A 288,358-nucleotide genomic window follows, 5' to 3' on the forward strand; every position below is an offset into this window, starting at 1 on the left:
ATAACTCTTATTTGCCTAGAACTCAAATATGTTATTTATTTGAACAGTAATTAACCAAATCCTCCAACTCCTACATTTACTCCTCCATGAGCTGGATGATGTGAGGAGTCACATCCACATTTCTGATGACAGTAGTATGGTTGTGTCTCTCATTGTTATTTGGTTTCTGTCTGAAACACTAGATAAAGTATTTCCACAAGTACCTTGGCCAGGAATCAGGTTTACTCTTCACTTGGAGAGGATGATGAACTGCAAAGCTCAGAGGCATTATCAGAGCCCCTGGAACAGTTTTTAAAAAGTAGGGCCTCCACTTTGACAGGCAGGTTGTCATTAATTTTGTCTACTTGCAGGTACTTGTAGAGAGGGAAAATTACTTTTCCCATCCATTATCACTGAAACATCAATAAATATGAACACTCTTACAAACACAATTTGCACTTAAACATGCTCTCCATGTGTTTAGTGAAGCTTACCCCCACGTAAGTGTATATAAAATTGATTGCAGGCAGCCATTATCAATCCTGAAAGGGTTTAATGACAGTCACAACCTTAGTATTATTCAGTGCTTCAAGTATTATTAAGTATACTTCTGATTGCTAATGATTGAAGGAGCTCATCTTGGGGTCCAATTTTGCTAGATCATACTGGGATGTGTGTGTGTGTGTGTGTGTGTGTGTATGGTCAGCCTCTTGCAAAGTTTTGGGGACCCACTGCCCTCTCATTCTGGGTTCCATGGCCAGCACTTCCAGCAGCCCCCAGAGGCACTTACTTTTTGCTTCTTTTTGCTCTTCATACAAGGTAGAGCAGCCATGGGCATACCAGCTGGTTGTTAGGAATTGTGGGAGTTGTAGTCCAAAATACCTGGAGGGCTGAAGTTTGCCCATGCCTGGGGTAGAGTAATGGTTCTTCACTGGGGTGCTTGAGTAGGGATTAGTGGGACCTACAACCTAAATAAGACAGATTAGACTCTTTGGTTGAGTATTCTACTACCATGATTCAAAAAGGTATCTGTTACTGGAGGAGAAACCTTCTGCATCATAATGATGAAACATTCTGCTAATGGCATACGTATGTGTAAGTCAACTTAACATCTGCATGTCTTTTTTGAATATGTCGGAGTATCCACCATTCTCAATGACAAAAGCCCACTACAATTTACTATAGAGTTACAGTACCATCACCTCCAATAACTATTCCACGCCTGGTATAGTGCAGAGGAGAAAGGTTAGAGAAATGTCTGGTTGTGACCTTTTAGCCAGATGTGAAATTGTTACATCATTTGCTCAGACTTCAGAGGACTCTGGCAGGCCCTTGTGAATGATATTACTATTCTGTGTATAATATGACCAACGTGTATTCTCCTACTTGTATTTAACAAAAGATGTTCTCTCTAGGAATTTTCTAGGTTCTCCAATGGTAGCTTCCAGCAGAAGATGTTCATTTCAGTGTATTTCACTTATGTTTTCCTGTTTCCATGGTGAGTTCAGGAATTTATTTTTTGTGGATCAGCAGTCATATTGTACAGCTATGTACAGCCCCCAGTGGTGCCAAGTGCTGAGCTGCTGAACTTGCTGACCAAAAGATCGCAGGTTCAAATCCAGGGAGCGGTATGAGCTCCTGCTGTTAGGCCCAGCTTCTGCCAACCTAGCAGTTTGAAAACATGCAAACATGAGTAGATCAATTCATACTGCTCTGATGGGAAGGTAACAGCACTCCATAAAGTCATGCTGGCCACATGGCCTTTGGAGGTGTCTATGGACAATGCTGGTTCTTCAGCTTAGAAATGGAGATGAGCACCAACCCCCAGAGTCGGACACAACTGGACTTAATGTCAGGGGAAAACCTTTACCTTTACCAGGACATAGGCAGGTGCTTCTTCAGTCCTCTCCCTGATCTCCACCAGGTTTAGAATAGTCTTGTGGACTGCAATAGTTTTACAGTTAAACTCTTCAAATAGGTGACTTCAAACATTCAGCATTACATCCTTTGTAAGATGCAATTCCATGCTTACAAAGAAAGCAATGATTTTTTCTTTTAAAGGTTTTTAGTTACATCTGTATTATTAGAAGAGATTTATAGAAAATCACTATTACACTATTGGATTTGTGAATATTGCCTCTCTCAAGTATTTATTGGATCATGCACACAGATTAAAAATAGATAAAGCAAGGGAGATGTATTTGTTGTACAGGACTTGCAAAAACTAGAAAACCCAAAGGCTTACAGGTAGTATTTACTTTCAACTCAGCACATGGATAATAGTGGTACATTACATGTGCAAACAAAAACTCCTATGGATATAATGACAAAGAGTTAAACAACAATACTCACCCAACAGCATTGTAAATATATATATGTATGTGCACATACACATATTTAGATATACAATTGTATTTGTTAGAGAAGGAGGCACGAGCTCCTGTTTGCAGAAAGCTGCTTTATTTATTGTACTGGACAATGATGACACCATCATTATATCATTATCATCATTCTGTGATGTTCTGTGTTGACTACTCAGAAACATAAGCATGACTAAATAATGTTTCCTGACCTGACCCCTTAATGGCTAACAGCCATCTCAGGTGAAATAAGCTGGCAATGGGGCACAAGAAGCATGATATTTTTTACTCCCTCCCACCAGTAAATGAGGCTGCAACAAGGAATTGTGATAGAGTCCTGCTTCTGATTGTTATTATGTCACTCACTGGTGAAAGGGAATTGGAAACATCATCCACTTTGCCTGGTATTGCAGCTGATGTGGCTGCTGGCTGTTAAAGAGCAGGAGAGGAGGCACAATATGCATGTCGTCTTACTGAATACAGAACCATTGTACATACATAACTCTGCGTTATAAATCTGTAACTGCAATACTGAATGCCAGCCAGGATTATATCCTGCCTTTGTCCCATTATGAGACCCAAAGTGGCCATCCAGTACTCTTCACACTAATTGCTGCTTGACTGCTGAGCCACAGCTCTTCTCCATTCAGTTTGCAACCTGATGACTAGGAACTGGAGAGATGATATATCTGCATGTACGTGTTCAGTGTACAAAAGTATCCAATGTTCAGTTCGTCATAGCCAACTTGTCCATCAGTTTCAATGGGAATGAATCATGACTAATGTGGGTTGAATGGGGTTTGGTCTCTATAGGGCGCCACTTTTAAAGATTCACCTGACTCAATGTTCCTCCACCCCATCTCTATATTCCTGCACATAGAAAACATGAAGCTGCCCAGCCCAGCCTAGACCTTTTTTCTTGACACACTAATATTCCTTTGGTATATATACCACATAGGTTGTCATCTTTAAAAATCCCAGATGCCTTCCTATAGTCCAAGGAAAAGCACTTTTAAAAACAGAAGCAAACTAGGATTAAACGAACAGTGAGCTTTCCTGTGCCTAAAATTGTCCAGGGGACCTAAAACCTTGCAGAAATACCTTCCCACATCCCTAGAGGGCATTGGGGAACATTTGGGATTATTTGCAGTGGGATATGTGAGTGTCCTAAGATAGTAAAGTGGTCTTCTCTAGCCTTCCACAGTTGCCTACTGGAGTGTAGAAGTTGGAAGTGGTCCGGTCCAGGGGCTGATAAATCAACTCATCTTCTAGTGAACTAACTTGGAATCAAACCACACAATACAGTGGATCAGTAACTGGGCTGACTGTGTTGGAAATAGTAACTTTCCAAGCCTCTGTTTGTAAATGTGTATAATTGTTAACCTATATTGTATGTACATTTTGGTTTGGCAGTTTGACTGTATCTCTTTGGTGTGGGAGGGGCTTCAGACACAAGACTCCGTTTATGTTACACAGTATGCTTTTAGACCTCAATGGGGTGGATACAGTTTGTCTCCTTTCAGACTTCAGTGAGTACAATTATACAGTTGGACTATATCGATATGCTTAAAGATATTGGACTATGGACTAGTATGCTGAATATATACAAGGAGTTTGTTAGTAAACCAGAAATGTTATTTTTATTTAAAAAAAGACTACTTTGTTTTGTGTCCTGAGTGCATGTTTTAAACAAGAGGTTTTTAACGGAGAGTAGATGGGCAATTTCGACTCCAGGGATATCCATGCCAGGCTTATCTTACCTCTCATATACAAGTACCCAGGCCATTCAAGACAATTTTATACCTACCTGCTACTTGTAGATACTAATTCAACTACAACCTACAATGTTGCAAAGTTTTGTGCAGCAGCATATAAAATTCGTCAAAGGATGACTGGTCCCAAAAGTTAACTGTGTATCCAGTAATCATCTTCTTTGGTTCTATAATTTGCTGTCCTGTGTATTGTATGTTTTTACCCTGTTTCCCCTTCTGATCCCTCATCCCCTATGGTGCTTCAGTACTTATGTTTACATTTTAAATGTACTAAATGTACCAAGTTTGTATGAAAATGTGATTTTTATTTCCCGTGCTGGTCTATGACCAAAATAAATTATTTGATTTGAACCCAGAACTTATGCAGAAGTTGATAGAAGTATAAATTGGGAAGTGATTTATTTATTTACTTACTTACTTACGATATTTCTACCCCGCCTTTCTCGAACCCGAAGGTAACTCAAGGTGGCCTGGAATGCGGTCCATAACTTACCTGAGAGTATATTTTACTGATTCATGAACGGTCCAGGATTTCCTATGAGTAAAGGGAAGCACATGCTTGGATTCTTCATCTTTTTGGGCTCCAATCATACTAAACTGAGAATTCGATTCACTGACCCCAGCAAGTTTGTTTTGAGTAAACATGTTTAGGAGAAAATTGTATGTCTTTTCACATGTTTTTTAGAGGCTCCTTCTAGCATGCATGTCAAAAAAGCCATTATGTTCAACGAGAATTGCGTTGTTTTTTAAAAGTACCAATACATGTCACAGATAGCCTTTGGTGTCTGTGCTTGTATATTTGGAAAGACACATCCGTTTTGTGAATGAGTCATAAGTAATGTTTTGATACAGACCTTTTTCAACATAATAGATGTTTGTAAAAAGTATTTTGCTTTCCACTATTTTAATGCTGAGATTTTGCAACAATCCTGGTGTCAAATCCATGTCCAAAATATTGCCAAGCAATATTTCACTGTGAGACTTCCAAGCTCAAATTACACGTTTCTTTAGAAGGGAATGAATAGCTTATAGCAGTGGTTCTCAACCTTCCTAATGCTGTCACCCCTTAATACAGTTCCTCATGTTGTGGTGACCCCCAACCATAACATTATTTTTGTTGCTACTTCATAACTGTAATTTTGCTACTGTTATGAATAGTAATGTAAATATCTGATATGCAGGATGTATTTTCATTCACTGGACCAAATTTGACACAAATACGCAATATGCCCAAATTTGCATACTGATGATGTTGGGCGGGATTGATTTTGTCATTTGAGAGTTACAGTTGCTGGGATTTATAGTTCGTCTAAAATCAAAGAGCATTCTGAACTTCACCAATGATGGAATTGAAGCAAATGGGCACACAGAACTCCCATGACCAAGAGAAAATACTGGAAGGGTTTGGTGGGCACTGACCTTGAGTTTTAGAGTTGTAGTTCACCTATATCCAGAGAGCACTGTGGACTCAAACTATGATGGATCTGGACCAAACTCGGCACAAATACTCAATATGCCCAGATGTGAACACTAGTGGGGTTTGGGGAAAATAGACCTTGACATTTGGGAGTTGTAGTTGCTGGGATTTCTAGTTGACATACAACCAAAGAGCACTCTGAAACAAGCCCACAATGGATCTGCACCACACTATCTACATGGCCAACATTGAATACTGGTGGGGTTGGGGGGTTGTTTTTGAATTCTGCGAGTTGTAGTTCACCAACACCAAAAAGGAAGAGAAGGACAGGCAGAGAGATCTTCAGCCTTCCCTGACAAAAGAATCCCTAAGACCATCAGAAATATGTGTTTTCTGATGGTCTTTGGTGACCGCTCTGAAACCCCCATCGTGACCCCCCCCCCCTTGCAGAATATTGTAGAAATTACAACATTTTTCAGGAAACTGACTTTCTTGGCAGCCTGTATATCGCTTTTTACAGAGCATGCCTCAGAAACGCATACAAACTGATCAAGAAACATTAACATTCTTTTGACTGAAAATAAGTTTCTTCATTGCTTTTATTTATAGCACAATCTTTTGGTGTTTTTTAAAGACACAGTTCTAGAAGTAAAATTGACATGCACTTGCAAGAAAGGAAACATATGGGCATCTCTTCTTTTTATAGTTATCTGATATAGGAAAAATAATTTAACAGAATCAGGAATAGAAGATTCTTGCACGACACTTGTTCATAGCATTTATATATGGTATATAAACATGACGATCAGACACTTAACAGCTACTAGAAATCGTTTAAATAAGCCACACAGTCTTCAACTAGCAGCAGCAGAATCTCACACATTCACAACACTTCTCGCTTCCACACAGGTTTATATACACTGAGTAAGTCATTAAATATTGCACTTATTGGCCCATGATCCCTCAGGTTAGAGGTGTTCAAAAATAGAAAACAAATCTATTTTTATAACATCTTCATGCAACATTTAAGACACTTCAGTTCCACAAACACTATTAAATAGTACACACATTCTGACAGTCCAACTGAATCACAACACAGTAGCTGACGTTACCAACAATATATTGAACAGGAATTACAGCACGGTTTCCATTTAACACTAGTTTGCAAGGTACATGTCAGGATTACCCACTGATGCTGACTGATCATGATGAGTGGTAAGCAAGCCCTAGGGAGGGCTATAAAATTGCTGGGAGGTTGGGGTATGTCTTCTCTCTCCTAAAATGCCAATTGGCTGTGTCCAAATAGCATGCCATCTATTCTGCTTCCTTTGTAAATGCAAATTCTACACTTTGTAAAATTACTGCAGGTATCTGTGAGTGTCAGAGTAAATTCCTGGCAGGTTCCACAATGCAATGGAGTTAGGAATCAGGAGACAAGAGGGGAAACCTGGGAAATGAATTGATTTCATTACAACAAAATCAATACATGAACTGAGCTGGTATGACAAATAGAGTAAAATGTTGGTCAAATGAATATTCCTGTGTGATACAATGAACAAATTGTAACCATCATAATGTAAAAATTCATTGATCTGACTTGTTATGGAAAATGTTGATAAACATTTCCTCTGAGTTGTAGTTTGGATTCAAGTTTTGCACATGGAAAACCTTGGCAAGGTCAAGATTTTCTTGTGGGTTGAAAAAAATAAAGCAAAAAAATGAGACCCCAATATTGACCTGATTGTCTGCTAGAAATAAGCCAACACTGGGCTGCTAAAGTTGCAAAGATTTTAGAAAAGTTACTGTTTTAGACTACAGCTCCTGGAATCCCCTAGCCAACCTGATAATGAGCAGGCTGGTTGAAGGATTTCAGAAGTTGCCACTCGTAAAAAGTAGCATTTCTCAGCTCTGATTATGGAAACTGGGGCCCTTCCATACAGTCCTATATCCCAGAATATCAAGGCAGAAAATCCCACATTATCTGAGTGTGGACTCAAATAACCCAGTTCAAAGCGGACATTGTGGGAGTTGATATTCTGGGATATAGGGCTGTGTGGAAGGGCCCTATGATGACTGAAACCATAACTCTCCCCAGAGGAGTCAAGTCAAAGTGAAGTGATCCACTCTTAACATCATAGAGTTGGAAAAGACCACAAGAGCCACCCAAGTCCAACCTAGTACAGTGTAATGTTATAACTAAGGAATGGGGAACTTTTGGCCCATCAGACATTTTGGACGACAGTTCTCAAATTCCATTACAATGTAGTAAAGCTGGGTGGGCTTGATGGAAATTGTAGACCTTAACAGCTGGAGAACTGTTTCCCCATCACTGTTCAAGACCTTCCACGAGTTTAAAAGCATCAACTAAATAATATGAGCCATGCTTTAATAGCATCTCTAAATTACCTGAGAACCTACAGCTTTTAGGTTTTCTAAAATAAAAAGAAATACAAACAATATGGGAATCTTACCACGTCTAGGAAACCCATTACATACTATGAACATCACTATCTTTTCACTTTATGTCCAGAAACTAAAAATGTAATTCCATGAATGAAAATGCTTCTCTTGGTGGAATTATGGTGAGGAAAATAGCCCTCTTTCATCTCTACAGCTCTCTGTGTACCCCAAACCACATCTGGAGGTCTAGTGAATATTCTGGAACTGGCTTTTGGCAGTGAAAAAGAGGGCAAGGGTGAGGGGGAAGGGAAGAAGTCTGGCTATGTTAGGAGCCGTTTGTTACTATAATGTTTAGTGTAGGTCTATGATTGCATTGGTTTATCTGAGAGAATACAGATGTCACAAGATTTGGCCCATAAAGATAAAATGACACCATCTTTACAGAGTATCTCTATTGAAAATTCAGCATGGAACAATCCAAAATGAAGCACAGATTTGTCATGAGGGCATAGTTTGAATGGGACCTATGCAAAACTTGCCATGCTCAGAGTGTATAACAGTGTTTGAATCATGCAAAATGAATGTGCATACCAGTACCTTGTGGAAAAAAAGAGCCCTAATCAACAAGACACTCATTTACACAGCGCCATCACATAAAACATGCTCATTGAAAACTAGATCTACTAAGTGTCCATGACTGACAAAAATTGTATCAAGAGACAAATTTTTCACCACTGTTAAAGTCTCCTAAACAAAAACACAACCATCCAACAATTCTGCAAGTTAGGATCAAACTCCAGTGAACATAGTGCACCATTAAATAGCGCTTCGTTTCTAAAATAAATAAGGTGCAGGCAGTACAGCTGGATGTAACAGAGCTGAGCCAACTGGGAAGAAAATCTAATCTTTTAGACTCATGCTCTGGAAAGGCCACAGAGATCTAGCTGTTCAGGTAGTTTCTCTATGCAGTAAACGGAGGGCTTATTCCAATTTATCTCAGGCAAAGGTGCAATTACCAGTTCATCTACAATCGAGAAGGTACTTTGACTAGGTTTTACAAAAGTTGAATTCTTCCATCCATGGCAAAGAATATTCAGGTAGTGAGCAGACACAAAGCTTGAGATAGATTTGTCTTAGGTGTCCAGAAAATGTCCAGCAATGAGTCCCAAAGGGGAGGAGTGGACTCCTGTATGGGTAAATGTGAGTATAGTCTTCACACTACACAAACAATCTCCTTCCCTCTAGCAAAAGATTTCAGGGGAGGATTTAGAGTTTAGTGAGACACTGGAACTCCCTGGCAGACATTACTAGATGCCCACTGAAACTACAAATCCTTGTATTCCACTAGATGGAATCATGGTATCAAAGTGCTGTAATTGTCTAGTCTGAAACAGACCTCACTGTTAATAGCCAATATAATACTTCAATTTGCCATGGCCACTTTAATTGAGGAGAAGATTTCATTTTTACCAGGGCTGCCTTTTTTTGAAACCTGGAAAAATATGGTGACCCTCTCCAGAAGGAATTGTATGAATCCTGCCTTAGACATGGATGATAGTACCTCAATTGCATTATACATTGGAAAGGCCCTACGTAAAAGCACAAGGAACAAACAGTTTCAGTAAGAGTTACATCACATTGCAGCTGAGAGAGATAGAGGAAATCCATTTCAACAGAAAGGCCAGGATAGGGATTCCATATTTTAGGACACCAAAAATCAGACGTAAAAAGTAGTCTTTTTTTTTCAAAAATAAAAATGCCATCCTGAATGAATGGCACTCCAAAAAATAGGCACATTTGTCAAAGTTATAGAATGAGCTATTTCATGTAACTTAAAAAATGAATTTAACAATTTCACCAATAGGATGTATTACCATAGTACTAGATAGGCTTCATTAGCGTTGTGTGCTTGTCTATGTTACAGCATTCAAGACATGTATCTTATCCAGTTGCCTATGTGTGAAACTTCATAGGCGTACAGGAAGCAAAGAGAAGCTTGAGACAAAGGAGTTTTGCCCTATGAGAGGAATTTCTTTACCAGTAGCCTGGCTGTAATTGCATCCCCATGTGGTGATAGTTCAGCTGGTACTGATGGATCAGGCTAGCGTCGTGAGTACATTTTCCCATTGGAGCTAAAATGGGAATCCCTTGATTCCTAGAAATTCTGTACTTCCACTCTGGCAGAAGCTCCAGACAGAATGCACCCACAGGCATCAACTTGGACACAGTGGAATTGGACTAGATATATCTTTAGTTTTGCTCCAGGACCATTTTAATTACATTCTTTCTTATATTCTAAGCTGCCAGCTACTATATGTATTTGTTTCATCCTTCACCACCATTTGCCTGATGAACAATATTAGAATGGCATTAAAGATCAACTAGAGGGGAACCACAAACATTTAAAACTTAATAATCCTAGAATGTTTAAGCACTTCATCACTATAACTCAGATGAAGCACTGAGGATTGAATACTACTGGGCGAAGAAATAAAAACTGAAGCACATTTTCAGAGTTGATCTTCTAGGTATAAATATCTTAATCAGAGGGGGTGCATTGAAAATACCCGCATTCTGTCCTGTTATTGTCTGCTTTTCAGTGACTTCATCATCAATTTGTGATTAGTGAGAGAGGTGTTAAAATTACAGTATTTTCAGGGGACACCAATAAACATTGCCAAATTATGATGTTCTCACTAACAGCTGTAAGAAACTAATCAACAACATACTCTGAAGCAAACAGTGTTTCAGATGTAATGGCCAAGATCTGTCCTCATAGGCAATTTTAAAATATTATTTATGAAAGTGCAGGGAAAAATAAAATTGGGAGAAATAAATAAGGAAAAAAGTTATTTGGTTCTAGAATCAGAAATGGAAGGGGATGTGATGTAGAGAATACAATGTTTCTGGGTGGATGGCTGGAAGGCACCCCATTAAAAATGGATTTCTACTAAAATGGTTTGAGATGTGTATAGGCTTGGTGAAATAGACAGAATTCATGGGAAAGGGACTGGGTGGCACCCCATTTTTTTTATTATTACTGTCCATACAGAGAGGAATTGTGCATTAGTTGAATGATTTCACTGAATTGAGTAAAAATTGGTTTTCTAAAGTTTTGCTGTGTAAACTATATAAATGAAATCATTTCAGATTGTTTTTCTGCAAATTAAAAGGAGATGTTTGTGATGGATAGGTTTCATATCCAGTCAATGTGGCATTCCAGAAATTCATGTTGGGGGCCTCAAGAAATGAAATTCATATGGAGCAATACAGTTGGCAGCCAATCAAAGGCAGTTGAGACTGTTGCACAATGGGAGGAAAGTTTGAGCCACTCAATGAATTCTGTACTTGCAGAGCTGATGAAACTGAACTCTTCAATGTCCCCATTATTTTTGTGTTGACAACGTGTTATTAATACATAATGTCTCCTTATTTTTTCATGCAAACTAGTCTCAGATCTTAGTTAAGCAGTGTTGAAACTGCACAAGTGAACTAGCCTTGGGAATCTCATAGGCAAAGCTTTGCAGACATACTATGTATCCAGAGATCCATGCATGAAAGGAATAATTTTTCACTTAGATATAAGGAATGCCTACCATACATACAAAATCTCCTTTGTCCATCATCCTAGGACATAATGAGGAAACTCTGAAAGAGGTACAGTTCCAAAGATGCAGTAAGAAGCACTGGGTCAAAGCAGTAGGGGGCCAGCCTTACTTTTAGGCAGAGTGGTGGAGGGGCTCACGGACCAAATTCTAGTTGCCATAGAATGGCAAAAAGTTCTTAGTTCTCCAATGTGTCACTTATTCTTACTGTCAAGGGAGAGAGCTGGGATTTTCTGCCTCATGGTCCAAGTTGTTAGGGGTTATGTGTCTTGACTTGGGAAAGTGACCATGCTAGTCACTGCTCTGCCTCAGGCACCAAAAGAGCTTGGTTGGATCTGGTACAAGAAATATGCTTAAAATCATCATGCAAGTGACTTTTGGCAAAAAATAACTTTACAAATAAGAACTTCCATTATATTTACTATTGGTAGTTCTCAATGGGGAAAGTATCAGTAATGTTATTTTTAAGATCAGAGCTCTCATGGGTGTAAACAGATATCATGTTTGTATAAATTTCTCCTTTGCATAGTTCTTATTTTTTATGGTATCGTATCAATTTATTCTACAATGTCATTTCACTGAGAACTGGAATACTTATCATGATGAGATGAGGATACTTTCATTCTAGCAAGCTTCTAATGACTACAGTAACAATATTCTGAAACTTACATCTGTGTTCATAAGAAAATAAGCATATGAATGATAGCAATAGTATTCATTTGGTTTTGCTTTTTATGGTGTAAGTAGCTATATTCCATGTGGTACACAATGGTATCCTGGGAAGAAGAAGACTAAATCTGCCATCTGGCTGCTTAAGAATTAAATATTTGGGGATATCAGGACACCGAAAATAGAAGACCTGACATGGTTGTTCTTTGTTTTAGACTGAAATGAGTACATCCTAGACAATGTATGAAAATCCTTCAAAATAAGGAAAATTCTAGTGAAGGTGATCCAAAGTCCTGGGACAAAATGAGTTAAACAGTCAGGCTTTGCAAGAGCACCATGCTTGAAAGCTAGACAACTTTGTTTCTTGCTTCCAAAATAAGACATTCCTCACACTGAAAGTTGTTTGACAGGGAGGTAGCTGTATCTGCAAAATCTAAAATTGCCTCCATGTTGTTGTTGTTTAGAGGGGCAACTAATAGTCCACAGTCACCTTGCAGTATGGACATTCTCCAGGGAAGGGAAATGCTGACAAGTTATCTGGAAGAGACACCTGAACTTGCATTGCTAGCTTACTGCAATATTAGCTCCGATTTGGAGTGTCAGTAATAGAATATTTTTACTTCTAGACCGCTGGATCATCTTAAGAAGATAAAATGGCATTAAGTGAACAAAAATGAAAGAAGAATAAAATTCAGACAAAATTTGGGCCTGAGATTACAGCACCAGCTGAAGTGATAATGGATCTATGTGGACGAGAAAAGGAAATGTTCGGGAAGAGACCAAATAGTCATCTACGTGCAGAGGGCAAATGCTAAGAAAAACTGGAGAGTCCTTTCCTTCTGCCTTAGTGATCCATTCCACAAAATAACTCTATGCACGTACTGTACCAGCAGTGGACGTTAAAGAAGACATATTTCCCCCCAATGAACCAGTAAGACATTATAAATAAAGGCATATAGACCCTATGTAAATACTCTATTGGCAAAAGAACACACCGGAGCTGCCTCTGTTGACAATGATTCTATTAACAGCCACAGTTGGGCTGCTGTGGAGGAGGGGTGTCTTTTAGTCTTGTGTTCTGTTTACCAGCCGCAATGGCAGGATCTGTCTCCAGACTTTCTGACATTTTGTCACAGATGATATCCACCAGTCGCTCGAATGTCTGCTTCACGTTGATGTTGTCCTTGGCACTTGTTTCAAAGAATTCAAAACCTAATGAAACAGACAGGAAAAACAAACAAAAAAGCCCACAGACATAAGTAGCACTGTAGTCATTTTAACATTCTTTCTCTTCTTTAATGACAAATTCCATCCTAAAATAAGGACCAAAAGGTAGAAGAACCAACGCAAGCAAAAATAAAATAAAATAAATCAGTTTGGCACAAAGAATGCATTTAGGACTTAACTAATGGGCAAGCAAATAGGAGAGGAAGTTGGCAGCTATGTCATCACATTCAAGCACATCAGAAGCAATGCATACCAAGAAATAAAGAGCCTACATAAGTCTACATTTGAAGAGTTCACCCTGTGGCCCAGTAACCCAATGCAGAAAGAGAATAATGGGAGGAACAAGAGCAGAATCTCTAGGGGCTACAGTTTGGGGAATCAGCCTTGGTAAATGGATCTTTCAGCCTGGCTCAAAGTCTGTAATGACCTATTAGTCTCTTGACTTGCAAGTGAATTTAAACTATTTTTAGTAATGCAAAAATGTCTTCAAGTTGTTTTTGATAAAATTTTAAATTTAGTTTTATAGTTTATTAAATGATTACTTAAAAGGAAACCATTCACTTAAATGATTTCCTTTTAAGAAGTTTTTTTAGTCACCAGCCTCTCCAGAATGACCAGACTGGCTTTTTTCCTAGACAAAGAGGGCATGGATTGTGTTACCTGAAGGCTGTTTGAATAGGGTTGCACAGAGGCATAGGAAGGAATTAAATTTACAATGGATGAGTGCACCTAGAGCCAGAGTGGTATGCCAGTTTGAGGGTGAGATTAGGTGTCTGGTGATCAGGATTTGAACCCCCACTTCGCCACTGAATTCCTGCTTACTCACCACCTCGTCACACTGGGGCAAATTGCTCCTTTGCAGCACTTTGGGGATGGGGCCTGCAGAGCCCCATCACATGACACTTGGCAGGTCCCACACCATTGATGCTTGAAGTGCAAAGGAAGCCACAACACGAAGGTGTCTTTTGGATAGCTCCAACAGAGCTATCCACATTTTGGGGCCCTTTCTTCCATGTGATGGGGGAAAAGGCAACACAGCAACATGCTTTGCTATCCTTTCCCCCATCTGATGGGAGCACGGCACCAATTCATCTTGTCCTGTTAGCCCCATCTGATGGGGGAAGGGCTGAAGAGGTGCCTTAGTATTGTTGTTGTTAAGTGCCTTTAAGTTGACTTTGACTTATGCTGATTCTATGAATGAGAGACCTCAAAGCCACCTCATAAGCCTATTCCAGTCGTGTTTTATAGTGAATCATCTCTTCTCATAGTATGTCTAAAGTGAGACAACCTTAATTTAGTCATCTTGGCTTCTAGGGAGAGTTCAGGCTTTTCTTAAAAACCCATTTATTTGCCTTTTTAATGGTCCAGCACCACATCTAAAATGAATTGATTTTCTTCCTATCAGCTTTCTTCACTCTCTAGCTTTCAAAATCATTCATAGATATATGAAATGCGATGGCATGGGCCATCTTAAGTTTGGCATTCAGAGTTATGTCTTGACACTTCAGGATCAGGTCTAGTTCCTTTATAGCTGCCCTTCCAAGTCTTAGTCTTCTTCTGATTTCTTGACTGCAGTCTCCACTCTGATTAATGACAGAGCCAAAGTATGGAAAACCTTGTACTATTTCAACATTGTCAACATCTACTTTAAAGTTATGCAAATAATCTGTAGTCTTTATTTTTGTTTTCTTAATATTCATTTTGATTCTGCCTTTGTATTTTTTGCCTTGATTTTCCTTGTTCATCATGAAAGTCTTTTCTATTTCCTGCTAGTGACTTTGAGTAAATTAACACTATCTCAGACTTAGAGGAAGAAAGCTGCAAACCTCATCTGGCTAAATATTGTCAAGAAAACCCTAGAATACAGCATCCATAAGTCAGTCAACTTGGAGGCAGCTAACCAAACAAATAAATATACAACTAAAGAAAATAAACTTTATTTTGGCAAACATTTTAGCACCATTTTGAAGTGAGGAAGAGGAAGCAGGACAGCAAGCAGTAACTGACATATTATTTCTCTTCTTACCAAGTTGCTCTGCTAAATGTTTCCCTCTGTCAGTAGAGATTACCCGTTCTTCTTCCATGTCACATTTGTTGCCAACCAAAATAACCTGGGCATTATCCCAAGAGTATGTTTTTATTTGGGTTGACCTTAAAGGAGAGACAAAGAGAGAGAGAGAAAGAGAGAGAAGGACACATTAACAAGATTGGTCTCATTTCTGCATACAATTAAAGGATAGTGACATTTCTGTAACATTTCTGCATACAATTAAAGCATAGCAAATGATAGATTGTTCAGTCTATGTCTTTCTCCACAATGAATCAAATCTTCATTTTGATTTCCTGTCAGGAAACAAAATATTCTGGGGAAGCCCTCCAAAATTACTTGCCACTGAAATCAGTCTAGGTCAGATGTTGTTGGTTGCCCATTTTCATACCTTTCAACAATATCAAAGTGTAATCAAGATAACAAAAGTAATATAATGAAAAAACCTTTCCCCTCAATATTGCAGCTGTTTTAAATGTCTGTTTGGGTGCAGAACTTGAAAATGCAATACAAATTTAATACCACACACAGTTCTTTTACAAATTCAATATTTTTATCAATTCAGTTTTGATTAAGGCACACTCTAGTGTGTCAGTGTGATTTCTTTTAGTGCTTTTGAATAGATTTTTAATGTTTCATATGAGTGAATTAAAGTATTTTTAAAGTCTTTAAGAATACTTAATCCCTTACTGTTTAGGCTTTTCCCTCCCTATAAATCTTACTAAGTCATATACTACAAAATAAAAACATCAAAGTAAGTTTGGGGGGATATGTACATGATATAGTAAATCCAAGGATATTTTTGCATTTAGAATGCCAAATTCCTATAAATCCAGTTTTAAAAAGGCCGTACAACCCCCAATTTTGCAGGCCTGTGTTGTATATTTTCTTAGAGATGCTGCAACTGTTAGCTTTTGCCAGAACCTACTGGAAAAGGCAATACTCGACCCACTCCTCTCTACCTTTGCCCACTGAGTGCAAATTATTCTTGTACTTTGAAGTCTACTTGTAGCAAATGAATTACGCTGAGCGGAAAGGAAGTGAGATGATAAGAGGACATTTTAAGCAACTAAAAAGTCAGGTATATGTGAATTACTTGGGACCGTCCCTGCTAAATTAGGAGAGTGAGAAGCTCTGCATTTTAAAAACTTCAGTTCAATAATAGTTCAATGCACAGTCCTGAATATATAAACAATGTAATTTATAGTACTGAGGCTGAGGGCATCTGAATACAACCATGTTAATAATTGCCTCCTATTTTACTACTATTTTACTTCCATCTCTTGGTGATGGCATCCACCTGTCGTTTCTTAGATATAGTTTATCAATGAAGCATGGGAACCAAATACATGCAAGCTGCTTCCTCATCACAACAATAAAAACAATTCTGATGTAAATATGAGGAAGTCATATTCAGGATTTCTCTTGGATATGGTCTCCCTTGCTCCCCAAAGAAGATATTGCTCGTGCCTTCTTCGTCTGCCTTTACCTAGAGGATTTCTAAGGACAAGTATTGCATTTAAAGACCTGGTACTCTTGAAAGTATGAAAGATTCACAGAAGCTTAAAGGATCCCAGCTGTGTCATTATATAATTCCTTTTCTGACCGAGGATACAAGCCAACCATCCTAGTCTTCAAGACACCCAATAGAAAATCCTAGGATGGATTATCTGTACTGAATCCAGAACATTTTAACAAACCTGGCCTGGATTAAGGAACAAGTCAGCCATAAATATTACGGTGGGAAACAGAACTCTAGGAGGAAGTGAATTCTATTAGGTCATTTAACCTCACCAGCAGGAATTTGATGGTGATTACAAAGACAAGTGGGAATGAGGATTACAAATCAGCTCCCAGACAACAAGGTAGGTATCTAATAATTGTTTTGAATCAGAGACAAAATGATGACTTTGGAGATCCAAAAGAAACTGGAAGAATTATAATCAATGTGTGGTGTTTATCTTGAATGTAGCAAATACATTTATAAGACATTATTATGATGATGAAATATGAAGAAACCACCCACAGATGATTCCTTCTTAAGACTGCAAAGCTGTTCACAGAAGATGGCTGAGCTTCAGAGAACTCTTTCATTGGACTACAACTCCCAGAATCCCCCAGCCAGTGCCCGGTTGTTGGGTGGCAATAAGAGGGTTTGACTTTGCATGCTAGAAGACCCACTATCTGGAGGTTTTTTTGTTTTGTTTTTTGCTACAGACTATTTCTAGTATAGTCTCCATATTGTATGAATCAGCAGTAACTTTGGGTAGTACACGTCTTGAAGATTGCATTATTTGTTTAGAGAACCCCAATGCCCTCAAACTCCTGCTAAAGTTGCCACACGGCAAAAAGGGTGTGATTTCTCTTTAAAAAGGCTTATATAGTTTAAAAGAAAGCTGATGGAAGGTCTGAGCCATCCCCATAATTGGCAATAATGTCAATGGCTGCAATGTAGGAGGATGGGTGCCCTCCTTGCCATCCTTTCATGGGATTGATTAAGACGCTTGGGTTTTGTAGGCCTTTGAGGGCCAATCACTTAGGGCCCTTCCAGACAGGCCCTATATTCCAGGATCTAATCCCAGGTTTTCTGCTTTAAACTGGATTATATGAGTGCACACTGCCAGATAATCTGGGATAAATAGAAAACAGGGGTTCAGATCCTGGGCTATAGGGCCTGTCTGGAGGTGCCCTTGGGAAGAAACGGCCTTTTAGAGGGTGCTCTACCATTTAGGATGTAGCCATGACTTTAAAGTGGAATACAGCACTATAAGTGATTCAGTTAACAATCCAAAGCCTGTCTAAACAAAGATGTCTTTATCAGCCAGGGGAAGGAAAGCAGAGAGAGTACATAAAGTATATCATTAAGGTATTTTCTATTATTATGTACATTAAACAGGATACCAAATAAAATGAAATAAAATGAAGCAGGCTCATAAATGTGCCACACCAGGTAACCTCAAACAAAGCCATGCAGTAAAGAAGCAAGAGTTCCATTAATATTAGATATTTTATTATAGAAGGTACCATTCCTTTGATGACAGTACCCATCATCATACATTCTCTCTCTCTGGAAGCATGCTGAGCTCTTTCAGAATTTGTGGTTAATCAGAATTCGACAAACGGCTTTTACAAAAGATGTGCTGGTCACCATGGTAACCTTGCAAAGCCCGTAACTCAGATCTCTTACAGTGTGAGCCCATTAATGGGTCTAGAAAATTTCATTTTTGGATCAGTTGTAAGACAGGGACTATTGGCATATTTCACTGTGGAATGGGAGATGTTTCAAACTATAAACCTCAGGAAGATACATTTCCTTTTTAAAAATTCTGCATTCATCCCCATGTCTGTAAGTTTAACATTACCTGGGGTGGGGTGGGGGGGATGACACCCCATTTTCATAGCTACCAATAGGTTTCCATGGCTCACAAAGCATATGTTGCCTATAATGAGATAGGCATTCTGATCTTCCTTATTTTTTCACTCATATTTTGACCATGATTCAATTATTTTGAATTCTAATATAAAATCACAAGTTAAATATAATTTCATTTACTTATTCATTGCAAACTATTTTGCCTGTAAGGAGAACCCTTCTAATTGTGGATTTCTTTTTAGGTTTCCTGCAAAAAAATGGAGATGATGGCTGCCACCAATAGGCAGCAGCCAGCTTGCTTACCAGAGTGGCGTACAGGGAAAATATACCCCTCCCCACTCGTTATGTTAGCTTCACTGGCTGCCAGTCTGCTACCAAGGACAATTCAAAGTGCTGGCTTTAGCCTATAAAGCTTTAAATGTTTCTGGCCCAGCTTCTCTGTCTGAATGTATCTCCCCCTATGAACCATCTCAGAGATTAGGATTGTCCAGGGAGGCTCTGCTCTCAGTCCTGCCTGCTTTGCAGGTGCAACTGGTGGGAACGAGAGACAGGGCCTTCTCAGTGATGGCCCTCCAGCTATGGAACTCCCTCCCCAGTGACATTAGATCATTCCCCTCCCTCCTAGCCTTCAGAAGAAAGGTAAAAACTTGGTTGTGGGATCAGGCCTTCAGAGAGTAGTGCAGTGCAATTAACAGATCTGGAATATATGGAATGACTATGGAACGGCTTGGATTACGAATTATAGATAGTGTGATTTTAATATGGAATGTAATGTTTTTATATATTTTATGTGTTTTTAATTTTAATCTAATTTTATTTAATTCTTTTTGTAATTGTATGTGTATTAGGGCATTGAATAATTCCCTCTATGTAAGCCGCCTTGAGTTCCCTTTGGGGCAGAAAAAGGCAGGGTATAAAAAAGTAAAGAAATACTGAATAGAAGTCACTCTATAACTGTGAGCAGAGCTTGGAAAATTATTTTTGGACTACAATTCCCAAACTTCCCCCCCCCCCCCACACACACCAGTAGGATCAATTGCCTAGACTGTCTGCATCTTCGTCCCCTCCCCCTTATTATCTCCAATTTAAAAGCCTCTGCAGTTTAGTTTTAGAATGCTTCAGAGGCTGCAAAAGCCTGAGATGAGATGTAAGCAGCACAAAGGAAATGCCATTGGCAAAAGTAAGTTTCCAACAACCTTCTTGAAATAGTTTTGAAAGCAAATTCTGTCTTCGGCAAAACGTTTGCTCCAGCAAAGATGGATAAAACCTCATAACCTAGCTTCTAGCCTGTCTTTCTTTTAATCATTTATATGAATGCTACTGATTGCGGTGGTCTGTAGATATGTGCTGCTTTACTGGCTGGCAGCCCATGGTGTGTTACCCTTAAAGTTCAGACTATTGCCTGGGGTAGATTAATTAGTCTTCTGATTTGGGGGCGGGGGTACATCTCCACTATATGATTAATACTGTAATACTTCTTTAACTGCCATGGTTCAATGCTATGGAATCTTTAGCTTTCTCCTCCAAAGAGTGCTGATGACTCACCAAACTACAAATCCCAGTATTCCATAGCACTATGCTATGACAGTTAAAGTGATATTAAACTGCACTGACTCTATAGCAGAGATGCACACATGAAAGCTACCAGTTGCCATCAATCATAGCTGGCAAAGCTGACTTGTGGACAGATCTTTAAAATGTCTGCAGAATATGATGTCCTAAGGTCAAGCAAAGAAATTTAAATAATCTTTTGTTTCAGAGCAACAAAGGATGCAGCCCATGATAGATTGCTAGAATTACTTTTTAAGATGCAAATTCTTTGCCACACTGCAAAATTTGCAGGAGCCAAAATATTTATAAAGTCTCTACTCTGCAGTGTTATAGCAGTCTGTTGCCCCTCTAATTGCCACGGCTTTATCCAATGGAAATAGCTTTATCTCAGGGCATTATGGCAAATTTAAAAAGGGAATGGATAACCAGATGGTCACATAATGAGAAGACAGGAAAGCTTAGAGAAGGCAATGATGCTGGTGAAAATGGAAGGAAAAAGGATGAGGGGCAGACCAAGGGCAAGATGGATGTATAATATCCTTGAACTTGAGGGAGCTGGGGGTGGCGACAGCTGACAGGGAGCTCTGGTGTGGGCTAATCCATGAGGTCATGAAGAGTTGGAAGCGACTGAATGAATAAACAACAAGCCAGACATACTTCTACTAGTCAAGACAGAAGGCAATAGTTTGCTCCATATTTTTAAGCAAGCCAATTTACAGAGCTTTTTAGCTGAATGTGGAGATTGGAAACATAAGACCCCATAGTTATCATAAATATTAGGAAATGGTGTGTAAAGAATGCGTTTATTGAGGGAAACTGGCAAGTAGAATAAATGGACATTTTCATGCAGTTTTTATTATTCATTAAAACAGAGATTAATGGAAAAATTAAGACATAGTGAAGTAAATACTGGCACACACAGGGACCTTATTGATTCCTCCATCTCCACAAAGGATACCAAAGTGCACTTTAGAGGACATTTTTTTGCTGGGCCTCTTCCCACTTGGAGTTGATTCTGCTAGCTTCCTTGCCTGCAGGACTACACCTTTCTTTTCCTTTATTGCAGAGCTTTGGAATTTTTTTGCTTATTGATAGAAATTGGAGAGTATGCAGTAGTATTTGGGCAGGAAAAGTTACACTGGTGACAACAGCTCTCAAAATCCCCTGGCCAAGTATGGCCAGGCAATTTGAAGAACTGTAGTCCAAAACTACAGCATTCCTACAATCTCATGCCACTCAGAATTTCACAGATAAGAAACTAGACATGCATGACCAGGCAATATGAGAGAGTGGTCAAGTTGGGAAAAAATACTATTACAGAAGAACACACAAGCTGGAGAAGCTGCAGAATTTTGCTTTTGACTGAGCCCATTGAAGGATGTGTCTCCACCCCTCTCTCTACTGCCTGCTGCTAAGTTAACTGAGTACAAACAACTTTTCACTTTGAACTCAGGGCTCTTCCACATGGTCATATAATCCAGAATATCAAGGCAAAAAATCCCACAACATCTGCTTTGAACTGGGTTATCCATACTGCCATATATCCTCAGTTTGGGTTGTTGTAGGTTTTTTTGGGCTATATGGCCATGTTCTAGAGGCATTCTCTCCTGATGTTTTGCCTGCATCTATGGCAAGCATCCTCAGAGGTAGTGAGGTGAGACCTCAGTGATTCCGGCCATGAAAGCCTTCGACAATACATTATCCTCAGTTTGTTTGCCTCAGTTTGCTGCAAACAAAGTAAGTCAAAGATGAAGGAGGACAGTGGGAGAAACAGAGCCATTTAAATAGAGCTTAAAATGAAGGTAGACACAAAATTACCGGGGAATGTTCCAGTAAATTAGAACAAGAGGAGGGTAGGTACCTCATGGGTTAATGTGGCAACTGCAACCTTGGCCCCTTCCACACAACTGAATAAAATTTCATATTGCTTTGAACTGGAATATATGGCAGTGTGGACTCAGATAACCCAGTTCAAAGCAGATATTGTGGGATTTTCTGCCTTGATATTCTGCGTCACATGACTGTATGGAAGGGCCCCCTGTTATTTCATTTTCAGCAGCTATAAGAGATTTTATATAGTAAGTGAGAAAGAACACTATGGGTCAGCCCTATTCACAACATAGGACAGAAATCTGCTTACTTTTGCAATTAAAGCCAGAATGGGAAACTGTCAGATGTTAGAAGGCTGCAGTGGGCCTCTTGGGACATCATCACATTCAGTTGCCCAATACGGGTGACAGTGGGGGAATTTGCCAGGTAGCAAGGTGAATCCAGTGGGCAATGGGGAATTGGTCACTCTTCAGCTTGCACTGCCCACAGCTATGCCTTCCCCATCACATGGGGAAAGTGTAGCTGCCTGGCTTCCACCTGCACTTGCCCCATTATTAGCAATGAGAACAAGGGAAACTTCCCGTATTCTCGTTGCTCCCTCCTAGGATGCTTTCACCATAGTTCGGGGCCGGAGCCCTGCTGGATGTAGCTCCACATTGTTTGATGGGATCCGGTGGACTCCGTCCCTGAACAGTGGTGAAAGTGTCGTACAATGGGTAAATTTACCTGTGTGTTGAAGTCCTTTGTGTGTATCCTTTGGCACATAGCAAGCCCACCTCCTCCAAAATGTCCCCTAATATGCCATAGGGGGTTGGGGCAATCTCTCTCAGCATTTTAGCCCCAGGACAGCCCTCCCTTTTTTGCAACAGATAGTGTCCTGGATGCCAGTGCTGTAAAATGGCATAGGATGGACCCAAACTCCTCCAGAATTGCTTCCAAACCTCCTAGTGGGAACTTGGGGGCAAAAGAAAGTCATTGAAAAAAACTTTCAGAAAATTTGGACCCCCTTGGAGTCTTAGGGGCTACTAAGACAGTCCATAGTCTGTCTCTGGCTCATGGACCACATGTTCCCTGTCCTTGAGAGAAAGCATGCTCTTAAAACTGGATTGCCAAAAGTTGCCTGCATTGATACCAGATGACTGAATCATAGATCTACTGTGAATATTTTGGTCTTGCTGTGCACTCAAAAGCCTGTACGCCTATTTAGATAAAGTGCTAAATGTATTTTATTTTGTATATAATAAATTGACTGTAATAGCATACCAGGTCCAAGAGACTTTACTGCCTTTAGCAGAAAAAGCAACTAGTTTCCCCCATCCACCCAAGTAGATGGCACAAAGAAATCCCACAAGTAACTTTTCATGCCTGGCAGCAAAAAAACACAATAACAACAAAGTAAAGAGAACTAGCAAAGGATGAAAAATTGACTACCCTGGTTCCGGAGGTGATAAGATATGAATTCTCTATGAAATTCAAAGCATTCTCAGACCTGCTGATTTAATTAAAATAATTTGCCTTCTGTCTACCAGAGAGAAAGGTGTTACATTCAGTGCTGCAGGCTTTGTCATGGCTTCACAGAAAATGATGCCACAAAGGCATTTAAAATATATATGTGGATCCTTATTTGTTTGACTTTTGGGAAAGTTTTATTTAATTATTCCTTTTATCTATCTTAGGTGACACTGAGTCCTTGCAAGAACACAACGTTGCCATTAATCTTCAGCATAGTTTCTCATTGATTTAGGATAGTGGTCTTAATTTTCATTGGAAAATGAAATGAATGGTTTTGATTTTGGCAGAAATTATGTTTGGGTTCATACACTGTAGGACTTAGTCTTATAACAGCCATATATAATGCAGAAATAAAAATAAATCTCAAATATTTCCTTGTGAAGCACTTCTTAACTTGCCTGTCCCCGTCTCTCTCATCCCTCTAGCACTGTTGATCAATAAAATTTAATAGGCTTTCATCGCTTATGTCTTCTTTGGGAAAGGTGTTTCAGTTGCACAAGAACTACATTCTAATACTATTTTTATATAACACTATGAAGGTCATTTCCACCTACAATTTCTCTTTCCCTCACACACATATCTACGTACCTGAATCTTCTTGTATTTCTTTGGATGGATTCCAATTACTTCACCCCACTAGTAAAAAAGCTTTCACCAACAGATGTATTCCCCTAAATCTGTTCTTGAGGCTCAGGGCACCCTTGAGAACATAACTATGTGTGTGAGAGAGAGGGTCATTGGGGAGTCTATTGGAAAGTGAGGAGAGAAAAGTCCCATTGTTCAAGCAGATTGCATGATGTTAGATTTCATTTCTTGGGTTGAATAAAACCATTCCCTTTTTAGGTTGAATAATACCAACAGACATACACAGCACAGTTTTTTTTTTCACTGACAAGGAGGCTTCATCTTGAGAAGAAGAAAAAAAAACGATATTCTCGGTGAAGGCAGAGGCGATATTCTCAATGAATTGATGAAAGCCCTCTGGCTGACCTGCTTGGTGTCAATAGGAACCTGTACTGTAAATCTTTCAGAAGCTAGATGCACTGAATAATGCAAACCTCCCTGACTTCTCTGCAACAGCTAAAGCAATATTGCTGTTTAAAGCAATATTGCTGTTTAAAAAATATTGCTGTTTAGCAACCAAATCAAGGGATTGGCCAATTTGTATACTTACCACTCAACAATTGATTCAGTGGGTCTACACTGGTTGAGACTCACAATAAAATTTAGATCTTAGATTCATTACTCTTCACTGGTTAGGATTAAAGCTGCCAAAAACATTGTGTGTATCTTTATCAGCATACACAAATCAATAGATCTACAAATACAATCGTTTTTCTCCTCCCCCCTCTCCTCCCCCCCACACACATATACTCCTCCCTTGCCCTCTCATTCCTCTATCTACCCGTTAAAGTACTGATGGAGAAACTGTGTTCTATAGAAACAGAACAATGCTTTTCAGAAAAAAAAATCTGTCTGTCTAAATAGGAAAAAAAGAAAATACAGAATGCAGCCAATCTGGAAACCAAGACTGGAAAGTGTTGCTACTAGTGGTTTACAACAGGCTTTTTCTAAATAACAGGGAGGATCAGAACCTTCTCTGTTTCAGATGCCACAAGTTAATTGGGTGTGTTATCATTTTCAGCATAATCCTTTCGTAGTCAACTATAAACCTGGATGTTCTGGTGCGATTTGACTAAACAGCTCACCAGTAACTTTCTTCTCCCTACTTGAAGTTCCGCACTTTACACCAGCCCGCATTTTACACTGGCATGCGTTCTACCTCAACATGTGTTATGAGAGTATATCTGGCCCAGTTTACTGCATTGTTGCACTTTCCTGCACTCCTGTAAAAATGTATTGCACTCATTGAATCTCAGCTATGTTTCTTTCAGCCATATTGTTTTTATATTGCTTCAATTGTGTTGTTATTTGTTTTATCAGATGTTTTAATTGGTTAAAGTGTTTTACATGTGTGTTTCAATTGTAATTTTGGGTGTGTCCCTTGTAAGCCACCCCGAGTCCCCTAGGGGAGATGGTTGACGGAAATGCTGGACCACTCTAACAACCACCATGTCAGACTACACAGAGAAGCCATTGAAATACATAAGCATGTGGACAATTTCAACAGAAAGAAGGAAACCATGAAAATGAACAAAATCTGGCTACCAGTATTAAAACAAACTCTAAAATTATAACAGCAAAACAACACCCAACACAGAGAAACTCCAGAGAGGAAACAATCAGGGACAGCTAATCACCTCTCAACCAAAGATTCCCCCAAGTACTAACAAGCCACACCAAAAAAACTGCCAGGCCATCAAATGCAATCAAGGTGGACAATTGAAACATTCACACCAAGCTCCAACAGACAAGAGTTCTTCGTCCCACCCTGGACATTCCACAGATCTATAAACCCAATTTTCCTAGTTCCAACAGACCTCACAGCCTCTGAGGATGCCTGCCATAGATGCAGGCGAAACATCAGGAGAGAATGCCTCTAGAACATGGCCATATAGCCCAAAAAAACCTACAACAACCCAATTACTAATACAGCTGTTGGTTTTGGATTATGTAACATTCAATTTCATATTGAGAGGATATTGCCAGAGGAAGCAATTTCTGGCTGCTGGAAACGGCATTCAAGTATCCTTATTCTTGTATGGACTCAGAACTCATTATCATCATGTTTTAAAAGTTTCCTTGGCTCTCGCAAAGTCTAGAATCTTTATTATAATGAAGTCCAAGATCTGTGGATTCTATTAGTTACAAGTATGCTCCAAGATAATAGCAAAAGTAGTCCTGCACATTAATTGCACAAGAATGTCTCTGTAGCCATGCCACTTTTAAAAATGATCTGACCTGTTTAATTTCTTCCTGCCTTCCTCGTGACCCTAAATGACAATGTTCATCACTGGAAGAGAACATTCAAACTAAAAACAAAGCATTAATCATAATCACAGCACTGTCTTTTTTTCTTTCCTATTCCTTCCTTTTCATTTAGGCATTGTTACTTTCGATCTCTGCTGGTTTTTAGAATGATGTTCCAAGAAAATTAAATCAAGACTGCTCCTGTTTTAGATTAGCCATGTTTATAGACTAGCTCACATACAGCACTCTTGCCAGATAGTTATTATGTCCCCATGAACAGATCTGTGAGAGTGAAGAGGACATGTTGTAGAAACCAGATGTAAATCTGTGCATCAAGGCTACACCTGGGGAAAGTTCCTTCTTTGTCCAACAATTCCTAGAATCTCTCCATCATGGAACATGTCCATGCTCTGGTCTAAATCAGGATGAAGGATATGATATCCTCATTTAGCACCTGGGTTTGGTTGTTGCCATGCATTTATACTTTCCCTATAGACTAAGCAGCTGCAGGGATTCATATGTATTCTTTATGCATTTCTGGGAGGAAACACACTGTTCTCATGTGCCAGGTTCAAGCAGAAGGCAATTAAATGGAGCATTGTTTCCTGCTATTGCTACAAAAGCCTAATGATTCATCTTATCCCATCTCTCGAATGCTATTCATTTAATGGCACTTCTGGTTACTGATACCATTTTTTCATTTCCTCCTCAATTTTACTGTACAGCTACATTGCCTTTTTAAAATATTCCTGAATTATTATCCTAGGAATATGAACCTAGTTGTTAACCTCTCATTTCACAGTAATTTTAATTTAGCTACTTAGGAAAACACTAAAATATTGAAGTAAAATCCTCCCCACTGGAAGAGATTTTGTGACATATTACTACTTCTTTTTGTTAACTGCACTTCATTATGGCAATGAAATGTGTGCACAAGTTTGTATCATAAAATAGCTTCAATTAATTGTGGAAGGATGCAGTGAACAAAAACCCATTGGGAAAAAAGGATCTTTTAACAAAATACACTCGGTAGATATAACAATAATACATACATACTCAAGCATGCAGATCTTCCACTTGCATCCTGCAATATGCATTATGTTCAACTGATGCTCACATTTTGTGGGTTGGTTGCACTGGGGGAGACTTTTCATTCAGATAAACAAATTTGTTCTAATAGAATGAATAGGAGCTGGTGATTTTCATGCCACTGTCATGATAAATCGATTCCACATTTTAGGGTGAACATCAAATGAGATATCCAAGGTGCTGAACTCATTTTGGGAATGCAGTTAAGCACACTGAAAGGGTTTTAAAAGTTCAAACCAAAATCCAGAGTGGATTTACTGCTCCTCGAACATGGAATCCACCAATTATTGACTGTTGCACTCTAGTACTGAAACACCTTTTCACCCAGCATCACACCAGACTCCAGTAATACTATCTAGAAATGTTAAAGAAAGCATGTACAAAGGGGAAAAGGACAATTCCAAAGGGGAAAGTAGAACTGAATATACAAAATAGCAGCAATCCAAAAATGGTAAGGTGCATAAAGTCAAGAGAACCCAAATCCAAAGCAGTTATCCAAACATAAATCCATAAACCAAGAAACAGCAGCTTCTTCTAAGGCAAACCATTACATGAACAAAAATATGAACCAGAACAGGAAACCTGAATCATGAACTTGAGAGCAGAAATAGGAAAACCACCCTTAAGCAATGCTTGAAGCCAAACTACTTAATTTAAGCCTGTCCAAGCACCCATGACATCATGCTGAACACACCTGGACTTCAAGGACTCCCCACAGCTTCTGTGAGAATATTTAACTTGTCTGTGTCTTACTCTACACCAGCCATGTCAATGTCTTATGGGGTCCTGGGTTTCATAGTTTGTTGAGACACTACAGTTCTCTGAGAATTCTAAATATACCTTCCTACACAGTCAATTTTGTTCATGCCATATGCCATTTCACCAGATTTATTTATTTATTTGCCATATTTATATCCTGTCCTTTTCACCCTAAAGGGGACTCAGAGGCACAATTTGATGCCATACAATACATATCCAATAAATAAAAACATATACATTAGAACAATGCTAAACCATTTCAGTATTAAAATGATTAAAATCACAGTCCAATATCGTAGTCCAGGCCATTTCAGTTGTCATTGCACTGTTCCATATTTACGTATTGCACAGATAGGCTAACCAAAAGCTTGGTTTCACATCCATGTTTTCAGTTTTTTTTCATGAAAGATGAGGAGGGAGGAAACTTATTTGATGTCACTGGGGAGGGAGTTCCACAACCGAGGGGCCACCATTGAGAAGGCCCTGTCTCTCATTCCTACCAATCGCACCTGTGAGGGAGCTGGGGCCAAGAGCAGGGTGTCCCCAGAGGATCTTAATATCTGAGATGGTTTGTAGAGGGAGATACGATCAGACAAGTAAGCTGGGCCGGAACCATTTAGGGCTTTATAGGCTAAAGCCAACACTTTGAACTGTGCCCAGTGACATAATAGGGGACTTGTATGCTCCCTGTACGATGCTCTGGCTGCTGTCCATTGAACTACTTGAAGCTTCCAATCTTTAAAGACAACCTCTCAGCAACTTGCCATTATTGATGCATTTAAATGCCAGCTTCCACAGCCCCCATCACCTCTCAGAATGCAATTGGTTTTCTTCATATTTATAATTAGAAACAGTAGTGGTCAGGCCTGTAGCGAGGGGGTGGTTTTAGGGGTTCAACCCCCCCCCCCCCGAAATGTTTCAGATTTTTTTAAAAAAACTGGTTTACTCATGAATTTTAACTGGTTAACCAAATCACCATGCTAAGTCTATGAGATGCAAAAAATTAAGAGTCCCCCCAGAACTGTAAGCACTATCTCAAGCAAATATCGACAATTTATTCACACTGTCATTACTTGCAGCAATAGCCAATGTAGTGAAGCAACCAAGTTGGGTGTGTGTGTGTTGAATGCTCTCATTAAGGAGGCCAGACTTGGTGGAGGTGGTTGACAGGGGTGGAACTGCAGGCTATGGAAGGTTGCTCTGCCCCCTGCTGTGCTCTTTGCTTCAGCGTGAGCTAGGAGGCAGGGTTCAATCCCACCCCACCCCCAAAATTTTCAACCCTCCCCGAAATTTTCAACACCCCCCCCCCAAATTTTCAACCCCTCCCCCAATATTGTCAACCCTCCCTGAATTTTTTTTCTGGCTACGGCCCTGGTAGTGGTAACCTACAAAGTCGTCTACAGCTTTAGTTTACAGTATTTGAAGGTTTGTTTCTCCCTTTATGAGCCCAGTAGAACATGAGCCAACAATGTAATGGAGTAGCTTGAAAAGCCAATGGGATTTTGAGCTCTGTCAAAAGAAAGATAATGTCTAAATCAAGGGTCCTCAAACTTTTAAAACAGAAGGTCAGGTCACAGTTCCTCAAACTGTTGGAGGACCGGATTATAATTTGAAAAAAGGATGAATGAATTCCTATGCACACTGCACATATCTTATTTGATGGAGAGGGGGTATAAAATGATGTTTTTATTCTATTATTATTTCAAAACTACATTTCCTATGATTCCATAGCATTGAGCCATGGCAGTTAAAGTGATGTCCAACTGCATTATGACCTTGGGTCTTAAGTGTCTTTAGAACTGCAAGTGGAGAGGCCTACAAATAAAGTTTGTTTCCAAGAATGGAGTGCAATATTTGGCACAATTTGTGGATATACTCTTATCCTCACCAGTTGGGTAATTGTGTTTAATCTCTCTTACTTGCAAAGTCTAATTGTGGCGATAGATAATCAGAAATAAAGTCTAAAACGGTGAACGATTGACCCTCGCACTCGGCCTATGGCCTCCAAGGAGCCTGTAATGAGATTTGCTGAATTCTAATTGCATTAATTGCACTGAGGTAGATTGATATCGCAGGCAGGGACTCCCAAGGGAGTGGGAGGAAAACAATTAAAAATGTTTTTGACAAGCATCTGTTCACTCTCAGCGGTGGACATGTGAACCACGTTGCTCTGCAACTGCTTATAGTGACAGTAACTCAGAAAAACAATGTTTGGTACAACAGCTCCCAGAACCCCACAGACAGTAGGGCTAATAGCCAAGGATTGTAGAACATGTAATTCAACACTCAGGTGGCCCACATTCTCTGAGTACAATCCTTTTATCGTAAACTAGCAGAATAATTGTACCTTTCCATTTTCCAACTTCTCTATTTTCACTCCAGTGACTCACTTTCCCTTGTGTCTAATTTTGGATTGTAAGCCCTTTGAGAAATGGACTCTTCTTTCAAGGTATAGATGGATACATAAGGGCAGCACCAATAATTCTGGTAGAGGTTCACTGAGAGAGACACCCAATGTGAGGAATCTTCAAATAACAAGATAAAGAAACCAGGAGCTCTTTCACACTACACAGTTATACTGCTCTGATCCCACTTTAGCCCACTGCTGAAGCAAGGATCATGCATCAGTCTGTTGGAGCTCCAGTGCATGAAACTGAAGCAAGAACATCTTAGCAAGTCTCAGAAAAAGTAAACATACCCACACCCTTAAAGTGACAGTTTCAAAGGGTGGAATTTAAGTTATCTGAAAAATGCTCATTAATCAAGCAATTTCTAGTGCTTCTGACCTTGGACTTGATATATTGTTATTCTGGTTTGACTTCTAAGGAATTCTGACTTCGGCTTCTTGGACTGTCTGATCACACTTCTGTTTGTTGTTTGTACTTCATGCTTCTGATTTCAGACCTGACTTGCAGATAGTCAAGCTTGACTTACAAGGTCTCCTGAATTTATTTATTTATTTATTTATATTATTTATTTATTTATATTATTTACTGCATTTGTATACTCTCTTTCTCAGTCTTCAGGCGACTCAAGGTGGTTTACAGGCAACAATTCAATGCACACAATATCATAAATACAATTAAAACCATTGATATATAATATAAAACCACAACCAATCGATAAAACAAAAATCATTAGTGTCTCCTTGTTTAAACATTGTCCAGTCCATTCTCTAGTCATTTCATTTTCTATGTCAGTTACTCTGCATTTTAAAACGCTTACTCAAAAAGCCACATCTTGACTTTTTTCCCGAAATGTTAAAAGGGAGGGGGCCGATCTGATATCCCTAGGGAGAGCATTCCCTAGCCGAGGGGCCACCACTGAGAAGGCCCTGTCTCTCGTCCCCGCCAGACGTACTTGTGACAAAGGGGGATTGAGAGCAGAGCCTCCCCAAACAATCTTAAGGTCCTAGATAGTTCATAAGGGGAGATACGTTCAGACAGGTAAGTTGGGCCAGAACTGATTAGGGCTTTATAGGCTAAAGCCAGCACTTTGAATTGTGCCCGGTAGCAGACTGGCAGCCAGTGGAACTGACACAACAGAGGAGTTGTATGTCTCTGAGCGCCGCTCCTGTTAGCAATCTGGCTGCCGACCGTTGGACCATTTGAAGTTTCTGGACAGTCTTCAAAGGCAACCCCACGTACAACACATATTTTGGACTGATGATTATGGCTGAGCTTATTTTTCTCTGTTGCATTTGGACAAAGCTACTGATAAAGCAGGTGTGTTTATAAGAGTGCCATTTGATGACCACCCTTACAGTCCCCCTCCTGTTCTTGTTGCAGAGGTGATCAGTGAGTGTGAAATGGCTCATCACCAGAAGTAATGCTATCCAGGAAACCAGAGCAATACTGGGATGTATGTGGGTGTGTGGATTGAGGAATCAACCTTCCTTTCCTCTTTCCTTTCTCTGATAACTCTTCTGCATGAGTTGACATTATTCTAGGTAATGAGCAATGGCCACTAGCCATTTTGCACCTGCTGGTTGCCACTATGATGAGAAAATGAGGGGGATGATAAGTGCAATCTCATATCCCAGGGCAATTCAAGCCTAGGAACACTGGGTGGCCATGTAAACCATTACAGCCAGAGGACAGAACTAGCCCAACTGTTTACATGGGTCTGAAGTTGCAAATTTCTCCAGATTCTTGGGCAAACTCTAGAGCAACCCACAACTTTTAAAAATGTGGTACAAGGCCACATTAAGTAGCCTATCTTAACTCAAATCAGTTCATATCACTAATGCACTGATTCGCCCCACACCTTAGGGATAAAGTGTGGCTATTTCTTCTGATGTAAACATTTGCTATGTTCTTCTCAAATGTATGAAAAACGTATTTCAAACTTTTCTCTAGAATTTTCATTTTGTGTGTGTGTTTCCAATTTTGGGGAAAAGTTTAATTTGCGCAATACAGTATGACTCCTATATTTGCAGGGCCAATTCCCCCAGTTTCACCTACCTGCATTTGACAAAACATATTCTTTTTAGGAATTTCCTAGGTCTTCTAGGACAGTCTATGGTAAGCTTTGCCAGAAGTTACTACAGAGCCACCATGACAAATTGTTGGAAGAGATACCAGCACAATTCTATGGTAACTTCCAGTGTAAGTTATTCATTGTAATAGGGATCACTATTATTCACCATTTCCTGCTTCCACAATAAGTTTTGAAACATATTTCTGACAGCTACAGAGTTCACACTATAGATACAGATACATGCAAAATACTCTGGAAAAACAATGTTTTGATGCAAATGCGCCCCCTCCCCCCCCCAAAAAAAAACCACCATGAAAATTTATCAGAGATTAACTTTTTTTCAGCAGAATGTCTTGAGGTGTGAAGGATCCCTTCCTTGGAGAAGATAATGTGCCAATATATTTTACATTCATGTTCAAGATTCCCACCAAGAGTCATTCACTAGAGGAATATATATACTATAAAGAAAAAAGATCAGAAAATGCCCGGTGACCAAAAGGAAGGAGGAAGTCCTGATGGCTCTTTGTCATAGAGGATCTAGTGACAGCACCCCCATGTGGCTGGATTTGATCAAAACTTTCCAAGGCTTCAAAAAGCTGGACATCGACACAACATACCTCGTTTTTGTTCTGTCTGCCTCTATATTGTCTATCCTAAATGGCATTGAATGTTTGCCGTGTATGTGTATTGTGATCCGCCCTGAGTCCCCCTTGGGGAGATAGGGCAGAATATGAATAAAGTGTTATTTTAGAGAGATACTGTATGAGTAGCTTAAATTGTAGCTTAAATTGTTATGGTCACAGAAAACTACTACAGAATGACATTATCACATCTGAGTGATGGCAACTACTATGCTTAACACTGTTCCTGCTTATACCAGACATAACAAAACAGCATTTATTTTTAGATGCATGTCCACTTTACAAACCTTTCAACGTAAGGAATTCCGCTTGTGGGGAAATTCTCCATGCAAACTCGAACTTTTCACGTGAAGGAAGGAAAGCTTGAGGAGATTTGAATATTGTTTCAAACTTTATTATTAATATCTGAACAGATTTTCTCTGTTAGGGAACATTAATGAAACTAAAGCGCTACAACTTTCTAAGAGAAGAATTTTGAATATATCTCCAAACTATAGATTTCACGATTTTACCATGGTACCAGGATGGTACCATGGAAGTTAAAGGGGTATCAAACTCTGATAATAATGCCATGTAGACACACCCATTCTTCCTAAGGAAGAGGAAAGAATTGTTCTTTTCAGCTTCAGATTTACACAAATAGCACACCCTGAACAGCTCCTACAGAAGCATTTAATTCTGTTTCCTTAGTTGTTTACATGCAGAACCAGAAACCTAGCCATCATCATTTTGAAAGAGGGGGATGAATGAGTGAAAACCACTCAGAAATAACATACAGTAGTCAGAATGAAGGTGACAGAGAAACTGCCATCGAGAGATTTTCTATTCTCCTGCATATTTATACACAATTATTTATGGCTTATGAATCTACACACTGCATAGAGAAACAGAAAATTATAATGAAAGAATTAATGTCAAATATTGAGCATAGTATAGTTTCCCTACTCCAACAAATTCATAAAACACTCAGTGTTAAGATGGGGAGTGGATTCTCCTGCTGAGCCTCAGAAACACATTGTGAATTCACCTGAGGATTACATATGATGAATATTTAAGCAAAAACCCAAGCAATATTTCCACACAAAGAAAACGAGTTCTTAAAGCAAAAAGACATCATGTTACTGATATTTTAATAAAGAAATAAAATCTCCTACCAAAGCAGAACTCTGCTGATTCACTTCCCTTCATTCATCTGGGGAGAAGGGAATCTTTCCCTTCGCCCACTGCAACAACGGGCATGTTAAATAAAGAGAATCCTCCAGAGAGATGCAGAAAGAATGTGAATATAACTTACCTGCAGGGAGATGTACGCCAAAGGAACAGCTGCTACACTACAAGCCACAAAAGAGTGGGGCCTATAGCACAGATATGGAATATGCAACAAAGCCATCTTTGGCTGTTTTCAGGAAAGGCTGGGTGCTGCATGAAGATGCCAGAGAATCCTTATATGGCAAAAAGGAGACAGCGTGGAGCAGCATGCAAAGCAGGCCGTATTAAGTGTGCAGATTAAAACGGAACAGCTTGCTTTTTGCACATCCGCTAAGTTCAAAGCTTCCCAGCTGACTCTTGTGGACAGACTGGCTACAGAAAATAAATAATGACTTCGACTAGAACAAAGCCTTCGTGTGACAAAAGGAAACGGTGTTTAATACAACATTAATTGATCTATTTGTGTTGTTCTCCTTTGTTATGGCTCAGGGAGGGGGAAAGCAATAGCATACAGTCATCCTTACACATTTGCGGTTTTGACTTTTCTTGCATTTGATTCTTCACAGATTTAATTAAAAATTGTCTCTCTAGAAAACTTCTCGAAGAATCTCTAGATCAGTGGTTTTCAACCTGTGAGTCCCCAGGTGTTTTGGCCTACAACTCCCAGAAATCCCAGCCAGTTTATGGTTTCTGGGAATTGAAGGACAAAACATCTGGGGACCCACAGGTTGGGAACCACTGCTCTAGATCCTCCAGTGTAATTCTAGTTCAACTTCCATTGGAATTCAATCACAGAGTCATCCTGGAATTTTCTAGAGAGGTGTTCTGTCAGGCTAAAAAACCAGCATTTTTATTACTCATGTTTTCTCACTTGCCTGGGGATCCTAAGCTCCTATCCTCAGCAAGGTAAAGGTATTCCCCTGGCATTAAGTCCAGTCGTGTCCAACTCTGGGGGTTGGTGCTCATCTCCATTTCTAAGCCGAAGCCAGTATTGTCCATAGACACCTCCAAGGTCATGTGGCCAGCATGACTGCATAGAGCACTGTTACCTTCCCACCGGAGCGGTACCTATTGATCTACTTACATTTGCATGTTTTTAACTAGTAGGTTGGCAGAAGCTGAGGCTAACAGCCGGTGCTCACGCCACTCCCCAGATTCGAACCTGTGACCTTTTGGTCAGCAAGTTCAGCAGCTCAGCACTTTAACCCACTGTGCCACCAGGGGCTCCTTAACTCCAGAAAATGTGGGGATTGACTCTACTTTGCTGGGCAGATGCATTAGACGTGGAACCTACTTGTAAACTGAGGGCATGGGGTATTCTCGTCACCTTGATGGAAAGCAGTCATTGTTAAGAAGGTATGCAAAAAACAGGAAAATATATCCAGTAGAAAAAACCCTTAAAAGATTATTGGGCTATAACTATAGAGAGTAAAGTTTGAATTCCTGCTCAGTCACAATCTCCATTGAGTGACCTTGGACAAGTCACACTCCCTCAGTCGCAGAGGAACAAATCTTGTCAAGAAATCCCTGATAGATTCTCCTTAAGGTTGCCATAAGTTGGAAACACCCTTTCAGCCTAAGAGAAAAGATACGGCAACCCTCTTCTGAACTATTCTTGCCAGGAAGACCTTGTGTTAGGTTCACCCTCAGGTTGCTATAGGTCAAAAATGACTTTAGGGACAAGAATAGCCACTAATGAGAGTCATAGTTTTAAAAGGTCTTTAGCCTACTCTACCACAGCACTGGTGCCTCGCCAAACTACAGTTCCCATGATCCCATGGCAGTTAAAGTGGTGTCAAGTGGCATTAATTCTCCAGTGTACCCTAGGCCTTCTGTATATTAATCCATCACTTGAACCACTGCACCACATTAATTCTTTTCTCAAGGAAAGAATCAGCGAATGACCTCTTAATGGCCCTTCAAAGAAGCTCTTTCATTTGACCTGTCTGATTCAAAATATGACTAGGAGAATCAGTCTCCCAAAGAATTAACTATACAGATGTCCTTGGTCCAACCAACAAAAGTAAAAGAGAAGCATTAATTTTAGTCTTCAGTGTTCATGCCTGCCTTCTTCTAAAACAACTTACATTATGCTGCATGGTCACATGAAAGAAAACTTTCTTTGTCTATAATAAGAACAGAGATGCTTGCATCCAGATTTCAAATTAAAATCTTTTGAGAAATCGGGAGCGACCTTGAGAGAGAAACAAAACATGTTTCCTATATCCTGTTACTTAAGATTCAGATCAGTATAATGTCATTCTTTGCAAAAATGTTAGAAGCTGCTGATATGAGGCATTTAAAAATGAGCAAAGCAGTGTGGGTCAGAGACTTAGACTTACCAAAGGAAACAATGCCAAGAGTGGTGGAAATATACTCAATATTTACAATCTTTAGGCACTAATACATTAAAGCGATCATTTGGGAACACTGAAAGTTTCCAGGAGTGCAAATCACCATAACAATGAGAGTTGGCTGGCTTTTTATCTAGGGATGTAAATCTTTGGTTTTTCCATCCCCGAGAAAGGAAAATTCCAAGCTTTCTCCCTACTGAGTGATATTATGAGGATATTTGTGCATTGCCAATTATTTTCTTTTAATTTTAAGGCCCTTTTTTGAGCAAGGATTTCATGGAGGTTATTTTGCCCCAAATACAGAGGCAGTATGGTAGAATGATTTTAGTGTTGAACTAAAATCTGGGACACCAGAATTTGCATCCATGCTCAACAATGATCTAAACTCAACTTGTGAACAAGCAACACTCTCTCAGTCCCTGGAAAAAGCAATAGCAAACTCCTTCTGAACAAATACTTTAAATGAAACTCCTAACTTGTTTATGTTTAGGTTGCCAAAAATGACTTGAATGCACATAACAGCAACTAGCAGGGCCAAAATACATTATTCTATGCAACTGGCATCACACCTCCAAAGGTCCGAATTTTTAGATATTTTTTTCCAGGTTTATTATGGGTTAAATTGCATTATTCTGGGGACATCCCACAATAATGCCACCCCTACATTGTATTATAGTAGATGGGGCCCAGGCCTCAACATCAAGCCTTGTGGATTCCAATTGTGGATTCTGTGGTGGCAAAATGAGAGTTGACCTCAGGTAAACAAGTGCTTGACATTGTGCTCATGAACTTTCAGATGGAAAATAATTTATAACCGTTAAAAAATGTTTCGATACATATTGCATGAAATAATTTTGAATAATTTGAAACTAATCAAGCCATGTATTCATTCCATAGTGTAGAATACCCCAAGACCTGCACTCCTAAGTGACAGGGAGAAGGCTGGTTTATAGTTTTCCTGAACTTTAGCTGTGCAGATTCTCCACTGGACACACAACAACTGGTATGGGTGATTTAAGTCAATAAAATGACATGGGGCGGGAAGACGTATGCCACACGTATGTTCTTAATTCTAAAAGGCATATGAAAGTCTGGCCATACACCTATGTCTTGCCAAGATACACTTCAAGTCTTCTTGATGGGTCTTATTCTATAGGAACAACAGGGAATATATATATATATATATATATATATATATATATATATATATATAAAAATACAAAGGGCAGCATAATGAGCATTGATTGATCTAAATGATAAACCAGATACCTCACCGCAGAAGGGGGGATTTTTCTGGCCAGAACGAAAAGGGTCCAAAAATAACACCAATGTGTACTATAATATATGTACAAGAAAGAGCTCTAAAGGGCCTTCAACAATGAAATCTTATATATATATCCCAAAACTAAGCCCACTGAGATCAGTGGGCTCACTTCCTGGTAAACTATTGGATTGTAACTTGCTGGAAACTTGCTTTGAATCTGGATTTAATCCTTTGTTTGGTACATAGTAGTCTGTCTATGTACCAAATAATAGTCTATGTTCCACCCCCAGCATGAGAGGGTCAAGCTACAAAATGAATTGTGCTACTGTCTATAAATTCACTTTCATAATTTCTGTTAGCATATGGGAGCAGCAACTCTCATATGCCTCATTGATACTGAATGTTCCATGTTCATTGAAGGCCACTTTCTTTCTAGATCATTTTATATGTCTCTTTTCATAATTCAGTACAGATTGAGAATCTCTTATTTGAAGTGTTTGGGGGTTTCCCCGGATTTTTAAAATCCTAGATTTGAATATATAATGAGATATCTTGCAGATGGGAATCAGATTTATACTTGAAATTCACTTACGCTTCTTATACACACAGCTTGAGGCAATTTTATATAATTATTATTAATGGGTCTGTGCATGAAACAAAGTTTGTGTGCATTTAATCATCAGAAAGCAAAGGTGTCACTATCTCAGAAATCCATATGGACAATTTTGGATTATGGAGTATTTTAATTTTTTACATTTCAGATAAGGGACACTCAACCCTGTACTTTTCTTTTAACATAGTAATTATAACTTGATTAATAGTATTATGCATCAAAGATGCCAGTAGTTCCCAATGAAACCAGCAATTTATCTTACATAGTACAACATGGTGCTTCCCAAAGACAGAATCTTGTGAAGAAGTTGACTTTAATACTAAACCTATGCAAAATGCATTCAAAATCATTTAGTATCATGAAAACTATAGTTACTGAGCAAAAGGATTACTGAGCAAAGGTGTACGTTTAACAGAATTTCCATTAATGGGTAAGGTGGGATGCAAATCAAGCAAGTAAAAAATGAATGAAAAATAATGTTAAATATGACCAGAGAATTCGAACTCTCTGATGTGTTAGGATTCCAAATACGTGGCAAATCTTTCCCCATCTTAGTTACACCAGTCATTTAAACTACTTATATTTGGCCATGTAAACCCACTTTGTGACCTTTGGTGAGCCACATGGTCTCATCCCTAGAAAGCACTGTGATAGGTTCACTTTAAGGCCACTAGAAATTGGAAATGACTTGAAGGCATATCATTCTTCAGCACTTTATTGGGTAGTTATCCAATCTGAATTGTTAGAAGCTGACTAATAATTTAACAGAAATAAATGTTAGAGAGAGGGAGAGAAACAAACCATTTAAGTTGGGTTAAGTCAATGGTTCTCATCCCGTGAGTCCCCAGATGTTTTGGCCTTCAACTCCCAGAAAACCTAACAGCTGGTAAACTGGCTGGGATTTCTGGGAGTTGTAGGCCAAAACACCTGGGGACCCACAGGTTGAGAACCACTGGGTTAAAAGCAGAGAGAAGGAACTAAATACAATCTGTAACCAGTAGCAGCTGGAGTTTCAGATGTCAGCAGTGTGTTAATCTGCTCTAGGTTCTAGTGTGAACATTTAAAAAAGCTAGTCAAGATGCTGACACATCTCCCCAAGATAGGTTCAGGTTTTTTGGGGTTTTTCTTTTCTACATCAGATTTACCATCTCCATGGACATTAGAGCCACCAGCCACTACTAACTGTAATATGTAGCTCCATGTTCTAGCAAACTTCAGTCCTCCACAATTCCTAATAAGTTCAAGCCCCTTCCCTTTCCACCTCAGGGCTGAAGTTTGTCCATGCCTGTTCTAGCTGCATGGCAACTTCAAATCAGAGGAAAAGGACATGAAAAGATTTTTCTGGAGGGAAAGGCCCAGTGTGTTGGAGCTGGATTGTAGATTTCATGTTGCTTTCATTGAAGTAGATGTTATATGATCATTAACATCTTACTATCCCTGTCATGGCACCTCAGCAGCGCCAACAGCAACAAGAAGATAGCAGCTGGCCTTTAAAATGTACCACTAACCTGTGCAATTGAATACCTCTCATCCTTTATTGATAGAGCCTCATTATTCCTTCCCTACTGCTTTCTCCTCCAGCCACATAAAGACAGAAGAAAGGAAACTATTATGAACTAAAGAGTAGACATCCAGGAATACAGCCAAGATTAATCTACCTTTCCTAGAGGAACAATTTGTTTAAGTGCAAGTCATCATTGCCAACAATGGCATCCAAAAAAACCATCTACTATGTTGGTTGAATTGAACTGTTTAAATATTAACCACCTCATATTTACTTTTGCCTTGGAACAGGATGAGCAAAGTCAGAGTGTGTGCGTAATTGCATATGTGAAATTTAAATGGGCAAAAACAGAGGGTTTCCAAAAGATCAGGAAAAAGAGGCATTGCAGTTTAGTGGAAACAGGTGGGACCAAGGGCTTCTTAAGTACGAGGCTGGTTACCTTGGAAACTTGCTTGGAATCTTTTCATCAAATGATAATATGCAGGAAGTTGGCCTTTTGGTTTTTTTCCACTGCTGGATGAAAAGTGGTGTTTTTGCTTGTGGTAATGGGGTGTTTCTGTGAAAGCTTTCACCTTGGTTTCACCTTCTCAGCTTCCCCTACATGGCATAACCTCATGGCTTTGGAATCTACTGGGATTTAACGATAGGACCACCCTCCACCTCTCCAAGATCAAAACCCTTAGATGTTGAAGTCCAATTATATTCAGTAGTGTAGTAAAATGAGTCCCTTATATAAAATAGGAAACCACTCAAATGACTGTCAGAGAAAGCCTGAGGATCTGTGAAATGTCAGAAGGATACAGCAGGCTATACCTATGCATCAGCAGAGTTCATGGCAGGTTAGAAGCTGTGTCACAGAGGGCTGATTGTTGTTCCCCAGTAAGCAATAACAAGCAATAATATGGAGTATTGATACCTCATCTTTTGATGCTACCTATACATATCACAAATGTGCAAAAGTTAAGCTTCCTCCTTAGCATTTTGCCAAAGAAGGGCATGTCCTTGTTCTTCCTTTTGCTATGGATATAACCAAAAAGTCCCTTTTATTTTTTTTTTCAGTCTCTGTAAGAAGCCTGGGCTTGTTCTGTATTTGGCCCTTTGACTTTCTTCCTGCATATGCTAGCTATTCATCTGAATTCCCCTTTGATGATTTCTCATTTTTTCAATTTCTTGTACATGACCCCACTAAATCTTACTTGAAAGTTCTTAAGATAGCCACACTAGGTACTTCCTATTTTTCCTCCTCATTGGAATTGTTTGAAATTGTGCCTTCAGTATATCACTTTTAAGTTGCTAACACCCTTCTCTTTTGGTATTCCTGATCATGGGATTGAACCCAGTATTTCTCTAAGGTTACTGATATCAACATTCTTAAAAGTCTCTAGAATGTATGTCTGATCACCTTTAGTTTCCCTTTCCTGCTGTATAACAACCTACAGGAGAATATGGTCACTCCCACCTAAGGTACCTGCCACTTCTATCCCATTCACCAGGTTATTACTGCTGGTTAGTATCAAATCTAAAATAATGGACTCCCTTCTTGCCTCTTCCACCTTCTAGTCAATGAAATTATCTGCAAGTAAAGGTTTGTTGGACATTTATATTCTTGGTAGAATTCAACTTCCAATAAATATCAGGGAATTTGTATTATTACTACATCTCTCCTTTTTGAATGTGTGGTCATCTGTTTCAGGGAGGTAGCATTCCAAGTTCTTGGTCTAGCTTGGGGTGGTCCGCAGTAGACCCTCCAAATCACATCCCTGTTATGCCCCTGTCCCCTCAATTTTCCCCAAATGCTTTCAACGGAGTTTCCAGAGTTTAAGTCATGAATCACTTCACAGGGGGAAACACTTGAATTCTATTCTTTACATCACCTATTTTCTCCTCAAATTTGCATCCTATGAATTTGTTAGCTTTAATTATAATTTATTTGTGCATATTCATGCAGAGAGAAAGAAATTGTTTTTTTCCTCAGAAATCAGAAATCTGTGTATGCATGCACACACTATATATAAGACATCCATTGTGAAATCATAACAAATTTAAGCATTGAACTAGGAACTTACTGATTTATAACTCAGCCACTTAGTCATCACATTAGAAGTCTGCACAGAGATTATCTGATTTCTTTTCAGACTAGTCTTGAAAAGTAGGTCAGGTTCATAATGCAATTGCTACAAGATTACCCAGTGAATTTCCTGTCTGGGCAGGGATCAGTATCCATATTTCACCTCTTTAAGTTTAAGTGGCTATGAACTATCTCATACTAGCTGTCCATTTTACATCAAACTGTTATTTTTTGAGGATAACCTCACAACAATCCCATAAGGTCACTATGACCACTAGCCTACAGATGGGAAGGATAAAATTAGTTTCTTCAAGGAATATAAAACATGGCTGCCTCTTGCAATCCATCCATAGGGAGACAAGCCTATGTCTCCCTATGGTGTGCTACCCACTCTAAGGTTTTTGCAGTTTTGGACATAATGCAAAGAGCCCTGACAAGGCATGTTGGATACTTCCACACTCAGGTTGTTTTCTTTATTTTGATACCTTTGCTATGACATAGGTGCAGTGTAAAACAAAATGATGTCAGTTTCTGTATTCATTGTTGGGTGTATGGTAGCCATAGGAAGGGTGCAGAATGCAAGTGCCTCTGGCTGATCTGAAACTCTTATTGATCTGGGATGAATATGCTAGGTTTCCTTTCTACAATATTATTTCCTTATAACAATTAAGCAAAACTACATTTCTAAAATAATTCAATGTCATAAACAATTTCCAGTTTCTTACATTTCAAAAGGACAATATTACAATGTAAATCAACTCCCCCGGAAATAAATAAACACACTCAATTTTTTACATCTTGTATATAATATGCAGTAACCTGAATCACTGTAGATTCAAGATGGTGTATAGCATACCATCTGGTAACACCATGAATATAACATTTTTATTGAACTATCTCCCCAACACATAGGAAGTCCCCATCCTACTACTGCTACTATTTAACCTCCTGCTTTTCTCATTTTGCTACAAAAACCACAATATATCCTTCAAGAAACATGGCATACAAAGATCACAGATCTTGTTTCAAGGCAGAATTGCATTTCCAGCAGCCTACTGGAAGTATAATTATTCTGCAGAACAAGCTGCAAACCAATTTCTCAACCAAAGCAGCAGATACTGTGGTCATGATACTGAGAAGCAAAATTGGGAAACTCAGAAGTGTGCCACTGGTCATATGTTGCTCCACTTTTGCTATAGAGTTATCATTATGAATACTTTTGTCCTATGAGGATAGATCAGACCTGTGCAACCCCTGGCCCTCCAGATGTTTGGAACTCCAATTCCAGGAAGCCCTAGTCAGATTGTCCAATGATCAAGAATTCTGGAAGCTGGAGTTCAAAGCACCTGGAGGACCACTGGTTGTGCAGACCTGGGAAAGAACACTGCTGGAAAAGTGGCTGCTTCTACAGGTGAAACAGGTACAAACTATGGCCAGAGTCTTCTTGGTGGTTGAACAGACTGCGCTCTGGCACCACGAGATGCAGAGCCAACCTTAAGAAATGGGGCTACAAAGTGGAATCCACGACATACAAGTGTGGAGAAGAGCAAACTACAGACCACCTGCTGCAATGCAACCTGAGCCCTGCCACATGCACAATGGAGGACCTTTTTGCAGCAACACCAGAGGCACTCCAAGTGGCCAGCTACTGGTCAAAGGGCATTTAATCTTGCAAACTTTTTGTTTTGTCTGTTTGTTAAAAAATGCAACACAACTGTTTGATCTGCTCCTGACACGATTAAAAAAAAACAGACTTTCAGAACTCAGAGTGGCTCACTTCATCCATCAAACAGTCAGTAAAATGACTCCTTTTAAGAGGACCTCTTCTTTTTGATGTAGGAATAACCCAACAGACCTCACAATATCTGAGAATGCCTGCCACAGGTGCAGGCAAAAAGTCAGAAGAGAATGCTTCTAGAACATGGCTGTACAGCCCGAAAAACCTACAACAACCCAGTGATTCTGGCCATGAAAGCCTTCAACAATACAATAACCCAAAACTTAAAACTAATATCAAAAAATGATGATCCTACTACTCTTTACCACTTTTGGTTATAGCTTAATATTATAATTATTTGAGCTAAATTTTGTTTTGATATTTGATATGACGCAATGCTGGAAAATTACAAGGAGCTATCATTCTGAATTAATGATTTCTAGCAGGTCTGTGAAAGTTGGCCAGTTATGTTTTGTGCTATCTGCAGGCTTTGAATATGGTCCTCTTGAGTGCTTTATAAACACCAGAGCCACATCACTCCAGGGACATTCTGGGAGACATGCGACCTTATAGTATAGAGTGCGACATCCTCTGACAGCTTCCCTTATGGATGAACGTATGGTCTGCAGCCAAGCTGTAACCTTGTTAACCCAAAGGGACTAGAAAAGTGCCTTATTTAATATTTCCTGTCAACCCTTGTTATGAGAATTCAAGTTGATAAGAGAGGGACCATAGTGGGTAAGCACATGCTTTGCATGCAAAAATGGGGTGAAAGGCTTCAATTAGTCTGTCAAATCATCAGAATAGATCAGTTCCTAGGTGATCAGAAAGATCTGCCTTTGGAAAGCAGGGGTGCAAGTAAGATTGAGTGGCTGCAAAAATGATTTCTTCACTTACAAACCAGCCAATATATTTTTGAGGGAGTTATTTTTATTTGCAGGAAGGATTGGGATTGTAACTGCATAAACTGCACAAACAGTGCAGCAAAACGGTAACAGCTGCTGTCTTGTTCCATACATTTAAAAAAAAACATTGTGTCTTTTTGGTCAATCAACAAATCCTTCTGTGCTTGTACTATATCTATGAATCTGGGGCTTCATCAACTAAAGCAGTGGTTCTGAACCTTCCTAATGCCGTGACCCCTTAATACAGTTCCTCATGTTGTGGAGACCCCCCCCCCCCAACAATAACATTATTTTCATTGCTACTTCATAACTGTAATGTTGCTACTGTTATGAATCATAATGTAAATATCTGATATGCAGGATGTGTTTTCATTCACTGGACCAAATTTGGCACAAATACCCTATACACCCAAATTTGAATACTGGTGGGGTTGGGGGGATGAATTTGTCATTTGGGAGTTGTAGTTCCTGGGATTTATAGTTCGCCTATAATCAAAGAGCATTCTGAACTCCACCAAGATGTAATTGAACCAAACTTGGCATACAGAACTCCCATGATCAACCAAAAATACAGGAAGGGTCTGGTGGGAATCGACCTTGAGTTAGGAGTTGTAGTTCATCTAGTTCCAAACAGCACTGTGGACTCAAACAATGATGGATCTGGACCAAACTCGGCACAAATACTCAATATTCCCAAATGTGAGCGCTGGTGGAGTTTGGGGAAAATAGACCTTGACATTTGGGAGTTGTAGTTGCTAGGGTTTATAGTTCTCCTACAATCAAATAGCATTTTGAACACCACCAAGAGAATTGGGCCAAAATTCCCACTCAGAACTCCCATGGCCAATACAAATTCTGTGATGGTCTTTGGCAACCCCTCTGACACCCCCTCGTTACCCCCCCCCCCAGGGTCCCAACCCCCAGGTTGAGAAACTCTAAACTAAAGAGATTACATTTCTACAGAGGGAAACCTCGATTTAAAAAATCCATCTCATTCTTATTCTTAGAAAAAACTGAAATTTTGCAGGAATTAGTGAGTTCTCCACAGGCTGTATTGATGTGTGAAGATACCTTGTTTCAGAGAGAAGAGCAATCTCTTCCTCTCTCTCTTTCAAAATAGCTCTCTTGGGTGTTTTACAAACAAAATTTTTGTGGGATTTTGCACAAGTAGGCATGATTCCTCCCATATGGAAGCAGCAATATTTTTGTACAAAGCCCTACATATTGCATGCAAATAATTCCTTTACATGTGAAGTGTGGAGTTTCATGTAAAACTCCACACTTCACATGTAAAACACATAAATAAAACCAATAAGAACAATGCTGGTGAGGATTGCACAGAAATATTCATTTTCTCCCCAGGTGGGAGAAAAATGGGAATGATTCTTCCTCATTTGAAAGGACAAAATAATCAAATATTAGCATCCCTATTAGAAGTAGACACTCTTCCACCTCTTCATTGCTTTCATTTTCATATAATGCACACAAAGAGCAATGTAAAAAAGGAATGGACCCAGAGGAGCCTATTAGAGTTAGCTTTGTCACGTTTGTAGAAGTTAATCTACACTGTAGAATAATAGCAGTTGGACACCACTTGAACTGCCATTGCTCAATGATATGGAATCCTGGGAGTTGTAGTTTGGTGAAGCATCAGATTTATTTGGCAGAGAAAGTTGTAAAACTACCATTCTGATGATTCCATCACACTGAGCAATGGCAGTTCAAGTGGTGGCAAACTGCATTCAATCTTCAGTGTAGTAGATGCACCCTAGGGATACAATGATGCCAATCCTGCTTTATCTCTGTTTCCTACCCTATCCGTCTTCCCACCTAAATGAACAAAATCCATTTTTAAAACACTCAAAACAAGAATAGCATCATCGATAAGTCAATTAGATTTTGGGGAGAGTGCCAGCTTAAGATACCTATTTTAATATAAGCATCTGATACTTCCATATAAATAATCCATCATGTTTCAAAAATAATTTCCCTTTCTTTTTCAGAACCCAAAGTTTTCTGTGGCCAAGGTCTTCTTGTGGGCATTGCAGCAATTCTTGGCTGAACATGTGACTATAAAACTGCTGCGACCCAAATGTCCTCTGTGTTATTTGGGGGCTGGCGGAGGGGACAATTTTGTCATATTTTTTCCTCCAGTAGCTGTTTTCCAATTTACTTCATGAAGGTCTTTCCTTGGCTTAAAACTGTAGGATGGTGGTCTTGATTAAATTAATACCCTCTCAGTGCTGTTTTAAATGCATGACACAAAGTTACAGAATCCTGGGATTGGTAATATGGTGAGGCATTAGTATTCTTTGAAGATGAATAACAGTAACAGTAATAGTAATAATAATAATAATAATAATAATAATAATAAATATTATTATTATTTTATTTCATGTCCACCTCATAGCAGTTAAGAAACATGTGTTTTTAGAAGGCTAATGACCTTCGCAAACAGTGGTTCTCAGTCTGTGGGTCCCCAGTTGTTTTGGCCTTCAACTCCCAGAAATCCTAACAGCTGGTAAACTGGCTGTGATTTCTGGGAGTTGTAGGCCAAAACACAGGTTGAGAAACACTGTTCTAAAACCATATCTCCCATGGGTCCATAGCATTGAGCCATGGCAGCTCAAGTGGTCTCAAACTGCATTCATTCAGCAGTGTAGAGGTACTCCTAGTTTGTGTGTGCTTCCTTATTCAAAACTTTGACTGTCTTGAAAATATTTGGATGCTGCTTGACTACAGACAGTTTTCATAGAATCGTAGAGTTGGAAGAGACCTCGTGGGCCATCCAACCCCCTGCCAAGAAGCAGGAAATTTGCATTCAAAGCACCCCTGACAGATGGTCATCCAGCCTCTGTTTGGAGCCCCCAGTGGCACAATGGGTTAAACCCATGTGCCGGCAGGACTGAAGACCAACAGGTTGGAGGTTTGAATCCGGGGAGAGCGTGGATGAGCTCCCTCTGTCAGCTCCTGCTCCCCATATGGGGACATGAGAGAAACCTCCCACAAGGATGGTAAAACATCAAAACATCTGGGCGTCTCCTGGGCAATATCCTTGCAGACAGCCTATTCTCTCACACCAGAAGTGATTTGCAGTTTCACAAGTTGCTCCTGACACACACAAAAAAAGCCTCCATTTAAAAGCTGCCAAAGAAGCCTCCACCACACTCCGGGGCAGAGAGTTCCACTGCTGAACAGCTCTCACAGTCAGGAAGTTCTTCCTAATGTTCAGGTGGAATCTCCTTTCCTGTAGTTGAAGCAATTGCTCCACATGCTAGTTTCCAGTGCAGCAGAAAACAGACTTGCTCCCTCCCCCCTATGACGGCCCCTCACATATTTATACATGGCTATCATGTCTGATCCCTCAAATGCTTGAGGAATTAAAATTGCACATATTCTTTAGATGTCACAAGGCCAGGTTCATTTTATTTTTTAAAAAAAATGTTAAAATTAATATGTGTTGTGTTCATAGTCAGCTGTGCAAGTGAGTCCAGAAGCACATGCAGTTGCCCACCACTAATGTATTGCAGTCCATATCATTGCAATCCAAACCTCACAACCTCTGAGGATGCTTGCCACAGATTCAGGTGAAACGTCAGGAGAGAATATTTCTAGAGCATGGTCATACAGCTCAAAAAACCTTCAACAAATCAGTGATTCCGCCCATGAAAGCTTTCGACCATACATTAAATCCATACGATATTATAATTGTATGGGAAGTCTATCAAGCTAAAAAATAAACGAATGCCAGTGTTCTCCTCTAACAACGCCAGTGAACAATGGAAGCTCAGGTCGCTGCTGCCAGCAAACAGGCCTTTTTCCATCTACAACAAGCGAGGCAACTGGCACCCTACCTATCTGACGAGGCTCTGGCAACTGTCATCCATGCCACGGTCACGTCTAGGCTGGACTATTGCAATGCCCTGTATGTGGGCCTTCCGATGTCTACGACCCGAAAGCTTCATATTGTTCAGAATGCGGTAGCCAGGCTACTCACAAGAACGCCCATGAAATGCCATATAACAGCAGTGCTGCAACATTTACATTGGCTTCCAACTGAGTACCGTGGCCTGTATAAGATGCTAGTTCTGACCTTTAAAACTCTTTACGGCCAGGGTCCATCGTACCGTAGGGACCGCCTCTCTTTCTCCCATCATCGGAGGTTGCAACAACCAGTCCAACGTGACTTACTCCATATACCGGGTCCTAGAGAAGTGCACTTGGAAAGGACCAGATGCAGGGCTTTTTCTATTTCTGCCCCTGCCTTGTGGAATTCCTTGCCGCCCTACATGAAAGCCATGCGTGACTTAGGGCCTTTTACTCTCGCACTTAAGACCTAGCTTTTCACTAGAGCATTCGATCTCTGTTAATTTTTAATTTTTGTATGTATGTATTTTATCTTTTATAATTTAGCTGTAAATCGCCTAGAGCATTCTCGGATGGAGGGCGATTAATAAGTTATTAAATGATGATGATGATGAACTCAATCTGTTGGTTCAAACAAAAATAGGCTGATTGAATAAATGAAAACTTAATAATTCTACACTTGATGTAAATCCTATTGATTCACCGAGTCTCCTTATAGTTGGGACTAACAACTGGATAGCGTTTTGCCATTTCCCTTAACCGGATCTTCCCTGCCTCAGGGATTTTGTTATATTTATGTGGGATTTTTTTTTAAAAAAAGAGAGAGTCAAGCAGAGCTATAAAGCAGGAAATGCTCATCAGAGATGTGTCAGAAAATGCTTCTAATTGCAAAAAGCTCAATCAGCTTCCTTCCAAGCATACAGAGATTTTTCAGCTGCTTAATTAGGAGCCATTTGCTGAAATTATCTGTGCTGAATGTCATGTGCTCAACTCATATTTAGCATAAAAGGGAAGCTAAAGCCATCTGAAATGATATTTGAAGAGATGTTTACTCAAGGTACTCAACATGCATTAGTATTTACTGATGCAGGATTTGGACTTCTAGAGGTTAGCATGCACAAAACCAGGATTTATTATGTTGAAGGAAAAGTATGCTCATGAAAAAACATAGACTATTCTGGCCAATACAACGTTTACATTTTGCTATTTTAAAAAAGTTTATGAAAAACATGTGAAACATACTACACAATTATAGCACTATGATTCCGCTTTAACTGCTATGGCATCATTCTACAGAATCCTTGGATTTTCAGTTTAGGAAAGGCGTTTAGAATTCTCAGGTAGAGAGCTCTAGTGTCTCCCCAAACTACAAACCCCAGAATTCCATAGAGTGCAACAAGGGCAATTAAAGTGGAATTGTAGTGCTCGGATTGTGTGGTGTGATCAGCACTTTCCCATACATGAGAGGTAATGCTTTCTCCACCCTCTTTTTAGAGTTCTAACAACTGTGGCTTCATCCTAAGGAATCCTGGGGTTTGCAGTATGGAGACGAACTGATATCCTTCCCAAAACTACAAATCCCAAGATTCCACTGGATGTTGGCATGACGGGTAAAATGAAATCCAAGTGCTATATCTGTGTACAGTTGGTCCTCTACATTTCCTGGTTGAACTTTTATAGATTGCTGATTTACAGATTTGATTAATATGGTCTCTCCAGAAATCGTGAAGTCCTCTAGTGTGACTCTATGGCTAAGTTCTGTCAGACATTGCCTATACAGTTGCACTGAAGAACTTAGAGATTCCTAGAGAAGTCTTCTGTAAAGTAAAAAAAAAAATCACCTTTTAAAAAACTTTTATGGGGATTCTCTGCCCCAAGCCCCAATGAATGTGGACAGCTGACTAGTAGAGTTATGTGCAGAATTCATTTCTCCAATTTCCTTTGTTTCTTTCATTTCTTCAGGAGCACAAAACAGGAAAGCCCCTCCTGCTACAGAAATAAGCTCGACACAAAAGTCAGCAAGAGGGGTCCTGGCTCCTGGCCTGCTTTTTGGCATCACAGAGTAAGAGGTGCTTGGCTGCAGGCCCTGGCAGACGCAGGCGCTCTGGGCCTGCATGCCAGACACATACTCTCTTTCCAAGGAGTAGGCAAGTGTGGTGTGCAGGAGTGCCTGTGCCTGCCAGTGCCTGCAGCCAAGTGCCTCCTCTAGAGTAGAAACAGCAGGTAAGAAGAAGCTTCCTTAAAGTGGGAAGGGGAGCTTGGGTGGGAAGACTCCGTCATAATGGGCCGATAGAAAATGGATCTTTCGGCACTGGTGAGCGAAAACAGATATCTCCTGTCCTGATTTCAGAAGGCTCCCAAAAATGAATTGGGGCTCACACTGAAAGCCAGGACATGAAATGGGTCAAGGTTTACCCTGAATGCACAACTCTACTGACCAATGTAAAGGGATTCTACATCTCTGTAGAAATAGGGATAAAAGCATCCCTGTTGCAAAAGTTGACATGCTTTTTGGAGGAGGTGACCAGGTCTTATATGCACGCAGTGACACATAATCCATATTTCAGTATCTCAAGCATTATATATCCAGGCTGGGGGGAAAATGAAGGCATATGCTGCTTATTACAAATTTGACACTAATCTCCTTTTTAGAAAAGTAGCCGGTGAAATGGCCTTCACACCTCTATTTAATGAGACCTTTGTCTTTAAAGGCACTCAAGCATTCAAGGGCTTTCCTAGCAAACAGGTAATGATTTTTTCTAGGGCTGTCTTGATGCCTCTCAGCAAAGCCCTCTGACTGCAATAGACTAACCTTTAAAAGCCAAGTTGAAATTTCTCTGAATGCTGGTTGCAGGATAACCTTTACTGTCAGAAAAGTCAACCTGAGCAGTCTTTTTATTACTTCTGGTCATAATTCTTGTGTATGACAGCTTTGTGTGGGATAAAAATCTGCACAGAGATTGCTGAAATATTTCAAAACATAGTTCCATTTTAACTAAATTGTGTACAGAGGTCAGCTGTCCATATTAAAGAAGTTGGGAACCAATCTTTTAAAAAATATTTTGCAAGAAAATGTCAGCAATTCTCTGGTTTTAAAATTAATATTATTTGCTTAGCATTATTAGCATTAGGCTGTTCCGTGCAATGGATTAAGTATTCTTGTATTATAGCATTCTGTGATAGAAGGATTTGCACTACTACCTGACCTGGATGGTGGCATACACCAGCTCCTCTCCATTTGTTCCATGGAGCCCACCAGCTCTGATCCCATGATGTAAAGCTTCTTCTGCCAGGCCTCCGTGATGCAAATGGAAAGGAACCAGCGTATGCTGCTGCCACTGCAACACGGGAGGCTTCTGGTGTTACATAGGGATCAATGTGGGGAAGCTAGGCAATGGTGAATCTGGCAGTGTCTGGCTGCGGTGTGGGTAACCCATCACCCCATAACTCCGCATCATCTGACTTATTCTAAACCCCATCCCATGGGGGGGGGGGGGGGAGTGTGGCTGGGCAAAACTGCTTTAAGTGGCCATGTTCTGTGTTGTGGGTAAGAGAGTTGCACTCAGGCAACTCAGCAGGAAGAAAAGGAAAGAGGGGGACTCAATCCTGATCAATGCATACATTTTGTGGTGTTTCTTTTTAAAACAGTTTGGTGTATTCTTCTTCTATTTTAACATTTATCTTTTGAGCATTTTCAGTTGCGTTGATTTTTAATTATTAGCTGTTTGGGATGTCAATTCTGTGAGAAAGGAGGAGGAGGAGGAGGAGGAGGAGGAGGAGGAGGAGGAGGATAGTTCCCTCTTTCTATCTGGCTGCACCCTTTTTACCATACTCTGATGCATCCCAGCTACATAAGTCCCGGCTTTAATCTGTGACATACTGGAGAGCATACAAATAGACAATAATGTAAGAAATTTTCAAACACTGCATAATGAAAATTTCAACATTGCCAACAGGAAAATCAAATTAATGCTTTTGCTTTCCAAGGCAATCTATGGCTATTTTATCTCTCTTTCTAATTTTTGTTGCCGTCCAAACAAAAAGAGCCTTCAAACGAATGATGCCTTTGTACTAGATCTGTTTGCAGAGGCCTTAAATAAAGGTCTCCACTTTCATGCTTGGATCTGATGACTTCTCGCAGCTTAATAACTCAACACAGAGACACATCTTCACCCACTTCTCATTAGTTACTTTTGAAAGACAAAGAGAGAAACGTAAGAACTGACCTCAGCCACCGGATCTGTGGGAATTAGCAATCTCCATTGGGTTCCTGGGCTCAGGATATTTAGCAAAATAAACCATTATCTCTCCTCTCTAGATCTGAGTTTCTTCTCAGCTTTTCTATAAACTGCAAGACACCTGCTCTGAGATCTTAAGTAACCTGACATATTGAAGGCAGATAAACATCACTGTGATATGTTTTTAGATGAAAACACACACCGATTTTATAATTGGTAATGCCACTGTGAAATAATATGTTTAACATGTCCCCTGGAGACTTACCTTAATTTGTAATGAAAATAATGTGTAGTACAGATGGGAGGGGAAGTGCAGACAAATTATCCAAATAATTCTACACAGTCTAAATAATATACTGCAAAACCTCTCCTGTTTATATTTAGACCGACTGCAGTTGCAGCCCTACAGAAAGGGTCTCCATGGTGACTGGAGAGCCATGTTAACTAAAGATATATATATTGAGTGATAGACTTGAGAATGTACACATCAGTGAGGTTTTTTTAAAAACCCTGTAATTGTACGTTGTGTTTATTCTTTTGTTAATATTTATTGCAGTTTGTTAAATTATGCCGACACTTCCACCTAGGAAATGATCCCAGGCTCTTTTTGTACATTTTAGTACAAATACATACAAACCATACTTCACTGCAAAATTGTGAAATATTTAATCTGAGAAGACTTTCCTCATTTCCATTTAAAGGCAAAGGAACATACAAAGTAGTTTTAGAGTTCAGCATTTTAGGATTAAATGCAATTGTTCTGACAGAAGTATTGCTGAGTAACCAAGGCATGACCTTTTGGATTCATCTGGCCAAGGAGTCTGACAGTTACTTTTAAGAAGCAAGAATTAAATGGCATGCTGAAGCTATGTGAGCTATGATACAATGATGTTCTAGGACCCATGGGGAGGGGGGTGAGTGTTGATGGTCTGATAGAAGCCATGGAACTAATTTTCAGGTGTGAGAGGTTTCCACACTGGCAGGAAGGGAGTTACATAGGTTAAAAGGCAAAGGTTTCCCCATGACATTAAGTACAGTCATGTTCAACTCCGGGGGTTGGTGCTGATCTCCATTTCTAAGTCAAAGAGCCGCCATTGTCTGTAGACACCTCCAGGGTCATGTGGCTGCCATGACTACATGGAGCACTATACCTTCCCACTGGAGCGGCACCTATTGATCTACTCACATTTGCATGTTTTTGAACTGCTAGGTTTGCAGAAGCTGGGGCTAACAGCAGTTCACCCCACTCCCCAGATTTGAACTAGCAGTGTTTCGGTCAGTGAGTTCAGCAGCTCAGTGGTCTAACCCACTGTGCCATTGGGGGCTCCTAGGGAGTTATTTACAGGTACTTTTTAAAAACTGACAATAAAAAAACACAGAATTCATTACTTTAAAATAATCACCGCCATCAATTGAAAAAAAAATAACATTGCAAAACTAAGTAAATTTCTCATATCTGTCTTCCACTATCTCGTCTCTTCTCCCTCCTGTTTTTACAGTTACAGTGTGTCTGTGTGTCAGTAAAATGGCAACTCTGCATGATAGCATCATTCTCTCTATGTTTTTTTTATTAAAAAAAAACAAACAACGAAGGAGAACATTTGCTAGTCAGTCATATAACTGAGTAAACCATGCCCTTGTTAAATAAATAAATGGCCCTTTGGAACATAGTGACTGTCCACCCAAGACATGATTACAAACAGACTCTACACCCAATAAAGACTAGAATCAAGGGATGTCATAATGGGCAAAACCCCAAGAGTTGTATTATGAGCAGATGTGTTGCTATGAGGGTCAAGGTGTATGGCAAAATGAGACCATGACTCCCCAAGTAAGCAAACTGTATAACTTCTGCAGAGAAAATTGTCATTCCCACTCCCCAAACCAACACATTGTTTTTCTCCCCCAAAATTGGTTTTTTTTTTCCCTGTGGGGGAAAAAAACTTGCATTTTCGCCAATAAGTGCAAAATGTTCTCTATTTTTTTTAAAACAAAAAAATAGAGAACAGGGTAGTCCATTTGAGAAGGTGATTAGGAAATGTTTGAGAGAGGTGAAGAAAGTGGCTGGAGATCTGTACGAACAAATCATAACAGTAAAAGAAGAAATAATAGCGGAAATTTTCCAAACATGGAGAATAGACATGGAATTTGAGATGGAAGACATCCAAAGGGAAATAAGTAATGTATTAAAGGAAGCAAGAAGGAAAATGTTACAAAAATGGTACCAAACCCCTGCACAATTTTCACATTTTTTACCAGGGATAAAGGATAGGTGTTGGCATGGTTGTGAACAAAGAGGGGTATTTATATGGGAATGTAATCAAGTGCAAGAATACTGGAGAATGATTGAAGGAGAAATCAATAGAATGTTAAATTTACAAATACTAATATTTAATAGAAATGTACTACATGCACGGATAACAGGGGTTAAGAATATACAAAAAGTAAAATTGGCTGGCAAATTAACAGCAAGTGCAAAAATGGTTTTAGTGAGGGGCTGGAAAGATAAAACAAAATGGACACTGACTAATTGGTATAACTATATAATTAATATGTTAAATGTGGAAATAACAAATTGCAAATGTAATTATATAGATAAAATTGAAAAGGTTACAATAACTAAGAGGATGTGGGAACCAGTTAGGAATTATTTAGAGAATGTGCTATGATGTGGAGTAAAGAAATTAAGACTGAAATTGGTATTTTACATGTAACTTCTGTAGTTTGATGTATAAGTTGCATGTACAAGGAGGGGAGGGTGGGAGGGGGAAAAACAAATAAAACAATAATTAAAAGATTTTTTAAAGATAAGTGCAAAATGCAAGAATCTTGTGTCTGGTCTCCTTTGCATTGGCAGGATGTTTTGATTGTCACATAAGAACAGCTTGTGGGGGGGGGGGGGGGGTTGGCTGCCTTGAAGATGGTCCAGAAACTGCAACTGGTGCAAAGATTGGTAACCAGGTTGCAGAATGGAGCTAATTATAGGGAGTGGATGAGGCCCCTAGTAAAAGAGCTCCACTGGATGCTGATAAGTTTCCAGTCCCAACTCAAAGTGCAAGTTATTGCCTATAAAGCTCCAAACGGTTTGGGCCCTGCTTATCTTCATGATTGCATCTATCCCCCCCCCCCCACCCATGTACCTGCGCAAGCATTAATATCTGCTGGGGAGGCCCTCCTTGTGGTCCTGCCACCATCACAAGTGTGGTTGGTGGGGATGAGGGGGAGGGTCTTCTCGGTGGTGGCCCCCGGCTTTGGAAAGACTTCCCCGGGGAGATTAGGCAGACCCCCACACTGTCCTCCTTCCAGAGGGAATTGAAGACTTGGATGTTTGGACATGTTTTTGAGAATGTCTATCCCCAATAATCCACAATGAATGACACAGCACTGCACTTTCGTCCATGCCCTTGTTCATTAGCTACAACTCGCACTATCCCATTCCCTTGTTTAGCCATGTTTTATGATAGTTCTCACCATGAGTTATTGGGTGCTGTTCTGAATTTAAATTATTGTTTTATAGGCTATTGGTTTTATTTTTGTATTGTATTGTGTGTTTATTTTATGAGTTATTTTGGGCACTTTGTGCTATAGATAAACTGCCTCGAGTCCCTTCTGGATGATGGAGGCAGAGTACAAAAATAAAGTTGTTGTTGTTGTTGTTGTTGTTGTTGTTGTTGTCCTTCTTTCCCCCAAATTTTGTGTAATGCTGAAAATTTTTGGTTTTCCAAGTCTTACATTTCCTATATTTATATTCTCTTGGTAAATGTTAGTACCTCTTTGTTTCTAAATGTTCGACTAAAGTTTTAACAATGCTAGGAACTTTGAGGATGGAAGGAAAATATCAGAGATAGAGGAAAATTCTTATGGAGTGGCAATGACCTCACATTGCCCATGTCTACATTCTATAGTACTTCTTCAGACCATCTGGGAAAACCTGTGATTTTTGCACTACTAAAAACCTGTGATTTGTTATCCTGATATCCTGTCCCATTCAGACCTTCACCTTCTACCCGTAGAGGGCAGTTGAACAATAGTATCAACATGTATTTGTGGTATCCCATTTCAGACCAGCTACATAAGCTTAACTGTGCAAATCTATGGTAATAAATAAAATTATGACACCTAATACATTGCTTAGGAGATAGGTATAGTATCAGGTTAGCTTTAAACCACTTGTCATTAGAGCCCCACTTTTACCATGCATACTGGAAATCCTTGTACCATGCATATTCTGGGTGTATTAAATATTCAAAAGTTGAGCTCAACTCTATAGTTGCTGGATTTTTTAACAAGAGAACTCAAGATCAGATGCAGCAGTACCTTAGGAAGCCATGGTGGAAAAGTTCAGCTAACATATAACAGTGGGACAATAGCCTTTTACAGAAAGTTCTCTTTTTAAACCACACAGATATTAAATGAAGACTCTGGTGGTAACACAGGGCTCACAATGTTGGAGTGCCAGAACTCCTTGATTAGCAGAAATGATGATAGCATCACAAGCCACTTCTCCGTCATTGCTGCGTATTCTTTCTGAGCTCAGCCAAATTCACACAATAGTTGAAAGGAAAATCTATTTTCTGAGCAATGATCCATTGTCCTAAGCTCTCCCTGTTGTTACCCATAATATTGTAAGATGGTTTGATCTTGAATGGTTAAATAGGACCCATTAGCTTTACAAAAGAGCTGGGCTAGTGGAGAAGCAATTTGCTCGAATTGCTTTGGTGCTGTGGTTCAACACAGCTGCCTGTATTTTCAGACTCTCCATGACATGGAGTTGTGAGTACCTTACCAAAGTGTGTCTGCATTTCTTATTGTGTTGCTGCTCAGGTGGAAAGAACAAGCCAATTCAAAAACAATTTCCATGGTATTCTTGCAGTATAAAAACTGTAATTGCCATTTACTGTTATGCAAAGGCAAGGGACTGCTTTTTCTCTAGAGCATGGAAGAAAGCATATAGTTGACAGGGACCATCAAAGCTTATTCATGGTCAATTACTTGCAATAGAAGACCTTCCATCCATTTTGACTTTGCCTCCTGTAATATGCCTGGAAGACATCATTAAAAACCTTTGTGTGGGCTGTTTTTAAAAACCTCTTTGGTTACTTGACAAAAGCCAGACTACTTCTGCCTATTTTTCCTATTGTGAGAAAAAACTCTGCTGCCAATTTTATGCATGCTTACTTTGAAATAAAGGTATATCTAAACAACACGGATATATCAGTGTTATACCAGTGATTAAGATACCTAGAAAATAAATTACTTTGTATTGTCGAAGGCTTTTCATACTGGCTACTAGTATTAAAGAAACTCTAAAATCATAACAGTAAATAAAGAAAAACATTAAAAAAAACAGGGGAATTCCAAACAAGAAACAAACAAGGCCATCTAATCACCTCCCAACAAAGGATTCCCCCAGGTAGTAAGTAGCCAGACCTTGAAACTGCTAGGCCATGAAATGCTAATCAAGGTGGTCAACTGAAACATTCACACCAACCTCAGACAGATTTGATACAGGTGAAACCTTAGGAGAGAATGCTTCTGGAACATGGCCATGGAGCTTGGAAAACTCACAACAACTCAATAAATAACTTTTTTTATAACCTGCCTATCTCCCCTAAGGGACTCAGAGAGAAGAAAGACTGATTTAATAATGTTAATTCAACAGTGAAGACAGGGTCTTGGGAAATAATGGGACTCAACTACATTAGGTGGTTTAACCCAGTGTAAATGTGCTCTGGAGTGGCTCCTGACCCGAGGTTATTGTTCACACAGATGGGGAGCACCACCATTCTTCTGGGTTGGTACGCATTTTAGTTTATCTGCACCACTGCTACTCCTAGGTAGTCATGGAATGCCTGCGTGAAGGGAGTGGGGGAAAGCTAATGTGATTCTAGGCTGTGCCCAGGTTATGAGAGGTAATGGCCTCACTCTATTCTGCTTTGGTCAGACCTCAACTTGAATACTGTATCGTGTTCTGAGCACCACAATTCAAAAAATATTGACAATATGTCGATAGAAGGGTGGTGGCACTGGTAACCTGTGTGGATATTGGAATCAAACCCAACCCAGACTTCCTGGAATTCCCACCAAACTCTTGGTATCATTTGACTTTTCCTAAAGTAAAATAAAACAGGTAAAGCTTAAAAACTCTGGGATTCACACAGGAAGTAATTGTGTGTTGTGAAGGCAAGCAACTCATAATGACCCTTGTGTAGACATTAGACAAGTCTATGGAAGCTATAGTTCAAGTGATAGTCGTCAATGCCAATGATAATATCTCAATGATTCCAAGATTCTTTGTTAGAATCTGAATTACTGATGGATGGTCCAAATCGTCAACCAGTAACATTTGGTAATCTGTGATATAAATATAATAGTATGATGATGATGATGATGATATAAACATTAAACCAAAGTGAGTAATCTAAAGAATGTCTAACTTTAGATGTGGCTGACCTACCTCCTGCTTCATATGGCAACTATATGGATTTCATTATTATGTATTCTATGTATAGTATTTATTTTATATACTTTAGTTCTTTGATTCCAAGTCACCATCAATTGTAAATCACACACTAATATCAGTACCACTAACAGAAAAAAAAATCATATATTTATATTATATTATATTATATTATATTAGCACCTGTGATTCTAAGATGCACCCTATTTTTAGAGAGGTTTACATGGGGGGGAACACATTTTAGAATCAAAGAAATATGGCATTTTTTTTGTGTGCCTCATCCTATCTGAATGAAGGTACGATCTAAAATCTGGGGAGGCGGGGGAGTAAATGAGCTGAACTGAGTTGAACTAAGTCAGGCATCTCTTGCCTCTTACCCTGACATTAAAAAAATGTAAAATGACATTTAAGAAAGGAAGGGCAGGATTTCCCACTGCAAGGGATCTTCTTCACAGTCTATAACTGGTGACATTTTGTGGCAATTACACAGAGTTAACCTGGTGATACTCTGAAAGCCTGCAGAATTTTTACAAGACATACCTTGACTATATACTTCTCAGATTGTCTACTGAGAGCTATAGCGTTTTCTTGATTGGCCCTGTGCGCTGAGAGAAAAATGTAATTCACTTCTTTCTAAGGCTGTCACAGATCATGACTCTCTTAAAGAGATATGATGTGAAAGCTATGCTCTTGAGACAATAGATGGGAAGGCAACAATGTTTAGTTTGTTGTGGCCATAGCGCTGTGTACACTTAGAGCTTGGAAAGTTAATTTAAAAGGAATTAGTTGCCATTATTGTGGCCACAGAGTGAAGAGGGGACAGCCAGAAAGAGACAGCTCCACTGTGTCTCATCCACCATCCGTTGGGAGCCCCTCCCCACAACTCCAACATGTATGACTACAGACATCCAAATAAGACTGGATCTACATTGCCATATAATACACCTTGAAATTGCATTATATAGCAGTGTAGAGTCAGTCTATGTCTTATACAACATAAATTGGTCTTTTGAGTTTTTTGGCTGCCACAACATGTATTCAAAAAAGGGCTTTCTAAATTGTTGAATTGTTGGAGATGTAATACTACTAATCCTTCCTTAATAGATATGGCGTGGAGCTGTTCCACATTTTGGGAGGAAGCAATCATATAAGTACACCTGGTTTTGGAAAGTTTCTGATATTCAGGAATATGCATATTGTTTTCAATTATTTACCAACAGAAATTGATTTTTGCAACCTTTTAACTGCTTCATTACAGGATATATATTTTCCTGAAATTTACAAATCCACTTACATTTTTGTAAAAGCTGACCAATTGTCCACTTACATGTGGACAATTGGTCAGCTTTTACGAAAATGTATGACTTAGATGACTACTTTCCTTCTTCTTTGTTTTTATTTTTCTACATTTGTCATAATGGAAGATTATAGTATGTAACTGAGATCCCATTTGAATCAAAATACATTTTAGAATAGTTTAAAAATACAAACATTGATGTATTACACCAGGGGTCCCCAAACTACGGCCCGCAGGCTGTATGCGGCCCGCCGAGGGCATTTCTCCGGCCCGCGCAGCATGGCCTGGCATGGCCACGCCCACCCGGCGCCGCTCCGCCAATCGTGGGAACCCTCTGCTTGCCCTGGCTTCAGGAAGCCAGGCTCGGCCCAGGGAAGGGCCAGGCGGCGCTGCCGCGAAGCTGCGCTGCCTGGCCCTTCCCCCGCCGTGCCCTGGCTTCTGTGTGGGAGGTTTGGTCCAATTCTATCGTTGGTGGGGTTCATAATGCTCTGTGATTGTAGGTAAACTATAAATCCCAGCATGTACAACTCCCAAATGTCAAGATTCTATTTTCCCCAAACTCCACCAGTGTTCACATATTGACATATTGAGTATTCTTAGACTTTGATCGAAATCCATCATTGTTTGATCTTTGGATGTAGGTGAACTATAACGCCAAAACCAAAGGACACTGCTCACCAAACCCTTCTAGTATTTTCTGTTGGTCATGGTAGAACTGTGTGCCAAATTTGGTTCAATTCCATCCTTGGTGGGGTTCAGAATGCTCTTTGATTGTAGGTGAAATATAAATCTCAGCAACTACAACTCCCAAATGACAAAATCATTTTTTGAGTGAAGGACATACATTGGGTTGTTAGGTGTCCAGTGGATTTTGAGTTCTGTTAATCCCACAAACGAACGTTACATTTTTATTTATACAGATTTATTTCCTATATTTATGTTTTTGTGATTAATCACTATGCTTTATGTTCAGATTGTAACAAAAAAAAATACATCATGCATATCAGATATTTACATTACGATTCATAACAGTAGCAAAATAAGACGTGTGCAGTGTGCATAGGAATTTGGTCACTTTAAATATATATATATATAGTCCGGCCCTCCAATGGTCTGAGGGACAGTAATCCGGCCCCCTGTTTAAAAAGTTTGGGGACCCCTGTATTACACCATACACTGCTTTGTCCCATTATACTATTTAGGTATTAGTTATCTAAGAATACTTTGAACTGGTAGTACATTCAATTGAATTCCCTTTTGAGTAGACATATATACAACAGAATGGAAATAAGAAAATTGTAGGCTGATGAAAGAAAGAAAAAATCTAGATGCATTTTGGAAGAAGCTTTTGCATAGTCTCTAGAAAACGCAAAACATGTTTGTTTCCTTATGTAAGGTTTATCTGACCTAGTTATTTCATTTCACATGTACATAGTAGTTTTGGAAAAGCTGTTTGCTGAAACATGTTAAATCTTCTTTTTTGTGGTGCAGCGACTTTTAAAATATTATTTCTGCCTCTGCCACATTTTTAAAAAGTAATGCTCAAAAAATAACTCTTTTGTTATTTGAGATATTTCTATAATATGTCTCTTCCCCGGTAATGTGTGAGAATGGAGTGACATAAAACATGGCTGGCCTTACTACTGTCACACTTCTGTCTTCTGCTCTACCCACCAACAACATATGGCCAATGACAGATTACTGCCAAAGGATATCCAATTTAGAGATTAGACCCCCTGGCCTCAGATCCCCCATGTCTTTCACAAAAGGAATGGTGACTTCTCCTTAGAGACAGCATTATTCAACCTTTCTCATTTTCAAAATGTATCTCCTTGGCTATTAATACAATTCAGTCAATGGCAGAGTCGCCTTCAGTTTCTTGTAGACAGAAATTTCATTTGGGAATGCTGAATGACAATGTGAACTTTGTCAGCACACAAAGGCAGTAGCAGATGAACAGAACATTTCAGCCACAGACTCAACCAATAAAATTGGTCATCTTAGCCACAGGGGATATTACTCTCATGACTACAAAGAGCAAATTTTATGACTGGGTGATAAAACAAACACTTCTGAATCTTCTGGCCATCACTTGGAACCAAGTGAGAAAAATATCAGACAGAGTTAGTATCCATGCTGGAGATATAATTTTGCTTGCCAATTATACTATGTAACAAAATTTGAAGCCCTGGGTGGCACAGTGGGTTAAAGTGCTGACCTGCTGAACTTGCTGACCAAAAGGTCGCAGGTTCGAATCCAGGGAGCGGCATGAACTCTAGCCTCATCTTCTGCCAACCTAGCAGTTCAAAAACATGCAAATGTGAGTAGATCAATAGGTACCGCTCTGGCGGGAAGGTAATGGTGCTCCATGCAGTAATGCCGGCCACATGACTTTGGAGGTGTCTACAGGCAATGCTGGCTCTTCAACTTAGAAATGGAGATGAGCACCACTCCCCACAGTCAGACACGACTGGACTTAATATGAGAAAACTTTTACCTTACCTAACAAAATTTGAATTATCTTCTGCTACTGATTTGTTATTTCCTGTTTAATTGTGCAGTACTTACTTTGAAAGTAGTTGTTACACTCCAGAAACTTTGTTTTTGTGGCTGCCACAAACTATGTTGGACTAGTTGAGACTCTGTGAGATAGTTATTGAAAAGTATAGCAAAATGTGCTGCAAAATGTCCCACAAAAGCCAAGTTTTTGCAGTTCAATAAACTTTTCCCATGTTTTTATGATAGAACCAATTAGGAAATGACATTTATAACTCAGGGACAAAAGTAGTGTTACATAGTATTAATAATAATAATAATAATAATAATAATAACTACAACACTTTATTAGTACCCTGCTACCATCTCCCCAAGGGACTCGGTGCTTACATGAGGCCAAGCCCACAATACATCAATAAACAGAACATCAGTAAAATAAAACATCAATAAACAATCAATGCAATATAAGTCATAATCAAATAAACAAAATAGACAATAAGCAATCAACAGTAACATATAAACATTTAAAACCAAAGGCCGGGCCAAATGTGATAGATTAAAATTAAAAAAAAATAGTGCTGATGTGAACCAGGTAGGATATAATTGGGATAGGATTTTTAGAGAGAATGAGGGAATGCAATCAATCCTAAAGCAGTAGTAAAGTGCATTTTGAGGACATAATGCTGAGAGTTTTCCTTATTCTGGGAAGGCACACTGGAACAACCACGTTTTCAAGCTCCTCCTAAAGACTACCAGAGTTGGGCCATGTCTGATGTCTCTGGGAAGTGAGTTCCAGAGTCCGGGGGGGGGGGGGGCACCACCGAGAAGGCCCTCTCCCTCGTTCCCACCAATCACACCTGTGAAAGAGGCAGGAGCATGAGCAGGGCTTCTCCAGATGATTGAAGAGATCGTGTGGGTTCGTATACAGAAATGCGGTCACGCAGGTAGGCGGGTCCCAAACCGTTCAGGGCTTTGTAGGTAAGCACCTGCACCTTGAATTGGCACCGGAAAATGAACGGCAGCCAGTGGAGCTCCTTAAACAGGAGGGCTGACCGCTCCCTATAAGGAGCACCAGTTAGTAACCAGTTAGTATTAAAAGTTATTACCACATTGACTTTTATACTCTGTCTCTTTCCTGAATACAGTACATTGAGGTTTACCAGAGGGCGAGGCCTGGCTCTACCATAAGAGTGAGGATACTGCCTTAGGTTTGGGTCATCTGCAGGCAGAAGATGAGGGTGCAGGTTCTCCATTTTTGGCAGTCTCAGCTCCAGGCAAGAGGAAAGGGCTGTGTATAAATCTCCAGCTCATCTAGTAGAAGAGCAGCTTGCTACAATTTTAGAGCCTTGATCAATCTGTTACTGAAACTTGTAACGACTCTAGGGAGTGGGTGTCTTATGTATTTACTTAATTCCTTCTTCCCTCCCAGTAGTTCTTCTGGTTAGAAGCAAGTAGACTAGATTAAATGTTCCTCATCTCATATCCCTAATTCCCTAATCCCTTGTTTCATCTTTTTCTGGGATCAACCCCTTTAGCTATGATTTCTGTGTTGATTTCAAAGAAGGTAATCTGATCTCTCCCCCCCTCCCCCTTTTGACTGATAATCTTTGAGCAACAGTGATTTGTACTTATTATACCATGTTTAATGAACATCACCAGGGGTTGTCTCTATATCTCCAATTTTCATCTGAAAATCTGAGGGCTTGAATTGGTAACCCTAGTGAAAGAGGCAGCTCTAGCAGCTACTCTGCTGATTCCATTGACCCTTCTAGCATATGGCATGACCCAGACTCCAATGGTGAAGATGATCCAGCATAGGGCTTGAGCAGGGGAGAGAATACTTGCAAAAAAGCAGAGGAGCACTCTCAGTTATGGTCAGTTGGATGTTACCAATTTAAGAAATGGCTCTGGGCCCTACTACCTGCTTGAAACAATTGTCTGGCTCAGCATTCCTATAATCCTGCTCAGGATTCCTAGGACACTAACCATGGGATTGACTGATCCTGCTTGACACAAGACTTCGGATTGCCTTGACTTCTCTTCTGCACACAGACCCTTACAGGCAAGAATGCTCTCAGAGACTAGTTAATTTACTGCTGTGCTTTAGATGCCATTATCTAGTAGGCAGCAGAGTTATTTGCTCCCTTCATAACAATGGTCTGAGCTAGGACAGCCTAACCCATCAGCTGGAGGATAGAACTGTGTGTGTAACACATCTTATTCTTCAGTTTCTGAAAAGGCCTGCTGCCCATTCTCTTTTATGGTGGAGGGTCCTACCACATCACCAATGTTGAAGTAACATTCAGCCACCAGTCCAGTCAGTTCTGTGCATGAAAGGGAGCAGGGCACCATCTTCTCCTTTGCCTCATGCAGCCAAATGTGTGGAACTATCCCTGAAGAGAGGTACTTCCCCCACATGGGCACATGAGGTATAAACAAAACAAAATATTGTATCCAGAAAAGAAAAAAAAAACAAGGAGTCCCAAGAGAAGCCTAGAGGAAAATACAGATGTAACATGATGAATTTCTGATAGAGTCTCTGAATTATTTATTTTTTGAATTATTATTTTGAATGCTCAAAATAATTCCTGTTACAACTTCAAAGAATGATCGGTTTTTAAGATTTTTTAACAAATTGTTATCATTATTTTTTCTAGAGGTATATTCAGATTTTTATCAGCATGACAGGTAGCGGTACAATTAATTCAGACCATTCTGCCATGCTATTTTTCTGGAATCATCTGCCCTCGGAAATCACCTAACCACTCTGATGCAAAAAGAGCCTCTGCCTCATTATGTCTATTTTATATATGAAGCTCTTACTTTCCAAGAGGTAAGATGTAAACAAAGTGCAGTCTCTCAGATGTTGTTGGTTTGCAACTCCAAACATTCTTCACCATTGGTTATATTAGCTGATGCTGATAGAAGTTGTAGACCACTGATGTCCTTAGGGTCGCACTCTGTGTACCCATGACAAGGCAGACCAATTTATTACACAGAGAGTTGCCATTTGGGAACACTGCAAACCATTGAGAGCGACCCCTTTGGAAGGGTATTTTAAAAAAGAGTGGCATATAGGAGAATCCACAAGTTATCTGTGATTAAACAATGACTGATGAAAACAAGGAAGACATGTCTTTCAGCAGGCAAGTATTGCTGCAAGGACATGCTGGTTCCTCTCCATAGAAGGCAGGATTTCCAAGTAGAGGGACTCAGCCCTTCCAGTCAAGTGGATTACAAGGCTCTGTGATCTTGATTAGGTCCATGGGTTACTATCTTGTACCTAATAACTAAGGCTTTTAAATGTGTTGAAAATTATTCCCATTAAGACAACAAACAAACAGTGATGGGTGTCAATTCTGGTGACAGCAAGATAGTCAGACCACTCCTAGTTTTATGACAAACATTTTAAAAATCAACAAAAGGTGAATTGTCATAAAAGTAGTTCACTGGAAGTAAAACGTTCAACACCAAATCCTTCTATACATTGTAATGAGAAATCAAAAGCATTAAACAGTTGATTATGATTGTCTGAAATAAAAGAATGGGATACCTAATCTAGCAAATGCTTCCCATTTTTAAATTATTTTTGTATTATGCCACATTGTAAAGAACTATCCAAGGTGCTGAATTTTATCCTCCACATAAGTCCAAAACCTTGAGCAGCCTATTTAAAGATCAATGTAAAGCTTGAAGTAGATTCATTATCTTGAGCCACCAGCTTCCAATGCAAACAACCATGTCAGGATTATTTAGCATTTCCCTGTCTCACCAGTTACAAAAATAGACCCTCACCTCATCTTTAATCCACATATGGCCTTCAATATTGGAGTCACCACCCTATACAACTGATCTGTCATGTCTCTTAAAGAGACATTTAAAGATCAATGTAAAGCTTGAAGTAGATTCATTATCTTGAGCCACCAGCTTCCAATGCAAACAACCATGTCAGGATTATTTAGCATTTCCCTGTCTCACCAGTTACAAAAATAGACCCTCACCTCATCTTTAATCCACATATGGCCTTCAATATTGGAGTCACCACCCTATACAACTGATCTGTCATGTCTCTTAAAAAGAAACCATAAATACCAAGATGCAGAATCATGCTGAGCCCTGTACTGAGCATACCAATGAAGTCTAACTGCTGCATGATAACAGCTTAAGAAATAAAATGATCAAACACAACTTACATTCAATTTGTAACAGCAACAGATTTGTCATGGGTCATAGCACACTGCCCTATGAAGTGCTCATTGCCCCTTTGCTATGGCAGTAGTGTAGTTGTACACCAAATTATATTATATTACATTTATTATATTACATTATACAATGCATACAAAGTTTGAAGCATAGCATCTACCTAATGGAAGCAATGAACTGCTCTTTCAAGCCACCTTCCCAGGCTTTCCATAAACTTCAGGATTGGGAACACTAACTAAAAAGTTGAAAATGAATTGTTACTCCAGTATTATTAAAGCAATTTACAGAATTCAAACCTGATACAGCAATTAATAAAACATGCAAACAGTTAAAACATAATTAACATATAAGTAGAATAAACAACAGTTGGAAGATATCTACATTTAAAGCAGAAGATAAAAGTAATACATCACAGCATACTATATTGATTCAACAACACAAGTGTATTGACTTTACTAAGGAAGGTACAGGCTTGAGTTTTCAAGCTGAGGAAGGTATGATCTCTTTGAAGTTTCTCATTCATGGGGGAAGCACTGATGGTTTCTATGTCAGTGGAGTGGTATGTCAACTCTGGGCTTTAGTAAGTTGTTCAAGTTGCTGAAACAAAGTCTTCAAACAGGTAGAACACCTTTTATATTTCCTTTAAAGTTCAGACTGAGTGCCTGCATAGTATAATTGTGTAGTGTTGAAATAGGATTCCCTCTTCTTTATACATTGCTCTAACTGTACTCTAAAAATATTATGAAGGTTGTGATATTCTGGAAGAAAAAAATGTAATGAGCACTATGTTGAATCTGAGAAATTAGAATGTAAATTTAGATAATTTGTATAATTAGAATCTATTGCATATCATGCAAATTGTACATATGCGACAAATGGCAGCCCCATTTGTATAGGTGCCAAACCATTCAGAGATTAAATGTCGCAGCCAACATCACTTCAACAAACATGTTTGGGGAATCTACATTCTATTTTGGGGAATCTACAGTGTAAAATCAGAATCATACACAATTGTGTTTCTTCACAGGTTGGCAAAAGGTTGTTTTTCAAGTATGCCCACCTTTCAGCTATATCCATTTGTGTGTTCAGCCCCATGTTCGGAGTAATTAGTTTGAATGTGCTGAGCTGTCATGATTTTCTGCAGAAGCAACAGTCTCAAGTTTTATTTAAGATGGCAGGCAAATACTCTCAGTATGTAGTCCATATAAAACAAGAGTGAAGAACAGTCACTATAATGTATTCCAGAACTAATCCAATAATGTGCACGACAGCAGCATGAAATGGATCTTGGCATTCATTTATTTCTTGTTTGAATTTAGTGAAGGTAATTAGTTAAAATAAATTAAATCCAGAAGCCCCAATTATATGTTTCTCCTTGGTGCTGTGTAATGGATTCACTGTTATGGAGGGTTTCAGCTTAAAATGTACACTGAAGCACAGTCAGACTGAAGTGATTTTTAAGCCAATAATGCTGCTTCCTTATAATGCCGCATAACTCCAAACAGTTTCAAAAACAGAAAGCAAGGAGATCTCAAAGAAGCTAGTGTAATTTCATTAAGGTGCTACAACACACTCATGGTCAGAATGCAAAGAGAACGGAAAATGAAGTAAGACATATCAATGGTAGCATGAGTGAGGCTCACTGGAGAAAGTCACTAGTGGGGGCCAGGGGGTCCCACATTTTGGAAAATAGTATTTCAACTATTTAGACTATTTACAACTATTCAACTATTTACAAAATAGTATTTTAACCAAAAACACCTTTTGGAGATCATAACTTTTTATGAAAAGCATGAACTTTCAAAGAAGAGCCAAATACCCTTTAGAGTAGAATCTTCTCTTATGGTATACAACCAGATATAATTAGGCAAAGCCATGGTTTCAGTTGTTAGACTGAATAACATGTTATCTCTGAGCTGTTAGGAAAGAGAGATTTGCCAGTGCATAAAAACAGAAGACCTTTAGAAGTGTTGTACAGTGATACACACACTCTCATAAAACAAATTGTTTTATATCATGCACTCAAGAGACAAAAATGAAGGAGATTTTGATAAAAATAACATATGCATTTGGTTTACTCACAACCTTCATGTGTTCAGCATACACAGGTACAAAACTTATTGGTCCAGTTTCAGATATGCTTGAGATAATTTTCTGTGCTATCTGGGAATCTCTGTTTTAACAAAACAGCTATCAACAGGTCACATAGTCAAGAGGAGAAAGAGAGCGCACATGTGGTCTGCAGCCCCTTTTATAACTTCTCAGGAACCATAGAGTAAAGGAAGCTGCATACTAGAACATACATACAGGAAACAGTAAGTAACAGGATTGGAGATAAACGTTACTAGAGAAGACTCTGACATGATAAATAAACCCATTTATTTATCGTGTCAGAAGCTAACCGAGGGTACAGTTGTAATGTATTTAAAAACACAAACAAGTTAAAAACTTGGCATTATGCTAAATGCCCTTTGACCTGTAGCTGGCCACTTGGAGTGCCTCTGGTGTTGCTACAAGAAGGTCTTCCATTGTGCATGTGGCAGGGCTCAGACTGCATTGTAATAGGTGGTCTGTGGTTTGCTCTTCTCCACACTCACATGTCATGGACTCCACTTTGTGGCCCCATTTCCTACTGGAGATTGTACCTCTGCCAATTCAGCTATCAACAGTTTTTAGTAATTATACTCTTTTTAAACAATGGTAAGGAACTGAAAGTCAAATATAATGTTAGGAAAGATACAAAACATAAAGGGGAATTGGGAGTTACATTTTTGAACTTACATTTTGCTACTTGCTGTTTAGTAGGCTGAAAAATGGATTATCTTGACAAATAAGAGATTATTGCATTCGGAAGGGCATTACAAGAAGTTTGTAATGCCCTTCCATTTATGGTGTGATGAAGGAAAATTGAACATTGAATTTAATAACCATCTTCTTGAGATGTGCCTTATTAAGAATATGGAATAGACACAAACCAAGGTTATGCCCTAAAACACTACTATGGGTCTCATCATGAGAAGCATTTTATAGGAATTAAACAACAAAAGAAAAATAGAACATGCCTAAGCTCAATATTGAATTAATTCTAATGAACAATTACTGGCATTTTTAGTAGTATTCTTACAGTCAAATGTGTGGTAGATTAAAAATTGATTTAAAAATGATGTTGAGTTGGGGTGTTGTGTGGTTTTCAGGCTGTATGGCTGTATTCTAGCAGCATTTTCTCCTGATGTTTCACCTGCATCTGTGGTTGGCATCTTCAGATACTGGGAGGCACTTGGGGGCACTTTTTAATTTTTATGTTGGTTACATTTTCAGAGTAAGGAACTGGAAAAACCACCTTAGAGTATTCATTCCATAAGAAGTTTCTATGCAGTTTATGTGCTCACTGTAATTCAACAGTTGATTTGAAGGTACACATGGCCCTCCAAGGTCTCCTGTGGGGCTAATTGTACCTCACCCTCCCACAGTTGCCCACTCTTGAATTAAGAGCTACATAATGGAACACCTAACAAAACCAGTTATTTTGTCTGTTGAAGAAATCCTACTCTAATTTGACCTACAACCCCTAGGAACTCTATTCCATCTCTCAACACAGAAAAAAGACGTAGTATATTAGCTATGTTCTTCTCCTTACAGTGTGCCAATTATTTCATCTGTTGGAGAAACCTTAGAAAATCAAGACTCTTGCTCACTTGAGGACTCTCCATATGAAAAGTGTAAAGGACAGAAGTAGGCATTCTTCTGTTTACTTTTTGAAGAAAGTGAGGAGAATAATTCACAAATGATTTGGTCTTGTCTGCGGTTCAACAAGTCCCATGGTTCAGAAAGAAGGCAAAAATCATGGTAAAATCACAGAATCATAGAGTTGGAAGAGACCACAAAGGCCATCTAGTCCAACCTCCTACCATACAGGAAATGCATAATCAAAGCACCCCCAACAGATGGTCACCCAGCCTCTGTTTAAAAGCCTCCAAAGAAGGAGCTTCCACCACACTCCAAAGTAATGACCAGCTCTTACAGTCAAGAAGTTCTTCCTAATGCTCAAGTGGAATCTCCTTCCATGCAATTTGAACCCACTGCACCAAGTCCTAGTGTTCCATTGGAAGATCAGGGACCTACTATATCTCCATGTCTATGTTGATATCCTGGTTGTATACAGAACTCTTATTACTTCGTAACAGGCAACTCCACATGTGTGTTTATTTGAGAGCTGTCCACTCTCTCAAAGTGAAATAAAGAAGACGGCTGTTGCTCTTCTGTACATCAAACAAACTCAGCTGTTCATCAGAAAAAAAAATGTTTGTAAGGTATGGAATGAATAAAGATCACAAAAATTGTCTTTTTGCTCTTCTTGGTACAAGCTGTTGTGTCTGTATGCCTTCCAAGTCATTTTGCACTTTTGGCAATTCTAACACAAATCTGTCATGGAGTTTTCTGGGGTTAAGAGTGCATGACTTGCCCAAGATCACCCAGTGAGTCTTCATGGCTGAACAAGGGTACTGTTAAACTGGCAAATTATTAATTAATTCTCCCAGAAAGTACAGTGGTGTTAAGAGTTGCAAGAATGATTTTCTGGCTTTGGCACAGCAGACATTTTAGGCATTAATTCCTCAAATCCTGGGTCTGACTGAGGCCTTTGGCATTTAATGTCCACAACATTCACAGATTGAGAACACCTGGCTTAGGGATTTATCGCATGAGGCATAAAAAGATGAACTACATCTGAGTAATAGCAACTTCATTGGCAGCTTACCGCATGGCATGATGTTGTTGATTCATGGGACATAATTTTAAAAGTGTTTCCTTTTTTAAACTGAAAATACCTTAATGAACTCCTTGCTGATGTCACACAATGACTTCCTGTGCAAAGGTCCAATTGTGCTTTTACTCCAATTTTGCATGGTCAGGGGCAGTCTAGCAGGCATGCCATGTGTGGGTGGGAGACATGGTGATACACATGCTGGTGGCAGTTCTTAAAAGGCAGTGCTCAGCTCTGAAAACTAGTTCTTTCCCCCAAGACTTGTGGGAAGCTGTGGCAACTGGCAGAGTGGGAGAGGCAGGTTGAAGCCCCATCTACAGTGACTATTCAATGCAATTTCAAAATACTATTGACAAAAGCAAAGCGGTGCAGATGACTACATAGGAAATCCTGGAAGCAGTGTGAAGCTCAGATGGTAACTGCATAAACCACAGAGCACTCATGCAGATTAAGGGTTTTCTTTCACATGCTTTTGTGAGTGTTTGTTGTCTTGCTGCTGAAGTTTGAAACTACCTTTGAATTGCATTAAATAGTCATTGTAAATGAGGCCTCAGATGGCACTGCAGGCTGTATAGCCTAAGCAACCTTCACTTCTGTGATGGAGGCTCCTTCTTTGGAGGCTTTTAAGCAGAGGCTGGATGGCCATCTATCAGGGATGCTTTGAATGTGATTTTCCTGCTTCTTGGCAGGGGATTGGACTGGATGGCCCACGAGGTCTCTTCCAATTCTATGATTATATGATTCTGTGATTCTTTTTCAGAATTCGATTAAAATTCAAGGGGAAAGTGGCATTGGTTTTGTTAAGCCTCCACTGATGGAGCTACAAGGAAACAGGGTTTTACAAATATTCTTATATTTAATGTTTTAGCAGAGTTTTTTGTATTTCATGATGTTTTCAGTTGTTATTTTGTCTGTTAGTTTAATTAGTTTGCGTTATATTGTCGAATGTATTTATTTTGATATAATTGTCTGTATGGTTTCTTTCCGGCAATTGAATGTTTGTATTACATGTTGGAAACTGCCCTGAGTCCCTTTGAGAAGATAGGGTGGTATACAAATAAAGATTGTATCATGTCAGCTTTTCCGGTTGTTTCTCTTCAATCCTGCTGTTGCCTGGGATTGCAACATCAATGATCCAAACTTTGTTTTTTAACATGATTGTGAGGTCAGGAGTATTGTACTCCAAAAATCTGTCAGTCTGAATTTGGCAGTCCCAGAGTAATTTGGCATGTTCATTTTCTGTAACTTTTTCAGGCTTGTGATCCCACCAGTTCTTTGTCGTAGGCAGATGGTATTTGTGGCACAAATTCCAATGAATCATCTGAGCAACAGTGTTATGCCTCTGCTTGTAGTCTGCCTGAGCGATCTTCTGGCAGCAGCTGAGGATGTGATCTATTGTTTCAGCTGCTTCCTTGCAGAGTCTACATCTGGGATTATTATTATTATTATTATTATTATTATTATTATTACAATACTATAACAGTATTGTACCAATATATGTGGTATAACACCACAAAGTCTTATATTTGTGTTTGTGTGGGTCAAATAATAAATAAAGACAGAGATAAGAAGAAGTAGGGCAAAATCTGTTTGCAATATGGCTTTAGCACAAATGTCTGCTGCAAGCCCACAATGCTTCTGAAGGTGAAATAGAGGAAAAAGCATTCTCACCTGAATAGCATTTTACAGACAACACAGTTGTAGTGGGAAAGAAGACTTGTCTGATAAGGCTTTTAGATTATTTCTAACAGAATTCTCATCATTCTCACCATAGAAGAATTCCCTAGATTTTATGCAAGAAACATGATGGCATGAAACAGGCATTAATTTGTAATGTATATTTGTTGCGTGAGTTCTGAAGCCGGGAGCATTTCAGTACGACTCAGGGACAGATCTGACCATTTTACTCTCTGACCATCAAATTTCTCCTGAGAGCTTGAAGCCCCAAAGTGATTTATGTTCTGGTAAGCTTTACTGTGACTGTTCTCAGATTGGCTTCACTGAACTTCTCAGAGAAAGATTGGTTGGGGGTGGGGGCGGATAAATATTTCATTGCCTATCTTCTTTTTTCTCCGAATGCTGTAAATGTTAGAAGGTTTTGGGCATACACAAGTTCCAATAAACAGTTTTTTAGCACCGGAGGGCATTGCTGTCACATGTTTCTGTAAACAAGATTTCTGAAGTCATATTAGCTGTGAAGAAAAGGCTCTCTGCAAAATAATGCTGTTAGATCTCCTTGGAACTGTGATGTTTAAAAAAAGAGAAGTGTGGAACCGTTATTGCTCTTATGTCAAAGAGACAGTTTGAGACAGATTCTGGGGGAGAGTGGTGGAGGAAATACAACTGATCTGAAATAGTGGAAAAATAACTCTAGATTTGAATCCCTTTCCCACTTGTTTTGGGTTGCATTTATATTCAGTCAACCAATCAACTGCTTGATTTATATCCTGCCTTTTCCCTAAGAATGGTTTGAGGAATAAAAAGAAATCCAGCCAACCACATAGTTTAAAAGCTCTCAAAGGATCAAATTAAAACAATATAAAACTGTCTTTAGAATTAAAACCCTATAGAACCATGATTTAAAAGCAAGGGAAAAATAATATAATATTCAAAGAGAGAACCTGTTTTATAAATCAATAAGTTCTCAAATATCTGCTGAAATAGACAATCCTTACTTAACACTAAAAGGAGATCAAGGAAGGAACAAGTCTAGCTTCCACTGATAGGGAATTCCATGGTCTAGGAGCTGACATTGAACAATAGAAACAAAAAAAACCCCAAATCAAAACGGGTAAACAAACCCATCAATACAAACTTATAGTAACAAACAAAAAGGGAAATAATGAAATAGATATAGTAGATCTATATCAATCACAATTATAGCATAATAAAATCTAATCAACTAAAATGCATTAAAATTGATGAACGATTTACAGCAGCAGAAAAGATACCGTTCTTAAGTCATCTTTGAGATGTATAGGGCCTTATAAGTCATAATTTTCATATTCAAGCCTATGTATTCTTATGTTTAGCTTTTTTAGTGTAGCTCATACCAGAAGTTTCTAGACATCACGAATCTATACCTGTCTGTTCATAAGTAAATCCAATTACATAGCCTCCAAACTAGTAGCTGATGCATATGGGAAGGAAGTGCAAAATGAGTTACCTAATTTCATACTTCCTCCCAAATGTGGCCTTTACACTATTTCTCATATGGTTTCAGTGGGCCCCCAGCTCTGAGGAGGGATTTTTTCACAGATCACAGGAAATTGCAGTGGGCATGTATGATCTGTTTTGCACATGTTGGAACAGTTGTAGAAAGGCATTATTGGAAACAAGATCTCCATCACACTGATGGAACGATACATCTGTCCTATGTGGCTATGTTGAGCGAGCAGCCATTTTCCTGGTAAGTGGAAGGCAAGTTGGATCTCACCATAGTATATGTGCTTTTCTGATAGTGTATGAAATGAAAGATCTGCCAACCTAATTTTATATGGATTACCTTTACCAATGGTTAAAAAAGTTTAACAGTTTGTCCAGCCAAAGCCAAGTATGGCAAGTTCCTCTTATTCTAGCAGGAGAGATTTAAATCAATGCTTAATGTGTCCACTGATTTCAGTGGGATATAAACATAGAATGTTAAGGATAACTGCGTTTTTCATCTTGCATGAGAGAGGCTAGTTTAAAAAACTGCAACCACACTGAGAAATTTCACCCCTGCACATGAGTGAAATTACACCCCTGCGAAATAACACAAAATGTATGCAGAACAAAACATTGTATTTTTGCACACACACACACACCTTTAAAAATGCTTTCTAAAAATTTTCACGACAAAGTCCCCAATCATGGGAAAATGCACAAAAAAATTCCATTACCTTACACACAGGAAGTTAACTTTCAAAAAATGTCCCTATGGGCAAGAAACAAATAAGCAAATCATCTTCCTATATAAAAGTACTTTACTCTGGAGGGATCAAGATCATGTTACAGACAACCTTTTCTATAAAGAAAAAAAGACATGCCTACCTAGATAATACCCCCCCCCCCATCAGTTTTGTCTAAGTGCATTTTAAAGCCCTGAACAAGCATTTTGATGATTTATTTGCATATCCTACATTTGCATGTGGCAGCACTACCATTTACAGGGTTCTTTTCTGATTGTCATAGACTTTGGCAGCAGTTTTATGTTTTCAATTAACGTGGGAGTCTTGGCTCATTGGAAACAATTACTGACTGTGAGATGGAAGCAATAAAGTGCAGCACAGAGGCCGTGTGTGTGGATGCGTGTGTGTAAGTGTATGTAATTACTTCTCTCTGGTATGTGGCACTATGCCAGCTCTACTATCACTCCAAGTATTGATCAGTTTCTAACCACGTTCACCTGCATTTGTCCATTAAACTATCTTCAAGGGACTCGAGATGTCAGACTAATGACCCATTGTGAAGTAACTATCAAGCTTAACAGTGAGAGCCCGGCGAGAGCCATTGTGTATATTGCACAGAATGAGGTGCAGAAATTCTAGACTGTATCATTACTTGAGGTCCTTCCCGAAAGCAGAAGATGCGGCTTTACGAACTCAAAGGACCTTCTTCATAGCTGATTGCAGGCTCTGGAACTTTCTTCTAAGTGAAGTTAGGCTGGCTCCTTTTTTGCAATTTTTCAAACACTACTTTTTAGTCTGAAAGGTTTTTCCAGAAATCAATCCGTTATTGAAGATAGAGTTTCTATAATTGGTTGTTGTTGTGTTGTTGTCTTTTTTGACCTATCATGACTGTAACGCAAACATATCATGGTTTTTTGTGTGTGCAAGAGTTGTTTAGAATGGTTCTGCTTTTGCTTTCTCTGACACTGAAACAGTGTGTGACCTGCCTAAAGTCACCCACTGGGGATTTGATCCATGGTCTCCAAAATCATACCTGAAGCTTAACTACCCCATGCTGGCTCTATTTTTGATGGTATGCCTTAAAGACATAACCAGCTGATGTATTATAAATTGTATTTAATCAGTTATGGGTGTGTTGTCAACATGTTTCTAATTTCAGAATATTTTGACAGCATATTTTAAAACACAATAACATTTTGCTTGTTTTTGCTTATATCTTTTCATCTATATCTGTTTAATTTTGTTCTGATATGCTTTGGGTCCCACTTCTGGAAGAAAGATAGAATATAATCTAAGTAACACCAAAGAAATAACAATGCAAATAAATATAATCAAAATCTAACAATCTTCACATTTTAGGAGCTGCCAGCTGGCTAATGTGCTTATCAAAATTACACAAATGCCCTAAGGATCTCTTCACATTGGCTATTTCTCGGCGGTGGCAAGGGTTTTTTAGCAGTTTTGCCATTGAGCCCACTGGTTCCCATCACACCTCGGAGAAGTACTTCTGGGGTGGCTCCATGACAAAACTGCCACCCCCACCCCCCACCACTGCTGAAAAATAGCTGGCAGCCAAGGACGGGAAGCATTCTGTCTTTTGATAGAAATCTATTGATTGAGCCGACTGCCTGACGCTTTCCTCTGTGTGATGAAGTAGGGAGGAAGCCAAGATGGTGCAGGCCATGGAGCGACATGTCCCCATACCCCCTGGGTGGGTGGAGACACCCCATCCACCTGGAGTCCAGACTAGAGTCCTTAAGCCTAGTAACTAAGCATGCCACCTGAATAATCAGTAACACAACTACTTCAGTTTGTAGGGTAGTCTTGGAGCAAGTTGCACTTATGAAATATGAAATTGTTTGTATGCGTTTACTCATATGTAGAATTATCCCCTAAATGCCTAACAAAACCTGAGAATTAGCCATTCAAAGCAATAAGTGCATATTTTGCCTAAGGTTCTCTCAGCTGTTTTACAGATCAATATTTTCAGCTTAACTCTGCAATGTTCTCGTTCCATCTCCTCCCAGCAGGTAGTCCAGAAATTGTTAAGTTGGGCATGCAAAGCTGACAAATGCTCTAGGTGAAAAGGGTTGGAAAAAGCAATCAAGCAAGAAAGCCCAAACAAGACAACCAAATACTATTATAGTTTGTACCTGACTATTAGAAAAGCCTTTCAAGCATGGAACACAGAGCATTTGGGTCACATGTGGCTCAAATCTCACACCATTCCTAGAAAGAGGCAATTACTATTTCCATTTGAGAGATCAGACAATTGGTTGAACGTGTTTTTCGAGTGCGTGTGTGAAAATCTTGACATTTAGATGCACAGATATGAACCTTGCCTTTTTCAACAAATAAAATATCAGAACACACACTGGACATCATAATTATCACCCTGGGCTACATACCCATGCTAATTTGGCCACCAGAGAAATACAAATAGAAGAAGCTACCGTAAAGTAGTATTATTTGATCCTCTGGCCCAATGTGATCTGTAAGAAAAAGATTCTGGGAGATTTTGGGAAGTATAGTCCAAAAGAGTAACATTTGCCAGCTCTGCTTTGACTTGCAGCAATTCTTTAGGATCTCAAATAGAGGTAGTTCTTTCCAAATATTTATTATCTGATTCTTTAAGGAACACACTACAGATTGTATACCATTTGCATATGAAACATGATGTATCTTTCAGCAAAGGACTCATAGTGCTTTATTGAAGATACTATTAACAGTTTTCTTGTATTGCAGAAGGGATTGAATTAGATGATCTACCAGCAAGCAACTGCCATTTCAGAGGGAATTCACTCTAAATGTTAGATTAAACTCTAAAGGAGCTATCCAATGTACTGAAGACTTTCCTCAGAATGGGCATGGCACTTTTGACTACTTCTTTTAAACAGACCCCAACCGGATTGATACGTTCTCTGACATGGAAACAACTGTTATCAGTGTACACAAAGTTTCTGCAAGATCTGTAATTCAGCACTGTATGTGTCACAATGGAGGTATATGCCCAGAGTGGCCTTGAATGTCTTTGACTGAGCTTCCATACTGCAATATACCTTGGTGCTAGTTCCTCTTGGCATTGCTCTGTAGTAGTGGAGCATTTGATTTAATTCTATAAATAATCGATGGAAAGCAAAAGTGCAAATATTTAAATATTAATGGGACAGAATGCCATGTGAAAGATAGGTAGCGGAACTGAAAAGACTATCTTTTCCCAGCATAGGCACAATGTCTTTTGGGACAGACAGAATTTAATAACATGAGAAGAGAGGCTCCTGTTGAATCAAAAATGCTAGTCATTAAATCTATTCATGTACAGGCTGGAAAGTGATGGGAAAGGGCATTGGCAGCAGAATAGATCATTGTTGAGACTCAGTTGAAAGTAAGTAAGTTCTGGGTTCACATCTTTAAGTAGTAATGGGTAAACGATTATTCCAGAATGTATTTAGAATTTACAAAGGAACATTACATTTAATGTAGTAGCTGGGCCACATGTGCCAAACTCAAGCCCCATGGGCCAAATCCCACCTGTCATGCCATTTTATGTGACCCTCCAAATCCTGAACTACACCTCCTGTGTTCCTCATCATCAGACATAATGACTAGATCTAATGGGAGCTGTGATACAGTAAAATCTGGAACACTCCAGTCTGTTCTGTTTAGACAGGATAGTGCGCTTTGAATTTAGATACAAGGCTTGTGGATATCATGTCTGACTTTAAAATATCTTGTAACCTTTCCCAACTTTGGAATCACAAATGCTGTTGGGATGCAGTTTCCATTATCCATTATTTCCCCAGTCTGTATGATGGGTAAACAAAGGTGATGGTAGTTGTTGTTCAATAACATCCAGGGACCCAAAATGGGCAAAACCTAAAGAGTACCGACCACTATGTATGTGTGTGTGTGTATAGAGAGAGAGAGCTGATTATCTGTATACATAGATTTCCCCATCCATGGATTCAACAGCCCTTTGAAGGCAACCATAAGGTTAATGTGGCCCTTGATGAAAATGATTCTGACATCCTGGTCTAGACAAACCTTTTTTTCCCTATTAAGCAGAAATAAGACCATTCCCTTCATCTACAAGTCTTCCTATGAAAACTCTAACATCACTTAGACTGGAACCACAACTCTGAGTATAATCTTTTACTTTATTCTCAAATACAATTTTAGGTCCCACGTTAGAAACAAAATATCATGTTTTGTGCTTGGCAACTGGAAGCAGTTCCAAAAAGCAGCTTCAGGGAATGGATGCCACCCATCAGCTGAACTTTCCCCATTGCAGTCCCCCTTCCTTCCCCAATGCCAAAGCAACCCAATGCACAGCCTTTGTAGTTGGCACCAATTTCATTTTCCTCCCTCCCTCTTATGTCTGTGGAAGCCTTCACAGTGACTCATTAATTTTCTGTAGCCTGCATTTTTCAGCATAAAACTGTTTTTGGAAAGGCTATGATCTTGTCTCTGTTATTCTCTACAGAACTTCCAGGGCCACCCCATTATGAGTGATAGGGTTCAGCACTGGTCACATTGTGTTCCTTTGTACATGAAAAGTTGGCTGATCTCTACTGACCATTTCTACTGCATAGAAACATGTCTGTTTTTTGGCAAAATAAAGCCAGCTCCCCTAACACATTTGAGCTAAATTACTCCTTCCTCCAGTGACTCATGTTCTGAAAGGGCTAATTTTCTGAACACACAGAGGCAATCTAAATTTTTACAGATGTGCATATCCCAGGCAAGTGCTATATTCTGCAAAAGAATGATAATATTAAGCTGTTACACAATGGGGTTACAATAATTGTGAGCATGTTTCTGAAACATTTTGATCAATCTGTTAAGTGCCAAGCAAATACAATGTTTTGAGCTGGGCAGCATTCATATCTTGACCAAGTTTTGTCCTCTCCCTGAGTACATCTGCTCCCAGCCAATGTGAAAATGAAAGACTTTCAGAACACCTAGGCTTACATTTTCCTTCAAAACAAAGTCAGAAACTTTTCACAGTTAAGTAAAGGCTTTTCTTTTTTGGCAGGCATTTGCGAAGTGATTATATAAAACCTGCCATCTAAACAGTGCACTTGATATTGCTAATTGTTGTGCTGGTATGAATGTGTATGTGTTTGATGATGTACATCGTCAACTGCTTTTAATTTATTAATGGTCCCATTTTCTCTTTTATTTCTCATGAATTTTAATGTGTGTTTTTTTTAAAAATGTGGTAAATTGTTTTAAGTTCAAAACTGAGGAAACTGGAGGAAAAGGAAATTGGCGGAGAAGGAGGAAGAGCAAGGATCCCTCTGTGGCCTGGCCCAAATATCCCGAAATCACCCATTTCTGCCTGATCTTTCAAACCAAGCAAGATAAGCTCTGGGTAGCACGTGGATGGGAGACTGCCAACAAAGAGTCTCCCATCCTTTGGGCTACATTTCAAAGGAAGAAACTGGCAAAACCACCTCTGAGCATTCCTTGCCAAAGAAAATAAAGCACAAATGAATATGTATCTTGTTTACAATGGACAAATAGAATCTTAAGGTTAAATAAACCACATCTTTGCTGCTTTTTATCATTTCTTTGTTGTAGGAAACCCACTGCTTGTGGCTTCCATGGGGCTTTTTTGGTGTGAGGGGATGCAGCTCCTGGATGTTTCTTCCTATATACAATTAGAAACAGCAATGTGGAAGGAATCCTAAAGCACACACAATAGCAATGCTTTAAGCATTACATTAAAAATGATTGGCTGTGATTGTTTTTTTTTTAAACTATAAAGTATTATCTTTTTTAATGAAAGAGACTTCTTAGACTAAAGCTGAATGTGTCTCTTGATAAAGAATGGAAGGCAAACTTGAGAAATGCTAGGCTTTTAAACAACATTTTGCATAATAAATGTGCTCTCAGCCTACTCTTCATTATTAACTGCTGACTCTGCTTTGTGCTGTTTTAAAGAACTATATAATTGAACAGCACTAGTACCCACATTTTCCCTATAACTTTCAGATTTGTTTCAGAAATGTTGGAATCTCTATGTTTTAACCCTAAATTTACTATTCTAATTTAACAACATAAAGGGTTCAGCATCCAATACAGAATGTCCTTTTGATAATCTCTTCTCAAATACAGTAGGGTCTTGCTTATCGAACCTTCACTCATCCAACGTTTTGTATTATCCAGTGCAGTCTGCCTACTGCCCAGATCCACAGCTGTTTCAATACATTGCGATCTTTAGGTGCTAAATTCGTAAATAAGTAATTTGAGGTTTAATAGGCTTTTCCTTAATCCCTCCTTATTATCCAATATTTTCGCTTATCCAATGTTCTGCTGGCCCGTTTATGTTGGATGAGCAAGACTCTACTGTAGATTATAATCTGCATTAGATAGATAACAAAGATGGAGGGGGAAGGTTGAAAGAGGGAGGGATTACAGAAAGGAGCTCCACCAGGTAAGGAGAAGCTAAAGAAATAGCTGCTTGATGCAAGATGGGTCCCTATCATATATAAAGAGGTAGAGTTGTAGACCACATCTAGAAGATCTTAGGGGTAGTATGAATGAAGGAAACTACAATAGCTAAACCTTTAACCCAGGGGCAGAAAACACATTGGCCAGGTGTACACTAACCTCAGACATGATTATATTTTAAATGGCGGCTAGAGCTTTTAGTATGTGTGCATATATGCCTTCAAGTGCCTGTAACCACATGGATTTCACAAGGCTTTCCTGAGCAAGGAATACTCAGGGATTGTTTAACAAATGTTCTAACAATTCCTAACAGCCTCAGGCAACCACTTAAGCTGGGAAAAAGAAGGGACCTGAGGCTGTTGGGAATTGTGGGAGTTGAAGTTCAACACGTCTGGAAGGCCCAAGTTTGCCCATGTCTAGTTTAGCCAGTTTAGCCAGTTCTTTTCTCTGACATATAATTCACAGAACCTGATATTCACTGGCAATTTTTCATCCAAGTACTAATCAGGTCTGACCCTGCTTAGTTTCCAAGAACAGATGGGATATGATGCTTTTAGGGAACAAATCATTATTATTGCTGTTACCAGAATATTCATAATGCAACTTTCATGATAATAGGAATTAGACAACCTTAGCTTCCCAGAGTATTTTAGCTACTTGCCATGAGGTAGCTTCTTGCCCATTTAGTTTCTTCCATATAGCAATTAGGTAGTGCTATTGCTATATTCCTAGACATTCCTATGGTCAGTCGCATTAGTAACATCAACTTATAACTGCTTTAATAAGGTAATTACAGCACTGAGATAATCTGTAAATTATCCAATAGTGAGCTGGATGTAGTGCAAGAATCTGATAAATGACACCAATGGAAAAAAAGGAGATTGAGTGCAAAACATTCTTAAAATCACATTCATGCAGATAAGATAGACTTTTAAAAGCAAAATTAAGTCATGGTCTGTTCTTAGATAGCATGTCCCTCAGATCTTAGAGAATAACAACCAGAATCAGTCTTAGCATTACACAGAAAAAGGCAAAAAGTATGTGGTGTCACAAAAACAATGCAAATTGTTAGTAAGTAAGTTATTGTGGTTATTGTATTTGTACTGCAAGGTAGCCAATACATGCATGTGAGATTTTAATTGATTCACATGCCCAAATAACAAAGCCAGCCTTTGAGATCATGCATTTTAGCTTCAGAATCTGAGTGATGTTACTTGAAATAGGATTCTGGTAGAAAATGTCTGTAATCAGCCAGGACAACAACAACAAAAATGCAGTTGGGCCATCAATTGTCATGCACTCCACTTGTCACTGTCCCCAAATTTACTTACCAATCTTGCACAGCGTTGAAAGATTCTTCATTGGTGATATCATACATTAAAATGAAGCCCATTGCACCCCGATAGTAGGCTGTAGTAATTGTCCTATATCTTTCTTGACCAGCTGTGTCCTAAAACAAAAATATAGAGAAATAACAGCAAAATGATGGTAAATTTTATTTACAGCATTTATTTACAGTATTTATATTCCACCCTTCTCACCCCAAAGGGGACTCAGGGGGGATCACAGAACACATATACGGCAAACATTCAATGCCATTAATACACAAACAAGACAGACAATTGTACATAGAGGTAAATATAGGCTTTTCCCATCTATGGCATCTTGGAGGCCTGTGCTGGGTTCCGGCCACGGGGGAGGAGGGGGAGGTTGCTGTCACTTCCTTTCCCTGCTGAAGAGCTTTGTTCATAAACTTCCTCCTAGTTTGAATTGCCAGCTTTTTTTTTTTTTTGCATTTTCCTTATGAGTGCCTTAAATACCTCCCCGCTTTTAAGTCATATCTATTTATCTACTCATATTTTGCTTTCAAACTGCTAGGTAGGCAGAAGCTGGGCCAGGAACTTACACCCACCCAGGCTTCGAACTGTCAATCTTTCGATTGGCATGATTTACCTACTGTGCTAAAGTCCAGCTAAATACCAGTCTTTAAAACTAAAAGTAACAGGTAAAATGGCCAAGTCTTTTATCTGCATGGAAATTCAAATAAATCTTACAAAACACAGTAACAAGCTTCTCATGTTTCACTACAGTGATAAATAATGCATCATATATTACTTATGAGTAACAAGTCTTGAATATATCATAATCCATTGTTATAAAAACAAAAAATGAAACTGACAAATCAGCAATAGAAACAATATTTGAAAATATTCAAGAAATGCTTGAAAACTTGGTTTCTGAAAATCAAGAAACTAATGGGAAGAATCCTGAACTAATGAAAATATTTTGGGGCACATGTGTTTGGTGCATAAAACAGCATTTTATACTCAGGAAACTCCTTTTCTTCACTGAGAGTGATATTCTTCATAAAAAATATTATTTTCTGTGCAGAAAAAGCCATTACACGAGGAGAAAATGGTGCTTCACATATATAACAAAAATGTGTGGCTTCTGCACTGAATAAATCCTGAATTGTAAATAGGCTATGAAAAAATATGGGTTTTGAAGACTTTCATCCAGTGGGAAGAAAATTGCTAAAAATACTTGTTGGTTCTTTCAAGAAGAAACAAAAATTATATCCCTGCTTAAAAAAACAGTCACTTTTGTAACATTTCTGTAAAAAAATACATTTGATTAATTATGCAACACTTTAAATATTTATAGCATTCTCTTCAAAAAAATTAACTAATAATGATGTTGACAATCCTTAGTCAAAAAAAGATGTGTTATCACTAACTTTTTGCCACTAGTGACTTTCTTTAGTTGCTTCATTTCCCCTCTGGCTGCTGTATCTCCTCCACCCTACCTGTTTTCACTTAGCTGAACTGAAAAGGCCATTAAAGACGTGCCCAATGTGGTATTCCATAACCTTGGCCCTGCTACTGAGAAAGCCATCTCAAATTTTCAAATGTCACAACACAATAAGAAAACATGTGCCACCCAAATATAACTTCATTTCTCCATATGTCAGTAGTAATTACTCCAACCCAAGAGTATAAACATGTGTCCCTTGTTTTCATCTTTGGACAGGATTTTAAACCAAAATGGTAAGACTAATCCTCTGCAAACAACACACATGGACATCCTATAATGCTGATTTCTGTCTTCATTTTTTCATATTTTCTTATATGCTGCTATTATTATTTCTTGATGTGTAATGTATCCTTGCCAAATTACAAATAAAGCTCCCAAAAACTATCAGAAGATAACAGCAATCATTTTAACAGATGGTTTTAAGATTTCATTTACATATACTGCCAATTGCTTTTTGGGCCAACAACTTTTATGAGTGCCTTCTCTTCCCTTACTCCAATGCTGTGTTCTCTCTTAGAAATTGCTACTTCAAAATTAAATGAATATAAGCATAAGAAGAAAATGCTGAGCATAACCATGATTTCAAAGCCTACAACCCTGAAATAAATATGCCAAATTACTTTAATGGGCCTGGAACATGAAACCTCTGGAGGATTGTGCACATATGAACTAATTCCAAGCAAACTAAGTAGGTAAACTTCATTCACTGCACTTGGATTTAAGGACATCTTAATTTTCTTTTGATTCTGCCCCCACCCCCATAATTTATTGGAATAATATAACATTTCAAGTTAATGTTAATACTAAAAATGACTTTGAATAATATCTATTTTCCTGATCTACCTCTCCATACAGTGAAATTTGTGGCCCTTTTGTTGTTTCATTATGCCTGACTTTCATGCAAATGGAAAGCACAGAAGAATTAATTTCCATATTTCATTTCCATTTCTTGCTGTAAATCAATCCTGATTTTCCTCATTAAACCTTGACGTGAACCTCTATGTAGAACTAGCTCTTTTATTGATTTCATCTTGCTTACTCACTGGTACTAATTTACCAGCTGATCAAATTATCTTTAATTCCAAAACATAAATGTCTGCCTTTTTGGTCTCGGATTGACTTCTAAGCAAAAACTTAACAGCATAAGCCTGACGAATATTGATAAAAACTTGACCTATTCTTCCATGATGATGTTACCATGGCAATCCATCTCTCTCTCTCTCTCTCTCTCTCTCTCTCTCTCTCTCTCTTTTTTTTTTTTTTTTTTGGATGAGCAGAGAAAATACTAAAGATTTCTCAACAGAGCCCTTTTTTTGCTCTAGCAAATTATTCAGGTGTGGTAGCCACAGCTATAAATGAAGGCAACAATTTCAAATATGTTATCATTATGGTGGTTACTTCACAGGCATGCAACAGAGAAGTTCCACATGGAACAAAGAACTGGACAGAAATATTGGTCAAACAAATAGGCTTGTGGGTCAATGTAAGTATTGTATACTCTTCTTATAAAAATATGAGCTTTTTATAAGAAGTTGAGAGGTTATTCTGTCCCAAGAGAACCTAAAAGAAAAACTTCACCCTTCTAGCTTTTTGAAATGTTTGGGTGAGAAAGTGGTATTGGCAGTTGTCAAATGTGGCTGGCCCTCTAAGGTGGGGGGCTGCTGCTTTCCTCTCTATGTGGAGTGACCCTCAACTGATTCACAGATCATATCACAATCTGTAATTTTAGCCCACAAACTGCACTTCTTATACATGAGGTCAACTTATACACAAGTATAAACAATGCATATATTTACTCAAAAGTAATCTCACTGTTGAGTGATGCTCACTCCCCTGTTAAGATATCAAGGACTTTGGCCAATCATATAGGTGTTTTACATTGAAGAGAGGTGGGAATCATACACAAGCTTTCAGCTCTTAAATAATAATTTAAGATGTTGTTCCCAACTGGACTATGCTATCTAGGGAAACTAAAAATCAAAGTCCAAGTTGCGGCATTGAATTGTGGCCGGGTGTAAGCCACCCTGTGTCCCCCTTCGGGGGTTGAGAAGGGTGGGTTAGAAATGCTGGAAATAAATAAATAAATAAGCACATCTAGAGGGCCACATGATTCTCATCCATGATTTCAGAAATTTATCCTGAGTTCAATCTAAGTTGGAAATGACTTGAAGGCACAACATGTACTTTCCTAAGAGTTGGTGTGGTATAATGGCTTGAGTGTGGATAAAACAGTGGGCAGCCAGAGTTCAAATCCTCACTTGGACATGGAAAGCCGATGAATGACCTTGGGCAACTCACACTCTCTCCACCTCAAAGGAAGGAAAAAACAACCTCCCTCTGAATAATTTAAGTCAGGAATCGCTTAAAGGCACGTAACAACTCTTTTGAGTTCAAGAGGAATTACACTCATGAAAATGTGTACAGCAGTGCAGTCACATGACTTCACTTGTAAGATGTAGTAATCTGTAGCCCATGGTGGAGACAATATAGCTTGTAGGCCAAATTTTCTCCCAAATAATGTTTGATTTTATTAAAGGCATTTTGCAATGTTTTCTTCTCTGCCAGATCCAGGAGAGGGAAGTTAATCAAGAAGACAGGGGATGTGGATCAATGCAACTCATAAACCCCAGCAAATGCACACCTCTGCTATAGGCTGAGATTTGTTATCTTATCAGGTGAGTTGAATAAAATGTCACGCTGCAGATATTGGGGATATTGGCAATTCCCATCATCCCTCATTATTGGTCAGATTGGAGATGGCTTTTGAAACTTGATATTTGGAAAAACATCAGTTCAGCCTGCAAAAACTGAATAGTCAATCTTTCTCACTCACTCCTGCCTAATCCCCTAAATGCTTGTATGTCAACAAATGTTCAGTTTTAACATTTGCCTTTGGTTGAATTGAAAAGCCTCTGAAAAATAAGTTTAAAGAGTAAAGGGTTGAAAATTTGCTGATGCTGATTTCAGGTATTACAGTTTTCACTGCACCCCACATGGCTGCATATGAAAGATCACCCGTTTTGTGTTAACATACAGTGTTATTTGTTTCAGGTTTATTTCACTAGGGGCATGATGTTGAAGGATTGGATCGGGTCTCCATTTTATTAAGTGGTTGTTTTTTTTACAAAAAATGTGAAAAGGTTCTTGCAAATACAGTCATAGTATAAAAAGCAGATTTGGCACTTCAGTAAGTTCTGCACATAATGTGTGATATCTTGGAAAGACAGCATGCATATAGATTCCTCTTTCCAAATAACTAAACAAATCTTTTGCATATACAGTATATGTATGAGGTTGTTCATGCATCTTATTCAGTGCTAAATTCCTAATTTAAATAACAGATCACCTCTCTGAATCCCACAACTTGTACTGAATGCTAGTTGTCCTGAAGGTTAATTCAGAAAGTTTTATTACTGCCATTTGATGTGCCACAATTGTGGGAGGTGCTGCTTCTCCAAAAAGGTAAGGTTTAAACACAAACATTAGTCCCCATTAAAGAAAACCTATTGAATAAATGAGAATTTGGAAAGTACATAAGTATATGTGGACTCTTTTGGTTGAGAAGGCTAAAGACCTTGTAAAACTACAACTCCATGAATCTATAATATTGAGCCAAAGCAATTACAGTGATGTTAAACTGCATTAATTCTACAGTACATGTACCCTGAGCATCGACTCCCAGTTTGTTTGACACTGAAAGACAGTGACTTACCCAAAGTGTCTAAGTGTCAAACTATACTGTACTATTATCTCAGCCTCCATAACCGATACTTGGAATACCTCACAAAAGGGCATTAAAAATACCACTACTACAAATATAATACATACAATGCATTCTGTGATGATGCTGAGACTAAAGATCTTAAAATTTGGGCTGGCTCATATAGAGAAACACAGATTTCAAAAACCTTGCACTATTGATTGATTGATTGATTGATTGATTCTTTCTGTATAATAGCAATGCATTATCTCTATATGTTTGTCATTCCCATGCCATATAATTGCAATGCTTTTCTTCTTCTCCTCAGTACTCAAGTCTATATGTAAACAGGCCAACCGAGAATAAGACTTCCATACGTTTAGTGAAGTGGATTCTAATCCGCAAAAATCATATGCCGTAATGCATCTGTTAGACTTTAAGTTAGTTAAATTTTAAAATCAATAGCCCTATTTTTTTTTAAAAAAAGAAGCATCAGGACAATAATTTACAACTCTGGTGGTCCTGACAAATTCCAGAAAGATTATGGTGTTAGTCATTATAAAATAAAAAGTATTAACATTAAAAAAAAGAGAGAGAGAGATGTTTACAACATTTTTCCAATTAATGAATTTCTTATGCAAGGCAATATGGTGTTGTAAAGTTGAGATAGAAAAAAATGGATTTCCTGCTTCAAGGAACCTTAAGGTAAAGGTAATGGTTTTCTCCTGACATTAAGTCCAATCGTGTCTGACTCTGGGGATTGGTGCTCATCTCCATTTCTAAGCCAAAAGGCCAGCCTTGTGTGTAGATACCTCCAAGGTCATGGCATGACTGCATGGAGCACCGTTACCTTCCCACAGAAGCAGTACTACTACTCATATTTGCATATTTTGAACTGCTAGGTTGGCAGAAGCTGGGGCTAACAGCAGAAGCTCATGCTGCTCCATGGATTCGAACCTGCGACCTTTCGGCCAACAAGTTCAGCAGCTCAGCTGTTCAACTCACTGCGCCACTGGGGGCTCCTTATTCAGCAATAAGTATGTGAACTGGTAGGGTATTCAAAATGCCTTCCATAGCCTTGGGACTCTATCGCAGGAGGCAGGCGAACTGGCACTGCCATGTACAGCATACAGCCAGGTTGCCTCCTCCCCATGATTCTCCCATTTTTAGCTATTAATGGATAAAATCCATCAATGGCTCCCAATCCAACAATATTTCTCTCACCTACCTTCTGATATCAGGGATTCTCCTTCTCTTCCCCCTTGCTATTAACAAGCTTTCTGTTATCCTTTTATTTTGTATTTATATTTGCTTTTTTGCTTTTTGGAATTTCCTAAATGTACTAAAAATAAAATAATACATTTTTTAAAAACAAGGAGCAATAGTAGTGTAGGTAGGAGGGGTTATGAGGGTGTGCAGAAGTTCAATCGTGGAACCATAGATTTGTGAATTGGTGCAACTGAACTACTGAATAGAACTGTGATATCAAATACACTCAATGCAGTATGTATTTATTATTTATTTATTTGGCATATTTATATCCCACCCTTCTCACCCTGAAGGGGACTCAGAGCGGCGCACATAAAGGCACAATTCGATGCCATACAACACATATCCAGCAAATAAAACGTACACATTAAAACAACTGCTAAAACATTAAAAATTATTAGAATCACATAATCCAGTATCCTAATCCAATGCCATTCCAGTTATCATTTCACCATTGCACATTCACTTATTGCACTGATCAATTATCCAAAAGCTCGGTCCCACATACATGTTTGAAGGTCAGGAGGGAGGGGGCTGATCTGATTTCACTAGGGAGGGAGTTTCACAACTGAGGAGCCACCACTGAGAAGGCCTTGTCTTTCATCCCCACCAACCACACCTGCGAAGGAGGCGGAACCAAGAGAAGGTCTCCTCAGAAGATCTTAATCTTCAAGATGGTTCATAGAGAGAGATACATTTGGATAGGTAAGCTGGGCCAGAACAGTTTCTGGCTTTAAAGGCTAAAGCCAGCAATTTGAATTGTGTTCAGTAGCAGACTGGCAGCCAGTGGAGCTGACGCAACAGGTGGGTTGTATGCTTCCTGTAAACTGTTTCAGTAAAGAGCCTGGCTGCCACCCTTTGGACCACTTGGAGCTTCTAAACAGTCTTTAAAGATGTGTTGCAGTATTCGGGATGTAACAAGAGGATGGACTACTGTCTCCAAGTCTGACTTCCCAAGGTACAGGCGCAACTGGCACACAAGTTTTAATTGTGCAAAAGCTGCCCTGGCCACCACTGAAACCTGGAATTCCAGGCTCAGTGATGAGTCCAGGAGAACTCCCAAACTGTGAACCTGCATCTTCATGGGGAGTGTAACCCCATCCAGCACAGGCTGTAACCCTATATCCTGTTCGCCTTTTCAACTGACCAGGAGTATGTCTGTCTTGTCTGGGTTCAATTTCAATTTGTTCTCCCTCATCCAGATCGTCACAGTATCCACTATTAACTATAATGCGACTATAGTGGAATAATGAATTCATATGATACAGTCCTTGATAAATATATATTTCCTAGCCTTGAGAAGAAAAGGAGGTAGGATCCATGAAATACGAAGCTGGCCATTAGATGCATAATAACCAATTCAGGTTTTAAATGTTGCTTTGCTTCTCTCTTTTTAAAGATTACTACAGCCTCTCAGAAAGTCAACTTCCAAAGAGAACCTTTCTCTTGCCATTAGGACTCAGTGACCTCAAAAGGTTTGTGCAATTCGACAGTTTCTAATATCAGCTCTTCCGCCGGCAGAACGCTTGCTAACCCAAAAATAGACATGTTCCTGCCATGCAGGAGGCCTCGGGTTTTATTTCCCATCACAGATGTGCTGAATGCCTTTGGTTTTCTTGCCTGATCTCTCACCTTCTCCTCAAAGGAATGTGTGCATAGGCTCACCTTCCCTTCTGTGAGGCAATTTTAGCAGCTGCTGCAGATGCTGTGTCTAAAAAAGGTGTGAATGTAGGGATGGGTATAATTTAATGATATAATGTCAAGGAGGAGGTGAAGCAAAATGTTGAGCTAAAGGGGAGAGGAGAGGAGAGTCGGGGATTAACTTTTAGAACCGGTATAAACTCTAATGCTACCATATGGTGATCTCCTGAGAGTGTAGAGCATAGTCTACCAGGCCAAGATGTTCAAACCCATCTTGGGTATGAACCACACCTTTGTCATCATCTCTACTGAATGCCTGAGATAAGTATCTCAACACCCTCACTCTGTTTCCACTCCATCTACAGTGTACAGAAGAAACCAAATCCTTACGTATAAGGATTTGGCTTACCAAATTACTTCAAGGAAATTCCTCTAATGTAACTATATGGTATACTGGGATTGGAAGTGAATAAATTCAGTAGTGTTCAGTTGTATCCACAGTTTCATATAACCACAGTTTACCAGGGAATGTATCTCCCATAGAAACAGGGTTTTTACTGTATTTTACATTATAAATTGTCATTAGTACCTTAGCAAAAATATAGCATATAAATATGGTAAATAAGCACATGTTATCTTATTTACATGCATCTTGGGGGGAAAAGATGTCTAAATATCTCCCACAATTTAAAGCAATGTGAGATGATGATGGAAGAGGAGAACTAGAGGCAGCCAAGTCTGAAGAAAACTTAAATATAGCTTCTGTAATGCTGACAGGGAAATACACAAATGGGTGGGTTTTCATTACATTTGTGTGGGTTCCCCAATCCTACATATCTGTAGAATTAGGGAAACCTGTGGTTGGGCTCCAAATTCGGCAGCCCAAGCATTTTAGAATACATTGTGGAAGTGAAGCCAAATACATTTCTATCTTCTATTTCATTTGCATATTTATGTAGGTCATAGAATTAATTTTTTCTCACTGCAGAATTTGCATGACCTCAGTCCTGATTTTCTGGTGGCGTGTAATATGCACACCTACAGAGAAGTTACCCAGTAACCTTCATTTCTAATTAATCACATTAGGACCCATCTGTTGTGTGCCTTTTGGGCAACAACAGTTCTAGGTCAGGTCTGAAGACACACGATACAACTAACCTTACATTAAATTGATAAGTGCTGGATGGGAGACATTTCATTTTTAGTTTCATGATGGAAGAGAAGTGAGCCACTTGTGTACTAAACAGACCAATTAACAAATGTGACAACAAAAATGAGTTTGCTACTTTAAACATCACCCTCATGTTGGGTTCTTCCTCCTGCATCCATCAGTCTTAAGATGGTTGGTTTGGTCATCCTTCTATTGTTGCAGCTGCTAGGTATGTATACACATACTATGGCGTCTATTAAATTTGTAGAATTTATAATTATATGTTGTATACTGCTCTGGTATTGTAAAACAAAAGCCAAAAAAAATCTTAACAAAGAAAGAAATAACGTGTGTAGTGACATCCCAGATTGTATTCTATGTAAGGACCAAAAAGTACAATACATGTCTGTGCTTCATCCTAAACATGTTCACTCAGGATTACATGTAATGGGCAGAGGAGGCAAGATTCAGGTATGGTTGTCATATTCCAAGAGCAAAGCCTGCTTGGTCATCATGACTAGCTTTCTCTCAACTAATCTGTGAACTAGAAACTTTATCCTACTTCTGGAACCACAAAGTCAGCATCTATAAATAGCTTGCAATGTAACAATAGAATTTCTTCAAGGCATCTAACAATGTTTTTTGAAATTCTTGCATTGCCTTGAAATATTAAGGTCAGTAGAGAAAGACTTCGGTCTCTTATGTGACTGACTTTCTGTTCATGTGGAGTAGTACTATAAATTGACTGGAATTTGGCACAGCAATCCATTTTGTTCTGGAAGAACATCCTGAATTGTCGACAGCAAGTTGTTTAAAGCTTCAAAATACAGCAGAATGCTGAACCTATACACTGTACACACCTCTATCAAAATGCAGATTTCCCTGTCTTTTCTACTTTCTGTTCCAGTTAGGTCTTTTTTAGCTAGTATAATGACATAATCCAGAGAAGTTGCAGAAGAAATTTAGTCATGAAAATGTTATTGGACTGTACTTCCCATTGAAGTTTTGGAAGGTAAAAGTTCCAGTATAGTATCATCTGGAAGGCCACATATTCTCATCCTTTTACTAAGAAATGGATGTACAGATCAAGATGCTTTCCTACTTTATACCAAATGTGCATGCATGTGGTTTTAATTTGCACAAATGTATACAAATGAAGGTCTGCTTTTGGATTTAGTGAGTTTGCTTAAGCTAGTTTAAAAGCAGCGATTTCTCATTTGAGTAGGAACATAGTGCATAAATTTCCTGCATCATACCTCTGGTTAAAAGTCTCCATAGACCTGTACTGATTTAAAAATTCACAAATGTGAGAATGAGAGAGAGAATGAATGAATGAAGTCTCAAAACACACGAAAGAATAAATCGTAACTCATTAATATTACTGGATGCCTTTGAAATCAATGCCAGAGGTTCTACTGACTTCAGAAGAAATACAATTTCATATTGTTTGGACATGGACACTGATTTTACCATTTTATGAATCCAAAAATTACCTAAAGTGATCAGTTTATGAAAGCAATGTGAAATCTATTTTAGTCTGCAAACACTTGAAGAGAAGAGATACAACTATTTAGATGACCAATTAGCAATAAAAATAAAAGTGCATTGTGGTTTATATTTATCAGCTTATTGGTAGTCTACTTTGGAAGACATTTAAGTGAGGGAAATGCTCATATTACCATTGCACACATCCCTATTATCGCTTTTCTTGAAAATCAAGCTTCACTACAGAATTCCTCAAGAATTTCCCATGGCTTTATTGCAAAAAAGGAAGATATTCTCCCTGAAGCAGAGTGACCTCGGTATGTTTTCAACTATAGCTCCCACAATTTCTTGCCAAGTATGACATATACAATCCAGTTCCAAACATCCAAATTACAAATGATTCATAGTTAAGAATGGGGGTGAGGCAACAGAAAGTGAGAGAAATCGATCCCTCAGAAGGGAAATTCACTCTTGAAAGAGTTAACGTGGGGAAAAGGTGTCTCCACTGAAGCTTGATCACCAAACCTTGCATCCACAACAAGACAAGTTGGGAATGGCCTGTATACAGCTAAGCCCCTGCAACCTATTCAGATGTATAGAAAACCAAAGGTGGTACATCATAAACCACTGATTCTCAACTAGGGTGGCTGCTAAGGTTGGTATTCACTGCCACAATTCCTGTCTGAGGAGTTAGCGAGTTGATGTACAACAGGTGGAGTCCCATATACCACAACTCTGCTTGCAAAGCCCTGCCATAAGCTATAAATAATTCATGGTTGCTGTAATCCATCTGCTATCTTGGTTTAATGAACATGTTTTGAGAAACTAGATTGGTTTGTCAGGTACAGCTATAAAGATGGCAGAGATAGCTCTTTCTCCATTAATCTCATTCTTCATTAATGGACTCATGATGTAGACAAGGCCTCTGCTGTGCCAGACTGACAAGGAGACAATCCATTCCTTCAGATTCACCTTACTGAACTGTTCACAAATGATGTATCATCAGCCTATGTGTATGCTTAACCCACATTTTCTTCCATTAATCTTCTGGCTTCAAGCATTTTACCATGTCACTTTCAAGATGAATTATGGTGTGCACAAATTGATGAAAATGCTGAAGTGGTGGCTTGCAATAATAGGTTTAGTTATTTTTCTGGAGAATATGCTACCATGCACCATGTGATATATGGACCATACAGTATGTGCAGTAGAGATGAGTAAGGCTTTATCCATGATCTGCAGGGAAATTTGTTTTATACCTCTTCCTACTCTCCCACAATTGCCACAGTATTCATAGTGGTTGCAGTTGCCACCATCTATACATCTGAAATTGCTATAGCTTATTCACTGTTCTTTCCTTTGAATTGCTTCCGAAAGGAAGGGGGCTTTTGCTGTGTAGGTTTGAAAGACTGTGGTGATGGAGGATGCTCCCTCTTACAACAGATCACGTCTCAATTGCTACCACAATTTACCAGCATGAAATTGAAGAACAGTACATGGGAGTCTAGAAATCCAGTGTGGCCCCCTATTCCAAAGAAACCATCCATCTTGTTGTGCAGCAACAAGTTCATCCTGTTGTATGGCAACAAGATTCTTACAAGGTCATTATAAACATGCACCATAAAAAGTGAAGAGTGCAGCATAAGCAGCTAGTAACTCCATTTATATCTGAGAATGGACATGGAAAAATGTGTGCATGGGATGTTAGATCAAAGGAGTATTCAAAGGTGTTGGTTTCTACTGAAGCATCCTCAGAGGATGCTTGCCATAGATGCAGGCGAAACGTCAGGAGAAATGCCTCTAGAACATGGCCATATAGCCTGAAAAAACCCACAAGAACTTAGTAACTCAGACTAGTGTTGCCATGATACTCAGTCAACTGGATTTCATCTGATTTCATTGCATGTCACCTTATGCCCATTGCAGGCATGTAGCCGGGGGGGGGGGGGGGCTTGAGGGGCTTTTGCGAAAAGGCCTTACTGGTGCATTATTTAAACTGCTATGTTTATTCATATCATGATCTGATCACTATACTCAATATATCCCATATGCATGGGGGTATTGGGGTAACGATACAAAAGGTTTGCTAGGCTAGACCCTCTTTCACTCAGACTCAGCCCCCCCCCCCCCCCCCGAATCGAAATCCTGGCTACGGGCCTGGCCCATTGGGTCTATTATCTGACCCAATTTTTAAGCTTTCATTTAAAAAGCAATTTTCCTCTTTGTTGGAGCTGAGATATGGTGCAAAAGGTGCTATAATTCTTCAACTCGCCTGCTTTATGAGAAATTAGCTACCTCTCCCTGTTTGTGTTTAGTCAATGTCTATGTTTTGCTAATGAGTGAAGTCTCACAGCTATGACGAATATTTGCAATCTGTTGTCTCTCTCACTTCTAGTATCCTGTTGTGGGGGAAAGTCTAACTTTTGGAGATAGGTCTAAGTGCAGAGGTTCTTGCAAAGACAAGAATACAACTATTGGCATGAAGAAGAGGAAATCTCACAAAGCAGGGTAAAAGCTGCATAAGCTACCTCCATTGCTGCCACTTTCTCTCCCCTCAGCATTATTACGATTCCCCATATCTCACTTCATGTCATTCTCCTCTTGTTCTTTTTCTTGCAGTGATGGGGGTGGGGGTCACAAAATGGAAATAATCCCTTTTTCACAATTCCAAAATGGCTGTAGGGTTTGATACATGTAGAAAATGAAGACACTTAAACATTCTTATTATTATGAATGCACTTCATATTCAATGGTCAGCTTTCCCCAGACAGGAAGTCCCTCAATACACACCCTCCCACAGTAATTTGCATTGGCTTCACTATTTAAGTTCTAAATACCTACCAGTCCTGTTTAATCAACTTATTGCTCATAATGTAATAACATTGTCTTAAAAACCCAAATATTCCCTTTTTAAAATCCCTGTAACTGCAAAATAGAAAAGCATTAGGATTTCTCTTGAGATTTTAGGTACAACTATCCTTGAGCTGTAAAGCAACTGGGACTGCCAAATTGGCTTGACAACAGACAGATTTTTTGAAATAATAATAATAAAGTATGTTGATAATATTTCTTCCTAATGACAAACATGCCCCTTTTGACAGCATGTAGGAATATTTCTCAAAACTAGTTTTCTCTTATCAAAGGCTATGCATTTACAGTCCTGATGTTTTTCTTATCAGTGTTAGCCAGCAGGTGCACCAGTGGATTGTGGGATATGAATTGTAAGTTTGCTTTTTTTATATAAAAAAGGGAAATAGCAAAAAGAACCCATTAGAGATTTTTACGGTTCTCTTGCTCTGATAATTGCATTATAACTGAGCCTGTTCCTCCTTTTTTTCCACCCCACAAAAGTGCATCTCTGGATTGCTTCCTTTTTATATCTCATGCATTATGCCACAGCTATAATTAGTGTGTTATGTTTCTTTTTCTTTTTTCAAGGCCATGCAGGTCTGCTAAATAGAAAAGAAACATGCAAAACAGAAAGAGACATGCAAAAGCCGGGGGGGGGGGGGACACAACATAAAAAGAGACCGCCATAAAGTACCATTTTTGGTACTTCTCTGAAATATTTAATAGCCTAAGAGTTTTACTGAAGAGTTGGATTAAGAAATTTGGGGTTTTTTTAGTCATTAATGAAAGCAAATTATTTAATGAGGAAATATAGTGATTCAAAGACTTAAGTGAGAAGCAGGCCCGTAGCCAGGATTTTAATTCGGGGGGGGGGGGGGGGGGCTGAGTTTGATTTGGGGGCGCTGAGTCTGAGTGAAAGAGGGTCTAGCCTAGCAAACCTTTTGTATCATTACCCCAATACCTCCATGCATATGGGATATACTGAGTATGGTGATCAGATCATGATATGAATAAACATAACAGTTTAAATAATGTACCAATAAGGCCTTTTCGCAGACCACCATGAGAATTTCTCACCAGGCTACATGCCTGGTGAGAAGCTAAAAAAGTAATGGGGGAGGGGGGAAAGGATCCTTGACTATTCCTCCACCTGCCACTAGGGTTTTGTGGTCAAGTCTATGGGCCCTTCCAGACAGGGCTAAATTCTGAAAGGAACCAGGATTGAAAAATCTAGTTCCTCTTAGGATTTAGGCCACACAGTGGGCACAAATCTCATTATTTTTGTATGTATGTGTAGTTACATTCCTCTCATGTGAAACCACCAGCCCCCTGCCCACCCTCATCCCCTTTTCTATTTTTAAATGACTTAAAAGCAGAGAGTTACCATTCCTATAGACCTCTAGGAGTGATTTGTTCTAGAATAGACTAAGGGATCCTCACAAGCCCCCATAACTAAAGCAGTAATGGACCTACTGCCACTTCTAGTTTTCATGTGGAAGGCAAGATTTCCACCCCTGGCCTAAATCCAATTTTTAATTCCAACTAGAGCAAACACAGTGAATCAGTTGGCTCTATTGGATTACCTGTTCTATTATTGATTTGGTTGGTCTACTGTACTTGAGACTATTAATTGGAGTGAAGAACATACCTACAACTGTGACTGTTGAGTTAATCATTTGTCTACAGTCAGATTGAGCAAAAAAAATCATACCCTTCTAAACAAATCTTGCCAAGAAAACTTTATGATGGATTCACATTAGGGTTCCCTTAAGTCAAGAAAGACTTGAAGGCACACACAATAACAAGCTGAGCACATGCCTTTATTGCAGAAGGCCTTGGGTTCAATCCAGGACATTTCCATTCCGGGCGGCAAATACTCTTGGGTGAAGCCCTAGAGAAATCTGCAGGCTTATTTCTTGGTGTTTCAGAAACTAGGATAAGAATAGATTCTGATCACAAGAAAAAGACCATACCTAACGAAACAGTTGGAAGACAGTAGAATAGTGAACATTTATTTTTGGAGGTCTTTAAATAGAATTCGGGTGGCTATCTTTCCAGAATGTGTTAGTTCTGTATTACTGCATAGTAGGAGATTGGATTAGATGGCCGTTGCAACCACTTCCAATTCTGTAATTGTAAACCAGGCTGCTTCCACACATGTCTAAAATGCGAGTAAAACTGTATCAATCCCTGTAAAGGCCAGATGTCAGCCAAAAACCCTGCCTTTTTGGCCGGGGGTGGGGGGTGGTGGCCAGATTACCCACCCATACCAATTAGTGATAGCAGAGGTAGGTATGGGGTCCTCCCCCTGCTCCCCTTTAGCCTTTAAAAACAAAACAAAAGCCTCGGTAGGAGTCTTTGGAGTTACTCCAAAGTTCTTTAGTTTCATTTTCAAACCCCAGGAAGGAAAGGCAAGCCTCGTGGTGGCTCCTACCAAGGTTTTTCTTTCGTTTTTAAGGGTTAAACAATGTACGGGGGAGGGGGTCAGGGAAGGGAGACTGGCATTGTCTTCTCTCATTCCAGGCTGCCTGCACCTGGGGGGGGGGGGAGGGATAACTGTGGGGACTGCCTGCTTGCATCCTGAATGAAAATCCCAGGAGACAATCTCCACTGCCTCCATACCTGCAAAAGTTTGGATTTTTCAATAAGAACCTAAGTTGAATTTTATCATGATGTTTTCTTGGCAAGATTTGTATAGAGCGGGGTTTGCCTTTGCCTTCCTCTGATACTAAAAAAGTGTGGTTTGTCCACAGACACTGAGTGGGTTTATAGTGACCAAGTGGGAATGCAAAGCCTGATCTCCAGAGTCATAGTCCAATGCTCAACCCATTACACTATGCTGGATATCTCTGCTAGCTATAAACACTCCCTAAAATTGTTAGCAAGACAACTGGAGAATATTCATTGCTGCCTCCGTCTCTTACCATGCATGTTAATTGGTCATGCCGAACAGCCATCTTCTGTCTAACTTCAAACCTTGCATCCAAATAATTTGTAGCTACATTTTTTTATACTGAATTTACAAACTTGCCGATGTTAAAAGGAATCAATCAATCATAGTCTTAAAAACAGGCAGCATATTGATTACCAGAACACTTTCAGCAGAATCCACAAAATGTAATATGAGTAATTGAATTTGGGACTTTCCTTTGACCTTCTTAAGGCTGAGACTAATGTTATCATCTGCTGCAAGACAGCATCTGACTGTATGATTCAGAGTCTGCCCACATCACAGGTCAGAATACTCTGGATGTTGGTTTAGAGTGTATTTCTACGCTCTCTCTGCTTTCCATGTTATCGTTCATCCTTCTCCAGCATTGTAGCCATCATATATATTGGACTATATAGCATCATCTTTGGATGTTTGAAACCGAACCAGGGGTCCTTAAACGTTTAAAGCAGAGGATCAGTTCACAGTCCCTCTGACTGTTGGGGGTGGAGTGGGGTGGCAGACTATAGCTTGAAAAAACATGCCTTATTTCTGGTGTAATAAGGTGTAAAAAAACATGAAAGCACAATATGATATTGAAAACGAAGAACAATATTAACCAGCACAAGCTTACCAGTATTTCAATGCAAAGTGTAGGCCTACTTTTGGCTGATGAGAGAGTCAAGTTAATTAGGATGGTTGTTGTTGTGTGCCTTCAAAGTCATTTTAGTTCAGGGCGGGGGCTGGGTAAATGACCTTGGAAGGAGGCTGCATCTGGACTGCAGGTCTTAGTTTGGGACCCCTGATCTTACCCATCAATTGTGCAAAAAAAGAGAAGTAATTCTCCAAATTCTGGATAGATTTTCAATTGCTTTCAATTGCTTATTGCCAACAATAATATAATCAACTGGTGGGAACTGCAACTTTTTGTGTGGATTCCAGCCATACAGTTTGCCCTTTTCCAGGATATATGTACCATCTCATTCCCTGTAGTTTTCTGTTTCTTCTTCTAACAGGCTATCAGTATTCTATGGTCACTGTCCATGTGAATCCTCATTTAGTTTTCTTTCCCTCCTGATCATTTCCCCTTATATCCCTCTGCTAATATCCCCCCAAGTTTCTGAATGCAACGATTAACTTATTGTTTTTTAAAGTTTATCTATGCTGTCTGGCATTTTTAACATAATATCTTTCGAGAACCAGAAGTGAATTTCTGGTTCCCTGCTTTTTGGTTTTGTTTTGTTATTTTTTGTTTTTAGTTAGCCGTGTAGTCCCTGGAAAATCTCGGGGCACAAAAATAGCCCTCAAACTTGCCAGAGTTGCCAACCTTGTTATACACAGTTTTTTTTTCTTTTTTCTTTTTTTGTAGGACAGATTGATGCCTGGCCTGAGTTCCAGTGATTATTTGCAGGGCAAACCAGGACAGAGGATTGATTTCATGAATGTGTGTCATAGCTAATTCCATCTTTTCCCTGTGCAGAGGAATATATGTTCCCAACACATGCTACTGAACCTTGACTCATTATTTCCCAGCCAATGCGTTTGCAGTATCTCTTAATTAAGCAAACAAATACACAAAAAAGTGTCATTTGATGAGACAACAAGAGTTCAGTAGAAGTCTCATCTGAAACATCAGATATGATATAGCCTGTTCATCATATACATATATGCTTTGATTACTCACAAACACTTTTAAAATAAAAACTGTAAACACATCCATACAAAACCAGGTACAATTTATTTATTTAGCGCAGTGAATGGGAAATGTTCTGCCCTTCTGATGTTGTTGGACTGGAGTTTCCATCAGTCAAACCCAGCATAGCTAATGATGAGGGATCATGAGAATTCCAGTCCAAAAGCAAATAGTCAGCCCTCCACATTCAGTATGGTTAGTGATGTGAATAAATGTGAATAAAGAAACGGTTGTGTTGTTTTCTTTTTCTTGAGAGACATCTCTCTAGGAATTGCTAGGTCTTCTACTAGAAGCAGACTATGGAATCTCACTGGAAGATGTAGAAGCAGGAAAATCGCATTTAAAGCACCCTTGACAGATGGCCATCCAGCCTCTGCTTAAAAGCCTCCAAAGAAGGAGCCTCCACCACACTCCAGGGTAGAGAGTTCCACTGCTGAACAGCTCTCAAGTTCCTCCTCATGTTCAGGTAAAATCTTCTTTCCTGGAGTTTGACGCCATTGTTCCACATCCTAGTTTCCAGGGCAGCAGAAAACAAGCTTGCTCCCTCCTCCCTATGACTTCCTCTCACATATTTATACATGGCCATCATGTCTCCTTTCAGCCTTCTCTTCTACAGGCTAAACATGCCCAGCTCTTTAACCCACTCCTCAGAGGGCATGTTCTCCAGACCCTTGATCATTTTAGTTGCCCTCCTCTGGCCACATTCCAGCTTAGAGTCAACATTTCCTGGACACAGTATTCCAGGTGTGGTTTGACCAAGGCAGAATAGAAGGGTAGCATGACTTCCTTGAATCTAGACACTATACTCCTATTTATGCAGGCCAAACTCCCATTGGCTGTTTTTGCCACCACATGACATAGTTGGCTCATGTTTAACTTGTTGTTCAAGAGGACTTCAAGATCTTTTTCACACGTACTGTTGTCAAGCCAGGTGTCTCCCATTCTATTTCTTTGCATTTCATTTCTTCTGCCGAAGTGGAGTATCTTGCATTTGTCTCTGTTGAACTTCATTTTGTTAGTTTTGGCCCATCTCTCTAATCTGTTAAGATCGTTTTGAATTCTACTGTCTTCTGGAGTATTGGCTATTCCTCCCAATTTGGTGTCATCTACAAACTTGATGATCATGCCTTCTAAGCCTTCATCTAAGTCATTAATAAAGATGCTGAACAGGACCAGGATGGATCCCTGTGGCACTCTACTTGTCACTTCTTTCCAGGATGAAGATGAAGCATTGGGGAGCACCCTTGCTTCCTCTTTGGCCCATTATAGCTTAAAGACCTCCTCGGGCATAGAAGAGAAGGGGAAGCACATTACCAGTTTTTTGTAGGCAATATAAATCCTTGGTGGGATTTTGCACTTCCTTAATGGAAATATGTTTACCTCTCTGGTGCAAGATTGAGGGGAGGGAATCAAGCAAATAGGAAACATTGCTGCTTAGGCCTTTTCAATAGGCAATATTTTCTTTTCTTCCAAATTAAGTCAGCTGCTAGATAGCTTTGATAGCTGCTTGTATCAGTAATACTCTGTACACCACTAGTTGTTAGCATTAGGAAATCCCTGCTGTCACTAAAGGGTGGATTGTGGAAATCAAAGGGAATTAAAAACAAGTTGAAATTGAACACACTGAAACTGGAGCAAGTCTTCAGGAGAAACTAGTTCATTTTAAACACTGATAAATTATTCAGCTTCTCTGGATTACAGTATTTTCTTCTTCTTTTTTTACACCAGTGGGTACTGCACTGATGGAATATGCCAGCCACTCACAATCTAGCAATTTGAGAACTGTCTTTTTACGAAAGCTAACAAGATAGATATTGTGAATATCCTATATGCTTGCCTTTTATCATTTTGAGATGTGGATGTTTTCCAGTCCAAGCCTATGGAGCCTCTGTTCCACAAATAAAGAAATATGCTGACAGTTTATGCTGCTGTCCTATGCTGAACAACCCCCTGTTGCTAACCTGTGTGCCATGTGAACACAAGAACTACAAAACCAGAAGAATAACATCTTTTTCAAAAGAGAGAAAGAAGGTTCTTGACATAGCAGAAGTTCAGGCAATAAAAACTAGAAAGAGTGTGGTAACAGACTTTTTTTCTATTTGGTAGTTCATCTTTATTTTTAAAACATAAGATGTGATTCTTTGTCTTTGTAATCTCATATTTTATTTATAACTCTACAATAAAATTTGAAATAACTTCCCCATGCTATTTGTTCACAATAGAGGTGGATGTGGGGAAAGGTGGATGTGGGGAATTATAATACAGATACAAAAGAGAATAGAGACACATATGGCTCACAGGTGGCACCGCTCATTGAGCCCTCGTTGACAAGTGATGCTAACATCTATGAAGTGGCATAATGGGAGTGGAGAGAGACTAGCATTGAACTTGGACAAGTTATTGTTTTGGACTATAGCTCCCAAGCTGTTGACTGAGGCATTCAGAGAGCTCAAAACATAAAAACATGGTGCTAGCTCTAGAGGGTAATGGTTATTAGGGCTGTGCACATTTCCATTTTTGAAAACGGGCTCCGGATGGTGAGGAGGATTTGGCTGCTGTATCCATGAAAATGAGCCAAGTGGGGGCAGTTGAAGCCTTAGCCAAAACAGATCACAGCAGCTGGATCTTTATGGCTAATGGGGGTTAATAAGGGCTGAGCGAGCTGCACTGGCTCTACCTGAGGCAGACACAATGGCATGTGGGCAGAGCTGCCTCACTTATCACCTTTACTTTCTACCAAAGCAGCCTCCTCCATCCCTTCCTGAAGGCCCTTCACTCCATGCCCACTTGAGGCAAATGGAAAATCGTTTTCCCTGCAGCACTTTGTGCTATGCAAGAATTGAAGGAGCCTTGTGCTCCCTCCCGAGGCATGATGGAAGTTGAGGTTTTTCTCTCTGTGTGTTTCCCACTTTCTTTTGCAGCCATCAAAGACATGGTTGACTGTATCAATTCTCTTCCCCTCTTGTGGGATGCACTTGGGACTTCAATTCCCAGAACCTCCTTTTCTGTTGTTGTTTTTTAAATGTTATGGTAAACACTTTTTAAAAATTCAAAAAAATAGTAGATTGGTGAAACATTCTCCTCTGAATAATTTTTATTAGAGAACGTTTTTATACAGTATGGTTGGTGAAACATTCTGAAAGTTTGCAGGCTTGCAGAAGTAAATGTGGTCTACAAGTGAGGTGAGTTTCATGCTGATTGACCTAAAATGACAGAGAAATGAGCCTCTAAAGTTTCCGCATTGGTGGCAATGGACCGAATCTTTTCAGCATAAAAACTGAAACCCCTCATGAATTTGGGAAGCTCCCTAAAAATGGAAAAGGGTGCAGCCGAAAATTGGACACGACATGGGTTTTTGCCAAATTGCACATCCCTAATGGTTATCACAGGAAGACCGCTGACTGGAGCTATCCGAATTCTGGATGATGAATTCAGAAACTTACATTTGGGAATGACATAGACTGCTGTGGCTTTGCTGTCTGAAAGTTTCTCATATTTGTAGTCTTAAAAAATAACTTTTCCAGGCTTTGGCTGACTGTGTTTTATCTGGCTATATGAGTAGTGAATCAGAACTGGAGCTTGGACAGTTACTTTTTTAAAAAAAAGATACAATGTGTACCTCTATACATCAATAATGGTTCATTACTTGATAGTGAGTGCATTTACACTGTAGAGTTAATGCAGTTTGGCACCACTTTAACTACGATGGAACAATACTATAGAATCATGGGAGTTGTGGTTTGGAGATGCACCAGTTCTATTTGGCAGAGAAGGCAAAATACCTTGTAAAACTTCAGCTCCCATGAGTCCATAGAATTGAGCCATGGCTGTTAAAATGGTCTCAAGCTGCATTACGTTTACAGTGTAGATGTACGCAGAGAAATGCAAATACTACAAAACTGCTGATCTGTGATACAAAACATACCAAGGTATACATATGATTCAACATGATGAGTGCAATGTGTTTTTTCACCCTCAGGATTCTTCTCCTGCCTTTCTCCAAACTTAAAATCAATGTGTGTTATTCATGTGTGTGAGCATATACTGACCAAACATCCAGAGTTAGCGTCCAGTTTTTCTGCAAACACTCCCTCCCAATTGGAACTGAACCTTATTACTTCTTTTAATTGGAGAGACATTAGTCACTCTAGCAGAATAAATCACTTCTGTGGATTGAGAGTTTGGCAGAAAAGAGCAGCCTCATCCCAATAGGAGTACAAAAGTAATTATTCCGATTGAAGAAGTAGGCAGAGTAAACAGAAAACAACGGATATTGGAAATGTTGTTGACACCTGAGAAGATGGCTTCCAGCTAAAGGCCTGAGTCATATCCTCCTGCTGTTCCATGTATACAAGTAAGAGAAGTGACTAAGCTTATGTTAAAAGGCTTACTGTCTAGTGGACTTTTTCCTTAATTATTTTTGCCACTTAGAAGTAATGACAAAAAAGTGTGGCCCACGGGATGCATGTGGTACCAAAACCCAAAACCTTAAACTTGCAGTCCCTGGAGGTCTCTAAAGACCCTTATATCACCAACATTTTTATTTGTTAAAATAGTAAAAATTGGGTGACTTCTCATCCTCCTCCCCCCAAAATTCAAGAAGGTCCTCTCATGTCTCAAGATTTCAGATCCTGTAGAAAGTCCTAAACCCATGGAAACTTTTTGATCGTAAGCTAACCATTGCAAAGATAAGGTGCATATCACCCAACTGTCCCAGTTTGTGAGGGCAGCCCCAATTAAACCTCTGTTGGTACATTTTCCAGCTGCTTTTAAAATGTCTGATTTTCTTTCTCTATTTTCCTGCTCTCCCACTTTGTCCTTCATTTGCTGCAAAATGAATTCTGTAGGAAATGCAGCCAATGCTTAGTATAAATATGTACATGTCTCAGACTCATCCATGTTGCATAATTATAACAGGTTGACACCACATCAACTGTGATGGCTCAATGCTATGGCACTCTGGGATTTGTAGTTCTGTGAAATATCTACCCTTCTCTGTCAGAGCATGCTGATGATAAAACAAACTACAAATCTATGACAGTTAAAGTGGTGTCAAACTGATATAACTATGCAGCATAGAAGGTATCTCTTAGGGTGCATCTGCACTGTAGAATTAATGCAGTTTGATACCACTTTCATTGCCATGGTTCCATGCTTTGGAAATATGGGAGTTTGTGGAAATGCTCCTTAATCATAGCTTCCACTGCATGCAAACTAGTGTGCATTGGAAAACAAGCTTGCATTCAATTAATTCAGCAGGAAGAAGAGGATAAAATCTTGCCCTTCATAGCAGTCACTGGCAAAAGCCAACTACTACAGCCTCTCTTAGATTATGTGTTCTTCTTCAGTTTGTGCCACACTGTGATATTGCTTGGTCACACACATTCCAGTTTTCATTTGTGAAATGCTGATGGGTATGTAATGACTTATCCTTGGGCCCTTCCAGACAGGTTCCAAAATGCGGGGACTGTCAGGCTTTTACCTGAGGTCTCCAAATGACACTTCAGGTAAAAGCAAATTATTTCAGGACAAACCAGGTAAACCCTGCTTTGTCCCGAATTAATTAGATACCCCATTAGAGTATTGGGCTTGTGGGGACTGACTACTGGGTAGACCTGGGACTACCCGGGGGTCAGTCCCAACAGTCATCTCATTTCTTCAGACTTCCAAAAGCCCAGAGGAGTAAGATGGCACCCTTTCCCCAACCCCCCCCCCCCCCCAAAAAATAAGCAATTGAAAGAAGAAATAACTTGCCTGACCACCATTAAGGTACTGCTGGAGTCCTCCTGGCATGTAGAAATGATGTGCCAGGAGGCAGGGTGGGGGCAAGGGGCAATTTTCCTCCTCACCCCCACCCCCACCTCATGCCACATCATTTCTACTTTCCAGCAGTACCTTAATAGTGGTCAGGTAAGTTATTTCTTCTTTTAAGGGCTTTTCGGGAGGATTTCTGGGTGTCTGGGTGACTTCCCGGGTAGTTACTGGAAGGTCACTAGGATTATATATACTGAAGATCAAAATCAAACAGATTTCATTTCCCTTCTTTGTGTTCAATTCTCATAAAATATCTTTTTGTGGGGTCTGAAAAGCAAATGCATTGCCAATGTATCTCAATTAACTTTCCATACTGCTGACAATGACTTAGTTCAGAGATTTAATCTTCTGACAGAATATTGATGTTTATATAGCAAGCAGCTAATCAGAAAGTTTTAGGCAATGGCTGGGCATTCTTGTCTCGATCTATTAAGTCAAAGTATACACAATGTTTTGGGTCCCTCAGGTAGCCCGATCTGGTTATCCCTTTATGGTGATCCACAATTAAACCACTCAATCTTTAATCACAATAGTTTCCAACCTTGTTAAAACTGGGAAAAAATAGTGACCAGTTTTGGAATAAGTCAGGACTTTGAATCACATTCAACCCATGGTTTAAGATCTTGGCCTATTTCATAGATGACAAGCGTAATTTATTAGCGTGGAACTGTTTCATAAGTTATACAAAATGTTCCTTATGTGAATCCCATTTCCCATAACCCTCTAGCCAACATAGTCACAAGCCATGCTGGTCAGTGGATTCTAGGAGTCATAAGCTTAAAAAAATGAACTTTTCTAAAGTTTGGCTTAATTTCAGAATAAAGTGGTTCTGTGTTTCTTAGCTTAATAAGTTGAGATATGATCATCTAAACTGAGCCATTGTCAGGGCAAGATAAATGTAATTGCTGCTGGAAAGATTTATGACTGCTGGAACACAGCATTGATTCATTGTCACATATACTTGTGTCAGAAGGGAATCTAAAGCGATTGCTTTGAAGTCGATGAATGCTTGTGCCAACAGATGTTGACCTAGCAGAAAATTCCCTCCCAATCACTATTTTTTTAAAGGAAGATATAGCAGACTATTTCCATATTCCTTGCTAGGAAGGATAAACGCTAGAAGTATGCAGTTTAATCAGCTCTACTAGTAATCAATCAACTAAAGTTTTAATACAATGCTACACAATTGATGATGTGGCTAGGGAATGCTATGCTTGGATTTCATTGCATCTTTGATGGCTGTCTAATGCAGCATAATGACAACAGATCCTTCTGGACCCATTTTACATAGCAAAATTATAGTGCTCTGATTCTGCTTTGACTGCCATGGGTCCATCCTATGGGGTCCTGGGATCTGCAGTTTGTGGAGTGGTATTTAGAATCCCCAGCCAATGAGCTTGTGGGCCTCACTACACTACAAACTCCAGAATTCCAAAGAAGGCACCCATTATATACCTATAAACATTCAGCAACTTTTTGCTAAATTTTCTGTGATGAAGGAACATTAACTTTGGGAGGGCCACTTTGTACACTTAGGCCATTTTTGTATACCTTTAGAGTCCCACCCCAGACATTTGTTTTATCCCCTTTCCAAAAGTCGTCCTCTAAAGCAAGGGGTGCCCTTCTCATGTCCTGTTGTTGTTCATTCGTTCAGTCACTTCTGACTCCTCATGACCTCATGGACCATCCCACGCCAGAGCTCCCTGTCGGCCGTCACCTCCTCCAGCTCTCACGTCTTACTTTACTTAAAATGTATTTCAAAACAGAAATAACCCTTTAGCAACTTCTAGATTTATTTTCAGGATCTGTTTCATCTCTCACAGGGGCTAGTATGGCCCATGGAGGACTCTGGTGAAACTGACACCCCTCTCCCCAAACCTGCCTACACTGGCTTTCAATATTCCGTCACTAAGAAACCTTTCCATATCACACAATGATAGCACTCTGTTCCCATTACAACAGCCATGGCTCCATTTCATGGAATCCTAGGATTTGCCATTTAGGAAGCACTATGTCGAATTCCCTGCCAGAAAGCCCGAGTGTCTTACCAAACTACAAATCCTAGGATTCCACAGGACACAGCCAAAGTAGAATCACAGCAATATAAACATGTAGTGTGAAAGGGCCCTAAAGGCAGGGCCCAAAACTAGCACTTTTGAGAAGAGAAGGCAGCCTGATTTGATGGTGGAACAAGTGGATTCTGCTTTGGTGGGAGGGTGGAGGGAGATGATGCAGGGCCACAAAAAAGGGAAGCCAAAGGGTCACTGCCACTGAATATTAGAACCCTCTTTTGCAACTTTTGACGTAACAAGAGTCTACTGTATATGTCTTTTTCAGAAGGCTCCATTTAATGGATCATGGAATTTTAGTGAAGTCAACCAGCCAAACCCTACAAAAGCATAAAGTCTTCTGTGCTCTGTGGTGTGTCCTTTGTTTTTGTGTGCCTTCCAGTAATTTCTGACTTAAGGCAACTTTACCATAGGGTTTTCTTAGCAAGAGAGTTTTTTCCCCAGGGGAAGTCCCCCCCCCCCCCCACTGGCATTCTCCTACCCCTCACCAGCATTCTGCTCTACCATAAATGACCCACCAACCCTGCTGATTTTAATGCTACAGGATGACAGTCTGAATCTGTTCTTGTAAATGCATTTGTGTATAAATGGACTTGACATGATGTCATCTGTTGCCCTCTTCCTGCTCTTGGAAACACTGGGCACTATCTCTGCTGACGTCAGTGGGAGTATTGTCCGTGCCGAGCTGCAGGGACAATTCAGTTCTGAATGTTCTGCCTCACCCTGTACGGTTGGTACTTTCTTCCCCTGGGACACCCCGATTTGGATATTCTAATAAGTCAGGAATGCTCCAGAGAATGGTTGTTTAAAAGGAAACAATTTCTTTGATTCATTTCAGCTTCCTAATCCATGCTGTTGGTCTTAATGAGTCAGATCACACACAAAAATGTCAGGGTAAAGGAGAATCACTGACAGGCAGTGTTACTGATATTAGCCTGCACTCATGATATGTATCACCCATAGAGCAGCAAAACAACCAGTTGTCCATAACAAATCTGCCAGAATCATCCAATTAGTATTCAGTTTCTAAAATGCCCTATGGCTCTAGGGACACAGTACAACACGCATCATAATACACAACGGTCAAAAACAATAATGCTAATCTCAGCATCAGTTGACTGACTCTTCCTAACACACACACTTAAGATTCCTAATTTGAAACCCTTAGCAGATAAATTACATTGACAATCAATTTTAGGATGCTGGTTGGGAGATGGAATACAATACATGGCAGTCCATCAGAGGAAGAGAAAGAAAACCTGTTCATGATGGATAACAATTCAGGTACTTCAGATACAAGTTGATTATCCCTTATCCAGAATTCCACTATCCAAAACTGTCCATATGGGTGGCTAAGACAGTGATAGCTTTGCTTTCTGGTGGTTCAATGTACACACATTTTCATGTACAAAATTATTTCAAATATTGTGTATAAAATTACCTTCAGGGCTCTGTGTGTAAGGTTTATATAAAATATAAATAAATTCGTGTTTAAACTTGGGTCCCATCTCCAAGATATCTCATTATGGATAAGCAAGTATTCCAAAGTCAGGAAAAAATCATAATTATGGAAGACTTTTGGTTCCAAGGATTATGCATAAGGAATAAGCTTCAATTTTTGATTGTCTATGACCTGGTGATACTAAACTGCTTTGAACTGCTACAAATAACACTTTCATGCACTAACCAAAAGAAAAAAACTCCTCCGAGATTTGTGGTTGCCTAAAGACGAACACATTTTGATTGGCATATGCTTTTGTAGATTTCTTTAATCATTTCTGTTAGAGAGATGCAATGGATTAAAAAGGTCTCCTAGGAAATTGCTATGTATTGGTACATTTCTTGCAGAAGATCTACAGATAGGGATAGGAAAAATTCCACTGTAAAACTTAAAATAGCTGCTGCCAGTCAGAGGTGAAAATACTGAGGCAGAACAACCAATGGCCTCACTATAGTCTAGTGGTTTCCATCCCCCTTTTTTTTTTTAACCAGGGACCACTTTGACCAGGGACCATGTTCCAACATTAGTACTAAAAGGGTTAAGAATCAATGTTTAATCAACTTTAGGTTCGGTTTGGTTATTTGGGGTGCTGATTCAGAAAACAGCATTGGATAGACTACATCAGCTCTAGTTTCTGATACAGAATATATGCCATCCAGTAGTCACCATCTGCTCACGTACAGAAAATCATTTTTAATAATCTAGAGCTGATGTGGTCTATCCAAAGCAATTTTCTGAATCAACAACCGCAGAAACAGGCCTAAAAATGAAGACACCAAAAAAATTTTTTTGATTGGGTTGTGTCATTATGCATAGTAGTAACAGTGAGGCTGCAGGCTATATTTTAGTTCTTGGGGACCACTGGTGGTCCAAGGACTACAGGTTGGGAACCACTGCTATAGTCTGAGGCAGCTTCTTATATTCTTAGGAAGTAGAAGTTCCACATGTAGATCCATATCATGGAGAGCTATACATATACAAACACGCATTTTTAAAAACCAGTGCCAAAGAATCCAGGGATGTAAAGATTAGCTCACACACCTTGGTTTTGTTGCAAACATTTTGCACCTGATTCTTCATCATGAGGCAGGTCAAAACCACAGGTAGAAGAAAATGTAACTTCAGCACAGGGAAACTGATGCTTATAGGCTGGAATTGGACAGCCTTCCCTTATCACCTGTTTTAAAATGGCATGAAACAACCTTTCTGCAGTCGGTTTTCTCCCAGGAAAGTAAGCCCAGGAGCGCATCTGAAATCCAGTCTCACAAAACACCTGATTTAATCTGTTTTCATGGTAGAAGTACTGTATATTTTACTATGGATGACTTATTTATTTATTTAAAGGGGATTCAGGGTGGTTCACGGTGTTGGCAACAATTCAATGTCATTGATAAAACCTATATAAGACCAACCCTATGAGGTTGAAAGACCCTTTTTGTCTAGATGCCTCAGGTGTTCTCACCACTCAGAGGGGCTTTTCCTATATTTTAGCCTGGGGCCATAAGAACACAAGCTTACATCTTAAATATATGGAGATGGATAGAATCTCCTTTCAAAGCTTCTTTTAACCAGATTAGTCTCTTTCTACCAAGCAGGCTGAAGTCTAGGCAGGAGAATTGAATTAACTCCAATTTCCTGTTTGATATATTTGTTCAAAAGCCAGGCTGGGAGATGTCCAGAAGAGCCAGTTGCTTTTAAATTAAATGACCCTCAACATTATGTATAGTTGTGTTAGTCTGTTAAGTTTTGAGATTGCCATTTCTGTATTATGTTTTATTTTGGTTTTGGTTTCTGTACTGTGTTTTATCTTTTGTAAGCTGCCCCGAGTTCTGTTTGGGATATAAATAAAGATGATGATGATGATGATGATGATGATGATGATTATTATTATTGTTATTATTATGTAAGCTAAACTTATGAGAACCTTAAGAGACTCCCACCCAAACGGAGGCCGACGTCAAGGCTTCAGGGCGTTTCCAGCTGAAAGACAGGACAGCTCCTTCAGTGACAAAAAAAATATTCTTGAGAACTGGATCCCAGAAGGGGAAATTCAAACTGACCAATCACTCAGTAGCCTCAGAAGATTTGAACCTGCACCTCCCATGCTTTCAGATGTATCTACTGAATGTGCAGTTGCATCATGGGAGAATGTTTCATGATTTTTATGCCTGGGAATCTTCTCTGTTGATAGTGCAGAGCTTCGAAAAGTTATATTTTCTGGATGTCAAAGTCCAGAATGGAGATCAAACCTTTACATTTCAGAGCATGAACAGCAAAAAACACAAATCAGATTAGTTTTCACTGCAGAACATATTCTATATTTGGAGTTTGTGTTTAGCAGTTTTGCCCTTTATGAAGACTTGTAAACATGCCAACTGAATGATGCCTCAGATAATTAGGCGGGGAAAACAACAGCAGGTATTTCAGAGGTTTCTTTGAAAATTAACACAAATTGTGCAGAAAGGAAACTGGAGAAGGGATTTCACCACTGGGAGCAGTTAACCATAATCTCAAAGCTGTGATTATAAAACATCTATTAGCTTCACATTTTCCTTATTAAGTAAGAAAAACCAAAAATACTGTCAGTTCAGAGCTAGCATGGTGTAGTGCTTTAAGAATTGGACCAAGACTCTGGAGACCAAGGTCTGAATTTCTGTTCAGCCACAGAAACCCACTAGGTTACCTTTGGCAAATCACACACTCTTAGCCTCAAAGAGAGGCAATGGCAAACTCTCTTCGAACAAATCTTGCCAAGAAAACCCCATGATAGGCAAAATATTTATTCAAATAACTTTTTTGCCTTAGTTAGAAATAACTTGAAGGCAAAAAAAAAAAAACCCCAAAAAACTGTCAGTTCTTTTCTCATTTCAGTTTCCTCAGTAATTCCACACAGTAATGGATACAAGTTACCTCTAGCAGGTATGTTTTAAGTAGACTTAATGCTTTGGGAATCTTTTAAAAACAAAACAAAAATCAATTCAGCACCTTTTCACATATGCAAGTAATACTATCAGAACCTAGAGAGTTAAAAGGATATGTTGTCCTCCAGCAATAACCCTTTTAAAGCAAAAATGATGAAATATAATTAACTCAGGATTAAACCAAATGTGATTAGGATCTCCAGCAGATTTTGTTTTGTTAATTAGCAAGCTTACTAAGTTGCTTTGAAGACTGGGGAATGGTGTTCTTTCAGAGGGCATTTAACTCTTTCCTCCTGCCCATTCGAAGCTGTTAGTTTTCTAGGGAGGAGAAGCCAAAAACACTGTATCCAACCTTTCCCTTGCTACCAGGATGCCAGTGGCAACTATGAGAAAGAGGGGAAATACATTGGAGAGAGAGTATTGGAGGGGTAAACAGCCCCTGATTTCTCTTTAAAGCCATCCCACATGACTGCCAATTAGCAAAACCATTTACCTACTCGTCTAGGGCAAGGAGCAGTTGCCGGTGGGCGAGGTGTCAAAATAGGTGAATCTGTCACTTTTGCTTAAGTGCGCAAACCACATCAGTTCCTCTAATTGAACCTCCTACATTCTTTAGTTGCTTAATGCATTTATGCATGGTTTTCTGTGAAATTGCACACATTTAAAAAGATGGCTCTGGTTTGGCTTGCAGACTAAGAGGTGAGAAGAAAAAGAAAGGAGGAGGCAAGAGAAAAATAAGCTAATTGACTTTCAAACTAAGTTGGCAGATGAGACAAAACTGGGAGGAGAAAAGCTAAGCTGGCAACTGGTCCTAACTGGGTCAACGTAGGAGCCTTGTGTATCTCATCTCACAGCTCTCTGCCTTAAAGCACTCCCTCTTTCTCTGACTCAAGGTTATCAAGATTTTCCAAGATCTCCATAGTATGTACTGGAATTATGAGGCAAGCTGGTAAAAACTGAAATAATAGGAGAAAGGTCATCATGACATGAGTCTTCTTCTGCCTGGTGCCTACCAGACTGTGCTTTCACTTGCTGGTGGAGCTCTGTGACATTCTTCTGCCCCATCAAAATAACTTGCCTATAGAAGCCAGAAATATATCCAAGTAGATCTTTTGTTTCAAGGTACAACATAAATTGGAGACAAATATTGATGATTCAGAAAATGATTGGTGAGAAGAGAATGCAAGTTACATTTTCTCTTTCAGCATTGGGCCTCTAGCCAGTTGGCTACAGACCAGGTACATCAGTTGAACCAGTGATAATCTGGTGCCTACTGTGCCGAAGAGCAGAGGGGATAAAAATCTCATGGGTTTTCTTTGCCAGTAGATATTGAGAAGGACTTTTGTAGCAACAGAATTTTCTTGACTTCCAGACTTCTGTTGATTAGTATACTTAATTTCTGGTCACATTTAAAATTTTCTCTGTATCATAATGCTGCCTTGTACCCCTGCTGATACTTAAACATCCTTGCTGGATTAAGCAGAAATGCTCATTTACCACAGCTGATTGTCTCCACAGAGAGAAAGAATTTTTAAAAAGATATAGCAGCACTTCCAAAAGAGTACTTTGTACCTTCAGATTAAATACCTCACACATGGGAGCCACGTGTCAAACCAATCCCCAAGTTCAGCCTTCCTAAAATGGCTCGCTGAAGTGATCAAAGACAGTCCACCCCGATGCCTTTGATCATTTCAATAACTCCCTCCAGAGCAGCTGATGAATTTTCAGCTGGTATTAGAAAAGAAATGTAAATCAATGGACGAAAGCGATTGCAACATATTTTGCACTTCATTTGGAAAGTGAATAGGGACTTATGAAAGCATGGAGTACAAAATAACCCTGCTGAGTGCATAGCCAAGTTTTCATGTACATTGGGATTGCTGAACAATGCAGTGAATTATAGCAACAAATGGATGTTGCCATAATATATTCATGTAGGCATTATACCTTTCCAGGGTTCCAACCAACCAGGCAGCCAGTCTTTCCTCTTCCTGAATACTCCGTTTCATGTCCTCTGCTGATGTTATTCAACAGTCACCCTTCAACAGTCAACGTTCTGTGTCTACTGAGCCTGCCGAGACTTCAGTGGACAGTTTTGAGGGTCCTTCCTTATTCTACTCCTCATTTGTTCCTTTAAAGCAGGCGCCTCCAACTAAGGCCCATGGGCCAGATGCAGCCATCCAAGGTCATTTACATTTATCAAAGTCATTTACTCCCACTCTAAACTTTAAACTTAGTATCACCCTAAGTCTGAAATGACTTGAAGGCACACAACAACAATCCTAACTAGCTTGACTCTCACATCAGTCAAAAGCAAGCCCACACTTACCATTGAAATACTGGTAGGTATATGTTGCTTAAAATTGTTCTTAATTTTAAATATTTATTGTTCTTTCATGTTTTTTTCTACTACAAATAAGACATGTGCAGTGTACATAGGAATTCCTTCATGTTTTTTTTTCCAAACTATAGTCCATCCCCGTTCATCCAGCAATCTGAGGGACAGTGAACTGGCATTCTGTTCAAAATGTTTAAGGATCCCTACTTTAAAGTATGGACTAATCTACATATGTGGAATCATCACTGACTTGAAATCCATGAGTCACTGGTGCTTTGAAAATATTTCTCCTTTAATTTAAGATGGCATTGTTGCTGTATGTCAAGTTATTTCTGACTAATGGTGACCCTAAAGTGAACCTATTATGATCTAACAATGATTTTTTTTGCTATGAATTTATGTATGTGTGTATTAACACTCATCCTTCCACATTTGTTAGGGTTAGAAGCCATGGACCACAGTAAAAGTGAAAAAATGAGAATTAAAAAATAGAGATAACACCTCCCCAGGAACCAGTGGATCCTCCAACACAATTCTGTGGTCAACTTCCAATGGAAAATCATGGAAGACCTATAAATGCTCTCTCTAGGAACTGCTAGGTCATCCAGTACAACTCTACAGTAAACACCTGCTAGAAACTGACCATGGAATTGCACTGGAGGACCTAAAGATTACTCGAGAGTATTTATTGATCTAATTCACAAATAATTGCATCTGCAACACTGAAATATACATATGTGGAAGGCCAACTGTATTTATTTTACCATCCCAACTTTCTCCTATCATGGGTTTCAACTCTGCTTCAAATAATTTAAAACAGAAAAATCTATTTAACCATGAAGTATGTGTTGGGCAGCTTCTGCTGAATGCAGGAAATCACACCTCAGGGGGTCTGTAAAGTGTGGCTGTGGGTCAAGCGAATGTAACAAAAGAAGAGGTTTATATCTGAAAGAGCTAGACCAACTTTGGAGCTGAGACAGATGGGGACTGGCTTTAAAAGAGACAGAGTGTGGATATGACAGAGACAGTTCGCAAAGATAGGGTTTGGATTTCAGAGAAGTAAAACAGTTGGTCAGAAAGGAAAGCTTTGAGGAACAGAATATTCAAAAGTTAATGTGTTTTAATATACCCAAATTAGTTTTTATGTGTTTTTAAACTATCTCAATTAAATCTGACAAGGAATGAAGCCATGCCTCCCATAAAGAACCCCCACAACATCATAGCCATAGATCCACAGTGAATGAACATCCTGAGGCCCAGGCACCCAATCCAGAGAGGGATTAAGTCTGGGAACAAGGACAGATTTAGTGGAATGATGTAATAATTTCAAAAGGTTGGAACTGTGGGGCCAGCCTGGGAGAAGGGACTTGTCATGGTAACAAACACAAAGGTCTGGGAAAATTGGAATTAGACCTTTCTCCTTTGAGCCATTCTCATACCCAATCCTCACACTATTTTTTTAACCTAGGAAACACAAAAAATCAATTCTAGTGTTTCGAGGCTCAGTCTGAAATGGAAAAGAAACATCCACAATGCTAAGTCTATTTGAGAACTAAAATCTTGGATATTGTCATTGAAGTTCAATGTAAAGTCTAGAACGCATTAACCACCTCACTGATTTGGAAGACCCAAGCCACCACTATTGATTTTGTTTGTTGCAGTTGAGTGCTTTCAAACCATTTCTGACTTATGGCAACCCTAAGGTGACATTTTCAGATAGTTTTTTGGGGCAGAAACAATATGACTTTCCCCAGATCACCCAGTGGGTTTTCATGGTTAAGTGAGGAATTGAATTCTAGATGCATAGCCCAATGCACAATTCACTACACCATGCTGGCTCTTAGGATTTAGTTGTAACCATACTGTAATTAACGAGAAAACAAGGTACACTGTTGAATAAATCTGCCATGAAGACTGCAAGTACTTTTATTCATTGATATATACTGTTGCAAATTATTACATGGGATTCCTAGGACATGATTTTAAAATTACACACATAGCACAGAGACATTACTGCTGGAGGCAGTTGGATGAAAGGCGTAGGATGGGGTATAGTACAGTCCTACAGTTATAGCTCCTTCACACTTATAATAATATAGCTGTCATTGCAAAATATGATATAAGGGAAACCTATTCCATTTATTTGAAATCTGCACACCGGAACAGCTTTCACAAGATTCATATCATATTTCATTAGTTGCCTCAAGGGTGTAGCTGTCATCGCTTTTTACTCAAGCTGCCTTAAGTGCAATACAGATCACTTAATGCAAAAACACTAAATCTAAATGAATGGACAACAAAATGGAGCAGTCAGTACTGCAATTCACTGTGCAATGACAAGACTTTTCCGAGAGGCCATTTTGAAAATTTTCATGAAGTCTCATCCCAAGAGGCAATACAGTTTAGCACACTAAGAAAAAAATTGGGAACTGACTGACCCAAACCACTCAGCTCAAAGTGTCACAAAAATATTATTGCAGATTTGATAAATTTGAATTTAATATGATGTGTGGGAGTGAATGGAAGAATGAAAGATGAATATATGGATGGAGCTAATAATTTTGGAAACACCAGTAAAAGACCCAGACCTGCAATGACTAACTACCTGCTTGCTGGACTGTGATTAAAACCTGCTAATAAGAGCTGAAAAGTAAACTGTGATAAGAACTGTGACAATGATTACTTCAAGTTAAGGAAATGTTTGCAACATTCCTTATGTTAAGAAGGAAATCACCATAAGATCAACACTAATATAGAAGAGTCAACATCTGGCCAGGAAACAGATGCAGCCAGGATGGAAGATGTCTATCATTAATTTACAACTTTGGGGCAACTTCAGTAGAATATTCCTATAAAAGACTCAGTCTAATAATGCTCAAATTGCAGCTGACCTGAGGAGTCTGTTCCACCAGCTATACCATGCTCCATGTGAAGGAGAGAGGTAGAGTACCATGGAGTGGTAGATTTGCGAGGGAGCAGTCTGGTCACTTTGGGGCTTCTTTCTCAAAGGAAGAGGAAGAAGTGCTTCTGGAGTCTTAGATTTTGTGTAGGGAGTCAGGTTCCGCTGTATGGAAAACAGAGGTCTTGTCCTTGGCATTGTTCTCAGGGAAAGAAGTTTTGGCATTTAAGAAAATCCAACAAATGCTATGCTCAGCAAAGCACAAGAGGGATCCTCTCACCTCTGCAGGAGTCTACCATATACCAGTAGCTTTGGACAAGTCTACATAGGGACCACCAAATGCAGTGCCCAAACACAAATCAAGGAACATGAAAGGCACTGCAGACTACTTCAACCAGAGAAGTCAGCCATAGCAGATCACCTGATGAACCAACCTGGACACAGCATATTATTTGAGAACACAGAAATGCTGAACCAGTCTAACAACCACCATGTCGGGCTACACAGAGAAGCCATTGAAATCCACAAGCATGTGGACAATTTCAACAGAAAAGAAGAAACCATGAAAGTGAACAAAATCTGGCTACCAGTATTAAAAAACTCTAAAATTATAACAGTAAATAAAGAACAAGACTCAATCACAGAGCAACTCCAGAGAAGAAACAATCAAGAACACCTAATCACCTTTCAACAAAGGATTTTCCCAGGTAGTAACAAGCCACACCTGCCAGGCCATCAAATGCTAATCAAGGTGGCCAACTGAAACATTCACGGCTAGCTCCAGCAGACAAAGAGTTCTTTCTCCCACCCCGGGCCTTCCACAGATATATAAACCCAATTTTCCTAGTTTCCAACAGACCTCACAACCTCTGAGGATGCCTGCCGCAGATGCACGTGAAACGTCAGGAGAGAATGCTACTAGAACATGGCCATACAGCCCAAAAAACCTACAACAACCCAACTCCAAAAATGTTGTTTGGGAGCTGGAGAAACTATGATAGGAATGATAGTGCAGGACTGGAGTAGGGGATTTGCACATCTACTTCATGAATTGGCTTCATACACTTTGCTGTAGAACATACTTGCAGTCAATAAGGAAAATAATTAGAAAAAGGACTCTAGAATATTACTTTAAATCTAGTAGAATAAAATGCAATGCCTTGCATCTATTTTTGTTGCTTTTGCAAGAACTGTCTTGATCAATTGATATTTTCCCAAGTCTATTCACAATAAAAAGGTGTATATTATCTATGAAAGAAAGGCTATTCACCACTGTTATTGGAAAGTGGTAATGAAGAGTCATCAACAAGCACTAGCATGTTTTGTCTTGGTGTAACACAGCATGCAGCATATTATCATGTGCCATTCCAATCTTGTCTGTTGAAATTATGTCTAATATCTTTTCCAGAGGAAGGAAATTAAAAAGGAATGAGTGGTATTGATATTTTAACATTATCAAAGAACACTATGCATATCAATTCAGATGTAGAGATTATCTATGGCTTATTATTGTGGGAACAAATTACACTAACAGTTCAAGTTGTATACTTCCTCTCCTCTATCCTCTCTCCGCTAAATAACAGTTGCAAGAAGGAAATTCAGAAGCATTTGCTTCTGCTTTGATTACCCACAGTGAAAAAACCAGCTTTAAATCATGGTTTGTGATTTTCTGCATAAGGCAAACTAAGATTATCTGCAATTAGGGATCCAGATGTAATGATGCAAAAATGATTTTTTTTAAAAAAAAACTGCCACTCTTCTAGTCACACTGGAAAACTTTAGTTTATCATTGCAGAAATTAGCTGGCATGATCTTGCAGGCTTCCTTTTGCCTGTTTCCCATCCAATGTATATGGCCAGGAGATCATGTTAATCTCCTTAGTATATAATACAATGTTAATATATTACTATAGCTCAGCTATCAACTATCACTATAGTTAACATGTATAGGTTAACTCTAAACTAATGTTCATCGTTGTATCCAAATGTAGGTAATGAGAGAGACTGCCAGAACCAAAGATGTGGACCTGCTTTTATGGGAGAAGATCTGTGAGGAAATAGAGGATGGTGAAAGGCCATTCAGGGACAAATCAGAAGCTGGTCTATGTAGGATCAAGGCTGACAGCAAATCTAGAAAATGGGATCAACAATTATATTTTCCTGTTTTTTGTTGGCTATGGTAACCAGACTACCTGTATTTTTGTGGTCCCCTATCAGTAACACAACCCCATATCCAAGTCCATTAACTGCACAATGGACCAAAAGTATATATTTCACCAAACACTTCCACTTCAGAAATATTAGGGGCAAAACCATATCTAAAAGTAGAAAACATAATTGAAAATGGACTTAATTCAGTTGCATGTACAAATATCAATTTACTTTCAATACAAAATTCTATTGTGCTGTGGGGAAAGGGCTACATAACACTGCACAGTGGTGCACTTTATATTCTACTTTCTCCATTCTACTTTTCCACTGTTGCTTTGGGTAATGTATTGTTTCTTTAAAAGCACTGTATGTATTCATTAGCTACTTCAATATTGTAATGGACTTGGGGGCAGGGACTGACTGACAAATGGTGCTTTAGTACTGTGTATTTGAATTCTGGTGTGTTGCTGGGAAACTGAACCTAATGAGATGATGACATACATCATGGGACTACCTTTGTGCACCTTCCCAGCAGAACTAGGAAGCCAGCTTTCCCAGAACTCTGGGGAGACGTTTATCTTGCACTGGGAGTTGGGGGAGCCTGCAATGGAAAGTGGGATGTTTTCCCTTTTACTGGAATCCAGTGTTAAATAAATAAATGCCCCCGGATGGATGTACCTGTATGTATGTATGCAATGAACACATACTCACATGCATACATTCATATAATTTTGTGCATTCAACTTAGTGTTCTGTTATAACAGCTGGATACTTTAAATGCTCCCCCCCTTTAAAATGGTGGCCATCATTTTGTATTTATTGTGAAATTTGACAGCTCCTGGTTGAGAGGAGGAGTGGTAACTGTGTGGGGGCTGGGGATATTTTTCTCCATAATCCCTGTAGGTTGTATGTACAGCCTCCACAAAAACAAACCCCCAATCTCCTTTGTAGTCCCTCACAAAATGGCATCAAGCAGTGACTTCAGTTCCTCTCAAAATGGTGATGGGAAATAACATCACATCACATTATTTTGCAATTTTGTAAGGGACTGAAATAGAGAATGGAAGTATTTGTGGTATTTTGGAAAATGCAGGGCTCTTTAGTGGTTGAATACAGTATTTGTGAGGATGTAAGGGTTATTGCATGTGTGCACTCATGTTTGCTGAATTTTTGTCAGGCAAAAATTACCCCAAAATTGTCCCATTAAAAAACCAGAGTTCTGGATCTTTGGGGGACTGGCAGAATACTTCAGGACCACAGATGTTGGGTCTAGAAGCCATATTAAGCTCACTTCTGATCAAGACCCAGGTAGGATTTCTGCATTTTCAAGATGCTATGGATCTGCAACTCTCTCATTCCCTTCCATTGGGCTGCATTGGCTAGAGCTGCGGGCAGTAGTATTCAAACAACAACTGGAGAGTCATAATTTATTTATTTATTGTATTCATATCCTGCCTCTCTCCCAAATAGGACTCAAAGCACCTTACACAATGAGTTAAAAGAAAATTGCTAAAACAATGCATAATCCAAAATTGTAAAAAAAAAAAAAAAAAGCTTTAAAGAACCAATCCCATTTAAAATAAACCCTTTTAATATATCAATTAAAAATGAAAACATGGAACACTTATAACCCAATAAAAGCAGTTTACCTGTTGCATGTTACTCTTCACTTATCAATTACAACTAAAAGCATGCTTATATAGGAGGTCCTAGCCAGTGAAGAGAATGAGCAAATCCTATCTCTCTTGGGAAGCAGGTCCACACACTTGGAACAGCCACCAATAAGGTGTTCTTCCTTGTTCATAAACAGACAGACCTGGGAGGGCAGTGGGGTGGAGGGAATGCCACTCAAAATTGTAAAATATGGGAAGGCATATATCAGGAGATATGGGTTTTTTGATAATCTGAACCTAAGGCGTATAGAGCTTTACGGGTTATAACAATTCCCACTTCTGATCTAGACAAACCCATTGCCACAAAGCAAAATCATCACTCCATTAGAAGACAACTTATCAAAGCAATATTTCCAGAAGATGACTGAAGTGAGGGAGGGAAGCCACATATATGCAAGAATGAATGAATGAATGAATGAATGAATGAATGAATGAATGAAAGAAGAATCAATCTGGGTCATGAGTCCCTCTAACCTGATGAAAAAACCAATGATTACTAGAAATTTTAATGGGTGAAGAGGAATAATGCTACTTACCCAGATCTGTAGCTTAATTCTTTTCTCATTTTTGAAAACAGTTTTTACTTTGAAATCGATTCCAACAGTGCTTACGAAAGCTGATGTAAATGAATCGTCAGCATAACGGAACAAAAATGATGTTTTCCCAACACTACTGTTACCAATGATGAGCAGTTTGAACATGTAGTCAAAGTTCTGGTCTGATGACTCCTTCTGGCCATATCTTGTGTCTTGGGCAGATGCCATCTGGAAGAGCCAGAAGGAGGAAGAGGTTAGAAATAAGTATTTGTCAGATATTTATCTCCCACTAGCGGTCCCCTGCCACGCATTACTGTGGCCCAGTCTGGTGATATGGAAAATAAAGTTATTAGAAAGTGCTGATTTCTAATATATGTCTTTATGCTTGTGGGTAAACAGTATTTCTTGCTGTTTCTTTGTCAGTGTTGATGAGGGGATTGTCTGGTTTTCCTACTCTGGAACCTGCAACATATAATTGTCCTTTTTAGGGGTCCCTTTCAAATCTATAATACTTTATCTCTCTGTGTGTGAATCATATATATCTATCTATATCTATGGCTGGATGGCTCTCTGTCAGGAGGGCTTTGATTATGTTTTCTTGTCCTGGTGAAGGGAACTGGACTGGGTGGCCTTAAGTATTTTCTGTTGGTCATGGGGGTTCTGTGTGGGAAGTTTGCCCCAGTTCTGTCATTTGTGGGGTTCAGAATGCTCTTTGATTGTAGGTGAACTATAAATCCCAGTAACTACAACTCCCAAATGCCAAGGTCTATTTTCCCCAAACTCCATCTGGGTTCATATTTGGGCATATGGAATATTCATGCCAAGTTTGGTCCAGATCCATCATTGCTTGAGTCGACAGTGCTCTCTGGGTGTAGGTGAACTACAACTCCCAAACTCAATATCAATGCCCACCAAACACTGCTAGTGTTTTCTGTTGGTCATGGGAGGCCTGTGTGCCAAGTTTAGTTCAATTCCATTGTTGGTGGAGTTCAGAATGCTCTTTGATTATAGGTGAACATTAAATCCCAGCAACTACAACTCCCAAAAGAGAAAATCATAATTTTTTGAGTGATGGTCACTCCTTGTGTAGTGTGACATTTTGTTGCCAAATTTGGTGTGATTTCGTTCATTGGTTCTTTTGTTTTTAAGGTACTCATTATGCACAGAGCATTTTATATATATATATAGATGCTGGCACTGGATAAGTCCAAAGTGTTTATATTTAATTAATCGTATCAGCAATAAATGCCAGAGAACGAGGACAAATGTGATAAATAAGCTATTTATCCCATCTCCCAAAATCTAGATATCCACAATTAAATACGTCTGATATTTAATTCTGTTTTAATATTGGTATATTTGTAGATTTTGAATTCTATTGAAATGCTTTTATCATAAGCTGCTTTGAGTCTCTTTGTAGAGTAAAAAGAAGGGTATAAATCAACATTATTATTATTATTACTAGCCATCCCCTGCCACGCGTTGCTGTGGCCCAGTCTGTGCATATGTGTTTTGTGTGTGTATGAGTGTGCATATATGTGTATATGTGTGATTGTGTATATATGTATATGTGTGTGTGTGTGTGGTTTTACGCCTGCTACACATTGCTGTGGCCCAGTCTGTGTATGTGTTTTGTGTGTGTATATGTGTGTGTATATATTTGTGTATATGTGTGTTTGCGTATATATATATATATATATATATATATATGTATGTATGTGTGTGTGGTTTTGCGCCTGCCACACATTGATGTGGCCCAGTCTGTATATATGTGTTTTGTGTGTATATATATGTATATGTGTGTGAGAGAGAGTGTATATATTTGTGTTTATGTGTATATATGTGGTTTTGCACATGTATTATAATGTGTGGCCCAGTCTGTGTATATGTGTTTTGTGTGTGTATACGTGTATGTATATATTTGTGTATATGTGTGTTTGCATATCTATATGTGGTTTTGCGCATACGTTGTAATGTAGTTTTTGTTTTGTTTTGGGTTGTTTTTGACTTTTTAAGTCCCTTTTGCTGTGTTTTCCAGTGTTTTAATGAGTGATGGTCACTTGTCGGCCTGATAGGTGTATTGTGTCCAAATTTGGTATCAGTTTGCTCAGTGGTTTTTGAGTTATGTTAATCCCACAAACGAACATTACATTTTTATTTATATAGATTATTATTATTATTATTATTATTATTATTATTATTATGTGACTATGGGCACCCTGGTGGTGCAGTGGGTTAAACTTCTGAACTGCTGAACTTGCTGACTGAAAGGTTGATGGCTCAAATCTGGGGAGTGGGGCCGCTCCCGCTATTAGGCCCAACCTAGTAGTTTGAAAACATACAAATGTGAGTAGATCAATAGATACCACTTCTGCAGGAAGGTGTTTTTTTGTTTGTTTGTTTGTTTTTTGCGGGAAGGTAACGAAACTCCATGCAATCATGCCAGCCACATGACTTTGGAGGAGTCTATGGACAACACCAGCTCTTTTGCTTAGAAATGGAGATGAGCACCACCCGCCAGAGTCACACAGTAATCTCCATCAAAAAAGTGTTTTTTATCCTGATTTAATTGCACTTTAGCCACCCCGTGTATTAAAATGCTTGGTGCAGCTAGGCTAAATATACTGAAATATTTGTGCACATGAACATTTGTTAAACGTATCCACATGAAGTAAAGAAAAATGCTAAATGCAAATGTTGAGTCAGGACAGAAAAAATGTGGGTTTTTTTTTAAATAATGTGAGCACATAAAATAACATTAAAAGTTTCATCCTCCTTAGTCCTACCACAGTATTTATCTCCTTGGTTTCTAATGCCTGCTCAGCATTATGTTGATTTGTGCTTTGACGTTGCTCCAACAGAGTGTTAACTGAGCATTTCCTCAGTAAGTAGAGCAGTTCTGTTTGTGGTAGCCAGAATATTCAGCACTTCTCCTCTGATAGTATGCTTAAGTGTTCAAGCAAGACCAAATCCAATATGTTCTGTTAATTACAATAATTTCGTGTTCTTTTTCCAAGGAGCTTTGGGTGGCAAACAAGAGCCTTTCCCCATCATCATTTGAAATGACTCGATGAGGTGGGTTATGATCTTCTAAGGAGGGTGGGTTTGGCTACAGTGATCCATAATTACCTCTCAATTAGACTACTGTAATTTGCTCTCGCTAGTACTGCCCTTGTAAAGCGTTGAGAAGCCACAGCTAGTGCAAAATGCAGATCCCACACTGTCGCTTAGTATAGATGTCATATAGCACCAGATTTGAACCAAATTTGTTGGATTCCAGTTTGTTTCTATGATCCGTTCAGGGTGCTGAGCTTGTTCTAGAAGCCTACATGCCTTGGTGCCATAGGATGAAAGACCGCCTCTTTCTGAATGGGACTAGCCTAAGGAAAATCAGGAAATGTTATGGCAAGTAGAGGTTTTTGTATAGGTCTCTTAGGGAGATCCTGACAGGCCTTTATCCCAGGAGAATCCACATTTTAAAAACACAGATTTTTCTGGGGGCCTGATGCGCCAGGAGAGTGGGGGGTGGTGGAGTCATTTTCCTCCCTTCTCCCCTCCCCCTGCTCTCTTGGCCCATCATTTCTATGCCCCTGGATAGCTGGCCGAAGCTTGTAATGGAGGCCAGGTAAGTTTTTATTACTTTTCTAAGGGGTCTGGGGGCTTTGGGGGTGGGTATTCCCACAGTCCAGAACAGAAAATAGTGGGTTTATCTTGCACCTCCCAAGAAGGCGTGGAATAACCTCACAATCTAATTAGTTTGCTACAAACCAGGGGTTTCCTGGTATTCTAAGGAATTAATTTGGGACTGTTCAGAACATTGTATGGACAGCCCCTTTATTGCGGTATTGTCTGGACGGGCCATTAGATCCCAACTTGGCAGAATGTCTAAGAAATAGATATATATATGTTGACTCATAAAGATATTACCACAGTACACATAGTAATTTCTTTTCTTCTCTTATTACAACTGCCTTAGAAGCATGCAGTGAAGGAGCTCATGGACAAAGATCATGTAAACCAGCCATCACATCAGGCTTCTAACCTGAAGATGTCCCTTTTTAAAATACAATATAACTCTGATACTTACAGGACCAGTATTTGTGGTTTCACCTATCTGAATCAAATAAAATCTGTCACCTCTAGGTATTTAGGTCCTCCAGCATGACCCTTTGTCAATGCCCAGTGGAAGCATACCATATCATTTCAATATTATTTGATATTAGCTAGAGTTTCCTTTTTCCATAGTAAAATTGGGAACATGTCCCAACACAAATACAAAGATGGTAGTATATATATGGCATATGCCAGGACCCGGTATTTTCCCCCTTGAGGGTGATCGGAAAATGATCCCTTTCCCCCTAAAAGCCCTAGTATAAAGTACCCAGTACCAACTGTGTTATTTTGCTCTCTCAAACAGAAAATCCGACAGGCACCATGAAAATCCCACAAGCACCAATAATCATAAATAATTTCCTAGCAATTTTCCATCCTTTCATGATACCCAAACTCTGCTGCCGGAAATAATTTCCTCATTCTGCCTAATGATAGGACTGGCTTTTGCAAACACCTGCTCCTTGTTCTTGCTAGGGTAAAATAAAAAAAAAAATACAGACTAATCTGGAACACATATTATAGGGTACAGAAGATCTTGTTTCTAGGTGGTGAGTTGGGATTGATGTTTTTCCAAGTGTTTTCTGTCCTTGCAATTCTTTCTGAAAAATAATGCTACATGTCGGGTAACATCTGCTGTCAATGATGGGAAGTTTGGATCATTGACTGGCATTTCCAGGCAGATAAATTGCAGAGCACTTCAAAGCACAGGATCTCAATTCATTGTGTGTATGTCATCATGATTCACAACATCCTCTGATTCATGAATTTCTAGTACTATTGCTATACAGAAACAAACTCCCACTCATCCCTTTGATATAACATAACCACTCCTGTCTGAAGCCTTGATGCTTCCTTTTACTTTTTTCCCATTTATTAACAGCTGGGTGTGTTCAAAGAGATCACAATGGCCTCTAGGTCCCAACAACTAGAAATAACAGTCAGTTATATTTCCTATTACTTAAAATTCCTTGCGTGTTTGGGTGTGAATAAATTGTAACCATGGAGGAAATGCACAAATCTCTGTGTGTTACCCCCACTTTGCAATCCCTAACCCTTCACACATTAACTAGGATTGTATCTGCACTAGACAGTTATAGCTTCTTGATATCACTTTGGTTCTCATCAAACGGGGGAACAAGATTTTGGAAATAATGAATATGGACAAACCGACCTACTGGCTATCTACAAGCCAAGGGACTCCAAAGAAACATACAAATTTGGACTCAGTAAAAGACTATTTCAAACAACAGAAAATGTAAATTATCATTTTAAAAAAGTAAATCACAAACAAGGAAGAAAAAGAGGGAAGCAGATAAACTCTGGAAAGCAGACAACTCTGAAAAAAACAAAAAGGACTTTAAAGACCACCAAAGACTAGATGGAAGTCAATAATACTATTTTTTATTTATTATTTATTATTATTGTTATTGTTATTGTTATTATTATTATTATTGCAATCTCAAGTTGAGCATGCTACTATGGTGCCAACATGGGAGGCTTCCCACGTTGCCTTGGATCAATGAGGGAAAGCCAGATGGTCAGTGTTTCCTCCTGTGGAATCACCCTGCCAGTAAGCTGGGTGATGTGGGGCGTGCGACGACGGGTTCCCCAGAGCCTCCAATGGTGGTTACCAGATTCGCCACAATGTGTGGCAATTCCAGGTGCCAGTGTGAAGAGGTCCTTTGACTTATGTATCTCCATGTATAGTATCCTGGAATATGTAGTTTGATGAGATACTTAGAGCCCATCTACACTGCCATACAATGCAGTTTAACTGCACTGAACTGCATTATATGGCAGTGTAGATGGGGCCTTAGAATTCTCAGTTAAAACATCTGGTGTTGTATTTCAAGGGAGAAAATTCTAAATAACAACAACAATAACAACTTTATTTGTAACTTTCCCTATCTCCTCAGGGTGGTTTCCAGACCAAAAAATGGCAAACATTCCATAATACCAAATGATCCAAATACATAATCAAACAATACATAAAACAGACATCAATGTGAACTTATAATAACTATCCAAACTAATAAATACTTAAAAACCAATAAGTCTCATCACCTGCAGTTACATCATGATAAAATCTCAATAAATTAAAGGATCTTAACAGTGTAAAATGATGATGAAGATGTTATGTTAAAAATGAAATACCACAGTCAACAGCGCCAAAGTGGATTTCCAGTATCCAACAGGTTTATATATTGCGATGTTCTACTCTCCCCCTCCTCTCCATATGCTAAAGTGCAAAGATGGGGTTTTAAGACTTTTTTAAAGGAGAGAAGAGAGGGGGCCATTTTTACTTCTTTAGGGAGGGAGTTCCAGAGGCGGGGAGTGATCATGGAGAAGGCCCCGTCTCTCGGCCTCACCAACAATGCTTGAGACAAAGGTGGGACCGAGAGCAGGGCCTCCTACGCCGACCATAGTGCCTGTGTTGGTTTGTATGCAGAGATTAGGTTAGTTAAGCAGCCTGGTTGTGGTTAGTTTAATAAATACCTCATTTCACCAAACTACAAATCCTATGATTTCATAGGATGGAGTGGAGCCCATAACAGCTAGAATGTTATCAAACTGTTATATATGTGTAATCAATTTCTTTGGGGAGGATCTGAAGGAAGATTGTAACCATGTTTGATTAGATGTGGTTGCAGTTTGCCCAGAGAACCCTTTTGCAAGAAAATTGGAGGGGAGACCTGGGTGTGTGCTCCCCTTCATGGATACAAATTATGAGTATCTAAATAGGGCTGCCCAAATGAAAGCTGGCATGGTACAGTGGTTTGAGTGTTGGACTGCAACAGGATTCGATTCCACGCTCAGCCATGGAAACACACTGGATTCTCAGAGAGTCACACCCTCAGCCCCTGTAAACCTTGTGATAGGTTTGCCTATCAGAAACAACTTGCACACAACAGTAAAAACAATAACAGCAACAAAAATAGAGCTGTGATGACTTTGCCAATACCTCCCCACAGGGCAAACAATTATATCCGTGAAACAACACAAAGTCACTCCTGGAACCACCTGACACACAAAGCAAATAATGTGCAATTTTACAGAGCCATCTCACAAAGCAGATTAATAAGCCTTTCACTGCAATTTCATCCCATTTACAGAGACAGCATCCTATTGTTTTCACGTACATTTGTGGGTGAACTGAGGACTCTATTCTATATTAATGACAGTTTGCATAAGGATTTGGTAACTACTCTGGACTGGACACATTCATGCAGAAAGGAAATACATGATTCTGCACATTGGCATAAGAGTGTGTCCTCCATGTTCCTGTGATAGATCCATCTACTTCTTCTATAGCAGATTTCAGCTTAATCATTTGCAGCAAAATAAAGCAAATGAAAATGGATTTATCTGGAACATACTCAGGAGTCTATTTAGCAGCTGCAACTCTGCAGCAAAATGCTATGTTTTAAAAAATGTTCTGAGGCTCTTTTAATTTAGAGCTTGGTATTCATATGATGATTTACTTGTTTTCAAAGCTATAAATATATAGCTTTGAAAACAAGTAAATCATCATATGGTGGGATTTTATTTTATTTGGGTTGTAAGGTGCCTTGGATCCTGCACTGCAACAAAGGCAGGATATCAAATGCATACATACGTATAGGGATTCTGAGTAATGTACAAAGCATAATTCTATTCCATTTTAATCAAACTGAACAACCCTGTTAGGTAGACTAAAATAAGAAATTGTGACTGGTCCACAATTACTAGTGTGCCTCTTGGTTGATAAGGGATCAACCATGAAAGTCTGTCATCCTGGTGAATTAAGCATTACACCATACTATATATTGCTGAATACCAAAGTCATGTTTATCCATGCCATCATATTTCTAATTTGTATGTATGACTGTTTAAAAAACTGATAGGAAGAAGAAAAAACTCATTTGAAATGTGTTGGAGGGAAGTTCTACTGATACTGTGAACTGCTAAAAACATTAATATATGCATACAAAGAATCATAGAATCATAGAGTTGGAAGAGACCACAAGGACAATCTCATCAAACAACTGCTAAATAGGAATACAATCAAAGCACTCCTGATAGATTACTTTTCAGCCTATGTTTAAAACCTCCAGAGAAAGAGACTCCACCAAGTCTCTTTTTAGAAGCCAAGATGACTAAATTTCATGTAGTATTTTGTACATGATATAAGGAGATATGACTCATTAGAAAAGGTAATAATACTTGATTCAGTTGAAGGCCACAGAAAAAGAAGACTGCATTCCAAATTGAAAAACTCAATAAATGAAACCAAGGTCTGAGTTCACAAGACCTGAGCAGGACTGTTCATAGCAGAGCAACTTGAAGATGTCTAATTCATAGAGTCAATCGGATGGCAGTTAACAACAACAGAAGCTGCATTAGTTGTGCCTGATGAAGTAGACTCGGTCTATGAAAACTTATGCTACAAACTTCTTCCATTGAGTTACTCTTTACATACTGATCTAGACTAGCACAGCTAGGTCTCTGAATTCTATATTGCTTTCTCTGTGATGTGCTGCAGCTTCTTTTATATTATGGATCAGAAATATATAACCCTTCAGATATAACTGGAGTACAACTCCCATCATCCTTCACCACTGGTTGCGAAGGCTGGGCCTGATGGGAGATAATACAGTAACCTCTGAAGAGCCATATATTCCCCACCCTTAAGATATATTCTGATATATTTTATATTCTCTTTATAGATCAATGCTTACACCTTGTCAAATATAAATTTTATATATAAAACATTTAGGAATCATGCAGTAGTTACATACCAGACATGGAGAAGAGTATGTTAACTTCAGTGTTAAACAGATTGGTTTGTGCTGGTATTGCCAGAGAAACATACAGTACTTGGCAAGAGACACATTTCTCCTGCAATGCTATCTGCCAATTACTGGCATATCCTGAAAGATCACTGCTAACACATCTCAAGCATCTTGGATTGTACCAACATTCGCTGTTGTCATGGTTGTGGGCAATATGCATTTAGGACACCACACAAGAGAGTGCGCTGTTTATCTTACAGTATTAATGATGACTCAGCTTGATTAAGTTCCCCACTTTTGAAGTTTAATATGTTTAGTGCTTATGTTTGATCTTTGATCTTTAAACAAACAAACAAATACCCAACAGCCCCCTATAAAAACTTGATTGCGCAGGTACAACTTGGGTGGGCAGAGTTTTCTGACTCCAAGGATACGTTTATGACATCATGGATGACTTCTTCTCCCAGTCATCATTTCATTTTGCAGCTTTTCTGGTATTGTAGGCATATTCAGAAACAAGATCTTTGGGTTCCAGACATTACATTTGAACTCCCAGAAAATCAAGGATCTTTTTTAAAATTATTATGATTATTCATTCCCTTTCTCAAAGAATCAAAAGTTGACAAGGGAGAAGGAGAATGATTAGTTATGTGGAGCAGTGCTCAACTGGGAATTATTTAGATATTGTGAAAATTGCCAATCCCAAATCAGACATAGGCCAGGAGAGCTTTCCTAACACTCATTGCCAGGAAAAACACAATGGCTTCAAATTACATCTAAAGTTGGTAAGCCATGATGTGAAGAGCTGTCCAGTTCAGTGTCAATTGGTTCAATAGCACCCTAAGGAGAAATGGTCTAAATGGTCTCATCTTCTGCCTACAAGATTCCTGGGGAAGATTATTGTTCTAATAAATGTGGACTGCCAATGACTGGTGTTCTGCTTAAAGGTTTTGAACTTTATGCCCACCACCTTTGGTTATACTGGAGGGCCACATTTCTCTGAACCCTGGGTTAGAGTGGTCAGTCTAAGGATAAACAACCTGAGATCAAATCCTCACTAAGCCATGAAGCTCAGCCATGAAGTTTAGATCAACTATGCTCTTGCTGAGGTTATAACCCATTTTGCAGAGTTGTTTTAAAAATGAAAATGGAGAATGGGATAGAGCAGTGGATTTCTTTGAGCTCCTTACAGGACTGGTGGTAAATATATTTCTATAAGCTTGTATAATTTTTTCAGATTTTGATGAATAGATAATATTTATCAAGCAAAGTTCTCTAACACAATGTTTACATTTCGATATTGCTAGATTTGGAGAATGGTGTACAAACTGATTCTATTTTTTTCCTCTTGAATTACTGAAAAAAATGGCCGGTTACTGCAAAATCTTTAGGAAAAAAATCCGGTATCTGAAAGTTTGTTTTGCACACAAAACAAAATGAATCCAATCAAGCAACTCATTCAGGTAGTTCATCAACTCTTTCCCTGCAAAGACTATAGAACTCTATTGAGAAAAAGAACACCCACCAGAAACTCACAGTTTGTCATCAAACAAATTCACAATGAAATCTGGAATTGCTTGAAGGTGTAATTAGAATAATTCTTGATATATTCGGCAGAAGAGATTGCAATGCTGGGGAGAGGAAACATTTGCATTTCTGATCTCTAAATGTTAATCTGAAGTACTCTGCCTGATTGCATTTCCATATCTCAGAGAACCCTGGATGCTCTATAATTATAATTATGGAAGCGACATGGCAAAAATGCATTATTAGTTCACCTCAGTGCCCTTCCCCACTCCCCAAGCTTTGTTTTTGACAGTTTTCTGGGTGCTGTTTTCTTATAAAAAGTAGCTTTTTCCCTTTTTAGAGAAAAAATGAAGATCCTTCTAACTGTCAAAAGAAGCCTAATATTGCCTTGAGATAAAGATATAATTATTCCAATATGGTTTTCCTCATTCATTGTCTTATCCATGGAACTCTGGTCTTCAAAACCCTTCACTAGCTGTAGACCTTGTCAAGGAGGCAATAATTTGAACCCTAAATGAGGAATTCAAGGTGCTGAAATTATTTTGGAGGAAGGGTTCACACCCTGGATAGTCCCCAAATGTTCAGAGTACAATTTGGAATAGATTCTCTGCCTCACCAACAAGAAGCCACCAGTAGCCATTGGTCTCCCATTTATTCCACTTGCTACTTTCCTAGCTCCCTATGGTCTTGTCCCTCTTTACCTTTCTCTGCTCATCAGAGTTTACATCTCAAGAGTTACAAATAATGTGATAACCAGTAAGATTTTTTTAAGTAAAAAAAGTTTATTATTATTATCTTTATTGATAGCCCGCCTTCCTCCCCATGGGGACTCAAGGTGGTTAACAAGCCACACTAGACAAGTTTAACCAAAAACATCTCCTTTCCCGTCTTTATACCTATACCTCTAGATGTTGTCGTGTAAACATATCAGCATCACCCATGTCAATGTCACACTTTCTTTGTATGCCTTCTCCAAGTATCCTCCTTTCTGGGAAGGCTTTGGATCAGCTCTTAGTTCTCAATTCTGGTCAAAGTATATATCTTCAAGTAGTCACATACAGTAACACATATGTAGTGTTACTGTATGGAATCACACTGGAGGACCAAGAAGGACCACAAACACATCCAGTAGTGGTGACCATGGTGAACTGAAACTGTGGGAAATGAACTTTTGAATTAGGGTGTACAGTATGTGACTACTACATCACATACAGTAACACTACATATGTGTTACTGTATGTGATGTAGTAGTCACATACTGTACACCCTAATTCAAAAGTTCATTTCCCACAGTTTCAGTTCACCATGGTCACCACTACTGGATGTGTTTGTGGTCCTTCGTGGTCCTCCAGTGTGATTCCATGGGATGCTTGAGTCAAAAGCTAATGTCCAACCTTCTCTTGTTGGGCAAGTATCTCTTGAGGAAGTAACAGGGAGCAAAATATATGCATTTGATATTATCCACAGTTTCAGGCCTCCACATTAGGTTTTGGAATGTATTCACCACCAATAATGTAATCTTACTGAAGTTTTTTTTTTTTTTTTTTGCTTATCTATATCTCCATCACTATTTCTGTTCTCATGTCCTTGCATTTAATTTAGATTAGAAGCTTCTTGAGGTCAGAATCTGTGTTTCTTGTAAAGCACTAGATATTTAAATGGGGGTGAAAATGAGGGTCTCCAAAGCAATTGAGACATAGAATACGTACACAAAGAAAATGTGAAATAGAACATGCCTTGTCTTCTTTTAATTTTGCCTGTGCAGCCTAATTCTGCCCATGTTCACACAGGCCCAGCTGAATTCAACAGAATGTATTCCCAAGGAACAGCCTAGAGTTGCACTGTCTATAAAATTGCAGGCATGCAATCCTGACTAATGCATGGCTACTCAGCAGGAAGAACAACTAAATTCATCGATCTCATTCCAAAACAAGTGTGCCCTTGTTTCCTTAGTGGATGGCACATCTATATATAAGAAAGCCAGCTGCAAAACTAATCCACAAATTTATTATATGAAGAAAGTATACCTATTTTCGTTCCTTCCTTTTTCTTCATTCATTAAGGAATTTTGATCCAGATAAGGAAGTTTCTGATTTTAATCATGTTTTATTTCTTCAATATCATGTGATACTTCAAGGACAACATGAAGGTTTCCCCTTTGTGCATTCATTTAAGACAGGTATTCTTCGTGTTTGGTGCTTTGGGGCGGTGGCGGGGAGTCAGGATTTTCGTCATTTCTTTCAGCGTAATCCAGCATATGGATAACTGATCTGAATGAATTATTATTCCCTTTTGATGTGATAAAAGGGAAAAATGCTTTTGCTATATAGTTAGAATTAATAGAAATGAATGGAAGGAAGAATGGAAGTCAATAACTCTTTTGTTTTCCCCCTCCCCCTTCTCCCCTCCTCAAGGGTTCCCTCCCCCGCCCTTTTCCTTACCTTTCCCTCTTCCCTTCCCTCCTTTATTCCCTTCCTTTTCCTTTCCCTTGTACCTTTCCCAAATTACCTTTTACTTCTCACATTCTGTTTTATTGTAATCTTTAACTTTTCTTAATAAAAATATTTAACAAATATTAAGCCCTTGTGCTTGCAGGACTGCTGACCAAAAGGGCAGGGGTTCAAATCCGGGGAGCGGGGTGAGCTCCTGTCTGTCAGCTCCAGCTTCTCATGTGGGGACATGTGAGAAACCTCCCACAGAATGGTAAAACATCAAGGCATCCCCTGGGCAATATCCTTGCAGATGGCCAATTGTCTCACACCAGACGCAACTTGCAGTTCCTCAAGTCGCTCCTGGCACACACAAAAAATCTAGGATAAGAAGATAATCTGGGATCAGTTACTCGGATATAGGGGCAATGTGGAAGGGGCCTATGTCTACTGCAGGTGTTCCCAACCTGTGGTCCGTGGACCCCCAGTGGTCCTCAAGAACTAAAACATGGTCTGTGGCCTCAGCATTACTACACCGTTGTAACGAGAGTGACTGGAAGGGAGAGGCTGACTACCCATGAAAGACATGAAAACAAGCCTCCTGATTGCTGCATCTCCTCCTCCTTCTCCCTCCCCCTGAGTGGAGCTGTTCCATGTGGTGCTGTGGTGTCTTAATTTTAGGCCTGTTCCTGGGGCTAATTGAGTAACTGATTAAAAACTGCATTGGATAGACCACATCAGTTCTAGATTAATAAATATGGTTTTCTGTGGGCATGAAGATGGTGACTACTGGATGGCATATGTTCTATATCAGAAACTAGAGCTGATGTGGTCTATCCAATGCAATTTTCTGAATCAGCACCTCAAATAACCAAACTGAATCTAAAGTTGACCAAAAACTGATTTGTAACCCTTTTGGTACTATTGTTGGAGAGTGGTCACTGGCCAAAAATAGGTTGGGAACCACTGGTCTACTGAAAAGTCAGTCTCTCTGTTTTCATGCATTTTACACCTAGGTATGTGTTTATATAGCATTTTTGCATACTGTTATTATTACCCATTTTACCCCTAAGAATTACTCTTAGGCTAGAGAAAGGGCATTCTTGAATATTCATTAGGTGTACTTTGCTTATTCATCATCATCATCATCATCATCATTCTCTGCTTTTTCCCCAAGTTTGAGATCCAAAGCAGCTCACAATTGAAAAAGCAATACAATGAAAATATACTAAAAGTAAATATTAAAAGATAATTGAACTAGTTACAGTCATTAAAAGAACTCAGTTAAAATGCAATTAAAAATAAGTAAAAAGCTGCTAAGAACAGCCTACTGTTGAGATCAACAGTGTTTACACCCAGACACTTCCAGAAGGTGTGCTCTCCCATTTTTATGAGTCATGCATGTTCCTTCTTCAAGAACAGCAACATTTCCTTAACAAGTAAATAACTATTTCTGCCTTCTGCTTTAGATTCCTTATATATTCTGTCCACCCCCCCCCCCTCCCCAGTGTGATGTATTTGGCAATGAAAGACACATTTTAAAAAAGATATTGCTTTGGAAACTTACACTATTATTTAACTCCTATGCAAAAGAAGTGAGGGTTCATAGGTTTCCTCAAGATCCCTTCAGGGAATTTATATGTCACAGATTGAAAGCAGCATTTGTGGTCACCAAGCATCAAGGCTGTAATTCAATCAGCACTCCTTCTTGGGCCCTCCAGATGTTTTGGACTTCAACTCCCACCATTCCTAAAAGCCTCAGGCCCTTTCCTCCCCCCCCCCCTCCAGTCGCTATATGCTGCCCACAGCTTCCATGTAGAGAAGGCATGGGCCAACTTGGGTGCTCTGGGTGTTTTGGACTTCAACTCCCACCATTCCTAACAGCCTCATGCCCTTTCCTTTCCCCCCTCAGTCGCTATATGCAGCCCACTGCTTCCATGTAGAGAAGGCATGGGCCAACTTGGGTGCTCTGGGTGTTTTGGACTTCAACTCCCACCATTCCAAGTTGGCCCATGACTGCACTAAACCAAATAAATAAACATTTGAGATGTGAAGGGCAACGATAGAAGCCCATTCTGCTTCCCCTCCTCTCCTCCCGCCTTCCTATGATGGCTTAATCCATGTTGTTGGGAATCTGGGAATGCGGCTGTGAGGGAACAAAAAGGCATTTCTCATGATCCGTTTTGTCCTGCAGCTCTAGAAGTCGCCAGCAGCTCAGGGGCATCTATAGAATGAAAGCAGTATGACACCACTTTAACTGTCTGCCATGGCTCAATGCTATGTGACATAGTTTCACAAGCTCTTGAGCCTTCCTTGCCAAAGAGTGTTGATGCTTCACCAAATCACAGCTCCCACGATCTTGCATTATGAGCCATGGCAGCTAAAGTGGTGTCAAACTGCGTCCGTTCCCAAGTAATGCCCCAGGGAACGGGTTTTGCCTTCCCTCCGAGGAAGGAACGAGGAGAATGGAATCCAATCCGGAGGGAAGGGAGGAAAAGGGGGAAATGCACATACAGGAAGCTTGTAGGAAACTGATCAAGAGAGAAAGGTAGGGAATAATAGTAAAGGTAAAGGTTTCCTGATGTTAAGTCTAGTCGTGTCCAACTCTGGGGGAGGGGGGGTTGCTCATCTCCATTTCTAAGTCAAAGAGCCAGCACTGTCCATAGACACCTCCAAGGTCATGTGGCCAGCATGGAGTGCCAATGGCATGGAGTGCCATTACCTTCCTGCCAGAGCCATACCTATTGATTTACTTACATTTGCATGTTTTTGAACTGCTAGGTTGGCAGAAGCTGGGACTAACAGCAGGAGCTCACCCTGGATTCGAACTGCCAACCTTTCAGTCAGCAAGTTCAGCATCTCGGTTGTTTAACCTGCTGCACTACCAGGGGGAATAATAACAATAATAATAATATGCTGATGGGTTGTTGTGGGTTTTTTGGGCTGTATGGACATGTTCTAGAAGCATCCTCTCCTGACATTTTGCCTGCATCTATGGCAAGCATCCTCAGAGAGTCAATATGCTGATGCTGCAGTTTGACATCATTTTTAATTGTCAGGGCTCAACATTATGGCGTTGAGATTTGGTGAAGCAACATATTAGTTGGTCCAGAAGGATAAGGACCTTGTCAAACTATAATGCCTATGATTGGATGGTTGTAAGTTTTTCAGGATCTATGGCCATGTTCCAGAAGCATTCTCCCCTGAAGTTTCACCTGCATCTATGGCAGGCATCCTCAAAGGTTATGAGTCTGACCTCACAACCTCTGAGGATGCCTGCCACAGGTGCAGGCAAAACGTCAGGAGAGAATGCTTCTGGGGGAAAAGAAAAGGGGGGAAAGGAGGGGGGTTGACATTTCACCTGCATCTATGGCAGGCATCCCCAGGGATTGTGAGTCAGATCTCCCAACCTCTGCCTGCCACAGGTGCAGGCAAAACGTCAGGAGAGAATGCTTCTAGGAAAAGGGGGGAAAGGAGGAAGTTGACGTTTTTTCATGTATCATGTTCTGCAGTTGATGGTGGTTTGTGGATTTTTGGTGTCCTGACCTGCCTCCTGAACCTTTGGAATCCTGGAACCGTGAATCTTTGGACTGGTTTTTGACTACGGTATAAACTCTTGATCCCTGGACTTTGCTCATTGAACTCTCGGCGTTTAACCACTGGACTGGACCTTTTGACTACGGTGTTATCTTAAACCTGCAACCGTGTTTGCTATCAGTTTGCTATCTTTATGTTTTATGTTTTGGACTATTAAAACAGCCAGACAGTAAGTGCTGCTTTAATTAAACTGCTTGATACAAACTGGGTATTTGTTTGGTTCATCTCTACCTTAATAAAGCAGAGCCCTGGCATCGTGATATGTTTCACCTACATCTATGGCAGGCATCCCCAGAGATACTGAGTCAGACCTCCCAACCTCTGAGGATGCCTGCCATAGATGCAGGCAAAACGTCAGGAGAGAATGCTTCTGGGGAAAAAAAGGGGGGGGGAAAGGAAGGGGTCAATGTTTCACCTGCATCTATGGTAGGCATCCCCAGGGATTCTGAGTCAGACCTCCCAATCTCTGAGGATGCCTGCCATAGATGCAGGCGAAACGTCAGGAGAGAATGCTTCTGGGGGGGAAAAGGGGGGAAAAGGAAGGGGTCAATGTTTCACCTGCATCTATGGTAGGCATCCCCAGGGATTCTGAGTCAGACCTCCCAACCTCTGAGGATGCCTGCCATAGATGCAGGCGAAACGTCAGGAGAGAGTGCTTCTGGGGGGGGGGGGAAGGGGGGAAAGGAAGGGGTCAATGCTTCACCTGCATCTATGGCAGGCATCCCCAGGGATTCTGAGTCAGACCTCCCAATCTCTGAGGATGCCTGCCACAGATGCAGGCGAAACGTCAGGAGAGAATGCTTCTGGAACATGGCCATACAGCCCGGAAAACTCACAACAACCCAGTGATTCTGGCCATGAAAGCCTTCGACAATACAATGCCTATGATACCACAGCATTGATACATGGTAATGAAAGTCCACTGCAAACAAATAACAACAATATGAGAACTAGCTTTTCGCCTGAGTGCTGTTGTTCTTCCTCCTCCTCCTCCTCCTCCTCCTGCTGTTGCCTTTCCACAATTACACCAGGTGGGAGCTTTCTCGTGGGATCCCGTCCCTTTTTTCTCCCTCTCTCTCTGCCTCTCTCTCCACGCTGTCCCTCCGGCTCCGCCTTTCCAACCTGAGCCTGGACGCAGGACCCACCTGTACTGGGGCTTCGTGCCTCATGGTGTGGCTCCGCTCCTTCCTTCTTGGCCCCGGGGGTTGCAGCCGCCAACCTCCCTCTCTTCGTCCGCCTGGGGAAGCGGCAGCAATCGGCAGGACTCGTCCACCACCAGCGCCGCCCGACGCTCGCCTCGCACTCCTTTCCGATCAGCACCGGAGCTGTCCGCTTCCTTAACCCCGCCCATTTTCTCCACGCCCCGCCCTTTTCTCCCCGCCCGCGCGCTGGCCTCTGGGACTTGAAGTTTCCGCTGTCTCCCTCCTCAGGGAACCCTGCGAGGGAAAGCCTCGCCCCGCGACTACAACTCCCATGAGCGCCCCCTCGCTCGCTCGCTCCTCCTCTTTAGCTCCACCTCCGCCCCTCCTTTCCAAACGCTCCATGGAAAGCCAAAGCAGGGCGTGTTTGTGAGTCTGCACTTGCAGCGTCCACACTGCTGTTGCGTGACTTTTTCCTCCAGTTCCCGCACTCTCTCTCTTGAGGAACACTAGAGAATGAATCCACTTAAAATTCGGTTGTTGCCTCTTGCAGAATTTTGGGGTTTGTAGTTTAGGGAGGAGCCTTGAACAGCCTCACGAAACTACAAACCCCAGCATTCTGCAGGAGGCAGAAACCGGATTTCAAGTGGATTTTTTCCATTTTTTCCTCTAGTGTGATGAAATGGGTCTCGCCAAAGTTCAGCTCCCAGGATCCCACAGTACTGGGCCATAATATTGAAAGGTGGTACCAAACTGCATTAATTCCACAGTGTAGATCAGGCATGGGCTACTTTGGGCCTTCCAGGTGTTTTGGACTCCAACTCCCAGCATTCCTTCCTTTCCCCCCTCAGCCGCTTAAGTTGAGGGGGACAGTGGACAGCAAAAGAGGTTTAAAATGGCCAATAGCTAACCTCAAAATGTGGTATAAATAAACACCTAGAACTGGGAAGTCCTGGCAGCAAAAACTGGACTTGATCAGTTCTTGATCAGTTCTTAAAATGTGGTATAAATAAACACCTAGAACCGGGAAGTCCTGGCAGCAAAAACTGGACTTGATCAGTTCTTGATCAGTTCTCCTTAAAATGTGGTATAAATAAACACCTAGAACTGGGAAGTCCTGGCATCAAGAACTGGACCTGATCAAAATTTACTGAAGGGTGACTTGGTGTTGTTGAAGGACTACCGGATGGAGCCATTGGGTCCTAAATGGAAAGGTCCATGGTCGGTGTCCCCTGTCAACGGTGATCCACTTCGACTGCGGTTCAAAAAGATCCCGAATTAAAAGACTATGTGATCAAGAGATAAGACTACATGATCAAGAGTGTACTAGAGACTACATGATCAAAAGTATCATCTCCTTGGGAGAGTGGAATATATGGCATCCCGGCAGTTGTAACTGGAGGTCAGATGTTGCCAACAGTGCTGTGAATTTTGAAGAGGCACAAATAGAGAGTGAAAGGAAGAAACGTGCCAAGAGGAAGTCATGTCACCCAAACCCTTGTCCTGACCACCTTCCACCTGGAAATCTACATCCTCAAAGTGAAAGACCAAGTTGATCCAGAATAAGTCATCATAGTCACTGATGAACCCACCACCAAGGGCCCTTCCAGGCAGGCCCTATATCCCTGGATCTGTTTATCCCAAATTATCAGGCCGTAGGAACTCATACCACTACACTTAGTCACTCAGACAATCTGTTCCTCAGCTTTTGCATGGATCACACAGGGACTCTTATAATTCATGTTAAAACAGAAAATATGGGATCAGATCCTGGGATATAGAGCTGTCTGGAAGGGATCCAAGACTATCTTTGAAGACAACCAGAGCTATCCAGAGTGTTGGACATTTTAGGAGATGATTCAGTTTGAGTATCAAAATGGGAAAAGCTTCATGGCTCTGTTATACTTTGAAATTTATTTATTTACGTTGATTTTTATCCTGCCTCTCTCTCCATATAGCAGTGGTTCCCAACCTTTTTTTGCCCAGGGACCACTTTGACCAGGGACCACTCTCCAACACTGGTACCAAAAGGGTTACAAAACAGTTTTTGGTCAATTTTTGATTCAGCTTGGTTATTTGGGGCGTTGATTCAGAAAACTGCATTGGATAGACCACATCAGCTCTAGTTTCTGATACAGAATACATGGCATCCAGGAGTCACCACCTGCTCACCCACAGAATGAATGGTTTATTGTACTAGTCATAGGCCAAAGTTAGTAATACACTAACTTTATAAACACTTTCCAATATAAACCTTAAAATGTAACAAGAATTAAAACTAAAACAAGTTCTTTAAAATTATGAAAGCAGAAACATGACAATAACAGTGTCTGCTTTGTGTCATTCCAAACCGTTTCCATTTCTGACCCCCAGTATGGATTTTGCTACTTTGGCTCTGATCTTTTGGGCTGCGATTGCTCACCCACAGAAAACCATACTTAATAGACCTCAACATTATAAGAGGGTTTCATGAGACCAGTTGCTCTTGTTGCAATGGTGTAGTAAGTGAGGCCGCAGACCATATTTTAGTTCTTGCAGACCACTTGTAGTCCACAGACCACAGGTTGGGAATCACTGCAATATAAAGTTGGTATACTAGTGGCCACTGATTTCTGTCAACTTTGGCATGACATTTTGCTACCTTAGCCCAAAAAGGAAATGGCACCCATTAACCACCTGAAGCTTTACTGCAAAATAGCTCAAGCCTGCCATATGATTTGGATATATGAGGAAGAAAATCCCACAATTGGTACTCCACATCCCATTAAAAGATCAGTACAGCCAGCCCTGTGTTTGGGTTCCACAGATCCAACCAACCACAGATTGACCCCCCCCCCCCCCCCAAACACACACACACAAAGCAAATCTTTGTTTGGCATAGCACAATGGTAGTGTGTAAATAAACATATCCCACTGTAGCCACCTACCTACCATTTCACAGATTCTCAGGCTCCATTGTTCACAATTTTATATAAGAGATGCCTTTTTACTATGCCATTGTATATAACGGGAAACAAACCCCAGTGGATACTGAGGACTCACTGTACTAAAGAAACTGCCCACTCATCAGCTGCTGCCATTTCATGACAATCAAAATCTGCTGCCTAAAGCAGTCATCTCACCATACTCAGCTGTAGGACCTTTTGACCCCATATGGTATATGTATCTTGCAATGGTGGCTCCAACCCAACATTCAAATAGTCCAAACATTTTATCTGTATATGGTTGTCCTTCCTCTCTTTACACATCTATTTCCACAGATTGGCATTTGTTCAGAGTGCTGACCCTGTGTAAACAGCCTCACAGTTTAAAGTCACAACTTCCCATGGTGTTAAGAAAACTGCATAGAGGGAAGCTAGCTGTGATTAAGAAAAACATGCAAATTTCTAAGTAGATTGGGTTATGCAGAGCACATGTCCATGGGCCCAGAGCAACACCAGAGATTCCCCTGATATTTCCACATTCTCACCACACTTTTTGCCCCCTAAACCACAAATCACATCTCTTTGCAAACCTATGGGAGCAATGTATTGTGAAGGCATCCATGGCCAGAATCACTGGATTGTTGTAGGTTTCTCGGGCTGTATGGCCATGTTCTAGAAGCATTTTCTCCTGATGTTTTGCCTGCATCTATGGCAGGCATCCTCAGAGATTGTGTGGTCTGAAGGCCTAAGTAAATAAAGTCACAACTTCAGCTCATGGCCTTTTTAACCAAATGCCTTTTTTCTCCATCTCCTCTGTTTCAGCTTCAACTGATAAGCAGGAGAATCATCTAGAGATTAATGCTTCTGCCCACAGCATGGGTTTCCAACTAAATCTCACAGCATGGGCTCCTCTTAGGAAAGTGTAATAAAACCAAAAATCATTCTATTGTAAAGGAAGGAATCAAAGCATACCCCTGTACAATTTTTTGTACAAAAGGATATTATCCCCTGAAATATAAAGGCTTTTGACAGGAGGAGATCATAAAGATGGTATCACTCTAGATTCCGTCATATATTCTGTGCCCACCCTGTATCCTGTAAAACTGTGTCAGAATAGATCAAAAATGTCAAAACGGGTGGACGTTGTGATGTTTTCCTTGTGGATTTGAGTGCACAGAAAATGGAGCCTTGCACATGATAACCACTTTGGATATGCTTCCTTCATCCGTTAACTCCCATGGTTAAACTGCACTTTCTCCTGGAAAAAAAACTAAAAAGCTTTCATTGTTGACAAGACAATATCAGACTTTTTATTTCTGGTTGAGATAACACCCAATCAGCATGTTATTATCTTTAGCAATGACATGGAAAATAGCTTTAAAAATGACAGCTGGGATTTGTTATAGACCAGTGCTATAACCTGGCAGCTTACTTTTGAGAACAAACAAAATGTTTCTTTTGAACACCATTTTGAGCTGTAGTTTGCCTTCATGTAGTTCAAAGGACTACATATGTAGGGGCTCAGGAACAAAACCAAAAATTTTAAAAATGAAAGGCTATTATAGGAAAAAAATGTTCATTTTGATAGCTCAAAATACACTTGGAAGATAACTACAAGGGTTATCCAGAAAGTAAGGTTACAAGGCAGAAGCTTTCATGGGGAATTTTCTCAGGGGAAGTTGGTATCACTGCTGTGTAGCGGGAAGCCAGTGGAAGTGAACGAGCAGTGCCAGTCGTCAGTAGCCCATTGACGGGCATTGTGGTGAAAATTAGAAATGAGCATCCTCATTCCGTTTGCCTCAAAGTGTGAAGTTCACATTATAATATGCTACCTAAATGCTAAGGGCATGAACACTGCTGCGATTCATTGCAAAATCATTTCAGTTTATGGGGAGGACGTAATGTCAAGACAGCATGTGACTAAATAGATTCGGAATGTATTGTGAGACCACAAAGAAACTTCACAGAGCTATCGGCCTTATACTTCCTACCTATTACCCTGGTCATCCCTCTAATACTCCCCAGAAATGAGCAGCCACAGACCTGTACCTGCTATTGCCATTAGCCTGTTATAGCACTGTACCTGGTCCCCTCATATTTTGAGTTTGCACTAGCCTCGGCTCGGCCTTTTAATTGCTCTGAACAGGCAGGATTATTTTTTAATATATATGTGTTATTGTGATAATTTTATGCTTATGTTGTTTTGTTATTTTATGTCTTGCTGTTTACTCTATGTTTTGGTGATGTTACTCTTGGGTAGATAGAGCGGTATATAAAGTTGTTGTTGTTGTTGTTGTTGTTGTTGTTGTTGTTGTTATCCAAAACAAATGTTGTGGGATGCTGATGGCAGGAGTCTGTCTCCTTCATGATAATGTATGTTCACACACCACTCATGCAACACAAGATTTGTTTACTTCATTTGGTTGGGATGTTTTAAGCCACACTCTCTCAGCCCAGATCCCGCACCCAGTGACTATCATCTGTTCACTAAATTGAAGGAACGCCTTGGTGGAAAACACTTTTCTGATGACAACGAGGTGAAAATCAAAGTGACAAACTGGCTGAAAAAAGGCAGATGGAAACTTCTATGACACAGGCATCAAAAACCTGTCTCATGGATGACAAAAAATATTGAACTGAATGGTGAGTATGTGGAAATATAATATAATACCAATGCTACAATCCAGGTAGGTTTTATTAAAATATATTCATTCTTTGTATTTTTTTAAAAAATCTTGTAACCCTACTTTCTGGATAACTCTTGTAGAATGAACATACCATTGAGGCATTTCTAAATTGCTCCATATAATTTTAGTAGACTTTAATATGGAATGATTAAAAACAATACTTTGTGCATTTACGATGAATCACATATGTGATAAGACATTGACATTCTAGTTTGGCAATGAGAAATTATTCCGAAGAAAACTACTGCAATAAAATTAATAAATATGCAGCAAAAGAAAGGCATTCAAAAATCTATGTACATAATAAGTATGACAGCTGACAAAGAAACCCATTGTGTGTGTGTGTGTGTGTGTGCGTGTGCGTGTGCAAAATGGGAAATGATTCCAGTTTTCTCAGTTCACTGCATCATTCAGTTTTAAACAACTCTTGGATTCAGATAACAAAGCAAAAAAACTGCTCTTGTAGTTAAAACTGACAGATTAGAAGGAAAGGAAATATGGCACCTTCTTCTATGACCCAGTGGCTGATTGCTGTGTCTTGCTTGCTGTAGTTCGGTAAAAGAAATTTGCTGTAGGCCAGGTGCAAGTAACCTCTGTGGATATCACTGTATTGATGCAGTTCAGTGAGAACAAAAGCACATTGCCACTTGGAAGCAAGGGACATGACAGAATTACAGTTTGTCGTTGAGCACACTTCCAAACCAGAATGCAAATAATCAGAAGTGAAGGCACATCATTTCATGGATTGCTGGGCCAGAGCCATTGGGAAAGTCACACAATAATTGTGTGTGCGCGTGATGCTTGCAGAAAATAATGTACTATGTGTTGCCCACCTGCATTGCAGTGGGAGCAATTAAGTGGAGTGGAGAGCAAATATCTCAACTGATTATCATGATTGACAACACTTGATTGACAGCACTTATGGTAATAATGTAATAGGTTCAATATTGGTCTGGGGGGAAAAGGTCAAGGACTGGTAATAGAAGATGATTTATGGTCCTCATTATGAAAAGCCCCTCAATTAAAATCTGTTTTAGCTAAAATAGGTGAACATTGTTTTAAAATTACATATAGATGGTATAGCACCCCACTGAAACTGTAAAACTATAGTATAGCACCCCACTGAAACTGCTAAACTGTAAAACTATAGGTATTTTCTTTTACATATGGTGATAATCGCCAAATGCTTAAAGATTTTGGTTAGAAGTTTTCAATAAAATTGAAACAATAAAATAATAAAAACAAATACTTCAGTCAGTATAGAGTTTACTCTCTTTGGTTACAGAAGAACACGAAAAATCTTATTCGCATTTTTTTTTATTTTGTCCAGCAGCTCCTGTGTTGTTTTGCTCTAAAATGTATATTCAGATTGTAGGTATGAGATGTCATCTCTTGCTTTCATGGAAAAACTGACTCAGCAGCTTCGCAATCCAGGAAATGAACTCCATGATGACTCCTTAATTACACATTGATTTTAGTTTATTTCTTTTATTAATAGAAATAGACAATCTTGATCAACCTGGCTGTCATGCTGGTCTTTTGAATGACATCTTGAAGTCTAGAATAATGAATATGTTGCATGTATGGTTAGGAATGCTGTCAGATAATTTTTGTTTTGTTATATTGAATTTGGCAAAATTATATTACTTTTAATAAAAGTTTAAAATATCTGGAGTACAGGATTTAGCTAATGTTCTGAATGTAGAGTTTGAACTCTATTGTTGGAGATCAGCCTGAGACTCTTGAGGCTGATGGGTTCACTGATGATTTAGAGAGAATTGTGAGATTGCCTGTGGGATTTCCCATGGTCGAAGTGATGAAGATTCAAGTCAGAGGAATGATGCTTCTCTCTGTGAGAAATCTGACTCTGAAAGTGCAGGGCTTCAAGGTCAGTTAGAGGAGCCACAAACAGCAACATTAGATAAGGAGTTGGCTGAAGAGCTAAGTGATACAGAAGGCTCTCAGCAGGCCCGTAGCCAGGATTTCATTTCAGGGGGAGGGGGGCCTGATTTTTTTTCAGGGGGGGATTCGGGGGGGCTGAGTTTTGGGAGGGCTGAGTCTGAGTGAAAGAGGGTCTAGCCTACCAAACCTTTTGTATCATTACCCCAATACCTCCATGCATATGGGATATATTGAGTATGGTGATCAGATCATGATATGAATAAACATAACAGTTTAAATAATGCACCAGTAAGGCCTTTTCGTGCACCACCATGAGAATTTGGGGGGGGGGGGCTGAAGCCCCTCAAGCCCCCCCCCCCCCCCCCCCCCCCCCCCGCCGGCTACATGCCTGGCTCTCAGGAAAAACACCTGGAGTTATGGAGATCAACAAATGTATTCGTTTACAGATCAGAGCAGAACATAGGCATTGTAGGTAAGAGCGATTACGTGGGAAAGTTGAGAGATTTCCTGGGAAAAACAGGAAATAATTAATTTGCAAGTTGTTTACCTAAGTTCAGACAACATAGTGTTCAAATGAGAAGCTAGGCCAGTGTTCTCTGGTTCTTGTTTCAAGAAAAACCCTTGGTTTTGGATTTAAGTTTCCTGGAAGTATTCTGTGTTATTGTTTTTATATTCCTGCTCAAGTTTTACTAAGTATACCTTTTGCTTGTGGACTTATACTTTAATGGTGACTTTTTGACTATTTCTGGACTACGTTACCTTGGGATCTGCATGGGACATTTCCATTACTGTTTGGATTATCATCTATTGCTAAACTTATTTGATTTTGAATCTACTTTATTCCTGACATTTTGCCTATACTTTTAATTTGTTTCTACAATAAAATATTTGCATATATTCTGGACTCCATTGGGGTGCTGTGGACATAGATGTTTCCCTGGAGTTCAACACATATGTTGTCATGAAACCCCCTAGTTTCTTTAGGTTAGCCTCTTCTAATTCAAGGAACCATAATGAAATCCTAATGGTACCCCACAACTGGGTCACCATAACTCAAAAATGCCTTGAAGGCATAATTAAGTCTGCTAGACTGCATATAGGATATGTCAGAGTTTTGAAACATTACTCTTTTGCGCTATAGTTCTCAGAAACCTTCCATCAGCAAAGGGCAGATAAGGGATTGTGGGAGCTATAGTATGAAAAATAACACTTTCAACTTCTGGTTTGAGTACAGTGAATGAATTGAATTTGCTCCCCAGAATATGTCAAACAGGGATATTTGGACAATTCGTTTTCTGTGAATTCTGATGCAATCTGACCTTTTGGCACCTCATGGAGTAGACTAAAAGACAGCTGTCATATGAATTTCATGCTGCTCAGAATTGTTGAGATGAACTTAAGCTCTTTTTAAAAATAGCTCTTCTGGTTTCAGTCAGTCAGCTCATTTGAAGTGTCAGGTAAGAATGATTACTTCCAATCGGAGGCCAAGTTTCTGTCTCTGAGAACAACCCCTCTGCAATTAATTCTTCATATGTTTTGAAATCTGGGATCTAAATCCAATTATCACTTGTGTCCTAGTTATATCTCTTCAAGTCAACTCTGGCTTATGGTGTTTTCTTGGCAAGAGTTATTCATTATTGCCTTTCTATGGGGCTAATACAATGTGACTTGCCCAAGATCATCCAGTGAGTTTTCCATATCTGAGTGGAAATTTGAAGCCTGGTCTCCAGTCCTAGTCCCACAGTCAAACTACTCCACCCACCATCATGGCTCTCATGTCTTGCCTTGGCTTGATGCGACTGCACTTTGGACAAGAAAACCCAAAGCATGTTCTCTCTTGTTATTTCTTTTCAGAGTTAGCCTTGAGGCAGGGATCATTAGTAGCAGGGCTCAGAAACTTCTGAAGCAACTAGACAGAGTGACTTATCAATGAACTTTACTTTGGGGGATTCCTATTAAAAAAACAGTTCACTAATGGGAAAATTATCTCTTTGGTCAGATCTATAATAATACCTCAGTGTATCTGTATCTGTATAGAGTTTTTTAAAAGTGCAGGTGCATGAAGAAATGGGATGGGACAGATTTATGTACACATTATTTTTAAAGAGACATAGTTCAGAAATACATTGCTCTGCCCTTCGCAGGAGCCCTTCCATACTGGACTGTTGGGAGAGTTGCACAAAGACCCCAGATTAAGCAGTAGGAGTAGACATGATCTCAGATTCAAATCTAAATTACAAATTTAAACTCTTTTTCAAATCTGTGCTCTTTCAATTGAAACCGAGGAATGCTTCTCAGAACTAGATGAATATGGAGGCAAAGGATGAGATCCTCTATCATGCTGGATGAGTGCAAATCTCTGCTAGTGTACTTACAGAAAGAAGTGGAGGTTGTTTGCTGTGCTCAGCAGGTTTCCTGGTGTGGAAGAGTAACCGAGAGGCTGCCAAATGAATACATCTGGGTATATTGAGTATTTGTGCCAAGTTTGGATTTGGTCCTATCATTGTTTGAGTCCACAGTGTTCTCTGGATGTAGGCGAACTACAAATCCAAACCTCATGGTTAATGCCCACCAAACCCTTCCAGTATTTTCTGTTGGTCATGGGAGTTCTGTGTGCCAAGTTGGCTTCAATTTCATCATTGATGGAGTGCAGAATGCTCTCTGATTGTAGATTAACTATAAATCCCAGAAACTACAACTCCCAAATGACAAAATCAGTCCCCTCCCCAACCCCACCAGTATTTAAATTTGGGCATATCAGGTATTTGTGCCAAATTTGGTCAAGCGCATATCAGACATTTGCATTACGATTCATAACAGTAGAAAAATTACAGTTATTATGAATTAGCAATGAAAATAATTTATGGTTGGGGGTCACTACAAGATGAGGAACTGTATTAAGGGGTCACAGCATTATGAAGGTGGAGAAACACTGGCATAGGAGTTTATTCCCTATTTCTTTTCACTCAAGCATGACATTCAGGATCCACTGTAAATATGCTGGAAGGGGTTTTGTTTTCACCCCCACTTTGCCATGGCATTGCATTGGACTTAAGCCTCATTTCAAAAAGAAGAATAAGAAGAAGAAGAGAAGAGAAAAGAAAGACTAAAAAAACACATCATCATATGAAAGGATGATTAGATAGAAAGCTATTATTTAATGTCTTCAAGTTGATGAAATGAAACATAAAGGGTTCATAATAACACAGTTCGTTCCGATCACAATCTTTATAATATATTTGCTTACAAAAAAAAACTCAGATAAAGCAAAGATTGGCTGCTGTCTGTTAAAATTCTCATTCTTTCCTCCAAGGGGATTTAAAACTGATGAAATTGGAAGGAACTTCCTATCTGAAAATAGCCCTAGCTTTCTGGCTGAAACAAAATGAGCGTATTAGACCAAAAAATTGCATTCATTATGAAACACATTGTTGTTTCTCTTTTAGTGCTTTATGCCGCCTCCAAGATTTTCATGGAAAGGCAGGATTAAAAATACTTTCAACAACTAAATATATCTTCAACAAAAGATACAAATGCTAAATGGCGAGAAGCGGACAGACTCAGATTATACAATATTCTGAAACCTCTCTCATGATGGTGGGCAGGGAGCAGGGAAAACATTAACCCAACAGTGGAAGGAAAAGGAAATCACCTTGTCATTTCCCTGACATCATCTGCCCAGCAGATGAAATACTAGATCCTTCTGAAGTGTTTATAGATTAAACGTGGAATTAAAATAAAATATATAAAGTATGGGGACCAATACTCCTGATTTTTTTTGGAGGGGGGCATTGTGGGTTCATGTTATATTAACTTGTTTTACAGGGAAAATCCCCATGTACATTATTGCAAAGCTGTCATGGACGATGTCTAGAGGTTGTGACTGTATTAGCAAGAGAAGCTGGGCTTTAGAAAGCATTTGCCTTGGATTCAAGACCGCTGTGGTAGGAGACACAATAGAATGGTATAAATTATCGGTGTCCTGTTGCTGACTGGAGAAAGCATTAGGATAACTTATCATCAAAGCATTGTAGTTGCCATAGCTACTAGGTCACCATGCTAGAAATTCACTCAAACCATATGTAATGATTTACCACGAGTGCCAGTAGGGGGTTGGAATGGGGAGGGAATGTGGGATATTGACTTTTACTTTACAACTGTGATGGATTTCTTTAAGCTGAACAAAGAAAATTTTTAAGGTTCCTATTGGAACTAAAGTGATTTTAGTCTGTTCTTGTGCTACTCACAGAAACTTAATAAATAGGCATTAGGAGATAAAACAATTTCAGTGCATTTCCTAACCCCCTTTCACTTCAGTCAATAATGAATTTCTACTATCAACTAAGCCTTTCACTTCAAAATGCTACTGCTTTTACTTATTTTATTTTTTTTTGTATGAGTGTTGAATTGCCACACTGGGAGACCAGGGCTCAAATTGCCTTTCAGTGATGGAAACCTATTGGGTGACCTTGGACATGTCAAATACTCTCAGAGGAAGACAAGGGCAAATCCCATCTGAACAAATTCTACCAATAAAACTCTGTCATAGCTTTTCCATCAAAATTGCAATTAAGTCAGAAAAGTATTGAAGGCACATAACAGCAGCAGCAGCAGCAACAGCAAAAACAACAGCAACAACAAAGCATCCTGTTCAGTTTGTTGTTGTTGGTTGTCTGCATTCAAGTTGTTTCCAACCCATGGCAACCATAAGGCAAAACTAATTACAGTTTTCTTAGCAAGATTTGTTTGCCTTCCACTTAGGCTGAAAAAGTTTGGCTTGCCCAAGTCTATCCATGGCTGAGCAGGGAATTGAACCCTGGTCTCCAGAGTCAAAGTCCTGACTCAAAAACTTGGCTATTCTGTTCAGTAATTATAGGATCATAAGCAGTCTTATAAGACTGCTGGGATACACCCTGATCAGGCACATGACCAGGTGAAATGGCACCAACAAACCAATAAAGCGGACTCTGCCATAAGTGGGACAAAATCTGAGGGAAAAGAAGGATAAGAAGCAGTCTTATAACTGTGAGGGATTCGTGTTTCAAGTTATGAATGACCCAATATAGCCTCCCAAATCTCCTGTTTCAGTCTGGGATCAAGCCAAAAGATTGATCCTGTTGTTTCAGATGATGGGAAATGATGTCTGCAAAGCTCTCCTGGTCAAAGGGTTGGTGGCAGGATCCTAAAGGGTCTCTTCAGTTGCCTGTTCTCAGTGTGCCTTACAACTGGGAGAGTGCTGTAGACATCATTTCTCAGTGCTCCAATTATCGTTTGGTTTAAGAATGTGTAGTTAATAACATATAAGATCATGTATGTATGAATATTGAGTTAAGCCATTAGGCTACCAATATGTTTTATTAAAAAGCCAAGTTGTTATTTAGCATCAGAAAGAGATTGATCAGGGTCAGTTGGCCCTCTAAGAAGAGTGCATTTCACAATCAGGATGCTATAGAAGGTCCTCTAAAATGTCTTTACATTGTGTATTACTTCTCTGAAGGAAGGCCAGTCCAGCAGATTTCAGTTCTTGGGCAGGAATGCAGGAGGAGATGTTCTCCTTCAAACACTGAACTTCCAAGTCATTTTTTACATATCACGAACAGCACTATGATTACAGATTGGAAATTATTGGCAGCCAGGACAACACATGTTACAGTAGTGTTGTAGTGTGCTGGGTTTTAGTTCCAGGACCCCCATAGATGCCAACATCCATTAATGTTCACATCCTATTGTGTACAATGACATTGTAAAATAGCATCCCTTATATAAAATGCTGAACAACTCAACTAAGTACCAGAGAAGGTTGAACATATGTAAAATGGTGAGAGGCTACAGCAGGGTATTGCCTACACATCAAAGTAGTACATGCCACTATTTTGGGGGAGCTTTCTGAAATATTTTTAAGCTGTGGTTGGTTGAATTCCATGGATGCGGCAGGTATATGGTTTCTATAAACAGTTTTCAGTCCTCACATACTAAGATTTCTTCTTGGGAGCTAGGAGGTTCAGTGTGTTGTTGTGACAGGATTGGAATATGGGAAGGCCAGATTCAGGTCCTTCCTTAGCCATTATGCACAGTATGTCCTTGTACCAGTTAGTATTCCTCAATCTGACTTGTCTACTGGGGTGCTTATGAAGATAAAGTCAAGAAAAGCTGACCTGTGCATGCTGTCCTCTATAGATATTGGAGGTGAAATGGGATGTAATCTAACAAACAAACAATCTGATCATAGGGTTTTTATTTTATAGATGCGAGCAATTGCAATCTCGAATTGACAAGTTTCATATGCTCTTGCTAGAAAGACAGAACCAGGGTTCAAAGGCTTACCCTATTTTGGGTTTCAATGTTTGTAATACATTTATAATTCACCAAGGAGTTTGCCTTTTAAACTTTGAAAATGAAATGCAGTGATAGCTGTGGAAATGGAAATGCATTTAAGAATCAATTGATGTCCACTGTCCTGCACTAATATATTCCATCCCTTTTTACTTCATTCAGTACTGTCTCATTGTTGAACATGTCTTGCATTTTATGAATCATATTGTGTATTCCTGAAATAGACATGTTTATGAGATACAGTTTGCTTTAAGGCAGTAGCCATCTGCTCTATCTAATCATAATACACCCATGACTGACTCTAAATGCAATACAAAACCATATGGATTTCAAAAAACAATATAATTTGTTATGGTTTCCCTTACAGTTATGAGGAAGACTGCCTCCCTAATTGGTGATGGACTGCCTACACTTATGTCTAGGAGCAGAATACCAAACCCTTGGTTTTGCACAAAATCCTTTCAGACTTTGAAGTAAAAGATTGTAACACAATCCTCCTGACTTCTGCAGAAGTTCTAAAGGTTCCAGAAACTCGTGGGTTTGAGCTGGCTTAATAAAGATAATAAAAAATCCATAATACTGTATGGATTTTTAAACTTCATGTTCTCTGAGATGTTATAGAGAAGAAAAATATAGGAGTAGCCTCTCTGCTCATGTTTTCTGCAATCCAATCTATCATTAAGGAAAAAAAATATTATAAAGCTGGGTTGTTGTAGGTTTTTTGGGGCTTTATGGCCATGTCCCTAACAGTGTACATTTTCCAATAAGTAAACTGTAGTTTTATATAAAAAAATAATTGCACATCATCAGCAAATTGGCTCCTCGCACTATTACGTTGTAAGGATTGGGGAAGGGAAGCATTTTTTCTTTTACTTGCAAAGTGCCATGTACAATGTCAGCATACAATCTACAATGCCAGCATATTAATAACAGCAGCAGCAGCAGCAAAAACAACAATTTCACTGTTCAGGCAGTGCTTGCATAAGCAAAGGAATTATCAATATAACTTGAAAATATCAAGATTTTTATATGCATAAGATTTCTTAGGGAGGGAACACCCTCCCCCCCCCCCCCCCCACACACACACACACCCAGGGAGGATACCTCTGAAACTGAACATACTCCATAGATATGAACTGCAGTCTGATGGGATAGGAAAGGTGAGCAGAAGGGAAAGGGAATGGCTAGAATTCTGAAGTGAGGGGTTCACCATATCTTCCAACTTTTCATTGTATGTGACACACAGTTGAAATTATCTCCTGATGTAACTGTTCTTTGGACTTACAGGAAGTGCTTCAGAAAATACTTTTTGGACAATAACACCCAGTGCCTTCAGCAGACTGGATAACACCTCTATAGTTCATGCTAAAACATAAGAGTAAATTCACCACTCCTGTAGACTTGAGAATCACAAGTTACGATTTTCACTAGCTCTGTAATAACAGAGTCTTCTAACAGTAAAAGTATTCTGTGTTAAGCAAAGCAATATAAAACTAAAAAGAAAATGATTTGAATTTCATCTGCCCACTGACTGCTATTTGTATGATAGGGATGGGTTGAACCACACCACCTGGCCTTAGCATAGCCTATCTCCTTCCTAGTTAGCATTGACCTGGCTGTCAGAAATATAAGACAGTCAAAACTGTATGTGGGGAACTGTGTAAATCGAGTTGGATTCTTGATTCTCTAGGGATCTCATCACACAAGGAGAGGGAGCAGGAGGTAGCGATTTTTCTCATTGTGTTTTGTGGTGTTCCATCTTTGAAGAAGTTGGAGAATTTACTCACTCCCATCAAGAAAGATGCATCTCTAACTGTTCCTAGTTAAACCATGTGTATCCTCATCACACATCTATCCTCCTTTAAAAAAACAAAATATGTTGCTGCAACTATGAAATTTCAAACTTCTGAAATTCTGCAATTTCAGAATTTAACCCCCCCCCCCCCCCCGGTGACATGGAGACTGCAGACCTCAGAATGGGTGCAGGAGGCTGTTGTCTCCTCCCATTCCGCCATATGTGGAATGCCCATGTCACAGGGGGCAATTGCAGAATTTCAAAGGTTTGAAATTGCAGTTACAGCAACAATTGTTTTAAAATAAAAGGAGGATTGAATTATGTTGTGTGTCCAAAGAGTAATGGTGGCAGAAGGAGCACTGAAGGGCATGAAAAGACCACCCAGATGCATACCCACATAGAAACATAACAAAACAAACTGAAAACAGAAAATGCATCATTTCCCATCCTATGGAAAAATAGTCGTTTCTTAACATTTCTAAGTGCAGGGAGATGAGTAGACCTGATTCCAACCCATCTTTCAAATCCATCTGTTTCTACATACTATGGAGACAGAATTCCATAGACAACCTATGGAACAGATTGTGCATTGTTTGATAGGATCTGTGGGATTTCATCTTTGAAGTTTATAGAAACAGAGGGCACCTTCCTTTTCATGAAGTCCTAGGGTTGATCATCTCATTTCTCGTAGGGTGAAAGGGGAAGAAAAGTTCCTTTCAGTTGCAAAGCTCATATTTTACTCCCACAGCTTACAGCGGGTGGCTCTGATGTGTCAAAGGGAAAACAGAAGTGTTGACATCTTTTTCAGTGTCAATTTTTCATAGTTAGGGAGTACTGGTGGATGGGCCAAACTAAAAGGGGTTGCAGCTGCTTTGAGCATTCACTGGTAGTTTTGGAGGGGGCAAAAATAGTATAACCCCAAATTGTGTTAGATCTGGAGAATACCCTTGGAGGTTCCAAGGGCTATACAAATGGCTGGAGTCATATGTGATCTACAGACTGCCCTTTCATCACCCCAATCTAGAGGATTTGGTACCAATGTGACCAGCAATCCCTCTAGGTCAGTGGTTCTCAAACTGTGAGTCCCCAAATGTTTTGGCCTTCAACACCCAGAAATCTAAACAGCTGGTAAACTGGCTGGGATTTCTAGGAGTTGTAGGCCAAAATACCTAGGGGCCCATAGGTTGAGAACCACTGCAAACTTGTCATTGCCATCTTGCTCCTCCCCCTCTTCCTCCCACCTCAAATCAGGCCTAAAATATGATGAAAAATGAAAATGCTGATATTTTGCTATGTAAGTAAGATCCCGTATGTTTGATAGTGTGGTGATACTGCAAGATATGTTTTGCATATCATGTGTAGAGAAGGCTCAGGATTGCTTTTTCAGACATAAGATTAAATGTCTCCCCTCTAGCAAATCCCAGCAGATGATGTGAATGTACCCCAAGGAGTGCAAGTGTGATATGACAACAGTAGTAAATTTAATTTATTTCTTAATGTAATGTGAATTTTAGGCTGAGTTATGTAATAAATATGTACTCCCATTTCTGAATAAGACTGAGGGAGAAGCCTTTTCAAGATAAATTAGTGTATATGTTTTCCAATTTTAATCCATATTACGTTTGAATGGTATCTTCAGGGAAGTGGGCACTGTTGGCTTTGAGCTACACTTCACATTTTGCTGCAAGGTCAGGAAGTGCAGTTAATTGGTCTCATCAGACCAGAGAACTTTGTTCTACATATTTGCTTTGTTTCCTTTTTTTGCAAATTCCAAATGAACTTTGATAGTTTTTTCAGCAATGGCTTTGTTAATTTTCAGTTGAACATCAGAAGGAACTTCTTGGCAAAAAAAAAAGTGTTATAGCTCAGATGTATCTACTAGTGGTTCCCAAACTTTGCTCCATCAGATGGTATAGACGCCAATTCCCAGGAGACGTAGGGCACATCCAGATAACACCTATAATATGCACCCTCCCGTGTTTTTCTCTGGGATGTCTGTTTTGAGGCAGTGTCTTTTCTATCCCTAGCAACTTTCCAAATAATATGGAGAAGCTCCAGAGGTAGATTCTTTTCAAAAAGTCCCCTTGACACCAGCAAGGAAAAGCTACAGTCCTCCCTACAACTCTTCCTTTGTTTATTTTATTGAGGACACGTGAAGAGGGCTATAGAAAAAAGACACCCTCTTATGTGTAATGATCAGCCTTCTTGTGAAGGAGTTCTTGACAATGTAATACCCAAGAAAGAGTTCTTGGTATCATAATCCAATCAAATCTACTTCTTGACCTTGTCCCATGTTAACCAGCTGGTATGTGAAAAACCATATCTGAAGAACGCACACTAATTAAGAGAGACTAGTGGAACAGTTTGTGTATTATGCTTCAAAAGTAGTCAGTTAATTCAGAAACATTAAGAGGATCACAGGTTGCCTGCTTTACACATTGGTGGTGATAATAAAGACTGTGTTCATTTTTCTTATCAAATAATACTGTCTCTCTTCTCTTTAAAATGCGATATTTTTTTCATTTCAGAGAGTATCTGTTGACTTCTTGCAGAGTCTTCAGGAAAACCCTCTTTGAAATGTTTCAGCAAGGGAAAAAACTTGCATTTAACAGGAAATAGGTATCCATGAAAATGTTATAGGATTACATTTCTAGCATGCCTTACCAGGATACCCAGTGGTGAATGACAATAATGTTTGCCTATAAGATAAATCCCCACAACATGTGGGTTGAGACGTATTCTCTATTGTTGATTTAATAAATGCATTCATAACTTTAAAAAACTTAGTCATGTAACAGTGCAGTCTTCTCAGTCATAATTTAATGGTTGTTACTCCCAGTAAATGTGCATAGCAAAAATGGGAGGATGCTTCAAGTGTCATTGCACTATAGCTCATTCACATTCACAATGGTGAGGAATGCTGAGAAAATTGTTGCATAAAAGAGGGTAGTGCCACAGAGGTTGACTCTAACAGAAAGGTGCTCATAATCCTAATCTCTTATGCACACCCACAAAGGAATAACAAAAATGCAGTCAAACTGTGTTTGATATGTATTATCAAACCTGTTCTGACAGCTTACATCACCACCACCTGCAGATCTTTGACACAGCTAATGGATTTCACTTGCACTACGAAAGAGTCTGCATTGCTCCATCTACATTTTCAAATAATGCAGTTAAATTGCATTATATGGCAGTGTAGATGGGATCCTAAACTCACATCAACATAAACATTGAGAAAATCCATTTCCCACCAGCTATCATAAAGATTTCAGCAAATGCCACAGGGTAGTTGAAAGGTAGTGGCAGATTACTTCATTGCCCTTGATTATTAAAAAGTCTGAGAGAGTTGACCATGTGAGCTCTGGATCCCACACAAGATTTGAACAGGAACAATATATTTCTGGAATATAGGGCCATATGTAATGAACTTGAATAGTATGATGGGAAATGTCAATGTTTAATGTTTAATGACAACATTTTGGTGGACCCAATGTGTATTTTTTTACACAAAGATTGGAAAACTGTCTGTCATGGAAATATCCTATGGTATCCTGGAATTTCTAGTTAGCTGAGGCATTAGAACTTTTGGGTCAAGAATTCTAACCACTCCTACCTGAACTGCAACTTGCAGGATTCCACAAAACGTTGCCATAGAAGAGGGGAAACATAAGGCTATAACTGCAACAAGAAAAGATCACTGATGGCTGAATGGGAAGTCAACACTTATACTAATCCCATTATAATGTGCCCTTTGTGTCCACTGCAATTTGCTTCCAGGAAATCCCTCCCCCTTAATGGATACCAACATTGGTGGATGCACAAGTCTCATTACATACAATATCACAGTAAAATTGTGTTCCTTCTATAAGATAGCAACACCAAAATTTGCTTTCTGGAGTTTTTAAACTATTTCAAGCAGCGGATAGTTGCGTCTATGGATACAGTATGGAGAGTTGTCTCTAATTTAATACGTCTACTCTAACTGAAACAAATAGCTAGGTTTAGGCAATACATTCCCAAATGATTGTGAATGTGATCTACCATGGTTAATGGGGAGATATATTTCTTAAGATCTTTGTAAAAAGATTAGAAGGCATACCCTTTTAAATAATCCCATAAGAACCTGATGCTGTTTAATCAACATAACTATGAAGTCAGCCATTATCTGCCATTGGTGTCCAGCTCTACTGAAACACGTGGAGTTGGTTATCCCTGCCCTGCATGGTTTTTTCATCATGATACAGCACATGCTCTCTGGTGTATCAGTACATCTTTGCTTCTGTTTACACTGCCCTTTGAAACTACTGCATGAAAACATCACAAGGGATTTGATGTACTCATAAACCACCTGCAGTGGCTGTGCACAAGGGTTGCACAGAAATCCCTGCATGCATCAAAAGGAGAATAAACATTTGCTGTTGCTTAGAACCCTCACAGGCCCTGATAAATCTCATTAACGGACTTGTTTATTCTCTGAAAGAAGAATCACATGTCACAGCAAACATTTCATCTCCTGCAACCTTATAACATTGCAGAGCTACCACTTTCAGAGTTTGGAAAAGGTATATTTTTGGACATAAACCAGAGTCAATTCAGTGGGGGTGTTTTTGGTTTTAGTACCTCTGCATAGGATAGAAGTCTCAGTGTGTTCATTACCTCTGCCTGATATTGTTGGAAAGAAGAATGAAACACAGTATTTTTCAAAGGCGTGAATGACACAAATACAACCTACCCCAAAGTCACCTGAGAACTAGTTAGGTGTCATATTTCTCCTATATCATTTGCAAACTCTTAATCTAGATGTAATTGTCCAAAATATGCACATTTTCCCAATGGCCATAATCCAAGGTCTCTTTTTACAGTATCACATTTTGGATAGCCCCCAAAAACATGCAGGTAGAGTAAGTGGTGGGGAATAAAAATGAGAGGGTTTTTTTTGCTATCTATGTAATTTTGATGATGTTGTTTGTTGTCTATGTTTTTGGTTTTATTCCACTGTAATATGTTGTCCGGGCTTGGCCCCATGTAAGCCGCTTCGAGTCCCCACTGGGGAGATGGTGGCGGGGTATAAATAAAGATTAAAGATTATTATTATTATTATTATTATTATTATTATTCTGAAATGCAATCACAAGACCATGGATTGGTGATTTGGTACAAGTGTGCAGATGAAGAGAGGTGCTATCAAAGGTGCCTATTCTGGTATGTATATGCTATTGCTGTTCTCATGACTCCTGTGGAATAGCAGTTTCATGTGATAAAATTTGTTCTCTCAGGTTTGTTAGGAGTTTTCAGGAAGAGAAAAAGGAATAGGCAATTGGCAAGCAGGCAGGCACAGGTCAGGCATTAGCAGAAGACATGCATGGTGCAACTGAGCAGCAATGGAGGTGGTCGCCCCATTAAATACACTCACAATACAGGACCCACATAATGGTTTTCTTCTCTGATTGGCCCAAGAGGCAGGGCTCGGTGGGAAATAACATGCAACAATTTTCCCTGGGGTTGCGTGAGGAGTGCCACGTGGCATGAAAAGCAGGTGAGGAAACAGTACCACTCCCTCTTTTATGTTGAGCTTATTTCCATGCCAGGTTGAGGTCCCCATTTCGTGCTTCTGAAGGAAATGAAAGGCATGAAAGAACAGATGAAACGGGAGAAACAGATTCCGCACACAGGTCTAATGAGGAGTAACACAAGATAAGAACCAGGAAGTGTAAGGAAAAGAAAAGAACTGTTGGAGAGAGAGAAACAAGAAATTGTGACTCCCTCTTATCTCCACCTTTGGTTCTGGCTGCAGTCACCACTGAATTTCTTTTTAGCCACATCAATTCCAGTATATACTCCCCCCCCCCCCATACACACACACACAGCTCAACAAGTACCTGCGAATGTTGAACACAAACAGACCTGTCAAATAACAACCTAAGGTGATATCATGTCAACCTTTTGAAAAATCTGTTCTGTGGGTTAGATCAGTTTGCACATGGTGAATATTTCATACTGCAAATATTTCATATTGAAACACAAGGAGCTTTCATCCTATGGACTGTGTTAATGGACACATTTCCCTCTGAACTGTGGAACTGGGGACCTGATTAACAATCTTTACTTAAGGAAAGACATGACAGTTTATTGCATTTGTGGTCTTATTTGGAGCTCAGCTGAGGAAATAGCTTAGGAAATAGCTACTTACCTTAAGTCCTTTTTCTCAGCACTAATCTTAGTGACCATGACAATTAAATCAGCAGGAATTCCAGTCTGAGTCTTCAAAGTGAGACAGAACCAAATGCAAGCCTCTGTGATACAGAGAGAACATCTAAAAATTAGCCTGGTACCCAGCATGGCAGCCAGCATCTTATAAAAACCTTGATCCAGAATTTCTCTGTGCCTTGTAAAATGATACTATTAGGGCACATCACACATGACATTTATGGTATAATATTCATAGAATCATAGAATCATAGAATCATAGAATCAAAGAGTTGGAAGAGACCTCATGGGCCATCCAGTCCAACCCCCTGCCAAGAAGCAGGAATATTGCATTCAAATCACCCCTGACAGATGGCCATCCAGCCTTTGCTTAAAAGCTTCCAAAGAAGGAGCCTCCACCACACTCCGGGGCAGAGAGTTCCACTGCTGAACGGTTCTCACAGTCAGGAAGTTCTTCCTAATGTTCAGATGGAATCTCCTCTCTTGTAGTTTGAAGCCATTGTTCCGCGTCCTAGTCTCCAAGGAAGCAGAAAACAAGCTTGCTCCCTCCTCCCTGTGGCTTCCTCTCACATATTTATACATGGCTATCATATCTCCTCTCAGCCTTCTCTTCTTCAGGCTAAACATGCCCAGTTCCCTAAGCCGCTCCTCATAGGGCTTGTTCTCCAGACCCTTGATCATTTTAGTCGCCCTCCTCTGGACACATTCCAGCTTGTCAATATCTCTCTTGAATTGTGGTGCCCAGAATTGGACACAATATTCCAGATGTGGTCTAACCAAAGCAGAATAGAGGGGTAGCATTACTTCCTTAGATCTAGACACTATGCTCCTATTGATGCAGGCCAAAATCCCATTGGCTTTTTTTGCCGCCACATCACATTGTTGGCTCATGTTTAACTTGTTGTCCACGAGGACTCCAAGATCTTTTTCACACATACTGCTCTCGAGCCAGGCGTCACCCATTCTGTATCTTTGCATTTCATTTTTTCTGCCAAAGTGGAGTATCTTGCATTTGTCACTGTTGAACTTCATTTTGTTAGTTTTGGCCCATCTCTCTAATCTGTCAAGATCGTTTTGAATTCTGCTCCTGTCCTCTGGACTATTGGCTATCCCTCCCAATTTGGTGTCGTCTGCAAACTTGATGATCATGCCTTCTAGCCCTTCATCTAAGTCATTAATAAAGATGTTGAACAGGACCGGGCCCAGGACGGAACCCTGCGGCACTCCACTTGTCACTTCTTTCCAAGATGAAGAGGAAGCATTAGTGAGCACTCTCTGTGTTCGTCCACTTAACCAATTACAGATCCACCTCACCGTAGTCTTGCTTAGCCCACATTGGACTAGTTTCCTTGCCAGAAGGTCATGGGGGACCTTGTCGAAGGCCTTACTGAAATCCAGGTACGCTACATCCACGGCATTCCCCGCATCTACCCAGCTTGTAGCTCTATCGAAGAAAGAGATCAGATTAGTCTGGCATGACTTGTTTTTGATAAATCCATGTTGACTATTAGCGATGACTGCATTTGTTTCTAAGTGTTTGCAGACCACTTCCTTAACAACCTTTTCCAGAATCTTGCCCGGTATCGACGTGAGGCTGACCGGAAAGTAGTTGTTTGGGTCATCCTTTTTTCCCTTCTTGAAGATTGGGACCACAATCTTCAAGAAGGGAAAAAAGGATTCCATTTTCAAATGATACTCAAACTGTTAATCTTTCCCGTTTTATTTCAGCTGCTTTGGCATCTGCAGTTAGGAAGCTCCTTTCACCATCTTGGTTTAACTGTGTCAGTGTTTCTGAAATCTTGATTTCTGATTTTAATCTTGGACTTTCCATCTATCCTTCTCTCTCTTCCATCTGCCTTGATCTCAATCTGTTGTCTTCTCTCAGCAATATTTAGTATTGTGCTGCAATTCATTTCTAACCCTTTCTATCTGTGTTTGTTTTCTCAAAGGTCATTTGGCAAAATGCTAAAATGGGCAGCTGTTAAAAGGGTTTCCAATCTGTAGTAATCCAGCTCCCAACAGATGGCTGTGTCTCCTACACTGTACTGTGTTAATCATAGGGGTTTTTTTTTCTCTCTACTGTGTCTTTTGGGAGACAGTTCTGCTATTTAATAAGGCCTAATGGGACAGTATTACTCTTACCAGGTAAGCAACACCCAGAGCATGGATAAATCTCTTCTATATGATATTGTTGCTACTGTCATTGTTTCTTTTCCTGCCTCTCCACATGGATTGAGGCAGGGAACAACAACAACAACAAAACAGAACATGCATACAACTATCTATTCTTCATTTCTAAGCACTTTACTAAATGTATCTATTTCAGGGACCTCCTAATTTTGTGGTACCTTGTATGGAATTTTTGAAAATTAGGGACAATTTTCCTTGTTTTGTCCAGTTTGTTCCAGGCAACAAAAACGGTATTCTATTTACTTAGAAGTACAGTAGAGTCTCGCTTATCCAACATTATGTATTATCCAATGCAGTCCAGAGTGGGAGAAAGAAAGAATCCTTGTCTGTTTTGGTGCTAAATTCATAAATACAGTAATTACTACATAACGTTACCATGTATTGAACTGCTTTTTCTGTTGATTTGTTGTAAAACATGATGTTTTGGTGTTTAATTTATAAAATCATAATGCAAGCATAATGTAATTTGATGTTTAATAAGCTTTTCCTTAATCCCTCCTTATTATCCAACATTTTTGCTTATCCAACGTTCTGTTGGTCCATTTAGGTTGGATAAGTGAGACAGTATTGTGCTATCATTCATAGGCAATTCCTTATGAATTGCCTATAAATTATTATCTTTAATAGGACTCTCAATTTCATTATTTTGGTACTATTCCCCTAAAAAAGCATTGCCAAATAAACCTACTTAAACAATTTTATGAATATTATATTTTGTTGTTGCTAGGACCTTTCTTAATTGCTTCCCAGCAACTTCAACAACAGTTGACGTAATATGTATTTGACTTTATATATAAACACACACGAAGAAAACAAGAGGAGGGAATAGATAAAAGATAAAGGTTACTATATCTACCACCTGCGATAAGTGAAAAACTGCGAAGTAGGGACGCCATATTAATTTTAATATTTATACATTATTTATATATATTTTATATATTATTTTCTTACCCGCGCTTCCTTACCCGCCTCCTGTATTTTGTCTGTTTGTTTGTTTTGTTCTGTTAGAAATGTAACATAATTGACTGGTTGCCCTGACACGACAAATAAATACAATCAGACTTGAGCATCCACAGATTTTGATATCCACAGGAGGTCCTAGAACCAGACAGCCGTGGATACCAAGGACCTATCCAGCCTACATACCAAGACTTCAGTCCTTGTATTGCTTCCTTGGATACACAATGAGATAAGCTAGATTTGAAAATACTGCTTTTGGTCATGTTCAGTTACCAGCATTTGACAAACCAAAATAACAGTCATGAGCTTCACAGGGTGGCTTAGAAGAAAAGTAAACTTAAAACTTATAATGATTCTTGCAAAAATGCCCTGAAAACGAATAAGTATTGAACAAATGATCAAGGGGGTAAACCCCACTGAATGCTCATAAGGCAGTACTGTGACAGCTGTTATCCCAACATAAAAATGAAAAGTTAAACCATTTGTTGACACATTTTGAAAAAAAAATATTTCAATCAAAATTCTACGTTATAGAAAGGATTTAAAATATATGCACATGACATTTCTAAGTGTTAAGTAAGCATGTTATAATCAATGCAATACGCAACTACAGCATTAGTTTATTTCTTGGAGAGATGGCATAATGTCAGTTTACCACCAGAGGGAGTTCCAAGACAGGATATGAATACATGTATTTCAAAATCTGTACTACCTAAAGAATAAGGAAAAGCAAGGGAATTACACCCAGTTTCCTTCAGTTCAGGTCGCTTCTAGACAGGGCTCAAACCCTGTGAAACTGAATCACAGGGATACAAGTACAACAACACAGAAATCAAACAAATACACCGCCGAGGATGTTAGCTATTCCAAGTGATGGTTAATCCAGGTCCCTTTCGCGCTGTATGATTATAGAATCATAGAATCAAAGAGTTGGAAGAGACCTCATGGGCCATCCAGTCCAACCCCCTGCCAAGAAGCAGGAATATTGCATTCAAAGCACCCCTGACAGATGGCCATCCAGCCTCTGCTTAAAAACTTCCAAAGAAGGAGCCTCCACCACACTCCGGGGCAGAGAGTTCCACTGCTGAACGGCTCTCACAGTCAGGAAATTCTTCCTCATGTTCAGATGGAATCTCCTTTCTATAACATTGTATTTTCCTTTTAACAGCCATGGCTGCATTCTAAGGACTCCTGGATTTTATAATGTAGAGACCTACCTGATGGATGAGAATCCCAGATGTTTGTCCCTGGGCTGCAAATTCCATAGATAGAACCATAGCATTTAAAGTGGAATAATAGTGTTTTAATTGTTTACTGTGAAAGGGCCCCCAGGACACAAGGTTTCAAGGTCTTAAAAACACATTGTTTAAGGGTACATGATCTTTCTCCTATACTTTTTAGAGAATCATGGTGACTTTATACAATTTTTAACTAAACGGCATTTTTCAAAGTTAACATTTATTTAACTGTAAATGAATAACAGTTACACAGAATCTAGTGAAAATTAGAACTGTTATATGATGAAGCTGTCATCTACATAACCATCAGATAGTTACAATGGAGTGTTATATGATGCAATTGAAGTGTAGTCAGAGGAAATCTAACACAGTTCTACAATTCAAAGAGCCTGTCTTAGCATAAAGAGATGTAAAGGAATCCAGTATCACCTCTGACTGACTTGGAAGAAGACACTCCTAACATAAGATTTGATAGACTCTAGTTTATACTAGAATTCTCTTCTTCGCAGGGCCCTTCTACACTGCTATATAAAATCCACATTATCTGCTTTGAACTGGATTATATGGCAATGTAGACTCAGGCACCTTCTACACTGCCATATAATCAAAGTAGATAATCCACATTGATTATTTGGCAGTGTAGAAGGGGCCTCCGTTGGTCTCAAAAGTGTTTCTGGATTCCTTTATGTCTTTTTTATAATATGATAGTGGTAGTGGTAGCTGCTCCTGTTGTTGTGTGCATTCAAGTATTTTGAATTTGGAATTAGAGCTTCAAAACATTTTCCAAGTAGCATGAAATTAAGTGGGGTATTTGTAGAGTTGTGGTGGGAGAGCTACGGCCCTTCCACATAGCCATAACCCAGAATATCAAGGCAGAAAATCTGCTTTGAACTGGATTATCTGAGTACACACTGCCATATATTATATTTATAATACATGTTATATATATATTATATCAGTTCTGCCTTACTATTCTGTGTTATATGGCTGTGTGGAAGGGCCCTTAGTGTGGCGTAGTCATTAGAGTGTTGACTAAGATACTGGGAGAGAAGGGTTCAAATCCCTGCTTGGGGATGGAAACCCATTGACTAACCTTGGGGTTTTATTTATTTATTTATCGTGTCATTCGCAACCAGAACATTAAGTCACATTCTCTCAGTCTCAGAGGAAGACAAGGGCAACTCCTCTCTAAACACGTTCTGCCAAGAAAACCCCATGATTGGTTCACCTCAGGGTCGGTATAAGAAAGAAATAATTTGAAGGCACACAACAAAGTGTATGTGTGTGTTGAAGAAACTTTTCCAAACTTTATGAAAAATTCAGTATGCAAAGGATTGCATTTTTTTCCAACTCTAGCACTCTCTCTCACTTGTACTTTAGGCTTTGTACACATGGTGGTGATAGAATAAACACAGAGATGATCTGTAAAGCAGCCAGTAAGGCACACTGGGAGGCAAGGACAATTGTTTTACAGTTTTGAAATCCATCCATGTGTCTTCTACGGTCCACTGCGCCCATTGCAGCCAAGGACATGGTCAAAAGCACTCTGTAATGCAATTTAGGGAAAACACGTGAAGAGTGGCATTTCACATCTTGTTCCAAATCCTTCATCTGTAACATTAAACAGCAGGAATAAGGGGTGGAGGGGTTGGAAAGGAGATGCTCTCCTTGTTTGTGTGGCAAAAGAAGAAGAAAAAAACCCTTGTGAAACTGGTTATGTAATGCTTCTTTTGAATCCCATCAGTTCTTAGGGGACGGTAACTGGGGTCCCATCTACACTGTCGTATAATGCAGTTCAATGTAGTTTCTTGTTTAGCATTGTGGAACTGCATTATGTGGCAGAGCAGTTGTGGTCTAAATGCTGCAGCATAGTTTTACTTCCAGTGAGCAGTACCAGCCATGTTATTACCCAGGGGTGCATTCATATTTCACAAATGTAGCATGATGATTCTGTTTTAACTGCCATGCCCCAGTCATCTGGAATCCCGGGGCTTGTAGTTTAGCGAGACACTAGAGCTCTTGGAAGGAGAATTCTAAACAGAGGACTGCAGGACCAGGAACCTCAGTTTCATCTACAAAATGTATCCTCTTTAGGCATTTTCTTGGCCTTTTAACAAGACTCTTTGGTAGCTTTTGGCAAAAGGCATTGATCTCAACATGATATGCTATTATCCAGTGTCATGATTCTATGGTAAATGCAGCATTGTATCCACTACAGATATGGGTGAAACTTGCTGACCTCAAGGTTGGCAGTTTGAATCTGCAGGACAGGATGAGCTCCCGCTGTTAGTCCCAGCTCCTGCCAACCTAGCAGTTTGAAAACATGCAAATGCAAGTAGATCAATAGGTACCCCCTTGTTAGGAAGGTAAAATGTGTCAGAATATAATGGTTTCTGGTGTTAAAATCACTCATAGTTTAAACTGTATGGTTTCAGAAATACATAGGTTAAAACAATAGAGATATGTAGAACTGGTAGAGTGCCACTTTTGGAGTTTCCTGTGCAAACTGGAAGAGAAGGTCTCGCAAAGTGCTCTGTGCAGTGTGCTGAGATGTGAACTGACATGACTGGAGAATGTAGTGCACATATAATGTAAATAAAGATACAGTGCCGCTTTCATTGAAAGCTGAATAGATGAGTCTGGTATGTTTTCCAACTTGGTGCCTTCAAGACGTTCCTTGCAAGATCCAAGCAGCAGAGATAAGAACAGTAATTTATCTCATTTTTCCTGATAAAATGTTGCTCCATGTGGTCATGCCGACAACATTACCAGGGGGTGCCTACAGATAACGCAGGCTCTTCAGCTTGAAAATGGAGATGATGTCCTCCCCCAGAGCCAGAAATGAGCACCGCCTCCAGAGCCAGAGATGAAAGTGGAAGCCTTTGCCTTTGTCTGTGTATTTGTGTTTCATGGTGTTTCAAGGCATTGAAAGTTTGCCTGTATCTGTATATATGCTGGAACCTGCTCTGAGTCCCCTTGGGGAGATAGGGCAGAATACAAATAAAGTGTTATTATTTGATACACAACAATGTTAGTTCACAACAAACAAGATCACTGTGCTTGCTTTTGTATTCGATCACACATTGCACACTTCCCAAGTGTCTAGGACTATGTGATTTATCGGTGAATAATAAGTGCAGATCTGAGCAGAGTGGCCTTTTGGAGCTGACTGATGGTAATTTTGTCAGCGCCGATTGTTTTTAAGTTCAGGCCAAGGCCTTTAACACTGCGCCCAGTGTGCTGGGAACACCTTGACTGCCTTATGACAGAGTCTTTGCAGTTAATAATAATAATGATATTCATTACACAAACAGATTTAGAATGGATTTGCTACTTTAGTTCCTTTCACACAGCACAAAAACAGCTTTTCATTTCATTTTAACTGCCATGGTTCCATCCTAGTTGTGGGAGTTGCGGTTTAGGGAGGAATACTACTGACCGAAGGGTCATGAGTTTGAAGCCAGCCCAGGTTGGAGTGAGCTTCCAACCAGTTTGTGTAGCTTGTTGTCAACCTTTGCAGCCCGAAAGACAGTTGCATTTGTCAAGTAGGAAATTAAGGTACAACTTATGTGGGAAGGCTTATTTAACTAATTTACGAGGCCATAAAAATCTTCAGCAAGCATGCAAAGAATGAGGAAGTACTTCATCAGTGTCACAAATGGACGGTGAAGCGACAGCTCCCCTGGTGGCCAGAATACCCTCATGAAGGCCAGAATACCCTCATGAAAAAGCTGGATTATTAAATAGCCTCTGAATGTATGTCTATATATGTTGTATGTCTATGCCATTACCATGTATATGTACATTGTAATCCACCCTGAGTCCCCTGCGGGGTGAGGAGGATGGAATATAAATACTGTAAAATAAATAAATACTTCAAATTCTCAGCCAGAGAGCTCTAGTGCCTCAGCAAACTATAAGCCTCAGAATTTTACATTATAACTGTGTAATGTGAAAGTGCCCATTTATTTCTGGGTGTGTCTAAACTGCAGCAGAAAGAATGTCATTTCACATCATTTTAACTGCTGTTAAAACCATGGGAGTTGTAGTTTGTTTGAGTTATATAACCATGGGAGTTGTAGTTTGTTGAGTCACCAGCACTCTTGGGCAGAGAAGCTTAACGACCTTGTAAAACAATAGGTTTTATAGCACTGAGCCATAGCAATTAAAGTGGTGTCAACCTGCACTAATTCTGCAGTGCAGATGCTCGCTCTCTCTGTGTGTCTCTTTCTCTCTCTCTTTCTCCCTCTCATGCTGTAACAGTGGCTTTCAGCTGTCAGTGAGCACGCTCTTCCCTCGCCTCTGGTTCTGTCAAGCAGGATAAATCCTTCCCTCCCCAGACAGCTCCTCAAGTCCAACTGCTAATCTTGTCAGATCATTTCTTTACCTCTCTCTTGCTTCTCAGTGGACTTCTTGATCAGTCAGTCACGGGGACTCACCAGTTGGGTTTGCTCTTAGAAGGAGCGATGATCAGAGCAGAAATTATGCAACATATGGTTTCTATAAATGGAAATACATTAAACATTCCCAGTGTTTAAAGTTTAAATCCCAACTATCGAGCACACATATGACAGTAAGTCTAATAGATTATGCAGAACACATTTCAAAGGAAGTCTTGCCAGAGCTGCCATGTTAACTTGACATTTTCTATCATCTGACTTCTAAATGAGCTTCTAAACAGTTTTATAACTAGGCCTGGCTGCTCTGTCTTTTTCCTTCTAAATCTCAAGAGAGGTCCATCAAAAGCAAAGGAAATAACCAATAAACATAGTTTATCTCATCTCCATTCTGGATTTGATGAGCTTGACGTAGAACCAAGATTGGATGAGTCGCATTTATGTATCCTTTTGATAGTCCCATCTTTCATCATGAAGGATTATTAAGAGAGCTATTTCTCAACATCACATCCAACATTACAGAGACAAAAGGTATGTGACCACAAATAGGTTTGACATGATGGCTCAATTCTGGATTTATGTCACTTATACCAGACATCTTTTTACAATGCCTTATCACAGGTGCATAGACCAGCTCTCCCAACTTTTCCTGGCTTCTGCAGAATCTATGGATATGGAGGGCCAACTGTATGACCTGTTTCAACCACAGATGCAAGACTAGTTGAGGCGGACAGGGTGAAAAGAAAGTAATTGCATCAAGGTCGTCCAATGGATTTCAGGAAGTAATTGGCACCAACATATCCCAACATCCACTTACACTCTTACACACCATAAAACACCAGCTGTCATAATCCTCTCATACTCTTCTTTAATATTTTAAGTGTTCCCCCTCATCTTTTGCTCCCAAGAGCTAAAATAAACATACAGAGTTCTGGCCAAATTTCAGTCCCACAACAGCCCTCTGAAGAATGACCAGAGCTGTATCTACATTTTAGAATGAATGCAGTTTGTGATGTGTGTGTGTGTGTGTGTCAGAAGCGACTTGACAAACTGCAGGTTGCTTCTGATGTGAGAGAATCCGCCATCTGCAAGGACGTTGCCCAGGGGATGCTCAGATGTGTTACCATCATGTGAGGGGCTTCTCTCATGTCCCCACATGGGAAGCTGGGGCTGACAGACAGGAGCTCACCCGATCTCATGGATTCAAACCACCGACCTTCAGATCAGCAGTTCAGCTGACACGAGTTTAATTCATTGTGCCACCGCAGCTCAAAAAGCGGTATGTAAGGTCAAATCCACACTTCAACATGGGTGTATCTATAGTCAAATTAATGTAGTTTGACCCAATTTAACTGCCACACAACAATGCTGTAGAATCCTGAGAGTTGTAGTTTGATGAAGCACCAGCACTTTTCATGAAAAACGGTTAAAGACGTGGTAAAACTAAAACTCCCAGGATTCCATAGCATTGAGCCATGACAGTTAAAGTGGTATCAAACTACATTAATTCGAGTATAGGTGCACCCATGTTGAAGTGTGGATTTGACCTCGATTTTTCCCTATCCCAATGCAACACTCCCCAGTCCTTCCTTATGCCATCTTTCCCTCTCTTTTTGCTCCAGCAGCCTTTATCTCTCCTCCTTTCATCCTCTTTGTTTGTTCCCCTGCCGTGGCTACCTTGTCGGTGGGCATGTGCACGCACAACATGTACCCTGGCACAGCATCATTAGGCATCGAGGCAGCCCAGGCTGGGAGGCTGGAAGCGCTTGCAAGTGCCAAGATCACAAGGGCAGGGGCCAGCCCCTTATCCAATTTTGGGCTGGTGTTGATTGAATAACACATAATTTACATAATTCAGTACACTGTTCGAAAAGCTTTTTTTCTCCAAAAATTAAAAAAAAATCCCGTATGTTTGGGCATCTCCTTTTGGTTTGAGATCTGAGGAAACAAAGGCAAAGTTTTGGATTTCACTTTATAGGTTGATCCCAACAAGATGAAGGGCAAAGGAGTAGCAATTATCATGCCATGGTTTGTAATTTGGCCTGGTGGCTCTGCCAGTCCAGTAGATTGTTATCATTCAGTTTCCCAGGCTGCTTGCGTCTCTAACTAGCGCATGTGCCAATTGCACGAAACCACCAGGGGTCGCTCCTGATTGAAACTATAATTTCCACAGCAATAAAAGCAGGAATTTATGCATGACTTCATGTCTGAGCCTGGGCAGGTAACCCACCTAGCAACAGCGAAGCAATCTTTAAACTATTTGCTGGAAAGCTGAATTCAGAAACATAGGCCAGGAAGACTGGCCAAGGTTAAACATTGATAAATGTTGTCTTTTGGGCCATTGCATGTTGTCGCATTCCTGTTGTTACACCTTCTACATTGTGGGGAGAGGGATTTTTTGCTGTCCATTTTTCTTTTCCAGGAATCCAAGGAGAGGACTGGTTTTGATCAAAGAAAAGCATCTTGTTCTATATTTCTATGTCTATGCCCAATGCCAAGCAGCTAATGGCTATTGTTTTAGGAATATGGGAGGCATGCATTTTAATTAGCATGCGAGTTTGTTGTCAATAATAATAATAATAATAATAATAATAATAATAATAATAATAATAATGTATTTTTAATGCTTAAATGTGTTTTTTGAAAAATAAGGAGGGAAAAACTGCAAAGGGGAGGCAGTGAAGCTTTCAAACAATGCCTTGTTGTCATGGTGGTCCATCTTTGTCCAAGTAGTGAGGGTCAGTCTAAGAGAGTGGCCAGCCTGGGCTTGTCCTTGAATGACCTTGGCATGAATGACACAAGGCAGGCATGCTGTTCGGCTCCTCTCTGTTACTCCAATAAAGACTGACACAGCTCAGTCTCCTGAATGTGGGCCTTCCTAAGCCTAGCAATGTGCTCACCACATAGGCTACTCATCGGAAAGCCATATGGGGAGAAAATGAGGGAACAGACCAAGGGCATGCTCTTTCTCCCTTGCACCTGAGACATTAATCCCAGAGATTTATCCTTTGGTGTTGCAGCTGTTGCCTTTCTGGGGGCTGCAAAGGACCGGATTCCGGACGTAATGTAGTTGCCTGTGGAAGTCAGAGAAAATTGGAGACTCTGGATTAATCAACACGTAGAATTTACAGTGTTCCCTCGCTACTTTGGGGTTCGCTCTTTACGGACTCGCTGTTTTGCGGGGTTATTCCTCCCAGTTTATGAATGGTTGCTATTGCCGAGAGTGGCATTCTAATCCTGCTTCCTGGCATTGATGGAGTGTGGAAGGCGGTTTCACCCTTGGTTCTTGTGAGTTTTTCGGGCTATAGGGCCATGTTCTAGAGGCATTTCTCCTGACGTTTCGCCTGCATCTATGGCAAGCATCCTCAGAGGTAGTGAGGTCTGTTGGAAATAGGACAATGGGTTTATATATCTGTGGAATGGCTGGGGTGGGGCAAAGAGCTCTTCTCTGCTAGAGCTAGGTGTGAATGCTTCAACTGACCACCTTCATTAGCATTTGAAGGCCTGCCTGAGCCTGGGAAAATCTTTTGTTGAGAGGTGTTAAGATGTGCCTGGTTGTTTCCTCTCTGCTGTTTTGCTGTTGTAATTTTAGAGTTTTTTAAGACTGGTAGCCAGTTTCACCCTCCCCCTCAGGAGAGAGGCAGCCAATCAAGAGAGACTGCAAAGCAAAGCAGGGATAGCTAGCAAAAAAAGGTGTGCGGTGCCTTTAAATCTCTCCCCCCTTCTGCCTCACCCTGGGAACTCAATATACATATACAATATACATAACCTGAACCCTAAACCTTAGACTCATAGAATCATAGAGTTGGAAGAGACCTCATGGGCCATCCAGTCTAACCCCCTTATAAGAAGCAGGAAAACTGCATTCAAAGCACCCAGGGGCGGCTCAACCCATTACGCAAAGTAAGCAATCACAGTATAGTTGATTTTGCCCCAGGGCACTCTTGAGGCACTCTTGGGGGAAAATAGACCTTGACATATGCGAGTTGTAGTTACTGGGATGTATAGTTCACCTACAATCAAAGAGCATTCTGAACTCCACCAATGATGGAATTGAACCAAATATGGCACACAGAACTCCCACAACGAACAGAAAATATATATCTGTGATTGGTTGGGGGGGGGGGGGCAAAATACTGTTTGCTTACCATTGAAAACTACCTAGGGCCACTTCTGAAAGCACCTCAACAGATGGCCATCCAGCCTCTGTTTAAACGCTTCCTAAGAAGGAGCCTCCACCACATGCCGGGGCAGAGAGTTCCACTGCTGAACAGCTCTCAGTCAGGAAGCCCTTCCTAATGTTCAGATGGAATCTCCTTTCTTGTAGTCTGAAGCCATTGTTCCCTGAAAGAGAAGGGTAAATAAAGATCTCCTAGGATTCCATAGCATGGAGCCAGGGCAGTTACAATGGAGTCAATAACTGCATTAATTCCACAGCGTAGATCAGGCATGGGAGTTGAGGTCCCAAGGGAGGAGGGAGCAAGCTTGTTTTCTGCTTCCTTGGAGACTAGGACGCAATGGAACAATGGCTTCAAACTACAAGAGAGGAGATTCCATCTGAACATGAGGAAGAACTTCCTGACTGTGAGAGCCGTTCAGCAGTGGAACTCTCTGGCCCGGAGTGTGGTGGAGGCTCCTTCTTTGGAAGCTTTTAAACAGGGGCTGGATGGCCATCTGTCAGGGGTGATTTGAATGCAATATTCCTGCTTCTTGGCAGGGGGTTGGACTGGATGGCCCATGAGGTCTCTTCCAACTCTTTGATTCTATGATTCTATGACTTGCTCAGATTTCGTAGAGTTAAGGTTCCGGGGAGGGGGCGGGGCCTCGAGCACCGCGTATTGTGACGTCACGGATTCGAAGGCGGGGCTTTCCCCCGGCGCGATATAAAAACTCCCGCGCAGCCCTTCGCTTGGCACTGCGAGGGAAAGGAACGGGCCAGTTGGGTAGGCAGGTCCGGGCGGAGGGAAAGGCGAGACGAGTCTTCCTCCTTCTCCCTCAATCACTCTCTCTCTCTCTGCCTCCGACGCGGCGGCTGCGATGGATTTATTGCGGACTATCGCTTACCAGCCGGCCAGCAGCGGGAGCAACAGCAGCAGCAGCACCGGGAGCAGCGGCAGGATGGCGGAGCAGGCGCTGGGATTGGGCAAGGCTTCCCACGGGGAGTCGCGGAGGAAGAAGGCGGCGGGCGCCTCCCTGGCCGAGCCCGCCGAGCACCACCCGCACGGCACCACCGAGATCTCGCGGATTATTACCGACCCCACCACGGGAAGGCGCTACTGCCGGGGCAAAGTGCTGGGCAAGGTAAAACGCCCCCACCTGCCCCGCCACCGTGTGTGGAGTTGCTGGCTCTGGAGAAGCCCACCGAGGGGGGGGGGATTCAGGCGCTCTGGCACCGCCGGGATTGCAGTTGGCCCTCTCAGGAAGACAAGGCTCCAGAGGCTGTAGCATTACGAGCCCCTGTGATTCCATGGCAGGTGAAGCGGGGCCAAAAGGCATGAATTCTGCAGTGTAGATGCACCCCATTGTTCTTGTTACCAGACTCACTGCCTCGTTTGGGCATTCCATGCACATACAGACCTACACACTCTCTTCTTTCCTTCCTTCCATCCTTCTTTCCTTCCTACCTTTAATCCTTCCTTCCTACCTTCCTTTCTTCCTACCTACCTTCCATCCTTCAGTCCACCCTTCTTCCCTCCCTTCTTTCCTTCCTACCTTTAATCCTTCCTTCCTTCCTTCCTTTCTTCCTTCCATCCTTCAGTCCACCCTTCTTTCCTTCTTACCTTTAATCCTTCCTTCCATCCTACCTTCCTTCCTAATTTCCTTCCTCCCTTCTGCCTTCTTTCTTTCTTTCTTTCCTTCCTTTCTTTCTTGCCACCCTTTAAGCCTCTCCATCTCATCACAGCCTCCATTTGACCCCTTCCCATCATTCTTGCTCTCTCTCTTTAAAAAAGAAACTCATTAGGATAATTAATGATTGGATGTGGGTATTCATGAATATCCAACCTGCAGTTTCTAGGCGCAGGTGGCTCCTCTCTCTGCTCCTTGTGTTTCTCTCTCATTTTCATTTCACTGCTTGAAGGCAGTTCTTGGAGCCATCTCTTGCCAGTGGACTTGGCTCAGGTGGACCTGTGGAGAAGGTGGCTCCCCAAAAGAGGTCTATGCAGCCCACAGGTTACATGGAGAGCAGGCATGGGCCAACTTGGGCCCTCTGAGTGTTTTGGACCTCAACTCTTACCATTCCTAACAGCCTCAGCTGAGCGGGGAAAGGAAAGGGTGTGAGGCTTTTAGGAATGGTGGGAGTTGAGGTCCAAAACACCCAGAGGGCCCAAGTTGGCCCATGCTTGATGTAAAGCAAATAGAGAGCATGCATGCCATCATACAGAATGAATACAGCCAGGGCAGTGACAACAGCCTTGTTTGCCTCCTTTAGAGACCCTACTTTCATCCCCTCTCCCCAAAATGGCTAACATCATTTTTGGACAACCAATGTCCAAAAAAGAAATTGAACACACACAACTTGAAACTGTTGGAATGACGAGAGTGTACTTACGATCTTGACTTTATAATTCATTATATTTACGGCCATATTTTTCAAATTGCCAGTTCCCCCCTCCAGAATTAACCCCCCCCCTCAAATATATATATATATATATATATATATATATATGAGAATGTCTTTAGAAGGAGCAAATACTGCTAATATGTATATAACAGTACCCCTTTCCCCCACCCCACCACGGAGGCCACTACTGCATCCCTAGGTGGTGAATGACAAGACCAGCCCTGAATATGGCTGTTTGATTCCCATTTCTCTTTCTTGCTGCATGCACTTGCAGCAGACAGCTGTTGTCTGCTGCACTTTTCCTTCTGTGCACGGGGCGAGGTAGGCAATTGTGTGTCACAAAAGGAAAAGGATGAATGTAGAAAAACAGCCTGCCTTCCTATGGTTGTGATGACCATCAAGGGAAAAGTGGATGGCTATCCTGGTATAGGCATTTAGCCCATTCTAGCTAGGCTTTGTTCTGATTGCAAGAGATGAGGCTTGAATTGTTTTATCTTTATAGTCCCAGAGTCTTGCCTCGGTGATAAAGCCCTGGTTTGTCAATTCTTGAGCCAACGATTAAGACCGTTCCTGATTCTCACAAAATGGCTTGGACTCATTTTTCATGTTCTCTGTATTCCTGCCTTGGCTCATTGTGTGATTTCTCTGCCGACTTTCTCTCCAAAGCAGGGCAGGGGTGGGGAATGGGAGAAGACAGCTCCTTCCTGTGCTGTCACATCTAATATGCTTTGTCTGCCTTGTCTCTTCAGGGTGGCTTTGCAAAGTGTTACGAGATGACGGATCTGACGACGAACAAAGTCTATGCCGCAAAGATCATTCCTCACAGCCGAGTCGCTAAACCTCATCAAAGGGAAAAGGTGTGTGTGTGTGTGTGTGTTTTGGCTCTGATGACATGACTTTCAGGAATCCCTTTCCGTGCTTTGGCTGCCCTTCCCTTTTCCTCCTCCAGTGGTTTGCTCACGTGTAAACCCTGTCTTCTTCCCACCGCCTGCAGCCACCGGTGCCAATAATGCCTCTCTTGTTCTTCTCCTCTTGCATTTCCTCCAGATTGATAAAGAGATCGAGTTGCACAGGATGCTCAACCACCGCCACATTGTGCAGTTCTACCACTACTTTGAGGACAAAGAGAACATTTACATTCTCCTTGAGTACTGCAGCCGAAGGGTGAGCGTCAATTGGGAGAAATCCGGTATTCGCTCTCCTGGCGCTGGGAGCTAATGTGAAATGTTTAATATGTAAAAGGTACCTCCCATAGCTTCTCCAGGCAGTCCTTACCCCTTTCATTAACTCTAGTTTTCTACATATGTGGAATCTTAGGTGTGCGCTCAGCCGGGTGACCTTATCTATTGTTTTTTCCTTCTCTCCAGTCTATGGCTCACATTTTGAAAGCGAGGAAGGTCTTGACAGCACCAGAAGTGCGATACTACCTCAGGCAGATTGTGTCGGGATTAAAATACCTTCACGAGCAAGAGATCTTGCACCGAGATCTGAAACTAGGTAAGGCGACAAACCCTTCCCTGAAAGAACAATGCTTTTCTCATAGACCTTGTGGCTGCTCAAACTGCACTTACGGGGATTAATTGATAGGATCAACATATTTTGCAAGGGAGTCCTGGAATGCTTGAGTAAGAGCATTAAGTACTCATTCATAAAAGAAAGAGCCGTTTAGCTATGTGCTGGGCTCCTTGAGGGACAAGCCTGCACATGTCTACTGCATTTCTGTGCAGCTCTGAACTCAACTGGCTTTCCTCTCTCTTTATGTCTGCAGGCAATTTCTTCATTAATGACGCGATGGAGTTGAAAGTGGGTGACTTTGGTTTGGCAGCAAGACTTGAACCATTGGAGCATAGGAGACGGTAAGCCTTTGGGAAGGAAAACATTTGCCTAAATGTTATTTCTACCACCATCTTGCTTTCAGGTTTCCTTTGAATAGTCTCTAGAGCTCTAATTCCTAGTTTGTTTATTTATTTACTGCATTTATATACTGCATTTCTTCCCCTGAGGAGACTCAATGCGGTTTCCAACATAATAATGGCAACATTCAATGCTGTACATACATGTGAAAAACAAGACACATAACTAGATTATAACATACAACTATTAATTAAAAACCTAACCATATTAAACATAAAACATAGCATGACATTAGAACATAAACATAAAATTAAAACATTGATAATACAATAACATTTATATTAGAAACCCATCTGTTAAACAACACAATTTAAAAACAGTTATTAAAATTACACCATTCAAAATAATAGCTGTAGAAGATGTTGGTTTTTGTGAGGTGTAATTATTCATTGAGAGAATCCAGTAGTTGAGCAGAATTTCCTATTGTGGTCTTTTGCTACAGGGTGAGCAAATTAGTGCTTTCCAGATAAGTGATTGATCTCACTCCTCTGGTACTTTAATAGAGGATTCCTGCAGTGGCATGGAGGTGGACTACATGCCATTGGAATCTCTTCCAGCTCTATGATTGTATATTGTACTGCAGTTCCTATCAGTGCTGGACAACTTTCCCAGTGGTGAGGACTGATGGAAGCTACCATCCAGCAGTACCTGAGGGACCACGTAATGCCTACTACTGGTTGAGTGGTCAGTTCATGCTGACTTTTTCTGCTTGATGCAATAGCACGTACAGAACACATTCAGAGAAAGTTAATATGAATTGTCAGCCCTGAGCTGCTATTATGGTAGCAGGCATCAGCAGTTACAGCAAAACTACAGTATTCTGTCTCTGCATAGTTTACTTCTTGCAACTGGCCTTTTGCTACCGTGTTATGAGCATGCCCATGACAAAGGATGGTTTTGAGCAACTTACTCATAGGATGGAATCTGACCAGTCTAAACTTATGGTCTCTTGATCAAAACCCAGGGACAAGTTAGAACATGCCCACTGATGACTAGATTGCCTTTAGTTTCATGAAGGCATACTTTTAAAGTTGAGAAGGCTGTTTATTGCTGTTGAATGGATAGATTTTAACTCTCTGTTGCATTTTTTTCAGAACAATCTGTGGCACACCAAATTACCTTTCCCCAGAAGTGCTCAACAAACAGGGCCATGGCTGTGAGTCTGACATATGGGCCCTAGGTTGTGTCATGTGAGTATCTGAAAAGTTTCGAACAGTTTTTTAAAGTCCATATAGGATACAATGCATAGCACCTTGATTTAGTAATTCTGCATCCTTACAAACGTTGTGAGGGCTAGAGCTGGTGCAAGACGTGGAAACTCATTCCTCTGAGAAATGGAATATAGAATGGAGCCAAGTCAGTGGTTCACAACCTTTGGGCCTCCAGATGTTTTGAACTTCAACTCCCACAATTCCTAACAGCCAGTAAGATGGCTTCGATCTCTGGGAGTTGAGGTCCAAAACAGTGGGAACCACTGTGAGATGATAGGATTTCTGAACACACAGTGTTGCTTAAGACTGGTCAAACCATTGGTCCAATTATTATAGTGTTCTCATGCCTAATAGGCCATGGCAGTGGTTCCCAGACTTTGGGTCTCTTACCTGTTTTGGCCCTTGATTCCCAGAAGCTCCAGCCAGCTTGGCCAGTAGTCAACAATCTGGAGGGCCAGATTCTAGAGCTCTTCAGAATTTCAGACATCCTTCTACTCCTCCATCCCCGCTTCCTTCTCTAAAAACCATAGACCTTTTACCTGATTGACAAGAATGGAATCCATGGTCTTCTGAATACAAAATTTATGCTCCACTGAGGAGTTATAGGCCCCTTCTAAAGTACTTCCTACTATTTGAACTAAATATCTGTTGACATGCGAATGCTAAATAAGATACCAAGACAAGGATTCTGTTGATGACTTATGCTTGTATCACAAGCCAGCCAGGCAAACAGTTGGTCTTTGAACTGGTTTGGGTAAAAATATCTCTTAAGACTTTCATAGGTAAGCATTTTTAAGGTTTTGCACCTGAGAAGACAGTGGATGCAGTTCCAACCTCTTCTCAGCAGTCCAGACCCTTTGGTTCTTTCACAATCTGGTGTGATGATGTTGTTTTAGTGTTTCACAATGCCAGCTCTGATCAGGATTTCAGCACTTATGGGAGCTTCCTCTGTATTTGACAGAATAGCCCTACGGCAGTGGCTTCAAAAAACCCACCAGTTTTTTTCGGAAGGAATAATTTGAGAAATATTGTTGGCTGGAGGCAATTTAGCAAGATTGAAATAATGAGATGAGTTTGTTTTTCTTTTTGACAGGTATACAATGCTTCTGGGAAGGCCTCCATTTGAAACAACAAATCTGAAGGAAACCTACAGATGCATTAGGGAAGCAAAATACTCCTTGCCATCATCTCTTTTGCCTCCTGCAAAGCACTTGATTGCAACCATGTTGTCAAAAAACCCCGAAGACCGCCCCACCTTAGACGACATTGTTCGGCATGACTTCTTTTTGCTGGTTTGTATCCTTTTCTTTTGCTTTTCACAACTCAGGGTGGTGGCAGTGGTTTTGCTTTGTGCCGTATACAGCCGCCAGCTTGTTTGACAGCCAGTTTTTAATATATCTTGTTCCCTCAGGGCTTCACACCAGAGAGGCTTCCAGCTAGCTGCTGTCATACAGTTCCTGATTTCAACTTGTCAAGCCCTGCAAAGAATTTCTTCAAGAAGGCTGCAGCAGCTCTCTTTGGGGGCAAGAAGGAAAAAGCAAGATATTTCGACACACACAGTAAGGATCTGTTTGTGACTAGGTAGAGATTTCTGCACACCTGCTTCTGCCTTGCAATGTATTTGTAGCAACACATTGGGGTGTTCAGTTGGTTTCCTTTTGGCTATGTGACAGTAGCAAGCACTTTAATTCTAAACTACTGCCACTTCTGAAGGCGTGTGGATGTTGCGTGCAGTTGCAGCCAGGCTTTGTTACAGAGCTGTCAACAGGCAACAGAGTCAATCTGGTCTGCCAACATTATTATTGGCCACATGCTGTCATTCCTGTTCTACCCACTCATTAATGGTGCTGCCTTGGTGATAATTGTATGTATTTCTCTGATCACCAAGAAAACTGGGTAACAATGGCTACAATAAAGTGAAGGCATATTCCCTGCTAGAAAATACAGCAGGAAATTTCATATACCAAGTGTATTAGTGGTGTGGCATCAAAGCTTACAATTTGTGCATTTCATTTTTTCCCTCAGATCGACTTGCTAAAGAAGATGAAGAAATATATAAGCTGAGACATGACTTGAAAAAGACCTCAATCACCCAGTTGCCCATTAAGCACCGCCTGGAGGAGGTAGGTGTGAGATGACCATGTAATAATCACCAGAGTCTGGGAAAGTTCTTTTTGGACTACAGTTTCCAGAATCCCCCAGCCAGTGTGCAAATTGTGCTCCAAAAATGACTCTACCAGGCTTTGGTACAGTTCTGGAAGGGTCTTGATTGTACTGCTGAGCAGAGTTTTGAAATGAGTGGCTAGCAAATCCTTCCACTCAGAGAGCTTGGGAATCATTTTGTGTCATGGATGTTGTGGCCTTTGACATTTGCCCGAGGGATCTCTGTGCTTCTGTTGACTCCAGAACTCATTAGCAGAAATCAGTGAGCATCTGTGTGTCTGTTCTCAGCACTACATTTATCCTTTGAGATACAGCTGGGTATCTCTTCTCATTCTTAGAAGGAGTTTTAGCTTAGGATAAATCTGTGATTGAAAATGTCAGTGTGCTCAAGCTTTATTTTTAAACACAGAAACATGCCCTTTGTAGCAGATGTGTAGGAATTAAGGACCTAGTAACCTAGACATTAGAAGGGGTAATATAACTTTCCTCCCCCATTCTTTACAATGACATACTTGACAATAATGGCAAAATGACAAAAAACAAAAACAAAAAACCAGATCTGAATGTCAAAGGAAAGAACTGCCTTGGATACTATCTCAGGAGAAAGACAGGATAGACATCCAATAAGTAAATTAGATGCTTATGAGTCGTTCATTGAACCACTTTCTGACATATTTGATTAAGCTCAGAGGCTAGCAAAATACTTTTTGGACTATAACTTCCTAAATTTAGCCAGCTCGGTTATTAAAGAGCTGTTGTCCAAAAAAGAGTAATTCTGCCAAATGCTGGAAGCTATAGCAGCTTTCTGGGTCTGATGCCCCCCCCCCCCCCCCCAAGATATCCTAGACTGCTACTTCTATGGTGCCATGATATCAAGACAAGATTATGAAAATGATAAATACATTTGGAGGACACCAGCTTGGTGGAGGTCCTGTTAGACAGCGAAATGGTACTCTGGTTGGAGTCAAGCAGGAATAGAATTTTTTGTTCTCAAGTACTGAGGAGATGAAGAGACAGAACATAGTGGTAGATTCTTCTTGAATGGGTCTTTCTGTATTTCTGCATAGAAATGAGCGGTGGTAAACCACCATCTGCTATCATGGCTGTAGAACAGTGGTTCTCAGCTTGTGGGTCCCCAGGTGTTTTGGCCTACAACTCCCAGAAATCCCAGCCAGTTTACCTGGAGACTCACAGGTTGAGAACCACTGCTGTAAAATGAATGGTGGCAATCATTGGTTGATGACAAAATGAGACAATGTAGCCTTGTTTTTCATGATAGAAATCCTCGTGCTGAGTTCATATGAAATACAGAGATGCACAATGAAACCCTTGTTTCTAAAATAATAAGCATTTCTTCTGATGAGATGTAACCACCATACACCTTGAATAATAATGTAGCAGTAGTCATTTGTTTTGAGATTTGTATCAAGTTGCTCCTGGCTATGCTTGGAATTTATATAGTGTTCTCTTTTTTCAGGAAATTCAGCCTCCTAGCCTCACTGTGGCCAAACCTAGTATACTGACGGAAACCAAGCAAATAGATGCTATCCGCATGATAGTTCGAGGGACTCTGGGAAGTTGCAGTAGCAGCAGTGAGTGTAAGTATGACACATGTCTTCTACTGTATCAACATATGCTGAGTAGGCGGCGAGTTTTTTTAGCCTGTACTTCAAGGAAAAGTGTGAAATAAACCCTAGGAATCCACATTCTATCCTGCCCCCTCCTTTTCTACCATAATGATGAGGTATATCAGTGGCAGATCTCAAATATGATGGGAAAAGTCACAAAACTGTCATTCTTTTCAAAAGACTCTTTAAAAATATTGTGTATACTGAAAAGGTTTTCTCCACATCCAATGCAGTAATCTGTAGTATAGCTTCTGTAGCTAGGATCCTCACACCATAATCTAGGAGAGTAATCAAAGGGAGCTTGATATGGTAGTCTTGTTCCCAACTTTTTTGTCAAAAACCATGAACATGCCTTCTTTCCCCCTCTCAGGCCTTGAAGATAGTACAATGGGAAGTGTGGCAGACACTGTTGCGAGAGTGTTACGTGGATGCCTGGAGAATATGCCAGAATCGGACCATATTCCCAAGGAACAGCTGACAGCCTCTTTCCAGTGGGTCACGAAATGGGTGGACTATTCAAACAAATATGGCTTTGGCTATCAGCTCTCGGACCACACTGTGGGTGTTCTGTTCAACAATGGTGCACACATGAGTCTTCTTCCAGACAAAAAGTAAGTGGCTGATATAAATCCATTGTGTCACCTAATGATTCCCCCTTTCTTCATCTTAAACCCTAACCTGTTGTACTTTTTGTTTTGCAGAACAGTCCACTACTATGCAGAGCTTGGCCAGTGTTCAGTTTTCTCAGCTACAGAGGCCCCTGAGCAATTCATTAGTCAAGTGACTATCCTGAAATACTTCTCTCATTACATGGAGGAGAATCTCATGGATGTAAGTTGTGGGGATGAAAGACTCTGAAGACTTTTATGGCTGACTTGATATAGCAAGCTGTGTTCTAAGCAACATGCTTTTTTCTTTTCTAGGGAGGTGACCTCCCCAGTGTAACGGATGTCCGCAGACCCAGACTTTACCTTCTGCAATGGTTAAAATCGGACAAAGCATTGATGATGCTCTTCAATGATGGCACATTTCAGGTATGCTGTGTTGCTTTTCAGCATCCTTGTTTGTGGACACATTTCCCTAGATGCATCCAATGCCATTGTGTACTAAGAATAAACTGTCTTAAGATGCTTCCTGCAATTGGATGCTTTAGCAGCTAGCATTCTTGCAATTAGACTGTTAAAAAAAAGACTGTCACATGAAGGAGATGACTGCTTACTAGGCATGTTGGCCAAAAGTGCAACTTCCACAAATAAAAAAGGCAACTTACAATTATACAATAAGATCAATAGGCAAAAATCTAACTTTACAAACTGAGCACAGCTTGCAATGATTTTTTAGGCAACTTTTTCTAAAATCAAGAAACCTAAATAAAAACAACGTACAATTGCACTCACATCATTTTGGTAATTATGGTCTAAATGCAACTTAGGCCATACGAAACACATCTGATCTTCTGAAATTTCCAGATTGAGGGCAGTAGTGAGTTTGGTTAGTACTTAGATGGGAGATGTCTAGAGGAATAGTAGACATCTCCAGATGAGACTAGAAAATAACCCTGCCTAAAGTCCTGGAAAGCCATTGTTGGTTATAGTTGACAGAAATGTAATGGATGGACCAATAACCCGAATCAACATAAGGCAGCATACCATATTCCATTTTATTATTATCAGATAGAGTAGACCCATTGAATCCTGGGAAATGTCTTAAGTTGACATTTTTTTTTTGAAGTTCTACTGAATTTCAGCAGTTGGCTTTTGGCCCATCTGTTCATGTTTCCACATGTAGGGAGCTTAAGGTTTCTTGTGACTCTTGGTGAAGCAGCTTAGTGTGCAATTGCTGGCAGAGTCTTGGAGAACAACCCAGTTGGGCTATGTTATGGTGGGTAGGTGACTGGCTGAAAACTAAAACACACACAGAAAGCAGTTGTGTGGTTTTGAAATCATGACTCATGAAGGAAATCTGAATTCAGTTTTTACAAAACTGGTCATCTCACAGTTGCAGTCTTTTGTAAATGAAATATGGCCATCTGTCAGTCACATGCAAAAAGACACTACTATGTAAAATTGCATCTATTCACCTGAAAGTAAACCTTATGAATGGCATTGTAGTGGGTCTTATTGTGTCTTACTGCTGGATTTGAAGAATACAACTTGTTATGAGCACTACAGTCCATTCGATTTTCTCTCATATTGCTGGAAAGACTTCTGTAGAGCCAATATAGATTACTTTGTGCTCTTGATCTACCTGCTCTGTGTTTTCAAAGGTCTGGAGAGTGTTATTCCTATTTATGAAAAGTTTTAAATGTAGACCATCAGATTATGCAGAATGAAGTCCCCTTCCTATCATGGGCCTTGCTTCCTCCAATCATACAGAAGACTTCTATCTAGGGGCCCTTTCACACAGCCTGATATCCCAGGATGTCAAGGCAGAAAATCCCACATTATCTGAGTGTGGACTCAGATAAACCAGTTCAAAACAGATATTGTGGGATTTTTCTGCCTTGATATCCTGGGATATAGGGCTGTGTGGAATGGCCCTAGCTCTTGAATCTGAGGAACCAAACAGATCTCATCCTTCTGTCAGATGTAATTTAGCATGACTAAACTCTTGACTTTGTTGTTAAAACTCAACCAGTTACAAAATACTCCTTAAGTGTTTACAGCAAGTACTTAGTATGCTTTCCTGTTCAGCAAATATGAATATTTAAGACAGGAAACATGGATTAAAATTCACTGAGCAAAGGCCATTTAGATCAGTCCACCCAGAGCAGGGCCTTGCAGAGAAAATTTAGCTGACAAACTCGAAGTACAATAACATGTGCAAAACATGCTCAGGTCTAAGAGGCTGAAACAAAATGCACTAAGCTACAAATCTTCATTTCTTGACAGGTGAACTTCTACCATGATCACACAAAAATCATCATTTGCAACCAAAATGAAGAGTATCTGCTTACTTACATCAATGAAGATAGGTTATCGACAACATTTCGCTTAACCACACTTCTGGTGTCTGGATGTTCATTGGAGCTGAAGCATCGAATGGAATATGCATTGAATATGTTGTTGCAAAGGTGTAATTAAAACAACTCTTCTAAAACCAAAAGGACTTCTCTTACTGAAGTCTACTGTGGAAGAGTTGAGAAGAGAAAGATGAATATGCCCATGCGTGAGAAATAGGGACTGGTACGAACACTTATCATCTTGTGTGCTGGGCTGGGACCAGACATGGAGCCTTTGATCGTCGTTGTTGGATTAATGGTGTGACGAAGATTTTTTTTGGAATGCAGATTTCTTTGTTTGTACCCTTCTGAAGGGGGAGTTGAACTTGAAGCTCCACAGCAACTTGTTGTGATGGAGGACTTAAACTGTGAATATCACTCGGAATTGGGAGGGAGGGACTTTTGGTTGTGGAATAACTGTAAGGGGGCAGCTTCTGGCTGCTTAACTGTGAACTATGGCCATACGTTTCCTCGTATTTCTTCCAAGAACTGATCACACTTGTGGCTGGCAAAGTGCATTCCTTGTTGATATTTTTTATTTATTACAGCCTAAAGTGAAGTATTTATTACACACATTTTTTTTGTAACTGTGATTTTTAAATAAACTTTTGTTGGCAATAAAGATTGGGGAAAACCTGAACAATGGTTTCGATATGTCTTTTCTGTTAATATGTACATCTGCTAGGTAAAACTGCTTCCCAGGGTCAATGAGGAAAAGGTATAAGATCTCACATTTGGTTCCAGGTGAAATTGATTCCTCAATCAAATGGGGTGGACTGAGTGTTGTGCTTGCATATCTTCCACCAACATGAGGGGATGCAGCTTTATTCGATTTATACAAAAATAGTGGGTATGGTTTGTAGCAAGTTTAAAATAGAGGCTCTTTTCATCAGAAATGTTTTGTAGGTCACCAAAAGTGCAACCTAAGTGAATGTATTGGTATACCTCACAACCTCTGAGGACGTGGATGAAATGTCAGGAGATAATGCTTCTGGAACTTGGCCATACAACTTGGAAAATACCGCAACCCAGTGATTCCAGCTGTGAAAGCCTTTGACAATTTATTGGTACTTGATTCTGAGAGAAAATGCAGAATTGCAATGCACTTCAACTCTCACAGCATCGCTTTTTGAGCTGTAAAGTCTTATTTGCTACATGGAAAATTGACTCATCATCTGCTATGCTAACTAAGGTTGATGAGGTCATATATATATTATATATATATATATATATATATATATATATATATATATATAGAGAGAGAGAGAGAGAGAGAGAGAGAGAGAGAGAGAGAGGGCACATTCACTATCCCTGTATCTCAGCAGTTGGGAGACTCCAGGTATTTGGACAAGTTCCAGAAATCTCTTAACATTGACCATGTTATGGGAGTTAAAAACTAACAAATCTCAAGGGATTGCCCCACTGCTTGAGAAACATGCTTCTAAAACATTGTTCATCCTGATACTGCCTTGGTGTGGAAGAATATTTGGCTTGTCAACTTTTGTTCTGGTAAATGGCTCAGCCTTAGGAAGCTCCACGAACATTGTAGTCCCTTAGGCAAGTTCTTTTCTTTCAGTACCATTTCTAGAACATTCTCTTTTTAATAGTCCCACTGTCTTTTTTGAAAATGACAAGCTGATCTGTGTAAAACCTGGCCAGACATAGAACAGAATCATGAATTCAATGTTCTACATAGAAATATTAGCTGGGAAACATTCTGGGGACTGTATTTGGGGGTTGTGCATTTTTGCTTTCGCTGAAAGAAATCCTAAGATATGGACATGAAGGGCTTCAGGTGATCGCATGATGTAGCAGATGTATGTACTTGATAATGCTGGAACTAGTATGTCCAAGCAATTTATTTGCATAGGTTCAGCAGCTATGAATCTGTATTGAAGAAGTAAAGTGATGAAATCTAGAGGGGATCAAAGCTCGAGAGCAAGAGAGAACTCAATCTTCATTTTGTCTCTAGATTTTGATACCGAGGCAGTCACACTGTGATGACAAAACCCTAACAAAGGAGGTTTTGCAGGTTTCTTAATTCATCAGAAAGCAGTTCTGGTGTCTTTATTTCTTAACCATATGATGATAATTTCTCAATAGATTATTTAAGTGAAACTTCCTTGTATCATGAACTCTTGTTGATGTGGTGGGAAACTTGTGGTTCTTCTGGATATTTGAGGCATTTGCTCTTTAACGCTGCAGCTCCACGAGGAAGGGATTATAGGATTCTAAAACATCTTGTATGTCCAAAGACTCTCCAGTCCTAATACAAGAGAGGTTCATAAAATAATATTTATCAAAATGCTTATAGACCTGAAAAGTTGAGAGAGAAGTGTCCAATGCTGTCTACAATGGGGTGAATTAGGAGCAATCGCCTTGCTTTAGAGTAGTCATCTGTTAGGTGTTGCTTTTATGTAGAAAGATGGCCACTAGCATTCTGTATGAATGGTCTGATTGGTTGTCCCATCAACATAATATTTCTAGCTTGCATTGTGTCTCTCCCAAACATGGCTAGGAAGGACAAATAAGAACACAAGACCCATGAGAACTAGGCTAAAAAGAACTACAAAGTTTCTATTTCAATCCCTGCTGCTGTAAGATCAATTTCTCATGTTCCAAAAGGTTAGAATTAGAAAAGGCTTAGTTTGCTTTGCTTAAATTTGCTGATGAGTCTGTCACTGTTTTCTATTCAGGGGCTCACTGGATGTAATGCTGTCACTTTGCCAATCCAGGTTTTGTAAACGTTTGAATGTGCTTTCTGTGATGTGAGATGCCACCAAGGTTCTTTTGTTCTCTCTTCAGCATTCAAGGTCCTAGAAGGGTTTGAATGCACACTTTACTGTCTTGTGGGTGTTGAGAAGGCACTCCAGGCATGACACAATATATTTTGTTTCCAGATGTGGTGCAGCAAATTGGGCAGCCATTGAGATAGCCTTTCCTTGTTTAGCCATCAATCGTACCTATGAAGATACAGGAAACCTAAGAAGGATAGGGATAGCCCTGAAACACAGCATAGACTTTTGTTATTTTAAAAAATGGATAAATCACACATTGCAAATATGAGCACAATGTTGGGACATTTTATCATATGTGATGGTCTTGCAGAAAGGCCCAGAAATATTGGATTCAAATATATTTGATTCTGGAAGATATTATTGGGAATACTGGACAATCATTTAGAAAGAAAATTTGGGAGATTGCTAAAATATATGACAATTGCAGCAAGAATTGTATATGCTCAGAGTTGGAAGGAACCAGTTATCTCTGCACAAGAAGAATGGCCGATGAAGAGCTAGCTAGCACTGATAGTAAATCAGAAATCAGGAACTGAAGACTCCACCAGGATGAAGGCAAATGACAGAGACTTTATTCAATTTGCACAAAAATGACACTTGTACAGCATGGGTGCTAGAAGGGTACAAGTGTAAAAATATATTCACAAGCAGACGTCTTTTTACACAGAAGTTTCCATTCACTGACATTAACCCATTTCAAAATCTCCCTTCTTCATCCCTGATTGGCCAGCGATGCCAGCTGGTGCCTTCCTTGGCCTCTGATTGACTGGGAGGTGGGTCCAAGCTGGCTCTTGCTCCAATTAGTGGAGGCACTAGGCATGTTCTCATGGATCTCCTCCCAGCTGGACAGGGAAGCCTGAAAGCCTGAAATCAGCTGGCAGAGGTGGTCCGAGGGAGGGAGTCCTGGGGGCCATGCCCACCCACGGATGTGTAGTCCTGAAATGTGGTGAACAGTAGAAAAGTCCAAAACTGATCTGACAGAATTATGCAAATGCATGGCCCTGCCAGATGACGCAATGGGTTTTTTTTTTTTTTGTCCCAGATGGGTTTCCAAGTCCAGAGACAAAGAGAGAGTCTGGAGATGTATATTTCCAGATGGGATTACAATTGCAGTTTCGGTCTGGACCTTTGTCCTGCGACTGTCCAAGATCTCTAAAAAGATATCCTGGGACTGTGATTGGATAGCCTCTTGTTGGGATCTGGGAAGGTCCTTTCTACAAGGATTATGACCCATCTCTGGTTGGCATCTGGGGTGTAGAAGTGGTGTCTGGAAGATTGCTCAAGGGAGAGGTTACTGGAGTTTATAGTTTCCAAGTTCATGAGCATTTGCCTTGGTTTTATAGATATATAGTAGCCAGGGAAGTAATTTATTTATTTATCGTATCAGGAGTGAACCAAGGGTAATGGAAGGAATGAAGAAGATATAAAGTAGCTGGGGCTGGGAAATGGAGGTGTTTTAGCTATAATGTGGCCAACCGGCTCAAGCCAAATGGCTGGGTTGGGGGTGCGTGAGGGTTCATGGGTCACATTGGGTGGGCTGCTGCTGATCCTAGAAAGTGCCAAGGAACAGTAGGAGACAGAGGTCATTTCCAGTTCATTGTGGCCTCAGTCTTTGAGAGAACTACAGATCACAGAGCCCAATTCATGTATATCTTTTATTAAAGGGGGGCGGGTCTGGGGTCTTTGATAACACACCCAAATTCATGTATTAATCTTAGCTTCATAAAAACTATCCTTGTCTTCTATGATCAATGGTCAAGTACACTCCTGGGACACAAAACATTCCCTTCAGCTTTCTATTGCTAGGAGTTACTCCTGAGAACAGAAATATTGCAGCGGACATTGTTACAACACATTAAGCTCCCTTTGCTGTGTCACAGACATAGGTGTAGGCAAAAGACCTGGGGGAAGTAGGGGAGGTGCCAGTGCATCAAAGTCAAATTAGGTACAGTATAGTGGCTTATTCCTTCTGTAATAAAGATATTTTATGTTGTGCATGAAACCAAAAGCACGATAGGGATTTGCTGCAGCTCAAGAGGCTTAGAATTGAGGACGCTCCCTACCTTATCCTATCACTGCAGTGTTGGCATGCCATTCCTTTGCACAGATGAAATCTGTTAGCTGGCACTCTCTATCTCTCACGCACACTCTTCAGTCAGGTTTGCTGTTGCTGTGGGAGACCCAGGAAAAAAGCTGCTGTTTCCTGCTGTCTTTGTTGTGTCACAGTGACCTGGTTCGTTCCTTTGTAGCTTTCTGCCCTTTGGCAGATGTGAATGAAAACAGGAATGTTATTGGGCAAAATAAATCATCTTGAAAAACTCAATTGAATACAGACAGTGTTTCTATGGTTGGAAAGGTTTGCCTTGTATGCTTTTGGACTTGTATCTATGGAGGGAAACCTCCAAATTTGGGGGGATATTGTTGCTCAGACACTGTCTGTCCATCTTTGTACAGACGGCCAAAATCCCTTGGGATTTAATGGGAGTTTTCCCTGTTAAATATCCAGACAATTCACCTCCTATCCCACTCTATTTCAGGTGGTCAAGTCCTAAGACCAGCTGTGACATTTGAAAGCCTCAAGAGGATATGTGTCTTCTTTTTTAGCTCCAAAAAGTTGCAATATAGGCAAGGGTTATTACTTGTCATGGCTCCACCCTATGGAATCCTGGGACTTGTCAGTTGTGGCTCCAGAGCTTTCTGACAGGTAAATATCTCACAAAACTACAATCTCAGTATTCCATAGTATTGAAGCATGGCAGTTAAGATGGCATTAAATTTCTATAATTCTGTAGTGTGGATCCAGCTACAGAGAAACCAGATGATAGATTCACCTTAGGGTTTCCATAAATTGGATATGGCTTGACAGCACACAACAACATACTTAACTACTGAAAGGAAAAATGGAAGTCATTTCTTTTTTCTCTTTTTCTTCTCTTCCCCCACCCCCCTGTATTCTTGCTCTGTATTCTTGATTTTTTGTTTTATTGTATTTTAGTTCCTTATTTTTCTTCCTTCCATATCTTTGTTTTTTAAAATGTATTTTAAAACTCTCAAAAATTAATTTTTAGAAAGTACTAGCAGTCCCCTGCCATGTGTTGCTGCTGTGGCCCAGTCTGGTGATCTGGAAAATAAAGTAATGAGAAAGTGTTGGTTTCTAATATATTTCATGTCTTTCTGCTTGTGGGTAAACAGTATTTCTTGCTGTTTCTTTGCCAGTGTTGATGTGGAAATTGTCTGGGTTGCCTACTCTGGAAAATGCAACATATCATTGTCCTTCTTTAGGGATCCTTTTCAAATCTTTGATACTGCATCTGTCATATATATGTGTGTGTGTGTATGGCTGGATGGCCCTTTGTCAGGAGGGCTTTGATTATGTTTTTTTGCCCTGGAGAAGGGAGTTGGACTTATGGCCTTAAGGCAGCATTTCTCAACCTGGGAAGTCAAGAGGGGGGAGGTCGCCGGGGGGTATCAGAAGGGTCACCAAAGGCCACCAGAAAACACAGTATTTTCTGTTGGTCATAAGGGTTCTGTGTGGGATGTTTGGCCCAATTCCATCGTTGGTGGGGTTCAGAATGCTCTTCAATTGTAGGTGAACTATACATCCTAGTAACTACAACTCCCAAATGTCAAGGTACATTTCTCCCAAACTCCATCTGAGTTCACATTTGGGCATATTGAGTATTCCTGTCAAGTTTGGTCCAGATCCATCATTGTTTGAGTCCACAGTGTTCTCTGGGTGGAGGTGAACTACAATGCCAAAATTCAAGGTCAATGCCCACCAAACCCTTTCGGTATTTTCTGTTGGCCATGGGAGTGCTGTGTGGCAAGTTGGTTCAATTCCATCGTTGGTTGAGTTCAGAATGCTCCTTGATTATAGGTGAACTACAAATCCCAGCAACTACAACTCCCAAATGACAAAGTCATATTTTTTGGAGTGATAGTCACTCCTTGTGTTGTGAGACGTTTTGTTGCCAAATTTGGTGTGATTTCGTTCATAGGTTCTTTTGTTTTTAAGTACTCATTACGCACAGAGCATTTATATATATATATGTATTGTATTGTATGTACAAATATATACAATAAAAGCAGATATAGGATGCTAGGTTTATTCTTGCATTTGGCCTTGGGAACAACCATAACAACCGCTGTTGAAGTGCTCAGGAAATAAAAGTGTTCTTTGACGCAGTTATAGTTACTCATTTCAGTTCAAAAGGGTATGTATGTGTGTATTTAATTCAATTTTTTTATTGGGCACTGTTCTGTCACAAGGTAATCTCTACTGATGGAACTGCACTGAACAACAATTGACATCTTTAGAACATATATTTTAAGTGTTATTACCTGCAATCTGTTGATTCAGATGTTTGAAGAAAGGCAACGGTGCCTTCCTTCTTACATATTAAAAACAATTTGTCTGTCACTTGAAATGGGAAGCTCCATTATCCTCCCTAAATATCCTCCATAGATCACTTCTAGTAAGAAGCCACAATGCATATTTTAATTGGCTCATCAATCAGTTGCTTAGTTTGAAGAAACCCAGCAAATGACAAGTCCTGTCTATCAGCAGAAAGAATGAGCGCGAGAAAGATGCAACATCTAGAAATGTACAGTAAATGCCTGTAATCCATGGGGAGCTTTGAGCTAAATGGCTGCTTATAAAATCCAATTCTAGCATCTCCATCCTGTAAGGGATGTAATCTTGTGCTCATAATCTGCAGCTTCCTGCCTGCTTTCATGTTTTTTATGCCTTATTAACTTCTGTGGTGGCAAACATCCTTCTGATCGAATTGCTGCCACTTAATTAGACCGATACATTCAAATTAAGACATTAAATGCCATTTAAATATATGGTGTTGAAAACTAATATCATGGTTCATCAGTGTTTGTATTTTTGTTTCAATGGAACATAAGGATTTTGCCTCTGGGATTTATTCTTTTTACATTTTGTTTTGAATGGAAAATGCTCGACTGCCTTAATGGAGCTAGGTGTCTCATACGTGAGCATTTAAGAGGAAATAGTGTTCAGACCAGTAAGTATATACAGTGTGTGCAGGGCAGCAGGGAACAGTACATTTGTAGGACAGAACTGTTGCTTGTGATCATACAGAGAAGCATACTATGGAATTAAACTAAATGCTCCTAATTAGAGATAGGTGGGATTCTTTTCTTTTCTTTCATACATATATAAGAACTTAGAAAAACAAATCAAGAGCTTGTAATTAAAAAAAATTAATGCAGGAGACATTGAAAATTTATTATACCAGTGATCCGCGGACCACCAGTGGTCCACAAGAACTAAAATATGGTCCGTGAAAGCTTTTTCCTATACTGGGAGTGATTTGTGTTTACTTCTTATTTTTGTTTTTGTGGGAAGAAGCATCTTTTGAGTTTAAAATAACTCCCCAAACATGATAAAATTTCCTCTCCATGCAGCCACTTGAAGATAGAGTTTTCCCCAGTAAAATTTATCTGAATAAGGGGTGTAAAGGAGGGAGGAGCAGCCTCCCTAGGTCTGGTGGAACATGTGCAGTGCAGACTGGACATCTGAAATACTCTGAAAATGGAAACTTTTACCACCAGTTTCTCACTACTGCCTTTGGAAAAAGGGGGCTAGTAACAAGTCCAATGCACAATGTATTTTTTCCCCACAAGAAGCCCTGATTGGGGAAAGAGATGAGAGGTAATGGGTGAAGAGTCTGCTCACAGAAGGATCTTTAAAAGTAGATGTCCCAGATGTTTTTGCACTTGCCATCCACCTGTCCAATAGCAGTGCATGACAGGGCAGGCTGTGAGGCGGAGCAATGAGCAACTCCACTGGCCACCACCTTCATCCTGCCCAAAGGGAAAGAAAAGACTCATAGTGTGGTGGGTGGGAGAATTTTCCCCTCCTTTCTCAGCTACTTTGCTAATAGAGTAGAAAGTGTGCTGACAGCGGGGAAGTATCTAGAATATCTGCTTTTTACAGAAGCCATGTGTAAGTAGAGCACTCCCTTACTTTCCCCTTTTCTATATCCTCTGTATGAATCCATTTAAGAAAAATTCAGTAGCACCAGACATGTGACTAACCCCTTTTCTCCAACCCCCATTCACTATGTATATTTAAATACATTTCAAACTCTGAAAAAAATAAAAAATCCAAAACTTTGTGATCCCAATAATTTTAAATAAGAAAGATGCAGCCTATACATGGACACCAAGAGGTATTCTGAGTAAGCAATTTGAAGAGCAAGAATGAGTCATAGCCATTGATATGTGGTTAATATCTTGGGTTCTGGGTCACTAGTTCATATGTAGTTCAGTTCAGTAATTAGTAAGGGTGGTTCCTCTTCGCTGGCTGTTTATCTGTCTTTGCAAATAACTTATATAATTTGATATGAAATTATGTAGATAGTCTAATGGGCAATTCAGAATTCTGCACAACATTGACTTGTTGGCTTATCATAGTTCTCTTCTCACATTGTGCTATCCAGTTAAATCTTATCTATAGGCAATGGCATGGTTTTGATGTTACCAGCATTATATCTGAGCACTTTTATACGCTTTCACTGCACCACCAGCATGATCTGAATTAGCTCCACAAATTGCTTGAACAATCCCTCTCTGGACTTTTCTGGTGACTCTTGATAACACTTACTCTTCAATACATGGGGAATGTGATATTGCATCAGGCTTCAGCAGCCTCTTTAGATAAACATGACTCATCTGCCAAGGTCCAAGCCAGATTGCCACTATATGTTTAACAAGCTGATAATTCTTGCAGGTATTTTAGAAGGACAGAGAAAATAAAACTGATTTTTGTAGAGTATGAAAATGGCTTCAAGTATCAATAGTCACAGTTTCTTGGAGTTGTACAGAATCAGTATTCAATTCAATAAAAAGTAAATTCATGGATTGTAAACATTTAGGGCCCTTTCACACTACACACCGAGTACCACGACAACATTTAACTCTGTGAATTATAGTTTGATTAGGCTTTAGAACTGAGAATTCAAAATGGCCCTCCCTAAACTATAAACTCCTGGATTCAATATGGTGTTTCCATGCTATTTAAAGTGGAATCATAGCACAACAACAATATTTATTACGATCCCTAGACCCATCAGTAAAACCAACAGTCATTATCAATTCTCTCATCTCAGGAGAAGTCCAGTGTACAAGATACATCTACCTACTAGCACTATAAATATGTACTGTGAAGTGTGAAACAGCTTTTTAGTCATGCTTTTAGGCTTGCTAATGCTCCAATTTGTAGAGACCCGAGTCTCACTTATGACTTCATCGGATGGGCAAGGGAAAAGCAGAGGGAACCATCTTATTTTGTTCCTTACTGTCTTTCCGCATAGTTTTCTGTCATTTCTCATGGTTTCCCTACTTCTCCCTGTTTTTTGCAGTTAGGCGTTGGGTAGCACCCAACTTCTGGAAACAGGGTCTTGTCTCCATTTCAACACACTGACGAGATGGATTCCCACAGGCAGCCACCGAAAGTGACCATGTGTCATGCGATGGCCTCTGTTGACTCTGTTTTGCCACTGCCTGAAAATGGAGAGAAGATGCAGAGAAGATTTTCCGATGGGATATTTTGGTTTGTGTCCTCAGCTCCTTCCAGGGGCACATTCAAGATGGTCTTTTCTCCACTAGCTATCAGTCATTCTAGATGAATTTTCTCAGGGGAACCCAAGAAATATAGCATTAAAGCTTGAGTTCCATATCAGCATATCAGCATATCAATATCAGCACTTGTGAGAAATTGTGATAAACTGCAGCAAAAAGATTGCTAGCACACATGCATGGGTTAAAAAATTAACCAGCTTCACGGTGAATGAAGACTCAAGTTATGTCTCTTGGTCATTCTTTGAAAGGGGTGTCCTTTAGCTTGATAGTAAATATAATTAAGATATATAGAGGAAAATAAAGTAACATAATGTCAAGATGAAGGCTCAGCGATATCATCACATGACATTTCCATACATAGTATCAATGGGACACAACTTAAATAAGAAGCGGAAATGGCTAATTACTGCCCATCCATCTTCTGAATGGCTTTTGTGGAAATTCTCCCTTGGAGCTTTATGGCTGGGATGCATTGCTTTTGGCACTGTGTATGCCAATAACAAGATTCAACATTATTTGCATCACACTGAAATAAATATAGGCCGGGTTCCTGGGTTAGGAGATGTATTGTGAAGTTCTACAGATAGACCTGGAAGATGCTTCCACCTTTAGTCTCTACAATCACCAGCATTTCTTGGTTGGTGGAAGAAGAGTTGAAGAGCATCCAGCAATTCTCTTATAGCTGAAGACACAATAACAGCCACTCACTAGTATCTCCTCGGCCATAAGGACATATGAAAAGAACATATAAAAACATGAATCAAAGCAATGACAGAACTAATCAGCCATTGTTCCCAGAATTGCCAGCCAGATGCAGTAAGTTAAAGTAATGTAGTTATTTTGGAGGCAATGTGGGGGCAATGAAGTTACATTTCAAAAACAGTAAGAACAAACTCACTTCACTGGTATAATAAACAATGGTTCTTTGCTGCTTCCAGAAATTACTTGTCAAGAGAATTTTAGAAGTATTTTTCCAGATCTTAGGCCATTCTTTGATTTGATAAGGGTTTTTTTATTTTCCCTTAAAAAGCAACCAAGACAATAAAGCCAGCGTGTGTGACAAACAATGTAGAAAGTTATCTTCCCAAAACTGTAATGAACCACATCTACTTTCCAAATCCAAACAAGCCACAGGAATGAATTAGTTTTTAAAAGTAACTGTCCAAGTTTTGACCGGATGCCATACGAAAGCTCACAAGCAGGACATGAGTGGAATAGCATGCTCATGTTCCCCAACACTTGATACTGAGAGGCATATCGTCTGTCTTCCTGGAGGTTACATGCAGCCAGTTTGAATAGCTGTGGCTTGAAACTCTTGATAGGTTTCCATCACATATCTGAAATGTCCTTTCAAAGCTGGTTCATCCTGTTCCTTTTGTCCATTTCATGTAGAAACGCGACAACCTCGTCCCTGCCCAATAAATCGCCTTGTTGCTCATAAAGTCCAGTGCCTTGGGACCAACATCTTAGGTTTGACCAATATTATTGTTTTAATGCTTTCAGTATGTTCTGCTGATAGTATCATCACCTCTAAAATAGTATATGCAACCTTTTAAAAATAAAGAGGTCTGAAGATGTTTCAGTGTCAGTAAAGATAGATTGCTATGCATGGGGAGTTTGGCAGTTATTCTTTTGGTAAGTCTGAAAACTCAAGAAGGCTGCACTTTATGGTTCACATCTGGAATGATTAATTGCACTGCTCAAGTGCCCATAAACCTCTATAAGTGTGCATGCAATGTTAAGAACATAAAACCTTTGTCGACAGAGCATTAAATCTAAGTTGGAGATGAACATCCTGTTCTCAGGGATTATATAGCTGTAGCCTGCTTGAATAATGTACATTATTGTGCATCAGCAATGTCAGGGTCCACCCTACCTACTCTACTTCATTATGCAAATCACTGAATGACTACCCCCCAAGTCAAAGAAGACAGTAAATGAAGTGTGGTATAGTGGTTAGAGTGCTGGATTGGGAGCTGGGAATTCTACACTCAAGTTTCTACAGTTGTGAAACCCACTGGATGGTCCTAACACACCATCATTTTTGTATGGCTTATATATAACTTTGGAAACTCCACCATTTCCTATTCATGGTAGCAAAATGACAATGATAACAAAAGAAGGGTCAGTCTGAAAGACTAGTTGAGGTACCAATATATCCTATATAAGAAATAAGTTGCATTTTCAAGAACCTAGGTTTCTGGAATTTGAAAAGAAACAAGATATAAGAGATGGCACGATCTTTCTAAGCACAAGAGATGTACCTCTCAGTTCTTTAATTCTACCACTGGTCCTGAACTGAGAAAACCATTTAGGTACTTCTAGTTCAAGTCTAAATTTGAGAGGTAGTCTTAACTAGAGTTGATGCATTGAATCTTTAGTAATTATGTAAATTTATATTTATATAAATTGATTCAAAGACAGTAGTTGGGATTAACAATAGAGTTCTAGCCATTAATAACTTCTAAACTTGATAGGTGTGGTGCATTTCTCCCCCCCCCCCCCCCCATATTTCAATGTCTTGGAACTGGTGTGTGTTCATAAATGGAGATTATTACACAATGTGTATTTTTACTTGATTTTTATTTAAGTAATTTTTATGACAGGAAGCAATTGATTATATTTCTCTTGAAAGAAATATCCATCTATATCCATACATAACGAATCTAGTTATAATTCTTGGTTTTACTGCTGAAAAGATTAATCTGAATGTTTAACAAGCTGTTGCTGTACATACATCATGATTTGCTTTTATTAGTAGCTGTTGCTACTAAAGGTTTGCAACATACTCTTCCTAAGTTTTGGAAAGGATTAGGGCTGTTTCTGTTGCAGCTGACACAGTTAATTGATGGGATAATTGAGTGTATTGTTATCTCATGTATATACAGTAGTAAGTCACTGTGTGTTTGTAATTTGAGTTTTTAATTCTCCGTGTTGGAGCATTGCATTTGTATGTTTTGCTTGGGGCTTGGTTTGAGCTTGGTTTGTTTGTTTGATGCCGGGAGAAGTTTCCAGAGCTAAAGTAAGGCAGCAAGTCAAGGTCACTCTATGGACAACTGAGTAAGAGGGACTTTATATTGTTTTTGTTACAAGTCTGCTTATCAACGTGGAATGAAGAGGACTCACCGAGGAGACTGTTTTATGTTATGTTTTTTGTGAGAGCAATTCTTCTGTTTTGTTTTGTAAGCAGTGAATACAACGTTATTTCTTTTCTACTTAAAGACTATCACACATAGAGTTATTAGGGTTAGAGTCAGTCTGCGGGCTACTCATGCGAACACTGACAGTAGCACCATCCAAAACTCCATGGGTGAGTGGTAGAACTGTAAGTATTTAAGGTTTTAACCGGTATGGTGTACTCAACTATGACTGAGTAATCGACAATATTCTGGACACAAGGGTTCAAATCCCTGGTCAGCCATTGAAACCACTGGATAACCTTGGGTAAACCACATTCTCAGTTTCTTTTCCAGGAATGGACTGAGTACATTAATGCTCTCCTAGTCATGTTCCATAGCAGCTAAAACTGGAAAGGATAAAGATACTGAATGATAGTTTTATTCCCCTTTTCCAGTTTGATCACTCAGCTCTAGAGAGGAGATGTTAAACCCAGTAGAATTAAGGGAGACTCACTAGGTTGCTTAAGGATCATGCCCACCTGGGGATATAGCAAGAGCAGAGATAAATTCTGCCTCCCCCCCCCCCAATAAATTTTCCTTCATTGCAGTTTCTAGCATTGCAATGATTTAAAATTTTGAGTGTTTAAAACATTATTTAGCAACCAAAGGGGGTGGACAAAGTAACAAAGTAAATGTGATCAAAAGTTTTCAATGTTTATTACCAGCAATGCTAGTAATTTGTGGACTTCAGAGGAATTGCAAAAAGGGAGCAAATGTTTACCTAGAGGAGCAATGCCTCATTTTGCCTGACCCCCAATACCTACATCCCCAGTGCCCACTTACTCTTCAAAGCAATCACTCCTTTGCCCTGCGTAGCATTTTAAAGTCTCATAAAGAAATAAAACAGGTGTGAAACTTGTTTTTATACACCCACTGCATGTAGGTCAGTTTTTATGGATACTCCAACAATATTCGCTGTCACTTTTCAAAGGTGAAAGAGATTGACTCAAGCATGAACACTGACATTTGATTGAAGGAAATTACTTTTCTGATTTTTGAAAAAGCAGGAGACCATGGTTATATTAGACAGCATTTGGATGTTGGAAGGAGGGATGTGGCTGGAAGAAGGTAAAGAACAATGCTGTAAAGTTGTAAGAATGCAGTCTTCCTGCTTTGTGACAGACAAGGTCAACATTGTTTGCTTACTTGTTACTTTCAGTGTGGGCTACACTGTAGGATTGTGGAATCCTTGATATAATCTTCTGCTTTTTACACAAGTAAATATCGATTAATATAGAAAAATACTTTGAGATAGCAGTTTTGTTCTTACCTTGAAATACACTCTGAATACATGCCTCTCCATGCTTGAAAAGAGGCTGAAGTGTCCGGGGGCGGGATTTCTCAATGTGATGAGGTTGATTGCCAGAGTTCCCTCCTTTCAGGACACTTCTGCCTCTCTTCAGCCTTGGAGTGCTATGCATGACTGCCAGAAGTAGTTTAACTCATGTGATGAGCTTAGTGCCTCTGCATGTTTGAATAGAGGCTTACGCATCCTATGACTGGGAAATTTCTCAATGTGATAAGGTGGTAATTGATTTTTCATTTTACTTTTTTCATGAACCTTCATGGATAAAAGGATACTTCCTCAGATGCAATACAGAATGCTCAGCTATAGAGCATATTCACTTAGTTGTGGAAATGGGATAGAATGTAATAGAATCCAGAAGGATGCAAATCATGACACTTACTCTAAACTTTGAAAAAGATGAATAAGGTGATGTAGGTCTTTCAGATCTTTACAGTGCTCAGTTAGTATTAATGTATGAAAGCAACAAGTATGCATACAAAAAGTCAATTTCCATGGCTTCAAACCCTTCTCAAAGAAGATTCCTTTCGTTACAGTAGTAAGGACTCTTCCATTAATTTAAAATGTATGTCATTGAAACCATATTCTTTGGTTAACCATAGGTCAGAAATTACTTTTAGGCACACAACAACTTGGTAAAGAAACAAACAAAATAAATAAATATGTAGAATTTCTTAGAAATAAAAGGAAGGGAGGAAAGAAGAGCAAGTTTAATTTAGCACCACAAAGAAGGTACATAGTTCATAGTCTTTGTTTACATCCCTGTTCGAATAGATTCAAATTTGTAAGTATAATTCAATTTAGTTGTAACTCTAGTCTTCCTTCTTAACATTCCATGCTGTATTTCCAGAAAGGTTGAAATGTTCTGCAACTTGTAGATTTATCTCTCATTTATCTTGGAGATATAGACACACACACACGTGTGTGTGTGTGTGTGTGTGTGTATATATATATATATATATATATATATATATATATATATGAATAATAGTTACTTTCTTAGGGACCAAATCCACCAGGCAACACAACTACTGGGAGATGTAGTCAAAAATGTTTCAGAACTAAACTGGTGTTGAAGAAAGATGCCTCTACTACTCCGTGCATATTTTATCCTTTGAAAAGAGGAGGATGCCATCTTGTTCTTTGCCTCAGGCTGCAATAGATTCTGGGTCCACTATAATCTGATAACACAGTGAAAACAGTGGTGCAGTGGGTTAAACTGCTGGGCTGCTAAACTTGTTGACTGAAAGGTTGTAGCTTTGAATCCGGGGAGCGGTGTGAACTTCTGCTGTAGATCAATAGGTACCGTAACGGCGCTCCTTGCAGTCATGCCAACCACATGACCTTGGAGGTACAGACAACGTTGGTTCTTTGGCTTAGAAATGGAGATGAGCACCAACCCCCAGAGTCTGACATGACTGGACTTAATGTCAGGGGAAAACCTTTACCTTTACCTAACACAGTATAGGCTGTACCCTAGGACCTCATGAGACAGGCAAAGTGGGGAAATGCAGAGGAAACAGCCTCCTTTGCTTCCTATTGTCTTTCTTCGTCTTCTGGAATGGCCAGCCATCCCACGTCCTTTTCTTATCTTCTGTCCATCTTTCCCTATCTTAAGCCATTTGGAATTGGGTAACACCTGACTCCTGAAGATGGTTTTAGGGCTCTGTTTCCATGTGCTGCAGAAACGGAGCCCCACGGAGTCCCACTGGAAGTCTTCTTAAGTCATGTGATGGCCTCCATGGGACTTCTATGGGGCTGTTTCCACAATGCATGGAAATAGAGCCCTAAACTCATCTGATGATGTATCTAGTCATTCTTGCACTGTATCTGAAGTGTATTAAAATTCCACTGATAATATTCATATTTTGTGTTCCTCTATAATATTTGCAGGCTCATTGGTTAGGACTGGTAGGTGTAGAACATCTTCTGTCTCTACAGTATGGACAAAATGACTTTCAGAGTTCCTCCAAGCACAACAACTCATTTTATCATTCTATTCCTGATACCATTATTATGCGCGCAGTCCTAATGTAATCAGACAACAATGCAGAGAGAGAATCAATGACTGTTAAGCCTATTTAGACCATTTTAGCCTTTTCAATTCTGTTTGATGGGGGAGAATAAATCCCATTTCATTTGTGCCGAGCTCCCTGATTCCTTCAAAGTCTGGCCAGTGAAACAATTCACTAATGGCATTTTCTAAAGTAAAAGAGTGCAAGAGGGCAAGGACGCATTTTAGTGGATTTATATGATTTTGCTCTTGCCGTCTGTAGCCTTTTCAGCTCAGATACCAATATGTGACAGTCAGCAAGGAAAAGTTCAAAGACGATTTGCCAATACTAAGGAAATCAAAACTGGCTAGAAAAGGGAACTTGTACAATCCTTTTAAAAAACATTGAACTGTCACATAATTCATCTGCTGACTTTGCATCATGTAATAGCTCTGCAATACATTGAGTGGGAAAGCTGTCATGTGCATGAATCAAATGACAGCAGGTTATTGGCACCAAGGCCTATTCATCATATTTTCTGAAATTTTCATGCTGCTCCTGATTTTCTAATTTAAGTTTGTGTTTTCTTATTGATCACACATATTTTTTAGGAAGGACTCTTAGAGATTGCAAGGAAAAGTATAAACTGATAAGAATTTAATGGTTATTTATTATTTATTCAGAACCGATAATTGTATTTATTTATTTATTTCGCATATTTGTATCCTGTCCTTCTCACCCCCGGAGGGGGACTCAGGGCGGCTTCACAACAGGCATTCATTCAATGCCAACAACAGTAATAAAAGATAAAAGCAATCAAAACAATTCATTAATACTTTAAAATTCCTAAAACATTTCTTAAATCACGCAGATTTGAAATCATAATCCAAGTCAGTCCATTGTCATTCACATAAATTAGGTCTCATTCTAAATTGCTGCCTCTACTGTTTGAACGCTTGGTCCCATTACCAGGTTTTGAGTTTCATTCTAAAGGACAAGTGGGAGGGGGGCAATCGAATGTCATTTAGAGAGTTCCACTAAGAAGACTCTGTCTATTGTCTCCACCAGTCGCACTTGTGAGGGTGGTGGGACCGAGAGCAGGGCCTTTCTCGTCAATCTTAGACTTCATGATGGTTCATAGCAGGAGATACATTCAAACAGGTAAGCTGGGCCAGAACCATTCAGGGCTTTATAGGCTAAAGCCAGCACTTTGAATTGTGCTCGGTAGCAGATTGGCAACCAGTGGAGCTGGTGTAGCAGAGGGGTTGTGTGCTCTCTGTATGCCGCTCCAGTAAGCAACCTGGCTGACATCCATTGGACTAGATGGAGCAACCTCATGTAGAGTGCATTGCAGTAATCTATTTGGGATGTAATGAGAGCACAGACCACCGAGGCCAAGTCTGACAAAAGACAACCTCATGAAAGTTTTCTTGACTTTAATAACCTTTCCGCCATGCCTACTAGGCAATTTTATAGGCCCCTTCTACACCGCCATATAAAATCCAGATTATCTGCTTTGAAGTGGATTATATGGCAGTGTAGACTCAGATAATCCAGTTCAAAGCAGATAATGTGGATTATCTGATTTGATAATCTGGATTATATGACAGTATAGAACCACACAGCTGTATAAAATCCACATTGAACTTGATTATATGGCAGTGTGGACTCAGAAAGCCTAGTTCAAAGCAGATATTGTGGATTATCTGCCTTGATATTCTGGGTTATATGGCTGTGTGGAAGAGCCCTTAATCTACTTCATCAGATGCAGATTTACACTACCAGTGAAAGCTGATGGCACCAATCTCTTCCTCTTAGCTAAGACTTTATTGCATGAGCCTGTTATTCCACTGCAGTTGTGCTATCATTGATAGTGAATAAATAGTGGACTGACCACCTTGAATATCGCATCTCCTTTCAATCATGTAGTTACAGCCATGCAACAGTTAATGGTTCCACAATCACAGTTCCACTTACCCTCGTGATCCAGCCTTCCTATGCTTCTTACTGTTCCATTCTATTTTCTTTTCTTCATTTTACAGAAATTTGCAATTTTGGCCTTGAAAAACAAAGCAAATCAATAATAAGTATACAGTATAAAATTGACAACTTGGGAATAGTGAGGTGGAGAGGGAGAAAAGTCACTTTACTGTAAGCATTTTACTGAATGGACCCATTGCACCATGGTTGGTAATGGGAACTTTGAGGAATTGTGAACTATTGATGAGTTTCACAAATCAATAGCAAAGAATGGTATAATCACAGAGAGGAAACAGGTCATCAGTGGGATGTGTATGGCATTGTGCAATGGGACCCATCACCAAAAGTGACAGTATGGATTCACTGCTAGTTTGCATGCTTAATGCAATAAATCCCCTGGTCTCAAAAGTGTGACAAGATACCTTTGTATAGTAACTATTCCTCATGTTACTAGAATGTGTCTTTGAATTCTAGTAACATGAGGAATAGTTACTCACAAAGTGTCAATATGGGTTTTTCATGTGATTTCTTGCTTTCTGTGTAGGAAATTAGTATATATAAAAACTGAAGAAATACCAGCTTGGCCACTGTTTTTGTTTTCTATGAGCAATACATCCATCCCCAATGGTGAGAGATAAGCAGGTTCAAAGTATTTGGTCCACATCCTGTTCTGGCAACCCAACATCCACTACTGTTCATGGAGAGAGTGGGAAACATTTCTCTAAGTTTCATCTATCTTCAGTCATCATCATGTAGCCAGTAACTATCCTGCATCACCATGAATCCAAATACAAGTTAGGGTAATGCCTATTGCTTTTATTCTTGTCATGGATTGTGGGGAAAACAGAGAAAAATGGTGTCCGGTGTTGGAGTATATTTATTTATTTATTTATTGCAGTTACTTATACCCCGCCCTTCTCACCCCCGAGGGGGGACTCAGGGCGGCTTACAAACAAAGGCACAAATTCGATGCCTGTCATATATAAAACAGTATATATAAAACAGTATAAACATTTAGCAGCATTAAAACATATCACTACATAATATAATAAAACAATTTCATGCACAGTGAAATTCAGAGTTCCGAAATGTCCATTCATTCCAACAATTCCTGCTCATCAATGGGTCCTTATTTTAGCTGCCAGAATGTCCAAAAGCTTGGTCCCAGATCCAGGTCTTCAGTTTTTTTCTGAACGACAGAAGGGAGGTCGCTGATCTGATCTCCCCGGGGAGTGAGTTCCATAGGTGAGGGGCCACCACCGAGAAGGCCCTGCTCCTCGTCCCCGCCAGCCTCGCTTGAGATAGAGGCGGGGTCGAGAGCAGGGCCTCCCCAGATGATCTTAAACTCCGAGGTGGGACGTAGAGGGAGATCCGTTCGGACAAATACACTGGGCCGGAACCGTATAGGGTTTTGTAGGTTAAAACCAGCACTTTGAATTGTGCTCGGAATTGGATCGGCAGCCAGTGGAGCTGGCATAACAGGGGGGTGGTATGCTCCCTGTATGACGCCCCGGTGAGCAATCTGGCTGCTTCTCGCTGGACTAATTGTAGTTTCCGAGCAGTCTTCAAAGGCAACCCCACGTAGAGTGCGTTGCAGTAATCCAACCGGGATGTGACAAGAGCGTGGACCACCGTGGCCAGATCTGACTTCCCAAGGTACGGGCGCAGCTGGCGCACAAGTTTTAATTGTGCGAAAGCTCTCCCGGCCACCGCTGAGACCTGGGGTTCCAGGCTCAGCGATGAGTCCAGGATCACTCCCAAGCTGCGAACCTGCGTCTTCAGGGGGAGTGTAACCCCGTCTAACACAGGCTGTAACCCTATACCCTGTTCGGCCTTACGACTGACCAGTAGGACCTCTGTCTTGTCTGGATTCAATTTCAATTTGTTAGCTCTCATCCAGTCCGATACAGCAGCTAAACACCGGTTCAAGGTCTGGACAGCCTCCTTGGTGACAGGTGGAAAGGAGTGACAGATTTGGACATCATCTGCGTAGAGATAACATCTCATTCCGAAACTCCGAATGATCTCTCCCAACGGCTTCATGTAGATGTTAAATAACATCGGGGACAGAATTGAACCCTGTGGGACTCCACACAACAACGGTTGTGGGGTCGAACAGGTGTCACCCAGTAACACCTTCTGGGTCCGTCCCTCAAGGAAGGATCGGAGCCACTGCAAAGCAGTGCCCCCGAGCCCCATGTCCATGAGGCGACCCAGAAGGATACCGTGATCGACGGTATCGAAAGCCGCTGAGAGGTCCAGCAGAACTAACAGGGACACACTCCCCCTGTCCAGTTCCCTGCGAAGATCATCTACCAAGGCGACCAAGGCTGTCTCAGTTCCATGTCCCGGCCTAAAGCCAGACTGTGCCGGATCCAGATAATCAGTGTCTACCAGAAACCCCTGGAGTTGTGTTGCCACCACACGTTCCATGACTTTGCCCAAGTAGGGGAGATTGGAGACTGGCCGATAGTTGTCGAATTGAGTGGGATCCAGTGATGGTTTCTTCAACAGCGGTTTTATATTAGCTTGCTTTAAGCTCGCTGGAAATTTTCCTTCCTGTAAGGAGGCATTAACCATCACCTTCACCCACTCCGCCAAACCCCCTCTGGCTTCCTTGATCAGCCAGGAAGGGCAGGGGTCTAGGATGCATGTGGTGGGTCGCACCTCTCCAAGGATCCTGTCCACATCCTCAAGCTGAACCAATTGAAAAGAATCCAATAAAACTGGACAAGCAGATGCTCTCGTTACATCCCCAGAGACTGCCGTTAACATGACGTCAAAGCCTGACCGGATCCGCTCAATTTTATCCGCGAAAGATCGAGCAAATGCTTCACAGCGAGCCACCGAGTTATCCGAAGCCTCGCTTTTTGGCGGATTTAACAGGCCCCTGACAACTCGGAAAAGCTCAGCTGGACGATTCTTTGCGGATGCAATATTGGCTGTGATGAATGTTTTCTGAGCCGCCGCAATTGCCACACCGTAGGACCTTAAAAAGGCATTCAGGTGTGTTTGAGCTGGATTGGTGGGATTCTGGCGCCACACGCACTCTAGCCTCCTCTTCTTTCGCTTCATCGCTGCCAGTTCCTCGGTAAACCAAGAAGCTGGTTTAGCTCGGTTACTCGAGAGGGGGCGTTCCGGAGCGATTGTGTCAATTGCCCTGGTCAACTCACTATTCCAGTGAAGGACCAGAGCATCGACAGAGTCGCCAGCCAAGGAGGTGGAAAAATCCCCAAGAGCCGTCAGAAAACCATTTGGATCCATCAGTCTCCTGGGGCGGACCATTCTAATGGGTCCACCACCCCTGCGGAGGTTAGAAGGCACAGTTAGTCTAAAACTGATCAGATGGTGATCGGTCCATGGCAATGGAGCGATGGTCGGCTCCTCCATCCCGTCACCTTCATCCCATCCCTGGGAGAAGACCAAATCCAAGGTGTGCCCGGCGCTATGGGTGGGACCAGATATTAGCTGGGACAGGCCCATGGTTGCCATGGCGGCCATGAAGTCCTGAGCCGCGCCAGAAAGAGAGGCCTCAGCATGGACGTTGAAATCACCCAAGACCAAAAGCCGTTGGAAGCTCAACGCCATGTCTGAGATCACTCCCGCTAGCTCAGGTAGGGAGACTGTAGTGCAGCTGGGTGGTCGGTACACTAACAGAATCCCTATCCTGTCCCGGTCACCTATCCTAAAGCCGGCACATTCAAACGAAGATGATTGTGGGATGGGACACCTGATCAGGGGAATAAACTCCTTGTAGACCACTGCGACTCCGCCTCCCCGCCCTCCAAGCCTTGGTTGGTGCTGAACAGAATAACCTGGTGGACAGAGTTGGGAGAGATTGACCCCTCCCCCCTCGTCCAACCAGGTCTCCGTTATACAAGCCAGGTCTGCTCGTTCTTCTTGGATTAGATCTTGGATAATGGCAGTTTTTCCATTTACCGACCTGGCATTGAACAGCACCACCTTCAGCTTGGAGGGGCCACCATCCTGGCACCTCGGTTGTATTTTGTCAGGAGAAAGTTTTGGAATTGCCAATCTATCTTTGTTAATTTCGGGCCGAATAGTAGCATTAATTTTTGGAATTGCCAATGTCCTATTGAGAATTTTGGGCCGAATTTGATTTTGTCTTTGATTCTTAACATCTTTAGAAGTTGCCAATTTATTATTGCAAGTTTTGGGCCAAAATAAATGTTTTGTTCTCCTTTTCCCGTATCTCCCTCTACCTGTCACCACCTCTATGGCCCCCCCACCCGTGGACCCACCTCCCCCGGGGACTCTCCCTCCGTTTCCAGCAGTTGTTATCTCAGTAATAAACACTTGTTTATAATTATGATTATCTGTCCCTGGCTCCCAATGTTCCCGCCCCTTACTATTACCTGCTCCTTCCAGTATGGTGACAACTGTAAAGTGCCCTTGTGCTGAGGTTGTTCTAAGGTGCACTTGTGCTGGAGAATGGGAGAGTATCAGTAGCAGCAGGGGTAGTATAACCATTGATATGGGAGTAAAATGCTGATGTCAACAATATGTATAGCTCAAAGTGGCGGTGCAGGGACTTGGAGCTCAGAATATAAAGTGCGACAGTTGTAACCACTTGACCTGGTAATTTTGGACCTCTTGGTAATAATATGGGTTCTGGCCGGAAGATTTAAAGTGCTTAGGTTAAAGTGCTTTAGTGCTAAAGTAGTTCTTAGTGCAAAATAGTGCAAAATTATTGCTTCCTTGGGTAGACAGCTTTCAACCATTCAATCAGACAGACAATTCAAGCCAAAGAAACCTGGCCCCTTGGGCCCGTGGAGAAAACAAGACGGCACCCAGGGGCCCGGTCCGCGGCTCTTCTCGACTGCCTTGATTCCGCGGCTCTTCTCGACTGCCTTGATATATAACACCAATCTTCCTTCACCATCTTCATCACACAGGCAGCAAACAGTTGTGTATAACTTCATAAGGGAAGCTTTTGTGATATTTCACTTAGCTAGATGGAACTGAAGAAATCTGTATTTAATATTCAACTCAATTTACTTCTGAGTTGTAATCAGTAGCCTTCAAACAACACATTATTGTGTTTGAACTGGGAAAATAGACATTGTGTCCAATTGTTCCTCTTGAGAAAACTTTCTTGAGAAAGTTTCTCATGGAGCTGCAATAAATGTTTATATATTACATTATATATACAGTGATCCCTCACTTATCTTGGGAGTTCTGTTCCAGGACCACCTGCAATAAGTGAAAATCCATGAACTAGGGATGCCATATTAATTTTTATATTTATACATGATTATATATATATTAGATATTATTTTCTTACCTGCACTTCCTTACCCGCCACAGCCCATTCCAAGGGCGCCTGCCTGCCTCCACTGATCTATATCATTGCAGAACTATTAAAAACAATAAGGAGTTGTAAAGTATAGCCAGTGTGGTGTAGTGCTTTGAATTTGAACTATGACCATGGAGATTTATGACCTCATCATAAAGGCCTCTGGAATCGTCATACTTTTTGACGATTCTGGCAGTGCCCGTCGGGAGCGTGGGGAACCCATTGCCCCATGGTCTGTATAACTTAACTCACTGGAGTCTTCATCCCACGGGGAGGAAGCACTGATGTCCAGCTTTACCCCATTGTTTCTGGTGCTGCATGGGAAGGCTCTCATGTCACCGTGGCAGTGGCATGCATCAAATCCTCGATAGTGTTATGACAGAGCCCCATCAGCCATTCCTCTGTGTTGTGGGGTCAGAGCCAGCGGGTTCCATTGTAAAAGGAACCAGTGTATGCTACTGAAAATAATCCAATGTGATGAGGTCGTAGGTTTCAAATCCCCTTTCAGTCATAGAAACCCACTGGTGACCTGGGGAAGGTCACATTATCTCAGCCGAAAGACAAATCCCCTTTGAACAATTCTTGCCAAGAACACCCCCCCCCCCCCCCAAAAAAAAAAATAACAGATTCACTTTATGGTTGCTGTTTTTCAGAAATGACTTGAAGGCACTACAACATGTGTAAGTCTGTGAAAAAATGGTGTCAAGATCATCAGTGGGAGGGTGGGAAAGAAAGACAGACAGACAGACTGACTGACTGACTGACTGACTGACTGACTGACTGACTGGATAGCCCGAGAAAAAGAAGAACTGAAATGGTTAGTTGAAGTCACTGTCAAGTTTATGTGTAAATGTCATCTATCTTGAGATCAAGGTTTATATAGAATACATTTTAGTACACCCTAGAAGTGGAAGAATTGACCCTGATACCTATAGAGAAGTGTCTCAGCTACTAAGCCTGGATAAACTCAAGAGAGAGGGGAAAAGGTCAATCCACCCACTGTTTGCCCCTACTGAGCAGATGCAAAATAATCCTTCAAGCAGTTAAATCTTTCAAATCTCATAGTTTCAAGAATGCTTATAAGTACAGATTATACATCCAAAGAGACCCAAAACAGAACAATGGCTATGGGAGAAACAAAACAGTAACATTTCAGTGTGAAAATCATGAATCCTCCTGATCCATTACCTCTTGGAGAATTTGCTCTGTTACTTCTTTTTTAAAAAAAAAACTAGTAAATATTTTCCAGCATTTTGTTACATCATAAATATTGGCTTGGAAAGCACACACGAAACCTGAGTGAGGTGAATATAAAGTCCCCCGAAGTAGTTAGCAACTGTGATATGCAAAACATTAAAGCAGATATTTCCAAGCATTTTTGAGACACACTTTTTGGACATGCATCATTTTGCAACAGCAGTAATTCAGTTTTACTAGCAAACCAGAGGGTAAACTAACTCCTTACAAGATATAAAGGCATACATGAGTAATGGATACATAATGTAATAATGAAATGTATGGAGAAACATATCTCATGAATATCTTTTATTTATATATTTTAATATATTTGATTTATGGTTTATTTTACATATAGACTCAGGTTTCTTGTTACATTCGTATGACATACCTACACACTAACGTGTTTTGACACGGTTTTGAAAACTCTGTTTTAAGAAATTCAGTAGTTTTCTCATTTGCCAAAAGTAACAAAACTTATTTCTAAGTTCAAAGAAACTGTCTGCTAGAAAGTATTCAACTTTCTGTATCTATAACAGATTTCAATATTAATTTTCACAACACATTCCCTTGTAATAGTTACTTTTAAATTATGTATTTATTTTTTCTGAAGAAGGAAGAAGGATGTATGTAATTTCAAAAGTAGGTTCTTCAGAATGCAGAAAAGCCTCTTCCTGAGAGGCTGAGAGGAGACATGATAGCCATGTATAAATATGTGAGAGGAAGTCATTGGGGGGGGGGGGGAGGTAGCAAGCTTGTTTTTTGCTGTCTTGGAGACTAGGACATGGAACAATGGCTTCAAATTACAGGAAAGGAGATTCCACCGGAACTTTTGGAAGAACTTCCTAACTGTGAGAGCTGTTCAGCAGTGGAACTCTCTGCCCTGGAATGGGGTGAAGGCACCTTCTTTGGAGGCTTTTAAACAAAGATTGCATGGGCTTCTATTGGTGGTGATTTGAATGCGATTTTTGTGCTTCTTGGCAGGGGGTTGGACTGGATGGCCCATGAGGTCTCTTCCAACTCTATGATTCTTTGGAAGGAACACTTAAACAACTATGGCCTGGCTGCTTGTTCCATGACCACCACACTGAGTTAGAATGTAATAGTAGTTTAAGAGTTGGACTTGCGAGGCCAAAAATAAATAAGTTGTGTGACCTTTGGGTAAGATTTGTTTAGAAGAAATTTGCCTATGCCTTCCTCTGATAATGAGTGTGCATGTACATTATAGAATGAGTGTAGTTTGACACTAACTGTCATGGCTCAATGCTATGAAGTCATGAGCACTCAAATTTGGTGAGACACCAGCACTATTTAACAGAGAAGGCTAAGGACACTGCAAAACTACAAAGCCAAGGATTGCATAGGATTGAGCCATGGCAGTTAAACTGGTGACAAACTATATTAACTCTATAGTGTTGATGCACTCTGAGAATGTGACGTGCCCAAGGTCATCTAGTGGATTGCATGCCTTAACAATCTGTGGAAGACTAACTTCACCTAAGCCTTTCTCAAGAGAGTATGCCACGCAGTTGAAGAACCATGATTTCAGCCTTCTAGTTTTAAATGTTTTGATTGAAAATGACTCAATGTTTTGCATTTTAATGTTTGTTTTAGCCTGATATTCTCCCTAGTTATATCTCCCGGGAGAATCCCAAATACATGGCCCTATCTTGCTCCACATTTGCAGTCAATTCAAACTATTGTGAGCACAATTCAAACTGCTGGCTTTAGCCTATAAAGCCCTAAACGGTTCTGGCTCAACTTACCTGTCTGAATGGATCTCTTCCTATGAACCATCTCAGAGTTTAAGATTGTCTGGGAAAGCCCTGCTCTCGGTCCAGACTCCTTCACAGGTGCAACTGGTGAGGACTAGAAACCCAGCCTTCTCAGTGGTGGCCCCTTGGCTGTGGAATTCCCTCCCTAAGGATATTAGATCAGGCCCCTCCCTCCTGACCTTCCATAAGAAAATAAGAATGTGGTTTTTTGATCAAGGCTTTGGAGATATTGTGCAATAGATAAATATAGAATTATGTGCAATGACTATTGGAACAGCCCAGACTATGACTTTGGATAATGTTGGTTAACAGTGATGGTATTGTTTTATATGTTTTAAATGTTTTACACATTTTATAAATCTATTTTAAATGTTTTTTTAATTGTACATTGTTTTTGAAGGCATCAACTAGTTGCCTAAGTGTAAGGCGCCTTCATTCCCCTCAGGGGTGGAGAAAGGTGGGGTAGAAATGTTGTAAATAAATAAATAACATTTTTATCTCCCTAAGAAACATTGGGGGGGGGTTAAGTCTTAATTTTCTCTTCAAGATCATGCAATTGATAACGCATAAGGCGGTTCACTACACTGGAGTCTTGGTAGTCTATTTTTCCCAGATCATGGGATAGCAATTATCTCAGCTTCCCTAATGCAGGTTTAGGATGGCTTCATCCCCTTCCTTTCATGGAGTTCATAGACAGAAGCCTTCCACTAGAATTCATTGCTGGAATATAAAAAATGATATTAAAGGTGAAATTGTCCCTGCTGCATTTATACACACCTAGCTAAAACGATAAAAATGTTAACATGTTATGCACACCTCATAGCTTGGGGGCATATATGCATCAGAGGTGTAATGGGAGGTGGAGCCGTGGCATTGCTCCTCCAAATAAGAATTCTGCCTCCCAGAGTTTCCAAGTGCTGCAGAGAATGAGATATTGAATGTCATCGATATCTAGAGCTCATATTTGCTGTGTTGGCATTTCCTTGGTAACTTTTCATGCCTCTTTTCTCCAGATGCCTAAACTGTATTTCTAAATCCTCAATTGAAGGTTTGAATTATTGCAGTTCTATATATTTGAAGACCAAAAGAAAAATTCATTTAGAAAAGACAGAGTTTATATATATTTTGAGGTGGAGGGGAGTTAATGCCTTCATTCTACCCTATAGTTTAGCTCCCAATGTGTGTTTTGAAAATACATGAAGGTGATGCTTAATGTTGTACCACGGTTTTTTAAACAGATAACACATTTGACAGCCCCACTGTGTCAAGCTAATGACAGCATGAATAATGTAGTGGCCTTCACTAAGGTAATCTTCTCAGTTGCAACCAACATTTCTCCCCTTCCTCTCCTGACCCATATATCATTGCTACCCTGCTGTGTTGTGCTATAATCATGGACTACAGTCAACTTACACAATATATGTCACACACAGAGGGACTGTTTAATATTTCATGTTCAGTAGAAGGAAAAAGAGACTACGTGATCAAGCATCAATGCCGCTGTACAGAGAACAGACATCAGTTTTCAACACATGTTCCTTGATGGCTGAGTAATTGTGAAGGAGGTTGGTCTGTAATTCAGCAGACTGTTACAACTGAAATGTACTGAAGAGACATTCAAGAAGAGTCAATTTCAGAATCCTTTGGGAAATGTTACGTTGGCAGTCATTAGTTTTTACATGGGAGCATTTCAGAATGCATCTGCGTTGTAAAATTAATGCGGCTTGACACCACTTTTAACTGCCATGGCTCAATGCTATGGAATCCTGGAATTTCTAGCTTTACAAGGTCTTTAGTCTTCTCTGCCAAAGAGTGCTGGTGTCCCACCAGATTACAAGTCCCAGGATTCTATAGGATTGAGCAGCAGCAATTAAAGTGGTGAGCAGCAGAACCCCCTTCCTTCTTTCTGGTTGCATGGGTGTCCCATTCTGTCATCAGCAAACATGTCTGTTTCCAATCAATAAGAGGTGTAAGGAGCAAAAGCAATGGAGACATACCCACTATTTTAACTAAAATTAGTTTAGATATGCTAGAGCAGTGGTTCTCAACCTTCCTAATGCCATGACCCCTTAATACAGTTCCTCATGTTGTGGTGACCCTCAACCATAAAATTATTTTCATTGCTACTTCATAATTATAATTTTGCTACTGATATGCAGGATGTATTTTCATTTGCTGGATCAAATTTGGCACAAGTACCCGATAAGCCCAAATTTGAATACTGATGGGGTTGAGGCGGGATTGATTTTGTCATTTGGGAATTGTAGTTGTTGGGATTCCTACACTCAAAGAGGACTCTGAACTCCACCAATGATGGAATTGAACCAAACTTGGCACACAGAATTCCCACAACCAACAGAAAATACTGGAAAAATTTGGTGAGCATGGATCTTGAGTTTTGGACTTGTTGTTCACCTACATCCAGAGAGCACTGTGGACTCTACTAATGATGGATCTGGACCAAACTTGGCACAAATACTCAAAATTCCGGAATGTGAATACTGGTGGAGTTTGGGGAAAATAGACCTTGATATTTGGGAGTTATAGTTGATGGGATTTATAGTTCATCTACAATCAAAGGGCATTCTGAACCCCACCAACAATAGTATTGGGCCAAACTTCCCACACAGAACCCCCATGACCAAGAGAAAATACTGTGTTTTCTGATGGTCTTTGGCAACCCCTCTGACACCCTCTCGCGATCCTCCAGGTGTCCTGACCCCCAGGTTGAGAAAGACTGTGCTAGAGCAAAGATAACATACCCAGAATTTATCTGGGTTTATGTATGAAAGTTGACCAACTTTACTTTTCACATTGATCATGAGAATTACAGACTGCGACTCAAGAGCAAAAATTGTTGTAGCAGCAGATGAGCAAAAGTGAATAACATCATCCTATTTTGAATACAGATCAAAAGGCTATACACCTATAACACCTCTTTCCTGCTTCCAATAATCCATGGAACCATCTTGTTTTGCAAGGCAAAGCATTCTTCTCATGAATCTATTTCCCTACTTTGAAATTTTCCAAGATACTTAATTGTTCTGACCCTCCATGTGGGGAAAAAACCCTTTGAAATTGAACTGATATTATTTAAAATTAATGTAGAATATATAGAGATAAATAAACTGCATCAAGAAATAAATTATTAAAAAGAACTTTGATAAAATTAATTTCATCACATGCAGCAGAGACATCACATATAGAAAAGAGAAGAAAGTCTGATATAATATATTTAGTAGACCATTTATGTATATATATCTACATAGACCATTTAATGCACTTTCAAACCAGTATTGAAAAATATGGTTTCATTGTGCAGATATCTACACTGGAAATCCTGGAACCAGTTTGAAGTCTGAAAAGTGACTGCATAATCCATAAAGCATTGACGCAAGTTGTTGTCTGCCTGTTGCAGTTTGAAGCTAGTTTTGAACTATGGTAAATAGTCAGTGTTGATGGGGGCCTTAGTGTCTCTAAAGCAGAAGCATGTAATATATATAACATGTGAGAGAAAGCATGACTGGATGAAAATGATATCTGACTCTCCTCCCCTTTTTGAAAGATATCAGAATCAGCAACCTTTGGATGCACATACAGTACTCTTGTCTGCTTGAGGCAAGTGTGAATGTTTCTATTGGCCACCTTAATTAGCATTTAATGGTCTTGCAGCTTCAAAGCATGGCTGGTTGCTGCCTGGGGATCCTTGGTTGGGAGGTGTTAGCTGGCCCTGATTGAGTTTTACAAAGAAAATGAAGCTTGTTTCTCAACTGGACCCTGTGTATTAGTGTGGTATGGGACTGTTCATTGTTCAGCTTCTGCTTTGCCAGTCTGATTACTCTGCTTGAAAGATTCAGTACAGTCTTTCACATTTCCCAACACAAACTTCATAGAAGTTTTTCCTCTGTTGAACATGATGGTGAAAGGTTTGGTCAAATTGACAAAGTCTCACTTTGGAAAAAATTGCCTGTGAGAATTTCATTTCATTTGCATTCATTTATTCCTGGCTAATGAGTCCTCAGTCTTGTTTTAAAGTATAATGATATATATGCTAATACGTTCTTTGTTCTAGCCACAAGTAATTGAACATCCCATTGCAGAGCACCAGGGCTGATGCAGCATGAATATCTAATGTGACGAGATTGAGCCTTCTCCTTTCTACCCAATTTAGCCATGTTCAGACAGATATTTCTTTTTAAACCTCATCTATGACCAGGATGTTGATTTCTCTGCACTTTTTTATCTGGGTCCCTGTGCTTTGTATACTATAGGATCTCTTTCCTAAAATTTTGATGCTCAAATACAAGTTACCTTCAGAATCAGAGGAAGGCCAACACCAATTTCCTAGTTCACTTGGCACAACTGAAAACCATCTTTTGTGGAAGAACTTAGAGATAGATAAAGGTGCCAGCTTTGCCTGTCTTCTATATTCTTTTTTTAAAGAACCATTCACATTGTTTCTATTTAATTTGTAAAGGAATATGCACATTTAAGTTCTTATAAGAAATTAAGTGAATATCTGCACTGGCCAAATTCAATAGGTAACAATTTCCACTATGGAGGGAATCGTGTTGTACCTATCTGCCATGTAGCCATTATAGGTTAGAAGCATATTAGAAAAAAAAGATGTGACAACCCTAATTCAACACCACAAATGGCGTGGACATGGAAAGATTGGAAGGATTTAAAAAGTAACAATTTTGTTGGAGCATGTAAAAATCAGTTGTTGAGTATATTAACTGAAAAATGGAAAGCACAAAGCTGATTGGTTGGGCTACGCTCGAGAAGCTAGCTGAGCCTGGGAGTTTTGGCAACAGTTCAATGTTTAGGTTTTTTTCTGTGCAGGAGTTTACCAAGACAATTTATATTTCTGCTTCTGGGCTGCTGGAAGAAGACCTTTCACATGAACACCTAAGAACCATTTGAACCTCTCTCAAAGAACATGTGAGTCAATGGAACTGTTCACCTGAGTGTGTATATGTTGTTCTGCATAACAAAGAATAAATACCTTTACTGATTATCTATGTGGCATATCTTTTTTCGAGCAAGATAGACGTGAACTATGCGTGATTTTTATTCTGCCACAAATTCTACATCAACTGCATAACTGCATGACCATCTTACGAAGCTATATAGTATCTCCCAGCTCCCAGGCCGAATCTCTCAGTCAGGGGATACTGGGCAGTAGCTGCTGTAAGTAACAGTGATCTTATCTCCTGTTGATCATGATGCAGTACACTGACAACCCCATCACTTCCCTCCAGTGATCTCCAATATGACAATCAGAAGCAGTGTCTCTGTCATAACTCCTTGCATTGGTGATCATTCACAGGATGGAGTGGAAGCATCAATGTGTTGCATCCTGATTGAAATTTGATGAGCACTCTTTTTAACTGAGCGTTAGTTGATGTTTTATATGTCCATATGTTGTATTTAATTGCATTTTTAATTTGTTTTCATTTTATGTTCTATTTTTGTTCACCTTGTGCCTTGTCCAAGCTGCCCTGAGTCCCTCTGGTGAGATGGTAGCAGGATACAAGAATAAAGTAGTAGTAGTAGTAGTAGTAGTAGTAGTTGTCATTATTATTATTATTATTATTATTATTATTATTATTATTATTAACGCAACAAGGTGAGCCCACAGCAAACAAGATCACTCTGCTGGTTGTTGTATTGGATCACATGTTAGACACTTCCCAAGTGTCTAGGGCTATGTGATGTATCGGCGAATAATGTGTGCAGATCCCAGTAGGGTGGCCTTTTGCAGCAGGCAGATGGTAATCTTGTCAGCACCGATTGTGTTTAAGTGCAGGCCAAGGTATTTAGACACTTCTCCCAGTGTGCCGATCACCACTGGGACCACCTTTACTGGCTTGTGCCAGAGTCTTTGCAGTTTGATCTTTAAATCCTCATATCGTGTCAGCTTTTCCAGTTGTTTCCCTTCAATCCTGCTGTCACCTGGGATTGCAACATCGACGATTCACACTGTTTTTTAACACGATCCTGAGGTCAGGAATATTGTGCTCCAAAACTTTGTCAGTCTGAATTTGGAAGTCCCAGAGTAGTTTGACATGTTCATTTTCTGTAACTTTTACAGGCTTGTGATCCCACCAGTTCTTTGTCGCAGGCAGATGGTATTTGTGGCACAACTTCCAATGAAGTATTATTATTATTATTATTATTATTATTATTATTATTATTAAGTAGAGTGGATTCTTGTTGCTGACAACAGCTGCCATCCAGTAAGTTCATGATCTCTACATATTCCCTACTCTCTTGAATACATACCGATCAAGAATACAAAACAGTGACAAATATGTAACTGGGGTATGCATTCCTCATTGCGATTGTGAAACCCAGTTTCTATTTTTAACTGCTAAGCACTCAAAGCTGCTTGTCTGCTTCAACAAGTTTTACTTTCTACTGAAATTTGCTTATTTTTTAAATGACATGTAAACGTCTTGCTCACTCAATCTTGTTTAAGACTCAAATTGTGAGCTTTGGAAAGTTTGTATCTAAAATTGAACCAAACAAGATGTTTACCTCTCACTAGGGTGGCCTAACTAGATATAAATGTCTGTTTATAATTTACCGCTTTGATCTGGCATGATCCAACACACCTTCTTTTACTGTCCTTCTCCACCCCTTTCCACCCTGTACCATTCCTTTTTAAAAGCCATGGTGCCCAGAAGTTGTAAATTGTAATAAAGGAGACTCTGATGGGGAAAATATTAACCTGGTGAGGATTACTGGATTACAACAGAATATGAAAAAGGTTATTTTTGGATTGTCAATTCCAGAATTCTGGGAACAGCAAATAGAAACTCTTGACTCTGGCATGGAGCTTCTGCATAGGCAGTTTTCAGATATACTGTATATGAATGAGGAAACTACAACCATTAAAAATTATTCATTCATATATTATTCCACCTTTTCCTTAGGCCAGTATTCCAGGTGACTTACAACTTGTCAAAGGGAGAAAAAAAGAGGGCTGTGTATGTATGTAGCAGTCTTCCCCTATTTTGGTGTCTTTTGGATAGGCTGAACAACATCTTTCATTTTTGTTGGCAAAGACAATTATAGTTAACCACATTTGGAGTTTCTTGCTAGGAAAATCCTACAGTAATATGTTATAACAAAAATGCTGGAAAATGCCTAAACTTCTTTGAGACAATTCAGATTAGAAATAAAAGAAACAGGATGTGGATTGCACGTGTGTCTGACAGGCAAAGAAACATGTACCTTATCAACGTGGTTCACTCAGCTCATAACCAACTATTGCCAACTTTTTGGTACTCAGTCAACACTTTGTAACATCAAGCAAGAGAACTCTAGGTCATCTGTGTGATCATGTTCCAGTTCATATATCAGAGAGTTTCCAAAGTTGGAAACATTTGTTGGAAGGCTGTAAGGTGATCATACCTTGCATTAATTATAAATTATTAGTTCTGAATGTCTCTCAGCCTTGGTGTACAGAAAGCATAGCCATCCTCTTGAAATGGTTCTTAGAGTGAAAAGAAGGGCTGAGTTAAGAGCAAAAGGAAGTAATTGCTATGGTTGTGGGATCCAATTTCTGGCCCTTCTAGTGGTCACACAGATGCTAAAAATGCCCCAAAGTAAAAATCCGGGAAGAGGACATGGTGAAAAAGTACCTCATGACATGGAGGTCCAGAAGCTGGAGGATAGCACGGGACAATGTGGGAAATGGTGGGACAGTACCCAGATTCATCCCCTTACCATGATTGGTTATGGGCTGCTATTCCACAATATTTCCCCACTGTCCCTGCTTCTTTAATGAGGATATGAGTTGTTTAGTTATCCATATCCTGAGGGTTCCCTCTTAGCACACTACTGGCATGCTGCAGGGACACAGCCCAATGGAGCCCCACTGGAAGTAGCTCTGCATCATGTGATGGGCTCCAGCAAATTCCTATCCGGCAGTGTGCTAGAACAGGAAAATCCCCCAAAAAGTCCTGCTCTGGTTTTGAAAAGCATACACTTTTGGATGGTAAATCAGAGACACAATGCAGTACATTCAAAAGGTAAATCATTGCAATTCACTTTTTTGGCCAGAGAAGTCTGGCAGGGAGAGTATGGTCTTTCAATTACTTGGCTCTGAACCATATGGAATAGTGATTTCAGTAAGGAGATGCTAAGGATTTATGTTTTTATTGACTTTTATGAATTCATGTTTTATATGTATATGTTTTTCATTATATGTTGGGGGGGGGCATCGAATTGTGCCAAATGTAAACCGCCTTGAGTTGCTTTCGGGCTGAAAAAGGCGGCATATAAATACGGTAAATAAATAAATAAATAAAGGCACGCTTCTGCTTGTCACAGAGCCTGCTTGTTGGTTCTTCCAGTGTGCCAAAAGGGCATGTGGGGGAAAGGGGACAGGAGGAGAGAAATCCCTCCTTTTTTCTCAACGTCTCCTTACACGCCATTTTGGCTTGCCAGAAGAACTGACACATGGGCTCTGTGCCTGGCAGCAGCTTCAGGTAAGTTTTAGGGTCTAAATTTGGAGTTTGATGGGAGAGATGGGTACCCTCTTGTTTTTCAGGCTCCTATATCCCAAAAAACCCCAAGATTACTATGTGGATTGGGCCCAGGGTTTGCATGACGTGGTCCTTGGGCCCAATCCACACAGAACCCATGCCTGCTAAGACCTGGATCTTACATAAGATCTGGATCTTAAGAGGTGTTTTATTAATTCAGAACCAATTTGTTTTTACTGGGGGCGCAGTTTAGACACCCCTGGTATAAACCCAGACAGGTCCCGAGATATGGGCCTGTCTGGATGAGCTCTAAGAGACCTCCGGGTCCCCCTATCCTCAATTGCTCTGCTCAGGTCTTGGAGACTCAGGGACATGTCTTCCTTGATTGCGTCTATCCATTCATTCTTATAGACCCCTGGCAGCTTTCCAAGATGCAATTTTTGGATATACAGTAGAATAGATAAATGAATAAATAATAAAAATGCTGACCAGGGAACACATAAGACTTTTAATCCAAGAAGGGTAATGTTTCCAGGCTTCACAAGCAGATAATACAGTTCTTTCCAAGGAAAAGAGAAAAACAGGAAGAAACATATTTGCTGTCAGGAATGTTTTCCTGAATTTTCAAAGCAGCATTAGACACCTTTCCATGTCACGTAATGATGACTACTGTGATTATGATGTGACCTCATAACAAGGGTTGATTCCCATACTGATTCTGGTTTTGATGCACAGACACAATTCTCATCAATGCTCATTTGCATTTCATTTACACATCAAAAGAGGAGTGTCCTTCTGTCAAGTCACACAGGTACCTTTTTAAAAAGCTCTCTCACAGTCACACTTTGTTAGGAACAGAAATCTGGCACCTCATCCTTAATCCTGTTAATATGGTCATTACAGGAGTATTTCTCATACTCAGAAAGATGGGTGCTAAACCGGTTCTTGCATTTATCCTGTGTGGTTGGAGGTTCCCATGAATGAAGGCAATGCTTTCTCATACAAAACAAACAAAACAACTCCCTATATATAGAAAACGTGTTTCTCTTCTCTTCAATGGAGGCTTTCTGTGTTTGAGGTGTTGGAAATTAAAGACCCAATGCAGTAGCAAGTTATCTGAATTGGTGAGAGGGGTGGAAACAGGCATAGAGACAATACCCCATACTTGCCATTTCTAGATATAGGGGAAGATTATTGCACTGGGCATACATATACATTGTAGAATTAATATGATTTGACACTACTTTAACTACACTGCCTCAATGCTATGGGATCGTGGGAGTTATTTTACAAGGTTTTTAGCATTCACTGTCAAAAAGTGCCAGTGCCTTGTGAAACTACACATTCCGGATTCCATGGCAGTTAAAGTAGAGCCAAAGTGCACTAACCCTACAATGCAGATGCACTCTCAGACATCTTCCTTTTCTTGAAGTTCTTCTTTTCCTTTTCTTCCTCCTTCTACTTAGAGGCACAGAGTCATGTCATCTTCCTAGCGGTTTTCTGAATAGAAGGGTATGTTTAAATGCCAATCGCAAGAACTTCTGTATTGAAGTCTTTTTTAAACATTTACTTACTATTTAGAATATAAAAGAAAATACTATGCACTACAATCGACACAAACAATACTGTATAACTCTCATTTTCATGGTGGCTATATTCCAAGACACTCATTCCCCTAGCAAACCCTATAGTTTGGCAATACTTGGGCTGTGGGGTGGTTCTGACTGGATAAGTGAAATGTGGATGCCAAATTCATATGCAAGGCGGTTGTGCTGTACAATAAAAAGAAAAGAAAAACACCAATATTAAATACACCAGATCGCCTAGCAACTACCTTACAAATCCCACAAAAATTAAAAGTTATCTTCCTGTCTTCCAAGCTGATTACATACATGAAAACCAATATCCAATCTTTCATTATTTCCCATACTTCTAATTTTTTCTGTTTCTGAGCATACAACGGGCTTCCTAAGACAATCAAATAATGAAACACTTTTTTATTCAAACCTTTAGTATGTTCCTCTATCAACCCAAGTAAAACCAATTCTGATCTTAACTGAATCCTCTTTAAAAAAAAATCATGAATCAGCAAATGTATCTACTACCAGTATTTCTTTGCTTTGTCACACATCCACCATATATGAAAAAATATTCCTTTTTGAGATTCACATTTCTAGGAGAGTACTTCTACTTTTTCACATTCCTTGTTTGATGGGTTTCCTGAAAAGTAAAGGCAGGTAACCCAGGGAGCAATTCCCCTGTTGTATCGGCTCCACTGGCTACCAGTCTGCTACCGAGCACAATTCAAAGTGCTGCCTTTAGCATATAAAGCCCTAAACAGTTTTGGTCCAATATCTGTCTGAATATATCTTCCCCTACGAACCATCTTGGAGATTAAGATCCTCCAGGGATGCCCTGCTCTGGGTCCTGCCTTCCTCGCAAGCGCAACTAGAAGGGACGAGAGACAGGGCCTTCTCAGTGGTGGCCCCTCTGCTGTAGAACTCCCTTCCCAGAGACATTTGATCAGGCTTTTGGAGAATAGTGCAATGCAATAACAGATTTGGAATATCTGCAATGACCACAGAACAGCTTTGGACTACGTTTTCTGGATGGTGTGATTTTAATATTGAATGTAATGTTTTTAAATGTTTAATATATATACATTTTAATTTGATTATTTTAAGCTTAATGTTTCATATGTGTTTAAGGTATTGAATAATTGCCTATTTGTAAGCCATCTTGAGTCCCCTTCAGGGTAGAGAAAGACTGAGTATAAACAGGGTACGCAAGTAAATAAATAAAAGCATACATTAAATCACAACACTGTTTCTCTAACTAACAGAAATACAGTACGTTCTTTCCTAAATAGCTTTTTCTATAGGGAATATTGAATAGAGATGCAATGATATCAGGGAAGGCTCTTGTGGGAGAAGGGCAAAGCTATCTAAAGTGAGGGAGGAAAAGTAAAGCAATGTCTGATTCATTATTTCTAAAGCATTTCTACGGGCAATGGGAGGTGTTCCTCTCTCACCCAAATACTTGTCTGATAGTTTTTTTTCTCTTTTGTCTTGATTTCCCTCTCCACCAGTTCCAGCAGGAATGAAGTTTTCCAAATCCCCGTTGATAAAAACTTTAATCCTGGGGTATCTTGAAAGAATGATCTGGTAATCCATGATCCCTACCCCTTCCAACTTGCCTCCAGTGTTCTCCTGAAATAGCCTGACTTTGGTACAAATACCATCAGTCTATCATGTCCACTGGCTAGATATCTATGTAGTTAACCAACCATGGCCTGAAAATATTCAGAAAAAAAAATCCAAAAATGCAACTCTTGATTTTAGCCTGCACTGAGGACAATGTTGAAGTGTAGGCAAGGGATAACATGCCATTTTGCCGATCCTCAACTTCTCGCTGGCACTCATTGAGGCTGTTTGACATTTTATATAAGTGTATATTTTACTACACCATTTTATATATACAGGGACTTGAGCATCCATGGATTTTGATATCCTTTGGAATGATTGGAACCAAACCCAGTTGGTACAAAGGACACATGGTATTGCCATGAGTACCTATGTACTCATTGAGTGTTATGTAATAATTCTATATGTTACTGGTATAGATTTCCTCAGATGTCAGTGGAGCTTTTCTGTACCAGCAGTGGAACTTTTCTCAACTTCTACCTATTTCTAACCTTTTCAGCCAATGAAATAGAATACGGTGGTAGGATTGCTTCCCCAGTCTTGAACTAAATACAAATAACAGTGGATTGACCCCCCACCCCACCCCAAACCTGCCCTATTTCATATATTCTTGTTGAGTAGGCACTGCATTAGAAGTATTTTTTTAAAAAAAATCCTGAAACAATTTGTTAATGGCTGCATGCCCTATGACTGCTGCAGTTGCATTCATTTGCAATTAAATGCCATTTTTGTTACATAATCAATTTTTTTTATTTGGCATAGCTGTTCTTTTTGGGCAGAAAACCCTTAAGAAATGTCTACTTGTAACATCACACTATAATTTCTGTAAAGGGAAATTGCTTTGATTTTATTATTAAAAACTACTTACCTAGCATTTTCAGCATTTTCAAGAAGAAAATATGCCATAGTGGGCATATTCCGATTAGAACTGATAAGGTCACTGATTGAGGATATTAAGATTTATCCTCAACTTCAAACAGCTCTCATTCAAACAATACCTCCTAAGGATCTATTTACCTAAGCTATGGATCTTAACAATAGAAGCATCAGGAAAATTTGACACTTAGATACCGTAAAGCAGAAATTAGCTTTTCAGATTCAGATTTTAAGAAAAAGTGGAAACCTGCATACAGCAACTAAGTGGAAGAGTATCTTGCTCATTGCTAGAGCTCTGTGGTTACTTAGAATCATAGAATCATGGAGTCATTGAGTTGGAATAGACCACATGGGCCATCCTATCCAACCCCCTGCCATGCAGGAAAAGCACAAAGCACCCCTGGCAGATGGCTACCCAGCCTCTGCTTAAAAGCCTCCAAAGAAGGAGCTTCCACTAGACTCTGCCATGGAGTTCCATTGCTGAACAGCTCTTACAGTCAGGAAGTTCTTCCTAAAGTTCAGGTGGAATCTCCCTTCCTGTAATTTGAAACCATTGCTCAGAGTCCTAGTTTCCAGGGCAAGAGAAAACAAGCCTGCTCCCTCTTCCTTATGGCATTCTTTCACATATTTATACATGACTATCATGTCTCCTCTCAACCTCTTCTGAAGGTTAAACATACTGAGTTATTTTAGATGCTCCTCATAGGGCATGGTCTCCAGACCTTTGATCATTTTAGTTGCCCTCCTCTGGACACCTTCCAACTTGTCAATATCTCTTTTGAATTGTGGTGCCCAGAATTGGACACTATTCCACGTGACATCTGACCAAAGCAGAACAGAGAGGCACAATGACTTCCCTCAATCTAGACACTATACTCTTGATAACTTTTTATGTGATGTGACAGAACAAAGGTTGAGACCTGAACCCAACAGCAGCAGCAGCAGCAACAACAACAACAAGGGGACTCAGAGCGGTTTCCAAGTAACATCATCAATACATACAGAGTAAACAACATAAACATAAAATTAACAAGACAATACAAGCACAAAATCACAATAGCACATATATATTTAAAATAATCCTGCCTGTTCAAGGCAATTTAAAAGGCTGGGCCAAGGCTAACGCAATTTGTAGAGGGCCCAGGAAATTAGGTGCAATACTATAACAGGTAACAACAATAACAGGTAAAGTCTATGGCTGTTCATTTCCAGGGCCTAATAGGAGAAAGTAACCTGGATAATTGGTAGAAAAAGATATGGCCATATTCAACAGTATCTGGGGCTGAGCTAGAACTAGTCATTCTCAAAAGTTAAGCTGAGGACTAAACACAACAACTCTGCTTCCATTAGGTCCAGTTGGGTACTAGAATCAAAATATTCCCATTGCTCTATACCCATATCTGGAGTTCCTTTTACCTTTCTATCTATCCAGATGCTTCAAAATTAGTAGTAAATAAAATCAAAGCTCTAAGAATTCAGTATAAAGGAAATGACTTAATTGCAACCAGGAAATAGAATATTTTCATCTGCATCCCTCCACAAGATGATGCAGTACCAGGATGCAAAATGTGGCTGCCCTTTGCCAGTCCCCCAAAATCATTTAGTACACACAAAATATTTTTGAAACATTTTCCAGAATAATTTCCTACTGGTTTCCACCTTTAAATGACACAGAGAACCCTCTGAACAAACAAAAGCATCACAACCTCTGAGGATGCTTCACAATTTCTGAGGATGCCTATCATAGAAGCAGGTGAAACATCAAGAGAGACTGCACCTGGAACATGGCCATACAGCCCAGAAAACACACAACAATCCCCCCTCCCAAAAACACACATCAACAGCGAAACAAAAAACCGGCAGCACCCTCCCCACCCCCAAACTACAGCCATTCCCCAATACCATTATTGTGACCTGATTCCTTATCAAAATGATGACAGAAAGGTATGTGATAGCACTGCTGGTCACCATTTCTAGAATGACTGGGATGGGGGCATTTGAGAGCACTACTGGGTTGTGTGGCCCATAGATGTATTGGAGAGGGAAAATGAGCCCTTGTACAATAAACTCGGACCAAATATAGTACAAGGGGTAGGGGTTCATAGAACAGTGGTAGCCCCTTTTCATTTGAAGGCCACCTTTTCTAGACATAGAAAGAATGCATTGAATCAATTGTTTCCAGGGACAAATATTCATGGAAGAGGGGTGTCCTAGGACACCCAGGACCAATATAATCAAAGCAGAAATTGGTTCTTTAGTTATATTGACTATGCTACCTGATATTTCTTGAGTATATCATGAAATAAGAGGAAAAGGAGAAAAACCTTCATATGAAATCACCATAACATGTAGGCATTTTGGAATAATACAGTTGGGTTAATTTTGGACCCACAGACAATGGTTTGATAGAGAGGATGGAGGGTTAGATAGCGATGTGTACTTATTTTACTGGAACCTGGTGTCTCTGATGTAGGTTGGCGAATCCATGTTTTAGTCTGAACTTCAAATGAACTCTCCAAAATGTTGACTTTACTCTGGAGATAAAATTCAGCAGCTTGGATCATTCTTGTAATGTTCAGACTAAAACCTGGGAGAGACTGACCCACATATATCACAGCTACTAGTCCACTGCGATCAAACACATAGCTAACATTCCTTTTCTCCTCCCCTACCACTTTCCCTCCCATTCTGTGGTTTACAACCAGTTTTACATTCCAGATATATATAGAAAAGCAAATATTATCTTTGTCAACCTTGATAAAAGCAAATTGATATTCTGAGCACATGCCATTTTGCATCTTAAACTCACTTAAATTGCAGCTTCCTCATGACTATGGGAATAAAATGGAGTTTGCTTCTGCTGCTTCAGTACTAAATACGTTGACTTGGGAATAAGCAGTATTTCGTTGCAGGGAAATATAATATAAATCCAACTGCTAGCCCCAGATAGAGGAGACTTATTGAACCAAATCTTGAATGTTAACTTGGTAGTGTAAATCCTGTTGATTCAAGGAGTCTTCTCCAGTTGGAACATGCAATTGAATTTAGGTTTATATTTTTTAAATTAATGAGTAAGGTGAATATTTCTAATAATGCTTCACCAGTCAACCCTTGACTCTGAAACACAAATTAAGAAAGGATACTGTGATGAGAAATATATGTACCAATAATCCCCAGAATGTTCTTATGGTCCGGATGCTGATGCAGCAGCCCACTTGAACTACACTGGGTGACCTGATACAGGAGATTTTGACACCAAAATAACTGTATATACATTTTTTTGTGTAGGATTCCAGAATAAATGTATAATTTTTAAAAAATAAAAACATCCCTGTAGCCAGATATAATCACAAAACCCTTTTTCATAAGCCCAGTTCACATGCACTTTGACAATATACCTGCAAGGGTAGAACTCTGTGCTGAAGTACTTTTTGAACATTCTGTTGCACATGCACTCTCTTCAAAGCTATCATTACTGCCCAATTACAACAGTTGCAATCACATCATTTCATCTGCACATCCCACAAGCAGGCACTGTTTACATGGAGGGTTGTATTACATGACCCTTGAGATCCCATCCAACTCTGTATTTCTGTGATTCCATAAAACTAGTGTTCTGTGACCTGTTAAGCTACAGTTTCCATCATCCTGGGCAAGCATAAGAATGGAAGATAAAACATGTAAGAGGTTTAAAAGGGGCTGAATTAGTAGGGTACACTGAGCCATTTCCTCATATTCATTCCTTATTTATATATTTAAATCTTAGCATATAGGTGGCTTTTAAAAAGATTTGGACACTCAGAACACACCATGAGCCTAAGAAGGTACATTGGCTCCATACCATTTCTTCCTTTAACACTGATCTTTCTTTTCTTTTTTACTCTCCTTTTTACAACTGTCAGCCAAAAAAGCTCCTAGAGTGGATTATATAATCAATGAACACAAACCTTGCCCGATGGTTTACAATCTAAATGACCCTAACCCTCCCACCCCAAAGAGGGGAGGAGATGAGGAAGGTTTGGTTGAACATTCAGAATCATCAGTTTTGAAAAGCTATGCAATTTACTTGGTATGTTTTTAATGCAGAAATCAGCATTTTCTGTGCAGATAGGATTCTGTTTTCATTTCTTTTGTGCATGTAAGATGCTATTACCTGCACAGAAAATGCCACTTTTCATGCAAAAGGAGTGAATTTTGCATAGAATAGAACTCTGGCAATATTGTCTTCTGCACAAAACATGCTGTGTCTTGTGCAGAACATATTTATTCTGCTTTAAAATGTCTAAATTTTGTAGAGTAAGCCCCAAATGGCAAGATTATCATCACCCCAAGATCTTCTTCATTGTTTCCCAGTATTGGGGAAATACCTCAATTCTCATTTTTCAATAATTTTTGCACAATTAAAACTTGTGCGGCAGTTGCGCCCGTACCGTGTGAAACCAGACTTGGTCACAATGGTCCACGGTCTTCTTACATCTTGTATAGACTACTGCAATGCACCCTACATGGGCTGCCTCTGAAGACTGTCAGGAAGCTCCAAATAGTCCAACTGGGGGAGGGGGGGGGAGATATTTTTTTACTAGAGCAGCATATAGGGAGTGTACAACCACCCTGTTGCATCAGCTCAACTGGCTGCAAATTTGTTACCAGGCTCAATATAAAGTGCTAGCTTTGGCCTGTAAAGCCCTAAACAATTGTCATCCAAATTACCTGTCCAAACGCATCTCCCTTTATGAACAAAAAGAGCTTCAAAATCAGCTGGGAAGACCCTGCTCTCAGTCCCACACTCTTTGCAAGTGTGACTGGTGGGCACGAGAGACAGGGCCTTCTCAGTGGCGGCCCCTCAGCTGTGGAACTCCCTCCTTAGTGACAGGCCCAATCCCTCCTGGTCTTTAGAAAAAAAGCTTAAGACCTGGCTTTGCATGCAGGTATTTGATGAATAAGATATTACAGAATTAGACTTCAGCAGCCTGAATAATGACTTTTGATTTTGGAAAATGACTATGGATAAGTATGAGATCAAGACTCGGCACTTTATATAGTTCATATGGTTTTAATCTGTTTTATTGTTTATGTGTTTTAATTGTTCATATGTTTGACTATTTCACAATTTAATGGAGTGTTATTTATTGTTATGACAATGCAGCACTGAATTTTGCCAGAGTTTGTAAGCTGCCCTGAGTCCCCTTAGGGTTGCGAAAGGCAGGGTAAAAATGAAGTAAGTAAATAAATAAATATTTTCTTCCTCATGCCACTGAGAGCAAAATGCAAGGTGCTACTACCACAGTGTCCTACATTTCCCTGTTGTAAAGCATTGGTGACTGCTACTGGCAAAGAAAAATGAAAACACAGGATGCTGCGGCATCAAAAAGACACAGGTACATTGCAGTAGGTTTTATGGCAGAGGAGTAGTAAATATCTGGCTGCAGATTTACAACATCTGGAGCAGCAGCTGTCAATTGAGTTTAGCCTTGGCACTGCAGGGGAACAGAAGTTAGGTATCCTGAATCAATTTCTTCCCTCCCCTTGTATTAAACATTTTGTGGAACAAAATTCTGCAGGCAGGAGGGGAAAGGTGTGCAGGCCTGGAACACTGCCAAATTCTAGATTGCAGTGAGGTCTTTAAAAAAAAGATGTGAAAACACGCAGGGCAATGAAAATACTGATTTACTATAGAGATATGGCAGCCCATCTAATGAAAGAGTGGTGAAAAGCAAGACAGAAATCATGCCTTGCATTTAGTCCTTGGAAACTTGCGTAGAGATAAATGGCAACTGGAGTTTTTGTTCTCTTAAATCAGGAATGGGCTTTCTAGCAATGGGAGCCATGCTGACCTCCTGAAAATCCAGTAACAGGATGAGGAAAACAGGCAAAACTTCCTACTGCTGTTCCCACTGCAACTTGCTCTACGTGGGGTTGCCTTTGAAGACTGTTAGGAAGCTCCAATTGGTCCAATGGGCCAGGTTGCTCACTGGAGCAGTGTACAGGGAGCATGCAATCCCTCTGTTATGTCAGCTCCACTGGCTGCCAGTCTGCTACTGAGCACAATTCAAAATGCTGGCTTTAGCCTATAAAGCCCTAAACAGCTCTGGCCCGGTTTACCTGTCCAAACGTATCTCTCCCTATGAATGACCTTGGAGATTAAGATCTTCTGGGAAGGCCCTGAAGATCTTGGTCCCACTTTCTTCACAAGTGCAACTGGTGGGGATGAGAGACAGGGCTTTCTCAGTGGTGGCCCCTCAGCTGTGGAACTCCCTCCCTAGCATCATTAGATCAGCCCTCTCCCTCCTAGCCTTCAGAAGGAGAGTAAAAACCTGGCTCTGGGACCAGGCCTTCAGAGAAGCAGTGCAATAATCTATCTATATAAAAATGCTCTGTGCATAATGCATACCTTAAAAACAAAAGAACCAATGAACAAAATCACACCAAATTTGGCAACAAAACGTCTCACAACACAAGGAGTGACCATCACTCAAAAAATGATGATTTTGTCATTTGGGAGTTGTAGTTTCTGGGATTTATAGTTCACCTAAAATCAAAGAGCATTCTGAACTTCATCAACGATGGAATTAAACCAAACTTGGCACACAGAACTCCCAGGACCAACAGAAAATATTGGAAGGGTTTGGTTGGCATTGACCTTGAGTTTGGGAGTTGTAGTTCACCTACATCCAGAGAGCACTGTGGACTCAAACAATGACAGATCTGGATCAAACTCGGCACAAGCACTCAATACACCCAAATATGAACACAGATGGAGTTTGGGGAAAATAGACCTTGACATTTGGGAGTTGTAATCACTGGGATTCACAGTTCACCTACAATCAAAGAGCATGCTGAACCCCACCAACGACAGAATCGGGCAAACTTGCCATACAGAACCCCCATGACCAACAGAAAATACTTAAGGCCACCCAATCAAACTCCCTTCATCAGGGCAAGAAAAAGTAATCAAAGTCCTCCTGACAAAGAGCCACCCAGCCATAGATATAGATAGATGATAGATAGATAGATGATAGATAGATAGATAGATAGATAGATAGATAGATAGATAGATATGATTCATACACAGAGATATAGTATCATAGATTTGAAAGGGACCTTTAAAGAAGGACAATGATATGTTGCATGTTCCAGAGTAGGCAAACCAGACACTCTCCACATCAACACTGACAAAGAAACAGCAAGAAATACTGTTTACCCACAAGCATAAAGAGATTACATATATTAGAAACCAACACTTTCTCATTACTTTATTTTCCAGATCAACAGACTGGGCCACAGCAACGCGTGGCAGGGGACAGCTAGTATAATATAATTGGAATATGTGCAATGACTATGGAATGGCCTCAGACTACAATGTTTTGATGGTGTGATTTTAATACCGAATGTTATTTTATTTTTTAAAATATGTCTTCATTTTAATTCAATGGATTTTAAGTTTAATGTTGTATGTGTTTAAGACATTGAACAATTCCCATATTTAAGCTGCCTTGAGTCCCCCTTGGGGTAGAGAAAGGAGGGGGTATAAATAGGGTAAATAAATAAATAAATAACAACTGCTAGATTGGATGGTTGCTCTATAGATCAGGAGTGTAATCCAATGGGAGATGGATTTCCCCCCTTCCCCTTACCCCTTCATTATTTACATATTCAAAATTATCTCCACAGGAGCATCTGCATTATAAAATTAATGCAGATTGACACCACTCTAACAGACATGGCTCAATGCTATGGAATCCTGGGAATTCTTGTTTGGTGAGGCACCAATACTAATTGCCAAAGAAGCCCACAGACCTTGAAAAGTACAACTCCCATGATTCCATAGCACTGAATCAGGTAGGTATTTAGAAGAAAAAGATACACCTGTGCAGTGTGTTCCTTCCTCAATTAGTGCTTTTGCATTCTTAAACTCCATTAATGGTGAATAAAATTGAGCCATGTAGTCATGGATCTCCTTCATATATTATGTTAGCTTACATATGATTATCCCTCTGAAGTGGAATACATTACAATTTTATGGTAGTCAGAAGGCGGGATCTCCTCTTCCCACAAATTGGATGGCATCCTGTTAGTGACATATGCTGATGGAAGTAGCAGTGTGCATGTCGAGGGATTGTTTTGGACAATGCTCAGTAGTCATATCCAATTGATGGCAACGTAAGCATAGTTCTGAGTGTGGGAGTGTTGCACTAGCAGTTGTGAATTAAAGAATAGCAGTGGAATACACATTGTCTTCTCACATCCTCTTTGTACATTGGGGTGTCAGCCATGAGCACAGACCATACACCTTATAGTATGTTCAGAAAACATGAACTAGTGAAACCATATCCTCCATGTCTAATTGGCCTCATAATGATTATTTTATAGTAGTTCTGTCCTTCCAGGGTTCAAGAATCAAGCAGGAATGAAGACATAGCCTCCAGCAGAGAAACAATAGAATCATCTTCTCAGTCCAGTACACGCAATTCCAATTCTGGAATATTCTCAGAATTTCTGCTGGGTGTGTCTTGTAAACCAAAATGTTCAGTTTTATATCTTGTAATCTCTCAAGCATGTATAAAGATTATGTTGGCTGATACATGCTGTTGAATAATACAACGGATGTTTAGGCATGCCCTGCTCACATTATTACGAAACCACAGTACAAGGTAGCAACTTCTGAACAATTATTTTAACCTTTTCAATGGGGTTCAGTGACGTCAACCACATCCCAACATGGCAAGGGCAGCATGGCAGGGGCAGCACCTTCAACTACCTGTACTGTGTTCTTGGCCCTTTATCCACCTCATTCCAATGATTTCCGACTTTCATGCAAATGATGTGGTTTTGGTTCCGTCATTTACTGGATATCATTGTTCATGCCATATTATGTGAGCTTCATAATCAGGGAAGCTTGTTCTGCATAGAGTAGACTCAGATCAAAACCTAGCCCTACTGAGAAGCTACATTCATGTCTAACATCCAGCCCCTCCACTGGAGAATCTGCTGTGGCCGGCTACAGCCATGCTAGAGACTCCGTGAATCACTATGACAACAAATTCCAGAGGATTCATTTCTATGAAGAGAGGTTATGCCTTAGGTACTCAAGTCAGAGAGAAGCAAATGAAATGTATAAATCTGGAGCTGCCGAAATAATTATATTCCTCTATCTAAGTGCATTCTTTAAGGATGTGTCATCCATGTGTCATATTGAGACAGGATGAAAATATAGCCCAGACACCCACTGTCAAAATCTGCCCTATAGCTAAGGAAAGGAAAATTTCTTAGTTGTGTTTTCTCCCCTATTCAGCATTTGAAAACCTTATCTCTTTCCCTCTTGCATACAAAGACATTTCTGAAGCTGGTACATCTACAAAAGTCAAGCAAGAATGGAGAAAGGGGGCACATGCAAATCTTTCTAGCAAGGAAGGAGCATGTTGCAACTGCCTAGCTTAGAGGCATTGAAAATGAAGGGCTTTTCCAAAAAAGAAAAGAAGATATGGCAACAACTTGAAATCAGCAGTAATGTAGATGAATACAAACTGCTAGCTATCAGCTACAAAGCCCTAGACAGCTCGGGCCCTGCCTATCTTCATGTCTGCACCACAACCCCCCCCCCCCCCAAATGTACCAACACAGGCTCTAAGATATCCTGGGGATGCCCTTCTCTTGGTCCTGCTACTGTCTCAAGCACGGTTGGTGGGAATGAGGGAGAGAGCTTTCTTGGTGGTGGCCCCACAACTTTGGAACTCCCTCCCCAGGGAGATTAGACAGGCTCCCATACTGTCCTACTTTCATAGGGACTTGAAGATGTGGCTCTTCAATCAAGCCTTTAAGGATATTTAGCCCTTAGTTGTCCTGCATAGTAGTCACACATCCTGCACTTTATTCCATGCCCTCTCTCTGTTACTGCAACTGGCACTTATTTTATTCCTAATTTTACAGCCCGGCCATGGTTACAGTAATTTACCACCATGGTTAGTGGATTGCAGCTTGATTGAGTCTGAATTGATGTTTTTATATGTGCATGTGTTTTATTTTATTGTATTTTATATTGTGTTAACTTTTATGTTTGTTTTTAGGCACCTTGTGCCATCTGTAAGCTGCCCCAAGTCCCTTCGGGGAGATGGTGGTGGGATATAAGAATAAAGTTGTTGTTGTTGTTGTTGTTGTTGTTGTTATTGTTGTTATTATTTGAAACACAAGATTAGTAAACAGCAAACAAGATCACTATGCTGGTTGCTGTACTGGATCACATGTCGGACACTTCCCAAGTATCTCGGACTATGTGATGTATCGGCGAATAATGTGTGTAGATCCCAGTAGGATGGTCTTTTGCAGCTGACAGATGGTAATTTTGTCAGCACCGATTGTGTTCAAGTGCAGGCTAAGATCTTTAGGCACTGTACAAAGAGGGAAGACAAAGACAAAGAGGGAATACCATAAAAATACAGATCAGAAGGGAAAACTGAGAGAAGGCTCTCCATGGACAATTCTTGGGAAAACCTGAGAGCAAAATAGCAATATTATTATTAATATTATTACATGATTATTATTATTATTATTATTATTATTATTATTAGAAACACAAGACAAGTCCACAGAAAACAAGGTTACAGTACTATACATTCATTGGGTGACATGACCTTATTGTAACCTGTGAAATCATATTTCTGAATCTGTATTTTTGCCTCTTGGTGATCTTCGAAGTCATAGGTTCTGACATGCCACCAGATACCCACCTTCCTGTAAGAGAAACCTGGTGCCAAATTCACACGCCTGAGCTATGCTTTGCAGTTCTTACATACCATGCCAACTGCTGCTTAACACAGTGTCATGCCAAGTCCGGATTAACATACTTATTATCAAGTTATTAAACTCCAGATGTGTCAAGAAGATAATTTTTAATATGTTAAAGGTAAGATGAGATACAATCTTAACCAGGTTTGTTGTCCTCTAAGTCAGTGCTTTTCAGGTTGTCTGATGTAGGTGACCCACATTTTTCCCCAATCTGCCTTATTTGTGCCCATTGACTACTGTTTTTCCCTAGAAACATCAGGAATCATCAGCCAATGGCTCAGTCACTCTCACCAGCCTAAGGACTACCACTTTTAGCAGCACAGTCCTAGGACTCTTCTTCTCTCTGCTCAGGAGTGTTTCTCCTCCTGCTGTGGAATTGCACTGACAGAGATTTTTAGCCAGTCTACGCTTACTGGAGATGAACAAAAATGCATTGGGTTCTGTATCCACTTTTGGTGGCATTGGGTCCAACCCAAATGGCCTGTTGGAAAGGACGATAGGGGTTTGTTGAAAGCATCTGAAGGTCCAAAGTTCCCTCATTCCTGACTTGTGCTGGTTTAGGTTGCTCCTATAAAGGTTTTATGCTGTGGCTAAAGAAACAGTAGCAGGTACTCTAATTTCTTTTATGGAAAGACTTCAAATGGTGAGTATTTGTTAGCAAGGAATGGGACTAATTTGTGTGTGGGGTTGGATTGAATACTTTAGATAATATGCTGTTATAATAAAGTTATGGTTGTCTCTAGTGCTTGATTCCAGCAATAAAACAACCCCCAAACTGTGCACTATGAGTGAACCCGAGAGGCATAAAGTTAACGGAATGGGAATATGTCCCAAATTTCTCTGCTAAGATTTTTTTGGGAGAGCAAGCCTAGCTATTTTATTGAAAAGGTTTAAGTCCATCAAAACTGCATTGTTGCAGGTGATTTTGCGGGATGTCTTTCCAGTGACATTTTATGCCAGGGTATGCAGTCATTAGTCTGCTTATTAGCTATGCTAAAAATAGAGAGGTGAACCTTTTCAGCAATCTTGTTCCACTGGTTTGTCTAGCACTACCTAGATTAGATAAACTCTAAGATGCTACAGACTGCAGTTAATGTCAAAGATAGTAGAGTGGAGATGGAATACATCTAAAATAGGGGTGGTGTTCCTTCTCAAGTAGAAATTATTTACTCATTTTGATATTGCTATTACTGGAGTTTCTCATATCAAGTGGAAGTTTACATAACAAAAGGTCAGGTGAATAAAAGAAACAATAAAATAACAGAATAAAACAAAACAATTTATCATATGTTTTAAAGCAGTAACTATACAGTAGTATGTAGTTTCAAAAAGCAGCTTATTCGTGCCAAGCAGGACTGGTTGAACCCCAGGAACCAACCCAAGAAATGTTACTACCAAAGGGAAAGGACAAAATGATGAGCCCTTCATTCCATTTCAGTTGACTAGATTGGCTGCTGAACCTGAAGGTGCATCTACACTGAAGAATTTATGCAGTTTGACACCACTTTAACTGGCATAGTTCAATGCTGTGGAAGTTGGGGAGTTGTAGTTTTGTGTGGCCTTCTCTGCCAAAGAATACAGGTTGCCACACCAAACTACAAATCCCAGGATGTCATAGAATTGAGCCATGGCAGTTAAGTGATATCAGACTGTTACAGTGTAGATGCACCCTAGGTTCAATATCTGCAATGAGAGAAGGTTTTCAACCATACCCAAGAACAGCAGGCCCATTTTGGAGCTGAAGACTGACTGAACAGCTTGGTCTGCTAAGAGGGATGAGAAAGAATGGCTGAGTTTGCTTCAAAAAGGTGACTCCCATTAAATCCTTTTTCTTGCTTGAAGTGAAGTCACCATTCCCTTCTAGAGCCCCCACTTTTTAAAAGTCTTGCTGACAAGTCCAATATTATTTGCTGAGTTCAACAGTTCCTCCTTTCTTTATCTTCCAGTTCAGTGTTTCATTGCTGCATGACAAAGCTAAGCCCTGGAATGTGAAACCTCGCAGTGGGTTGAATGCAGACAAAAGGTGCACTTGAGCTACCCAGTTATATCAGTTCCCTATTACTTGAATTCTCATGGCTCCAACCTAAGGAATCCTGGTAAGATAAAATAGATTTCATACAAGAGCTTTTAATAAAGAGGTATTTGAGTATTTCAAACTGTTTGGACCCAGATCGCTCGTTGTAACACATACTTCCTTTAAAATATCTGTTTCTGAACTGAAAGATAAAGATAAATCCCAGGAGACAGGACTTCCTAACACAGAGAAACTGTTAAAAACAATTGATCCAAGTAAAGCATGGCATTTTTTAAAGGAAGGGCATGAGGTGGGAGGGAAATGGAATTATGGAATCTAAAGCAGGCTTACTAGAATATCTGACATTGACTTTGCTGTTTCATGGGGCTCTTCCTATCTTATCCAGCTGTCAGTCTGCATAGTCTAACTTTACAGTTTATTTCTAATCCATTTTCTCCAGGAATGCTCCAGAAACTTTGATCCTTAAGTGTTGCCCAAGGCCAGAGCAGACCTGAGTACTGCTCACCCAGTGCTACTTGATCCTATAGTGTATCCATTGCTGGTAAAGTGGTAACTCACTCACGAGGCTTCCCCCTGTAAAACAAACATAGGTCAAGGGAACCAAAGAAAATTTAGATCAAAGAAAGAGAATTTCTGGATCGTTGTCAGTTGTATTGTAAAGGATCAATGGAACCATTGCAGCTGTATTTTCTCTAGAGCTATAGCTTGGGTGGGGACGACGACACAAATTGAAATAAGAATTTGCCCTCTTTATGAAATTTCTCTCCATTCTCCAGATTTCTATTATTGCAAAGAGTGAGACATGGACATTAATTTGCACTTTGAACACTTATATTTTGGTGTTTTCATTCCCTTGGTAACTTTGTTTGTCATAGAATCATAGAAGAAGAAACCTCAAAGGTCATCTTGTCCAGCCCTTTGCTACGTGGGAATACACAACCAAAGCACTCCCAACAGATAGCCATACAGCCTCCACCACAGTCCCAAGATTCCATATCATTGAGCCATAGCAATTAAAGTGATGTCAAATGGCATTAATTTTACAGTGATGATGCATCCTTTTAGAAAGACTTAGAAAGGTCTTCTATGTGTTAGTTCTACCTAGGCACAGAAGTAGGAAGCTGACCATAGAATCATACTGGAAAGTCTAGATCAGTGGTTCTCAAGCTGTTTGGCCTTCAACTCCCAGAAATCCTAACAGCTGGTAAATTGGCTGAGATTTCTGGGAATTGCAGGCCAAAACACCTGGGGGACCCACAGCTTGAGAACCACTGGCATAGATATTCTTAGAGAGAACATTTAAATCAAATCTGTAAATAACCAAATCTGCAAAAGTCAAACTTGCACGTGTGGAGGGCCAACTGTATTGACTTCATATGTTCTTTTAAACTGATGTTTTAATTGGTGTAGGTGTTATGTGTTTTCAACTGATGGTATATATTGTATTTTAAAATACTGTTGTTCCCCCAATTCAATGCATAGAGACAGACATGTAAGAAATAATTTTCATACTCATTTCATATAATTAAATTTGTCCAGGAAGAATACTTTTAATATTCTTTGCTTTTGCATGCTAGAATGACATGAATTCCTAATCCTCCATAGTATGTTTTCAAGGAAAGCAAGATGCTCTGGAAACAGTGGCTTGGTTAACTACCATTCCTGTCCATTCTCAGATCACAGTTTTATTGTGGGCAAACACATGCCCCGACATCATGCAGAAGCAGGTAGCTTCTGTCAACTGACCTATCATTTCATTCCTTAAGCACAGAGAAAGTTCAACCATACACATAAAGGATTGTTATATTTGTGGCATGTACCACAAGGATACTGGTGTTCATATTATTACAATGGGGCACTTTCATGATAGTTAAGCAGAGAGGGCATCACTGAGCACTTCATTTATGCCCAAGACATTGCTCTTTATTAACCTTTAAATGGAGCTTGTACTCCCTTTCCCCTTTGGTTTTTATGTATGTGTGTGTTCATTTTACAGTGTGTTAAACACACATGGAGCCATTATCTTCTGGGCATTGTGAATAGGTTTCTATTCATGAGGCTGCAGCTAGATCAATGGGGACTTGTGACCACAGATTAAGGAATCTATCAGTGAAAGTATTCTGAGATCTTCTGCAATGGGCTAAGGGCCAAGTTTACTGCTGCCCTTGTTCTGCGGCCTTTCTTGATGAAATGCATGAGCTGAAGATTCTGTTACACTTGATGCCGATTTTTCCCCTTTTCTCTTTTCTGGATCCTACTTAAAAGTTCAGGTCAGGGTGAGAGCCAGCTGAAGTATGCAACACACAGCACAGAGCATTCATCATTGCAAAGGAAAATCTGTACCCACATGCCTCAATTAAGGACTTTTTTCTCTACCCGAGACAAGCCCAGACACAAATTAAAATAACTGAACTGTGCCAACTTTTATTAAGCAGCTCAATCAACAGAGGCCTTTGCATCTTTTTATGTGGCCTCGCAATATCCAGCATTGAAGGCTCCCTGTTATTTTGCAAAAAATGCTGATACTTTTCTATAAAAGTGCTACAGAAATTGGGGGGCAGGGGCACAGAGATACTCACCAATTTGATTGGGTGGAACATGTTTTAAATAGCTGAACTGAGAGATCTGGAAATTCAGAGGTATAAATATTGTTCTCTCCCATCTTTCTGGGGAGAGAATAATATAAAGTAATAGCTAGAGGTTTAGTTTGTTTTGTGTTAAGTTTGGAAATATGGAAAGTCCTGTACAGTCATATGGCAACCCTAAGGTGACTCCACAATTGGGTTTTCTGAGACTGGGACTCCGTGATCCAACAAAAGTCACCTAGTTTCGTCAGACAGGATGATTTTAGTGTCCTAAGACACTTTCACCCATCTGGGGGACAGAGGCTGATGCCGGGCATCACACAACGTCATGTGACTTCAAGTGTAGGCCACGCCCCCAACCAGCGGGAAAGTGTCTCTGGATGCTTCCCTGGCAGCACGGGAAGCTTCCCATGTTGTCCTGGCTCCATTGGAGTCAGCAAGGGGCCTCCCTGCAACAGCGACGCTTTCGCCATGTAATAGGAAAAGTGTCACCAAAAAGGGAGCTGCACACAGGGCCAAAATTTGCCACGCTGCTCCCTCTTTTCTCCCCAAAAACCCATTGAAGTGAGACACTTCACCAGGTTTTTATGATGAGGTCCTCAGTGGGTTTCCACTCCACCAAGGAGAGAAGCTAAGAACCTCTCCTGTGCTCTGTGCTTTACCACAGGTTTGGAATGGGAAATGGTTACAACATTCAAATCATATGTACTTTTCAAGAACATGCTTCCAAAGACTCTGGACTCTATGAGCTAAGCATAAAAATAATGATGATCTTTCTCCAAAAGCAGCTGCAGCTTCATATCTTCCCTAGATCTTCCTGGAACCACTGCGATGCAGTCTATCATTTTTGTTCCATGCTGTCTTCACCAAGGTAAGATATTTGCCCCCACCCCCATGTGAGCGCTCATTTATTTCCTATCTACTCTGCACCCAGCCTGGAAGCAGTGTAGTCCTCTGGGGATCTTTTTTTTTAAGAGAGCAATTTACAGCTGCTTTATGATGAGTTGAAATGTAAGCTTTCCAAATCTGAACTTGAATTTTTTAATATACTATTTGCTGACAAATCGAGTTTTCTGATGAAAAACCAAACAGCTTGTGCCAAAAAACACAGAATTCCTTTCTTGAATTATATTCTGTGTTCTTTTTTCTTTCAATCAAGTCCTCTTCCAAACTATTACAGCCTGCCTTATTCCAGCTGAATGGCGCCTTCTCTGAAGAACACCATTCTTAAAACCAGCAGCAACAAACCAGTTTGAAGAATGAGCTGGCATCGACATAGGTCAAATACCAAGCGATAGTATTCCATTATGTACATATCCAAGAAGTTGAAATCTAAAATGCCAGAGGGACCTTGCGATTACCTGCAAGGACTGAGAGATGAAGAAAGAAAAGAAGGCAGGACTTGTCACACTGCTTGCCAACTCAAACACGGTCTAATAAGACTCCTTGATGGAGTCATGCTGAGATTTTGGCTGCATATCTGAATCAAGGAGAAAGCAGAGGGCAAACAGACTGGGAAGAGTTTTCTGCATGTTTCAAAGCAGAACAAGCCAAAGTAAGTCTAGGAACAGAGTGGGGGGAGTAAAAACAAAACAAAACACAAGAATGGTGCAGAAGATTTGTTGGCTGGATATCCTGGGAGGAAATATTTAGCTAAACCTCGGCCTGTCTGCTGAAATGTGAGAAGGGCAATTTATAAAGCCATATGAGCTAACCAATGTATCTACTACCACAGTGGTTCTTAACCTGGGGTCCCCAGATGTTTTTGGCCTTCAACTCCCAGAAATCCTAACAGCTAGTAAACTGGCTGGGATTTCTGGGAGTTTTAGGCCAAAAACATCTGGGGACCCCAGGTTGAGAACCTCTGTATTACCATGCAGTGGCCAACTGCCTAGTCATGTTCAGGAAAATGTTCTACCTGGTATCAATGTATAGAGACAAAACTGCTGATGACTGGACAATTCCTGGCTGACACATTATCACACCAGGGCTTTAAAGAGGGCAGCTCCGCAATTTTGCCTTTTTCAGAAATCTGGGAAATGTAGTTTGGGGTGGGGCCTTTTGAATTCTCAGCTACAGAGGTCCTTGCCTTCCCAAACTACATTTCCAAGAATTCTTCAGGTTGTAGAAATGTGGGGCTCCCTGCTTTAAAGCTCTAGTGTGATAACATAGTGAATCAGTTTATCTGTTTCATTGGAGAAATAATAAGGCCAGAGGGTTGTTGTAGGTTTTCAGGCTATATGGCCATGTTCTAGAAGCATTCTATGGCGGGCATCCTCGCAACCTCTGAGGATGCCTGCCATAGATGCAGGTGAAACATCAGGAGAGAATGCTTCTAGAACATGGCCATATAGCCCGAAAACCCTACAACAACCCAGTGATTCCAGCCATGAAAGCCTTCGACAATAAGGCCAGAATTTGATCCTTAGGCCCAACTGCAGTATACTTATTTAATCAATGGGATTTACAAAAATGTTGACTCACTCTTTAACAATTGATTTGACTCCATATGTATGTATTGCATACATGTAAGGATGGAGGCAGAGCCCCTTCATATAGCAAATAAATATGTAGATAGTGGGCAGTGATTAGAAAAAAAACTTTTGAGGCTAGTTCTTTCAGAATCCTGAAGCCATCACGGCTGCTGGTTGTGGTTATGGAGGAACTGTAGTCCAAGTCATGCACCCAGACATGCTCTGAGTGGTTGTTGGCTGTTGCATATAGTGCATGTGAAGAATTATACAGTTCATCGAATCTCACACAACTGGAACTGTCAAGCAGCCAGCAAAAAATAGAAGAAATAATACTTTATATATTTAAAAGCTGTTTTATAATCTAGTAAAACAGTAAAATGGTATTCTCCCAGTATGTGAACAGTTTGAGTTGTTGCAGAGGAATTACTATGAGGAGAAAAACACACTTTTTACACACAGGGATGCTTTCTGTGCAAAAACAAATCTTTACCTGGGCATGGCACCCATTTTCTGCACAGGAAACTCTCTTTTCTGTGCGGAAAACATCTATTTGGAATCCAAAGTTCACGTGTTTTTCTCCACAATTAAGTACTTAGCAATAGTTCTGGATGTTCAAATAGTATGGAAAGGTCTCATGTTCTGACCTTTTATTTTTCCCAACTGCTAGGAAACCTATATTTTGACCTGAAAATGAATAATTAAGATTATTCCTTCCAACTCGGCTCCAAGTGACTTCAAGGACAGATCAGGGAATATGAATTCAGCTTGTGCTGGATGGGTTTGCAGTCCACCTGAAATCCCAGCCTGGCAGCTAGGATGTGCTCCTGGACTCAGTCCTGCTTTTAATGCTATGTATTTGTATAACTAAATGATGGTATGCATTTTCAAAACTAAAATGAATGTGCTAGCTATACCCGTTCCTGAAGAGATCACACTTGGTTTAGCTACACATACTTGAATTTAAATCCTGCTTGGATTAGTGTTATACACTCCATTTGGGGCTGAAATTCTGCACATTCATTTGCTCCTGTTCATTCCTGTCAGCCTTTTAAAAATGCAAAAGCACTAAGAACATGGGCACACAAAATGCTTACAAAACATGGCCTGTGCTCTGTCTCTGCCTTCATTTCGCACCATCGTCAGTTCATGTATCACATCCTTCAGGCTAAGTAGCTTCTCTTTCAGTCATTACAAGATTCCTTTCAAACCACGCTAACAATGAAACACTTACATACTTTTTTTTAATTGTATGGGCAAAACTCAAAATATGCTACCTTTCTAAGAGAAACAAAGGCATCTTTGGATTCCTAGCTTCATTTTTGTTAGTTCAGTTCAGGCCCCTAGGCAGCATAAGATCCATTTTCACAATAGGTCACAAAAGTCTTCTTGTCTGGGGGTTTAAAAGGGAATCTACACAGATGTCCATACACACAAAGATTCTAGTATTCTGGGAGTAAAGCCCTACCACTGTCTGATCTCTCTCTCTTTTATATATTGGACATTATATATTTTACATTCCTTCCTATTCCTCAATGTGCAGACAGACAAGGACAGCCTCAGAAAAGTGACATATAATGAGGGACAACAGGGAGCGTTTCAAGTTTTGCAGAGAACTTGGCTCCCTTGTGGAATTCACACTACGTTGTGAAACAATTAAGTCAGTCTTTTCAGGATTCTTCAAATACATTGATAAAACAGAGAGAGAGAAATAAAAAGTCTCACATTGAAGCCCAGACATGCATCAGGGATTTTTCAGAGAGAAATAAACATCTAGGGCCAAACTAGGGTCCCTTCCACACATTTGAATAAAATCCCACATTTTCTGCTTTGAACTGGAATACATGGCAGTGTGGACTCCGATAACCCAGTTCAAAGCAGAAACTGGGTTCTGGGTTCTCTGAGTTATCTGCCTGTATATTCTGAGTTATAAGGCTGTGTGGAAGGCTCCCAGATGTCTAGTTAAATGGGATGTTTGCTGTTAACATGCACAATATTCTTCTTGTTGATGATTGTTTCTAAATACAAACAGCAACTGATCAAAAATAATCAAATAGTAGCAGGAGTGGAGAAGAGTTCCCTTCCTTGATGCAAATTGCTCTTCTGGTTCTGCTATTTGCAGTTAAGAAGAAATTCCCCATTATGCTAAAGATCAATATGGCATGAGCTATGTGGAATGATAAAACTCAAAGAAAAATCAACTGAAATTCAGTGGGAAAAGATAGCTCATGCTTCCTTTCTATGTTAGTGTTGCCAATGATAAAGGTTGGGCAACCACAAGTCCTGAGCATGCAAAGATCTCCTTTACATAAAAACATGCTTTTAGTGCCTCTTGAGGGGAGAAAGACACTTGGCTGTTATGTAATATGTACATGATTCGGAAAACACACAGGTCAAGGAAATGAGGAATTTTTGCCTGAAGTATTTCACCCAGAATAGAGGCTTGCACAATTAAAAAAACACAGAAACCTGCAATCCAGTTTCACAAGAATCCATACAAGTAAGTTCTAAGGTCAAGATAAATGCCAAAATTCTGCATTTGTGTAGTATATGTACTCGTGTGATTAAGTGGTTGTTTCGCTAGATCAGCTTAAAAGGTTTGAGGATCCCTGAGCTAGATCATTCTTTTGCTTAATCATTATTTTCTTTCCTAGTGAGTTATCTCTTCTCATGATATGGGCCTGATTTGTTCTAGGACACTTTGTCTTTTTAGCCCTGCTTAACATGAATTGTAAAATGTTCACACTGCTGGGACAATGGGAGTTTATGATTGTAGCAGAAGAAGCCGTCTTTCTCTAACAAAGATAAGCATTGTTCAAGGGGTATACATGCATCTCGGTTTAAGCTTTGTGACAGAGATAGGTGCTCTTCCATTGCGCTTACCTTCTGCTAGGTACTGGCTTCAAGTCTGTTTTCCGAGGTAAGCAAATAGCTTTGGTTTTCTGTTGTTATTCTTAACAAAACTGAAGAAAGAAGAAAATATGTCTTTTGGTTGTCTGTTCTTTGAAGTCTTGTCTGATACAAGTACAGCAGCTTTGAACTCTATTCATGCCAAAGGCTTTTCTTCAGTAAGAAAGACCTTTTAAATTATTGTAACATCTTTAGACTTCATTTTTGTCTTGTCAAAGGGTAAAACCACTAAACAGACCTTTTAAACTATTGTAAGGCTTTATATAAGGTAATAAAAAACTCTGGGTGTTTTGGAACATTTATGAAAACTCACTTGGAGGCCAGGTTAAGTAAGGGTGTATCCAGACAGCCCCTTTAACATTGGAGTTACTGCAATTAAAAAGAGGCTGTCCAGATAATGTCCACAAACCCTGATTTGTGGCAAATTAAATTATTAGTGGGTTTACTCCGCCCCTTCTTGGAAGGTGCAGGATAAACCCACTACGTCCGGTGTCTGGAAGGGGCTTAAGGGAGAACCAATGGATAACTATTTTAGTGAATTTCTTGTTCTCTTGTTTATACAAATGTGTTTCATAGTTGTTATTCTGGGACTGGTAGTGATTGCTTACAAATTATGGGACTAAAATCATAAACCAATTTTTGTTATCAGTGAATATTTTAAAGCACTGTGTTTTTTGTTTATGCCTGATTCAGATCGATTTTCATCTTCACCACATCAGAGCCTCCTTCTGTCCCTTCCTAACAGAGTTTGTAAGTAACTAAATAAAAATGAAAGGTTTCTTGCAATTACTCAACTAGAGAGGGAATAGATGCCATTTTTACTCATTCACTATGCTGTGTCCCCTAAAATTGACAAAGTCAGCAAAAAAGAAACTGGATGAAATCGGTTTTTAGATGATGTCCACAACTCCTTTTGGCCAATTTTACCTAATCTTATTCTCAAATGTTGAGGGTTTTTTTTGGGGGGGGGGGGGGTACATTGGGGAATCTGGCACATGGCAAAAAGGATCCAGAGGATCTCATGCAACCTGCAAAGGTACAGTTTGTCCACTTCTGTTTCAGACTCTGAACTGCAATAATTCACAGCAAGATGCAGAAAAATATATTATCTTCTAAGCCAGGGCTACTTAAAGTTTTTTTTCCCCTCATGACCCCTTTCAACCGAAGAAATTATTATATGGGCCTGGACATATAGGTATATAAAATCAAACATTTACTGATAATAAATCAGTAATTGCATTGCTTGCAACACAGGCAGATTTTCTTTTTTATGAAGTACAGCTGAAGTATTTTCTACCACTGGAAACTCTGTATATTGTTTCTAACAAATTAATATAAATGTCTAAAACAACCACTAAGTAGTAGGAGTATGCAAATCTTTGTTTTTATTTAGTCAGTCGTATCTAATTTGTATGTTTTCTATATATACAAATAGATATTAAGAAACATGGGGAGGGACCCACGCAAAAACTTAAGAATCAAAACTCACCCAATACTTTTTCACTTGAATTCTATAATGCTCCAAAACCTATAATGCTCTGAAACCTAACAAAGTAAGTTCAGTTTCATTTTCAGCACAGAACAAACAACTCGGTGAAGGGGACCTAATTTGAGAATGGGACCCACCGTTTGAGAAGCAGTGTTCTAAACTATGATATGTGTAGTTACTAAGAAATATGTGAAGACTTCTCAGTTTGTGAGTAGAAAAATATGACACCACAGTATAGAATACTTGTTAAAAGAGCCATACTGATTAAAAAATAGTTCAACTTTAGTTCTGTGCATCATTGGTTAAAAAAAAATCTATGAGCATCCAAACTTTTTAATATTCTAAACCCTGTAAAGTCGAGTCAACTTTGTTAATACTTATGGGACTTATGAGTTAATGTCTTTTATACATTTTTACTCAGAGATATGTCCCATTTGAATAAATGGAATTTACTTCTGAGTAAATTCTGCATGTATAGACTTCTATCACACTACAGTGTGGCAGTGCTACCATTCCACTTTAACTGCTGTGCAACATAGTATAGAATCCTGGGATTTGTACTTAGAATTCCAAGCCAGGGAACTCTTGGGCCTCACTGAACTACAATCCCCTTGGGCCTCACTAAACTACAATCTCAAATGCTGTGGAGTTTTGCCATGGCAATTAAAGTACAATAATAGTGCTATGACAGTACAGTGTGATAGGGTCCTGGGACTCCAGTTAAAACTTGTGAATCCAATTCTGAAGTCAACATCCTACTCCGAGGGGGATTTCATTGTTTCTCATTGTTTTGACTAATCCCGGTGTGTCATACTATTTTCCATTACCTTCAGACACAAGGAGAGAAACACATTTTTGCTATTTGGAGAGTGATAAAATCACCAAGAGAAATTAGGGAAGGCGTCTCTGCATTCATTGCTTGAGAACATACCAGCCTGTCTACTATGCCAGGAAATCAAGCATTTGACACATTCTGTTTCTGATGCCATTGCCAGTTTTACGTATTTGTTGGCACTATTATACTAACAGTACCCATCAGTTGTTACTTGGTATTTACTGGAAAATTGAGCCAAATAGTAGTATAGTAGCATGAGATTAGGATTCTAAGACACCAGGATTTAAATACTCACTAGGTTATGGGTGACTTTTGACAAATCAGACTCTCTTAGCCATATAGGAAAGTAATGGCAAGTCTCCTATCAAGAAACCTTGCCAAGAAAACTCTGTATTAGAGTTGCTTTAAGTCAAACTTGGAGCCACATAACAACAGCAACAATCATTGTAAGGAAACTGCATGCAAACTGGGGAATACTATGGGCAGATTCCCAGAGAACAGTGGAATCTAATAGAAATGACAGGATAAATCTATAATTTCTTATACAACCCTAGAATTATGTCAGATGTAGCCTTAGATTGTTAAACTTAGCGGTCTTATACTGTATACCATGGGCCCTTGGTATCTGTTTGGGTTTGATTCCAAGTCCTCCATCGATACCAAATCTGTGAATGCTTAAGTCACATAAAATGGTATCCCTTATATAAAAGTGCAAAAGCAAGTTGAGCTTTTTGGGATTAAAAAAACCCCAATCCATCGATCATTGAATCTGTGGATCCAGATTCCATGGATGTGGAAGGACAACTGTGCAGTCTTCTACAGCACTCTGGATGATAATTCCCAGAATCCCTAAGAGAGCATGATACCTGTTCATGTTATATTCAGTTTTGCATGAGTTGCTAAAAAAACCCAAAAGAACTTTTCCAAGTGTCATTGTTGTAGAGATATTGGCCTCTGCTGGATTGTATGGCAGTGTGGACTCAGAAAATCCAGTTCAAAGCAGATATTGTGCATTATTTGCCTGGATATTCTGGGTTAGTTTGGCTGAGTGGAATGGCCCTAAATCTCTTGGTTTCTGGTTTTTGTATTTCCCTTGAACTTATATTGTCAAAGGTTATACTCTATTTTCTATGGTAAACAAAGAATACTCCTAAAGATACATTCCAGTCTAACATTTCACTTCTTCTGTTGTCAGATGCTTACCCTCATGAAATAATAGTTTTGGGCAACAGTGAGCAGACACTTCTAGAAGATGGGACAATCACTGAACATTTATCAGCTGTATCTGCTGGGTATAGAACCTGATTGGGTGGATGCTCTTCCTGTTCAGGATCTTTTTCTCACAAATAAAAGGTATGTTTTGACTTTATTTATAACCCACCGTCTCCGCCCAAAGGGACTCAGGGTGGCTTACAAAGACAAAAACAAAATTGGCTAAGCTGGCTGGAAGAGTTCAGAGTTTTTTAAAACCTAAATCCTACTGATAGCTCCAACTAAAGTAGACTTATTGAATACACGGGATTTACCAATGTCTGGACTTACAATTCAATGGTTGATTCTATTACAGTAGTTTACTGTAGTTTGGATTAAGATATAGGATACAAACTATAGGTTCCCAAAGGAACCTTTCCAGCTTCTCAGGTACTTTCCCAGAAACATTTTTGTTTATCCATTTTTTATAATTATAATTATAATTTATTTATTTATATACTACCCCCCTCTCCACACAGGGACTCAGAGCGGCTCACAACAAAGAAGAGAAATACAAATAATGATAAACACATGACAATTTAAAAGTTAAATCAAATGACAAGTAGAACAAAACATAATAAAAAGAAAAAATAAATCACAAAACATATTAATTTAATTAGTTACCGGTTAAAACTGAGAAGTATCTATTGTACATAGTTGTTAAGTTTAGCTTGGCTCAATGGTTACAGGGTGATCTAAGCTGCCTGCTAAAATCTATGAGTTGTCACGGATCAAATAAAGTGGACTTACCTTTTAACTGCTGTGAGGAGTCTACACAAGCATTCACATCAGAAGGGGAAAATGAATTTTCTTTGGACATTGCAGGGAGCTCTAGTTTGATCCTGGTGCTTTGGATGTTAAAAACAACTGGATCCATCATGATTTAGTGTCTGTATGTCCCAACAAACCCTCTACTCTGTTGCCGACCACTGTTGTGTTGCTTCTGGTGAGATCACAACAGGGTATCCAGCCATGTGACCAGGAGAAGTGGCATTGCCTTCAAGACTCTGCAAAGGGACTGCAGGTGGCCTGTGATACAGTGGCAGCCCCAATGCACCCTTGGCCCTGGATGCCAAAACGGCTCTGAGGAATACTCCCAGCCTGCATTGGAGCACCTCTGGATCAACTTACCTTGGAATATGTGGGTATTGATAGATCCAGGCTTTGTAAAAGGCCATAAGCATAAGGTGATGCAAATCATTGTCTTTTCTGCCAGGTAAGTATTACTTTGCACATAACTGCAATTATTTGTCTCTTCTAAAGTTCTTAAGATGTTTCACATAGATTGTTATCATTACCTCATTATTTCATAGAACTGGAGAAGGTCAGAAAGCCATGCCTCGCTACAAGGCAAGCTCTCATTGTCCCCACCAAAAGCATCCTTCTCCACGGACCCATCTATTTAGCTTCAGCAGGAAACGAAAGTCAAAGAGCAGGAAAAAGAGATGGAACTACACCCGACTGTGTGCAAAACAAGGGGCACCAAATGGCTCAAGCAAATGAGCTGCACCACTACATGGAAGGTAAGGCACTGGCAATAAAATGGGATATCTGTCCTAAAGTCATATTCTTTGTCGGCCTTTATAAGGCAATCAGTTCCTGGGTGACACCAAATTTGATCTGCACATTCTTTACAGGGAGGATTTTACCAGGTGACACATCAGTATGCAAGTCCAATAAAGTCACCTGTACCTTTCAAAATGATCAGAACTCTGCCAAGTGTAATCTATAGACTACATCAAAAGGACACCCCCCCCCGAAATATCCCAAGTAGACAGAGAGAGGTCCCCCATATTCTCTTTCCTTCTCCCAATTTCCTCCATATTACTTCCAGTACTTAAAACTGAGTTCAAAGTGATTTGAACCCAACTGACCTAACAAGAAGGGAGAGAAGTGGGTGGAAACTTACCTTTCTTGGTTTTCCCAGGCAATAGCAAACTGCAGCAGCCTGTCCTATTCCTCATTAATAATGTTTGTCACTTGGACATACTTGTCCCAGTTTTCATCTGTGAAATGTTGGAGGATGAGGAAGGGCTGCAGCTCAGGGGAGCAGCACATGCTTTCCCTGCATGAATCTGGCATTGAAGGGCTGGATATAGGCACAAGGTAAGTAAACTACAGTTGAGGGCTACTGATGATGAAAGGCTCCTAAATATAGCTTTCTAAAGCTAGATTTCATCTTTCACATACTTTTTAGAATCAGATACATTCAGGGACAATGCTATGGTGATTTTTAAGCATGATATATCTTAAGCCTCAGCATGATTTAATTGGACCTGGTGGGAAGGTGAAAGGGAAATGTTGAATTAGTTGGGTGTTTATTCCAAAGAGAAGAAGAAAGGGAGGGATGTCAGTGAAGTTGGACTCTTTGGAGAGAGGGGGGGAAGGAAGGAAGATGTTGTTGTTGTTGTTGTTGTTGTTGTTGTTTTGGAAATATGGGAACTATGTATTCCCATTCTACTTTAAACATACAGGTTTACATATATGTTATACTAGGTTGTCTTCTTGTTGTTTGCCCAAAATGTTTTCACCATATTATTTGTAGACTAAACCATATTCTTGTTTTAGAGAATGGAGATAATTCTCTAAAATGAGATGCTTGAAGAAAGCATCAATTTTATTCCTACATAGATGTCTTCTGAGACAAAGTAGACATCACTTTGGAAACTGTTTGGATGTCAGAGAAATAAAATATACAGAAAACTGGTGTATACATTTGCATTTTCTGTGCAGAAGGAAAAAGATGAATTTGAATAATTTGATATAGAGCAAGGATGGGATAAAATGCATTTGGGATTTCAAGGAACACCATATAAATGAGACCGGGAATTTTTCACTTAACTCTGTTTAGAGAAAAGTCCAGAAAAGCAGAGTTTTCAGACAGAACCTATATTGGTAGAGGTTGGATATTTAGCACTGACAACTCATGGAAGGGCTGAAAATCCCTGTTCAAAACTCCCATGAGAGTAACTAGACACTAAAATGATCCTAATTTATATGTGCCCAATGGATGGCATAATTCCTAATCTCCCTATTTATAATAGACATTATGGAATATCTTCAAGGACATCTTCTGCTACCTCATACTTTTTGATCTCATTGCACAAACCCTTAAAGACCAGCATGCTGGTTGGGGAATTCTATGAGTTGTAGTCCAAAAAAAACAACAACAACTTTTCTCAAGTTATGGGAAAATATCTTCTTCTGAGGAGCACTGATTTGCAATCCAGCGTGATCTCTCTGATTTGCTCCTGAGAAAGAAGACATTGTGAACCAAGAAACCCTTTATTAACATTCTTCCATCAGAAGGGAAGGAGGATGAGGGGATTTCCCTGCTTTTAATGGCATCCATTCATCTCTGGAAGCAGTTCAGTCATTCCTGTCAGAGAGATAATATATCCTTAAGGCGTAACAGTATCTTCTATCCCCTTGGCCTTCTATCCCCATGCCCTCCCCCCATTCTGCCTTTTTTCCGCACTAGATTATACACACCAGAGATTCTTTTGTTGTTCTTCTTGTAAAATCCATACAGGAGACGAATACCACCCACAGGCTGTTTGGTTTCGATCCTCCCTATTCTGTTGCACTTTTTCCTTTCCAGAGGAAGGAATGTTTTGGTCCTAACCTAAAACCTTTTAAATCCCCTTGTTAATTCCCCCAAGGTCTTCCTATTCTGTGTGATTTACCTACATCTGAAAAAGCAGGATATTGAAAAAGAAAGAAATCCTTTCACATTTGTTCTTGCTTTATGGGGCTCTTTCACACTATGAAGTTATAGCACTATGATTCCGCTGCCGCTGCCACCGCCTCTTCTTCTTCTTCTACTACTACTACTACTACTACTACTTCTACTTCTTCTTCTTCTTCTTCTTCTTCGGAACACAAGATGAGTCCACTGCAAACAAGATCACTATGCCGGCTGTTGGATTGGATCACACATCGGACACTTGCCAAGTGTCTAGAACTGTGTGATGTATTAGTGAATAATGTGTGCAGATCCGAGTAGGGTGACTTTTTGCAGCTGACAGATGGTAATTTTGTCAGCACTGATTGGGACCTCCTTTACTGGCTTGGGCCAGAGTCTTTGCAGTTCAATCTTTAAATCCTCATATGTCAGCTTTTCTAGTTGTTTCTCTTCAATCCTGCTGTTACCTGGGATTGCAACATTGACAATCCATAGTTTGTTTTTTTCCCACAATAGTGTGGTCAGGAGTATTGTGCTCCAAAACTGTCAGTCTAAATTCGGAAGTCCCAGAGTAGTTTGACCTGCTCATTTTCTGTAACTTTTTCAGGCTTGTGATCCCACCAGTTCTTTCTCACAGGCAGATGGTATTTGTGGCACAAGCTCCAATGGCTCATCTGATCAATGGTATTATGCCTTTTCTGTAGTCCATCCGTGTGATCTTTTTGCAGCAGCTGAATATGTGAACCATTGTTTTGTCTGCTTTATTATTATTATTATTATTATTATTATTATTATTGACACAAAAGCACAGTATGTCACAGCAAACGAGATCTATATGCTGGATTTCTTATCACAAAATCACAAGTTGAACACTTCCCAAGTGTCTAGGACTGTGTGATGTATTTTCGGATGATGCGCACAGATCCAAGTAAGGTGGCCTTTTGCAGTTGACAGTTCATTATTTTGTCAATGTTTATTGTTTCCAAATGATGGCTGAGATCTTTTGGCATGGCACCCAGTGCGCCAATGACCACTGGGACCACCTGTACTGGTTTATGCCAGAGCCTTTGCAGTTCAATTTTGAGGTCTTGATAGCGGCTGAGTTTTTCCTGTTGTTTTTCCTCTATTATTATTATTATTATTATTATTATTATTATTATTATTATTATTCCTGCAATGCCTGGCATATTTGCACAATCAAATATAATTTGTTTTCCATTTGTTCTGATTATCCACCGGTACTTGCAAGCAGTAAAGTCATTACAGGAGGAAGATGAAATGCCAACCTTTGCAAGTACACACAAACACTATAATAAAAATATGGACAACACTGCCTTTTCCAGCTGCCATTACAAATGTGCTATTCCATCAGATTATTTATATAACCACCTAGGTGACCACCAACCAACCTGGTCCCATTTTTTTTCTAACACAATCCTGATTTTCGGACTAAAATACAAATTCTAATAACCCAATTCTTCCACAAAGCAGAGTAAACTAGAGGTTTTTAAAATTCACCTTAATGCCTCAGGCATTAGAAAGAAGTATTTTCAAATGGGAGAGAGAGGAATGTGGTGAGTTCCAACAGCACTGAGATCAAGGGAAGGACGCCTTATTTAGCCTGTGTCTGTTCAGCCTAGGTTCAATGCTGATTTAGCATATCTGATGGATTTATTCTTCATTAGTGTGTTTCATTTCTTACCATGACATGTTGGCTTGACTGTAAAAACCTGTGTAAAGGCCCCATAAATCCAAACTATTTTTATATATAAAAAAGAAAGACTATATGACCAATATTAATCTCTTTTCTTAAACCTACACATCCCTCCATGCCTATAAATGGGAAAAATATGTGTGGTCTATTGACAGTGGAGATTAAAGGTTTGTTAGCTGTATGGTGCTGCTGCCGCCACCGCCTTCTTACTTTGGTTATATTTGGATCAGTTTTGTTAACTTATGAATCCTTTTTTGAAAGTACAGAAGTATATCCAGCTGTTCAGTTTGCTTTTCTGCAAACAAAGGCATCTTCAGCCACCCATCACTTTAAAGTATATTTCTGTGCCAGTTCTCTTTGAAAATATTAACAATGTGCCCCTGTAGCAACATGTTCTTTCAGCCTTAAAAGTACTGCTTGGGAAACTCCCAATGCATACTTTCCTTAGTGCAAAGGGCTTCCTTCCTTCTGTAGCTTTTGGTTGCTGAAAATGTCAAGTGACTGGCTTTCCAAAGGAAACACCTGATCAAGAAAATGTTATCACGGGTACCAGCATAGGCCATGCAAGCTACACATATGTGATTCACATTTTGTTTTCTTCCAGCACAAACTTTATTTTTGGATTCTTATGATGATTAATCTAAAGTAAGGCACAGCTTTATGAAAATATATTATATCTGATTAAAACTATGACAATAGCTTTGTAAAATCCTGAGCCATGGTTGTGCCTTTCAGATTTTGAATCCCTGGGGGTACCCACTGCTTGACTCAACCATAGATCCCTATCAATACAGAATGGACAGGTTGTTGATATGTGTCTTCGAGTTAACTCTGATTTTCGATGACTCTCAAAGGGTTTTCTTGGAAAAAAATGTTCTGGAGAAGTTTGCCATTCCCCCCTCCCCTTTTTTTGAGATTGAAAGATAGAAACTGTTCAGGTTCACATGGTGGGTTTCCATGGCTAAGTGGGTATTCAAATCTTAGTCTCCCAGACTCCTAGGCCCCATCTATAGCCTCAGATTATGCAGCTCAGGCAACAAACCCTAACAAAAGCAAGTGAAAGAAAGCCCTTAACATGCATTATGTATTTTGTGTAGTCACAATCCAGATCTCAAACTAGTTCCAGGATTTCCTTTATAATCATCTGCACAGCAAAATCACTTTCTTCAATACCAGTTTGAAACTGCATTAAATGGCCTATATAGCCCTATACGGTTCCGCCCCAGCTTACTTGTCTGAACATATCTCTGTCTACGATCTGCCTCTGAGTTTTTGATTGTTTGGGGAGGCTCTGATCTCGATCCCGCACTCCTCACAAATGCGACTGGCGGGGATGAGAGACAGGGCCTTCTCGGTGGTGGCCCCCCATTTGTGGAACACACTCCCCAGGGAAATTAGGTTGGCTTCATCTCACCTTTCCTTTAGGAAAAAGCTCAAGTCATGGTTCTGGGACCAGGCATTCAGGTAGCAGGCTTAACAGCAATTTGCAATGCTTCGTGAGAACTGATAATGGACAGGCTTTGGACTGGGTCTCTGGATGCTGACTTGGATTTGGATACAGCTCTATATTGTTGTAAATAATGTTGCTTGTATGTGTTGCCATTGAATTGTTGCCAGTTGTAAGCTGCCCTGAGTCGCCCCCCCCCCCCCCCCGCCCCGGAAGGTTGAGAAGGACGGGGTACAAATGTTTGAAATAATTAAATGGTCAGTGTTGATGGAGTCATAGCCTGTCATTCAAATAACTACATGACATAATTAAGAGTTAGGCTGCACATTGGTTGGAAGCCTGTTAATATTTTCTAGGTATGTAATTTCTCCTACAGAAGCTGTTGGGCATTTTTGTTTTCTGTTAGAACATCTGAAATAAATTTAGTTCCAGTTTGCAGGTGTGGAGTCGTACATTTGAAGCAGTAATAGAGACAAATGTCCTAATTTCACATGGTACTGCATTATGTGGATCTTTAGTATGAGGTTCATTTCACATACTGAAGTGCATGTGCAATGAGATTCAATATACAAACAAGGGAGGATTAAAATAATTATTGCATGAATTTATATTCCATCTCTTTGATGGAGGATCTCAGCAAGTATAAGAAATGAGATTAGAGTCTCATCTACACTGGGCAGTTTAACATGGAACAGTCCCAGGGCACATGTATACATATGTGAAGAGAAGTCACAGGGAGGAGGATGCAAGCTTGTTTTCTGCCGCCTTGGAGACTAGGATGCAGAATAATGGCTTCAAACCAGAGGAAAGGAGATTCCAACTAAACATGAGGAAGAACTTCCTAACTGTGAGAGCTGTTCAGCAGTGGAACTCTCTGCCTCGGAGTGTGGTGGAGGCTCCTTCTTTGGAGGCTTTTAAACAGAGGCTGGATGGCCATCTGTCGAGGGTACTTTGAATGCGATTTCCCTGCTTCTTGGCAGGGGGTTGGACTAGATGGCCTACGAGGTGTCTTCCAACTCTATGATTCTATGATTTTATGTTGTCTAGATCACTTGAGAAGAGATCTGCTCCTCTGAGGTACAGATATGAGTAGATCTAAAGTTCAGATCAACACTTTCAACAGCCTGAAAAGAGGGGACATAGCCAGGACTGGATCAAGAGGCAATTTGCTCCTAAAATGTGTCAAATTTAAATGTGTATATATTTTCAAGTGTCCTGAGTGTCGACCCATTAATTTCATAAGGTTTTCTTGGAGAAAGGAATACTCAGATGGTGTTAACAGTTCCTTCCTTTGAATTATAGACCATAGTACATAGTATTCATTTGTGGTTTCCCATCTGAGAGCTGAGTCTTTTTAGCTTCCAAGATCAGGTGGGATCTTGTTCTCTTAGGTTATTTAGTCTATGTCAAAAGTAAGATGGACTCCTAAAATATTTTATCCCAACAGATTTTGGATAGAGGTTCATTAAGAGGTCCCTCATAATCTGGTGGCCAAAACTTCAGTGTACTTAGTTTGTATATACATTTGGCTAAGAGCCTGATCTCGGAATTGAAAAGACCTTGCTGTGAGATTGCAATCTGTCAGATCCATTTGTCATGTGAAATTATATTGTGTGTGTTTGTGTTTGTGTGAACCACTACAACCCTAACATTATCAGAAATGGAGACCACTTTGGGTCTTAGAAACACTGTGTTGCACATGATTTGGAATGCCAAATGGAAGAAATAAAGGAATCTTCTTGAGCTACCCAACAATAACAATGTTCTCATACACATAGGAGCTGTGTCTACACTTTTCTAAAACAAGAAGCTCCTAAATGTGCTTGAGTTCTTTTTCCTACTGTTTTCTCTGACTTCTCAAGCACTATTAATAATGCCTTTAATCATGAAATGGGCTTAATCTTCTGTGGCAGCCTCCATCGCACAGGCTCAAATGGGTAAAGCAAACACAGTTGACCTGTTCCCTCGGAACTGGGCTAATCCTCATCAAGCTGCTTAATTCTCTCTTCATGAATTCCAGATTCTTGTACAGTTTTCCCCATTGACCTAATAACAAAGTCCAGCAATAACAGGATCTTCTAATTGAAGAAGTGGTGGCTAGACCAATGGATTGACATTTAAATAAACAAATCTAACCAATATGCAGATGAATCTTAATTGTCATTTTATTTATCCCACAATTGCCAGCTCAGATTAGAAAGAGGCAAAGTTTAGAAAAGAATATATTTAAAAACAATAACAATCATAATCTTCCATCCAGTGTGGTCAATGGCCATACTAGTTTGTTGAGTTTCTGAGTGTGTCAGTCCTCAAGTTAAAAAACCACTTTCTCACTCCCTTCTTTTCTTCTTCTTTGAGCAGTCAACATGATTTGTGAGGTTGTCTTAAGTCTCCACAGGATGAATAGGTTGTGAAATCTTGCCAATTCAATCCAAGACCAGTAAACCTTTGGCTTGCCAGTTTTTTTGGATGTTTCCTCCCATTAGCCCCAGTCACCATGGCCCACAGTAAGAGTAAAGCTCTCCTGATGTAAATGAATGAACAATGAAAAGTTATTACAGGATTTTCAAGAGATGCAAAAGATTAAAATCTTATACAAATGGAATAAAAGAGGGAATGTGCTTTATTTCAATGATGCCAAACTTCCGTCATTCAAGGACCAATTTGGAAAAAAAAATGAGTCAGCTTGGTTCTCTAATAAATTATAGGTAGCACTTGGTTTTCTTTAATTCTGCAGTTTTAGAATGGCCTGCAGTTAATAGATGCATATCAAGATGGCATGTGGTTATTACCATGACTGTGATGCTAATATACCATTAGGCTGAGTTGGGTGGGATGCAAATAGAACTCATATATTTTTCTGAGTACTGCGTGTTGGTGACAATAATGTCAACCCATGGATGGAAAGGCATTTGTCTGCAGAAATGTGGGGGGAACAATTCCTTCCCCCATTCCCTGCCTGCAAAAAGCTTGAAATATATGAATCTGGTGGTATGGTTGTAGAGAAGTGGGGGTGGAATCCAATTGCACTAGATGAATTTTGCTTATATAACATTGGACTGATCCCCAGAGCTATTGGTCCACAGTGATATTTCAAGGACAGTGGAAATTGTCTAGATGTCTTTTCTTGAGACACTACTTCCAGTGCAACATTAGACTTTCCCCTTAGAATTGACACCATTGTTGGTGGAGAAATGCTGTATGTTTTCTCAGCCAACAGCTTGCTGTACTTTAAATTACATTAGGTACAGTGAGGAAAATTTGCCCATCACTGCATAGGTTAGTGTTAATGATTTTGCTTAAGATTTGAATGTAACAAATGTTCCATTGGTAACACTACCTTTTTTCTTTTTTGAAAGTATGTACTTCTCACAACTCCTCTCTTCCTTTTCCTCTTCTTTGTCTCTTAGCATATAACAATGGAGAACACTTGGAGAGTAATTTTCAGCCCATGCTGTTAAGTATACCATGTCAGCTAACATCTCTCTCTAAAAGAAAGGGATTATAATTACCTTCTTAGGACCTCATCACATGGATGTTGAAAACCATAGCAGCCCGTATGTCTAGTGAAGGCAATCATCCCTTTTGATCACCAATTATCTCATTTCAAGTTCTATTTTCCCATCATATGTGTTTGCTTCTTCAGTTTTTCCCCTGTTGTTGTCCGGGTTCTGAATCCTCACACAGGAAACCTTTTTTGCACCCTCTCCATCTTACTTTTTTTTTTTTTTTTTTTAAAGGAAACTCTTTTCTTCAAAGAAGACATAGAATTGACTTACCTCCATCACACAGGATTGCTTCCTCCCACCTCTTGCTCAACCATCTTCTCAGAAGAGACACAAGGCATTATTCTTAAGACACCACTTCTATGGACTGCTTTCCTTCCCAAAACCTGTTCTTAAGACACTTCTATGGGCTGCTTTCCTTCTCAAGACATGTTCTTAAGACATTCCTCTTAAGACTACCCATTAGAACGCCCCTCAAAACACCACTGCACAATGACAAAACAGGATAGCAAAGTTAGAAAGGTCCCATCCCACCATGTTTTACAGCTGGAACTGTGGATCTGATGGGCAGTAGAAGCTCAGAACATGATTGCTTATTCATGTTCAGAGCTCCCTCCTTGTAGGATACTTCAGTTGTGTTTCAAGCATGGGGGCTATGCATAAGTGCTCCATGCCTCTCCATGCTTAAAAAGCAGCTGAAGTGTCCTATAGTGGGGGAAATTTCTCCATGTGATGAGGTCCTAAATCAGGGAAGGATAGGCTGTAGCCCTCTAGCTATTGTTGGATGATAACTTGTTGCATTCCTCAGAACAGATTAATGGAATCAAGCACTTTATATATTTTAATCTGTTGTATTGTTCTATGTGTTTTATTTCTTTATGTGTTTGAATTGTTTCACATTTTGATGTGGTATGTTTTTATTGTTATGCTCATATGTGACACAGGAGACTGGGCAACTTGGAAGGTGCTGAACAGACTGTGCTCTGTAACCACAAGATGCGGAGCTAACCTTAAGAAATGGGGCTACAAAGTGGAGTCCACGACATGTGAGTGTGGAGAAGAGCAAACCACAGACCACCTATTACAATGCAGTCTGAGCCCTGCCACATGCACAATGTGGGACCTTCTTATAGCAACACCAGAGGCCAGCCACTGTTCAGAGTACATTTAATCCCACATTTTTAAACTTTGTGTTTTCCAAGTGCATTACAACTGTACCCTTAGTTCACTTCTGATATGGTAAATAAATAAATGTGGAGTTAAATCTTGCCAAAGTTTGTAAGTTGCTTTGAGTCTCCTGCAGCGTCAAAAGGCAGGGTATAAATGAAGTAAATAAACTAACTTTAGCTGATGGGAGCCTCAGTCCAACAACACGGATGGTGCACTTGGTCAAAATGTGATCTAGTTTGTGAAATGCTAAACTCTGCTGATTTTTTTTTCAGAGACAGTGGGAGTACCAAATAGAGAAGTCCCACCTGGCAGCTTGCAAGACATTATTGCCAGTGGATAGTACCTGGAGCAGTGCCTCCTGAAAAAGTTTCCATTAACAAAAAGGAATGTATCAGATGGCATAGTGCCTCAGTTATGCAGGCCTGAGGCTGTTAAAGGACTCATTATAGACAGGTGACAAACTTTGAATTGTGCCTAGAGACTAACAGCTAGACAGTGTGTGTGCGTGTGAACGTGCCTTCAGGTCACCTGTCAACTTATGACAACCTATGAATTTTCATAAATTTCTTTTTAAGGCTAAAAATACTCAAAATTGGTTTTGCTAGTTCCTTCCTCTGCAATATAGCTGACAGTTCTCTAATAATATCTCTATTTCAGAGAAAGGCAATGGCAAAGTAGTCCTTGTTTCAGAAAACTTACAAAATGTATAGGGCCACCATAAGACAACAGGAAACTTGAGGATGCTTGAAAATATGCACAGAGAGACATGTGCAGTCAGCCCTCCATATATACAGATTTGACTTCTGCAGATTTGATTCTTGGGGAATTTGATTAAAATGTTTTCTCTAGGAATCTATAGGTCTTCCAATGAGAGTCTATGCTCAGCTTTCAATGGAAGTTGACCACAAGATTGTGCTGGAAAAAAATCCTACAGTTGTGTTCTGTCAGGTAAAAAAACAGCAATTGTGTGTGTGAGTGAGTGTGAGTGTGTCCAAAATAGAACTGTGTGGGCTAGATAGCCTGGCTTGCAGCCTCTAAATTGGCATGCTGCACTGGGATGAAGTGAAGAGCCCAATGATTCCATTACCAGTCCCAATGTCTTCTGTACATGAGCAAAGAAAGTTGCTCATGCCTCAGAATGTACAAAAATGTGGGTTCTCCCTGTCCCTCCCAGAAGCATCATAGTGTGGGTGTGTATCCAATGGCTTGTTATTGACTGGAGCTACCATCATTCCCAACATAACATTTATCAAAGATGGTGGGAGCCACATAGCATTAATTTCTGCCATTAGAGTCACCAGCGGCTGGATACTAACATTGAGCCATGACCAAAAAAACAAATCACTACACAAAAATTGTGCAACTTACTCAGGAGCATTTTACCACCAATATGCTAGCTGTAGTCTGAAGGCAACCTGAATGACCATGAATTCTTCAGCAATTACAAGAACTGGTCTTTAAGCTTTCCAAAACCTAAATGATGGCTACTAAGTCTTCACTTTTTCAGGAGTAGGTGGTAATGTCATATTCATCCTTAGGCACATGTGAGAACCCATAAGCAAAGCAAAATCTCTCCCCCACCCCCATCTTGATATTAAACCTGCTGCTCTAGCAGAAGAAGATAAAGAGCCCACCGCCTACTGAAGTTAAAGAAATGGGAGGTGTGCCAAGATAACAGGCATTGTTTACACTTCTGGATGCAGTACATTATTTTCTTCACATTTTGGAAATTCAGAGGAATGTGTTCCACAATTATGTGATGACTATTTGACTAATAATACCTCTGCTTCTCTGGTATTTATCCATCTGTTATCTTACAAGAGCTTTTCATCGAAAGATACATTGCAAAGAGATAAAACTGGCATATTGTGTTGCTCTAGAAGATCTCTCAAGTAAAACAATGCAGCAGGTTGTATGTTTGGCTGATATTTTTCTAAGTAGGTTAAACTGCACGCGCACACACACACACACCCCACCAAGAATGAATCTTCATTCTCCCAAACTGCCCCTCATGAATGTATTTTGCTTATAAATTTGTCTTGTGGGTTTGGGAGGACAGGGCAATGATTCTGCATGCATATTCAGAAAGCTGTTATTTTAAGAATTTAACATTTTCTAACAATGTTTACAGGATATCAAACAGTCGACCTGGAGCATAATGTAGGTAGAGTGTTGGAAGTTTTGGACTGGGATCTAGGAGAACCCATTGGGTGATATAGAGTATAACTACTGAGGGACAGGTAAAATAAATACATTGCCCCCAGAATACTGGTTTCTCCATATGAAACTTACTTTCAGTCTCCAAATGTTTCCTATTGCAGTAACTTAAAAATGAAGTTGAGTTTTTAGAAATACTACAATATTTAGGTATTCAAACCAAAGAAACAGGCTCAGTTACCAAGAGTGTCAAAATCATAAACTCTGTATATGAATTGTTTTCAATGTCTTACTCTCTGCAATATAAGAAGTTTGGAAGAAAAAAATCATTTGGTCAGTGTAGAATTCTTTTGGGGGCAATGCCTGCAGTCTGTTGCCAATGCCCCCGAAGTGATCTCAGGTGTAGCTTGACTCTCCTCAGTTTGAAAGCAGCCCTATATGTCATCCCTTTTTCCTGAAACATAATTGCAAGTGGGGTTTGGAAATAACCATGTTCTAACATCCTCTTAATGAGTTACAATATCCTTTTTGATTGTTGTGCAGAATGGAGTTCTATACAGAGTCCACATTCATTTGGGACCAGGACCCACAGTTTAAGACGCACTGGTCTAGATAATTTTCCAGGTGTACTGTTTGACATCCTATACATACTGTTAGAACATTTCTTAAAATAAGAGCCTTCTGGATATGCATGAAGTTTCATAAAAGTACCACTCTATTGTGCTTGCTAGTATCATTCTATTTTGCTTTGGTCAGATCTCAACTAAAACAGTGTATCCAGTTCTGGGCACCACGATTCAAGAAGGATATTGATAAACTAGAATGTGCTCAGTGGAAAGAGCCCAAAAGATCTGGAAACTATGTCCTATGAAGTGCCGCTTATGGAGATTGTTATGTTTAGCCCGGAGAAGAGAAGGTCTAGAAGTGACATGCCCATGCTTAAATATGTGGAAGGATGTCATATTGAAAATGGAGCAAGCTTGCTTTCTGTTGCTCCAGAAATTCAAATTAGAGGCAAAGAGATTCCACTTAAACATTAGGAAGAATATTCTAAAGGTCAGTGCTGTTCAACAGTGAAATATATTGCCTCAGAGTGTGGTGGAGTCTCATCTTTCTGAGGGTTCTAGACAGAGACTGGATGAAAACCTGCAAGGAGTGGTTTGATTGTATATTCCTACATTACATGGTGTTGCACTTTGTAGTGTTTCCCAAATCTGTTTATATGATCACCCAGCAACAAAATCTGTCTCTAAACCCAGCTTTTCTCTGCTGCAGGTCCTTGCTATATTGATATAGATATTTTGTGGGGGGAGGGAGCATATGAGAAGCTGCTGGTTCTTTTCTTATCATTGAGCATAACAGCAAAAACAACAGAGTGTGGTCTTAGATGTCTGCCATTGTGCATCCAATTATAGGAAAATAGCTGGATGCTTTACTATGGCCCCCTCTTCACTATCACCAGTCAGGAAATGGCCATGCTGTGGGGAATACAGCAGAGAAAGGGTGGATGGGGGATATATCTTACTTGTGTATGTGCTCCAAATTTCCCTGTAAACGATCGCAGCCATGGCAACTGCTATTATGCTAGGTCCTTATTCTGACACTGCCTCCAGCCAAAGACAACAAGGAGAAAGATAGTATGAAGGAGAGCATTATGGAAATAAAGGGAGAGTAGTCCATAAAGCCAGGGGTGAAAGGAGCCAGGGGAATGGTGGTGATCAGACCTGGGGTGTACAGGTGCAGCAATGACAGTATCCCTGCTCTTTAGCAAGGGATCACAAGAAGGGATGTGTTTTAAAAGGACCAGTAATCAAATAAAAGTAAATCCCTCACATGTGGGGTAAATCCCCTGAGTTAGTGAAACGAATTTGCCATTATATCTCCCATTTCCAAACTTCATGTTACCAGCTTCCCTGTTCTTTCATCTCCCTCTGCCCTTTAAAAACAAATACATTTGAGCAGGAGGGTGGGTGGAAAAGCAAAGAGAAAAAGTTCTGCTATGAACCACTATAAAGCTCAGATGCCAATAAGTCCAGACTAAAATTAGTAGTAATATATTCTTTAGCATGTACTTAAAAAATCTATTTACTGAGTACAACTCTTCTATACCCATCAACTATAAATCTGCATCAATTAGTTGCATCTACCAGCCATTCTGCTCTGTTTAACCCTATGCCAAAATCAAAGCAAAATTAATGGTAATTACATTTTAACTCACTCCCTGCATCCACACCCAGAATTAATCATGAATTCTAAGTGTAAACCTCACCGCTCTACAAAGTTGTCTGGCTGCATGATTTGCAATAAACAGACAGGACAGTTCAATATTATATTCTCTTATCAGCTATATACTATTGATTTCAGACTATCTGAGATACAGGTTCATTTGACTGCTGTCTCAGTGCATCAGATTGCTGACCTGCATTTTTCTTTATGAGGCCCCTCGGGTCAGTGATCACAGTGCTAATGGGATCTGTCCCCATTTGAAACAGTGCTTTCAATATTCACTTAGAAATATCTAAGAAGACACAGAATCCAATTTCATGCCTTATTTGTATCTGTAGAGCTTTGGTATATAAAACTGATTGTATATCAATTCCAGGAAACAAAATATCCCTAATAGTAAAAAGTCTGTGTTGGCCAAATAGGACATGTGCTTTGGGGCAGAAGAAGATGGGCTGGAATGACTCTCTGGGATTGGGTTGTTGTAGGTATTTTTTGGGTTATATGGCCATGTTCTAGAGGCATTCTCTCCTGATATTTCACCTGCATCTATGGCAGGCATCCTCAGAGGTTGTGAGGTCTGTTGGAACTAGGAAAATTGGGTTTATATAGCTGTGGAATGACCAGGGTGGGACAAAGAACTGTTGTCTGTTGGAGCTAGGTGTGAATGTTTCAACTGACCACGTTGATTAGCATTTGATGGCCTAGCAGTTTTTTGGTGTGGCTTGTAGGTGCCTGAGGTAATCTTTTGTTGAGAGGTGATTAGCTGTCCCTGATTGGTTCCTCTCTGTTGTTTTGCTGTTGTGATTTTAGAGTTTTTTAAATACTGGCAGACAGATTTTGTTCATTTTCATGTTTTCCTCGTTTTTGTTGAAATTGTCCACATGTTTGTGGATTTCAATGTCTTCTCTGTGTAGTCTGACATGGTGGTTGTTCGAGTGGTCCAGCATTTCTGTGTTCTCAAATAATATGCTGCGTCCAGGTTGGTTCATCAGGTGCTCTGCTATGGCTGACTTCTCTGGATGAAGTAGTCTGCAATGCCTTTCATGTTCCTTGATTCGTGTTTGGGCGCTGCGTTTGGTGGTCCCTATGTAGAGTTGTCCACAGCTGCATGGTATACAGTAGACTCTTGTAGAAGTGAGAGGATTCCTCTTGTCCTTAGACAATTCTCTCTGGGATTGTTTCTAGAATCACTGCATTTACAGCAAGTATGTAGTACAAGGACAGTTCAGCAGGACTTTGTTGGTTGCTCTGAAGTTCTATCTGGAACCTTCTTCTCCAGCCACATCTTCATGGGGTCCTCCCTGGAACTTGGGAAGTCAAAGCACTCTGGTCATAAGGAATACCATTGCATGATGCATTTTTAAGTGTTGGCATACAAGTGCAAAACTTAAGAAGAGGTATTATTACCTCCTTGCTCTTTATCTCTAGCTGTCAATCTGTTGGGTACATAAAGATGTAGCATTACTCTTGCATTCATGTTCTGCTCAATAGCAACTTAGTACTTCAGTGTCAATGACTGCTCGGAAACTTCAGCTACTCCAATGCTCGGCAGCCAGGTTGCTCACTGGAGCGGGGTACAGGGAACGTACAACTCCCCTGTTACACCAGCTCCACTGGTTGCCTATTAGCTTCTGAGCACAATTCAAAGTGCTGGCTTTAGCCTATAAAGCCTTAAATGGTTCTGGCCCAGTTTACCTGCCCGAACGTATCTCCCATTATGAACCTTCAAGGACTTTAAGATAGTCTGGGAAGGCCTTGCTCTCACGGACATTGCAATCACATTTAGTGGGGACGAGAGACAGGGCCTTCTCCATGGTGGCCCCTCGGGTGTGGAACTCCCTCCTTATTTATTTATTTATTTATTTATTTACTATATTTATATACCGCCATTCTCAGCCCAAGAGTGACTCGGGGCAGTTTGCAGAACGGCACAATTTGATGCCCACAATAACATAAAAACAGTTAAAACATTTAACATAAATAAAATTCAGTAAATAATAAAACCGATAAAAACATAGACTTCTTTAAAGTCTAGACTAAATTCTGGACTGGATGCTTTTGTTTTATACATATGTTCCTTGTCATCTAGAATTTTGTTCTCTCTCTGTCAGTAAAGTTTGATTAGTTGATCTTTCAGTCAGCTGAAGCATGGAGCAATAAAATGTTGTACAGACAAGGAAGTAAATTAAGTGGCAACAAATGAAAAGCTCAAGAAATTATCTTGTGTTATCTACTATGGTTTATTCTTTTGACATTAAGCAGAATTATTATAATTATTATTAAACTTTATTTGTGTCCCACCCTATCTCCCCAATGGGGATTTAGGGTGGTTAACAACATATAAAGGCAATATTCAACGCCATATAATACAACCAACCAGTAAACAAGGCATAACATAAATTAAAAATGACACAGCAAACATTAACATAAGCAATAACAAGACATTACCACAAATTAAACAAATACTGAAATTACAAGATCTTGGCCTTACTGAGAATTTCTGGATGATAGACTGCCTGAGATTCCCAAAAGGTTTGCAAGTCGCTTCTGGTGTGAGAGAATTGGCTGTCTGCAAGGACGTTGCCCAGGGGACGCCCGGATGATTTGATGTTTTTATCATCCTCGTGGGAGGCTTCTCTCATGTCCCCGCATGAGGAGCTGGAGTTGCTAGAGGGAGCTCATCCGCCTCTCCCCGGATTCGAACCTGCGACCTGTCAGTCTTCAGTCCTGCCAGCACAGGGGTTTAACCCACTGCGCAACTGGGGGCTCCTACCAGTATATTGAAAAGATATAACTGATAACACAGACTCAGTAATTTATATTTAGACTTAATTTAATGACCAGGAAGCAGGAATGTTCTATAAGTGGAAGGAATAGTTGTTATACAACTCCAACATTTATTAAATGTAGAGTTTATTGTAGTTGCAAGTGTACTTCAGCTACAATGACTGGATTCAACAACTCTGGTTGTAAGCAAGGGAGGTATGAAGTGGAAGGGCTGAATCAATATAAGACAAAATCAATAAGGACAAAAGGACAGTAAAGGAGAAAATGAAAAGTTAAAAAATCAATATGTTTCTTCCATCTTGCCCTGGAGGGCTGAAGTGAGAGGACATGTACTTTCTCTCACACATATAATGTTATCCCTTTGTTTTACAAGACCATGTAGCCTACTTGTCCTAAAATGGGAGATTTGCCCCCAGCTATATAGATCTCTTGAATCTTACTCATAACTTTGAGACTGTCGCTAAGCCTTACAAAAACATTTGTTTATTTATTTATAAACTATTTCCAACTCTCTAAAGATCTCAGGTCAGTGTACAATGAAGTCAACTGAACCTATTTCAATCAATGGTTGGCATCTTGTTTGTTACAATGGATCTCTTCACATGGCCTTTTCAGGCTAGGCCATTGTGCCGGCAGTTGCCAGCAAAAGGGAAGGCATGTGGAGTGGCTCGTGGCACGTTCCCTCCTGCCCTCATCACATGGAGGAAATGGGAGAGGGTGCATTGACATCTTTTCTATCCCACAGCAGATGGCAGAATAGGTAGCAATGCACATTGCCCCTCCGCCCTTTCCTCCATCACATCGGGAAATGGGGAGCAAAGTGCTTGTAGCTCCTTTTGGCATTTCCTCCTGACTTTGGGAGGAAAGTGGGCAGGGACTTTCATGAATTGTGTGATGGCATGAGGGTTGGAAGGATACATCTCTGTTGCCTTTCTTCTGATAGCTAGTTGACAACAATAGTGACAGCATCATTGTGCTATTGAGACATAGGGATTATGTTCAATGGGAAGCCTCCCCATTCTGCTATTTTTTGGGGAAAGAAATAGGTGAGTCTGAGCATGACTGATCAATAATCCTCAGGTCCGTTTGAGAACTGGTTCAAGAAATGAGAAAGGCTTTTGAGGATAGTTGTCCTCATTACAGGGTTTGCCAGGAGTTGCTGGCATAGGGGAAGCAGCACTAGTTGTTAAATTTGGGGGCTCAGATAGTGACATCACTAACACTGATGTGCAATTTCTCATGGTATTATTGCCATGGGCCTGCTCCCATACTAGAACATACCACAATACAGTTGTTAAAATTCCAGAAAATGTAACTAAATAAGCTATTATTTTTAAAGAGCAGCAATACCCAAACCAACAACACCTGCTTGTAGTGTGTGCAGATGTCATTATAAGTGTCATCCTAAGTGTTGTTGTAATTGAGTAATTTTCCTGACAGGAGCATGTGTGCATTAGAAAGTTTAAAAAAAAATTAGCATAGATCTTTTATCTTGTAGATACATTGATACAGTACAGGTGAGCTGGGTTTGCAAGAAAATGTAAATTGTATCTGAAATGTTGCACAATTTTCCAGTAGACAGCCGTTTTAGTATCACTCTCTCTGACAGTGTCACCCAGTGGAATTCACACCACACTATTGACACCACTGGGCGTTGCGAGAAAAGGCTTTAGTGTTTCTTTGACAAGCTATTTCCAATATTTATGTGTGTGTGTATACACACACAAGTATATTCTTTTGTGGCTCCTAATCCCCAGAAAGATGGCACTAATTGTGGCGTGTAAGTAAAAAAAGGATGTGCACCTCTACTCTCCAAGAAATATATGCAGATTTAAACCACCCAGAATAGCCTTGTGCATGTTCATATCTTAACATGCAATGCTGATTCCTCATAAGGCTAGAAGAATCTGATCTACTTTGGATTTTCTCTCTCTTTCTTGTTAAAAAGCCATTTTACCTTTAGGGCATGTGTTTTAAAAAGCCATTTTACCTATAAGATACAGATGTGTCACAATTCTTCAATATTCCTTTTCTTTCATCTGGAAACCAATTATTTGGAATGAATGGCAGAAGACGCAGAGAAAACTTTTAAATATACAGCAGGGGATTTTTTTTATATGTTGATTGTTGTAGCATTTGTTAGTACATTTTGAAATAATGCATGCTATCACAGAATATCAATAAACAGGTAGCTCTTGAGATTCCTATGCCTGCTTAGGCTGCAGGCAGAAAAATACCACTGTGATAATAAATAACAAAGTATAGTTTTCCAGATTTAAGCCGCCTTTGGCAAGGTAATGTGATCAAGAAGCAGGACACTCTAGATCAGTGTTTCTCAACCTGGGGGTTGGGACCCCTGGAGGGGGTTGCAAAGGGGTGTCAGCGGGTTCACCAAAGACCATCAGAAAACACAGTATTTTCTGTTGGTCATGGGGGTTCTGTGTGAGAAGTTTGGTCCAATTCTCTCATTGGTGGGGTTCGCAATGCTATTTGGTTGTAAGTGAACTGTAAATCCCAGCAACTACAACTCCCAAATGTCAAGGTCTATTTTCCCCAAACTCCACCAGTGTTCCAATTTGGCATATTGGGTATTTGTGCCAAATTTGGTCAAGTGAATGAAAATATATCCTGCATATCAGATATTTACTTTACAATTCATAACAGTAGCAAAATTACAGTTATGAAGTAGCAACGAAAATAAGGTTATGATTGGGGGTAACCACAACATGAGGAACTGTATTAAGGGGTCGCAGCGTGAAGGTTGAGAATCACTGTTCTAGATTCTAATGTGCCTATGTGTGGCAGTGGAATTACATAGTTAGGTAATACCTTTACTAAAATGCAACAAAAGCAGGAAAAATTTGAGTTTGACAAAACTCTTAATCAGTTTTTTTCAATACTTAATTCCTTACTTTTTTTAATGACTTGGCCTAAATTCTTGGCAACTCAAAAGCTCACATAGTTTTGTTGCATCTCATTTGCTCCTAATAAAGGTAATACTCAAGAGTGGATAATGGTTTTATGAAGCTCTCTGATTTTCCTCATTTTTGCATTTTGGCGTCCTTCAGTAGGCCCTGGAAAATTACAATCCACTCTATTTTATCTCTGTAAAAACATCATGACTGAGAAAAGTTTAAGTCTGGAGAATACTTTCCACTTTAATCTAAGTAGAAAACTCTGCTGCCTATAATGCCATGTCCTGTTGCATCAGATTTCTCTATGAGGTTTCAGTAATGGCAGACCCAAAACAGAATGTACCAGGGGTTAAGTAAGTTTTAGATTTTTATATGACCTTACTCAAGATCACTAGCCCACTTTACAATTTCTAGGCTGTTACTGAATCATAGAAGAGGATTCGAAATCTGGCATGAGAACTGGTCATTCCAAATATCACAGTGAGCCATAGCCTGTTCTTTTTTTTTTGAAGGCAGTGATCAGATGTTAATTTAGCATACAACGTTTTGCATACATTGCTATGGAAAGAGTAGTACATAGAAGAGTATTAGAACAATGAAGTTTTGGTAAACTCCAGAATCACACTCCAGATTTCATGTTAAGTATGGCCTACTCATCATGCCAGCAACTCTGTCCTAAGACATTCCGCAGAAGGAAGGGAATAATTAAAGTGTTGCCCCCACTTGTATTTCACATACATAAGTCAACTATGCTATGAGCTGAATCCAATGTTGCCTGAATATACTTGTTCCCTCCTCATTCCAGCATATAGGACAATATCCCATGCCATTCCTAAAATAGCAGGCTAATCTGGAGTAGGGAACAAAGACAGGTTGTGTGGTGTGCACAAGTGCCATCACTACATCCAAGATCTGATTTTCTGAGCTGACCCTCACTATGTTAATAAGCCTGGTTGAATCAGTGTTTGAATCCATCACACAAACAATAGGAGTCTGCTTCTCTGGAAGTTTTCAAGCAGAGGCTGGATGGCCACCTGTTGAGGTGCTTTGATTCTATGTTACTCCATGGCAGGGGGTTGGACTGCTGGTCTCTTCCAACTATATGATTCTAGGGCAAAATCCTTCACTGTATTTGAAGACAGCAGACTCGCTTTGGAGCTCAAAGCAGTGTGTATAGCACACACATTTCTGTCTTCCAACAGAGGAGTTATGCCAGAGGGCATTGAAACTGTTATATCAAACATACCAGTATCAGCCACCCAAAGTGGCTGTCACACCCTAACTAATAGCAGGGCCAGCCCTGGACAACAGAAATGAAAATAGATAATTTGTGCAGGAAGCTACTAACTTTTGAAAAAAGGTAAGTACCTAACTGCAGTGAAGTGGAATGACTTGTTTCAAATTCAGGCGCGATGAACTGGAAATGTTGAAAGGCCCTGGGCCTTTACTAGGTGGGAGGTTTTGCATTCCTCATAGTCTGGGTTTGACATCTTTGAGCGTCAAACAAGATCAATGCAGGCAGAAACCACCTGAGTGCTTGGAGGCAGGAATGTGCTTCGTCATGATGAGGTAATCCTTCCACAACATCACAGTTTTCTCAGGAATGCAGCTGATCTTGGGAGCTCTCTGCTGAATCAATATCATTTGTTGATGCTCTATGGGTTGATAGGCTATCTGGATGCATTCCATCTATAAATGAGTTTCCTTTGTACTTTTCAAATGCTTCTTTGGTTACTGATTCACATTCAGAGGCATTACAATCCATCCCATCATAGGCTTGGAAATAATTGACCAAAGGTGGAAAGGTTTCATTCACTTTCTGTCTCACTTTGCAAGGATGTGTTTATTTCTAAAATTAGATTTCTCAACAGTAAATCCAATGGGATAAGATGCAAAAAAGTAGATAACCCTTGAAAAAGAAAGCAACTTGCAAAATCAGATCACAATAGTGGATGGTAGTAAAGGTGAAGGAACATAATTTGTTGTATTTTAAGTATAAACTAAGAAATTAATCTGCTAAAGTACAGAACTAAAACACTATGTGCAAGTGTGCAAGGGCTTGTTTGGAAACATTTTGTCTTGAGCTAGAATTAAACCTTCCATGGTACAATGTTGAAGAACATGTTAAAAGCTATCACTAGAGAATAAAATTTGAACAAGACCCCAATGGAGAGGCTCTTATTATTAACTTCCATAGAGGGAAAGTGATCGGCAGAGATTACTATCAATTTTCTTTCACTTATACTTTATCCTTTAGATTAAATACTGGTACGTTTAATATCAGTTCAGCCTGTTATACTAGTACAATGATGGGGAGATGAGGAAATCACAGCAAAGCTTCCAACTCTGCTGTTTGTTTGTTTTTTGTTTTGTTTTTTTTTTAAAAAAATTACATTATAGCATTCTTCTAAATCCTGTCATATGTTTTAGACCAGTGGTTCCCAAACTGTGGTCCGTGGACCACCATTGGTCTGCAATAATGAAATTATGGTCCACCGGCTCACCATTACTACACTATTGCCTGAAAATAATGCAGCAAAGCGTGCGACTGGTCTCCTGAAACCCTCTTATAGTGCCAAGACAACAGGGAGATCAGGAGGGGAGAGGCTGACTACCCACGAAAGATTACTACTACCACATCAGCTCTAGATTATTACATATGGTTTTCTGTGGTTGAGCAGATGGCAACTGCTGGATGGCATATGTTTTGTATCAGGAACTAGAGCTGATTTAGTCTATCCAATATAATTTTCTGAATCAGCACCCCAAATAACCAAACCAAATCTAAAGTTGTCCAAAAACTGATTCATAACCATTTTGGTACTAATGTTGGAGAGTAGTCCATTGTCAAAGTGGTCCCTGGTCAAGAAAAGGTTGGGAACCACTGTTTTAGACTAAATGTTTCATTAGATACAGAATGCATCAGTACTGTAGGATCTGACTTTATTTTAACTGCCATGGCTCAAGATTATGGAATTATAGCAGTTGTAGTTTTACAAGATCTTTAGCTTTCTGTGCTGGAGTGTGCTGGTGTCCCACCAAACTACAACTCCCATGTTTCCATAGCATGGAGCCATGGCAGTTAAGGTAAGGCTAAACTGCATTAATTTTACAATGTAGATACACACAAAGCCAAATCTGTCCAGTGGTGAGAACTGATGGAGATGGTTGTCTAAAATATCTGAAGATACGGTAATGGGGAAGAAATATCACAGTATCCTCTAAGCTTCCTTCCCATTAAGCTAACATTGAACTTGCTTGCTTTCTGCTCTCATTCGGCTTTCTATGGATACATCATTGCATTTCTCTCTTTCCCATCATCTCATTGTTTTTAGGAGAGATGGTTGACCTGAGAGCATGATCTGATCTACTGTTTTATCATTTTGTATTACACCTTGATAATAACTTGTGTGGACACATACACAGTGGCAGCTCAACCCATTATGCAAAGTAAGCATTGGCAGTATAGTTGATTTTGCCCAGGGGCACTCTTGAGGCGCTCTTGGGGGAAAATAGACCTTGACATATGCAAGTTGTAGTTACTGGGATGTATAGTTCACCTACAATCAAAGAGCATTCTGAACTCCACCAATGATGGAATTGAACCAAATATGGCACACAGAACTCCCACGACGAACAGAAAATTTATATCAGGTTTGCTTACCTTTGAAAATTACCTAGGGCTGCCTCTGCACATACATTAAAAAAGAGGTTTTGCATCCATTTTGCACCACTTTTCTTGAAAGAAGATTCTTAAAAGCTGGTTTGTCCATAATGGATACGTAAAGAAACCCACACGTCAATCTCTGAACTTATCAATTCTTGTAGAAATCTTGTTTCTTTTTTAAAAAAAAAACCTCACTATGAATTATTAGCTTATACAAAAGAAAAATTAAATACATTAACCTCATTTAAGTCTCTGTATGGAGAAAGAAGGCTGGATATAAATAAACATAATAATAAACATAATAATAATAATAATAAGAAGAAGAAGAATAATAATAATAAATACAGCACACAGCCCTAGACACTTGGGAAGTGTTCGACTTATGATTTTGTGATATGAAATCCAGCATATATATCTCATTTGCTGTGGCATACTGTGTTTTTGTGTCGATAAAATAATAATAATAATAATAATAATAATAATAATAACCTCATGCTTCAGGACTGAGTTTGAATAAGTTTCCAAAAGTAGGGAGTTCCACAACTGTGTTTTGAAGTCCTCTTCTTTTTTGGCCACGACACACAGTCTTATACAGCATTGGCATTTGGTACTTGAGTATTTGGATATTTTAAAGAAGAAAGATCAATCATAGCAAATATTGAACCTCCTGAAATATTTGCCCTTTGTGGAAGAGCCATATCAGCACTTACTTACTTATTAATTTGAACTGCCATGGTGGAGAGAAATGCTTGTGGAATTTTCTGCCTCATATGGCAGAATAACTTGGATGATATTGGATATTAGGCACTTTGAGTTGTGGGTGGAGAAACACCATTTACTGCTCTTCCTCAGCAGTAAAATACCTTGCGGGTAGCTTCGAAAATGCCATCTGTGTTCTCTGTCATCCAAAGGAAAATGAAACCCATCCACATTGCCAATAGAGTTCTCACTTCTTAATGTCATTTATCTGAAGTAAACCCTAATTGTCTATAACCTCCTCATTCTCCTTCAAGAGTATGACATTTTCTATTTTTGAACATGAGTGACATGGGCGGTGCTTACCTCCAACCATCTGCACAATTGACGCAAGACGAGGAAATGCAATGCGGGAGCTAAAGAAAACAGGAAGGTCCCATCTCAATAGCATGAAAATCCTGATTTTGGGTCACATTAACTGTTACAAAATGTACCTTCCCTCCACACCTCCAAACCCTGCTTTTTTTGTCCCTTGATTGATACTCACACATATCGCAGAGCAACTCTAAAGTATTTGAAAGGCAATTGATTTCCAGAAAGCACATTAGAGTGGCATAAGGAAGACATATAGCTTGATGCATTAGTCTAGAGAAAAACATCAAGATCAACAATTGTTTATGTTGCTAAAGGAAGTGGACTTTTGAGGTAGTTAAGCTATAAATGGAAATGTACACTGGGAGAACAAGATTAAAGAGGCTTCTGAGAAATCCATTATGCTCATAATTCTTGTTGAAGGGCACAAAGGCAGGCACCAACAACAGTGTATATAAGGTATCAGTTATTTGTTCATGAGCAGATGTTGCTGAATAATACAAGAGCACAAATGTAGATGGAAGACTAAACGAGAACTAAACCAGCCCCAGGCTGCTCTGGGCAAATTAAAATTTGAGCCATTCATTGTGTCTTAACATGTGCTGCACAGAATAAGAATGGTACATTAAATTAGCAAGAGTTACCTTCAGAGCATTTTTGTCTTGGTAGGGATAGATTTGCATCTCATGCTTACTAATTACTATAGGTTTCTGGAAGACTTTCAGAAACTCAAATGTATTGATACATTTGATGGACAGAGTTTGTACATCATTGCTGGAAGGTCAGATGCTATTTTGAAAGGTAAAATGATACCTTTTTGTATTGTCAGCATGCTAATTTTGTCAGTAAAATGGGCCACAGTGGCAAAATTAAGAAGGAACTCTTGAAAACCATGAGAGAGCATTTTAAAAAATAAAATAAAATGTAAAATTAAAATTAAAATGTTTAAAAAATAAAATAAAAATTAAGCAGAAGCTGGATGGCCACCTGTTGGGGTGCTTTGAATGCGATTTTCCTGCTTCTTGGCAGAGAGTCGGAATCGATGGCCCACGAGGTCTCTTCCAACTCTATGATTCTAAGTGATTGCAGTACACAGGCAATACATTGCCAGACAGAGTAGGGAATAGCACAATAGATGACCTAATGCTCTGACAGCTTTTCACTTTTAATAGATTTTAGTGCTCTTCCTTTACAACAGTGAATGGCATATTAAGACATAGTAAGGTGTAAGTCTGACCTATGTTTGTATAAGACCTATTTTGGTGGTCACAAAAGTCAGAATTTTTTACTGATTGATTCCAGTGTCCAAACTCTCCTCCCAACACACCTTTTAACATCTACAGTCTCCCAGCAACACAGTCAGTGGGGAGCATCAGGGCAATAGAAAAGTGCTGTTTGAATGTACAAAAATTATGTCATTTTCTAGGAGCTTTGGAGAACCCTACGTGGATTCCAAAAGATGTGTTTCCAACTATAGGAACTTAGTTGGATGCTCTGCTGCTACCACTCCAGTCTCCACAAGCCATTAAATACTGCTGAAGGTAAACTCGGTTTTTGGAAAGTGGTTGAAGGTGGAGACTGTTTGTTAGTCTCCTGTTTAAATAGACCTTACAAGCTGTGCCTCTTGTTCTTCAAATTAGTGGCTGTTTCGGACTTTGTCAAGCATTTTTACTTGGTTAAATCCTGCCCAACATAAAATGCACTCCTGGGGTCTTGTTGACATCAGATTTCTAAAAGCCAGCTGTGTGGCAGCCATTGTTCAGTTTCAAAGCTTTTTTAAAGCACATGGAAATGAATTTCCTCTCTGCTTGGGCCGAAGGATGTGCTGAATGACAAGGCTTCCCCGCTCTCCTCCCAACAACAGCACAGTGCTCTGCCTTCTTCTAGATTGGCCTGATAAGTAGCCTTGTATTTGTGTGTGAAAGGAAGGGAAACAGGAATTCCGCTAGGAAGGGTGACAATAATCTTAGCCATCTCTGCGCTAGTTCTGGACAGATGTTCCTGGCAGAAAACTGCTAAAGGGCTTCTTTCAAATCTTGCAAGGCTGCCAGAAATTAAGTTTACATTTTTTTGGCGTGCATTTCCAGTACTGGCCTGACTTTAAAAATAATAATAATAATGAGAATCTTTGCATACAAAAGTTCCGTGTGTGCCAAGTACAAATCAACTCATCATGTTCAGCCATGAAAAAACAGGATCTTGCAACAACAGAATATAGCCACAGTAATTCTAGCACTGGTTTCCTGGAATTAAGCTGGAAAAGCCCTCTCTGCATGCAAATATACACACTCCAACTGCCCTGCACATAGTATTTACAAAGATCCCACTCAGTGTGTTTGGAGAAGAGTGTGTGGGATGTTATTGTTTAGTTTTGCATATCAAGTATAAACTGTGCAGAGGTTTGAGTTTATTTTATTCAAAGCATTTTTTATCCTGCTCGTCTTATGAAAATAGACCCCCAAGAACAACTCTATAAAGATAAAAATAATAAGCCAGGTCCCATCTTCAGATTGACAATGGGATTAGGAGAGAGGGAGGGAAAGGGCATCATGCAAGCTAATTTGCAGCTACAGAATTTGGTATCCATAGAGCTGAATATGAGCACTGCAGTATATCTGTAGCTTCCTTCTGATATCCTCAGCAGCGACAGACCTCAGAAATGACTCCAAGAATCCACCAAGAAATTATGGGATTAGTAGTTCTAAATGTAACACTTCCAAACTCACTTTAAGTAATGTAATTTATCCTATATGCTTATGTATAAGTCTTGAAATTTTAGCCAAAAAATGATCAAAAAAGAGTCGACTTATCCACGAGTCAATGTGAGTACTCTACTTAAGCACTTAGGAATCATCCCCTTCTCTGAATAGAAAAACAAAAGGCAAGAGTATAATGCATCCCAGGAGAACCTTAAAGAAGTACCAATCTCCTCTACTCTTGCTATTGTGGCACCACTTCTGGCCTTTTTGAAAGCCTGTGTTAGGAAATGGCAGCGGTGGTCAGGGTTGGATGACTCCTGTGGTGCTATTCCATCTCTGCAACTTATTCATGGGTCATATCAAAATCCATAATTTTGGTTCTCCTTCCAGCAATAGAAGAATGGATGGTTAAAGTTTTTAAAATAGCATAAACAGACAAATTAGCAATGATGAACAAAGAAAAAAACCCAAAAAAACTTAAGCAAGGACTGGGAGCCATTTCTAAACTTTGCAAAAAGAGAAAGAGGGAAAGGTTTTTATATAAAGCTACATAATTTAATCTGTTGGAATCTGTGTAGGGAATTTATACATAATAACTATCAGGCCAGAAGGAAGAAAATAAAAACAATGTAATAGAAAGGAAGGAAGGAAATTATATATGAATGTCTCCAACCCAAGGGATGGGAAGTCACCAAAATGGGAGGGGTGGGATGTGGGGAGGGTATAACCAAATAGGAATATTGATGATTGGTAGTATTGTATTGATTCATATATATATATATATATATATATATATATATATATATATATGCATATATTTGTTTCATTGTTTTTATGAATATTTCCCATATATTCTTGAGTATAAGCCGATCCGAATATAAGCCGAGGCACCTAATTTTATCCCAAAAAACTGGGAAAACATATTGACTTGGGTATAAGCCGAGGGTGGGAAATGCAGCAACTACTGACACATTTCAAAATAAAAATAGATAACAATTTATTTATTGTATCAGAAGCAGCCCAAGGGTACAGTTGTAATGTATTTAGAAAACACAAAGTTTCAATATCCTTTGACCAGTAGCTGGCCACTTGGAGTGCCTCTGGTGTTGTTATAAGAAGGTCCTCCATTGTGCATGTGGCAGGGCTCAGACTGCATTGTAATAGGTGGTCTGTGGTTTGCTCTTCTCCACACTTGTATGTCGCAGACTCCACTTTGTGGCCCCATTTTGTTAAGATTGGCTCTACATCTCGTGGTGCCAGAGTGCAGTCTGTTCAGTGCCTTCCAAGTCACCCAGTCTTCTGTGTGCCCAGGAGGGAGTCTCTCATTTGGTATCAGCCGTGGCTTGAGATTCTGGGTTTTTGCCTGCCACTTTTGGACTATCACTTGCTGAGGTGTCCCTGCAAGTATCTCTGTAGATCTTAGAAAACTATTTCTTGATTTAAGACATTGGCGTGCTGGCTGATATCCAAACAGAGGATGAACCAAAGATGTCACTGCCTTGGTCCTTTCATTATTGGCTGCTACTTCCCAGAGGATGTTAGGTGGTACAATATCAGCTAAACAGTATAATTTCTGCAGTGGTGTAGGGCATAGACATCCTGTGATAATGCGGCATGTCTCATTAAGAGCCACATCCACTGTTTTAGCATGGTGAGATGTGGAGGACATGACACATCCAGGTGTCCCCTGGGCAACGTCTTTGTATACAGCCGATTCTCTCACAACAGAAGCAACCAGAAGCAACTTGCAGCATAGATACCAATAATACATGTAATAAAAAAATAAAATAAAATGATGTAAATGTAATAATAATAACAATAATAAAATTATAAATAAAGTAAAATAATAACTGTAATACAAATAAAAATAATATAGTAAAATAATAAATAACTTAGACTCGAGTATAAGCCGAGGGGGGCTTTATCAGCCTTAAAAAAGGGCTTAAAAACTTGGTTTATACTTGAGTATATATGGTAAATTGAAAATAAAAAAGATAGAATTTTTTAAAAATGCATAATTTGGGCACCAAAATCTGCTCTCAACTTATATATGATGGTGACTTATATGTGAGTATATACGGTACTTCTTTGCTGAGCTATTCATGGAACAAGAAATAGTGGCTGGTTGCTCCTTCCTCTTTCTCTGTGAAGCTCAAAAACAGCATTGGGGTTGGCAAGAATTTCTCCAGATTTTGATAAGAACTTGCCAATTCAGTTCTTGTGGGTTTTTTCGGGCTATATGGCCATGTTCTAGAGGCATTTCTCCTGACGTTTCGCCTGCATCTATGGCAAGCTTCCTCAGAGGGTGAGGTCTGAGGAAGCTTGCCATAGATGCAGGCGAAATGTCAGGAGAAATGCCTCTAGAACATGGCCATATAGCCCGAAAAAAACCACAAGAACTGAGTGATTCCGGCCATGAAAGCCTTCGACAATAACTTGCCAATTTCTTCACATATTCACACTAAAAATTCTGTGATGCCATTCTCCAAACTAAATATACATACAGAATACATATTTTAGGGAAATGTTCATATAAAAATAGGGACCAGCTCGTCATGCATGATGTAGGCAGGCTGAGAGTAGGCCTGAAAATACCTGAGCCAAGTATTCTTTGGCTGATGAAGAATACATGTCACCCACTTTCCCTATACTGTGTGTTTGGGGTGGGGGGTCACCCATATGTGAAGGGTTTTTTCCATGTCATTGTTGAACATGTTTCATATTTCCTGAGCTCCCTTTTCTTGGACCTCTTTCAGCTATCTGATTTTGACTCAATTCTTGTTGAACCAGACCATTTATAGCAGCTTCTGGTGCTTGTCACAACTCCTAAATATGTTGAGGTGGGAGCTTGTGGAAATAGAAATGGTTATAAAGAAAGAGATTGCATAAGATCCAATGTTTCATATCGGAAAACCAGGACATATGTGGCCAGGCAACATCAAAGTGTGGTCAAGATGGCAGAAGTTATTAATGAGTAGGAACACACAAGCTAGGAGATGCTGAAGCATGTCTCTGAGTACGTAGACTGGTAAGGACAATATTCTACCCCTTCCTTTTCTCTTCCCACACATTCTGAATCAATTGAATGCAAAGTTTACAAGAACAGAAGTAAACCAGGGGCAAAAGAGTAATGAGATAGAAACTGGGCATTTAAAAGTAAATGAAAAAGTGAGGTGCAGAAGATAACTTAGGACTGTCCTTGCCAAATCAGGTTGGTTGGAAAGTATAGACAGGTGGTGAAAATGGAATGAAATGTTGTAAGAAAGAGCTTCAGGTCAACCTGGATGTTTTTGAGCAACTGCAGAATAGTGTACTCTGACTTGCCTTGTTAGATTCTTCATATACAAGAAGTCCCCAAGTTATGAACAAGATAGGTTCTGTAAGTGTGCTCTTACCTTGAATTTGTATGTCGGAACAGGTACATTTTTAGTGTACCTCCAGCCATAGATAGATAGATGGATGGATGGAGGGAGAGAGAGGGGGGGGGGGGGAGACAGAGAGGGAGAGAGAGAGACAGAGACCAAGTCTGAGACAGAGACAGCTCTGGAGAGCATCGGGAAGGGTTAACACCTTTGTTGTATTCGTTTTGCTGCCTGTGCCCATGTTCAGAAGATTTCTCTGCACTTTCCATCCCTGTGATAGTTGGATTTTGAAAAAAATGTGGTTTATTGTGGAAACAAAGATTGGTGAAAAAGCTTCAGTGGAGACACCTTTCCCCACAACAACTCTTTCAGGAGTGAATTTCCCTTCCTAGGGGTAGATTTCTCTCACTTCCTGTTGTCTAACTCCCATTCTTAACTATGAGTTGTTTGTAAGTCGCAAACAGCCTGTATTAGTAGGATCCTTGAGAAACGTCTTAAGCATATATTATATAAACCTAACCTGTTGTCAAGCACGACACCTCCTTTGGGATTTCTAGCACATTAAGCACACCAAGTACACACACCCAACTGGAGCCATTTCCCACCATCCAGGGGTACCCGTGACTCTACGATGAGCAAGCAGCAGCAACCCACAATACCCAAAGCTTCACATACACAATGTATATATTCAGGGCTGTAGCCAGAAAAAAATTTCGGGGAGGGTTGAAAATTTTGGGGGGGGTGTGTGTGAAAATTTCGGGGGGGGGGGGTTGAAACCTGCCTCCTTGCTCACACTGAAGCAAAGAGCACAGCAGGGGGCAGAGCAGCCTTCAATAGCCTGCAGCTCTGCCCCTGTCAACCACCTCCACCAAGTCTGGCCTCCTTAATGAGAGCATTCAACCCCCCCCCCCCCCGCAACTTGGTTGCTTCGCTACATCAGCTATTGCTGCAAGTAATGACAGTGTGAATAAATTGTCAATATTTGCTTGAGATAGTGCTTGCAGTTCTGGAGGGACTCTTAATTTTTTGCGTCTCATAGACTTAGCATGGGGATTTGGTTAACTAGTTAAAATTCATGAGTAAACCAGGGTTTTTTTTAACCTGAAAAATTTGGGGGGGGGGGGGTTGCACCTAGTCTGCAGATTGAATGAAGCCTCTGTCGTTTGCCTTCAGCTGGTGAGTCCTAACTTCTTCCTGGAAGTTTGCCGGTTAGCTGGACTCAGCAGGCACAGGCCCTCGGTATCTGCTGTCCTTAGAAATCTAAATTTTGACTTCAAACCTACTTCCTTCTCTACTTGTTGTTGTGTGCATTCAGGGAATTTCAGATCATGGATACCCCAAAGTGAACCTATCACAGGGGTGGCTGGAGCGGAGAGCATGTGACTCATCTAAAGTTACCCAATGGGTTTTCAAGGCTGAATGTGGAACTGAATCCTGGTCTCCAGAGTCATAGTCAAATGTTCTATCCACAACAGTATACTAGCTATCACATGTTATATTTGTGTTTTATATTCTAATAAATTGTTTTTTAAACATATTTTATTATGTTTTAAACACAAATCAACAAATCATATTCCAAGTGTTACACGCATAAATCCTGAGTAATTCAACAAATATTAAAGACATTATGCTAATTTACACTGGTGCAGATTATATTTTTACCACCACCGCCCTCCCTCTCCCTCCCTCCTCAACCACAGTATATTTCTACTAATCTTGCAGATCTTTGATGTGATCGTTGGCTCCCATTTTTCACCCAGTTGAAGTAGACCTTCCATCTATTTGTAATGACCTTTTATTTGTCCATTCTTGGTGCTTCCTTAGTCATAATTCCCGTAATATCTAACAGCACTTGATCATATAATCATTCCATTTACTTAACGTCCATTTCGATTTGTCTTTCCATCCATGAGGATGGGTGTATTCTAATAAATTGTTAACAGTGACATCCAGATTTTTACTCAGTCTGTGCTGATCTTTACAGTGTTGAAATGCATACCCTCCATTTTCCTGATTTGGCTGGAACAGTCCTGATTCATCTTCTGTTGTCTCATTTTTTCAACAGCTTGTAAAATGTCCTAGTGTGACGCTTCTCCTACACTTCCCACCTTTGTTCACTGCTGGGTTCAAAGTGTAAAAGTAGATTGTGCTCAATTAACTCTGCAGCACGGAGAAAATAGAAGGTGGCAGAGTCTTGTTATTTCCAGTATGTTCAGTCAAAAGTGAACTGCTAGAGCCTCTCCCAGTTTGTGTATTCCTTTTCCATCCCCACCCCCTATTAATTCTATCTCTGGCTAAGATCTGGACCCCCTGCTGCCAGTGATCCTGTTATTAGTTCGGTTTCTGTTTCTCCAGTTCTTGCGCCTACATCAGTAAGAGAAGACTTCTGCCTACATAGGTTGCTGTGACGACAGAGTTAGTAATTGCGGCAGTTATATACCTCCCACAGGCTCATGTCTGTATAGTGAATGCACTGATTCAGTGGTAGTCCAAGAACAGAATAAAATACATACACTATCCAAAATGCCAATATAAAATATACAGGTTATGGTGGCTCTGTGGTGTCATAAAATCAGACATAGTTTGTAAGGCTGGATCGTTAAAAATATTTGTTTCTCTTCTTTCCAAACATCCCTTGATGTCATTGCAGTTTCTACAGGTGTGAACTTCAGACCATAATGATAGAAACAATATAGGGAAATCCTAATATCAAGAATGGGGAACATGGGGCCCTTTGGGTGTTGTTTGACTGCAACTCCTATGATATCTCACATTTACCTAAGCTGACTAGAGCCAATGGGACTTGTAGTCCCAGC

The 288,358-nt window shown here is 39.9% G+C and overlaps 2 protein-coding genes across 3 annotated transcripts; one reads left to right on the plus strand and one right to left on the minus strand.

Moving 5' to 3' along the window:
* Nucleotides 1–6,109: 6,109 nt before the first annotated feature.
* On the minus strand, nucleotides 6,110–142,097 carry RAB3C (RAB3C, member RAS oncogene family). Of its 2 annotated transcripts, XM_060761514.2 has the most exons (6): nucleotides 141,900–142,097; nucleotides 124,317–124,544; nucleotides 84,216–84,334; nucleotides 15,456–15,580; nucleotides 13,198–13,414; nucleotides 6,110–6,975 (listed from the first exon to the last, which is right to left on the minus strand). In XM_060761514.2, exons 1-5 carry the CDS (start codon nucleotides 141,921–141,923, stop codon nucleotides 13,227–13,229), a joined length of 684 nt encoding a protein of 227 aa, XP_060617497.1. In that variant the 5' UTR covers nucleotides 141,924–142,097; the 3' UTR covers nucleotides 6,110–6,975; nucleotides 13,198–13,226. The 2 variants fall into 2 exon arrangements, with proteins under 2 accessions (XP_060617497.1, XP_060617496.1); XM_060761513.2 differs by having other exon boundaries at nucleotides 6,110–13,414; nucleotides 141,900–142,096.
* A 35,334-nt stretch (nucleotides 142,098–177,431) lies between these two features.
* Nucleotides 177,432–189,651, plus strand: PLK2 (polo like kinase 2). Its single transcript, XM_060761512.2, has 14 exons — nucleotides 177,432–177,830; nucleotides 179,841–179,948; nucleotides 180,139–180,255; nucleotides 180,459–180,588; nucleotides 180,860–180,947; nucleotides 182,100–182,195; nucleotides 183,310–183,508; nucleotides 183,628–183,775; nucleotides 184,242–184,339; nucleotides 185,857–185,977; nucleotides 186,378–186,618; nucleotides 186,709–186,838; nucleotides 186,931–187,041; nucleotides 188,899–189,651. Exons 1-14 carry the CDS (start codon nucleotides 177,567–177,569, stop codon nucleotides 189,088–189,090), a joined length of 2,043 nt encoding a protein of 680 aa, XP_060617495.2. The 5' UTR covers nucleotides 177,432–177,566; the 3' UTR covers nucleotides 189,091–189,651.
* The last annotated feature ends 98,707 nt before the right edge of the window (nucleotides 189,652–288,358 follow it).

This window comes from Anolis sagrei, chromosome 2 (assembly GCF_037176765.1).
Source record: "Anolis sagrei isolate rAnoSag1 chromosome 2, rAnoSag1.mat, whole genome shotgun sequence".
NCBI classification, from domain to species: domain Eukaryota; kingdom Metazoa; phylum Chordata; class Lepidosauria; order Squamata; family Dactyloidae; genus Anolis; species Anolis sagrei.

Coding starts and splice junctions, on each gene's coding strand:
- RAB3C (XM_060761514.2), bottom strand. CDS start 141,923: ATGAGGCACGAAGCCCCAGTACAG. Junction 84,335..124,316: donor GAATTAAGCTACAGATCTGG/GTAAGTAGCATT, acceptor TTTTTGTTTTAG/GACACAGCTGGTCAAGAAAG. Junction 15,581..84,215: donor TTCAACGCTGTGCAAGATTG/GTAAGTAAATTT, acceptor CTCTCCTTTAAG/GTCAACCCAAATAAAAACAT.
- PLK2 (XM_060761512.2), top strand. CDS start 177,567: ATGGATTTATTGCGGACTATCGCTTACCAGCCGGCCAGCAGCGGGAGC. Junction 180,589..180,859: donor GCACCGAGATCTGAAACTAG/GTAAGGCGACAA, acceptor TTATGTCTGCAG/GCAATTTCTTCATTAATGAC. Junction 184,340..185,856: donor TTAAGCACCGCCTGGAGGAG/GTAGGTGTGAGA, acceptor CTCTTTTTTCAG/GAAATTCAGCCTCCTAGCCT.